The following is a 288,358-nucleotide window of genomic DNA, read 5'->3' on the forward strand; positions in this document are numbered from 1 at the left end:
ATTAGGATTAAAGTGCCCTTGTGGTTCACGTTAATCCACTTTGGGATGCAAACTGACAAAAGCATCTTTGTGGGGGATCCGTCCGTGTGGGGAGCCTGGTCGCTCCCCTGCCCTGCCAGGCCCGGAGCTCCCCCGTGGGAGCCTGATGGTTCTTCTGTTTACATCAACAGGCTTTAAGTTCCGCTGCTTTAAATATCAGGTTTAACTGGGGCTTGCCTGCATATCAAAGGCACTGTGGTAATTTTTACGAGGGAAAGTGTGGAGGGAAAGTGTTCTCCTGGTGCTGTGCAGGCTCCTCCCTGATCTCCGCGGTGCTGAGTCACTGCCCTTTCTCCCCCAGGAGCGCCCGCACTTTCCTGGTGCTGTGTTTGTGCAGGATGGGGTCAGCATGCCTAGGCTGGGGGAGCCCCTGCATAAACAAGAGCTAAAAATGAACAAAGAGTCTTCCTGGTTCGCTGGTATTTATTTACGCACTGCCGTGCGTGGCCAGCTCCATTCTGGCACCTGGATTGTGTGTGGACTGGGCTTGAGCTTTTCTGGAGCCAGCCATCCGCTTCCCGCTGGTGCCTCGCTGTGCCTTCAGCCTCGCTCCGAACTGCACAAGATTTATGGATGGATATTATATAGATTTAACACAATAGCATGGGTTTTATTATTTGCTGGAAAATGTTAATAAACCCCAAGTATTACAGATGCATTTTAATCCCTGAAGTGATTTTTGAGTAGAATGCATGAATTATTAATTGTTGTTATTGTTATTATTGCAGTGCATATGTACCTCACAGGGCATTGTGAGGATTAATTAATTCTTGTAAAGATGTAAAAGGCCGTATAGGTGTCAAGGGTTATGACTAAAGTGCTTTGAAAATGGAAACCACTCTGCAAGTGCCAAGTATTATTATTTATGGAGTCCAGGCAGTGTGCTTGGTGCTGTGCAAACACTGGGCCAGTTGTTGCAAATATTTGCTTATATGTGCTTGGTAGGCTGAGCACTCCCTGTTACAAGTCATTTCAACTATTTTAAGGATGCGTCTTAAAAGTATGGGTGTGAGAAGACTTTCCTGTCATTGGGATGACGGAGCCACTGGCCGTGAGCAGCTGTGTCACTGAAGAACTTCAGAAGAGTGCTTTTATTCAAACACGGGGATGAACCAAGACCTCAGATCTGCTCCAGTTATACATCTTAAAGTTAGGGTATTGTCCAATCTTTCTTACTACTTTGGGAAGGGAAATGTAACAAGAGTTATTGTTTAGAAGTGGTTCTCCCAGGAGGCAAAGCCAACTCCCTGAGCCCAGCTTGCTCACCAAACAATCTGCTATAAACCACAGCCTGCTCAACTGCCCCGCTTACCCAACATCCGTTCTTGGAAACCTCTGAAAGCGAGAACCTCCTTCCCATACGCTCTGGAAGTGTCCCCTGTAGCTCAGAGTCCAGCTGCACGTTTGGGCAAGAGAACTGCAAAGGCTAAAGTTCAGCACAGAGAGTGAGAGGCCTTTGTGCATTCCTGCAGGGTGTTCACCTTCATGAAAAAAGGGAAACCAGAATAAAACAGAGTGGGGACAACCATTAAAGCATAGATCTGCCAGAATGCACTTTGTATATCCTGCAGAGCAGAACTTCTCCTCGGGAAATAGCCCAGTTGAGCACGTCATCATGCTAAAAAAGAGAGCCTGGCACCCCAGAGCTGCGACTGAACATTTGGAGAACACCAGACCACGGAAACCTTCAGCCAGATGACTTCAGCTCCGCGCGTTGTCGCTGCTCAGCAGATGGATGGGAAGACAGTGTTTGTAGTTCCTGAGGGCCAAACAACGCACTCTTCAGGGATTCTCCCTCCCCCGTTTCTCACACAAGCTTTCTGAACGTCACACCTCTCACTCCCATTTCATGGACTTCTCACATATCCTTCTTTGGGCCCCTGCTGTCCCCCAGTCCCCCAGAAGAGTTCCCTTCCCTCTTGCCTTAGGCTATGTGCATATTCCCATTCCCCTGCCTCCACACACTGTTACTGCTTATCTTCTTTCACCTGGGAAATAAATCAAGAGTATCAAGAGGTCAAACTCCATTAGAAACATCTAAAGATCTAAGATTATAATGCGTGAATGTGGTAATGAGTGCCTTGCCACTTTTTCTTCCCGTCTTAAATATTTATCTTTACTTTCAGCAAATTTTGGAGCTGGACTGGATATAGTCTTCAAAATTATATATGCCTCTTTACGTTCTAAAGCAGACAGCCTACATACCATTTGTGAGAAGAGAGAGTTGTCCACTTGGGCCACCAAAATTATTACACAAATAAATGCTGGACACCAAGTGATTTGCAATTACAAATATGTTTCCTGGCTTTCTAGAGAGATTTAGGTTTCCTTATATAATTCTGGCCTCTTCAAGCAAATGGTCTGAAGGGATAGGGTTTTCTCAGAATTAAGTAATTTTGCAATGCAATGCAATAAAAAAAATTAAATCTGCTCTCTGCAAGTATTTCTTTCTATTCATAAAGGAAGGAAAAATGCATTTGTTTGACCCTGAAGAAAATGAGTACTATGAGGGGATCCTACCCCCAGAGAGCCACCCAAGGTTTTGTGGAGCTGACGGGCCCCATCTGCTTGTGCGATGATGCTCAGGTAGGTAAAATCTTCCTATGGTATATCCCAGGTGTTAGACTGAAGGTAAAATCCAGAACTGCTGCCTTAGGACTAACATAATTCTCTGGCAATGCCAAATTCTAGCCACAAAAAAAAAAAAAAAAAAAGAAAAAAATGCACTACATTCATGGACATCTCTTTATCCACTGCCAGCTGCAATGAAATCAAGTTCTGAAATTGAGTGTGGTGATGCAGACACCCTGCTCGAACAGCACCAGAGCTGGGCTGGGGTGCATGGAGAGCCTTGGAACGAGCTGGGATACCATCGGATGTTGCCATCGGATCCGCGCAGGGTTTGTGGTCATTGGGACTGCGCACGGGTGCCAATGTCCGGGCATGAGAGTGCTGGACCATCGCCCAAGAGTGTGAAATGCTGTTGCAAAACCATTTTAAGATGGAAAGGGCTGCCTGGTGACGAATGTGGTTTTAATTAACAAAGCTCGCTTTCAAAAACAAACAATGCGGCCATATAGATGACAGGCAGCATTTCAGATGTACAAATGAGCAGCACCCAGGTGGGACATTGCATTAGCACAGCTTAGGATTATTTTCATTAAATGAAAGGGCAGAGGCGGGAGCGGGGCGCCTGCACGGGGCTGGATCGCGGTGCCAGGTGCCATCGCCAACCGCGACAGGCCGCGAGGAGAGAGGCAAAACCACCATGTTACATCCTGCATTTACATAAGCTCTGTTGGCAGCGCAGTTTAATGTCTTTCCTAGAAAAGCTCCGCGGCCTGGGCCCTGCCGTGCCCGGGCGGCCTCCCCTTCCCTTCCCTCCCTTTCCCCGCGGCCGCCTCCCCTCCCGCACTGCCGGGCGCGGCGGGGAAGGGGTCAGGGAGCGGGTCCCCCTCCCCGACCCCCGCTCTGGGCTCGTGTGGCCGGGCCGGGCCGCTCCTCCTCGCCTGGCCTCGCCTCCCGGCACCGCTGCTTCCCTTCCTCCTTCCTTCCCTCCCTTCCTTCCCTTCCCTTCCCTCCGCCGGCGCCCATTTCGGCGCGGCCGGGCACCCGGAGTGTCTGCGGGCCGCCGGCTGCTCCGCGCCGCTTGGCTCCTTCCCCCAGTAACAGCTCCCACATTCCGCCCCGATCCCTCCTCAATCTCAATCACACACACACATATTACTTTTTTTTTTCCCCTCCTTCCTCGGGACTTAATCTCCAGTCTCCCCCCCCCCGCCCGCCCTCCCCACCCTCCCCTCCCCCGGCCCCTGGCTCGGATATAATTGAATATCACAGCGCTACGCGCTGGGTATTTTTTTTCCTTCCTCCTCCTGTGTGTGTGTGGTGGTTTTGTTGTTTTTTTTTTTTTTTCCCCCCCCCGGTGGTTTTTTTTTTTTTTCTCCTCCTCCTCTCGGTGTGGACATCTTAAAAATACATATATATATATATCTATTATCGATAACTCTACGCGTGTACACACACACACTCACACGGGCAGGGATGTGCGCGTATATACACGCGGCGGTATAAAACACACGGGAGGAGGAGAGACAATCCAGGGTGAATTCCTCGTGCCTCCATTCCCTGGGAAAGGGGGGAGCAGCCGCTCGCAAGGTAAGAACCGGGGGGCTCCGAGCCCCGGGGGCGGGCAGGGGCCGGGGATGGGGGTGGGGGGCGGCCGCCCTGTTTGTGTCGGTGGAGGCGGGAGGGGGATGGGACCAGAACGCTTCTGTCACCCCCCCTATTTTATTAATATGCCTATATATACGTATATGTATATAGAGACACACATATATATATACATATTTACCCCTTCCCCTCCCCCACCCCGCGCCGCTGGCTTCCCCTCCCCCACCCGCCTTCATTTTTTTAAAATTAAATTTTTAAAAAAAAAAAAAAAAAGGTTTAATGGAGCGGGGGATGGGGGGGACACCGGCCTCGGCAGCGAATGGCACACGGGAGCCATGGCGAGAGGCCTATTTTTAGCCCGATTTGTGTGGAAGAGCGGCTTCCCCTCCCCCCTTCCCGCATATTTACTTATGGGGGGGGAGGGGAAGGGGGGCAGGGCCGGGTCGGGATGGGGGGAGGGGAGGCCCTTCCCCTCCCCCACTCCCCGGAGTCCTCCCCCATCCCGAGCCGCCCGTTCCTGACATGGGGATACATCCCCAGCCCCGGGCCATTCCCCGTGTTTCTCCCCCCAGAGCCAAGTTATTGATCAGTTCTCCGGCTAAGTTCGGGCTGCAACATGCAATAACCCGCGGTGGCAGGGAGCGGGCCCCCTTCGGGGCATAAAATAAGCTTTTATTTTCCCATTTCACAGCGTCTCTCCGTCCCAGGGCTTATCCCTGTCCGAAACCCTGGTGTAAATTGTGTGTTGCATCAATTAGAGGGGCTCGCACGGTTGCTGCAATGTGTACTGTTTTCTTGGTGGAGGATTTAAGTCCTGAAATAGGTGGCTTGTTGTTGTTGTACCCTCGAAAGGGTTAAAATTTATCGTGTTGTTCCAGGTGAATTTAATCTTTCATCACCGAATTTCCTTTTAAGGCAGCTTGACAGAATAAAAGTCTCTTCCTCGCTTGTCTTTATCCCCAGAACAGCAAAACTTTGTGCTTTATGGCAGGGGCTGGTTGCTGCAGATGACACGTGAGTCTGGAGGAAAGTTTGGTTTGTAGGTCGCCGTGTGGGAAAGTGAAGTTTGCTGGTGAAGTTTTTACTACTCTCCAGTGTGCTCGACTTCCTCGTTTTCCTGTCTGTGTAAATCAAATTCCTAACTGATTTATGGGGGAGGGGATCACAAAACATATTCCTTCCTTATTGTTAAGGCATGGGAGGCATGATCAGGAGAGCCAGGTCTTTGTTGCATACAAAAAAAAGAGTGTTGTGGGCTGGTCTGACTCGCTTTGCTGTCCTTTCCTGCTGAAATAAATGTCCGAGCACGTTGTGCGCATTAACAAGGTTCTTTGCTGTTGGTGGTCTCTACCCCTTTGGGTGTTGTGACTTGTGCTCCTTTAGCAGCGAGGGCACGACATGCAAAATTGGTGTTTGGGGTTTGGTTGTACCTGGGCTTTGGGGCAGTTCAGTGCCCTTGCCTGGCTCTGACTGACCCAAAGGCTTGTCCGTGTGAGGCTCACGTGTGGTTTGGGGCCTTCCTTTGGACACGTGTGTTAACGGGCTTTTCGGGATACATTGCAGATGAGGACTGGACTGCAAGCTCCTGTCTGTGTCCTTAAATTTAAGTGAGTTGGTATGTGTTTATGGGTGAGCTGTGGAGGGTTTTTTGCCCTTGTTCATTGAAAAAAGGGACTGGTGATGGTGCTTAAGGCATAGGTGGTGTAATTGATCGAAACAAACTTTCTGTTGCTTTCGCTAGTGTGTTTTTTTCCTTTGCTTTTGTTTAAGGTCTAATGGAATGGTAACATTTTGTATTATTTACTAAGGCCACCTGAGCTGGTACACTGTCGCTGTCTTAAGTTTTCTTGGGGGAAGTTGGATTTTTCTCCATGAGAACTCTTTTTTCTGGTAGTATGTCTTGGGAGCGTGGTGGCCTGCCTCCCAAACTGTTACTGGGAACACCTGGAGAACACTTAGCTCTCATTCCTCGAGGAAAGGAGAAGGAAACGTAATTTAAATGTATGAAAGGGGTTGAGGTTTGGCTTTTGAGCTTTATAATTTATTTTTAAGACTGTGCAAGAATGTATAGTTTTTGTTTGTTTGAACGTGCACAGCCATAACGCGTGTGTAGCATAAAGAACACAATAATTACAGAAGATTCTGTTGCTTAAGCTTTTTTCCCCCCTTCAAACAGGTAGTTAAGATTTTTTTTCCTGTGAGTTTCTTTTTAATATGAATACTTCTTTCAGTTTTACTCTATATATGGTAATTATTGATGTTTGTGTAATGCTTTGAAGTTGTAAGGCAGGGTATAAGCGCTAAGTACCCAACAGCAATACTTCATAGTCATTTTCCCATCATGAAAGAGTTTGATGCTAAAAAGTGCTACAGCCCTAAGCATAAAGAGGCTCTGGATGGATTAGGGGAAATGGCCAAAATTGCTGATAATGTTGTTTTCAGATAATAGTTTTAAGTTAGGAAAAACAGATCTGAGTAATGTAAAACAAACTGAGTTATTTTACCTAACTTCATTTTGGTCTGGAATTTAATAGAATGTGGACTTCACATTTGAGTCAGAATGTGTTTGCTGTTACAAGTTTTGTAGTGGCAGTAAAGACCCACATCCTACAAGGATGTAATCGTGCAGAAGTCAGGAAGTCCTGTAAAACACATGGCTTTGTGAACATCAGCGGTCTCGTTCAGCTGAGTGAGCTCTGCAGCTGTCTGTGAAGCTGCTTCCAGAAGTTGGGAGTATTTTGCGTTAGCAGTGGGCAGTAGGATGTGAGTATTTCATTACCCTGATGCTGTTTCAGTACAACAGCGCTGTAAAGTGTTTTGGGAATGCTGAGGTAGTGGCAGGTGGGACACCTTTTCATCACTAATTCCTCTGCTCATTGGGAGTCCCAAGTGATAGTCACTCCTCCAGTTTTAGCTTGCTTTGCCTGTCTCCTGTCCCCCGGTCCCAGAGCCGCTGAGGATTGTGGTGCCCGTGTGAATTCTGACACCTTGCTGGTGAGGAAGCTAGACACCAACCTTCCGCCAGCTCCTCCCCTCCCAAGTGGGATAGCGTGGTAGTAAAGTGGTCTGGTCTGTGCTTTGGAGAGGGCAAGGACAGGGTGTGCTGCGGGTCGGTGTTGTGTCGGTACTGAAATATTGTGATAGTGACATGTATCATAGCCAGGTGTGATTCATTCATAGTCTAATTCACGTTGTTCATGTTGAGCGGTGTGATACTGGTCTGTGTTTTGACCATCCTCACTGCATGTGTGTTTGCACATGTGTGCACCCAGAGTGCAGGCTGTAATAATGACTGTATTTAATGCCCTAAACATCAGCTCATGCAAGTAGCTGCAGATTGGGAGAGAAGTGAAAGTGTGTGTGTGTGCACACTCTGTAATTATGCGTGTTTGGCTCCTGCAAAAAGTAACTGCTCTGAGAATATACTCATTGCATGTTCATTTTTAAATACAAATTTAAGTGTTTGTGTTAGGTGAAGAAGTGTCAGTAGCTTTCCATTAGAAACTATGATTGACAGCTCTTCTCTCTTTTTTGAGTTGCGTTGCTGCATTAATGTAGTAGCTTCAAATTAACAGGTGATAAAGAAACCATTTCAATATTCCTGCTTTTGATTTAGCTACCCCGTCCCACATGTGCTCAGTTTTTTAAGTGACAAAGTTAGATGGTCTTAATTTCTGTAGTCACTTAATGACGAGTGACTATTAGAAGGTTCAACCAATGATCCTGAGCAGAGTAGATGGAGACAGCTTTATTCATTTTGTAATTGGTTTCTTCCAAGATAAAGTGTGACAATGAAATGAGGAATAAGGAGTATCTTTTGATATGAAATTGTAGGGGAATATATTGACTTTCCTTTAATTTTGCAAAATTGAATTAGCTAACTGGAGGTAAGAATCAGTGAAAATGAGGCAGCATAGCTGTCACTTCGGGAGAGTTGATTGCTAGAGTGAAAAGGTTTGGAAGTCTGGTCTGGAAATTGCCAATTTGTATGAAAACTGACGAACTACTTAGGGTTCCGTCTTGTGGTATCTAATCCAAGATGAGAAGGCCCTTTCGTTCCTTCTCATAATGCAAACAAGGCTGAACTTGTTTAGACAAAATGCCCTAGAGAGTTAGCTGCCTTGTTTGAGCTCAGGTTAAGTGTTCCTTTGGTTCTGAAGGATCTGCAGAACTGTAACTCAGCTTACACTCTGAAACCTTTAATACCTTGCCACTTATCTTTCTGTGACATCCTTTTGACTTAACTTTTTATATTGATAAGGAACATTAAAAATAATTCTGCCTTGATAAGAAGTAAGTGGTCATTCCAAGCTGGAGGTTGTGTAAATGTAGGGGAAAATGCACACACTGGTTGGGTGTGTAGGATTTTGCTGGCTTGGCTAGTCAAGGAGTGAAATTATTGGTGTTGCAGCTCACCCCTGCTCGCTTGCTTCTCAGATGGGCTGATTGCAGGGAAAACTTTTGAGTGTATTTCCTTACCTGTAGAAATAGTCACCAGAAAGTCTGGTGAATTGGTGTAGCTTTCTGAAGAACTGACTGAAAGAAGCTCCAAAGCCGTGAGGGGGGAGCGTTACTGCATTGTCTTGGCCAATATATGCAACATCTTTCAAAGAGTCTCCTTTTACTTGGAATGAAATTGTGTGTGGCCAAACTCAGTGCTAAGTGGAGATGGTGAGGTCCTTTGGAATATGTTAGCTGGAATGCCAGGTACGCTATCAGCCTAACATGCCATTTTTTGAGGATGAATAATGCAGGCGGATTGGATGTCAACCTGGCTGTGTGGTTCAGTCCCTGCCCATGGCCCTTCCTGGTGTTCCATGTACCCTGCTTGTCTCCAGGAGCTGGAGGTGTGGTGGCAGTAGGGATCTGGTCCTCGAAGTTGTGCTGTAGTTGTGCTTGGTGCAAGCAGGACTCCTCTTAAGAAGAGTATAAGCTGGCATCTGCAAGTAGACATTAATAGTCTTATTTTCAAAGATGCTGAGTCCCTGCAGTTGAATGTGAAGTTGGCAGTCTCTGTGTATGCTTAGCATTTCTAAAAATCAACTCTTGTGTGTGATTTGCCGGCTTTTGCAAACTCCCGTGAGGGTGTAGTTTCTGTCCCTGGGAGCAGTATTAGTAAAAGGCTATGTTGTGTGCTCTGACTTGTGTTTATTGTTGTAATTCTGAAATCTCCGTGTTGCAGAGGAGCAATCTTGCTTACTAGTAATGTCTAGCGGTAAAAAATCAGAATCATCCAGAGAAAACAGTTTGTGGGTTTTTTTTGTTTTATGATCTGAGGCTCTGTTCAATCTCTGTTCAATGTCAGTGTGTTACAGAACACTCTCTACAGCCGTGTGCCATATGCAGACACGCTGGGTGTCATTTCGGTTCGCTGGAGGTGCGTTGCTGGAAGTTTTAGCTGGTTGGGGTGTGAGTAGCAGACCTTCCCTTCCCCTTCAGTGGGGCAATAGTTTTGGCAGCCTGGCAAGGCAGGCGAGTGGCTGTCCCTGCAGTAATGCTGGTGATCTTTTTAACCCATTGTGGGTTTGGGGAATGATTCAATCGCTTCTCTAGCTGCACGCAGAGCTCCCTCTCACGCGCTGACGTCAGGCCGATGGTAGATTTATGAATTGGGACTGTGGAAGTGGAAGCTTTGCTCTGTGCACAGCTATGTGCCTGTTGGTAGTGACCAGAGAGCTGCAGAAAAGATCTCTGTGTTACCTATTCCTGGAGCATATTTCCAAGGTTATGAGTTAAGGGTCAAATATTTACTGTTTGTGAAAATGAAATGCTAAATACTATGCCCAGTGCCAAAACCACAGAAATTGTCAAGGTCTAGAATCCTAAATAGAACCAGTCCTAAAAGTTGCATCCAGTTGACATTAGGAGTGTTAAAAGTTCAGGCTCTACACATGAGTGACCTATCACCAACAAACTGAGTGGGGAATTACAGATGGCGAGCACACATGAGGCGGCTTCCAGTCCCCTGATGGTTCCCTAAAAGTACCAGGCAAAGAGGAGACAGTTTGATTTCCTGGAATAGGTTGCCCAGGCTGGCTAAGGAGTGGAATAACAAGTTTCATAGCTCTTTAGTGGTTTTTGGACAGACTGATTCATGCTCAAGTGTCAGCATGACTTCTGAAAATACAAATTTGCTTTGTAAAAATAGTATTAAAAATACGTCGTTATTTTTCATTTATTGTTGATATTGGTCTAACTTACAGTCCTCTTGGACAAATGAGCATTTTTGCCATTAATTTCAGCAATTGAGAGAGGAGCTTAAAATACTGATTGATCTTAAGAGAGATGAGTCTGACCCTCCCCCCTGCTTCCTGGTCTCTCTAGCTCACAGTAAGCATGAGAACTTTTCCTCTTTTAGGTTATGTCTAAATTTGTGGGGAAAAAATAGTTTTGATATTGCATAGACCTATGGGGGAAATAACAAGAGATCTGGGTCAAAAAAGTAGGACGTGCAAGATTTAGAAGCTGTTGAAGTGTATTTATTTGTCCTATATTAGGTTAAAGGAAGTATTGGTGCTCTCAGTTTGGCAACGTGTCCTTCAGTGTGCAGTGTGCTGTAAAGGGAAGACAACTGTTAAACAATGAATCACCACTAATTTTTGTATGGATGTCCACATTCTTCTCTAGTGCAGAAATTCCTGCTTGTGTATCAACACAAACACACTTTCCTAAACACAGACTCTTGGAGATAAATTTTAATTGGGAAGTGCTTTGTAAAAATACAGACTTTTGCTATGATGATGTCTGTGATTCAGTAATGTGTTTACTTTGGGGTTGCATTTCTTCAGATTTTATACTTTTTAGTGTACTTATAAAGCAAAGTTAGCATGAATGTGTATGGAGGAAAATGAGGGATGGTGTTGTCAAACTATCTATTAATACTGACATCAAATAAATTGTGCTGGAAACATATTTTGTGTAGCAATGGATTAGCTGTTTCCCATTGCTAGTGCAACAAATCTGGGGTTTATAGAAGTGGAGTCTGTATTTTCTGAACAACATGAATGTTTTCCTGATGCCGACATGGTACCTGATTTTTCCACTTCATTTTGAATGCACAACTAAATTTCACAATCTGGTGTCTTGTTTAGACTGTAAGTATCTAGCATTGTGGGCATAAAAAAAGTCAGCAATATGAAACTTCAATATGTTGAGTTGTGACAAAACTTGAACACAAACACAATGAAACAACCTGCTAAGCAGTTTTGGTGAGCTTGGTCTGATAGCAGGAAAGGATATCTAAATGTAGCTGGTTAATAGAAACCGACTTATTTTTCTTGTTGTTTTTTTTTTTTTCCTAACAGCTTCTGGCTTTATAGTAAATATTTGTCACAGTTGTTTGAGTTGTAAGAAAAATGCTTTGTATTTCTGTGAATGTCTTCCAGGGCAGATTGTGAATGGCCTTTGATTACGCTAGAAATATCAATGTTATCTTGCTGTTGGCAAAATCCATGTTAGTTGGTTCTTGTGCTGTCTACACATGCAAGGTTATTTTGATATGGATTAGTTATTCCTAGTTCATCAAGGTCCTTTATAAGATTCTTTCTTACAGTACATAAAATAAAACTTAATTTTTAATGTATTTAGTGTGTAAGAGTCTCTTCTATTAAAATAAAACAAAAAGCCCCCTTGACCTCCTGTTGAGGGTCATCCTGTTGAGGTGCATGGGCACCACAGCCCTCCCCAGGTGTATTATTTTCTGGTAAGATGGGAATTGCTTTTGTCTTAAGAAATTAACCCTCTCCCTGTGTGGTTCTGTGGGCCGGTTGTGAAAGCACCAAATTCAGTTTTCCCATCAGTCTGCTGTTGTCCCAGTGCCTGGAAACAGCTGGGGTCCCATGTTAGAGAGGTACTCACTGCTTGCATGTACTGGGGACTTCTAGAGATCCTGTGTGTCGACAGAAATGGTGGGAAAAATTAAAAAAAAAAAATACACAAAAGATAAAGGGATGGAAACTTTCAGAGGTAGCCAGGGAAAACACTCTCAATGTGTTTTGACTTGCTCTTTGACGCTACGGGTGACTTCATACGCGAGGCTCGGAGGGTATGTGAAATGCAGTGTCAGACTCCGGCTAGGAGAGCGTCCCTTACGTAGGCTGAGATTTGTCTGTTGTGCCGGCAGCAAGGCTTGTGTATGTTGGACACTGCTGCAGAGCTCCAGAAAGCTCCACTGATGGTGTTAGAGTATGTGAAATTTCATTTGCGTGCTTAATGTGCCTCCCACTTTCCCAGCTGTGGCCTGTAACTACCTGCTTGCGGAACGGAGTTTTTCAAGGTGAAATGAAAGAAATGCACAGGTTTTAAAAACACATTCAGAGATCAGGTTAGTCAGATTTCATCTGTGTTAATGTTGCTGTAAATGGTGAAAGTTTGGAACTGCAATGTACTTCCGTGTGCCTGTTGCTGCCTACTTGTATTTGTTAATCTGGTGCTGCTGGACCTACTGCTGTTCTGTGTAATTAAAATAACCCCCCAAGCCTCCCCCTGTGTGATAAAAAGACAAGTGGTGCAAGATTATGCTGCTTTTTTCTTTCTGAATTAACCCCTTCCAAGTGTCAGGATGGCTCTGCATTCTCCTCTTGGCTCTGCTTCCTTGTCCGCGCCATAGAGGGAAAGTGGCAAATAAGTGTAGTGAACTGGAGTGTTTTGTGTCCACCCTGACAGTTCGCACCGTTTTATTCTTCCTGTGGCTTTATTTGATTTTTCTAATCATTCCCCACATATTTTTTTTTTCCTGGGCTTTCTCTCCTTTTTGTTATTTTGGACTTTTGCTTTCTTCCCGTCTGTTCTCTTGTCAGTCCTTTAAATCCAATTGATGCCTTTTTGTTTCTGTTCTCTGGATTTTCTCTGCTTTCTTCCTCTTTCTCAAAATGTTAGTTAAGTTGATGTGCAGGACTTGGTCCTAGGTAGCCCTCTTGGACTGGAGGGGTTGGATGGGTTTGGATGATGCAGCCTGAGTCAGTGGTGGACCAAAACCTGCTGGGCTGCTGGGGAAGTCTCAATTTCCTGTGCGTGGCCCTGGAAGCGAGCAGGAGGTGAGCGAGGGGCCTCCCTGCGGGCACAAGGGTGCTTGGGATGGGCACACAGGGCAGGAAATGCGGAGGACAAATTTTGGCAGTGCTTTTACACGATAAAAATAATCTTGGCTCTAGGCATATAGCATTGATCCAACTCTTGTTGAAGTCGGAGGCTTTGGAGGGAGTTGGTGTGAGCATTTAGTAAAGACACAAAAAGCTAAGGAGGTTGGAGTGAAAACCTCGGCGCAAGGTGGGGCTGGCTTTGGGCTTTTCAAAATAAGGGGTTTTATGCAAGAAGTTTTTACTGACAGTGTGACTTAAAATTAGTGAAAACAAAGTCAGTCATCGTGAAATCAGTGGCAGCCTTATCTTATTGTTTTTATTGTGGGTAGTGTTGACAAGTCACATGCCCCATTGTTCTGGGTGAACAAACAGGGCTTTGAGGCTGCAAGCTGGGACTTGCGCACAGGCGCCTTTGTCCTGTGTGGAACTGCGACTTCAGAGTTGAGATATTTGTCTTTAAAGAGTTCACATCCAGAAACTGCATGATAAAATACTCTCTTGCTTGATATCTAAGCACCGTTTTTGTTTCATGTCCTGTGGTCCAGGACCTGAGAAAACAAACACAGGTGACTTAATGGATCATAAACTCTCTCCTACCTCATTGCCCAGTGAAATCTATGGGTAGCAGGCTTGTGTTCAGGCTCCAAAGTGGATGTGCTTAGGACAGAGAGAATGCAGAATGTGCTTTTGAGAAAGTAAAAGATTTGTGCTTGAAAGTCTTCCAGGTGTAAGTGCTTTACCACAAAGCTGTTGACACTTGAGACAATAATAGTGAACCTTATCTCTACTGAAGTTATAGTTTTGTGGATCACCTCTAAATTACTCATGCAGTTTATAAATCCCTATAATCAGGGTGTGTGTAGTGTAACTAAGATGGATGCAGTAGAGACTGGCTGCAGGAGCAGACTTGGCACGTGTAGGCTGTGGATGTAGTCATCCAGCCGGATCTGGGGGAGAATTCCATTGAAATTGCTGTGAGTTTTGCTTAAGGAAGAGCAGAAAGATAAGTCTTCCCTGCCTACAGTGATTTTTATTATGTTGTTGTTTTTAGTACATTTAACAATGCCTGTGTAGCTCATTGTCTCGTCCAGTATTTTTGATTTGTAGAATAAATGTGGTTGTGGTTTGGTTGTTTTTTTGTTTCGTTTGTTCATTTTGTTGTCTTTATTTATTTATTTTTTTAATCAGCTTATAGTCTTGCTTTTTTTCCTTTGGAAACTGGTCCTAGCAGTGTGTTTTATACCTATTTTTACCTATACAGGACTATTCACCAAAATGATCTTGAATTGTCAGGGCTCCACAGTAGGTATTACCAAGTAACTTTCATATATAATGGCACGGAAGGTGGTAGAAACTTTCAAGCTGGTAGAAATTCTTGTAGCAATCTCGACTGCGTGTCGACAGTGTCAGCTGTGTGTCCATCTGCTCTCTGGTATTAGAAAACTTCCCCAGTTTGGGTGGCTTGCAGGCAGCCTGTAAAATACTGCTTTAATTTTCGTGCAGAATGAATGGCAAACTTTTGGCATCCTAATGTGGGTGTAATACAGCAGTGGAATATATTCTGTGGGTTACTGCTCAAGGTTTTCAGACTTTTTTTTGAGCATGACTGCAGTTTGTTTACACAGTCCCTTCATAGGAACTGCTTGATAGAGGGAATTATGGAATTACTTTCTGGTTATAAATTCTCTGAATACATTTCCACAGGCCTCTCTAGCTTTGTGGTGGATCCCCAGATTCCCCACACCCACAGTTTTGCTTTTCTGAGTTGACCTAATATACGAGTATGTAATAGATAAGTGTTTGCTTTATTTTTCGTTTACATCACTGAAGATTTTCTGTCCACATAATGATTGGGACAGAAAGCTGGTGTCAGGATTATCTGTTATTTCTGCCACCATGTGACCTTAGCAAATGGATTAACAAATTTGCCCATGCACCAGTGATTTAATACTTACCAGGAGCTTTTTCAGACTAGTTCAGTTCCCTGAGATCTTCTGATGAAAGGCCATGTAGCAGTGTAAAAGTGGCTTTTGTTTAATTTCCCAGTTTCTGGTTACTTGGAGTTTTCAGTTTAAGCAAGAGCTCCGTTTTTATTTATTACTTTTGTGTGTGTCTTTCAGTTTTCCATTGGACAGAATGTGGTCCTTCACATTGGAAATACTTTCTACTAGTGCCAGGACATGTTGGAATTAGGCTGCTTGGTTCATAAAGTTAGTCATGTTTGTGTCCTTAGTAATGTGGAAATGCAACCTTACATGAAGTTTGAGATACCTGCACTTTATCTGGACCTTGGCAGTGTTTTGGGAGTGAGGAAAGGCGGGACTTTCTTGGTGGAGCCACTTCAGGAATGGGTTTTGGAGAACAGCTACACAAGCAGCCCCTTGTCCCAGCACTGGGAGTGGGAAGGGGAGTGGTGGGACACTTGAGCTGTTCTTGATGGAGCACAGGCACAAAAATGTTTGTCCTCTAGTGTGGTATATTGAGTCATCTGCCATGCTGAGACAGATTTATGGGTCCTAAAAACATCATCTTTGGAAGGATGTGTTAGACCCAACAGCTGTTTTGGTGGGGGTAGGGGATTAAAGTCCAGGCAGTTCTGCTGCCTGGCTCCACAAACACCGGCACTGCTGCCATGAAGGCTGTGACTGACCCATTGGAGTGAGCCCAGGTTAGGTAAGGGTGGGCTGTGAACTTGTTATCTCAGCTCTGCTATCAGGCAGAAACTTCAGAGAGTGCAGTGGGCCAGCCGATAGCTCAGCCAGGCTGTACACACAGGCTTGTGCTGACTGCTTGGGTTCACCCATACATAAAATAGACATAAATCTTTCTCATGTGCGTATAATTTCATTTGGGTGAGTCTTCCTTTATAACTTCCTAAATGATTCTTGTTTATAAGTTTAACTATAAACTAATTTACAAGCTTTTGTGAAATCTTTTTTTTATGCCCTTTTCTGAGAGCCAGTGGGGTTTTCCTGGTCTGAGGACATTGATTTCTGGTGAATGTTTTCCTTGTTGGTATAGGTGTCTCCTAAAGCACATCTTGGTCCTGGCTGTCACAGCTGTGTTTGTGATGCTGATCAGCAGACATTTGCTGTTAAATTATCTTATTTTCATAGGTTGTTTGGACATTTTTCATCTGCTGAAAAAATGAAATTTTAGGCAGTGTTTTAATTCTGGGGTGTCTCTTCACTTTGGAGGTATTACTTAAAGTTGTATACATTTGGGTTTTGCTATTATAAATTGTCCTTCTGTATGGTGACTTTTCTTATTTCACCATACTCTGCCCTGAGAAGTATCTCTGGTTAATTTGAAAAGAAAGTCCTGCTAGTACTTTAATAAATACCTTAAACTTTGCAAAAATGTATTTACACATACTGGCAGTATGGGTTGAAGTTAAAAGTGGAATTTACAGTATGCTCACATTTTTTTTGGAATGACTCCAGGAAGAAAGTGTCTCATTCCTGTTTAGTGTAATATATATCTATATATCAGCTGATATAGCTGTTGGTGTAGTCAAGCCCTAATTGTTTAAAGAAATATCACTTAAGTGTGATTCTTTGGTATATTTAGAAGAGCTGAGTAAAGCCCTTTCTTGGTTGAACCATTTTCTTGTGATCTGAGGCAGTTTACATGTTCTTCCTAAGAAATACATTATCGCTCCACTGAAGTCAGTTCAGGTTCTCTGGAAGTAATCCAACCTTCAGGAAAGAAAAATATTAGTGTGCATGTTGAGGGAAAGGGTTTCCCTTTATTTCAGAATTTGCTTGTCATGTGTAGCAAATAAGCCATTTTCAGACGCATTAAGGCTCTGTGAAACTAATTTTCAGCGCTGACAGTTTTCTAGTCCTGGGTTAAGCAGAAAGATTTAAATTTAATGTTTCCAATTTTTTTGTTTGTTTGTTTTAAATAGGAAAGGACATGTATATTTACTCAGTTATAATTTGAGTGCCCTGCATGTTTCAGGATAATAGAAAAATGAAACATTTGAAATACTGAGGATGATGGTGATTTTTTAGCCAGTCATTTATTTCGGTGTCTGAAACATTTTGTAGCCAATTTAGATGTTGGAATTTATGGAAGTAACCTTTGCTTGGAAGCCTGAAATGTTTGCAATGTGTTATTTGGTTTATGAAGTTTTGTGCCATTTGAACGCTGGTTTTTGTTTTAGCAATGAGTTTTGGCAGAGCACATTCTAGCATATGTAGTCAGTCATAAACAAACTAGAGACCACTAATGCTTTTGTCCTGTGGCTGTATCAAAGCACGTGAGGTTAAATTAAAACTGTCTGACTTGGCTCCTTTGGGCCTGTGCTCCACTGAGACCTTCAGGATGCTCATGTTAAAATTCCGTGCCTTCTGTCATTAAAGCAGTCACTCTCTTTAAGTTTTTGCGACTTTGATCTTTGAGTCGAGGAGGGGTTTTCAGGTTTCCAGGCTTGGTTTGTGGCTGAAGACCAGCGCTGCGCACGCAGGCCTGCCTGGGTTGGGCGCCTGCTCTCCAAAGCGAGTGGCGCTCCAGTGATTTCTGCCGGATTTAATTCGCTTCCCGCGGGAGGGCAGGGATTTGGCAGAAGCCTGCCCTTCGGTAGCTCTGAGCTCTTGCAAGTTACGCAAGCCGGGCCATTTAAGCGGGCTGTGAAGCCTGCGGCCGGGCCGCACAAGGCGGGTGAGGTGCGGTGGAGAGGAGCCCCCAGAGCAAGGGTTGTGCTCTGGAGGCTGCCGAGGGGCAGGGGCGGCGTGCCCGGCTGAGGCTGGCACCCCACGGCAGGACGGTCGGGATGGCCTCTGGATGGGGTCAACAGGACAGGATGGAGCCTTCTCCTCATCACAGGGGTTAAATAGGGTTCCTTCTCCAGGAACCTGCCACCCGCCCTGTGACCTGCCCTTCATTCTGTCCGCAGATTTAGCCACCAAACCCATGGCATTCTTCCTACACCTGTGCAAAACACTTCTTTCGGTGTTGCTTCGGAACCAAATGCTGTCTTCACCTCCCTGTCATTGCAATCGTAGAGCTACAGTTTTGAAATAATATTTTTTTTTTAATATTTGCACATATTTCAGTCTATTTTCCTAAATAATTTATGTAGACTTTTAATACCTTAATGACTCAAAACCTCAGCTCGTTTTGTTTGGAGCTGTTTCTTCCTCAGGCAGAAGTCAGACCTGAAATGCTTTTTTTCTCAAGTTTGTGAAGAAAAAGCTCTCTGGTAGCATTTCTGAATTGTTGAGATTAGCTCTGAATTTCCAGATAATGTAATTTTCTTTCTTAAAAGAGGTCCCCTCCCCCCTCCCCGGCAAGCCCTAAAGTATTCTTTGTGTGAATGTACTATATGATCTCTAATTATATGATCACATACCATTCCACAAATAGTGCAATACAATAGCATAGAATTATTTCTAGGATCTGGTAGAGGTCTATTCACTAGACTACCTTAAACCCTGAGCCTGCAAGTTGTTTTGTGTAAATTGACTCCTTTGCCTCCCAGAAGCCCTGTTTACTGTAGCTCTGCCATAAGCCCAGGTTCAAAGCTTGTTATGGAATCAGGGTTTGGGATGTCAGCCTTGAAAGTTGCCATTTAACTGCTCTTATACAGCACATGCATGTTAAGTAGGATAGCAGAATAACAGTGAAGTTGCTCACCTAGGTCTGCAGATGAATTACCATAATTAACTGCTTCTTCCCATGAATTGCACCTAACAAGGGCTGTGCTGTTGGCTGAAAATAAATTGCATAATGCATTGCTGTTGACTAAATTATTTACGTACCTCAGAGAGGAGGTGGTATAAAAAGGCTGCAGAACGAGTGCTGGACCATTATGAAAAAGAAATGGGGGAAGGGAATCACAGCTAGAACGTGGTGTAGCCTTCTCCTGGGTCACCAAGGAGCTCTGTGTCCTGTTTGCAACACACTGTGTGCCTCCATGGTTACATATTTATCACATTGCATTGCATAATGTATGTGTGGAGAAAGCAGAGTTAGATCTGTGCACACAGCCTTGGGCCTGCTCTTAAAAAGAGTGTGGCTGTGTAGTTATAAATTGCTAAAAATGGCTTTTTTTTTTTTTTTTTTTCTCTACCCCTGTGTAACTGGTCCCAAAATATCTGAAGTCAAAAGCAGAATATGGCTTAAAAAAAATCAGTTATAAACCAAACTGGACAATTTTTGAAATGCTTACTGTTCCGTGTTTATCCATGAAGTGTCCTTTGTGTGTGCCTGTTGTGAGGTGCTGAGGATTAAGCTGTATCCATTATGTGTTTTTCTTAACTTCTTATTTAGCCAAGAACTGTTTTAAAAGAGCTATATTTGGATCTGCTATCCATTTGTTGTCTTGTAGAATGCTGTGCAGCCCTATTTATTGCAATTTACTAAAAAAGATGGCTCTACTACATAGAGATTACTTACACTAATTAACCAGAGGAGTCAGACAATAAATACACATGTGAGCTGCTCCATGAACACACAGTGGTAACACCAAAAAAAACTGCAACAACTGGACATGGGCTCTGTCAGAGATGGTGTTTTGTGTTAGAATTTTCCAAAATATGATTTGTCACAGCTTGTGTTTTCCATAGGTAAAAACCAATCTGGAACTGTAGCTCTCGATTCCTAATTTTCTGTAGGGTTTGCTTTGGTCTGGGACTTTGTTTTGGGCCTAATCTTGACAGAGTCCTTGGCAAAACTTGAAAATACTTTTTGTTCCCTGTGCACAAGGTTGCCCATCTGTCTGCCTCCATGACAGAGGTGGTGGCTCAGGATGGACAAAGGAAGCTGCAAGTGGGGTCATGGCCCTCACAGAAACTCAGTTGTTTATGTGATCACTTCTGGTTGTGATCCCAGTGGAAATGTGGTTGCAGTGGGGAAAAGCTTTGTAAAAACAGCCCTGCTTAGGAAATTGGATCACAAATAATTTTTTATAAGTAGGCCAAAACATTGCGTGATAAGGTTTGTATTGAGAAGGCTCCCTCTTCTTGCCAAGTTAGCTGGAATAGGTCAGTTTCTGCGATAACAGCAGCAAGGAAAACCAGTCAGTTGTTTTTAGGTTGGTTTTTTTTTTCTTTCTTTTACCTATTAATTTTTCTTGAAAAGCTTTATTTCCTGTTTGAGAACATGTGCTTTAAGTTGGGCAAAGAAGTGATCTTTGTGTCAGCAGGGGTTATTTTTGGTTTGGTTTTGTTTTGGGTTTGTTTTGTTGGTTTGGAGTTGTTTTAATGTTGGTAGGGCTATTCTGTAAAACATAAATCTGACGTAGGCAACCTTAGTTTTTGCATTTCTAATAGACTGTTCAGGCTGGTGAACCACTTACTGTGGAGAGGTTGTGTTGTATTAAAAAGCGATAAATGACAGGAACCCATTAATTGGTATTCAGGCAAAAGTGTAAAGATAGCAGAATAGGCTTGGAAATAAAATACATCAATGCTACCTAACATTTGTTAGGTACCTAACAAATTATGACACAGCATTTTTAACAAACACTTTTCTGCAAAATTTCAGAATGCTTTCAGACACTTCACATGTGGTTCCTGCACTGTACACTTCATAGTGATGAGTGATTAACACTGCTGCAAATACATCCTGTCCAAAAAAATGCCACAGAGGAAAACTTGTTTTGTCTGTGTAGGTTTGGGTTTTTTTTTTTATGTTGTGTTTCTTATTTATATTTTTAGAGAATGATCCAAATTTATTTCATGGAAACCAATGTGAGACTCCCCTAGGAAGGTTTTGAGATCTGCTGTGAACAGAAAGGGAATCTGCTCATGGTTATTAAAGTCCTTCAGACACATGGTGATTCTTGAAATCACTGCTGAAGGATGGAGCCTTTTCTGCTCTTCTTCTGTTGTTGTTTGTCACTGAACTGTCATTGTTGTTAAAGCTGTTATTTAGGAGGGAGGGATGATCAGAAAGGACAGCAAAGACCTTGGAAACACCCTGCCAGAATTTGAAATCTGAACTGGGGTGTTGTAAAGGCATATTTCCTTTTAGAGGACTGGAAGAGGAGACCAGGGCCATAAGAGTGTAGAGGAAGGGGAGACTAGCATTAATTCTGTTTCTTGCTCTTCCCTTTGGAGCACTGAATGCCTGAGTTCAGTGCCCTGCTCAGCAGCTTCCTTGTTCTGTCTGTTAACAATCAACTGATTTAGGGTCACAAGTGCGTTACAGGACAGGCCACCTGACGTGGCACTGCCTATTGCCTGTGGGACAGGGACCCATCACTGTTCTGGGGTTTAATTGTGCCTTACGGTGTGCAGGCAGAACTTCAGTGAGAAAATTGTGCAGTAGGGAAGGGATATAGAGAGAGGAAAGCGTGCATGGAGTTACTGATGCTACGTTGTCTGGGAGGAGAAATGGTAATTTCAGAATGTGGCATAACTGTCTTATCTGTTTGGTTTTTGGGTGTGTTGGATGAAGATTTTTGTGTGTTACGGAAAAATTTTAAGAGAAAGGTTACAGAGGGAATAAATGAACAAATGTTGTGCAAAGCCTTGGGGCAGTGAGAACCTGCTGTGAAGCACGACTAGGGGGGCAAGGCTTCACATTTAGTGTATAATTATAGGTATGGAACAATTGTAAATTTGCAGGTGAGAAAATACTGTACTTTGCATCAGGCTTTCCAAGTCCCAGTTGAGCACGGATAGTATTTGTCTTGGCTAACATCTGTTCCTTTCTGGAGTAAGTGGCTTTAAAGGAAGGCATGAAACTTTAATATGATTTCTGGTTAGCTCAATCTATCTCTTTCTTTGTATTTTCAAAACATGTTTTATTTTATTAAATTCAAGAATACAGGTTACCTGTACAAGCTGCTGGCTCCTTACATAAATAATCATATGATAAATGCAATTAGATTGAAGTTCAGCAATATTGAAATCACTTCCATAGGAAGCTGGCTGGATGCCCAGACAGCTGACGTCATCTAGGAACCACACTCTCTGTCTTGGACAAATGTCTTTGGCACAGCCCTGTGAAAGTCACTGTGGTTGGGATCTGGGTGGAAATAAGCTCAGAATGGATGAATGTTTATGCCTGATGCCTTCCCAGGCATCTCCCTCCCCTCAGACACCTTCCTGCACACCTCTGAGGATCCCTGCTCACAGCAGGCACAGGGAGGAGAATGCCAGTCCTTAACCATTAGGAATTCTTTCATGTATAGCAACAAGTTTCCACTCAGCCTTCCAAACCCTTGTTATGCTGTTATAATGTGGGAGAAGGACTTCATTGTGGCCAACGTAATTCTTGGTAAACAGAGACAAGGAATGATGTCTCATTAAAAAATGCAGTGTGGCAATAGGAAAATCATGTTTATTACCAGTTCTAGAGTTGTATAAATAGAGATGTGAGACATCTGCTGAGCATTGCTATAGTAAAAACACTGAAATCACTTTTTTTCAAGTTAATAAATCTCAGATTTAGGAAGGAGAGTAATGGAGTGAGGGCTAAGAGCAAAGCAAATGAAATGAGCATGGGTGGTGGAATGAAGGGAGACTTTTTCAAATGTATTTTCCCGAGGAGGTAGTTGTATATCAGTGTTCAATGTTTTAGGATTTGTATCTCCTTGTGCTTGTTGAAAAGCAGGACAGACTAGACATAACTAGGAAAAGCCTTGTATCAGGCCATTAATTACACTTTTATTTAGGTGATGAGTGTGTATTGGGCTGGTGGAAGTAAGAGCTGCATCTGCAGAGCAAGTGTCATCCCAATAGTGGGGAGCTCCCTGTCTCTTTGGGATTGTTGTAGGGGTATTCCCATATTTTGGAAGGTTTTTGTCTCCTCCTCACATACCTGCAGGATTTGGCCTTGAAAGATCACTAATGCTTATGATAAAGTGTGACTTGGCATTTTCTTGGATTTTTGTTTTTGTTTTTTTTTTGTTTGATAGGTTATTTATTTTAGAACAGTGAATGTTTTTAAATAATTTGTTTTGAAAAATAATTAAAAAAACCCACCCTCTTTTTGTTCAGTGTAGTTCTTAGCTGCTATGGAGCAGAATCATAGTTTAGATTTAAATCCAAAAGTAAATGAGTAATTTATTGCCTGTTAAACATGAGCAAATAAAATCCCAGTATATTAAAGAATGGTTTGAATCTATTTCCACGGGAAACGTAGACAAGAATCTCTCAAAAGTGGTCACTAGTGGCCTAAACGAGGTAATTGTGTTTGCTGTGTGACAAGTGTGTGTTCTTGCAGGATCACTGGTTTTACCTAGTGGAGCAAGAATAAATAACAGAAGGTGCAAGTGCCACAAAATGTAGTTCCAGAAATATACCCCAATATTTCTCTTCATTACAACAAAGTTGGTTGAAATAAGGAGAAACTTCAAAATTGCATCAGGTGTATTTCAGACTGGTTTAATAGAATTCTTATATTTCATTCTGTTGTTTGGCTTCGGGGTTTTTTAATACTCCAAGGTAGACTGCTGGATGTTTTCCTTCTGTATTTATGTACTGAAATTTGTGAGGTACTCAGCTGACCACCACCACCTCTCATCTCATGAATATGTATTCCGATTTTCTTGTGTTTAACAAACAAACCTGTAAAATAATGCTGTGCTGTTTTCCACTCAAACCCCTCCTTATTCCCTGGTTTTGATGGTAGTAATGTTACCTCAAGACCTGTCCCTTTCCAGTGTTGGCTTTCCTCAATAAAAACCCATTCTTCATCCATTCCCAGTTTAGCAGCCAGTTCCCCGAGCCCATTCAACTTTATCCAAGTCTGATGCCAAACTGAATTCTCTGTGGGGTGGAGCATCCACCAATTTCTATGTTCTGACCATAGTATTAGTATGAGGATTTTCTTTAAGGTTATTGTTAGAAATTTTATAACAAAAATCAACTGTGAACAGCTCAAGAAGAGCACGGCAAGACTTTTTTTTTTTAAACTCTAAATCATTCTAGCTTGAACTTTTTTTTTTTTTAAATAGATTTATACAGTGTGTGTTTTGAGATGGAAAAATGCTAAGATTCTGAATATTGTTCAAACAGACCTGAAAACTTGGTGTTTTTCTGACTGCAGGCTGTCTGCTCTCATGTTCTGTGGACATTTGTGTGTGTAAATGAAATGGTTGATTCTGTTTAATTTGAATGGTGGAAATTGCTCTAGTATTTAGTGAACCAATATGATTGCTGGATTGGGGTGGCATGGGAAGTTTGAGGGACTTCATTATTTATGGGGGAATTTTTATTTTGTGGTTCATTATATTGACTTGAAATTAATTCACTGTGAGGTTCCTGTAAAATTGCTTTGTGCGAAATAGTATTTATTTTACCTTTTAATAAAACACCCTGACTTCTATGAAAGCCATGAAAATAATTGAAATAAATTATATGCAAATAATTATTTAAATAGTGCAGAAATATAATGTGTGGTGCGATTAAAATTCCTGGACTCCCATCAGTCTTCCTAAGTGAAGTCCTCGTAATGGTGTTTTTCAGCTCAGTTTGTCCTGCTCTTGGGTTTTTCCACGTGAAGTTCAGCAGCAGCTTGGGTCAAGCAGAGCATCCCTTTGCATTAGAAACATGATGAGGATTATCTTTCTAGTGATGGCATGGTGAGGATTTTAGAACACCTGGAGAGAGCTGTTCTCATTGCTGCCTGGATTTCAGGCCCAGAGGGTTTGAATCTCTAACCCTGCTGGGGTCAGAAGCTGGTGGACTCCTCCTTGGTGCCAGGCAGGGCAGCAGCTCCAGTTGTGGTGTTCAGTGGGGAGGATGCCCAAATCAGGGTGTTGAGGTGGGTCTCAGCTACACAGCAAACTCTTACTGGGATTTTGATACACACAGGAGTAAGGAAAGCTCCTCAGGACCCTGGCTGTAGGCAAGAAATTAGGCTGTAACCAGATCTATCCCTTTCTTGGGTGTCTCCAGGTCTAGTTTCCTTACATTGCTGTGTTTTCTGAAGCTCAAAATAATGCCTTGCTCTCAACCGATACTAATCATCTTGCATGCACTGAAGTGTGGATCTGACTGTGACTCAGAACAATTTAAAATCAGGCTTCATGTCTTATGAAAATAAATGGCTCCCAGAGGAGAAAGGACTTCTGTTTTCATTTATTGCTCGTGATGGTGAGCTGTGTCTCAGTTTGAGACGTCCCATCTTGCGCTGACTTCCTCCGTGTCCCAGTTCATGCTGACAATGCCCATTGGCTTTGATCCCAGCCTTTACTGGGAGAAAATCTTGTCATGGTTTGGGTGGCTTGTGCACAGATCTGATAAGAGAGGGTTTCTGATGTTTCATCAGCAGGTCAGGCAGGGATTGACAGCAATATGACTGGCCTATGTTTTCAGCCTGGGGAGGGAAAGGTGTCACTGGAGGGAAAACAGCTCACGGGAAGAACTGAATTGGCTTTGGGAACAGCCCTGGAGCAAGGAACTACTGAAATAAAGGCTGTGAAGATTGATCTGTGGGGGTTATTGCTGGAGGGTATGTGAAACATTTTGCTATCATTAAAATAAATTGTATTTGAGTGTTTTCTAACTGGTACCTTATCTTTACCCCACAATTGACGGAAGTTACTTTTTGTCCTTTTGGATTGCACTGGGTGTGTCTGTTTCAGGGGTTTTTAGCCAGTTTCAGGGGGATTTTTTTTTTTTTTTTACTTGGATGAATGGTCTAGGTTGGTTACTTAAGTAACAGGTTTCAAATGGGAAGAGAAAAATTTTCAGCCCTGTGTTTGCCTGCAGTGAGCTCAGCTGAGAAGAACGTTTAATGGTTTCATTGAAAACTGTCGAGAGCTACGGGAATATTTGCCTAAATTAATTCACCACATTAATTTCTAGCTGACACTGGGTAGTGTGGGTAATACAGGATACACTGTAGTTCCACCTTTGGGCATGGGCTAGTGGATTTTTTTTAAAGCATGATCTTCCCCATCAGAGGCAGCGTGTAAGATTGGTTGCCTATTTGTCAGAATTTTAGATAATCTAAGACAGAGTTGCTTTTGTAGACAAGTCTATTTTTGGAATATCTTCTGGGAACAGTAAGTTGGGGTGGCAATTTTTATTTATGTTTTTGGATGCTCTCTCATTGTCCTCATCCTTGTCAAGCTGGACAAAATGGTTACATTTTAAGACAAAAAATGTAATCTGATTTGGGAGCTAATGCATTGCATTATTCAACAGCAGCCTCCACCCAGTTAAATGTAGTATTGGCAGTTGCAGTACCACGCTTCAACGTATTGAAGATTAAAATATGTGTATTTGTGGGAGAGCATTTCTGGTGCTTTTTATTTGATACATGTAATCATCATAGCCCATTTGTTGTTTATCTGTCTAGTTTCAGATGTATCACACCTGTGATCCTTCAGAGAACCTGTGATCAGTTATACCTTACTGCAAAGACAAGAGATTTTTGGTAGCCTTCTCTTAAAAAGTGGGAAACATGCATGGACATTGGTGCAGGTTTAGAGCCTGCAGTGTGATTTTGTGTTATCCTGTATAGCTGCTGTGGAAGTTTGGCCGCCTGTTCATTAGATTATTTTTTTATTTTATTATTTCACTTAGGAAACTTGTTTATTTTTTATAACACTAGTGAAAGCAGAAATCTCAGGAGGCTGTGCTGAATGGCTGCAGTTATTTGAGAAAAATTCAGAATGAAATTTACCTTCTTTTCTCAGCAAGCAAGAATGCAAGAATTAGTACTGATTAAGACCTCCTATATTATCATCTTGTTAATTATAATTTTCAATTATGGCTTAGGGGAAGGGGGTGTGTCACTTTACCCAATGAATTAAGGGAAGAGTAGCAGGTGGAGAGGCTGAATCTTTGAGCTGTTCAGTCCAGCAAACAAAGTCATGTGTTTGTGTGGAGGGGGCTGAGTTAGTTCTCCTTGCTTGTGACATCTGGTTCACCTCGTGCAGCAGCGTGTGGTTGGATTTGGGGCAGCTGTTGGATTTGTGGTTGGATGTGTTCTTGATCGGGGACGACTTTGTGTTGCATTACATTGGGCTGTGTGTTCCTGGAAATTATAAGCTCTGTGTGGCAGTGGGAGATTCCGGTAGTTTTTCATTGTTCTGAGCAACATCTGTAGTCAACTGTACAGTTTCAGAGGGCAGGTATCTGAGAACCCCAAATCTCTTTGTAAGCTGCCAAATGGAAAATGAGAATCCTATTTGCATTCTCGGTCCTGTTTTCAGTCTGATGGGGAGATTTAGATACTTAGTTACCTAAATGACATAAAAACCCAAGCAAGACTGGCCATAGGCCAGAGCTCCATCTTTGTGCTAATGGGTGAGTGTGCTTTTTGTAACTGTGCTTGCTACCAGGAAATCAGCAAGAGCAGGGCTGAAACCCTGCCTTTGGAGGAGCAGTAGTGTTTGATCAAGCTGGGTGTGTGCCGGATCACAGCTGCTACTTTAGGGCTTTTTTTGTGCAAATCCAATCTGGCAACATAATTTTGTACCAGCTCATCCTCTTGCCTTGCTTTGTGGTTTGATGTGGTATTTCATGTTCAGCCCTTGACCTGCTTTAGCCAAAGTCCTTGGTGTGGTTGCACAGAGAATGGTTAAAGGTTTGCATCTGTAAAAAAAAAATCCTAAACCCTTGCAGTACAAGCAACAGTATTTACCATTGTAAGAATTTCATATTACAGCAGTGCAGAGTGCGAGGGGAAATTGTCTCTGGAACAAGATGTATTTCCCCAGTATCCTTCTCTAGCTGTTCAGCATTCAGACACTTCAGGAAAAAGCATGTGGAAGTTTATCCTGGCAGTTCCTCTATGGTGGACCAATCTGCTGCTGTGGATTTGATGTGTTGTTCACAGGTGTGCTGGGGGAGGTGTGTTTTACAGTCACAACCACGAACCATGTGCACTGGGTACAGTTCCTTTGTGTTCTAAGCATGCTGGTAGTCCATGGTTCCAAGCTCCATGGATTTAAAGTAGATTTATCCGCTCTTCTCTAGAGCCACAACAGCTGAAACAACTTGCATTAAACTTGAGGATAAATATGAGGGCGTTTGCTTAGTAAAGAAAAAAACTCCACGATGATTTCTGGATGTGAACTTCTAACATAGGAGTGTGCAGTTAAGGTAGTTTTAAAGAAATGAAAGTTGTTTTATGTGAGTGGCAGACTCTCACATCTCCATACGATTTCCTTGTTGGTTCCCCTGTTGTCAATTCACAATCTGTCCTTCAGGCTTGCACTTAATGGGTGAGTGTTCCCTGCATTTCCTGCTCCTGACTACCACAGGCGATTACTTGCTCCTCTCTGGCCTGTGGCACTTACAGGTATGCCTCTGGAGTGAGGAAATGAGGAGTCATTAAACTAGAGGAAACTTGAAAATAGCTTGCTTCAGGCATCTTATTGCAAGGTTGTTTAGTGTTTATTTTTTTCTAAATAGCAGAACAAAGCCACAACAGTACAAACGTTTTAAAGGCCTTTTCCTCACTGCTGTGATTTGTTTGTTTCTTTTCTTCCTAATTCTTTTTTTTCCTCCCCCTCATGTCATATTACGAAATTTTTGGGCTGTTACCTTACCATAGCTACAGCTTTAGGGAAGATGAAAATAGTAACCTGAGTAATACCATATGCCAGGGATGGCAGCGACACTTTGGCTGGATCGGTGCATGAAGTCCTCGCTCTCGGGGTTAGCCGTGGCACAGGGGCTACGCTGACCTCTCCTCCACGTTTCGGCACTAAATCCAAGCTGGCCTTTCCCCCATGGCCAGCTCAGCTGCTCTCTGGTGGCATTATCCAGGCTGTGCTCGGTGGCCGATGGCACGGCTGGGAAGCAAACCGTGTCCAGGTAGAGAGCAGGCAGAGCCAGCCCCTGTGCTTGGTGAGCAGCTCTTGGTGGCATGGGAGCTGCATTCCCATGTGGAGGTGTTTGGGATGCTGGGGCTGAGGAGCAGTCGCTTGGAAGGGAGAACCCGACTGTTTGGGGCTGCCAGGGAGGAGGAGGTGTTGCCCCTCTGGATAAAAACCAGGGAGTTATCAGGCATTTGGGGTGGCAGGATTTGAGAACAAAGGAGGTGGCAGCAAAGGCCGGGGAGGAAAAATGGCTGGAAAGTGTCAAGGCAGTAGACAGAGGTGGCAGAGGGTGAGTAGCTGGCAGAGGAGAAGCTTCTTTCAAAATGACTGGGACCATTTGGTTTATGTTAACACATTCTACTTCACAGTTTGGGAGGAGTGCAAATAAACTAGGTCAGCTCATGCAAGCCTTGTTAAGAGAAACATGAAAAAATGGCTAAGTGTAGTGAGAGAAACTATGGGAAACGTCAAAGATAAAATTGTTGGAATGATTTTATAATTTTTAAAATTATTATTTTTATTGGATGTGCAGTGTTAACTTAGTGAGGCAGCATGGATTTTATTTTCCCTGCTGCTATAGTTAATGATTATCTTGCTTCTTTTGGAGAGTGAAAAATAACAGTGGTCTAGTGTGGCTGGGGCTCTGAAAATATCTGTGACTCAGGAGGCAGCAGTTCTGTAAACAGATGTGAGACATCTCAGAAAAGGACATAAAATTATTAAACCATAAAGGAGTGAAACCATAGAACCTTTCAGTGTGTTTACCAAAGTTCTTATAGGTTCATGCTCAAAGGAAATAAAACCACTGCTAGAGAGTCTCATTAATTTATGTCTCAGTCAGCTTCAAATCTGTACTAAAAATGTGTTTCCTGACTTAAAAAATATGAATTTATTAGGACACTACTGCTGTGCTGTGGGTATCATGGGGAAGTTGCTCATCTAGTAAATTAATGGAGGCATGTGTGTTGAACTTCCTTACACAGCCATTCCCTTCTGCTACCCAAAGCAGGAACTGATGAGTTTTTTTCCTGCTGTTGCAGAGTAAGGAATTGGACCAGAGGCACATTAGGCTCTAACAACAGTTGAGTTAGAGCTGCTACCAAATGCACAGGAACCAGGTCTGCGGCTTCCCTGCAGGTTTCTGGTTCGTCACAGCTGCCTCATCATCCTCAGTAAAGTTCAGCCCTTGAGAGAAAATCCAGTTCATTTTCCATGGTAGTGAAATGAGGTGTGGAGGTGGAATGACCGCAGCAGTGCGGGAGGATTTGACAGTCCTCAGTGTCCCTCACTGTCTTTCCCCTTCTGCTGCCATCATCTAGGTGACATGGAGCATCTCCTTTCCTGGCAGAAATTAGTAGTGCTGACACCTTTGTTTGTATACTGGCCTCAGCATCTAATGTCCTTGAGGCAGAGCAGTTCTGGAAGCCTGTCCTGCTAATGAGAAAAAAAACAAAGTGGTTCCTTTTAAAGTCCTTTCTAGAAACTTAGCGAAGTGTCTGCTTGGGTTTACAAGCTGGGTCATCCCCACAGTCAGAATCAGCAGTGGAAGAGTTTCATTAGGCAGTGGAGTCTAATCTCCAGTTTGAGTGGCAGGAACCCATTAACAGCTGAGGGAGGGGATGGGAGAGATTTGTAAATTGGGGAGCACTGTGGTGAAGGTAATTAGGGAGTGATTGCTGTTGCTCTAATGTAAAGACTAAACGCATCAAATGAAACTAAAAAGTGATACCCAAAATAAACACAGGTATTTTTTTCCTAGACTATTCCTGCAGATTTTTTTGCCTCAGGACGTGGTACTGCTAAAAGTTTATGTGCATTCAGAAAGCCATTATATATTCATGGAAGAAAAATTGACCTGGAGCCATTGAACATTCAGTTTTTGAGCTGACATGGAAAGGGAGACTTTTGAAAAGGGATTGAAAGGAGACTTGTGAATTTAGGAACAGCTCTCATAATGAGCACTGTGTGAGAAAGCATGCAGATGCTCCTCAGAAAATACATCAAGTGCATCATTAGCCATTTGGAGGGAGCTGGATTTGCTCTCTGGTACCAAATCAGTGATAAGCAAACTGCAAAGGCCCTTCTTGGCTAATATAAAAGAAGCCTGGTAAGTGTGTTTTGTTTGAAGCATTAGAAGGTGAAGCTGGTGCAGGACTACAAAGAGATGTGGCAAGACAAAAGCCAGTCACCTTTTCAGGAGGGTTTTAGGTGGGGAGAGACTGCCTTTGCCAGGAACAGAATAAGCTCAAGTGTAAGATAACAAAAAACTTCAGATGGATGGATAGAGTAGGCCATGTTTTACTGGTGCTAAGCAGAAATAATTGCAAAACTGAGATATAATCTAGTTAAATCTATAGTCTATATAAAGACAGAGGCATGTACACCAGTAAAAAAATGTCATTTTTAATGACTGGCATTATGCATCTTGTGTACGTACTTGAGCATTTTGAAGATGTAGAGTCACAGTCTCTGAGGCCTTGGAAATGTTTTCAAAATAAGAATACCTTTGGTTTTTATTGCCATTTGCTTAAAGTATGTATACTGAGGCTTCAAGAAGTAAAACAATCTTGCTTTTCTTTGTGGTTTATTTAAAGAGCAAATGCTCTGATTGTGCAGGCTTAGTAAAGAGGATTCTTTGAAAAGCAGTGGAAATGGAATGGTGGTATATATCAGCCTTTCAGCTAATATGCCAACTATATGCTTTAATTAATTTTTTTTTCTTCCAAAGTGATCATTACATGAGATTGTGGTTACTCTAATGCAAAGACTAAAGGCATCGCATGAAAATAGAAGGTGATGTCCAAAATAAACACAAGTATTTTTTTTCATAGAATATTCCTGGAATCTGCCAAGTATTGCTCAGATACATGTCATAAACACTTTCCTTTTTAACCTTAATTTGTGAATGTTTATGATATTTTTTCACATTTTTATGCTAGGAGTTTGAGTTTCATTTTAGGAAGAACTATATTAAGCAGATACTTAGCTAAAGGGAGGAATTTTGCAGGTATTTCAAAATTCTAAGAGCGCTATAAGCATCACCCTGCCAAATTAAATTTTAACCTCAGGATGTGGTTTAAACCTTAATTTTTAAGAGAACTCCTTTTAACAACTCTGATTTTTATCTACATAAAGGTTTGATTAGAAGCCTTATGCTCCCACAGTTAGAATATGTCCCATCTATGGTGAATGTTACATATTTGAATATTGGCAAGGTGAGATGGGATGAAGGTAGGGCTGCTGTTCAAGCATGGGAAGACAGTCATGCTGAAGTTTCTTGCCTCTTTTTTCCCCCCCCCGGATGTTAACAGTTTAATCTCCAACTTTCTCTCTGTGCAGCTGCTGTTCTTTTTCCTGGCAGAAGATAATTTGGGGGTAGCCTTGGTTATGGTGTGGGTGCATGTGTTTAGCTCCCCTGATACTTAGGGGAAATGAGGCTGGGCTCTTTATGTCCCCACCATGCTTTGCTTTTCATGTTTCAAAAATGTGCTTCTATATAAAATATTTAAGAGTGTTTGTGCCTATATACATATATATAAAATACAGTGATATACATATATATAAAATACAGTGTTTATATGAACATGCTTCTTGGATAGATTTGCCTTGGTTTAGGTTAGAAATAGCAATTATGTGCTAACAAATTGCCTATTACATATGCCCAGTATACAATTTTTCCAGTAAATTTGTAACAGTTTGCTCAGTTCCAAGCCTGTGTGAGTGTGCACTGCCTCTCCAACCCATTCTGGTTTCTGCATGCGGAAATAAATTAATTTGGTTTTGCATGTTAAGTACTGTATTAATGAAAACTCAAATAGTCCCATATATTTATGGGACTTTGCAATTGCTTGACTTTTAAGATGCTTGATAACGAATTAGAATTAAATACAAACTCAAGGAGCTCCTTTGGCAAATAAGCATAGATGCTCATTGCACTCATCATGTGGCAGTTTTTCATGCACACAGTATTTACTTTAGCAGCATGAACTGTAGAGTGTGCCCCTTAAAGTGCCAATTGTGGCTTAATTATAGACGCAGAAATCACAATTTTAAGTTGTTTTGCTGAAGGCTATGTGCTGGCATTCTCAGAAGACAGAGTGCACATTTTGGGAACAAAAAATCCACAACCAGCAGTACCTGTTGGAAATGGATGTGCTGGAATCGTGCTTTCTACCAGGGCTTATTTTATAAAAGAGCTGCTGAAACCATGTCATTAAGGTTTCAAAGTCAAATATCCCAATGGCAGTGAAAAGACAGAATAAGCCATTGTATGACCCAAGATGACCAAGCGGAGACACAACACCACTGGCTGGTGCTTGGCCAAGACCCACGGGTTCTTCTCAGCTGTGGGTGCCTGGATTGGTAGAAGGGCTCTTCCCTCCATGGATCAACACCCTGCATTTGTCTGTGCAGAATTCCCGTGGGTTCCTGGTCTCTCTGGATGCCAGCCCTGCTTTCAGGTGTATCTGCTTGTTACCCCCAGACTGGTGCTACCTACAGGCTTGATGAGAATGCATTCCTGGGCTTCCTCCAAATCACTGGTGGAGACATTGGATAGGTGAGTCCCAGGAGGGATGGCTGCAGTATCCCAGATGATACTGGCCTCCCGGTCACCAAAGAATGGTTTGTGTTGGAAGGGACATTTCAGACCATCTTGTTCTGACACCAGCTCGGCCTGAACAATTCCAGGGATGGAGCATCCATATCTGCTCTGGGAAACCTGTTCCAGTGTCCCCTCACAGTAAACAATTTCTTCCTCATATCCAATCTAAACCTGACCTCTGTCAGTTTAAAGCTGTTTCCCCTTTTCCTGTCACTATGTTTTTTTTTGTAGTTCCCCTTTAGGTACTGGAAGGTACTCTAAGGTCTCTCTGAAACTTTTTGTTCTCCAGCTTTTTCAACATGACTTCATAGCAGAGGTGCTCCAGTCTTCTGAACAACTTCGTGGCCTCCTCTCAGTTGGTGAAGGACCCATTAACTGCTGTGTTTGGAAGCCAGCTGTGTTTCCACACACTTGGTGGTCATTCATCCAGCTGGCCACATCCCGGACTGGACAGGTCCGTATTGTGGAGTATAAATTAGTTTATACCCTCTGCAGCTCTCCCTTGTTATTTGAGGGTGGCAGAAAAAATGCCTTTCTGCGGCCATGGGGGACCCCTCAGTCTCCACAAGCTTTCTGGCATGGCAGTGATGGCCTTGCTGTGACCTTGGTTCTCTGCACCCTTGGACCATCTGGTCCCATGGGTCAAGATTAAATCATCCCTCATATGAGCCTCGGACTTATATCCCATCTGCTGCCACTAAATCATTCACCTCCTTCTGCAGCAGGCCCACTTTTTCCCTGTTTAGCCTTTTACTATTATTTGCAGCATTAAATGTCAAATTATTTTCCAAGCATTTGCATGAAATGTTGATTTGAAAAGTTATGGTTTATCAGTGAAATGTAATGCAGTGTGCATTACACCCCAATTTGATGTGCATTAAGCGGTCCCATAAGAAGTCTAAACTGAATTTTGCAAATTTTTATTTAATTATAGACTTACATTTCAGGATGTATTAGGCCACCCACTAAGTGTGAGGGCGTTGTAGATTGCTCCCAAAGAGCTACCAGTTGCTTCGGGAGAACTTAGTTCTTGTCAACCTGATGAAGTTTACAGGAAATCTTCCTGCAAAAATGACAGCAGCTCTCCACTGACTTCTCTATTGTAACCAATAATTTAATTCTAAAAACATAAAATCTAGTATTTGAAATAGCTTCTTGTTAGTGACAAGTATAAATATTTTTCACTTTTTATTCAATATTTGAAACAAGTGCCGTGACTGTTTGTGTATGAATATGTGTATTTGTACACTGCATAGAAAAATACTTGGCACTTATGTGTGCTTCATTCATTTTACTGTTATGAAAAAACCTCTTGTATGTCTAGCCAGAACAGAATTTTACTGTAAACCTAATGCAGTGTGCTCATTTGTATGGGTTGCTGCAATTGGAATTTTTCAAATGCATAATGTGGTGGTCATGATAATGTGTTTACAGAGTGTAAAATTTGAGCTTGAATTATGATTACTAAAATAATTGATCATCAGCATTTGTGCTTTGCATAAGAAGAGTTCAGGAAAGCTGAATATTAAATAAACAGCATGTTGGATGAACAGCATTTCTCTTTCAACTCATCAAAGAAACAAAAACTTAAAGAAGAGCATGTATTCTTATTGCCAATTACTGTCCAAGGAGGATAATGATACAATCTTTATGACCTACTAGAAGTGTATTCTTAAAATAAATTTCCCATTACATTCCTCTCAGTGTTAAAATATAGTCTTTCTACCAGCAGAAAAGTTGTGCCAAAAATAAAACCAGAAAAGTCTCTCATACATAATTTCTGGTTATTAAATAATGTGCACTCTCCCTATCCCTTCCCAGCAGGATCTTCTGGTTTCTCCAAAGGCTTAAGGAACTCCTGCAGGAACTCAAGGAGCTGGTGGATTCAAGGGGTGAATGAACAAAATTAAATTTCTCTCCTTAGAACTTCTCACTTGTTTTGATCATCCTGTAAATGAGTAGAGATGTACAGAATTTCTGTTTGTCATAAAACAATATTTGCACTGTGTCTCTGATACCTGCAGAAGAGCGCTCAGACATCAGAGGGGATCTTCCTTTTGCGGGAATTTTAAGTTCTGTAAGAAAATTATTAGAGAAATCATTAGGACTTAGAGGCACATAATTAATATGTGGGAGTTAAATGCGTTGTGCATTCAGTGTGTTTGATCAGCCCAGATTCTGGGAGTGCAATCTCTTAGAGAGGCCCCGAAGTTCTCTATAGCGTGTGTGGGCCAGGGAAAAGGATGGAGCAGACATCTCTGATCAGAGCAGAAAAGCACAGTGAGCCTCCCGCTTTGTTTGGATGCGGAGCGTTTTCTGCTCTCAGGGAAGAAATAACAGGAATAACGCTGTGCTGGGGCCGAGGCCACGGCCAGAGCAAGCGAGGGAAATCTTTGAGGAGATGATGCTTTAGTCTCACCGAGATGTTTACTCTGCCGTGCTGTTGTTTTCCTGGAACTGTGTGGTCTGGCAGTGTGGGAGTGATGCAGCTGCTGCAGAGCCAACAGGTTGCAGGGGTTTGGATGCAGTGGAAAAAAGGGGAATGTGTCTGGCATGGCACAGGCAAGAGGAGTACAGGAATATACACCCTCTGCCTTTTTGGGTTTTGTTCCTTTTGGCAGTCTCTACCATCCCCAGTACATCTCTGTTTGTATGCTAAAATGATCAAATCAGTAATGATCACTTTCTTGGGGTTTTTATGCTTTTTTTCTTGTTTCTTTTCTGCGAGGAGTCCTTCAGGGCTTCTGAAGATCTCATTTTTATTCTTGTGGTAGCAGGTGCCTTTGATAATCTGTTTTTCTCCAGTCTTGATTATTCTTTTTCTGTGTTGTTTGTTTCTTCCTTTTGGCAATTACATCCTCAATTTTGGATTATTTTAGATTTCTATTGCTAAAATCAAAACATAGTCACTAACCGTCTTCCTGCATTTGCTGTTTTATTTTTTTGGGCAGCGAGGCCCCTGCTCCTTTGGCATCCTAGTTGTCTGCATATGGTAATTTATATTGTCTCTTAGCTGCAAGATATTTTTTGTTCAGCAAATTATTCATGTTTGTTTGCAGTTGATCATTTTTGTTTAAATAGCATTTTCTATTCCATGGCACAGCAGTATCCTGGGAGAAAAGGATTTTCTTCTGATGCTCTAATGAGTTATTTTCTTAGCTCTCCCAAATGGTGTCCCATTCTTAGGATGTCCAGCAAGTGTCCTTGTGGTGTGGACATGCAGAAGGGCTTGGTGGATTCATTCTGCCTTGTCTGGAAATTTCTCAGGCACTGGACTGAATCGAAGGGGATCCGGCAGGATGTTGGTGGGGCCATGTCTTGGTTTGAAAAGACAGGTGTTTGCTGAGGAAGGCAGAAACCTGCCTTGAAATAAATAAAAATGTAAACCACCCCATTACAGTCTTGAAATCAAGGTGCTCTCAGGCAAAGGTATGGGAATAGGAATAACAGTTCTTTACTAAGGAAATTAAAATGAAAATGCAGTAGTACAGAATAGAAAACAAAACAAAACAAACCAGCAAAATCCAACCCACTGACAGAGTCAGAATAAACCTAACACCCTGTTGGTCAGGGTGTTGGGTGTTGGTAGCAGTCCCATTAAATGGTGGCTGCAGTCCTCCTGGAGTGACAGATGTGGTTCTGTCGAAGCAGTGACCCTGTAGAAGGGTGTAGTTTTCCTCTGAAGGTGCAGTGGTGTAGATGGATCTGGTCTCTCCTCTGGGAATCCAGTGGAGAAAGGCTGCATGTGGTGTTCCGATTCTCAGATTATATCCAGGTAGGAATGCTTGGCTCCTCCTCCTGGGTGCAACATCCCACAACGGGATGATGAAATTTTATCAGTCATGCAATGAGATACAGTGGCCCATTAACAGAAAATATCCCCCTGGAGGGAGGATTGATCTGGAAGAGATAAAGAGCACTGCCCCACCTGGTTTTAACAGCTGGTAACAGAATACAGATGTTTGGTTACATCCTGCCCTGCAGCCCAAGGCAGGCCAGGGTGACAGTGGGATGCCAGGCTCCCGGATCCTCCTGTGCTCTGCTCAGCTGCTCCACGGGAGCAATGACTCAGCAGAGCATAACCCCCAATGTCTCCAAACCAGGAGTGATCTGAAATGAGAGTTTTGGTGCTATGATCAAAAGGATTTTTTTTTTTTTTTCTGTAAGTAAAATCCCTCCAAAACTAGCAAAAGGGTTGTATCTGCTGATCAAAGGGTCCTTTGGCATCCCCAGCCAGTGAGATTCAATGCAAAGGGAATTTTCAGAAAGTTCATTAAAAATTAACAATACTGGGGGGAAGAAAGCCCAGAGATAAATCCTTAGAGATCATGTTCCTTTAATAGAAGTTTTTACTTGAAAGGAGAAATACCTGAGTGCCCACTAGAAAACAAGTTCTGTAATAAATTCTTTGTACCATATTCTCTATTTGAGATCTAGGAAGTTTATAAATTCTGGATTTATAACCTGTTTTGTTTCTTGTATGGAGATCTTTGATTTATCTCAGTGTTTGCTACTGTACAATTTACCATATTAAAAAAAAAATCAAATTATGGATTTCTGCACCTTAGATTCTTATGGGTTGTATTGATCTTTCAGGGTCTTTCATGCCTTTGAAGTGTGTGAGACAGTGAAACCTAAATTCAGAAGGTGTTTCTGAGGTTTATTTTTTTATAATGTATGTGTTTTATATTATTGATTCCTTATTTCCTACTGTACAAATGGGAACAACTTTATTATTCTTCTGACATCACTTGTAGTTAAAATCAGCCCTCTTGGTCCAGTATTTGATTTCTTACTGATGTTCCAGAAGAGATACGGAGGAAGCACTGTGAAGAAACTTCTGGATGAGATGTACAAATTAATTAGCAATGAGCTGAGATTTTTTGATACCCACAGTGAACTTGTGGGGAATGCATCCCTGCAGAAGCAAGAGCATCTGTGGCACTGCTGGAGTGAATTACAGAAGTGAAGTGAAAAAAAAGCTTAGTTTTGAGTGCATACTGAATACAAAAATAATTGCAGGCACAATTAAGATAGGTGACTTCCTGTGGGAACTGCCCTCTTACTCTTTTTTTCTCAGTGTAGTTATCTGAAGCTTACTGTAGGTCTGGATGCCACTTTGTGGTTAATTTCAATATATTTGCTGGTTTTGAATTCAGTGGTAAAGCTAAGCTTAAAAAACAAACAAACAAAAAAACCCACCCAGGATTGAATGATTAAATTTTCTTTATTTATTTGTTTGGTGCTCATTGTTCTGTCTCCAAAGGAGCACAAAGCACCTCAGGATGTGGGCTATGCTCTGCTAGGGTTTTCCTTGGATCTGTTTCCACTGACTTTCATCCAGAGACAGAGGGACTACCTAGTGCTGCATGCTTCTGCTGCCCTATTTGAAATCCTTTTCTTTTGAAAGTAGTGAATATCAAGGCTGGTTGTAGATGTTGTTTTAAGGAGATCTTTCAGGCTTTAATTTACACATTTGACTGTTTAATGCCAGAAGAAATGTCTACTAGGCCTAGGGTGGATCGAAGGGAAAACAATTTAATCAACAGGTAGAAGCCCTTGTTTGAAGTAATTGATTGTAATTTTGCTTTGGATTTAGAGAAATCAAACTTTGTCGAGAAAATAGCTGTGCTGCGATCTATTAAAATGTTTGATTTGCTACTAAGATTGAATTGTTGTAGTAGAAGTGGTATTTATTTTGCTAATCAGGCTGATTTACTGCTTTGCTCTGCTTTTGTTAAAGCACATAACCTTTATTTATACAAATTATTTAAGTTTTTATGACTTTTTAGGAAGTTGCATGTTGATGAATAGCATGTTTCTAATTTATTGTGTCAAACTGCATTTAGAGGAAAGGCGTGTATCTAATGCACAAAATCTTCACTTGGCTTACTGTTGCAGTGTACTGGATAAAAGAGGGAAACTTCTGCATTTCAAACTAGGGAAAAGTGCTCTTTAGACAGTAGTGAAATGAACTGATTATCTTACTCAGTATTTCAGAATTAGTGGGGGTTTGTAGTCTCATAACTGGCGGATAAATTTCTTTTACTTGAGTATCTGGAGTACATACAAAGCACTGAAGCTACTTGAATGCAAAACAGTTGTGGTATTAAAAATAATTTCTATGCCACTGTAAAAACTGGCCACTTAACATTTTTATTTCGTGAACACTCTGCTTGTGATTTCTAACAGTTCCACTGATTGCTTAGTTTTCTTCAAACTGTAAAATATTGCTTGATTATTTCATTTATCTGACTTTTTTTTTTTTTTTCTCTAGTGGCTTCAATCAGATTGTGCTACAGGTTGCCAAAATTTGAAATTGAATTTGAAATTAAAATCTAGACTCAGTTTGGATGTGATATTTCTGTAGTATCTATAGCTGCAGTGGGTTCTGTTGTTTAAACACTGAAGAATTTCAGTTAAAGAATTGCAAAAGGATTTTTTACTGGCTTTTTTTTTTTTTAATAGAAATTCTTTACAAATATATATATTAAAAAAATCCCTGATTTTGAAAGAAATAACCAGAAATGCTTCTGTAGTATTTTCTTCTGTTTCCCTTATGCTGTGAGGCAGCAGCACTGGGCAGAAGACAGGCCCACTCTGGGGAGGCAGTGGGAGATATTGCCCTCCAGTTCTCTTTAGGCACCATTAGGTGTGTTTTGTTCTAGTTAGTTAAAATAGTAAGCAGCAGGGTTTAAAATTTACTGTCTGGTATCTGTAGGGGTTTGTATTTAAATCTTTCTTAATTTTAAGCATATTTAATAATAATGTCATGGAAGTGTCTTACCTTCTTTACCAGAATTTTTAAGTTCACATTACCTCTCCTCTGGCTTTTTGGGTCTCCCTGGCCATGAGTAACTCAGCTACTCATCTTGGGCAGTGCCCACAGTTTTTCTTTGCAGGAGATATGGTTTAAAAGGGAAAAGTAAAAGCCTCAGGAGGGTTTGGGTGGAGTGCCTGAGATACGACTGCTGAAATGACCTCACCAGGTCAAATCTGCTGCTGACTAAGGATGAGCAGGAGTATCTTTCTGGTTTGTTAATCAAAAGAAATGTAGATGTTGGCTTTAGTGCTCTTGCAAGTACACCTCTCTTCCGAAAATGTGTTGCATGAGAGACATGACACGTGTTTGTACACGGAGAGTTACACATGAAATGAGATTGCCCCCTCGGCAATTGTAAATGCTCCCAAAAACGAGAAGCTGCTGCAGTGTTCCATTGCACCACGTTGCTGGAATCCAGGCTTGTTTCCTTATCTTTCCTCTTTGTGGCTCTGCAGCTTGTGCTGGGACAGAGGAATGCCATGCAGCGATGGGAGGTTCTTAGATCACTCTCATACATGTGTTACTGACACTTTACACTCTTGTTGCTTCTCTGGCATGAATTATTTGCACTTCCCTGTGGCTGCCTCCCTTCATCCACACTCATCTTTGCCCTGATGGTCTCTGGCTGGTCCATGCAGCCGCTGTCTTCAAAGTTTGGTAAGAACGTTTGGAAAGTGTTGTTTTGAGGATTGGCAATTGTTCAAGTCAGTTAAGAATTTTCTAGTGATGTCGTTACACAATAAAGTTATAAAAATTAATTCTTCATATGCAGGTTAAAATAAATGAGTGTAGTTAGATTTTTACTGCTTTACTGGAAGGTACCAGGAACAAAAAGCTAAAACTAGCAAAGTTTTCTGAATCACTGAATTAACGGATTAGCTAAAAATGCTCCAAGGAAATTATCTTGACCAAAGAACAAACAGTGCTAATTGCTCTTAAACTGAGCTTGTTTAGTCTGCAGATGTTGCTAGCAAGACTGCATCCTTTTTTTTTCCTGTGGGAGAGGGAGTGTCAGTGTGTAGGTGGTGAGCACACCCAGCCTTCATGAGTCCAGGAGGGTAAACCAGACTTCTCTGAAAAGATGTCAAAACCAGTCCAGTAGTAGTATTCCTGGGAGAATATGGCAAGTGGATTTATTTCTGGGTGAAGCTGGTGTAAAAAAAGAAGGGGATATGTTAAATGGGTCAGAAGTGGTAGTGTTTGAGATGTTTTTATAATTCCAAGATTTTGCTTGTTCCTTAGGCAGTGATAAGAAAGATAAGACACAAGAAGAAGTCTGATAAATGATTGCAGCTGTACCGTGTCATACAACAAAGAAAATACATATATTGAAGCTTGTTTTTATCTGATCTGGTAAACAATCTCTTCTGAAGTGCAGTAGCTTGTAAAAACCCAGTAAACGTGGGTTTTTATTACTTGTTGGTGATGGAAGATGCATCGTTATTGAGCTACAAAGTCTTGTGCATTTATTACTCTGTGTATGGGGTTTGTGTATTTATTAGTGTTAAATACTCCCTATTGTTCCATTTCAGCATTATGCCACTGACTTGGAGAAAAGCATGGCATGAAAGTATTCTCCAAAAATCAGGGAAGAAAAGCCCTTGACTAGGCGGGACTGAAATAATATCTACAGTGTTCTGTTTGGAGATGAACCAGACCCCAATATTTGGTATTTGACACTGAGGGGAAATTCTTTTGCTAGGTGGAGTATTTTTGACAAGTGTGTTTGATACTCCTCCCCTGAGCGTTTGTCACTTGCTTCCTTGGTTAACCACTGCATGTTAGCGTGATCACAAAAGAAAACAGCAAAATTTACAGGCCTTCTGTTTGCTCTCCATCAATAAAAAGAACTAGATATCTGTAAGTTCCAATGGAAAACAGAGGTATAGGTGTGGGGTTTTTTGTTTATTTTGTTTTTGTTGGGCTTTTTTTTTAAAGTTCATAAACATTGATCACTTTTTTCCTATTACAAAGGAAAACTGAGCTGGATGCTTTAGTGAATCTGTATCAGAGCTGCAAAAACCACATCAGGAGCAAATCACTTCAGTGATGGTACCTACCTGGCAAATTTTAATATTAAGATGTGGGTAAATTTTCTATCTTCAACAAGTTAAAAGATTACGAAAGTTTTTCTTCCCAAAGACCAAGAACAGAGGTCTTGAGTTTGTTACGTTCTCTGACCAGTCTAATAGATCACATTGATTAATGTGAATTGACTTAAAAAATAGAAAAAATGTCCCAAACCCACCAGTTTCGTGAAGCCCTGACAGCAGTTAGAGATACTGAGAATTCTGTAGGTGGCTGCAGAGGCAGAATTCTGTAAATGAAATTCCCAAATGGTGAAATCCTATCCCCAGCCTATTCCAGTTTGAACTAGATTTGCAGGATGCACAGCTCAGCCAGTTTCAGATTCCTGGTGTGAAACAATCAAGATAAGAATCAAAAAGTAAAGAAAGTGAAAAGCCCTGTTAGATCAAACACTATACACTAATCTTTCTCCTTAGGCAGAATTATTCCTTCCAGAGTCCTTACTACTCTTGTTTAAAATAACAGAAGCCCCACAGCACCAGAGTTTCTCTTAACTTGTCTTCAGCCACATGACTTCGTTATGTGGAAGTTTTTCTTGGTTATTTAAAATGTATTTGCAGCTACCCAATCTTCACCAGACAAACCTAAGTCTTCTCTTGCCTTTGACATTTGCTCCTGTGAAATTTATGGTTTTTCTCCTGTCGGTGATGTTACATAGCTGTACTTGAGGCTGATCCCTTAACTAACATAAGCATTTTTTTTCTACTTTTTAAACTGTTTGTGAAGTGCTGTAATAAGTTATCTAATCCCACTTTAACTTGTTTGTAGGATAAACACCTGCTGTGTGTTGCTCTGTATGTGTAACACATAAGTTCAAAGGGATGTGAATTGAGCTGTACAGCTGCAATGACCATAGGAAATCCAACAGAAAATATTTCCAGTGAAACAAAAATATTGACTTCACTCATTTTGGCAAGCAATTAAGTTTGCTTTGGGGTTTTTTACAGTCATTTTCAATGGGGAAAAACCATTTTTCCTACAAGCAGGAAAACCAACATGACTGAAATGTTAATTAACATATCAAACAGTATTTTTAGGGGGAATTTTTTGTTTTTCTTTTTTAAATTTCAGGATATACCACCTAGATCTATCTTGGAGGTACATAGTTCAGTAGTTCAAGTGTATATTATACTATATAACTAAGCACTCCTTACTACTTAGGACAGGCTTGAATAAGGGCACTGTTAGGTTGTTACCAATTAATCACAGCCTAATTGATGATCTTTGTAAGACCTCTGTGCTGTGTTTTCATTTCCTGATGCTCATCAGTTCTTTTGAATATTTTGTCTTTGATGAATCAAATATGTGTCTTCCTTGGTCATGCTTAAGTCTTGTTGTTAAAAAAAAAAAAAAAAGCAAAGACAAGTGGCATGATTATATTATTTAATATAATGCTGTTGATTAATGACTTTAGCCCATTTATTTAATAGATGCTGTTCTCCTTGACCATAGAGCTAAAGTAAATATTTTGCTATGTTTCTCTGTACTGTAAGCTCCTAATTCTTTGGAACAGGTTTTGGTGTCTCTTACTCCATGTACAAGTCTAATATTGATGCAGCTATGTTGCTCTTCAGTCAGTGTGATAGACAAACAGCTCTGGTATCTGAATGGTTTGAAAGGACAACAGAATAACACATGTTACATGTTTTATACCGTTAGTCTGTGCTGTTTCTGGTACAGCTCATACCTAGTACATATTCCATGTTTGCTGAGAGCTTTTTGTGCTGGGCTCCCTTTCGCTGTCCAAGGCACCAGGCATCCTTTGGAAACATGTATTTTGATGATGGAGCTGTAGGGCAGTGCTGCTCCGGCGTCTCTTCCCTTTCAGGGAAGTGTTCCCTCTTCCTTTCTTGAGCTGCTTCTGTCCTGCTCTGACCCTGCAGTGGGATGCTTCAGGAGCTGAGTAGAAGAAAACTGTTAATTTTTTTTTTTTTTAGAGGAAAGGAAGTGTTGAGAACACCCAGCTGGGAGAGGGTAGATGAGGGTAGACTGAGGTCTCCCCACGCAATAGCAGTTAGGTCTTGGCTAGGAGGTGACTTGAGCATGAAACTCTGAACCAAAGCCTTCAGATCAGCCACACCTCTGAGCTCTTAGGGACGAGAGACAGCTGGCTTGGGAATGAGTGTGTCCCTCTGCCTTCTGTGATTTTAGCCCCTGCTGCAGGGCAGGCTTCCCTTCTCAGGAGGCAGGAAAGCTTGCCATGGTAATGAGGAGCACAGGCTTTTTTCCTATACCCTGCTCTGCAATTTGTCACAGCTCAGTAGCTGCTGTGTAAGAATAAGTTGTCCTTTTAGCAGGGATGGCTGGATAACCAGTGCATGAACAAGGGCAGCCCTCTCCAGGTAGGTTTTAACTCTTTGTGAATTAGAGACCTCATGTTAGAGAAATGATGGAGACATGGAAAGAGCAGAGGCCAAATGTTGTAGGAAAGACGGTATTGTCTGCTGGTGGCATGGTGTGAAGATTTGGAAAAAGGAAAAAAAAAAATCCTTGTGTTGCTTGGTCTCGGGCACTTGCCTGCTATTTAGTCACAGGGTTTGCCTGTACAGGAGGAACTTCATCTGTAGGTTATTTGTGTGAAAATGTGACCAAGATGCGGTAGTTGTTTGGAAAGCTGATACAACTGCCTGAGTACATTGTGCCTAATGTGACACTCAGTTTTGAAAGTTCCTGGGCAAACGAGAGGGGACTTCAAGCAGAAGTTCACCAGCTTTTGTTGACCAGTATTTTTTGGGGAGGAAAAAAAATATTCCTTGATGCATTTAATTGATGATTTCAGGGCATTCAATGTTACCTTTTTTTTGGCAGTGTGAGAGGCTTATGTTTTTCTCTGGCTTTGCACAAAATAATAATGGTAATAATAATTTTAGGAAGACTCTGGAACACTTTATAAACATCTTATTTTAGAGGAGCTGTAACCCTGGAACACCTGGAGTGTATGAGCCTAAGCTTCAATGCAAACTTTGCTTTTGGCCTCTGGTATGACTTAAAATGTTTTCACGAGAAATGATGAAAATGTTTCAATGAGAAAAAATGTTTTCATACCTGTGGATTTTTAAATGCTTTTGAGTTTTAAAAGTAACCCATAATTTTGAGGGACTGTTCTAAAGGCATTCTTGGATCCTATCTCTTCAGCCTTTATGCTACTACTATTACATACCCAGTATCACAAGCAAGGTAGATTTTAAAAAACATTTTGGAATACCTTTGTTTTTAAACCTGACCCTTTGCTGCAAGGGCAGGCATCCTGGGAATTATTCCTGCAGTGGGCAGACAGAAGGCAACCGGCTTTTCTTCTGTGTCCTCAGACAGGGAGAGCACCAGTGGGTGTACACAGCGTTCGGGGTCAGTGGCCACAGCAGGACAGCTTGAACCTGTTTGACGTCAAGCTGTCTGCAAACACCTCTTGCAGCAGCAACCAAGCTCCACTGCATTGGCTGAATGTCCTCAGCAGCTCCTTAGCTTGGCTTGGCAAAAATGTACATCTGAGCTGTTACTCTGAAAGAACGCCCTGTTTGACTTCTGGGTGCCCAAAGAACTAAAGGTGGTAGTGGTTCCAAAAGTGAGGGAAACCCAGCCAGGGCTCCCATGGTGGTTGCACTCATTGAGGTTGAAAATAACACAATGTTATCAAGTCCTTTTGTCATTTTGGGAGATTTCCTTATTTAAACATTTTGAGGCTAGTTCCAAATGTGATGTCTGTGTAAAACATGTGTCCCATCTCCCCGAATCATGGCAAATTTGAGACAGAATTTTAATTAATTCAATAAATTCAGCTTGCCATAATCTACATAAGCTGTTCTGCAAGGCTACCACGAATCCCAAAGCAGAAGAATATATTATTCTGAAAACACAGGATCTGTCTAAAAACACAGATGAGGCCCAGGCACTGTTAGCAGAAGAAGGTGATTTTCCCAGGAAAGTGGTTTGAGCTCTGTTCCATATCCCTGCATTGGAGACCAATTTACAAGTCCTTCTAACCTTACAACTATCAGTTCCCTGCAGACCCATTTCCATGTTGGCAAAAGCAGCTGCTGCCTTCCTTCAGCTGTGAAGGCTCATCTGAGTTAGCTGGGTCTGAGTGGAGAAGGGAAGGGTTCTCACCCACCAGTGCAGCTGAGTGGATTTAGTGAGCTGGAGAAGGCTGAATTAGTATCATGGGAAATATGTCTGTTCTTATTTTGAGGAAAGGGAACGGGGAAAAAATTTACTATTTTTTTTTTTGTGTGTGTGTGTTTTGGTTCAGATTTTTAGGTATATATTTGAAATCTGTAATAACAGAGTGACCCCTAAATGTTACACATCAGATAATTTTTTTTCTTTTTATTTTTTTTTTTCAGACCAGGAAATATCTTTTTCTCTTTCCTATTTGATGTGTCTGCTGAGAGCACCCAGTTTGACAAGCTGTTTTAGCTGATTAATATTACAGTGATGAATTTAAACTTAAAACTCAGTTCTAGACTAAAAACACAGAAAAATTACTTTTCGATGTGTTACTGATTTGATCAATATGTCAGTAGTCATCATGTCCACTGTTTTTGTTAGAAAAACTCCTCAAATTGGAAAATACCTTGAGTTTTCACAGGTGGGCCCCCATCCTGCAGGTAGCAGTCTGTGAAAGAGGGGCTTTGTGAGTGCTTTAAGGTCCTTTGGCATAAGAGTGCTTTGGATAATAACTCTTTATACTCCTTCCCAGTCTAGACTGGGTTTAACTTCATTCTCTAGGCCCTTCTAATTTCCAGTTTATGTGAATTGGATTACTTGCTAATGAATTTCATTTAAATGCCTTGCAAGTGAAATGGTGCTGCAGCGCTGCTCTCCCTCCTTCCCATTGGTGCCAGCTGATTGGTATTGACGAGATTACTGGGGTACATTATGGGTTTTTAATGGAGCTGCTTGACTTGGTTTCCTCTCCAGCAGTTCAGCTTCCTTCCCTTTCAGTGGGCTATGAGCTATTTTCTATGATTGCCTCCATTTTTTGACTTACAGAAATTGGTGTTTAAACTTCTGCAGTATTCTTTTGCTCTGCCTGGCTTGTCCTTTCCCATTGCACAGTGAATCATGTTTCTGTGGGTTTACAGTGAGTGGTTTCTGTATCTGGATGAACTTTTCTCCAGAATAGTGATGTCTGCTTGCCCAGTCCTTATTCTTTATCCCCTCAGATGCCCTTTGTTTTAGCAGTTGGTTCACATATGTCCATAGACATACAGGTGCTTCTTCTGTGTAAGAGTATTCCTGAAGTGTGGAAAGTAGTGCAGCTTTAATGTGATGTGAATGTACAAGTTAAGCATTTCATCTTTGCAACATCTGGAAAGTCAACTTACATCAGGTTTTTCTGTATTTCTGATGGAATAAAGATAAAAGAACAGAGATCAGGAAATAAAAATTTCTCAGTTGACAGAGAACTGTTTCAGGTAGAGTTTAGGAATTTGTGTGGCTTTGTCTCTGGGCAGGTCTTAGATACTTTCCGTGCTTCTGATGAGGCTTCTTGTAAAACATCCTCGCCCATGCCGTGCTCCCAGAGTGAAGTACTGGAGCAGTCTGTGCATGTTATTTTGTCACCAGGAGCTCTATTGCTACCTACCAGTTTCAAGTAATGACAGTTTTTAACGACGTCTTGTGTGTGGTGCTGATTTCCCCTACACACACTTGTACGTGTTTCTTTCTCCTGAATTTTCCGAGCTGGTATTTGTCTCAGTTTAGCTTCTCTGTCAGATCTGAAAAGCAGATGTTGTTGTAGACGTGCTGAATTGCGTAAAAAAAATTGCCATACATCACTGTGGAATTGTGATTAAAAGAAATAACTTTGGTTTTCTCTGTTTATGTTCCAGGCACAGCAGTGGTAGAATCACCATTAGCTTTGTATGTGCCTATTAACCAAATGAAAGGAAGGATTCAATGGAGTGATTAGTTTTCAATTTAGGCTTTTAAAATTATTGTCTCATGCTTTTTGCAGCCTAGTTACTGAGGGGAATATCCAGGATTTGGTTATTTTTAATTCTGTTTTGATTGGGACACTTTTTCCAGATACTGAATCGAGATAAAAGCAGGATACTCAAGGATAATTTAGAAGACAAGATACTGTGTCCCTAGAAGGCTTTTGTGATTCGGAAAGCACGACATCTAATGACTAAATTTATTTGTTAGAGCTCAAATAGCACCAAAATCTCAGAAAGTAGTATAAACAGTGTGATCCTAAGAGGATTAGAAAAAAAAGCACAAGTGCACAAGTTCACATGGGGAACAGGAGCAATTCAAAGCTCACACAAAAAACATTGGTTTAGCTGTAACACAAATGCAGTGTGATGTCTGGGAAGGAGAAAGCAGCACCAATAGCAGCATTTCTGGAAGGAAATGGTTAAACATTTCTGCAAGTAGCATTTAAGCTGTGCCAAGGAAAATACAGATTGGATATTAGGAAAAAGTTTTTTACAGAAAGGATGATAAAATGTTGGAATGGTTTTCCCAAGGAGGTGGTGGAGTCACCATCTCTGGATGTGTTTAAAAGAAGACTGGATGTGGCACTCGGTGCCATGGTCTAGTTGAGTTGTCAGGGCTGGGCTGGACTTAGTCTTGAAGGTCTCTTCCAACCTAGAGGTTCTGTGATTTAGAGAAATCCTTGCTTTGAACTGATCATGTTTGGAAACAGGTAAGGACTAACATCAGTGTACATGTGGTCTGTGTGTTTATAACCAGATCTGTCACTGGGTTGGTGCCAGTGTTGATTTTATCCTTTGTACCACACGATTATTGCTTGGTTGCTAGCAGCAGATCTGTGCAAGCAGCCTGGACAGGTATTTGCTGCTTTGGTGAAGGTGATTTGGTGTGTTAGTTTTGGCCCTGTGGGCGGGAGCTGCCTGGCTCATGCAAGCTGGGTTTAAGGCCTGGAGCGTGGCTGGTCTCTGTACCCCACAGCAGGATAGGATGCTCCTCACAGGGAGAGGATGCTGTACCGAGTGCTTGGCCCCAAACCTCAGAGGGACACGGGCATCAGGTGTGTCATTTTATGCAGAAAAAAGTGGTGTGGGCAGGGCTGGTAAGCACTGGCTCTGAGCACACGTGTGCCAGTGCACACATGGCAAAATCATCTTTCTTGTCAAGTTGAGGGGAGCAGTTTTCAGCTGATTTTGAGCACGTTAGTTATCCGGCAGTGGTGAGCCATTCCCAACCCCTCCAAGCTGAAGGATCCAAACTCACAAGCTGCTGTTGCATTCCCCAGGTGTGCCTTAGCAACTTAAAGGGCATCTGGTGGATTATTTTTAAGTGTCACGTAGTATAGCTGTTACTACATCTGGGCACCTGTTTAAATCACTGTAATGTGTTGGAATATAAAGGTGAGAGATAGTCTGAAATCAATAAAGTATAACTGTCACCTGCATTGTTTCAAGGTACATGCCAAAATCCAATAAGATAAATTTGGAAAGAAAAAAAGCTGCTGATGATGCATTTGTACTCAGCAATTGATTCTGAAGAAGGACATTGCCGTTTTCTTAATGTTTACACGTCTCTTCAAGCGCCCTTATTTAAAACTGGAGCCTACAACCAATTGAGTGAGGAATGAAGCAAAGTCAGTGAACCCTTTCTTTTCTCATTCTGTGCTCTCTTGAGTCTTTGCTTCCAGCTTCTTTCCGTGTCACTGCCCTGTTTAGATGTGAAGCAAAGGACAAGAAGCCTCTTCCACGGATCAGGCAGAAAGGTTTCCCTCTCTGGCTTCGATGATAAGTACTGCACTCGAGATTGCACAAGGGCAAAGAGGCGTTGGAAGGAGACAGTTTGGGCAGTGTGTACTGAAGAAAGCCTTTTTTTCTTGAAGAAAATGGTTTATGTTTCTGCAGTCATCCCTTTATTTATGTTTGCAGTGTTCCTTCCCAAATGGAATAACCCAAACCAAGCGTCGCACTCAGAACAGGGTAACAGGGCCATCCTCTGCCTTTCTCTGCACACAGCTTTTATCATGATTTAGACTGTTCTCAAAAGAATATTGGTCAGCTGTTGTTTTATTCTGTTTTTCAGGAAAACACTTGTTATAAGAAAATAATGTTTTATGGGGTCTGCAGATAGGGTGTTATGGCTTTCTGTTCTCACCTGGTCAGCAGCTCCAGCCCTGGAAAAAAACCTTTCTCAGTAGCATTGCATAGGATACTGTACCTCTCAAGGAGTGGAGTTTCACTCAGCCTATTTACATATTTTCTGCAGCACTGGTCCAACTAAGCAAAGAAATAAGAGCATGTTTGCAAATTCTTTCAATTCCCAGCATTCCTTCATTCCTCAGCATCCTCTGCAGTGCCTCTTGCTTGCACAGTGAAGGTGATGTTTCTGCCTGTCTTGTGGGATCTTCTAAGAATAAAAGAAGCCCAAATGCTGCAGCTTTTTTCTTTTTTTTTCTTTTTCTTTTTCTTTTTTTTTTTTTCTTGGGCTGGGTCCAAAAATGGGTCTGTAATGAATGTTCTTCCTGCTGGTTGAGCTTGAAAAATTGCACGTGAGAACCTTGTGTTGATCATGAGTCCCACAAACTATAGTTACTCTTTACTCATAGTAAAAGTTTATTGACCACAGGTTGCTTGGTAAAGAATTTAATCTAAAAATAGTCTGGTAATACTTCATTAGTCACCCATGTCCATCTGTCACCCTTCCTGCTCTTTGAGTGGGTGATTAGGTTATGTCCTAAAGAAAAGTTGTCTGGTAAGTATTTGTATGGAGGACAACCACTCAGGAATATTAGTGTGGATAAAAATCCTTTGTCACTGCTGAATAAAAATTAATGTTGCAGTGGATGGAGTTACCTCATATTTGGATGTCAAAAGCTGTGTGCTTATACTTGTAGTTATTTTATTGTTGGGTGCATAAAATTATTATATATAGTGTAAAGAAAATTACTAAAATGTAGGAGAGTGTGGATTTGTTTGGATTATGTTTTTGTTTGGGTTTTAAAGGTAGGCAAGATTTCTCTTGAATTTTGCACTAGGAAGATTTCTGTTGTTTACATGTTGTCAAGTGTTGCTAGCAATTACTGTGAACTTGGGGGTTTTTTAAAATTACTGAGGTCACTACTGGGAGTTGGTAACTCTTCAGGCTCGTGTATACACCTGTGTGTATAAATTGAGTTATTTAGTGCAAGATGTGTTAGGAAAACAGATTTATTTTTCTTCTGCTGCTTCACAGTGGATGTAACGATTTTGAAAGTCATACCACTGGAATGTTGAGTTTGTTTGGGGCTTTTCAGAGTGTTTAGATGTTGGTTGCTGTGGTTTATTTCCAGAAGAAACTTAGCATGGGCAGGTGATACTGTGAGTTGCCTAGTTGCCTTCCTGAAGCTTTTTGCAGAGAGCTGAAGCAAAATACAGACACCAGGATGTTTCCACCCACGTTGTTGTGCGTGTGTGCTCTTGCTGAGCGGGTCCAGGAGGTGCAAGTGTTCATCCAGCAGCAGGTTTTGTTCAGAGGTCTGTGTGCTCCCTTCAGAGCCAGCTCTGGGATGTGGGGATGACAGGATATGTGCAAAGCTCCAGCTCTGTGCTGTGCTCTCTGCTCTGGGCTCAGAGCAAAGGCAGTGGGAACGCTCAGCTCTGGGAACTGAGCAGGCTGGGAGAGCCAGGAAGGTTAAATGATAACATCTAACTGTGTGTTAACAACACTTCTCAAAATAATAAATACTAACATTTCCTATTTTGTCTCCTTATTTCCCTGTCAGCATCACCCTTCTGTGGCAAGAGGCACCCGAAAGGAAAACAAACTTCTGCATATCAATGCACTGCCAATGGTAAGTACCTTTTTAACTGACTAAAGGTGGTGTGGTTTCTCTCTGCACACATGCCATTAGCAGGCTTACACTGCAAATAGTACTTTTACAATAACTACTTTTTAGTATTTAAGTGGATTATTTTATTTTTTTAAGGAACATCTAGACCATTGTGCTGTTTGACAATATATTAGAATTGCACTTGCTTTTATCCTATGGAAAGCAGGCAGCATGTCAATTTTCATGTGAGAAGTGTGACTTGACAGTAACATAGCTCATCCTGTTGGTAACTGGTGTTGCTTCCTCTTTTGGCCAAGAGCCTGTTTGGGGTGAGCTGTAGCCAGGCCAGGTGTTCTGTTGCCCCCACTTGGGTGCTCTCTGCAGTTTGTTTCAACCAAAATCGGCTCTGCGTTGTCAGGTGTATTTTACTTAGCTCATTTGTCAGTGTAAGACCAGTGAAGTTAAAATCTTAGCTTCTGTAGAAAGGGACAATCTTCTTATTCCACCTCTGGAATGTTGCAAATTCATATTTTCAGGCTGTCCTTATGGGGTTTGCTGGTGCTTCCTGATCGCTGTGCAGATGGAAAGCAGAGCTGGGGCCTGAAGGGAAGGGCTGCAACTTACTGCTTCAGCTTTGATCAAACAACCTCTTTTTAGCAGTTTTGGTACCTTATGTTGTCACAGTTGATGTGTACCTATAGCATTAGCCTTGAGAATTAAATGCATAAAGTGAGTTCTGTATTTGAAGCATCTCCAGATCATTGTGCTCAGTACAGAAATTAAAGGGGTAATATTTTGAACCGCTTGCTTTGAAAACTCAGTTTTGGATCTGAGAGCTGAGCTGGTTTCCTTTGGCTTGCATGTGGAAATGGATCTAAAGAATATGTAAATCAATTACAGCCTTGCTTACACCTTTGCAACTCCACCATCTTTGCCCTGTGAGGAAAATGATGCTCAAAGAGAGGTTGCTTGGATGTAACTCCTTTACTTTGAGGTAGTAAGCAATTCTGTTAACTCCCAAAGACATCATGAATGGAAATGTAATATATCTGTCACAAAGTAAAGCAAATATACCTCTGAAATCAGAAGATCTGCACAAAGCATATATGTTGTTTAATAGTCTGGGTTTTTAGGTACAGAGTTGATATGAGTAGAGTTTTTATTAATTTGGGATGAACCTCAGCTGATGAATTTGTTGAGTGAGAAAGAATAGAGTTTACCTGGTCAGTCAGACTGGTATTTTAACTTATCATTCTTGAAATGACCAGTGCTCTCAGCCTTTTCTAGTATTAAACCTTCATTGTTGTTGTTGACCTTTTTCCAGCAAAAAGCTACTCTGTTTTCTTTTTATTTTGTAGTGGTTGAGTGTTATTTTAGTTATGATTTAAGATACTTATCTGCCTCTCTTAAAAACATGACTCATTTCATATTAACCTAGTCCTTATACTTCATAAAATTTTAAAATACTGTGAGACTGTACTTGAAATTTTACTGCATTTTGTCCTAATTTTCCCCCTACAAATTATATTAGAAATTCAGAATTGCACAGACTCAAGGGCATGTTAGTTGTTACAGTGATCATAAAACATACTCAGCTGTTACTTGTAGTGAAGTACTCCCCACTCTTTTCTTTGAGGGCTGTTCTTGTGCTGTAAGTTGTTATACTTTATTATTCAAGAGATTTCTAAACCATTACTCACCTCTGATTAACTTTGAAATGGTCTGAATGTAGATTTAAGAGACAAGCTAGACACATTTTTACCATCCCCAAAGTAATCGTAACTTAACCTGTACAGTAAAAAAAGACTTTTATAGGTTTTCATTATATTTTTCTCTTTGCTGTGTGTAAACAAATTGTAGGCCAGAGGGTGCTGAAGAAAGCAGGTTGTGTACATCTCCCAAACAGGACTTGCTTTAAACATGGTTGCCCATGTTCCCACATATATTTGAGTAAAAAATTAATTTCTGATTCCCTTGAGAAATGGTTGTAGCATTTTTGGTCATGTTTTAATCCTGATTGTCAGTTCCACTTCTTATTGGAAAAAAAAAAAAAAAAACCAAACAAAATAACAATTTACACATATTCCATCCTCTTCTATTGTTTTCTTAGATTTTCAATTTTCAAGGTAATAAGAAGCAGCTCATTTTTTGCAACATATTATGTTATGATATACATGCATATGTTATGTATATATGTTAACTGATTAACTAAATAGGGTAAAATACTAGGTTTCTCCTTGAAAATTATTGAAGTTGTTGGCAATTCTTTAGAAAATTAAATATTTATATTGTGATACAGCATGGGTGTATTCAGTGGTTGTGAGTTCTCCTTCCCATTCTTCCAGCCAAATTTCATGTTCCTCACAGTGACAAAAAAGATGCAAAGGCTTAATGAAAAAGGCCTGGTAATTGCAGGAAACTAAGTGTCTAATGCTACTTTTCTAGGATTTTGAAGGTTCATTTAGAGGCTGATATCTGGGTACTTAATCTGTGGTCACAAGAGTTAATGAATGTTTCGGAAATAAAAATTTAAAGTCTTGGATCTTTGGTCTAAGCAAAAGATGACATCAGGATTTCAACAAGGGCTTTAGCAAATAAGTTTTCTTTTATATGATGAAATAGGTAGTTTACCCAAGGGAGATTTTTCCATTGTATCTTGCAAGGCTTTTTTGTAAGTTTTGGAAGCAAACCAATTTGCCTTTCTGCCTTTGGAAGTCACTGAAGCAGGTTTATGTGTGCACGTAAATATGTGTGGGAATATAGGAGTGTATTATCTGTGCATGTATTAATACACACATAGAGTGGTATATCTAAATTTAGAAATGCAGAATGCACTGTGCAAAGCCCAGGAACTTACAGAAAGGTGGGAGCTACCAGTTTGTGACTGTGTATGGCAGCTTGCTGGGATGGGTTTGATTTTGCAGAGGTAACCAGAAGGGGCTGTGAAGGACTCATCTGGGCAGTGTGGTGACCTTCGTACAGGCATCCTGGAAAACACTGGTGTTGGGATTCTGAACCATTCCACAGGCAGTTTGACAAAGAGTGGCACCCTGATCAGTTAAAAAGGTCTCATGCAGAAGAGAATAGAGGATGTTATTGTTTATTACAAGCTGGCACAGGTGAAGTCTGAGGCTAGGCAGTGAACACCAAGCAAGCAGTGTCATCAACAGCTAAGGCATGTCCTCACAGTCTTGGGGAATACCAAGTAGGTGATTTAAATCCATTCTTTTCAGTGTTGTCTCCTTCTAGGTGAACACATTATACTGTGTTTCGAGGGTGTAACACACCTATTGTGTGTTATGTCAACTGTTCCTACACATCAGAGATGTTACAGAGCAGCTCTGCAGGCACTGAGTCTCTTGGGCCAGGAAATTCCATGGGTGCAACATTTCAGCGTAATTACCTATGCAGGGCATTTGGCTCAGATACAGTAGGAAGGCTTGGAGAACCTGGAGAGAATGAATAAGTCACTCCAAAGTGAAGGGACTGGAAGGTGTCTGCAAAAATTTCCCCAAGACTGCAGCAAATTGTTTTTAATTTGAATGCCTCTGTGGTACCTTCAGGTAATCCTGTGACCTTACCACTCCTTAGAAAACAGGTGAATGAATAAATGGATATAGCTATTAACCCATGCTTCCCCAGCAGCTAAACCCATCCAAACACTGATCTGCCAGGCTGTTATGTTAAAATGCTTCCATGCAAAGGAAGACAACCAAGGGAGGGGATATGAGCTGGAGTTTGGTGTGGAAGCCTTGTCTCTGCTGGCACCTGCCAAGAACAGCTGGAGGTCTGTGCAGCTAGCTCCAAGGTTTTTGCACTGGAATTGCAAAACTGGCTTTGTTTCAAGAGGAGCTGAATGGCATCTCTCAACTATAGATATATAAAATGGGTATCTGCAGATGAGCAGCTCTTCGTAAGGTGGTGGAGCTGAAGGTCGGTTGCCATTATACTGCAAACAGGCACCCCTGCTTTCCAGAGTTTATGAAATTTGACACTACTAAAGATGTTGCCCTCAAGAGCCTAGAATAATTGAGTCAAAATAAATAACTCTGCAAGACTAAGGCCCTCATTCTATGAAATACAAATGCATGTGCGCACATGTAACTTTTAGTGTAGGAGTAGTTCTTCTGAGATATAAATAAGGAGCACTTGCATGCATAAAGCTAACCAAGCTTGAAAGCACTTTGAACAGTAGGGCCTAAAAGTGCTCATGAAATTTATTGTTGAGGCTGTTGGTTGTTCAGTTTATGGAGTGCAGCCTTAAAAGGAAAAAAAAAATAAAAATATTTATTTCAAGCAAGTTCTGAAATTGTCTAAAATATCCAACAGCATGAAATTTTGGACTGTTTTGCTCCCTCTGAAATCAGTGAATGCTATTATCAATGAAGGAAGGTGAAGTGCAGTGTATTTTGTGATAATTTGTTGTGGCTAAACAATTACATTTCAAAATGTTCATACATCAGTTCTATTTACTGGATCAGCATGAATTAGCTAATGTAGTGGTTTATGTGTGGAAGAGGAAATACTACTAATAACATGATATAATAAAAAAAGTTGCTTTGTGTGGTAGGGTGCAAACTGTGATAAGCATTAAAAATTGTATGTACACTATTCTGAATAATTTTTTGAAGAGTTTTTGAATTTTCTGTTTCTTTACAGAGAGCAAGTTAAGCAAGATCCCTTTCTGACTGAGAGGAAAACACCCCTTTTCTCCTTTTTCTGCCATTAAAGTTCACCACTGAATGAATAAACTGAAACGGAAATGAGTGTCCTTTAAAAAAATTTAAGTGTTGGCTCTGTTTTGAAGTAGCATTTGTCAGGGAAATTTCTCTGCTGTTTCTCTAAGCATTTTACAGTTCAAAAATAAGCTTTGACTAAGAATTCTCGGCAAAATCATAAATATGTAATTATGTAAGCAGCCAGGATATTTAGCCCCTGGCAGGTGCCCAGTGCAGTGCAAGAGCAAAGGGAACTGGGCCAGTATCTCAAGCTACAAGAACATCTTCCAAAACAGGGTGAGGGCCATTGCTGTTCCTTATCTACTGCCATTCCTAGGTTTTAAATCTTGAATGTACCTGAAAAGAGGCTGTTTCTGCTGTAATGGGTTGTCTTCTCTTACAGCTGGTTTACTCTGATTTTTTTTTTTTTATTATTGTCTTCCTCTGCTTCACCTTCCCTGCCTTAAGTTTTTAAAGTCTTTCTTGCTTTATACTGGTGTTGGTTCAATAGATAATGATACTGCAGTTAGCATTAGATTCTATCTTACTTGATCAGCATGCCATCTGCTTTAGAGGAGAGGGAGATCGTGTTTCTGCTCTGGGTTCACTGCCATCTGCCCATGGTGAAGTTGTATAACCTGAAATGACCCTTTTCCTGCTCTGTTATATGAAAGAATGAGAAATACAGCATAAAGTCTTCTCAACATTGACAGAGTTTGTTGCGTAGTTAAAAAATGAAACTGGCTTTTGGGTGTACATGAAGTAGGATGTTGGACAGAAAACCCAAGGTCAGGCTCTTCTGTGTCCCAGCACGTGAGTGTTGGCATCTGCAGAAGAGCAAGGCTGGTTTCACAGGAGACTGTGTCAATGTGTCACTTGTGTCATCAGGCCTTCATCTTGGTTTCCTTCGTGTCGACAGAAAGTTGATGTTAGCTCAAGTTAACAAAAGTAAAAGCTGCCCTTGGTTTCAGCAGTGCAGGACAACAGGAAGTCTGTAGGCTGTGTGGAATGACACTGCTGGTTCTGACTTCTGTTTACCCAGGAGAAACAAAGACCTGCTGGCCTTCAAAAACCAGGACCCTGTGTGGCCATCAGCGTGGAGGGCATGGCTAGAAGCCTGTATCTGCTTTCCAAGTCTTCAGTTCACCCAGTGATTAGAAGCAAAAATTGGATTCAATGGGTTAATGTACCCATATTCGTAAATAAAGGTCATGTGTTGCATTCTTATTGTAATTTAGTGAACAAAGATAAGAAACTACTCAAGACAAGGGACTTGAATCCCATACTGAGCATATAAATGTAGGATTGGCATCCATGAATTTAATATTCATACAAATGGAGGGTATTGATGTCAAATGTGAGCCATAATTAGAATCTTTGACCTCATTAATGCTATTAATGATATCTTCCCCTTTCACTTAATTTCTCTGGGCTGTAGATGGATCATATTTTATTACAGTCTACATGTGTTTTAAAAATGTTTTATTGTGTGTTCAGGTGTTTAACAACTTTTTTTGAAACAAGCGAAGTCCGGTAGTGTAAGTTAAATTCAGGTCCAATGTGACAAGGGAAGGACTTGAATAAAGTAATAAACTGGGCACGTGGTGTGATTTGGGAACAGTTCTGTGCAGGGCAAGGAGTTGGACTCGATGACCCTTGTGGGTCTCTTCCAACTCAGCTGATTCTGTGATTCTGTGAAACTGGCAGATGAGGTTTATTCACTCTCTTATAACTTGTTTTCTCTTTTAGCTTAGCTGACACTTTTTATGAGAACAGCCATGCACTTCTGGTGAGGAGCATACAGTAAGCCAAATAAGATATACTATGAAGAAGTGGTTTTAAGTGTGTGCTTACTGATGAGAATCCAGAATAAAGTCACTGGTGGTTAAAATGAACAGAGGGCAGATCAACCATCAAAGCACAGTCTTTTTTCATGAATAAAAGAAACAAATTTAAAACTATCAGGTACATAACACACAAATTAAGGGGAAAATAGATGGTCAAAGGTTAAAGAGGGGATGAAAACACAAGTTTTATGGTCACAAGATCAAATGAGGCATTAGTTAATTTTCCTTTTTTTTGGTGCAGTTCAGCAGGAGTTCAAGTAATTCAACTGAGTGATTGAACTGGAACAGGAAAGAGTGCCAGAAAAACTGGTTGCTAATAACATAAACAGAAAAAATAATCAAATGAAGTTAAGACTTGATGTCAGCATTTCACATTAAAATGCATTTGAAAAGTCTGGAATTCTATCCTAGTTCATGGAACCTGATTTACATAAAAAACAAATTTGTAACAAATAGTATTTTAACAGCTGATACATTATTCTACTAATAAGCTGTCAGAATGGATTTAACCAAGAAGTGGCTGAGGCGCTCAGATGGTGTTTTCTGGAGACTGACCATCTGGGAAATTGGAAGTAACTTGAGTAGTAAGTAAGGATGTTTGAACTGTGAGGAGGTGACTTAGTTACATAAATAGCAAATGGGAACCACATTGGGGATGCTGGGGATTTGCTCTTAACAGAAGATAAAATACAACTTAATATTTCCTACCATTGATACCCTAAGTGATGTGCTGCTCTTCAGGCAAGATCATCTTCAAAACCAGAATTCCATACTTCTTATGATAAGCAAGTAACTGGTACGTGTTTGTGACTGTGAATGCAGCTTAGAATAGATTGTTGGCATACCTTTCCACTGGCCTAACTCCTGGCTTCTTTTATATTTAACTTTTTCTAAAAACAAAATCTTTTTTTGCTGAACCATCCAATTTTGGTTATTATTTAGATTTCTCCTATGCTGCTGCAGTTTATAGTTTCCTGTTTTAAAGTCCTCCACAGGTGATCTGAGAGCAGACTCTTGCATGTCCCAGTTCTTGACTCAGACTGGGAGCTGTGATCAATAGGCTGTTGTGGAGCAAAGTTGCTTCCACTGACCTGTCCAGTTTTGTTTTAACATCCTTTTTGCTGAAGCTGATAGGAATTTCTCAGCAGATTGGCCTCCTCATTGCCCACAGGATCAACTGTTGCCATTTTGTTTTGGTTTTTTGTTTGGTGGATTGTGGGGTTTTTTTATTCACACGTGTCTCCATGGTGGTCCATGTATTTCAGTTGAATTTCCTTTTCATCATAATGCAAATTAAATAAACTCCTGATTTTTTTTGTCTTTCAAAATGCCCATGTCAAGGCACTTGTGGGGATAACCCTGTTGAGGTTGACTTGCATTTGGACTGTCTCTGTTAAATTTTATCAGACTGCTTTTCAGTCTGTCCACTGTTGGATGTGGATTGTGGCATATTTGGCAGAGGAATGAGTGTTATATGTAATCCTCTGAAATATCTTAGACCTAATAATGTTCAAGTGTCTGGAGTTCATGGGAGTTGGGTCTAAGGGAACTGGGAATGTGGGGCAAAAACTGCAGCCTGGGAGAAAACAGTGCAATGACCAGGAACATTATTATAGTTCAGCAAATTCAGCAGCACATAAGCAAGTCCTGGACTCATTTTTTGTCTGATTTGGAAGACAATTTAATCCGTTATGTAAATCTTTAAATTTATGCTTTGAAAAAGGAGTGTTATGTGCGCAAATTCTAAATCATTCCGAAAAGAACTCGTGGCATCTATACATAGCAAACCTATGGGGAAAAAATAGTCATTTTTAGGGTTCCTGAGGTTCTGTTGTTACCCTAAGAGAGATGTGGGACGTTTTGCAAGTGCATGAGTGGAGAAACATCAGGGAAGGCAAGTCTTGAGCAGAGTGTTACTAGAAGTGCCAAGTTACAGCTGTGGTGGGTGACATCAACTTAAAAAGATGTTAACTATTCAGGACTCATAAGTTAGGAACCTCTGTGCTTGCTTTTGAAGAAAAAAGCATTGCAGCTTAAGTGAAGTCAATTGTTCCACATATTTTTGTGACTTGTAACTAATTTGGTGAAAATTCTGCAGTGGTTTGCAGGCACGCTGCTCTGAGTAGGGAAAGGAACTTGTGGATCCCAGGAGGAGGTCTGGGTCACAGAGTAACACTTCCTTCCTTATTCTCTTGCCCTGGCAGCATGGCATTTGTGTATTTGCAGCGTTACATCCACAGGAATCTTCCACTGGAAAATTAATTCATGGCAGAGAAATTATTTGTTTAAAATAAATTCAGCCTTGCCTCATGCATCTCTCTGGCTACACCCATTAAAATTGCTAAGAGGTCAACTGAAAAATTGCCTAGAGGTCAGCTGGAAGGGCTTGTTTGGGAAGTGGGTGAATTCATAGCCCTCCCTTGGATGGTTTATGGGAGCTGAGTAGCACTTAGGACAATTGGGAAGATGATGCTGTGGCTCGTTTCCACAAGCAGCTCACTGCACACTGTGTCAGGGTTGAGAAATGACAGAGCAGTCTTACCGTGTGTGGTTTTGGGGGGGTGAAGAGCAGTTTTGTGGCGACCTCCACTTTAAATTCAGTGTGGTACACAGCGCCTCTGCCAGCTTATGTTGAAATCCTGTAAGAGTGCTATAATTAGGAAGCTTAGTTGAAGAATTGGGTGAAGGAAACACTTGCATTCCTTAAGTATAGAGGATTTGTCAAAAAAGCAAAGTGTTCCCTAACTTGCTATGAATTCCTAGGAGGATTTCATGACAGACATCTTGGGTTAAATAAAAAGGATTATACTGGAAAGGGGGAGGGGGACAATTGTTTATGTTGTAATGTGTGAATGCCATAAAATCCTCCAAAATGCAGCAATTTGAAGTAGGGGTTTTGCTTCTTTTTCCTTCTCTCATTTTATCCTAGTACAGGAGGATTGTAGGATCTGTAAAGCATGGACTTCACTGTAGGAAATGCATCTATTTATCACTTCGAACCAAATCTCAGCGAGCTGTATGGATTGTTTCAGTAACACATAGGAAAAAAATAATTTGTTTTGGGAACCTTAAATCTACTAAATATTTGCTGAGTGAAGAAAGAATCATAGCCAGGCAGAAGTGCCTGTGTAACGTTTTGCCTCACACCAGGATAATGGCTGCAAATTTCTAGAGCTTCAGCTGTTTAATAAGGCATTCCCTAACTCAGCCCAGCAGCCAGAGCCAAGAACAGAAAGAAGTGCCTTTTCTGAGATGCTTTTACCTTCCCTCTCTCAGCCTGTTCCTGCAAAACACCTCCCTGCTTGCTCAGCTCTGCTGTAGCTCAGTGCCTGTGTTTCTGCTGGGCTCACTGGGGCTGAGCAAGGAGCTGCCTGTAGGAGGCTGGTTGCTATATGGTTAGAAAAGAATCCCATTCTCTCACTGCTGGCTCTATATTGTTTGGTTTTTTCCAGACACAATTAGACCTGTCACATAGCTCTTTATCTAGCGCTTTTTCTAAACTAAACCAAGGGCTAGCATTTAATCCTCATTGGGTACTACAAATATTTCATTCTACTGGCTAGAGAAGTTACTGAATTTAGATAAAGGTGACAACAGTCAACATTGTATTTATCTCAACTCATTAAAACTGGCACTTCCAGGAATTTCTAGAAAAGCTGTGTTACATCTCAGCACTTCCATTCTCATTGGAAACTTTTCAGTGTATTTTGTCTCCCACAGAAGAGGAATATTTTTTATTTTTTTTTAATGGGTGTGCTAGGAGGACAGACCGGGCAGCAGCAGTGACACTGACTCTCTGGAGGACCTTGGTCAGTAAGAGATAGTCTGAGGGAATACATGTGAAAACAAAACAACAAAAGCCCTGGACAAGACTTTGTTGTTGACCTTTGGTGGTGTTTATTGACCTTGTCTGGTGAGATTACGATCTCTTCAGCAAAGTCTGACGTGTTTATGCAACCTTAGCACAATGGGGGCCCCATCTTAAAAAGAGATCTTTTGGATGATGCAGTTATTCAGATGAATGATGGTAATAATAATGTTCATTAAGTCTGGTTTTAGTTGTTGTGAAGGTTCCTTGAGCAAAGAGGGACATGCCTGAAGTAGAACAGCAACATTTTAAGTGAAATTAGTAAAGTCCCCGAGATCCCTTGCATGTGTTGCTTTTTAATTGTCTGTGTGTTTTGTAGATGTTTGTGCCACTCCGTTTTATCCAAGTGTGTATAAAACTACATCAGAGATTTTGCAAGGGCTTTTATCAGTGCATTTTGTGATTTATACTCAGTAGTAAAGATGATGACTGCCAGAAGTTTTTTGGTTTTATATAATCCTGGATTTGCAGTCTTGTAATTTGCTTGCTGTCTGTTTTAGAGTGCAGAACAGTGATAAAAACCTGGCACATAGACTTGTTTGACTTTTCCTTCTCTACAAGTCATGGAATAACAGCTGAGGGGGTGACCACCCCTCCTCGGCACGGTACCTGCTTGTTTTCCTCCCAGGCACTGAATTCTGGTAGCCTTCTTTTGTTTTGTTTTGTTTTTTTTCTCAAATTTCAGAATTACAAATGGAATTGAGGGACAGGGTAAATAGAGATGAATTTGGTTACATATGGCTGTGCTGTGGAAAATGCAGGTCTTTTGTGTCCAGAAAATGGGTCAGGTTTTAATTGCATTGTCAAGGGTAGTTAATGCTTAAACAGTTTCCTTCTCAATATAAAAGGGAACAAAAATGGATCTGCTATTAACTTTTCAAAGCATTTCTAAAATTAGTTTGTATGTATAAACCTGAAGTACAACAGGCCTAAGAAGCCCTACAAACCTTTAACTGCCTGCAAGTGCTCTGTTTTCTTCATGACAAAATGAGCTATTTTTGTTTTTCAATGCTGTATCTTGTGGCATATCTAAAGTGAGCCACTTCTCATCCGAGTGTTGCTATGCTGAACAGACAGGCCAGTTCGCATGACCTGAGGCAGAAAATAACATTTTCTGTATATTTTGAGTAGCTTTTCTAGCAGATTAAGGAGCTGAAGTTCAAGTCCAAGATAGTTGACAGTGCTGCCTCATCCTTGTGCCTCTGACTGCCTTCCGTGCCCTGTACCCGTGTTTGCCCTCGGCGTTATCCAGAGGTTGTGTTCATGAATAACCCTGTCTGCTTTTCTTGTTGTGGCGCACAGGGTCATTGGATTTTGCTCTTTTCTCAGCTGCAGTTCAGGTGAAGAGCACGATGGCAAAGGATTTATTGTTCCTGTGGTTATATAACGGGATAGTCAGTGACAATAATTTCAATTAATTAGGTTAAATTCAGCGGAAAGGCAGCTTCTGGGGCATCTTGGAGGGAGACTCTCCTTACCAGGAGATCCACCTTAGGCTGACCGTGGAGTCTGTGCTTTGGTGGAAATTCATTCCCTCAGCAGTGTCACAGAACCCATGGGATATGTAATAGCAGTCAGAAAATACACTGTTTACAGAAGGATGTTCATCTGCCAGCAAAAGCTGGTAAAGTGTCCATTGTTTGCTTGATTATTTATTTTTTTTCCCCTGTTATTTGAAGAAACTTTTGGTGTGGATTTTTTGGGTGATCTGTATGAGGCAGAACTTACTAGAAAACCACTTGTCTTCATCTCCATGACATATCCAAACCTCTAAATTCTACCCCTATTTCTAGTAATGATTAAATGAAACCACAAAAAATAATGTTAAATGTCCTTCCCTCTGTAAAGCCAGTTTTGCCTAGGGTAAGTCTAACTAACAAAAAAACCCCAATAATTAAATAAATAAAATAATGTTTTCCTACTGCTGATAGTGTTTGCAAGTTTTAATATGGGAGTTGCAAGTAAAATGATTTGGAATAGGAGAAAAATCAGAAGATATGAACTAGGTCTTGACTTGGTGCTGATTTTATATAAAGCAGGTGGTGTGAGGGTGGTTGTGGTGTTACAGCTACAGAGGCCAAACTGCTTATTGATTGCTGGCTCCAGTTATGAATAAAAACTGTAAAGATACGTGAATTCCTACAGCTGTTGCTTGAGTGAAATTTCCTGATAATGGAGACTTTTACTTAGCTGGTCAAGCCCACTCTAACTCTAATCCTGAACATTTTAAAATGATCTCCTTAAGGTTTAAATATTTTTAGAATAAATAAAGAAAAAACCTGTCAGGGGAAACCACATTCATGTCTTCTTTCTTACCTTCTTTCTGAGTACCTTGCAGCTTTTTTGCTTACAAGTCTGGCAGTTATTAGAAAAAATAAAGTGTACAATGGATATAAAAATGGCCCACGTGATGAAAGTGGCTTTGGATCCCAGCTAACTTTCTATTTGTTTCTTGCAGATTTTGTTTCCTTTTGTTGATTGTTTTCTTCTAGTTTTTTAATAGTCAATTTAATAGTGTTAGAGTGAATTTTAGGATAAAAAGAAAATTTAGGAAATGGAAAACCATAGGCAATCCTGCTCCCAGACAGCAAATGATGATCTTAAAAACTCAGGATTCTCTTCACTCCCCTTGGATTTAAAGGTGAATTGGCAACGTGCAATATTAGTTACAGCTACAATTGATTTCTTTGTGCAAGTACTTTGGTATGCATAAATACATAAGAAATTAAACAGCTGGCACAGGCCTTCTGGTTTTGTGTAAATCTTAAGGCTAGGAGGATGAATTTTTTTATTTTTTTCAAGATTCAAAGAGCTAGCTGTAGAAGGAAGTTCTGTAAATGGCATTATTAGGAGTGTGCTCCTGCAAGCTGATGGGAAGTGATGTGATTTTATATGAGAAGAGCTGAGCAGCAATGATTTCTGTGTTTCTCTTCAAGTCTGTCTTTCCAACATTCCTGAGTATTGCAAATTATTCTGCTGTACAACTGTAGAAATGGATTATTATCCACTGAAACATGAATACAGGTCGCCTCTTGTTGATGGGATGGTGTTCCCTATTCTTACATTTGTTTCAAGAGCTGTTTCTATGTAATTCTGTCTCCATTTCTGTTTTCTCTCCATGGCAGACATATCTGAAACAATGAGTCCTGCTTTTCTCTCAGCAGAAGGCTTGAGGCAATTTAGTGTGTGTTGGCAGGGTTTCTCCTGCCAGCTTTCCCTCTTCACTGAGCATCCTCTGCAGGATGCTCTTTTTTCTGCTCTTCTGCAGATAGTGTCAGGCATCTGGAGAGATAAAGGGAGGAGAACTGTTTTCAGGGCAATTCTCAGTGAAATAGGTGATATTCTTTAAAAATGGAACTCTCCTCTTCCGAAGTCCCCAATGCAGTCAAATTTTGCTGGAGGAGTTTGGGATTTTTCCATTTTTTTTGGTTACTCTTCCATTTAAATCCAGACTAAAGATGGAGTAGTACCTTGTACTGCATCTCATGGTGCCCTGCTTGTGGTACCAGCAATCAAAGCTAGTCTTTCTCTGGAAAATCATAAAATCAGATCCAGGAATTTCTTATTACCATCTCCTGGACACTCACTCCTCCTAGCATCACTGTGTCCAGTTTCCCACCCAGCTTCATTCCAGGATATTATTTAACTCTACTTTTTTTTTTTTTATTTTCTTTTGCCAAGACTTCTAGATGGAAGAATGTTTGCCCCAGCTTATGTGATGTGATAAGGACTATTAAAATCCAACATGGCTTTTGTATGTGTAGTTGCCTGTAATGAAAGTCAGGTATTAATTTGGGAAGGCACACAATAGGAGTATTGTAATTGAGCAGTGGCTGACATGTCACTCAAAACTCAAAGTAGGTTGTACTATAAATATAGTCTCTTGTTTTGCAATTGACATTTTGCTAGTGGGTGGCTAATTTGAAAGGAAATAGACCAGTGATCTAATATTAATAACTAATTAATAGTTATGTGGCTATTTTAAGTCTATTTTTCTGCTTATTTATAGGCATATATTATTCATCTTTGCTGTGTATCCTTCTTTGCGTATGTGTTTAATTCTGAAACTTTTGCTTCAGTAACATTCAGGCTTTGCAATCAAAAGCTTGATAGCAAAGTTGGTATGTTCTTCAAAACCACTTTTTGAGGATAACAGTTTCAAAGTAATAGCACTTCAACCGAGGGAGTCTCCCTCTTGAAGCAAGGCCTAAGAGGAAAGCCAGTGATGAATTGTCTACATCTCACCTGCATTTGTGAGTCCTAAATCAGTATCACTCCTGTATGTTTTTCTCTGTTTAAAGTAAAATACACAGCAGTTTTTAGGCTTCCATTAAAAGTGTGTAGCTCACAGACAAAACTGCAGAGGAATAAAATAAGGAGCATCTCACAGGCAGCTTGGCCCTTTGGGATCAGAATAAAACATGCACTCAAGTGCTCATTGCTTCTCACAGCATGTGTGTTACTGTACCAAAGAGATGTGATGATTTTGTTTGCTCTGATGGGACAAACTTCAGCACAGGGTTTTGTCTCTTCTACCTATTCCCCATCTCCTGCCTTCTCTCTCACACTCATGTTCATCTGTAAATTAATAAGCAGGTGTGACACTTGTCCTTTTAATGAATTGTTAACTGAATTGATATTAAGGCAGGAAGACTATGTGAGAGATTCATTGTACTTCGTATATGCCTGATATTTTTAGATCTATTTTGTCAAATATCCAAACATTTTTAAATGTATTCCACCAAACTCCATAGAGGCAGTGCAGTGATATCTGGGCCCTGACTGTTAGCTGTGGAATTTGTGTGCATCATCTTTACATCTCATCTCTCCTGTGTGAATAACTTTGCTATGAGTGCTCAACTGACAGGGAACACAAATTGTTTCCCCGCTATCTCTAGAGTTTGCATTACTCATTTATCTACTGTCCTAGGAGGTTTACGTTGTGTCCTAGAAAGTGTTTCCTGTCACTGGATTAAAACCCTGCTGCAGTTACCTGTGGAACTCACCTGCTAGTGGAAGCATCCACACTCCCTTCAACCACACACTGCATCTTCTTCATTAAGGTACTTAAGGTCTTCTCAGCATTTGTTGCAGGTGTGAGGAAAAGCCCATACTAACAGCAAATGTATAACAACAAACAGATACAGTGCTCTGACTTTAAATACCCTGCCCTGCAGAGGGTGGGTAGGGGCTGCAGCTGTTTGCTTGTTGCAGGGCATGGCACTGATGATAGAGGAAACATTGTGTGGGGTTTTCAGCTTCCATGCCTTTCCAAAGGTGCTGAGCTCTTCTGTGTTTGGTCTCCCCAAAGCTGTGTCTCTGTGTTCCAGCATTGTTCGCAGCGTCATCACTGTGAAACAAACAGCTGTGCACAGACAGATCCCTTGGAGCAAGCTTCATCCTTCCATTTTCTTGCAGATATCCAGAGACTGCAATTTCAAAGTGCTTTAGTTTGTTTGTTTGGGTTTTTTTTTGGGGGGGTGGTATTGGTATTTCTTTTTCCTGGTACTTATGTACTTTGCTGTACAGAGGGCAGCTCTGGGCAGAGAAGCAGTCCCAGAAATCCTGAGTCATAGGTGTGGGGATCTTACCTGGGGAGACTGGTGTTTCAGGCATGGGTTGGGATCCAGGCCATTTCAGGAAGTGCTTGAGGTTGTCCATTGATGAAATGCAGCTGGCAGTGTTTGTGCAGCTCGAAGGACAGAGCTGACACCAGTAATGCACTGGTGTGCACTGGTGCTGAGGGTTGTGCTTGGGGGCGAATGAGGCACACGTTTAAATTCTGTGGGACACGTGAAGTTTGATTTCTCTGATTTCTCTAATTTCAGAGTCAGTTTGAGGCATGTTGGAAGTGAATGCCAGTGGGTTGTTTAGAAGATTTTTGTCCCTGTCTATTTTTCTGGCTCTTTCTGTATGACAGTGCATGTTTTTATTTTCAGTTGCCTGTGACTCAGGAAATTTGTCTCTATGTATATGCTTACTGCTGGCAGTATTTAATGTAATCCTGTTAATTCTAATGTAATCATGAGAACCCATCACAAGGTGCAGTCTTAGTTGGCCAAGATTTATAGACATTTCATTATTCTCTAGCAATTAAAAAAACTCTTAATACTTAAAAAAAAATTGAAAAAATTCTCTTGTATTTCAAGTGTTGACATGGTGTTAGGTTGTAGGTTGGACTTGAGGATTTCAGAGGTCTTTTTCAATATAAATGATTCTGTGGCAACTTTGGTGTTTTCTCCTCTGTAAAAAGCATATCTGCATGTGGGCAATCCTGCTTGTCCTTGTAATATTTACTTGCTAACCTTTTGTATTAAAAATTGTAAACCATGTTTGTCAAATAATACAGCAAGTCACAACACTTAAAAATGGCCTGTCGGTTCTGGTAGTGCACCAGAAGTGTCTGTCAGACACTGGGAATATGAAGTAATGGTTCCTGTGCAAAGTTCTTGTGTCTTGAGCTGCTTCTGATCTACCAATAAATTCAAGGAACTTCACATCTGCTCTGTGAAGGGCTGTGAGCAGGAGCAATAGGCAGTTCATGTGTTGGAAGTAAAGGTGATGAGTGATTCTCACACATACATGAGTTCTGAAGTATGGACTTTTTTAATGGCTGGAATACTGGTTTGGTTTGGATGTATAGACTTGGAATACAGTCTTCCATCTGAATGGATTTTGGACTGGTTTTGTTTTAGTTTGTCTTGTGTTCTGTAAGCATCTCGGTCATGCTGCTTTGGTGTTTATAGGTTTTGAGGTTGTGTTTTCCTACATGAGTACACAATTTTCTGAGTTCCACCACAAATAAATGTCCTTTTGCAAACTCCCTCCCCCCAACCCCCCCATATTATTAAAGGCCCATTGAGTCTGAAAATGAAGTAATGTAGCTTCCCACAAACATGCATATTTTTCAGCGTAATTGGAAGATGTTTTGGATTACTGTCTTTAGGCCTGTGGAGCCAAGAACCCAATTATAGGCATGGTTAGAACGCGATCGTGTGCGTTAGTCGGATTATAACAAGATTCCAATAATGTAAAATTGCTGCATGACAAATGAGTTTGTATAGTTTTGACAGTTGTTGCCTTTAATAAACTAAATTATTAAGCAATATACAGCTGCAGCACTTGCAAAATTGAAGAAAAATAGACTCTTCTTTCCCTGTCAAGATCTTCTCCACTGAGAGAACAGGACCGCGGGCATGTGTAGGTCTGGTTTGAGTTGTTCAGTTGACTTTGTGAATCCATCTGTCCCAAGATGATTTTCTCTGTGAGTAGATGAGAGACAGGTTACAAGAGCTACATTTGCCTTTGTCAGGCACCTTCTTTTTACTTTTAGTGCTGACAGACATGGTCACAATCTTTTGGGCTGATGCTTTTTAAGCTAAGATTTGGGGGGGTTAATTGTAATTTATGGAGAAATGGTGGCTAGATGAAGGCAGCCAGCTTATTTTCACTACAAACCTGAGCCAAGAATTTACCTCAAGTCTCCTGGCAGAGTGCAAGAGTCATGGATGTGGTAACTCCATGTACCAGTTGAACTGGATCTCTGAAATCCAAGAACCTGTTGTTCCCTGGAGTAAGGTGTTACTACAACACTGTAAAACAAAGCCAAATCTACTACATTCTAGCAATCAGGCTACTCAATCAGTAGCTTTTTTACACTTTTCTGTCCTGAGCTGTGTTCCAGCTACAGGTTTGAGAACCAATGTGGCTGCCAAGTGACATTTGTATCTATGCTGGCAAGTCTCTATTTTAGTGATAGGGACTTTAATTAGATATGATATAATTATGATACAACCTGCTTTTGGTCCTGTTCAGGACCAAGTCCCACTATTTTTACATGCATTTCCAAGCAAATTAAAGCCCAGTTTGAGACAGGTACTCCATCCAAGCTACCTGATATCTGTTCAAAAGGAGCTGGGACTCCAGCAGCACACGGTCACTGTCCTGCAGTTTGGAGCTTTCCTTTTCACAGTCCAAGAGCAGCAAGGGCAGACCTTATTTCTGAGTGTCCTTGGCTGCTGTCGCTTGTGGTGTTTCAGCTCTTGCACTTTTCTCCCGGGAGAACATGATGGCACTGACTTAATGGGGGTAAATGGAAAGATGAAGGCTGCTCGTTTTCTGTGCGTGGTGAGGGTGAATCTCTGGTCATGAATTCAGAGGCAGGCACGAAGTATGGATCAGCCTTCTGCTCTGAGTGCTGACAGTGATATGGGTTGATGGGGTAAAATAAAGCTGCTAGAGATTGTGTGGAGTGGCAAGGGAGAAAAGGAAAAAAAAAAAGGAAAAATATATTTATTTACCAAATGGTAAAATGGAGGATTTTCAGGAATGAGAATGATTACTGGCTTTATAGTGCTTTTGAGTGGCTTACATTCTGAAGGGTGTTTTTTTTTTTTTTTGAAGAGGAGCTGCAAGCTCCAGACATAATTTTTAATGAGTATGCAAAATAGTGGCTGTAGTATTTGCAACACCAGTCATGAAGCAGTACTATTGGAGGCAGTCTTTAGAAATTAAATACTTCTGCCTTCTGGTTTTGTAAAAATGATTACTGTGTTTGGTTTTTTCAATAAGCATATCCTTATAGAATGAAAATGCTTTAAACCAAGTTGTGTGCATTACAGTCAGGCCAAAGAATTGGAATATCTGTCAAATAGAAAAAAACTAGTATTTTTCAGCATCTTGTTTCCAAAACAGTTGTACATACTTCTTGCTTCCTTCACATGCCCTTGGCAGTCAGTCAGCTGTAAGACTTTTTGAGCACCATCAATGTGCTCTGAAAATATCCTCTGCACTTGGTAAATCGTTAAGAAGATGAATTATGGAAATGACAGTGGATAAGGAAGAGAAGCAAAGATGCACATTCACTTGGGACATTGCCTTGAGGCTGGTGTCATTTGTTGGTTGGATGGTCTTTGAAATAGAGGCATTAGAGGGAATAAGTTGTAGCGAACAGATCAAATATCTCATTTATAGTCATACTCGTCGCACAGAAAGAAAACAACATCAAATATTATTTACAGGTGGTCTAGTGGGAAGAAAGAAGTAAACAATACTTCCTAAAAGTTGATAATTCCTCTTTCCCTGATGGGTCACATTAAATTTATAAAATGCCTATCAGTATTTTTATGACCACATAATGTACTTTTTTGTCTTGTTTTCCCTAACTACATATGATTTAAAATCAAAACAAGGAAAAACCTAGTCAGTCATTAAAAAAAAAAAAAGGTACTTGTTTGTTGAAAAAATATTTTGATTAATTTTTACTTTTTTTTAATTTAAAAGTTGAGACTTAAGTCCCGATCTAACAGCAGTAAGGATTTCATTTAAAAGAAATGGAAGAGAAGAAAAATCAAAAAATGTTGTGGAAAAAAGCCCCACTAGTGGAATGGGTAAATGGACCCCGTGCTGATCAAGGAGCAGGATTTAGTGGCAGATTAATCCCACATGGCCTTCCTGGGTGCCCATCCTCCACCTTCTCTGATACTAATCAGCTTCTTCAAGAAAGTGACATTTTCACAGAATCTTTTTAAATTTACCATTTCTGTTGCTCTCCAGTGCCAAAACAAGTGCAATGTGTTTACATGTGGCATCATCACATGTGTTGGTGGTAGTGAGATGAAATTCCTGCTCTCTAATTAATTTTGCAGTGGGGAAGTATATGTCTATTTTTGCAGATGGTTTTTAAATGCATAGATATATTAAGCTGCAGAGGGAAAGATTTCATGCTCACGATGCACAAATTCTTATGGAGTGTGAGCATTTTAGTAACAGACACAGTTGTTAAGCTTGCCTGTTAGCATCACGTAAAATGTTGGGTTCTCAAAACCCTGCACATTTTTGCAGTGTTTTCTGTTCTAGTCTTCTCCCTAAGGCTGGAAAAATTCTTTACTCCTTCCTCTCTCGTTCAGCTTTTTTGTTCTGTAATGATGCTGTAGGTTTACTTTGATTCTCTTCAGATTTCTGAAATACACATAGATAAGCATCTTGTAAGAAAGAAAAATAAATTACTAAGTTAGTAACTATGAAACAATCCACAGTTGAAGAGTAGATATAGTAAGGGAAATTATGCCCTGTGATTAGAGGTGAGCACCTTGAGATATGCCTCATTTCATCATATCACTTGGTAGAAATAGAATTAAATGTGAAGTTTTTATCCTTTCACTGTATGTGAAGGTTTTTTTCCACAAATTCTATTCACATCACTAACATATATTTTAAAAACCACAAAAATACAGTCTTTAAGTAATGTATCTGCAGCACATGCAATGTTTTTTGTTCTTATTTATTAATTTGGAACAGGCTAAAAATATAATTTAGAGGATTCTCTCATGGTTGTGTTATGAGCTGCAAGTGCCTGCAGAAGTAGCTGACTATCAGGATCCCTGTGAAAAAATGACTTTTGTTGCTTAGTCATTCCTAAAAGCCCTGTTAAGTTAGGCCATGCATTTAATTCTTGCTGTTCCCTCTGCCCTCTCCAGCTGTGGTTGAGGGAACTGAACAGGTTTCTGCTGTTGTAGGGAGGTAAATGCAGTGGGGAATTTCTGATGTTCAGGGTGTTTTGTGTTATTCTGTGTGTGCTTTGAGGGGAACTGTGGAGAGGAAAGGAATTCCTCTTGCAGCAGCTTCTGTTGAGGGTGTGGTGGTACTCTACTCTCCCGTAGGGCCTCCAGCTTCTTTCTCTTGTTTGCCATCATTTTGGGGGTAATTTCAGTTATTTACTTGAGCAGAGTTTGTTTCAAATGAATGAAAAATCCTTCATGTAAACATAAAGTGTACAAGGTTCAAAGCATAAAATTGAAACTTACTGCTCTTGCTCTGTCTTGTTTGTTCAACCAGCAGGATCAACATCCCCTTTTAATGACCTTTTGCACTTGGAGTTAAAATTTTATAAGCTTTTTAAACTTTGCTTCTGATTATTTTTTCCAAATTAAATTTTAGCAATGCAGTTGGCATATACAGTTAGGTTTGTAGAAATGATCAAAGCAGTACATAATAGCCTAGGAGAGAATTAAAATTACATGAATGGAGGGTCAGAACCTTTTCACTTAGTTCTTGTGAACTACTGTCAGTGTTACAGGGAGGACCAGGACACTTTTCCAGTCCAGTGTGGTGGTATCTTGGTTTTGGAGATTAATTGTCCATTTGGCTGTTGGAGGTTTTTCAGGAGGAAAAGGGGAGAAGTTTACTTGATTCTCTTGGGAATTTAAACATGGAAAATTATTCCTGACCAAAATACCTTGTGGTTCCCCAATCAAAAGAGAAAAGAACATTTTCAAGTCTTACTGAGCTTAGCAACAGACTAAATAGCAGAGGGTTTCTTAGAGGTCAGTGGTTGCTTTTAAGACGATGGAAAATCTGAAATGCTAAGTCCTGTTTAAGGCATGTGTTGCCTTCCTCAGTTTTAATCCTAGTATTAAGGAGGTGCTTGGGAACTTTTAGTGTTGTTTGTAATGTATTTTTTGAGCCTTTGTAGCTGTAGTTTAGTACTTAAGAAACCTGTTTGTTTTTTTCCAGATCCTTTTCCAGGGCAGAGTTAGCTGTTTTACTATTGAGTGCATCCTGCTTCAAACAGCATTTATTTGACATGTGGATTCTTTTCTTATGGTGCCTAGACAGTGTTCCTGTGCTTCTGCCTTCAAATCTTCTCCTTAATCCCTTAGTTTACATAAGATCACTTTCTAATGATTTAATCTGTAATGAATATTGGTGGTAGGAATCACCATGTTACACAAATACAGGATCAGTAATTATTCTGATGGCAGGTGTGTAATGTGTTCCTAGGGATGGTTTAAATTTTAACAGTCACCTGTAGAAATTAACTTCTTGAGGGTATTTTAAGGATTGTTCATATAATTCACTCTTTGTAATTTGTTGGTGTGAAATTCAGCTCCTGAATGGTCACTTTTGAAAAACTCGATGGTTTGATCATGGCCTTGTGTTTCCTACTTTTTATCTTCCTATTGAATCATTTTAGTATGCATTGGTTAACACTGCAATATCTATTGCTTCAATACTTATCTCTTTGTAAACTTTTTCTGGAGTCTCATAAAGTTCCCCTTTGTCAATGTGGACAGAAAAAAAGAACAGAAATTACTTTGAAGCCAGTGAGCTTGTGGTGGGGATTTGTTTTCAACTGAAATAGTGAGAAGACGATAGAGTTGAAACTGGAACTGTAATTTGTTTTTAAAATAAATTCCATGTAAATAATCAAGGTCTCTAATTTTTGTTTGTTTAACTTCTTAACTAAGCATATATTGTTATCAGTAGGAAACTGAATGTTGTTTTAATTCTTTCAGTAAAAAGACTGGTAGAAAAATAGCTTTTATCCTTTTTTCATCCTTTAAAATAAATATTGATAGAAACTATCATAATATGGTTTGTGTTACAGGTGGTGTAATACCAAGGGCTGTACTGCTGCCACATCACAATTTTGTGGGGTTTCAGAGAGTAGTTCTGGTAAGGACACTCAATGATTTATCTATTTATTTGTCATAAAAGTGGACTGTAGTTTGGTACAATTTAGTATTACGTGCATTTACAGTATTTGTTAGGTATCAGTTTCTGCAGTTCACTGAATCCTTACATTAAGTGTTCTTTTATTCAATGGTCTTTAACAGCTCCTTTTGGAGCTGTTAGTGTCTCATGTGTAAATCAGTATTCATTTTGTTGATAGTTATGATATAACACATCAATTCACAGTATGGAAATATTAATAAATAGACCTTTTGTCAAAACAGATTGTAAAAACTGTATTGTCTCCTTGAAGTGTGGAGTCACAATTGCCTCAGTGCTTATCAGTTCTTTAAAAAGGGTTTAAAATTACAGTATTTTGATTATAGTATGTTTTTTTCAAGTACTAAAATCTTGTCTTCCTAAAGGAAAATACAAGTGTGTGGTTCAGAGGGCAAATATCCAGACTGTGTACTGTTATTAGTGTCTTCTTAAATGTGATGTACAGTCATGATTTTGCAGTTGTTTTCTTCAAATGTACGGAACTACAATCCCTGTATAGTTTCTTTTGATTTTGGAAACTTTCCTTAAATATCTTTTCTTATTTCTTCTCCATGGCTGGAGTTACAAGGGAGATGAGATTGCCTATTCTTTTTCTTAGAGAGGGAAAATTCACTGTGCACCAGGCTCCCGGCAGCCATGCTCAAGTATTGTGCAAGAACACAACTGAGCATTTGTTCTTTAAGCAGGAGATAAGTGAGACCACATTTGTATCTGTAGACTTTTTAATATATACCATAATTTAACAAATGTCTTGTGGGTGTAGCAGATGTCTTTTCTTTCCCCAGCACCTCCCTACTTTTTTCTGTTGTTGTTGTTTTTTTAATTCACAATTCCTTTACATTTTTGGCAGGCGCTCTTTGTGTGCTGTCTTAGGTCATTAAAGGGCACTCAAAGACAGGGGGAATTTGTTTTAACAAACCTTTCCTTGCGAGTAGACCCCCACAAGGTAGAGAAGGATACTGCTGGTGTTCTTTGTGGCCTTGCAGAGTAGTGTAGTACTGGCTGTGCTCCAACACATCGCTTAAGCAGTTGAAGGCAGTGGGGCTAGAATATGTTTAAATATTCTTCTGGATTGATCTGTATCCGTGTGTACTTTCTAAAAACAAGGTGGGATCCACAAGAACTTCTCAATGGGATTTTCTGGTCAAGCAAAGAAACAAATAAGGTCTTTATGTGTTGGAGATACTGAGTAGAGAGAGGGGTGTCCTTGCTTGAGAAGTCTCTGGACTGATAAATGAAGGAAGCAAAAGATGTTGGAAATTGTGAGTGATTAAAGACTGAAGCCATTTTCCCTTCTGCCATTGCATTAGGTTGGTTTATCTAAAATAATTGGGCATGGTACTACTCAGTGTGTGTGATTGCAGTCCTTTAAGTACATAAAGCCTCCAGCATGCACCACTCATGCATGTAGACTTACTTTAGAGTTTCTAAGTCTTGGAGTGGCAGAAAATGGGCTTTCAGATTTACAGGAGAGAAATAGCTTTGGGAAGCTTTGAGTAGCATCACTCAAGAATGTTAAATGGCAATTTTGTAAAGTAAAAACATCATAGCTTTATAAATATTGTAAGAAAAGAAAGATGATGGGAGCTCTTTGGAGTCTGAGAAATACTGAAAATTCTTCAAAATGTTTTGAGCAATTTGTGCAGTACTTATTAAAGTATAATGTAATCTGGAGAAGTCATGGACTTCTTCCTCTCTATCATCTCTTTATTTTCAAATAATGCTTCCATTACTGGAAATGGGTGAGCAGAATTTTATGTGCATAGAATCTGTTTGAGGCGAGATAAAGATAACTAAAGATGGTTTCTTTCTGTGAAAAGCCATCCTGTCTAATTTGTTTGACTCTGATCTAGCAGAAGTAGTTACTGTGGTTAATTCTGCAAAAAGCAGAGTAGAGGTCACTTGTGGGACAAGCTACAGACCATTCAGTGCAGCTGCCTGTGTAATAGTGGCCTGCAGTTACAAGACAGGGTGCATTTCCATCTCTGCTAATGTTTTTAGCTTGACTCAGCAAAACTGGTTTTTCTACACAAGGCTATGGTTGTGCTTCCAACTGCATCAGTGGAGGAGCATTTTAATTCAAAATAGCACCTTTCCAGGAGGGGGGTCCTTATCGGACAGATGAGGTACTGTCAGGTTTTGAATAGTTTGCTTCAAAGGGGATTAATTAAAAAATTAGTGAGAACAGATGTCTGATGTTGGCCTGAGCAGTCAGAAAGAAGAGGAAATGTCCTGGGTTTGAACTTGTTATCTTAATTGGATCCCTTGTGACTTTTAGCCTATTTGATAAGAGTTTCTTCAGTAGACTCCCCTGCTTCTACTGCACAAAGCCAACAGCTTTCAATTTTAAGGGTTTTATGTGTGGGTATAGGCACTTGGGCAAGTTTTTGCATACAGCTTGGGAGGATGATTCCTTCACAAAACAAAAACTTTGTATACCACAGGCTGCTTTAGTATAGCTTTTTTACATCCCATGTGCTATACAGAAAAGCAAAATAGTGTTCATTTAAACTACTTTAAAATGTATTTTTTCAGTGTCATTATCTATCTTCCTACAGGTGTGTTCAGTCTCCTTTTACCAGTTAGACCTTCTGTAGAGTGCCAAATTAGCAAGGGGAACATTTGGTATGCTGCTTTAATCTTCTAAGAACAACAATGCAATTACTTCTAGAGATGCAGGTGACTTTGCAATGTGTAGGAGCCGTCTGGGGCTGTGTTATGGCAGGCACAATCATCCAATCCCTGGGAATTTTTCCTTTACAGTAGTATAAATATGCCTTTAGACTTAAGCACTGCTGAAGTATCAGAACTTGGCATTTATTCAAAGTTGTCCTTAGTGTGGGATAATTTGAGTTAGGCAAAATATTCCAATTTCTACAGGCAAGGAAAGAGGCTTGTTTTTATTTTTCAGGGCTTTCTGTAAAAGAAAAATCTTCTCATGATGTTTCAGTTATTGGAACAGTTCCCAGTAAAAAAAAAAAAATAAAAAAATTCCAGGGTGTGGAAAATCTGGTCAAGGAGGCTGATGACACTGACAGTGTCGCGTGCCTTTTCCATGTATTATAGGAATATCTCCTCAGCATACATGCTATTCTTAATATTCTGTCAAAAGACCCTTGGTACAGCTTCATTTTGAGTATAAAAAAAAAGCAGATACTGAAGGCAGAAGGGGGATTAGCTTAATGTCTAGACAACTTTTGGAGACATGAGTGAGTTTTTCATCAAACATATATATGCTTGAAGGGAAAAATCAATACGACTTCTTATTGAACTTTGGGTACAGCTAATATAGATGGAGATGTCTCTGCCAAAATACACAGCACTAATACCTGGACAGTAGAGGTTTTGCTTATGAAAACGTCCACGGTCAGATTTGAGGTATGGTACAGAGTAGAACATAGAGACGCAGAGATGGAACGTCTGCATTGAGGGTGGTTCCTGTAGCAGAAACTGAAAATGGTATAAATTAAGGGAAGAGATACTTGCAGGTTTGGAAAAACAATCTGTCCCTCGTTGCAGAGTTCCTGGGGGTGAGGTGTTTTTGTCAGAGCTGCTGTGTGCCCACCAGGGTCTCTTGTTGTGCAGTCCAGTCTCACGGTGGGACTGGACCGAGGGTCACTGCGCCACCCCTCTCGTCCCTTGGTTGTCACCACGCTGCCCCAAGCCCTGTGCAGGAGGCAGTGACAGCCCTGAAGGGACCATGATGGCAGAATGGTGGCCCAGGAATGCTCAATCTTTCATTTTGTAAAAGTAAAGCAGCGCTCTGCCCTAATGACCGACCTCTACCCCACCTCTGGGCCACCTTTTCCAGAGCTGTCTCAGGAGCACACTCCTCCTTCCCGCCTGCCTTGGCAGCTCTGACATGCTGGGCTTGCTGTTGCTTTATTCCTCCATTACTTCGTGATAGATCACAGCAGTACTGCAGATTGGCATACAGAGCAATGAAAGAAGAAATGGGAATTTTTACATTGGTCTGACATTCCTGATATTTTCGGTTGCAAATGGAAAATAGGATGAGTACAGTGATGATGCTGTGTCACTGCCTAGGACAGTGAATCAGTGCTGTCTGCAGCTGCAGTCGCTCATGTTCCTGAGTGGCCGTGCCCAGTGTCTGGAGCAGGGCTGAGATCATGGCTATTAAACCCCTTCTGTAACATTCAGTTGAAGTTTGACAAAAAGAGCTTTGCCTCTTTGAATACCATAAATAATGTTTGTCAGACAGTGTTTGTTTCTCAGTTTCTTTCATGGCTTTTGATTGATGGGTCTTGGTAGGAAGTTGCCACAAAAGGCAAGAACTTCACATCCTGTTCTTCATTAGAAATAATTCTGGTATGGCATGTAAGTGATCTAGGTGCTTCTGGAAAATTTAGCTGCCTAACTTCAAAGTTCACCTGAAATCAAATCCTGAGGTGCCAAAATGAATACAGTTGGCTTCAGATCCACTTCATAGGCCCTTTTTCTGAAATAAATTTTAAGTGTTAAATTCATTTTAATTGGTACATCTTTTTTAAAATGAGGAATATCTGACTTCCCCCCCCCCCCCATTAATTAGTCTTTAATTATTAAAAACATAGGTGAAGATGGTTTTGTATTGCCCTTTTACACCTGATGTTGTTCACACTGGTAACTGATTTCTGTCACTTGTCCTCATACACTGCAGTTTGATTATTTCTGTACAAAAATGTGGTGTAGTTCCGAGATGGCTTCTTAAAGACTCATAGCTGTGGTTTTGCACTTTTTAATACTGGTGGTGCTTTTGGCTTTAATTAAGAATAAGATGATGTTGTAGGTGGCATTGGTGGAGTGGTATGAGGAAAGGCTTTTTTGGCAGATTAGCAACCAGTAGGGCAGGGATAGTGCAGGAGTGTGGGAGTACAGATAGCTCTTGGAGATTCACACGTATTCTGGTTTTGCATTCATGTGACCAGTTGCAGAAACACATTATCTATGACTTTTGGTTTTGCAAAAAGTGTTTGTGGTGGTGGAGGGTGTGTTTTGCTTTTTTAAAGATCCTGCATTCCTAATTGGTTATTTACCTGCAGATTCCCACAGGCTGGCTTCAGGCTGCTTTAGTGAACAGTGGTGGATGTGAAAATGCTTGGGCAGAGCAAAGAGCTGAGTTTTGAATCTGAGGGTAAACTTTGTTAAGCTTTCTTTAGAACTCCATTCATGCATAATGCTGCAGTCAGTTGTGAGTTACACGTCTTTAAATCTCTTGAGGTGAACACATTGGGGCTAGAAGAACTTGTCAGTTTACATTCAATTTATTCCAGGCTTTAGGATATGTTTCATGGCTGTGGAAAAGTTTGAATACTAAATATGATGAATGTTAGCCTATATTTTCAATACTAAATTTGCTGGCCAACTGCATTAGATTTTTAGCATGTTTAATATCTGGGTAAATAGAGAAAAGCTTGTTTAAAGTGCAATGTATTTCTGCTATTAATGTTCACAAGTGCCAGTTTACCTGTTTGCCATTAATCCACAAGTCATGAGTAATACTGGCCTTGTCCTAAGAAGTCAGAGATATTCAAGGCTTTTTTGTTAAATAATCCACAACAAACCCCTGCATTGCTAGTATGACTGACTAATTGTTTTCCCTGTGCAAACGGCACTCTCTTCTTCTTCTTCATCCCAAATTTAAAAATAGATAAGAAATCTTGCCTTCTCTTCAGTAAGTAGCAGGTTCCAATGTAGTGCTCTTGAGCCAGTTCTGTGATTAATGGCCACTAAAGCTGGAAATTAGCTTTCCTTGTTAACAGCTCATATTTTCTTGACTTGAAATTTCAATAAATTGTAACTAAATGATCTTCTCTATGTCCTGTGGGGCTGTTAGGTTGGATTTTTTTTTTTTCCTTTTTTCACCCCATTATGGTATTCCCTCACAGGGGTTTTATGTTTCATCCTTAATTTTTCGGAAACCTGGGACTCAGAGCTGCTACTGTTCAACAAGACATCTGCCTCAGGAAAAGAATTGGCAGCTTTTATGTGCTCACAAAGGAATTTCAGAAAAATTATTTGTTATTCCCAAACTAGATGCTGCCAGAGTACATAATTCCAAAACTTTTCTCATGGGAAAGGCTTAAAAGACTAGGCTTAACAATGGGGAAATAAGCTGGGTTTATTTTTGTTTAGAATGGATCAAAGCCTCTTCAAGACCTGTTGTGTGCACTGAGCACCTCATTACTGCCTCTCTCTTTTTCATATGTTTATATCCTCAACTCTGCTGAAGCTGTAATGTGCCTGATAATCCCTGATCTTTTCTAAAACAATGTAGGGGGTCAGGAAAGATGCTCACACACACACACACACACACACACACACACACACACACAGAGCATCCTTCTACCCCAGGAAATGATTCTCTTGCTCCATTTACGAGGTCAGTATTATTTATGGCGTACTTCTGTCAACTTCTTATGCTGAAAATAATGCCTGCACTTGAAAATAACTTTGTAGGTGCTTAAAAAGCTGAGGTGAGAGTGTTCAGGCTCAGACCTGAGGGGCAGGGTAAATGAGGGAATGGATCTTTGTTAGAAAAGGTCATGTTCATGGAGCTGTCTGTGCCCAGACTGATGCATGTTTGGTTTTTAGTTTTTAATTTGGTTGTTCACTAGGAAAGAGAAACCAGTCTCCAAAGACCTGCAGAAATTTAATGTAGTTACCCAAGTGATGATATCAACCTTAATAAAACCCCAAAATGCGGTGTTTTGCAAAGAAAGCCTATTCCAACACCATCAGGCAGGAGTGGCCACCAATGAGTGTTTCCCAGCTTGGACTCTAGCAGAATTCACTGCTCTTAGAACTGCCAGGCAAGGGCTGCTTGGATCCCTGCAGGCTCAGCCTTGCAGGTCCCCAGTCACACCACAGAGCACAATTTGGAGCCTTTTTATTTTGCTGTTGGTTGTGCAAAAATGCTAGATGTGCAGTATGAAATGGACTTGAGGAAGGAGGTGCCCAGCTGCCACGCTGTGCTGAGCTGTGGGCACCAGCCTGGGGCAGAGAAGAGCTGCTGGTTGGCTCTGGCAGACCTGCTCTGGTCCCAGTTTGTGCACCTGCTCAGGTGCTGAAACTCAGAGCAATGTTTGGCTTGGTTACTCTGAGCAGCTGTCACTCCAAATCACCTCAAATTCTTGTTGTTATGGCAACATTAAAAAAGCTTCCTTATCAAGAGTGAGGAAACCCATTCTGGTAAATACACTGAAGTGAGTCAGACAAAGGCCTTTCCCCTGCAGGCTGTTCAGGACATGACTCAGGGCACCAGGCTAAACAAACAAGGACAAATAAAATGAGCAGGGGTTTACATGGACTAGAAAACACTCTTGTTGATGATGAATTGATTTTTTTATTTTTTTTATCAACGAGCAGAATTTATTTGTGCAAAATGTTAGCAACTTGTGTTGTAATGGAAAAGTAATGAAAGAAGGACATAGAAAAAGCAGTGACAAGGAGGTACAGATGAATGCTCTGGAGAGCAGATGGAGAGATGGGCTTAGGAGTGCAGAGTATGTGTAGGCAGTGCTTGGTGAGGAGGTGAAAACCAGGCCAAATGTGTGACCACAGGCTTGAGATCGGATGTCAGATCAAGAGATGAAAGCTGGAAGATGAATCACCAGCTTGGGAAAGATAGCAAGAGCACTGGACAGAGGCTGCAAAAGGGTGACACTGCATGAAAAGGGAAGAGGAGCCCATACAGCCATATGAAAAAATCCCCAGTTAAGACAGGGCTGCTGTTGTAGGAGTGCAGAAATACCTCCCCACAGCTGCTTCTGGGAACTACATCTGCTGTTTTATTACTAGCAGGTAGCAATGTAAATATCTTAATCATAACAAATAGAATCCATGCCAGGCTATACAGTCACTAATCACCATTCCACAATAAGATTTACAGAACACACAAAACCCCCCCAAAAAAACCACAGACAGCTGAGAACTGACTAATTGCAAAAGTCTGCCCAAACTTCAGCGGTTTTCCATGGAGAAATAAGTAGCATTAGTTGGAGAATGACTATTGTTTTGTAAGCTATCAGCATCCAGCAGCAGCCTAGTGGAAAACTGTGTCACTGTTAGTGCACCAGTATCCATCAGCTCAAGCAATTGATGTAGATGTAATCACTGTCTCTAATAGAAATAAAGTCAGGGTAATGGAACATTGTCACAGGATCAATGTCTCCTGTTTTGAAAATAAACCCCCTCAGCTTTGCTTTTGCATTTATGTACCAGCAGGCGACCACATCATTCAATTCAATTGACACAGTCCCTTAGAGCCCTGAATGATCTATTGTGGGAACATCAGGAAGAACATATTGGAAAAAATGGAATGTTCCTGATCAGACTTACAGGCCACGTTATTTAGTGGGTTCTCTAGCAGTGAAAATGAGAATAAATCAAGTGAGAGCAGAAACTTGGCACGGTATGGAGATTTTTAACCCTGTTTAACTGTTAATTTCTACAGTTTCTTTACCAAAAAGATTTAACTGCAGGAGCTGTGTGTATTTTCAGTGGCGGTGTTTACAAATAAAAAAGCATTTTTGGACCTCACCCCTCCCTACCTTAGTCTCAGCAGAAACCCTTGATAGGCCTCATTTTGACTGACTCAAGGGCTCTTCTCAATCTGTTATTTTCTCAGAATTTTTTTCACAGTTTGATCCAAGCGAGGTTTAATGGGTGTGCTCCCACATTCATCCATAATTAATTTCTTGCAAAGGCTTTAATGCGGCACAGGAGATCAGCAGCCATATAGTTGCATACTTAAACCAGGTGCATGCCAAAAAGGCATATAGAGGATTTTGAACAATGTTGCAGAAAAGGCTTTTTCCAGTTTTCACCTTTCTTGGCCTTGATTCCAGCAGCTGTTCTGTGTCTAGATCCAGGCAGCATTAGCAGGAAGCTATTTTAGCACTTAGTAAAGCCATTGAACAATTTCACAAAGCCTTCTTGAGACAGGGTCTAAAAATTTGATTACAGAAGTCTTTATTTATTGGAATTAGGTATTCCTGAAGGACTGTAGCTCTGTCTGAAGGGACATCCTTCTGATGGCCTAAGAATGGAAGCTGCAGAGCTTGTTTGATGTTAGCACTTTTCCTGGGATGCCCCTCTAATAAGATGATTTTCCCTTTTGAGGGACAGATGGACAGATGTCTCTCCCTGGAGGAATGCCAAGTATTTGTCTGGTGCTTGCTTCTCCATTACAGAGATAGATTTAGCACCCAGAGCCTGGAATTTGGACCTTGCAGGTCATCTTGAAGTAATCCATACTGGCCAAACCTACACTAATGTTCCCTCAGGTGATTCTGCTAATTCTGGTCATCAGGACCAATCACTTCGTAATCAGTTTTGCAAATGCCACATTTCCAGTTTTGCTGCCATAATCATCTGTCCAGCTTGTGTGTGGGTAGGACAGTCTAACCCTGAAGGTCATCCCATCAAGCCACAGGTTCTTCCTTTCTGAAAATGCCTTTGGTCTGGGTTAGACGGTTGATCAAGGAGCATTTCATAATGTTTAGCTATATTTCCTGGTGTGTTCTGATAATTATTTAAGTATTGAAAGAGAGAGGCGGTTTAACCTTTGAACTGCTATGTCTGGACAGTTTTAGTTTAATCACAGTTTGTCTCCATCAGGGAGCCTGAGCTCTGTGATTAAAAACCCTTCACTACACAAGATGTTTGGGCTTGGGACCTTGTGGGGAGTCAGGGAGGGGTGGCTTTAATGAAGTAATCAAAAATGAGGCAGGACTTACTGCTGGAGGTTTTACTGCATGCTCTGAGCAGCTGAGTTAGGCTTTTAAGTTATAAAGGAACATATTTGCATCTGCAGAAGGATGTATCAGGACTAGCTGCATTTCAACAAGGTTGTAATTGTCATGCAGGAGAGTTGTGCCTTTAAAGAGATGTCACAGAATCACAGAATGATTGGCATTGGAAGGGACCTCTGGAGATCCTTTAGTCCATCTGTGTCTCTACTTTCATGCTTACTAAAAGAGCTGAAAAGTCTTTAAAATACTAATAACAATATGGCTTTACTACTCTGATACAGGAAATACGGAGAAAAATCTTCCCCAGACATAATTTCTTCTGGTGTTGCATTGTAATAATGAAAAAAAAAAAAGGTTTAAGAACCTAAAGTGTTGAATAAAGTGTCAATACCAGAAATATCCCTTTATCTTTGGTCAGCTTAGGGATTTACAATACGTGGCTGCCAAGAATCACTGCAAGATGTCCTTTAGCTGTCCGGGAAGATGCATTTTCAACTCTAGAAAGCACAGAAGTTTGCAGCTTTGTAGCCATGGCTGTGGAAATCCAATCCTGGGTATGCTGTCGCTTGTGTGTGTGCTGTAACATCCGGAATTCCTGCCTCCTGGGTCACACAGCATATGACTTTGGGGAGGAGAGTCGTAGTTCAGTAATTAAATACTACTTTGCTCTAGGCAAAATCAACAAATGGGCTTTATCTGCAGCATATTTTGTAACTGTACTCAAGACTGGGCTGCATTTTTCAGATACGTAGACAGACAGTAACTTACTTTTAGCCAAGGTTTTGGGTGGTTTTGTGTTTTGTTGTGGGTTTTGTTAGGTTTTTATTTTTTTTCCTTCTCTTCACTTTCAGGGTTGTAATTCTTTTTCTTCCAAAGATTTCAGACTGGCTTTGTCATGTTGTATTCTTCATACTCCCAGATTGGCATGGAGAGGCAGAGACTGTTGCCATAAATTAGGTCACTAAAGCTGAAGTACAGAATACAAATATTTATCGCCTGAGCTAAGGAAGGCAATTCACATGAGGAAAGGAGAAGTTATTTTTTTTTAGTGTTCAGAAATTAAGCTGTATTCCTGAGGTTAAAAGCAAAGCAATAGAGTTAAACAATGAACATGAGAAGCGTCTCTTGGTTTAAATTACTAGAAGGAAAACTAGCAAAGCCTGATGATATGAGAAATCAGTAAGAAGGTTCATAACATAGAATTACAGATAATTTTTATGCAAGTGCACATCTGACATATTACTAAATCTTAAACAAAAGGGCATTTATCTAATAGCAGTTTGGAGGCACAGGTAAAAATGCAGAAAATGAGAACACTTGGGCATTTATATTGAAAAAATATTTTTCTTTTAATTCAGAATGTTAGAATTGCTAACTGCAGATCATCAGATAGTAGGAAAGCTTTACTAAGGGTTCAATTGTACTGTGCCTAATAAAATACTGGCCCCCATCGCTCAAGTGAAGATGTGAAAGAGCAAGTAGGAGTGTTTAGAGCAAGTAGCCAGTACACTTGGAGGAAAGTAAATCTTTTTTTGTCTTTTTAGAGCGTGACAGAATGTTCATTTTGATTGAAATTGGTATTTAATATATTCTTACACAGAAGGATGTACAAAACAAGTCGTAGACTGCATGCTTGATATAAAGAAACCATTAATTAATTTTATGAGTTTTCCTTTATAAAGCATTTCTAAAGGTGTATGGAGAACTCTTCTTTGGATATAAACTTAGGAATTTCATCAGCCTTTGGGGATGGACCAACCATGTCTCATAGAAGAGCATTTGGAGAAAGCTTTAGTAGAACAGCAGCCACAAGGAATGATGTTTTGTGGTTTAAATCTCCAGTTCTGTAACCTATGGTGGCTTTGGTATCTGAACGAAATCCTGCCGAAACCTCACACATCCAGGAGTTTGCCAGGTCTGAGTGGCTGGATTGAAACAGCACCCTTTGCTCCTTTAATTATTGCGGCCTTAAGAGAAAGACTCTTAAGCAACAATTGATAAAATGTCTATGTGCACATATGATAGCAAAATATTTGTCTGGATTTCTTGCAAAAGAGGAAAAAATAAAAGCTCTAATGGCAATATTTTTGTTGTAGGGGATTTATTGTTTCTGTAGCCAGACTTCTGTTTTCCATGGATAAATGTAGCAGGCTGTTTATGTCTGAGCATTAAGCATTCTTCAGCGCTACCCAGAGCATTAGCTGCTCCTTTTAACATATCATATTTGGTATCACACTAATGATTGGTATGGTTTTGGGGAATTATTATTCACTGCAGCCTGTCAGGTTTTCCTGTTATCCTACCTATTGGGAATGTGTTAGAGCCTGCCTACAACTGCAGAAATATCACTTTCTTAAGCTGTTATTTGATGATACAATAACTCTAATTGTAGTGTAACTCCAGTATACATTATCAAATGATGATTGAGAGATACACAGTAATAATCTGATCTATAAACTTTCTCTGCCAGTTCAGGTTTGTCTAAAAAAACCCCCTAAACACCCAAAAAACCTATTAGGCCAGGAGCCATATCGGGTGGCATCTGTTCTCCAGCATTTGGCATGAAACTGGACAAGGAGTACAAAGCTAGCACAAACATGTGGAGTGGAATAATGATTTGTCAGAAACACAGTTGGGTTTGCACTGTTGGGCACTGATCAGCCTGCAGATCTGGTGTTCGTGAGAGTGGAATTCAATCTCCTTCTTAATGGATTTTAGTTGTAAATTTTACCCCAGGTATGAAGTGTGTGAATGGTCCTCAAGGGACAGAGGTGCTGGGGTGCGACCTGCTCTGTCTGCCTTGGGGCAGGCACAGAAACACACACTTCTGCCAGGCTGGAAGCAAAGCCACAGTTGGTGTTGTCTCTGAGGTAAGAAACCAGGTTTCCCTTGAAAAAGGTAGCTTCCAAATGAATTTTTGTGTGATTCCTGGCATGGAATGAGTGGGTCAGTCTGTCTAAAGCACAGGCATGTGTCTTCTCTGCTCCTGACCTGTTGGTGACTAAATCTCGAGGCCAGCATCTCTATGGATAGTTGACTTTTATGGCTGATGTGTGTTCTGTCTGATAAATTTTGGGACTTTAGGGACTTTCTGTAGCAGCATTAAAAATTACCTGGGATTACCTGGCTGTTGTGCTGATTGTAACCGAGCAGTGGTGTTACAAACCACAGGCCCATCCTCTGGGAAGGGAAATAAAACCTGGGAAGAGGCCTGCTGCAATGGACTTTCTTTTGAGCAGGGAATATTGATCCTGGTGTGGTCCCGTGAGCAATTTGGGCATCGTTCATAAGCTCTCATGCCCATCCTTTTTTTACCTGTCATGGGGTATTTTATTTATTTAATCCTCATTTTACCAATGAGGAGTTCCCTTCACATGCACTGTACCTGCTCCAGGGCGCAAAACAAAAGTAGAAGCAAATGGGAGAGATTTCCTTTAAAAGCATAATTGGATCTAAAACAGCAATGTGTATGCTTCATACTTTGCCAAGTAATTCCACAGAATGTTTTGAGGAAGACCTTTGAATGCTTCTAAGGGCAAGGAAAAAAAAGGGCCCTGAGAATCTCATCACATTTTTAGAATGTGTTTGGGACGTAAAGCTGCAAATATTTCAAGATATTTTTAATGGTCCCTATGTAAATTAGGCTACATATCTATGCCTAATTCTGCTAGGAATTGCATGTTAACTTCTACTTATCTTTGTCTCATTTTTATGTGTCTTTTTAGTGATTTAATTTCTGCATATAAAATGAAGAGCAATATTAATATCTATTAAGGTGCCCAAAATAAGTAGTTGATTGCTTGTGGAAACAGTGAATTTGGGTGGAATTAGCCAGCATTGATGAAGTAATTTTTTTAGGATGTGGGGTACATGTGTACATGCATGGGTCTGTTGTCACAAACACTTTGAGGGTTGGCAGCGTAAGCCTGGTGTTAATTCAGAGTGTGTCAAAAGGAAATAATTATTGTATCCTTTTCTACTGTCTTTTCTCTTTAACGTGACATTTTGCTTTGGATTGGAAGGAAGGTGGTTTGGTGTTGCTTGTTGTTCTCATATTTTTTGTGTCACTTGGCTGTGGGACACTTGTCCCCAGGCTCTGCCCGAGCCACAGGGCCCGGGATGGGGGAAACACAGAAAACACCTTCCAGAAAATGTAAATGAGCACTGAAAACATGCACAAAGCAGTATTTTGGTAAAATGCAGGAATCTTTTGCACCCTTTCCAGTTCCAAGCCCTTCATCAGGCAAACTGTGTGTTTCTGGAGCTGTTTCTGTGTTTTTCTGGTGGCCAGGGTGCCACAGCCAGTGCTGCAGTGCCACCTCCTGATAGCCGGGCAGGACCAAAGCCTCTTGCTCAAAACACTCAAACCTGCCTGGAAGAAATGAGGCTCCTTTGATTGGGCCAGGGTGAAGAACACTTTAGACAAGACAAGCAAAACATTAGGTTTTTTTAAATTTCCTTCAGCTACCCAGCTACATAACAGCTGAATTGATGTGGCATCTCCACGGTTCTGCTTTGAGGGGGGAGCCCTCTCTGTATAAATAATTCAGCACCTCTCTGTGTGACAAACAGCACTTTCATCAGATTTCTGTGGTTTGATCTATTGTTTTTGGTGATGCAGCAAGATTTTGAAAATCTGTGACATACCCATGAAACAAATACTGCCATTTGTGTGTGTGTGTATGTACGTAATGTTAAAAAAAACCCCTTCTTTATGAGTCTCTTTAAACTTAATTACCTTCTCCTCTGAAGGAAAATATTGTTCCTCTTCCTACAGCATTTTTCTGTAAAAACAGTCTTAAAGAAAGATAATTTGCTCCACGTATGGCAACAAAACCTAGCTGAATAAAATTTATGTTTGGTCCTGCACATGGTGGAATTGGTTGCTAATGCATGAAATGGCTAAAAATGCCATTCATTTTATATTCTGTTCAGTAGACAAGTCCTCAAAGTATGTGTTGGAGTTTGGCAGGGATGTCTTGTACCCCAGGTGTGGCTGGGGCTGTGGAGGTGTGGGGATAGGGTTGGTATCAATGTGCCTTCCTTTACCAGCCGTGTTGCACTTACTGGAAGTCATTGTCATGGGGCAGCTTTCTCTTTTAGAAATGAGAAGGGTTTAAGTAGAACTGCAATTTTATTTTTTTCCTTAAGAAACTAAAGCCACCTCCCCAACAGCATGGCTGTGAGTCGGGTGACCACATACCTGGGGCAGGTTTAGGGGTGTCCAGATGTGGTTTCAGGCAAATAAACTCTTCATACCCAAGTTCATCCTTTAGCCTCTCTTCTTGAGGGGTTTAATTGGATCATGTTAGTACAGCATGATGGGACTTGTGGGAAAGTCACATCCTGGAGGGCTTTTCCCACTGTCCAATTTAGCTGCAGTTGAATAGTAAAACTTGAAGTTAGGTTATCAGAAAAACAGTGTGGTTATTTTCTCCTGTTGCCTTGGGAATTCTTGCTAGGAAAAGATGCCCAGGGAGAATACACATGGCAGCTTTATAATGCCAATCATGACCTTGTAGTTGTTACTTTCGATTGTGTTCACCACTTTCCCACTTGGAGCAGCAGTGGCAAGTGGCCTCCCCATGCAGCCACATAGCAAGAACTTTTTATTTTGAACAGTGTAGGAAAACCCATTTTCTAGTACCTTTTTACATGAGAACCCAAGTCGATCTTTGTCAAATACCAGTAGGAAAGTCACTTGCTTTCTCAGACTCCAGTTCCATAGGAGAAACAATGGTGGTGGTCAGCTGGGTAAAAACCTGGGAAGGTTTGCTGATGAAAAGTGCTGGACAGATAATAGGAACAGAAGGTGGACATTATTTCATAACATGTTCTTGAAGCTGATGTTTTCACATGTTTACTTGGAAAGGTCAAAGTTTTCAAACATTCAGACAGCATGAGGATGTTCTCAAAAATGAGACTTAGAAAAAGTACTGTATTCTGTCTCTTCATGTTTTTAAGACTGTTGTTGCCTCATATTTTCCAAGTTTATATTCAAAAGCATATACAGTCTGATACATTATTTTTCTTGCTAAATATTTGCTTATTACTAAAATTACGGAAAAATTGTACATGTATAAATATATATATATATATCTCCCATCAATGTTTTCAAAGCACTGACTGAAAGCCTATAGAAATGTTACGAAAAATGGACTGTTTAAAGTTTGTTTCTAATGTGAAGAATTCCTTTTGAAAAGTCAAAAGATATGGCTGAGATGTTTTCTGGTCTTTAGTGGGATTAGCTGGGCTTGCATTGAACAGACACTATGTTCTGTATCTCATACTGTTCTGTACTTTTTCACTAGGGCAGGAGTACCTGAAAATTGGAGTAGATTAGAATGTAAAAGTGAGAACCTGCCTGGATGCCAATGTGAAACCAAGTTTTTGGTCTTTGTTAACCAGGCAGAAAGAAACCTATGTTATAAAAAATGTGTTCCATAGCAGTAATGTAGATTGGATGAAACTCACTTGATTATTTTTTAAAACCTGTGAAATAAGGCCTTCTTTAATACTGGTATTAAACAGCAGAGTTTCCCAGTCCATACCAACTTGCCTCATATGAGAATCCGGCCCTTTAATATTTAATTTACTGATCTTTATTTTGTGGTGAGACAAATGACTTTTTAATGATTCCAGAAGACTTATTTGCATTATAAAATAAAGCCATTGTCTATGCTTCCAGGGAACTACTTACTTTTTAAATATAACATTTGTTGGGAAATACCTATTAGCTATTAAAAATATTTAATTGACCTACTTTTTTTTTATTTGCAGGGTTGTGTCCTTTGTTGTGACCTCATGGTTTAACTGGGAATAAAGATGAGTATAAGCAGTGATGAGGTTAACTTCCTGGTATATAGATACTTGCAAGAGTCAGGTGAGTTTTTATAATTCTGGTTATTAAACAATGCATAATTTATTTGCTCTTCATCTGCAACTGGCTTTAGCAAACACAGGCTCATTTAATTATTTTGCCAGTAGGCATGTGCTTCTATCTGAACTGTTTCTTGGTGTTTCTTCTCAACAAGAGAATGAATTCCTGCCAAGTTACCTTCTGTAACTTAATCAGATTTAGTCATTTGGAGTCTTCAGATGGCAGTCAACCAGCCAAGGACTCACTCAATTGCTAAAATGCATTTTCCTGGAGATCGCTTCTCTGCAGGGTGATGATGGCACTTTGCACCATTTTCTTCAGGGCTGCTTGAAGAAGAAAATAGAATGATCAGCAAAATGCTGTTTTCTTCTGTTGTCTTGGAGTGATGGTGCTCCTGCCAGCCGGTCTTGTGCAGCCAAATTCCTTGCCTGAGCGTGACTGTGGGAGGGCAGATGTGGCTGTGTTTCAAAGGAAGATGTGACAACTGTGACTATGACTTGTATCACTTGATTCTAAATAGAGATGAACAGATTTTTTACAGGAATAACTCTTTGGGTTCTCAAAAGGGACCTTTTTTTGGAGGATCTTGTCCTTCTGCATAGCCAGAATATCCTGCTTCTTAGGACAAAGAGCAAAAGACACTTGAATATTGCCAGACTTGAAAAGAAACCTTTTTCCTGACATATCCCTCCACGCTGACTGTGTCTGCACAGCATAAGAATGCAGCAGTGCTCCCTTATTTTTAAAGCTTCCCCACCCCAGTCGGATCAGCAGTTTGTGTTGCATGTTTGGGTTTCTAGATGCAGCCATATGGCTGCAGGGAGTTTTGTGGTGGTGGTTATTCGTGAAGCTCTCTAAAAGACAACATCATCTTTTACTCACAACTGTGATATTGATTGCTTAACACAGCCTACATTTAGAATGGGAAGATTTCACTGGAAGTCAGGCCATGCCCCAGTAAATGAACAAGTGATGATTGTCAGCTGGCAGGAGGGAATATGATCTCAGCAATACATAAAAGAAGTCTGCATATTAAAGCAAAAATAAACTTCAGTCTTAAGACAACAGTGTAAGAGATCAGCTTTAATATATATATGTGTAGATATATAAGAAAATATACACATATATTTCATATTTTGCCTTGCTGTTTGAACGTTTATTGATTTGTAGTTTTTGTTTAGCAATTGCTGATGGGCGGCTTCAGGCTTACTGAAAATGCATTTGACTGGTGCAACATATGTCCACTGCTCATGGACTTCCCAAATTGAAGAACCATAGGCAATGGTGGATGGCAGACTGTTACAGTTTCTGCTTGTCAAAAGAAAAGCAAAACCTCATTTTTCTGCGTGAATTTACTGAAAACACCTACACGTTCTTATTCCAGTTGCAGATTGCTTTTGTCATAGAAGCCAAACTTTAAAAATTGCTTCATCTTCATTTTAAAGTTTGCAGGCAGCTTCTTGCTTACCTGACAGGGGAAAAGAAAAAAAAATAAATAGAGGTTTAAGAAAAAACGCTACGACAATAAAGTTAATTTCCTGAAACAACTATTTTTCTTTAGCTTAAATTCAATTTTTCAGGGTGATCAAATAAATAGCAAGCAGCTGCCATTGCTGCACCATAACATGTTTGCCACTTCTTAATCAGTGCACAGTGCTGATGTAGTTCTAAATGCCAGAGCATACAAAATTATGGCAGCACTGTTCCATGAGCTGAGTTCTGTTCACATACAGATCCATTTCACTTTCATGGGTATCAAATCAGGGAGTGAAAATAGCAGTCTTGTGTCTTGGATATATTTTTTTTAATTAAATGCTGCATAAGGTACAATATTTACATGTAGTTTGTGAAAATATAAACACATTTAAATGCTGTGGTGAATTATTTATTTTATATTGACTTGTGCACAAATGTTTTGCCATTGATGCTGTAATAATTGCTGTGTTTATATATGAATTTAGCTTTTCTCTTTTTGTACACTTAGACTATGAGGGAATTGAGGTGTTTTGACAAGTTTTTGGTAGTTCAGAAGCATGCTGTAGCATTACACTTTGTATAATTTCCTCAGGTTTTAAACAGAAGGTCCTACCGTGGTACAGCAAGTAGCGTTGTCTATCTGTAAATCAATTCTGATGTCTTTGCCTTGTCTTTAGGGTTTTCCCATTCAGCATTTACCTTTGGTATAGAGAGCCATATCAGCCAGTCTAATATAAATGGTGCTCTGGTGCCACCAGCTGCTTTGATTTCCATCATCCAGAAAGGTCTGCAGTATGTAGAGGCAGAAGTCAGTATTAATGAGGTAAGGAGGCTTTGCCTGCAGGAGCATTGTGTCCTTGCTTGCAGTAAGTTTGAATGTTAGTATTTTTCCTTAACTTTCTTGTATCCTATTTATTTACTTTTACTTCAGATTCCTTACTGCTGGTGTTCACCATGACTCCAGTGGTGGAACCAGAGTGGAGTGACATAACTGGGTGGGGGTTCTGCCCAGTGCAGCCACACAACACCAAGGCATGGTGTTCTGGCTCATTGCTTCAAGGTCCGTTATCTGTAGAGTTTTTACCCTACTCTAATGTTGTAGCGCATCCAGACAAGTGTGATAGGATAATAATTGAGACCAGTAATCTCTTCATTTTTTGTTTTTGTAGACTGGGACTAGGGAGATGGGAGAGCACTGTGCAGCTCTTGTTTGGGCTCTGGTGTCATGACAGTGAAATGATGTCAGCCCAAAGGCAAGGTTTCCAAGGAGAGAGAGGGTTTGAATTTGTGGCAGGAAGGCTGAAGGTATATGCCAGTTTGCCTTTTGCCTCTGCTGGCTAATTCATCTTGAGCAAGATCTGTTAAATTTGATGTTTAAATGGTTATTTCAGCAGTACAGAAAGCTATGTATCTTCCTGCCTGATGGTGCAGACACTCTCCCTCAATTTCCATTCTCATTTGTGCCTGGAAGGTGAGAAGCCGTTCTGTGTGTCAGTTAGATTACAGAAGGAAACTTTTTTTCCCATTAATTCTGCTCACTTTCCAGTCTCCCGTATGTCTGCTGTTTGTGTGGTTTTCACAGTCCTAGTGAAGCAAATCCTTTCCCTTAGGAAGCCTCAGAAAAATAAAGCAAATTATAGGAATAGAAGACCCTATATTTACTGCAAGGAATCCTTCTAGTCCCTAAAAATAGATCCTTACAAAGCCCTAGCATATGTATAAGGGTATTTTTAACTGGGTCTTGTCCATTTCAGGATAAAATTCTTCCTTCTTGTTTGAAAGCATGCCAGCACTGTTTGAAAAAAGGAAGAAAACTAGTCAACTCCCCAGATAATATGTTTATGGAAAGTATTAGTCTAATAAGACTATAACTTCACAAGTCAGTGACCCGAGCTGCAATGTTTGCAGCTCTCTCTTCAAACAAACCATTAGATTTTGCTGCAGCCACTCATGTTTGAAATCATATTCATAGATAGCTTACAGAATTTTTTGCTTTAGCAGACAATTCAGCAAACTCAAAACAAGTTGCTTTTGATTCCACAGGCTCTCCCAGAGGCCTGCAGTGGCTTTTTTTTGCATATTTATGGTGGCCACTTAACTTTAGACTAAAATTCTAACCACTAAAAGTCCTAACCACAACAATGATGAGAGAGATCACTTCCAGCACCATATGTAAACTGCTTTATTATATTAAATGAAAACATTTTCTTTAGTTTTGCTTGGAATCTTTGCCCATAATGTTAATTTGTACTTGGTGTTATCTTTTTTTTTTTTTCTTTTTTTTCCCTTTTCTCCCTGTGCTGTAATTTAGGATGGTACCTTGTTTGATGGTAGGCCGATAGAGTCTCTCTCACTGATAGATGCAGTGATGCCTGATGTGGTACAGACAAGACAACAGGCCTACAGAGACAAACTTGCACAACAGCAGGCAGCAGCTGCTGCAGCTGCAGCCGCCACCAACCAACAGGGATCAGCGAAAAATGGAGAAAATACTGCAAATGGAGAGGAGAATGGAGCACACACTATAGCAAGTAAGTCAAGATATAAATGGCTTTAAGCTGGGTTAGCAGTTTCTAGTTGTTTAACATAGGATGAGCTTGTAGACAATGAGGTAAAAATGTAGAGTTTGGAGTGACCCTTCAGCTTGCAGAGAATTCCTTCATCGTGGCTGATACTTGAACAGATCGTGAATCACCTTTGGCTGTCCCCAGTTTTCATATCTGGGTTTGCAGAAGTCAAAGTTGTGAATTCATTAATTCACAATATTTCCTTGAGTGGTCTCACTTCCATTAATTACTGCTTCTTTTCCACCACCTGAAGGTTTTTCACAGGGCCCTTGCATAAAAAGGAAAAAAAAATTGACACATTCCTGTACAAGGAATGAGGAGAGGAGTCTGTCTGCCAGTCCATGGCTGGTTAAAACTGATTACTGCTTGTGAAGCTCTGCAAACTCCTTCCAAAAGGTTCTGTAAATCCCACGGATCCAAGAGCTGTACCTGGCTCTTCTAGTGCTGTTGAGGTCAGGGTTACTGGGACAAGCTCTGTGTCTCTTGTCTCTTTTACCAGTATCAGTTTTCACTATTTGCTATTCAAATTTGCTCAATGCAACTGCTCTCAGGTTTCCTTTATTCATGAATTCCATTTTAGTTGTGATTGGTGAAATAAATGAGTTCTGTTTATCATCACTGGTCAAAGAAACATGCTGTACAATGAGGTTTAATATGGAAGAGTTTGGGTCAGGCATTAAACTGTGATTCTGAAAATACTCTTCTGGAAGTCTGAATTGCATGTTTAAGTGTGGGACTTACAGTTCTTCCTGTAAGAAATGACATTTTTAAGAGAATATTGAGCCATGTACAAGTTTTTCAGCCTGATTTCACTAGGTTTTTTGATTGGTATATGTGATAAAAAGCTAGAAATAAATTCTTTGGCTGAAAGAAATGATCTCTACTTTGATGCTTTCATTTGAAAATCTCAAAGGGGTATTTACTTGATAACTGTGAACTGGATAGAGGGAGGGTAGAGCTCGGATCTCAGCCCTGTTAAATGTGATCTACCAGCAACCCCTGCTGGCTGTACAGTGCTTCAGACTGGCATCGATCCTCTGAAGCAATGCTTTATATGGTGCTCCTTCTGAAAAAATACTCACGTTTTAATAGTCTTTTCTATTTTCTCACAAACAGTGACAGAAACCCTTGATGCTAAATTAAGCAATAGCTGTGAAATTATTTCTTTAACTGCAGTGAATAAATATGGAACAGGTGAACTGTGCAGCACTTCTTACATTCTGCATTTGCAGTCATTGTGAATTTATTTTTAATAATAGAAAATGGTTGATGGTAGATGCCAAGAAAACTGTTTTGTCACTTGAATTACCCCCAGACTGTTCTACAGAACAATATGGTTTCAACCTCACTTCCACGCAGAAAGTTACACTGACATAATTCCATGGTAATTGCTGATGAAGTTTGAGAAGCTTGGTTATGTTTGCTCTGTCACCAAATGTGATTATATTTATTAAAGTCATTTTGTAAATGGAGTGTTGGAGATGTAGGTTTAAAACCTGCTTGACTGCAGTTGGTGAAAAGAGGGATTTTTGAAAATGAATGTGTTATAAATGCATTCTTACAGCACAAGCTAGACTAGTAACATATTGTGCTATGCAGTGTTGGGCCTGAAAAACAGAGTACTTGTAACAGCATTTATTTTTTAGCATAGCAAAAAATTAACTTTTGGCCCTATTTCTGAAGCTCCTAAATTAAATCCATTTGGATGTGAAGGTTTACAGGGGCGAAGAGCTTTCTCACATTTTCGAAACTCCCCATCTGTTTATAGCTTCATTAATTGGAACTGAAAAAATAAGAGCGTGACAGCTCTATCAAATTTTTGAATCGCATAAATTGTGAATTCTTGCACTCATCACAGAAGAATCTGAACCATACAGGAGTCACAATGTCCCAAAATACTAATATCCACCTCTCTGTGCTGTTGTTTCCCGTAATACAGATAATCACACAGATATGATGGAAGTAGATGGAGATGTGGAAATCCCTCCCAACAAGGCAGTGGTGCTGCGTGGCCACGAATCCGAAGTGTTCATCTGTGCCTGGAATCCCGTTAGTGACCTTTTGGCCTCAGGGTACGTGCACTGCCCACGTGTGTGTGTGTGTGTGTGTGTGTGTGTGTCTGTGTGTGTGTGTGTGTCTGTGTGTGTGTGTGTGTGTGTCTGTGTGTGTGTGTGTGTCTGTGTGTGTGTGTGTGTCTGTGTGTGTGTGTGTGTCTGTGTGTGTGTGTGTGTCTGTGTGTGTGTCTGTGTCTGTGTGTGTCTGTGTGTCTGTGTGTCTGTGTGTCTGTGTCTGTGTGTGTGTGTGTGTGTGTGTGTGGAGTGTCTGTGCTGCTGCAGGGCAGGGCTGCAGGCTCAGGGAACACCTGCCCCAAACATCAAATGCCACAGTGCTGATTAGAAAATAGTGCCTTAAAATTAAATTTATTGTTATTATTATTATTATTATTATTATTGACATTATTTACATTAACATTATTATCATTATTATTAACATTATTATCAGCATTATTATTATTAAATCATTATTAACATTATTATTAACAATGTTATTAACATTATAAACATTATTATTATCAATATTATCATTATAATTATTATCAATATTATAATTATTAGCATTATTATTATCATCATCATAATAATTATCATTATTATTATACTATTATACTGTTATTAAATTAATTTAATATTTAAATAAAATTAATATTAATAAAATAATAAACATACAAATTATGTATAATTATTATATAATTATTAGATATATGATTAATCTATTATGATAAACATGTAATTACAGTATATAAGTATAAATTATGTATAATTATGATACAGAATCAATATTTTTTATCACATATATATTGTATAGTGCATATACATTGCTACATTATATAGTATATATTCTATATTACATGCTATGTATGTGATATATATAAAAACTATATTTCACATAACTATATATAATATATATTATCTATTATTTTACATACCATGTATTCTAATGGTGTATATTATTAGTATGTTGTATATTATCAGTATATGGTACATTGCACATTATATACTCTTACAGAGCAAAAACTGTATGTTTTACATAACTATATATATAATATATATTATATATTACTTTACATACCATATATTCTAATAGCGCATATTATTAATATATTGTATATTATCAGTATATGGTACGTTGCACATTATATACTCCTACAGAGCGCCATTCTAAGGATGTATGTTAATATATAGATGAAATAAATGGAGTTGCCCATGTGTAAACAGCAGCATTTCCATCCCCACGGGGTGTTTTGCAGCTCTGGCGATTCGACAGCGCGGATATGGAACCTCAGTGAGAACAGCACGAGCGGCTCCACGCAGCTGGTGCTCCGGCACTGCATCCGGGAAGGGGGGCAGGATGTGCCCAGCAACAAGGACGTGACATCGCTGGATTGGAACGTAAGTGCTCCAGATGCTCCCAGGAAAACCCTGCTCACAGCACCTCGTGCCGTCAGACTTTGTGACAGCAGCGGTGTCCTCCATGGCAGAGCTCAATATTTCTGTTTCGAGCAGTGTTGTAACTTCTGCTGTACTTTTGGAACTTCTTTCTAATGAGTTGCGATCAGTGAAACTGAATGTCGTAAATCCTGTGCCAATTCTACCTCAAATTTGCTTTGTGCTCTTTAGCTTTGAGTTAAGCAGTAAAAATGAATAAATAAATAACCTCTTTGCTGGCAGAGTGAAGGTACACTTCTAGCAACTGGGTCTTATGATGGCTTTGCAAGGATATGGACTAAAGATGGTAAGCAAAATACTTCTTAATTTATGATATATTTTCCTGTATTGTGGCTCACGGCATAGTTTTTTATTTTTTAATGTATTCATATCAATATAAATTTTCAGGTAATCTTGCCAGCACCTTAGGGCAACATAAAGGTCCTATATTTGCGTTAAAATGGAACAAGAAAGGAAACTTCATTTTAAGTGCAGGAGTGGACAAGGTGAGATAATCTTTGGTAAAATTAAAATTCTTTCCTTCACCGTTATAATCTAACTGTAAGCAAAATAGAAAAACTATGCAAAGTAAGTAAATGAAACCAAAGGCATGGGATGTAAATATGTGCTTACAAAGATCTTGTTATGCTTAGTTATGTTTCCTTGGGTTTTATAGTAGCAGTTTATTGAGACATTTTAATTTCCTAGATTTCAATGTCTGTGGATTTCTTCCCATTTAGGTTAGTCTGAGTTGGAAAATAAGTGTATTGAAACCAGAAACATGAAACCTTTGTAAAACCTAATCCTAATTCAGTGAACCACTACATGCAAAGCCTCAGGAAAAAAAGAATTGTACTAGAGGGATAGATTCAGGCTGAGTTGGATATCAGTCAAACCTAAGAATGATTATAAAGATTAGAGCTGGAACATAAGGAAAGTTGATATATGTGACTGGGGAGGTGCCAGTTGTGTAATGCCATGGAGCTCATTGTTTGACTGTGTTTTATTTCACCTCTCTAAACAAATTCAGGTTTACAAGGTCTTTCAGTTCAGAGCTGCTGTTTATGTGAGAGGTTTTATTTATGAATGATAGGAAGGGCACAGACTGATGGGAAATGTACTTAAAGTGAATTCAGAGAATCAAATAGACTATTGCAAGAGTAAGGAGAGTTGATTTTTTCCTCTGTAACTGATTCAAGGTGCAGAAGTCAGCACAGGTTTTCTCCTAGTGAGAGTGGCAAACTGCAACCTCAGTACAACCACTTAAAACTGGCAGTGTCACTGTAAAGTAGTAAATTTTCTCCTTTGTTTTTTTTTGGGTTTTTTTTTTCCCTGCATGCATTTACTTGGTATGCTTTATTAGCCAGCTTTATAAATGCTTGTGCTGGCACAAAGGAAGGAAAATTTAATCTATCAAAGCATGGAAAGGATGTGTTTACTCTTTTGGCATCTGTGATGGTTATGCCATTTTTTAAATATTTGTGGAGGCACAACTTTCGTTTGCAGGAAAATAATGAAGGAAGAAATAGAAACCTCATTTCAGTCAATAAAACTTCTTAAACAAACTGAGATTATGCTTTGGAAAATATTCTGCTTTAGCCGAGAGAATGACCCAACCTTAGGTCCCTTTTCCATAATTATTTTGTGTGATCAGTTCATGCTTCCATGGAGTTCGGTGTCAAAATTTTCACTGATCATTGAGGTAGGGCAGGGATGTTGGCATATAATACACTGATGATATGATACTAATTCTGTCACTTAAGATTTCTTTAACCTTTCAGAAGGTTATGAAAGTATTGGCAGAGAACAATATAGAATAAAATTACACCCTTAAATTTTTCAGCATGTGACTAATTGCTAATAACATCTCCTTAGGAACAAGTGAGTAGCTGATACTACAATTTGAATATGCAAGTATTTGAAATTAAAATAGGTGTGTGGAATGGATTACAAGAATATAAATAGGACTAAGAGGATAAAACTGTTTAAAAGCCCACAAATTCCTTCTTCCCTCTAGACCCCAAAATGTTGTGGCTAAACACCTTTCTAATGCAGTCTTAAATTATCTACTGTTTTCTGTACATCTGCTACTATTTCTTTTAGTACTGGATCAAACTCTAGAAATGTATAATCAAGAGCAGGTTTGGGTGGTGGTGAGCAGGGTAGGTATTCTTGTACTTGGGAGTGGTGGTAATTGTGGGGAAATAAGCAATTTGTACAAGTTTGTTTATTGTTTATTTATCTGTTTAACACAGACCACAATTATTTGGGATGCCCACACTGGCGAAGCCAAGCAGCAGTTTCCATTTCATTCTGGTAAGTCTTGATTTCATCATTCAGATTTGTCATCTGAAAAGACAAAAAGCTGTTATTTTCAAAAATAAATTTAAAAATCTGATGTTTATGGTGCTTATTATTTGCATAATTTTAAAATCTTACAGGTAGTCTTTGGTTACTGAGTCCCATACTGGAATTTTGAGAATGTCAACAAAGATGGATTTGTTCTGATTTTATAACTCAGTTTTATTGCGGTTCCATGAAAGTCATAAGAGATAAATAATCCAAGTATTTCTGACTTTCTGTAGTATGGTGGCAGACAAATCATGTGAGTGGGCCACAAGGGATTATTGTTTATCACCTAAGGACTGTGTTTGTCATCCTCCTGCTGCAGTGATCTCACCCCATATGCCATTGTTCCACTGTCTCCAGATTGGCCACAAACCAGCTGAAAGCTGTTCACTGGCCAGCTGGGGTGGGAGTGCAGGAGGTCAGACAAATTGCTTTGTGGGCTGCCTGCTGAGCAATCCTGTCAGAATCAGCTGGAAAACAGAATGGAGAGGATGACAGACGTGTCATTGAAGGGCCTTTAAGAAACGTGTCCTGGTCCATTCTTTATTCTGCTTGTGCCACATTTCCAGTGGCATGACAGCAGCCAAAAACATCAGCTCAGCATTTACTGCAAGCAGTTCATTCTGTGCCATCTGCCATAAATAAAAGAGCTGGCTTGAGCAAATGGAACATGTTGCCCATGATTAAGCTTCAAGTTACCACACCTTAAAATGCTGGAATTGAGAAAGGAAATAAATCCTTACCCTTCCCTGGCTGCCATCCCTGAGCACGAGCAGGAGATGTTGGTGGAGATGAGCTCATGCACGATGATGTGTGAAGTTGTGGGAACCTGTTCCTTGTGCTGCCTCCTGAGATTTGTTTATAGATGCCTTAACTACAACTTGATGTCCTGCTGCACTGTCTTCTCTATAACTTTGATTACAAATATGTTCCATATTATGATGTCTGATATTAAATTTGTTCCACTCTGTGTAAGACTTGTTTTAGCTGTGTTTCTTACTGTTCATAGTGTTTATCTTCAGAACTGCTCTAAAATGACAATTGCTCTTTGTTGGCTTTTGTTCCAAGGTGGTGCATGCTAAATTTGCACATCAAATTCCTGCAGAGTGCATACTATAGCTTTAAATATCTTTCTTTTCCTTTTAGCACCAGCATTAGATGTTGATTGGCAGAGTAACAACACATTTGCCTCTTGCAGTACAGACATGTGTATTCACGTTTGTAAACTAGGACAAGATAGGCCCATCAAAACCTTCCAGGGTCACACAGTAAGTACTGCAAAAAAGGGGGTTGCTCTGTGATATTTTTATTAGTGAGAGGTTAGGGGCCCAGTAAACTTAACCAGTACCCAGCACCTGTGTAATGGTCATTGGCTACAGGCAGTAGATGCACACAAAGGTAGTTGTGGTTATAGTCTTATGGTAATCACAATCCCTGTGATTATCACAACAGTTCTCACCCCCGTGTGCAGCTTGTTTTACCAGTGCCAGGATGCAAGAGTGAGCTCTAGAAGAAGAAGCAGCATGATAACTTCAAGATTTTACCACATGGTGTACAAGAATGCATGGGAAGTGTGATAAATGGATAGCAAAAAGCTGTTGTTATTGAAGGCAAAGCTATGAACAAAAATTAAGTGTTAAAAGCCTGACAGCTATGCAAATGCTCATAACTGCTGTCCAGCTTTATCTTTTGTAAGTTGTCATTTATGATGGAAGGAAAGACTCCAACTTACTCTCACTGTTAACTTTTAGAATGAAGTAAATGCAATCAAATGGGATCCAACTGGTAATCTGCTGGCATCCTGCTCTGATGACATGACTCTAAAGGTAATGGGAGCTCTGGGGCTGGCCCTTGACTTTGTAGGACTCTGGAATGCAGTCCATTAGCCTGGATATTCCAGCAGTATCGCTGTGCTTGCTGTGTTGACCAATATTTGTTCTTTTTTTAATATAAAAAGGTTAGGCAATCCTAGAAATCCTTGTTAATCAGGTCCAAGCTTTGGTCCAGAGAACTTGTTACAGGCTGCCAGCCTGAGACTGGGAGCATGATTTATTAGGTGCTTTTAGCTGTTTACAGAATCAGGTCATTAATCGTTAAGCTGTCATGCTTGATGGTTGCTTTTGTTTAAAAGAAAAAGTTGGAATGCATGTCAGGTAGCACATACAAGAATGGGTAACTTGCTCCTTTCCTGGTTTTCTTCTGCTTTCCCCTTCTTTCTAGTTAAAATCTTTGGCATGTTGTTTCTTCCTGTGCACTCCTGGATTTTTCCAGTTCATCAGGAGTCATTTTGCAGTTTTCAATCACACCTACACTTGTCCTCCAAATCACTCACAGCTACTTGCTTTCCTGTAGAACAGGATCAAACTTGTGAGTGCAGAGGACACTGCAACTTGCACACATGACCTCAGGGCACTCTAGAGATGCTTACAAACCAGCAGAAATGAGGCTGTTCATGCCTGGCAGGCCTGTGCTGCTTCCATGGTACAGATGCTTTCCATTACTCCTGTACTGCTTTACATTCACTGGGATCTTCAGCACTGTGCTTGGTAGAGTTTCAGGATACATTTTTTACATTGACAGCACTGTCCTGCTAGTAACCCTTGGGACAGTTAATTCCATCCAGCTTACTGTTGTTTAATCAGGGAATGGTTGAATGAGTGAGTAGCCACATATCTCTCCTGTTGGCACACGGTCAGGCTCTGGCAAGGGAAATCACCTTATCTAAATACCAACACTTAAGCATTAAGCTTTCAGTCTAAAGCTGGATGTCTAGACATCTCCAGTCAGCACTGTCTAGCACTGCTGAAGAGCAAGTTATCCTTTCCTAAGTTAAATGTCTTAAGTCAAGTGTCATCAAAAAGGAATCCCTCTCAGGATCTCAGGAAACCCCTGAGAGCATCAGTTGTTCTCCACTGGCAGTGGACAGAGTCAAAATAGCCAGCTTAAGCCAGGTATTTAATACTTAAACAGCTCCAGGGTGATGGATTCCAGGCTAGAGCTGGAACTGTTGCTGCTGCCTCTCTGTGAGTAGAGGTGACAGCTGGGAATGTGTCAGCATTTGTGGGATTCCAGCAATTAACTTCTTGGTGGCTGTTTCAAATGGAGCCCAGGCTGCAAAGAATGTTATTGTTTTGTTCAGTATTAGTTCAAATGTCAAGTGCTGGAGGATAAGTCTACACATCACTAATCACTTGTGGATCACTTACTTTTCAATGGCAGAAGGAATAAATACCAGGTTTGGAAGCGCGTGGAAGGTCCCTAGTGATTTATTTACTTAGTTAGTTTCTATCTACAACTTAATGTTCTCTAGGGCAGCTGATAGGGACTCTCATCTATGTTAGTTTTGGGAAGAGAAGTTAGATTTTGATTCCTTCAATTAAAGTGGAAATACAATTTCAATTCTGTCTGCACATTGAAAATCAATTTCCTCTTCAGCAAAGCAGCAGTTCTGAAAAGCACCATTTATTTACACATGCACCTCAATTGCATCTTAAATACAGTTGAGCTTAAATATGCTCCTGGTAGCTTTCTCTAAAAGAAAAAGTGAACTAAAAGCATTACTGAGACACATATTATTAAAAATAGCATTCAGGTGGTTATCTGCCTTATCAAATTTAACATGTAGGAAAAGGTATAAAAGCCTTTCCAAATCCCTTCTGTAGAAGCAATGTAAACTCTTAATAGAATAAAGGGGTTGGGTTTTTTTTGTTGAGCATGATCTTAGAAGAGTTGGAGTCCTCTAATGACCTCTGTGAAGTACTGAACACTGAAATCTGGCAATGCAAATGCTAATAAGTCAGGAAAATGCCATAGTGGTATTTGTGTCTCTGTATTTTTAGGAAAACAGAAAATTTCTCTACTGTCCCTTTATTTTACTCAGTCTGTGTAGCAAGAAGTTAATTTAAAAATAGGAACGTGATATTTTATCAACTCAGACATGAACATTTACATATTGCTCTTCTCATTTCAGCATCTGCTTTCATCCCTGCACTTTTCAAGGGGTTTGCAGTTCCCTCAGGCAGTTTGGTTTCTACAGGCAGCACCTTTATTACTCATTGACCTTATTGGGGGCTTAAAACACAAAGAATGAAAGGTCCTGAAATAAAATTTGGCATAACTACTCTAGATACCTAGCAATCATAGAAAATATTTTGACTGGCCTAAAATGTAACAGTCAGCCTGCAAACGATGAAGAAGAAACATGTAAAATGTATTTTAGTACAATATTGTGCTAAATTATTTGTGTATTCCTCTCTTTTTATCATAGATCTGGAGTATGAAACAAGACAGTTGTGTCCATGATTTACAAGCACACAACAAAGAAATTTATACTATCAAATGGAGTCCTACAGGACCAGGAACAAATAATCCAAATGCCAATCTTATGTTAGCAAGGTACTATTTAATCCTGATTTTAAATGCTTATTAAACATTATTTTTACCTCACTTTTCTATAAATGTAAGTTCACAGAATGTTTTGAAGCATTTAAGATACTTTATCATATTCTGTTTGTATTAGCAACAAAAATATGTTTACTTGAGGTGTAATTAATCTGTTTTTTTTCTTGACAGCGCATCCTTTGATTCTACTGTTAGGTTATGGGATGTAGACAGAGGAATTTGTATTCATACTCTGACAAAACATCAAGAACCTGTGTACAGTGTAGCTTTCAGTCCTGATGGCAGGTACCTGGCCAGTGGCTCCTTTGATAAATGTGTACACATCTGGAATACACAGGTATTGCTCTTCTCTGTGTTGAGAAGTTTGTGTTTTGGTCTTTTCCATCCTTTCAACCTTTGTTTATCCATCATACTTAAGCCACAATGAGATTTGTCATTCTTAACACACTGGTTTTCTCTTTGTTCTGAGATTATTTCTTTTAATGGTTGTACATTTAATTTCTCACTTTGAATGCTTGCCTGTGGTGAAGTAATACTTGTCTTTACATTGTCTTATCAAAAAAAACAACCCAAAAAGACAAAAACCAAACAAACCAAAAACTCACTGACAAAACTCCAAATTGAACAAAGTTCCTCCAAGAACATATTTCATCCAAAAATAGTCTCTGTTAACTCTGAACTTCAAATTCCTGCTAAAACAGGGGCTTTTGTGAAAAATGATGACTGGGTGTAGACATACTAATCTGATTGGCTGTTTCATTGAATTTCACTGACAAACAAGAGAATGCAAAGTGAGGGAAGATAATGATGAGAAAGTATTTCTGTGAAACTTTCTCATAAGGGACACTATTACTTGTTTTGTATTTCTGCCAAAAAATAAGAGATTGCTATGTTTGAAACTCTAAAGACCTTGTCAGGCATGATGCAATCTCTGGCTTCTGGGCATTGGCTATTAATTTCTGAAAGGCTCATTTCAGTAATTGGAAGTAGTTGTGACCATCCCAGCTTTGCCTGTCAAGCACAGGAGCTCAAGGTGAAATGGTTGTGCCACATTGTTTAACGAGATGCTGAGACTGTCCACAATCTCTTCTGGACCACTTTCCTCTGAGAATTTCAGCTTTTAAAAGCAGTGGGGAAGTTTTCAATGTACAAACTGTGCTTGTTCACTTTGATTTTGTTGTATTAATTACTTGCCTTGTCCCTTTTTTAGACAGGTGCCCTAGTTCACAGTTATCGGGGAACAGGAGGGATTTTTGAGGTTTGCTGGAATGCAGCAGGAGACAAAGTTGGAGCAAGTGCTTCAGATGGTTCAGTAAGTGTTGCTTGACTTGGTGGGTGTTCTAATAATAAACATCTTTTGGAAATCTTTTAACCAACAATGGAGACAAAATTTCCTTCTCTAGCTGAAGGTTGAATGCAACCAGCTCACCTGTATGTTTTCAACTGTGGTGAAGCTGCTGTGGTATTGTAAGAAGAATATTTTTATTCCAGTCCAAAAAGCTCAGAAGGTAGAGATATCTCCAATTAATATTTTCTGTTCCTTCTCAGGCCTACTGGGTCAGTGTGTTCAGTGTGGCTGGTTTGGAAACAAATTTGTTTTTCTTTCTATGCTCTTTTTGAGGGAAAATGCTCAGCGTAGGTGATATTATAATGCATGACAGGAGTGAAATACCTTCTGCATTGCATTCAACAGCCAAACAAAGTGCAGATTTCTAAATGCTTGTAATTAAAAAGTTCCTAAAAATGTCAGCAGCTATATATAAATATCAGTCTGCTTACTTTGCCTAGGAAGAGCAGGGAATAAAATCATGTTTAACTAATCATGAATGCTCCCACTGTCATTTCACTGCAGGGTGTTGGAGCATCACCTCCTGGCTGCTCTGACACTGTCCTGCAGAGCTGCAGTGGGATGGGAATGTGCAGGGTCATCATAAGGAGCACAGTCCTGGGGCTTTTGCTTGCCTCTGTCTCTCCACGGTTTGCAAAGAAAGCAGAGGAGAGCCTAAGGAAAAGCAAAATTAACATAAGGCTGATAAGGGAATTGTGTTTTGAAGTGCTGTAGCTTCCTTGAACAAACGTCAGCAAAAAGCAATCCTGGCAGCTCAGTAGTGCAGTCTCAGGTGGTATCTTAACACAGGTGCCAAAGCATTCCCTTCTGAGTGCTCCTTGCTGGTAAGTAAGAGTTAGAGGTGTTAGAGTTCAAATCACAAAATAGGAAGTTCTAGATTTGAAGAAGCCTAAATGCTAGAGAATTAATTTTGATTGGTCTTAATATAATTTTAGTCTTGTAAGTATAGGCAATATCATAAAAGGACAAAAGCTCAAGGCATATCCTGAATAGAAATTAATTATCACTCCCCCAGATGACCCTTTTTTATACATACTGTGTAACTTTTCCAGTCCTTCAATTAATTTGGCCCAAGAGGCTGATTGTACTTGGAATAGATTTGTTTTCATTTAGTTTCTGATATTTTAAAAAATGTTTGGCTTAATTTGTTCTCTATTGTTCTCTAGCAAAAGCCCTTCTCTTCCACTCTGTTTAAAATGTGCTTGCAGCTGGTATTGTCTTGTGTGTGGTTATATTTTACTAATAGATTTCTATATCTGACAGACCCAGAAGCACTACTTGGTGGAGATTTTGGGAAGAGTAAAACTGGAATTTGTACACCATTAACTGTTTTTTCTGATCTATTTAGTTATTGTCCATGTACTTTAATTTCATTTTATTTTTTTACAAACTAGAATAAGTTCTCAGCCTCACAGTATTAAATATGTAAGCAAACAGCTTACATAAGATGTTGCTGTTCTGATAATAATTCTGGAGGCAGCAGTGCCCTTAGCACTGGGGCTGGCTGGGGGTTCATAAAGGGCTCACCTGGTCATTTTGATATTATTTAATCATTGTTAATAGATATAAGGTTAAGCTTATACATAGGTTTTGCCCTGAAACTCCACACAGAATATAAAGGCCCTGGTGCTGTGCAGCTGCTGTATCTGTGTCTCTCTCTTTGCAGGTTTGTGTATTAGACCTCCGGAAATAGCGCTCTTAGTTGGAAGCCATGGACCGACTATGAATGTGTACATAGCCAAAATGACTGTCCCTGACCCATGTACTGCTATAGTCCCAATCGAACCATGGCCAGTCCACTACAGCCAAATGTAAAAGAAATATATACATATACTGTATATAAAAAAAGAAAAAAAGGAGAAAAGAAAAAAAAAAAAAAAAAAAAAAGAGGAGAAAAAAAAAATTTACACCCTGAAGAGGATGACAGAGTTTTGTCACAGCTTGTGAATCCTGTTCACCAAGTGCTGGAATCTGCTGTGCCCCAAAATAACATTTAAAGGTTTTGGATATGAAAAACAGAAGAGCACGAGAGAGAGAGAGAGAAATATACCATATACAAGAGCAGACCCATATACATACCAAAATCAGAAGATACTAATGGCAGCCTTCATTACCCCTTCCCCCATGAAATCCATTCTCACGTGGATTGTGGGGTATTTTTGTTTTCCTTCTCAGTAGTTGAACAGTTTGTGTGTACAGAGAAAATGGACTTAACAGAAATCTGCAGCAGTAGGTTTTTTTCTTTGCTTTTAAACATTGGGTTTTCTGTTTTGTTTTGGTTAAATTTACGGATGCATGAAGTAAGGGAGTGATTTAGTTTCTTGTTTATATTTTTTCACCTTGGGAAAAAAAAAAAAAAAAGTTTCTTTGAAACATGTTTCGATGAATTCTTTGAAGAGGTAGTTTGAACCTGATAATACTTGGTACATTTTGTGGCTCCCAGAGCACAATTTTGTGAACAGAGGGAGGGTGGAAAAGGGATTAGGGAGAGAGAAGAAAAAAAAAATCCTTCTTTGCAGCGTGATACTTCACATCCTCATCTACAAAGTAGGATGGAAATGGGTATTGTGCTATGTTTGACTTTTTGGTGACATGGCTGAAATGCAGTAATTTCTTATTTGGGACATAATTCTGCCAAACTTAAGAACAGAAGGGCACAAAAACACAGGAAAAAAAACCTAAAACAAACAGGGATGCAAAAAAAAAAAAAATAGAGGAAAAACGCATCTTCTGTTGCTTTAAGACCATAGCTAAAATATGGTTCAATTGTGCACTATTGTGAAAAGGAGCAAAGTATAGCTGGGGGATTTTGTTTAAGAGGTTAAGATCTTTCTGGACAAGGGTTCATGCCACAGCTTCGTTGAGAGTTGCCCATCATTATTTGTAGGAGCTTAGATGTATAATTGTAACCAAACTCCAGTATTAAAAGTATTTCATGTAATTTTTCTTTATTAAAATAAAATCTTTGGCATATATTTGATAACACTGCCATTAAGAGGCAAAATGTTTACTACCTTAGATTTAAAAAAAAAAATCTTAAACAGAGGACTTGCTTCAAGTTTATTTTAATAGCAGTGATTCAGCTTATTTAAAAGATGAATACTTGCACTAATTCCCCTGCTGCTCCGGTCCTGCAGTTTATTGTATCTTGTGACTACATTTTTCTCCAAATATAGGGTAGATGTAAGCTGCTATTTTTTTAATAATCACTACTATATAGTGTCTTTTACTCTGTTTACAATATCAAGTATTTTTCTTACAATGACAGATGTATATGGCAAACCTTTTTCTGCTCATGTGATTAAAAGTATACTAATAGTGATTTTATTTGTAAATGATAGCATGAGGTTGTGTTTATGCGTATGTGTAGTTGAAGAGGTTGCATCATGTCTTGCATAAGATTCCAAGAGTGTAAATTTATAAAAAGAGAGGTTGTCAAATTTATGTCACAGACATTTTACTTAAGGAATGGTTTATATTACAGAGCTTTGCAAAGTTATCGGTTTTATAACACTATTTCAATCACAATTAATTTTGTGGCTTATGATTGTTAGTCTCTAAACTATTTTTTTATTCGTTTGGGGTTTTTTTTCCCCCTCCAAGTGAAGTATGAATTCATTTAATTGAGATAATGCAGCTTTGACATTTTAACCGTTGTTCATTAGGCATTGATTTCTGCTATTTCCATGAAATAAACACGACTTGAAGCAAGTCTGAGTTTGGCTAAGGTAGGGTAGCAATTTGCCAGTGGTAAAGACAAGTCAACAATACATTGTTTATCTACCCCCCAGGATTATACTGCTATCACACACAGCGTTTAAAACCAACACCAAGTCATATCCATACAGACAGTTATCCGTGGTGGTTCTGTGCCAGCTATTTTTAGGGTTTTGGAACATATTGCAAATGTTTAGAGCAATTACGCTGTGAGTTACAATATGTAGGAAACCTAATATATTGAGTGTCTGGCACTTGAAATATTGCTTTTATTGCTGGAGGTCCATGACTGTGGCTGACCTCTGTCATTTAATGAAAAAAAAAAATAAAAATAAAAAAAAAATTCTGTGCAATAATTTTAAACTGTGCTCCCAGGAATAGACACAAATGTTTTGAGTATGTTTAAGCTGCATTTTTCGTTTAGCAATGCATTTGTCAATTGCACTGAATTTAAATCCTGAAAGTCAGAAGTGATTCTTGATAGTACTTTTGTATTTTAATATGGACAGTTTATTCATTTTCATAAAAGTTATTGGATTATTCTTTCAGCCAATCTAAACAATTGTGGTGGAATTCCATGACATAGCTGCAAAATCACACAGCCATGTTTTAGGGTATTGCCATTTTCCTCTTTCTCAATCATCAGCTGTTTTGGTTGTAATTCTAATTGCTTCAGCATAGCATCACACACACTCAGAAATAGAGAACAGCAGAGCTTCAGCACGTCCAGGCCGGGGCTGTCAGCTGTGGGTCCGGCAGGAACGCCGGCTCCCTTGGCTCGAGGGCTCCGGGCACGCGGGCAGAGCCCTGCCCCAGCGGGGGCCAGCGGTGCCCGCTGCCCTGGGGCCAGGCCACGTCCCCGAGCCGAGGTCTGGCCATAGCTGTCCAGCTGTCCTGCCCGCTGCCCTGGGGCCAGGCCACGTCCCCGAGCCAGCATCCCCGAGCTGAGGTCCGGCCGTAGCTGTCCAGCTGTCCTGCCTCGCATGCCACAGTGCTGCTCCTGCTCCCGCGCTCCGCACGCCCGGAGCCGCCGCGTGCCGGCCGCGCCGCGCGCTGCCAACCACAAACCGGACAAAACCACACAGAACCGTGATGTTCATTCCTGTCTTGCGTAGCACAGAGGCCTCGTGTTCCAGGCTGGGGTGCACTGTCCAAACTGCTCCTTTCAAAGGGGAAGCCAAAGGGCAGCAAGGCCCTGACTTTGTGTAGCGTGTACGTACATGCTCAGTCTTACAATTGGAGTCATTCCTATTTTTATCAGTTCAACGCGGTAACAGGCAAATATCCCAACAGAGGATAAAAGGAAGGGGAAAAGCTGGGCTCAGAATTAATGATGGGATAAGAAATGAACTGCTCTTGAGTTCGCTGTCTCTCTGTGCGTCCATCTCAGTATCCCGTTTCTCATTTTTGCATGACCGGATCCAGGTTTCTGTAGAGTTCGTCTTTTTCTATTTTTACTTTACCTTTTTCTGCATTTTTAAATTGATGTAAAGATTCCCAACCAGTGGACTTTTTAGTGTAGTTAAGAGAATATCTAGGTCTTCATAAAAGCTTTTTTAGACTCTTTGTAATGTTGGTAAACTGAGTTTATTCTGGGACTACCATTGTGCAGGGTTATTTAGCATGTCTACGAGATGATTGGAAATCTTATATGAAACACTAAAAGTGCCTCTTTTTCTGGGTTGGGTGGAGGGGAGGTAGTAGTTACCAGAGTCAGAACGACATGGCATTTCAAAGCATGTTTCTTGATTTCGTGACACTTTAATGCATCTTGAGAGAAAGGCCAAAGATTTCTACCGATTTTAATTGATTTTCATTTTAAAAAGCACTCCTTTTTCCTTACACTGCTTACCTCATGCTAGGGCGTCTGATGGGGCGTTGTACCTTGGGCATGTCCTTTGTGTTTAGGGAGAGCAGTGGGTGCCGCTTTGCCAGCAGAGCGAGCTCAGCAGCTGACGCGTTCAGTTCTGCTGCGGGAAGGAGCTTTGTTACCACTACAGACTGGGGGCTGCAGCCTGTCAATGCAAGGTTGTCTGGTTTTGTCTGTTTAGCGAAAGAGGGGAGCCCTGGGACCTGATTTTTCCAGTATTTACTTCACCAGAAATCCCACTGTCTGTCACTTCACGAGGAGCCCGTGCCGGGGCGAGCGCTGGAGGCGCCGGGGCTGTGCTGAACCCCGGTGTGGATAAAATGAGCCACATCCCCCTCGAGCCGAGGGTCCCCAGTGTCCCTGGGGTTTTGCCAGAGCAGGGCATGCCAGATTTAGCCCAGTTCCTTTTCATCTGAAGAGCAGGATAGCTCCTCCCTTCCCAAAGCCCTGTAGAGCCATTCCCCAGTGGGATCACTTCCACCCTCTCCAGACGCCTGAAGAAAGCAGAAGCAACATTGTGGCATGTTAGAAGCAAACACGGCTTCGGGAGACAGCAGTAAATCTCCATCAAGATCCCTGACATTTTCCGTAGGGAGAGAGACATGGAGCAGTCCTCACTTCTCCCTCTAGAGAAAGCTCTGAAATACCACGAGCTGTGAAAGTGTGACTGTCTTCACTGTCAGTCTGGTGGGAGGCAGACGAACCAGGAAAATCTGCCGTTTCGAGTGGATTGCAGATTTAGTGTTAATAGTGCTTCAGATCAGTAGTTTTGAGTACATAATTCGCTTTCTCTGCCCTTAAGTTTGAAGCTTGACAATAACCTGAGGCATGTTTTTGTTTTGTTTTGTTTTTTATTTTTAAATAATCATTCATTTTTACTTCATAATGTTTTTTGACATTTGTGGGTAAATACAAGAAAACAGTCTGCATGTTGTTGCTAGTCCAGTGTACTTTGCAATCTTGTCCTCAACAGACTGCAGTGTGCAGAACAGTAATTCTAGAATACAGAAGTAATTTTCTCTCTCTCCTGACATTGACATTGTAGTTGTAATGGTTTCATTTGGAGTTACAAATCCTTTGGGTCTAATTCTGTGAGCCTACCTATAGCACTGGATTAAAATGTCTGCATCATTTCTTCAGTTATCCAGTTAAACTACAACTGTTGTAAAAGTGTAAACCAGCCCATGACAGTTTTTTGTACTTGTTTAAAGGACTTTTATTGTTCAGTTTTCATGATTATTGTCTAAAGAAGACTGATATAGATGTTCTATACTGTCCTGGACCATGTTAATTACACTTTATGATGTATTTTGGTTCTACATCACAATGATTTGTCCCCAAGGCCCTTATATCCCTTCTAGGCACATTTTCTGTTGCAGTTTCCCTTTGCATTGTATTGCTTTGACAACTGTAATTTGAATCAGATCTGAAAGAGGTCCAGAATAAAATATATTTTGATATTACCTTGGCTGAATGTTTTATACCAATGATTTTAAACACTTGGGATGGAAGGTTTGCAGATCATTAAGCTGGGGAAGTGACAGACTGAAACACTATTTTTAATGTTTAGTTTGGCACATTTTCACGTAAGACAAGGTGCAAACAGCAGCAGGAGGTAAAGCAGTGTGTGGCTGCAGCATCTTTGGGCTCACATAGATCCTGTGATGGTGACACCGTCCCCTGTCACCATGTCCTGCTGTTCCATTCAGGGGAACTGATTTATTTTGTGTTTTACATGCTCCATCTTCCCCTCACCCCTGCACCTGTGGAACAGAAGAGTCCAGTGGTGCTTGCAGCTGCAGCCCAGAAGATTCTGGAGGCGTGGGAGCAGCTCCTTCCCGGTGATGGAATCTCATGTCAGGGAGATCTGGTGTTACAGAGCGACTCAGTTTGGCTGTGCAGAGCAACATTGTTTGTGTAACTTATTTCAGATGTGTGAAACCACTGAGATTCACGTGTGAAATACCATACATGCATCATGTGTATAATGATCTAATTCCTTTAGAATTGTGGGTCATGTCATAGTCCAAGTGAGGGAACCCAGACAGTTCCTTTTCAATGTGTCTAGAACTTCATGGTGAAATAGCTGCTTTCTCTTGTAGATTGCTGGTTTGTTCTATAGTAGCCTTCTGCTATCAAAATTGATTCCAATATTTTGAAACTTGCTGTTGAAAAGAGCCTGTAATGAATTGAAAACAGAGGAGGGACTGTTTTACAAGTGTAAAACCAGTCTTGCCTTCCCTTCACATGGAGTCTGAGTGCATTGCAGGATTTCTGCATCACCTGGATTTTGAGACAGCAGTGTTGGAGCAGTTTCATGGTTCTGAGACAGGCTGTGAGTTGATATTTCATTAGTTACAAGTGCAAGAACCACAGAGCAGTGTTGTGTTATGTACAAATTGCTTTCACATGGTAGTGATGGCCAGATCCATCCTGTGAAGAGGAGACAGCATTCCAGGTAGGTGCCTTATTCCACTGCTTCCCAAATCTTCCCTTTGGACTTCAGTTAGAGCCTGATTCTTATAACTCTGTAGGAGCTTGTGGTCTCAGGTATTTATAAAGTCTGTGTTCTCTACCTCCCAGGGAAATGATTTAATGGAAGTTGAAGCAATATCTCTGGTTTGCTGATGTCAGCACAGGGCAGCTGTAATGGAATAATAATTTGGGAGGAATTTATTGATGATTCTGTAGAGAATGATGATGCCCTGGTTAGTATTTTGTCCTTAAGGAAAGCTGACCCAGGAGTTCTGTAGTGCAGGGGCTTTTGTGGTTATCTGACTAACTGAAAATTTGTGCCATAAAGGCTTGGTTGAGGAATTAATAGGTTTTCTTAACAGATGCCATGTGAAAATGTTCTGCTTCCAGATTAATTCTTCAGTTACCAAGTCAAGATTTTGGACTCAAAAGAATGTCAAGACATCTCGGTAGAGGTTGAATACTTTCAGCAGACTATTACATTTTCCCCCACATTTTTCTGGCTTGTTCTAGATGCTGAGTGCCCTGATTTTAACCTTGAGAACGCTGTATTTTGAACTTTCTGAGTTACATGTTCTTGAGCATTTTCACTGGACTGGTGACAGCTCAGGCTGAGTGTTCTGCCTTCCCAATGAGAGAATCAAAGGGCCTAGCTCACAGTGATGCTGATGGGAAATTCCCAATTACCTTAGTGTAAGCAGACCTAGGGCAGCACTTCTGAAAAGAGGTGTTGGTGGATGAAGGATTTTTTTTATCCTGACATATCAAAAATCCATCCATTAAAGATCAGTGTGTCACTGTGCTGAAGTGCTCATACCACAAACCTTCTGCTCCTTGCATGTTGTCTCAGCCTTGGTGGAAACCATGAAATCTGCAGGCTCCATTTAGTTTAATTTGTACTTTTGTTCTTGCTTCAGATGTTTTCTGCTGACAAGAATATCTGAAGGTGTGTGGCCTGCCTTTAATAATGCCAGACAGAGGGGCACAGGTGGGGGTTAAGCCATGTGGACATGGCTGGGGGCTCTCCAAAGCCATGCTGGGTCTCCACAGCCTCTTTCTTGCTCGGGGAGATGTGCTGCTGCATCGTTTGCAGTTCCAGAAGCCACTTGGAGTACAGTGTCTGCTGGCTGTTACACTTTATAAATATGGAAAAGACCTTTTTTTTGACACAATAACCATGTATTCATATTACTTGGGAGCCACAGTAATTTTGACAGATATCTCTTAATTTCTCGTAAGTGATTAGTTTTTAAAGTAGCAACTTTAAAAACCCCGAATTCCCACTACAGGACAATAGTGAAGAATAGCACTTAGTTTACTTCTCAAATAGTTATTTGAAGGTCTTGCAGTTCTTTCGCTTTCTATTGCTACAGCCCATCTGTCTTCAGTTTGCTTAAACACTGCAGAGAAGTCAGGTGCTGATTAGGTGGATGGGAACAAACTGCTTTCTAGCAGTGAGTAATTTGAAGCCAGGAGCCAATTCCCAAGACACAGTTTGTGTATTTTGTTGCAATTGTGTTGTTTACCATCTCATGCTCAGATTGGTAAAACTTGCTGTGTGTGCTGAATTAAATATTCTATTATTTTATTCTATTTATTTATATCCAGTTCCTGCAGCTAATTCTATGGGAAAATCATTCAATAGAGTTTTCATAGGGAACAAATTATAACTTTACCTTTTGTGTTGTCCAAGCAGGGAATTCTCCAATAGCTCTTGGAAATGTCAGCTGTATAGAGGTGTAGTTTGGTGCTGTTGTCTGGACAATGAGTGATCTCCAGTTTTGGGTTTTAGGTATATAATTTATCTTGAGCATTCAAGAGTGAAATACTTGTTGACCCATTTATTTATTTTATCTCCTGGCTTATTACTGTTTGCTTGGCTGGGTGGATAAATCGACTCAGTGTTTCCACCAAATGCTCTTCTAGTTGCAGGTAAATTGTGCCTCTGAATTGGGCAATAAGAAACAATAAGGATGAGAAATCTGTGCCCATAGTGCTCTGTTAGTTTGAAATCAGCACATTGTGACTTCCTTTGCATTTGCAGCTGGATCACTTTTTGCATGGATATAAGAATTCCAAGAGTTCTGTGCAGCTCTTCAACCATTTTATTCCACTTTCTCTAGGAGGACTTGTAAATCAGCAGAATTAAGGGAATCCTTTTGCTTTTGGAGTTTCTGTTTGAAAATAATGTGTGTCACCAAGTGATGAGCAAGGTGAGGGGAAAGGTCTGAGGCTGTAGGTGTGGAAGGACCCTTGGCAGTCAGGGAGCTGCACATGGTCCTGCTCTCCAAGGCTTTCCTGTTGAAATGCTGCAATAGCCTTAATGGTAAAGCACTTTCCTCTCTAATCTGAATCTTCTGTGCAATTAAAAACATAGCATTTTGTCCACCCTGAATGTGAGGGGGGGAAAAAAGCTGTTTATTGTTCACAGCAGCCTTTTACATCTTTGAAATCTTTTGTGCCTTTTCTTCTTTAAGCTGAACCATCCTCAGAGTGCCTTAATCAATTCATCAACACCAGCTGCTCTCCTTGACAGACAATCTAATGAATACTGAAATAAGAATCTTGTTTATAAGAAATACAGTCTCAGAAACAATGCAGGGAGAAACTGAAAACAAAATAAGATTTCTGGTTTTGCAGTTCTGCAATAATAACTCTGAGAAGTAGCTCAGTAATTTATAGGTTTTTGCTTTGCTGATGTCCCAGCAAGGACCCTCCTGGTTTTGGGGTTTTTTTACAAAAACGCCCTTTTTCCCTTCTGCAGCCTTTGCATTATTCCCCATTCCTGGTTTCCAGTCAGTGACAGATTTTTGTCCAAGGCTGCCCAGCAAGTCTGTGGCAAAGCTAGGAATTAAACTCAAAATTTCCCCCAAAATAGGACAGAGGACCAGGCTGAGGGTTGTATCTGCCCATGGCTTCCACCTGGGACCCTGCTCCCAAACCAGCATTGTGACAGAAATGTTCCAGAAACAGGGAGAGTGGAGAGAGAAGAGCTCCTGGGAAGCAGGGCCTGCACTGAAACAAAACAGAAAAGTGAATTCAGGAAATGCTCCAGTGATACATTAAGACACTGGTAATAGTGACAAGGAAGAGAGAAAAAATGTTAACTGCTCTATATTAGACATGCTTTCAGGCAGTAAATGCTTTTTAATGTGATATAAAAGTATTTCAGACAAGGCTGCTTCTGTCTCATGCAGACCCACATATTTGGTTTCTGACCACTGTCTTATGAAGGACTTCTTTCAAATAGACCAAAGTCATGAGGATTCAACAATATCCAAATTTATTGTGAATAAAAAGCTTTAAACACATACCATGTTTTAGAACTGGAAAACCCCAAGCACCTGCAGACTAAGTAGGGGCCATTGCTCAAGTGAGACTGCTGCTGCCTTGGGGAGTAAGGAGAAAATGCATCTCCTTTTACAGCCCTGTTTGAGAGAGGAGTTTTGAGGATCCAGCAGTCCCAGGGGTGATAGAGAGGGTAGGTGTGTGCTGTATTTTCAGCTGCTTCCATATCCCCAAGGAGAAGTGGATTCCAGAAGAGGAGATTTTATTAGCATGGGACCATATATCATGGTACATGTTCATTAATATTAAGAAACTACCGCTGCTGCTGAGCTGGAAGGATGTGCTCTTTTTCCATTAGATTTCTGCATCTGCTCTCTTTTCCAAAACTTGCAATTCCTGCTGCGATGGCTGCAGCAGTGCTTGGTTCACAGTAAGCTGTGAGATTTCAGGATTTCCTTCTCGCAGTGTTAGGGTGGGAGCTGTGCTCTGTGCAGCTCTGTGGTGAGCAGGAGCATCCAGCAGAGCAGTGCAAGCTCAGCAGCTGCTGCTGTCCCAGCAGGACTCACCATGTGTTGAGGGCTGTTTCCAGAAACACAAAAACCAGCTTGATCTGGACTAATTGGGCTGGATTTTAAGTTTCTGGGTGTGGGTGAGTGAGTGACACGAAGTATCCTGGCAGCTCTTCTGACCTCGAGTGATGCTGCTGGTACTGAACTATCCTGTGTGGATACAGGATGAAAGGACAACGTGGTGCTGGAATTGCTCATGTCATCTGAACTGAGCTACAAACAGGTAACAGAAGAGTGTCTTGGAATGGGAGCAAGTATAGTCAGTCAGATTCAGAGCGTAAGTGGTGTTATTATTTCCCATTTCCTGCAAGCCAATTTACTGCACTTCCAGCCTGCCTTCCCCTCGATAGAAAGCAGCAGCCAGAGGAGTCATTAAAACAAAGCTCAGATCCCAAGATTGCCTGTAATTCAGATACTTCAGTGATAGAAAAATGTGTAGTTTCAAAAGAAAGCATGTGCGAGTACCAAACCTCCCCCAACTGCAGAGATGTGTGTCTGTTCAAACCAACCCCTCTGTGCTTTAGAGGAAACAATTTACTGCTTAAGTAAATAAACACAGCTGTTAAGAAGTTAAGATTAGACTGTCAGATTCATCGTCCGCTGAGTAAATGATGGTGTGCAGGCCTTCCCTGTCTGCAGAAGGGAAGATGGAGCGTGCCTCAAGGGTGGAAAAAAGGAGATTAAAAGGCAGATAAAAGAGCTGATGCATTGGGACCATGATCCTTCCAGCTGAAGGGTGGATGGAGTGCCCTTCCAAAGGGAATTATAGCAGGTGCAGGTCTGTGTGGGTGTATGGGGGATGCAGGGAAAGGTTAGGATTTCAGGAAGAGCACCAGGCTGTCAGCTTTGCAGAACAACAGGGCAACTTCCCCAGGCACAGTTGGATGTTAGAGCTGGCTGCTGTGCAATTCCAGACCTTCCTGTTGTTTCCTTGCATCAGTTTGTCCTGCAGGAGTGCTGGCTCTTCCCACTGTCCTGGCTCCCTGTGACACGTGTCATAGGCACTGGTGCAGGATCTGAGGTGAGATTGGTACCAGAGAATCTCCTAACCAGCAACAGGGAGGGGGATGTGAGCAATGCTATGTTTTGCCTTTCTCACCCATAAATGTCATACCCCAGGACGGTGGAAGGCTTTTTCCCTCTTGGAATTACAGATATTTCTAGGGTGGCTGGCTGAAATTCAGCAGCCAAATCTCTGGGAACTTCAATACAATTTTAGTACCAAAAAACCCAACCCAGTCTCTGTGACTTTGGCTTCAAACATATCAATACAGACATTCAGTGTAACCTCAGACAGTAGTTGCAGTTTTGTATGAAAATCCACTGCTTTTCTCTCATTTTTGGTGCTGTCCTGTTAAACTGTGCTACACCTTTTCCTAGTGCCAATGCCATGGCTGAAGTGCACGTTGTAGGTATTGTTTCATTTATTTTTCATCAACCCAAGAGACTTTGCAGGTTGCAGGAGCTGCTTGGGAGCCTGGTTTCCTCCTCTTTCCTTGCCTTCCCTTCCAGAGCCTGGCAAAATCTCTGTTGATTTTCCTGTTATCTGCCTGTGCCTGCACCTTTCAGCAGTACCATTCTTCCCTGGCCTGTTTCTATTCCTGCATCTTCTGCTGCTTTCAGTCAGCTGCTGAGTCAGTGATTCACCTTCCCAGCTGCCTTAGGAGGTGACATTTCAGTGCAGGTCATCAGTAACACCCACCCCACACACTTTGGCACCTGAGGGGCTCTGGTTTTGGAAGCAGCAGTGGTTCAGCCCAGCCAACAGGTCTTGCTTCACAATCATTCCTTGCCTTTTTCCCTTGAAGGAAGATGCAGTGTTGACGTTTTGGTGCTGTTAAATCATGCCTAATTGCTCATTTTTTAATACTATGTATCCATATAGAAGTGCACAGGATGAGCATCCATGGTTAACAGCAATTTAAAATCCACAGTCATCAGGTGATTTGTCTAAGTGATGCACATTGGATGTTTTTGAGATACAAGTTGACTGAGAAAATGAAGTTGTTCTGTTTCACTAGAAAATGCAGTAGTTACTTATTTGCCTTAATTATTCCATATGTTAATGTCTTGCTGCTCTTGCAGCTGCTGGCAGAGAGAAAGGCTCCTTTCAGGCAGTGCTGTGCATGCTAATGAACCCCAAGGTTTGTTTTCCTTGCTTTTACACTTGTGATACTGCTCCATCCAGCTGTGTATGGCCCTGGATAATAACTGCAGCAGAGAACCCTGTACTGAGTGGAAACAAAATCTATTGATGACAAACAACTTTCCTGTTATGATAAGGACTGATGTGAATTCAGTGTTGCTGGGCAGACAACCATGGGACTTGTTAGAGAAATCAGATGTGCCTTTGAAAAGCATGGGAGAAATGCTTAAGGGAGTTGATTTAATTTTTAAGTCATTGTCATTCAAAATGTCTTCAGGAGGTTCAGCTCTTTTTTTTCTTCTTCTACCCAGGAAGAAGCTCCAGGAGTCTTGGACATGGGTTATCCCTATAGGACACTGATGACTCCCCAGCTCTTTTAATCCATGTCTCTGTTACAGACACAAGCTTTGATGGCAACACACACAAAACTCAGTTCTGTTTCTGTTACATTTATAGCCCCATCCTTGTGCCTAGTGTCTGCTTAAAAGGCTATTTCTGCTTTATGTCCATTTGTGGTGTTATTTAAAGTGCAGCTGCCAGTGCTCCACTTCATTGCCCAGAATACCAGCAGAGTTTAACAGGTGTGGCTTTTCCAGCTGGTGCAGAATCCTTGGAATCTGGCTCAGCACATCCACCAGGAGCCTGGGGCTGTGTCTGTCCTGGCACACACACACACCAGCTCCTCTCTTCTGGCTGCACTGTTTGGGCCCCACTGCCTCATTTCGGGCTTGTTGGCCTTTAAAAGCAAAGTACAAAATAAATAAATTTGAAAAAAGGAAGGAGGGGGAGGGAACAGAGAGAGGAAACAAGCCAGGCTCTGCTCCTGCTTCTTCCCAAGCTGTATTCAGCCCTCTCAAATCCAGCACAGCTCTTCAGGGGTGTGTAATTATCTGGCAATGCCATGTACTTTGCTCTCCCTTCTCTGTGCTGAGAGAAAGCTGCTGAGCCCGTGTTCTTTTCAAAAATAACAGTAATAAAGGAGACTTTAAAGGAAAAGATGCTGTTCCCCTGCAGAGTGTGCTTGTTTGGGCAGTTCGATGTCCTATTTTTATTATAAATATAATTGAATTTCCAATAGTTACACACAAACAACCATCGTTTGGGAATAAAAAGAAGAGACGTATGCTAATCGAAAGCTCCCATAATTACACAATCTTCAAATTAATTAACGAGCCAAAGGCAGCCAAACATTAGCATTTAGAAAGCGCTTTGCTGCGTTAACCACTAATGAGTTCATTTAAATACATCATACAACCCATTTTGGAAAGCATGAGCCATATTTAATCATATTCAATCAGATTTAATAATGGAATTCCTAGCACGAGGCATTGTTGATTGTGAAATTACCACAGAATTTTATTTGTTAAATGCAGGTATTTATTGTTGGCTGAATTGTACCTTGAGAGAAATGTGAGGAAAAAATGATACACGTGTCCAGGTAAATATATTCTTAATGTAAGTGAAAAGTGGCACAGGAGTTTGGGTGGTTGGTTGTTTTGGGTTTGTTTGGTGGTTTGTTTGTGGTTTGTTTTGTTTTGTTTTTTTGGGGTTTTTTTTGGTGTTGAGTTTTTTGTTGTTGTTTTTGTTATTATTAAATGAAAAGAAATTATGTCACTTTTGAGAAATTAATCAGTAGTTTCCCAAATATATTTGGGAATTCCATGATAAAATATTTTTGCTTGAACTATTTGATGGTCTCAGCCTAGGCAATTAGCCTAGGCACAGCTCTGTTCCCTGTCCTGTTCCTTTAGAGCAGAAATAACACAAAAGGAGTCACAAGAGCTTCTCTGCATTTAAATCAGAGCAACTGAGGTGAAACCTCCATTCTTGCCTTTTCACAGACAGGCCAATTTCTGGTCCCATTGAAAGCACCAGGGCTTTGTCACTGTTTTAATAGAGCAGATAAATCACCATCAGCTCAGAGAGGAGACTTCTTCCACCAAAGTCAGGGCAGTTACAAAACTCAAGACACTCCTTTGAATAAAATATCTTTCTCTGTGAAGTCTTTTGTTGAACATTTCAGCCAGATAGAGCTGTTATGGGAAATTTCAACCCAACAGATCCTTGAACTCTAGGCTGTACTGGCACATGGAAAGGCCAAAGTTTGGGCTGCCCACCTGGCACGACAAGAGAGGACACCACTAGAGATCTGTCCTAGGATAGAGGCTGTCCTGGCATGAGATTCTTCTCTTTTTTCATGAGAGGCTTTGACAGGGCTCAGTTTTGTTCCCATATCTTGGATTTTCCCGAGTATTTGGTGTCCAGGGAAAGGGGAGACCCTGGAGATGAGCAGTGGTCCCCCTGTACTGGTCCAGCACTGTCCTGGAGTGGCACCACTGGTGATGAAGCTCTCACAAGGGAAATAAGCAAGGCCTATAATGCTAAAAGACAATGGGATTCCCCAGGGAATTGCTCATATCCTTGTCCTTGGGGATAGGTTTATCAGGAATAGAGGAAGAGCCAGAGGCTGAGATTAGAACAATCTCTGGCTGGAGTTATCTGCCTGGCTCTCTGAAGGTGTGGCAGAGGAACCTGGATGCTGCCTCTAGGCTTCCCTTGGGATCTCTGCAACACCTGGAGCCGTGTCCCTCTGCCACCTCTGCTGCCTGCTGTTCTCCAGGGGATCCCACTGCCTGTCTGCCCTGCCTGTTCATCACCGCTGGGAGTGAGGGATCTAGCAGCATGAAGGTCAGATGTTCTTTTTTATTGAACAAACAAATCTAAGATTGTATTAGAAATTGAGAAGTTTTCAGTCTTTGGGTCTTGGAACAGTAGTGGTTTCATTTTCTTTCTGAAAAGCTGGATAGTCCAGAAAAAAATAAATCCTCTCCCCAAATAAAAAGGACTTATTTGAAAACACCTTCAGTAACAACTCAATTTCTCTTTGATTTCCCCATAAACTTCTCTGTTTTACCTCTTATCCAGTGTTGTTGCTTCAAATTCAGCTTCTCAGCTTTGTGACCCAGGTCAGAGAGAAAGGGATTAACTCATTAACCACACATAAACAAACACCAATAAAACTGCTCTGAAGACCTCTAAGAACCTTGCAGCAGTAACATGCCCCGGAGTGAGAATGCAGGTGAAGGGATTAAATGCCAAAGAAAGTCACCCTTTTATCAAATATGTTCACAGTAATTCCTTAGAAATATTACTGTGCCTTCAGTGGAGAAAGGAATCAAAGTGACTCCCTTTGGGGACAGCACATTATGTCTGTCCCATAGCTCAGCAGAAACCCAGGAATTCCAGTTCCCAGTCTCTTGATGTAATTAAAAAACTTTCTTTAGCAAAATGTTAGTTGTAGGAGTCACTTCTTTGCATCCTAATGCATAAATATCCACCATTAATAGCAGCATAATGGAATAAATTTAACAGGTCTCATGAAAATACACTGACTGAAACATTTGATTAGGACAGGTTTAAGACTTCAGAAGATGTCTTCAGCTGCTTGTAAAGATAAAAGCAATCATAAAACTAAGTGACTCTCAGTTAGAAGCTGTATTTTTAAGCTTTTAAATGCACATTCCCTCTTATTACTAAGTACTTCTGAATGCAATGCACTTTACAAGTAACAGGACAAAGTTTCAGAACATTTGTGTTTTTGCAAGTTGAAAACCATTAACATTTTAGAACTTGGTAACAAAGGGAAAATTGCACTGGTAGAAGGAGTGATTTTCTGTGAGTGTACTCAAATTTGTGCCAGCCAATCCGTGGGTGTTCATTTTTCATTTAAGAACTGTTTATTTTCCCCTAAATCAATCAAAAATGCATTCAGGTTGAGCTAAATGCATTCTCTTGAACCCAAAGTGCCTGAATCCTGTGGCTGTTGTGCTGCCTTAACTTTAGGGTTTCTGGGACTGAGTCAAACCAGTTTGATGCAGCCAAATGCAGAAAAAGCCTTTCCCAAAAACACCACATTGCCTCTGTCTGCCCCAATATCAGTGCCTTTTTTGGCTGATCCTGTAACAGGTTGCTTGAAACATCCCTGACCAGAATTCCAAGGAATGCTCTCATGTTTTCAAGGAGGATTATTTAAGGGATGTGTGAGACAACCTCACAAGACGCTTTTATAGCAGGCATTGCGTGTCACACTGTGCTCAGGAAATATCCTCCTCACTTGAGTACAAAAACCAAATTAGGTAGGCCACTAAACACCCATTCCTTTTGCAAGCTTTCTCTCTCACATGTTCCTCTGAAGGGATAATGGAAAAATCCAAGGCCTGCTAAGTTGAAGCAGGAAGAGCTTAATTTCTAAATCAAGACACAGGAAATTTTCACTTCTTGATGAGGGATGAGCCCTCATCCATGTGAAATAGGGGAGCTGGAGCCTCTTGCTCTGAAGTGAAAACCTGTGTGCCTTAAAGGCCAGGATTTCAGAGGTGTTTGAAATCCAAAGCAGGAGTTTAGTAGCTTAAGCCCTGTCCCTAAATGACATAAGTGAGAGTGCCTATATTCTTTACTGGTGTTGGTGTCATAAATATCTCCACTAAGTAGCAATTAAACTGCTGGGATTTGGGCTGTATGCCATTATAAGAGGTAATTATAAAATAATTGGATTAATTGGTTCCTGAATTATTTATGTAGACATAAATTTTGCACATGAGGTCAGTGTTAAAGAGGATACTGGCATGAAGAGAAGAAATTATTGATGTATTGATTTATGCTATTTCTTTAGTTCTTCCTCCCAAAATTATTAGAAAGGTGGAGGTTTGTTAAAGACTATTCCCACATTAATGTGCATGCATCACCTTACCAGCTTTTACAGAAATACACTCCCCAGATAAAGCCATTCTGTGTGCTTTTGTAATCCCTCCAAGTCCCCACAAATAATAAGTGTTGAGAGTTCTCTCTTGTCAATACAATGAAGTCAATCTTCTGTCTGTTGAGGTATAATTTAGAGCTCAGGGAAATGACTGATTTCACAGATATTAACTTTATCAAATATACAAACAACAGATGTATTATAGGAGAAAGAAGGAATTCTGCGTGAGCAGCACAAAGAACTCCAGCAATCAGCAAATTCAATCTGCTTTTGACACTGCAGCATTCTCACAGTCTAACGGTGCTTGTCTGCTGTAAAAATAATCTAATACAAAGAGGTGGCAAAGTGAAAACAAGACAGGCTGTTTAGTATGCAAACAACCAAGAAACTTAGAGAGGATGCATTTATAAAAACAGAGATTAGCATTTGAATTAAAACTGTCATCTCTAAATTGATCTATTTTTGTGTTTCAGGGCGCTACTTGATGGGGTCAGGAAGAAATAGTCTGAAAATTAAAACACAGTGTTGAAGTTGGAAAAAGCAGAACTGGGGAAAATGTATCTGGACCTCTGTGGTCCCTCCTACAGCTGCCCTAGGGAGGTCAGACTGGCTGGTGGGAGGGCTTACCTGGCATAAACACATTAAGTGAATGTTTCATGGATCTCTCTTTTGCCATCCCTTTTGAAGACAGATGGAGAAACCATTTAATGCCCCAGCAGTGGGCTCAGACAGGGGAGGTGGTGCATGCAGTGGCTGCCACCCTGGGGAACCCACAGCCAGGGGAGATGGAAAACAAAATGTCAGAGAGAGGATCCTTGCCTTGTCAAAATGGTCTGCAGTGGCACTCATGTGATGTGTGCAGGGAGCCAGGCTGCCTGCAGACTGGTTTTGTGAAAATTAAATTTTTCTCTCAGTTCTTTGAGCCTGCATTGCGTTGTAGCTGGTTGGCCTTGCTGCCTGTGGGAGCTGTAACCAGTTTTTGAAGCTTTGTGCATTTCTTAAAAGCGGGGCACAAACTGGGGTAGATGGGGAGAGGATTTTTTGTATTCTCAGGAGGAAAAGACATAGGGGGAATATTTTGGGCCATGTCTTTGAAGCATCAAAAAACATAGTCTCAGCTCTTTCATAGGAGCTGAAATACCTGAAAATTACTTGTGAAAGAAAGGTGAGGTCTGGAATAGCACAGTCTGGAGTTTCTCAGGTAGCAGTAACCACAGAGAGAATGGAAATGATGACAGACTCTAACAGGACGAGTTTTTCAGCTTCATTTAAAAGAGATGCCAATACAAGAAATCACCCACTCCTAATTACAAATTAGCATAGACTGAGTGGTTTGGTACAGCTTCAGAAGTCGAGATTGAAGTGCCCAGTCTCAAGCTGTATGTGCTCTTGGTGATTACAGAGGTGTCAACAGTTCTTTTCCAGCTTTTTGCTTCTGATGGCCACAATTTTCCTTTGAGGTGTCACCTGGGTGCCATTTTGTTCAGTTTTACCTGCTCAGGCCCAGGTAAAGTTACAGAAAGTTGCAGAAAATAAAGCAAAGGCAGCCCTGAGGGTTTAGCATGGGTGTTGTACACATAACTGCACTCAGTTCTTTACCCCAGGCCCCCAGAAGAGTGGGAGGTGGGTCAGGCAACAACAAAACAAAACTGCTGGGGCTGAAGTCAGTCTGGCTGTTATGTGAAGAGCTGGTCTAAAACAGTCTGGAAGAATTACCTTGTATTGTTAGTGTTGAAACCTCAGGTTTCTGGTAATTTGACAATTTTTAAAGGAGGAAGTCAAAACAAACCATTTTGACTTGCTTGTGTAAATTAATTTCATTTTGCCTTATTGAAATGCTTAATCTGTTTACTATTTTGCATAAGACAGTATTTTAGGATGTTTTGACATTATCAAAATGAAATGGCTCAACATCATGGAAACAGAGAAGTTCTGTGACTTTGGCTTGGAAAAGCTTGTTTTTCTCCTAATAACATCTCCTAATTTTGAGATGTCAGTATTTTCCCTGAAATTTTGTAAATCCAGCTTTCTGGAAAGCTTTCAGTTTATATCACTCAGCTTTGGTGAGATTTAAACTTTTAAGTTGCCTCCCCTGTTGGAAAGCAGACAGAAAATAAACACAGGTTTAGGGCCTGGGAATTCCTGGGTGTGACTGCTGGTGAAGTTTGCTGATGGGACACGGGGAGTCCTTTTGTTGTCTTCTCACCCACCTATAAAAGGGAACATCAGTCGTTATTCAGTTCATCCTCAGGGGGCACTGAGACTGGGATAATGCTCCCCAAAAAGCAATTCTGAGGTAAGGCAAAGTTCAAGAGTACAACATGACCTAGTGATGAGCCCTGTTGTCTCTGCATCCCTGGTGATGCTGAATACCCCAGACCATCCTGCTTGGGATCCTCCTCGGGGCTGGGAGCTCAGAGCATTCATGGCACCTCACTGTGGGGTCTGGGATCGCCCTCTTCCCTCCCAGCTGGCTACAGCAGAAAAGCTTAAGCACACAGATAAAACCAAATGGTGTCTGCAGAGAAATGTAAATGTTTGTACAAGGCATCTGCAAAAGCAGGCTGATGGCTTCCCAACAGCTCCAGCTGGTGCCAATACAGGGAGCAGGCAGCCTCTGGGCATATCCTGTATCATCCCTCTGCTCTCCCAGGCTGGCAGCAGGGCACTGTGGTGATGTGCCTGTTCCCTCAGATGGGGGAGAAAGAGAAAGGTTTGTGGCCAGCTTAACTCACGTACCAGAGTTTCACACAAGTCACCTGTCATTCCACTGATGACTGGGAAACTGAACTACGGGTCCACTTATCCAGAATCACAAATACTCCACTGCTGTGGAACAACTGGTGTATGTCCAGGTTGTGGTGCTGGGGAGGGCCTCTCAGATCAGCCATGGGAGCCTTGGGAATGGCTGAGAATTATATATGAGCCTCCAGTTTGCATTTCAGCTCTTCTCACCTTGAGAGCCGACGATGCTGCATAGTCAAGTCCTTCAGTTGAGGATCTGACCTTTAGTCTGTGGAACTGGACAATTCCTGTTACTCACCATCCTTCCTGAGTAGCTTCAACCAGTATCTTTTACGCTATCTCTACTGAAGTGATTTAAGCACTGATGCAGCCAGGTGTGTCTCAGATGGTGTGTTGTGATTGTTCAAGCAATGTAAAATGGTTTGTTTTGCTTGGTTTTGGTCAGGTGTTTTTCAGTGGAAGAGTTGAGGGGATCGGGGGGCAGACAGCAGCAGTCAGCAGCTCCGATGGGAAAGTGATATTGGTAATTACTGGTTGCACATGTTTGCAGTGTTGAGGATATCACTGACTGTCTTTAATTGCTGGAAGAGCTAAGTTCCTGCAGAGCGGGAATTGAACACAAATGCCAGTAATGCTCATTTCTGCCAGCTTTTATTCTGCCACTCTGTGGGTGAGACAAAATCCATTGGGAATCAGGAATGGGCATCCCCAGCTCAGCTCCCTGTCGCCTCGGCTGGCAGCTGGTTCTCCAGGGGTTCTCACAGGGACTCTCCAGAGGAGACGCTGATGCCCAGCTCGGATTTCACCCCAAATGTGGCAGAGCCCAGGAGCCACAGGCTCACGGTGCGATGCTGGTCCCAGCCCAGCACTGCAGCTTGGATGCACAGCCCAGCATCAGCTGGCCTGCTCAGCCGCCGGCAGAAGTGTCTTATAAAGGCAGTGCAGGTGCTGTTGGCTCTCCCGGGTGTGCAGGTGTCCGTCTGAGGAGCCAATTCCCGCTGGCCGACGGTGACCACCCTTGTGTGTGACAGTGCTTTGGGTGCCGCCGGGGCGTCCCCAGCCTGCAGGGCTGCGAAAGGCAAGAAGGTGCATGGAAAGGTTTGGTAACTCAGCCTGTGGTACTGGAAATAATGCAATTACAGGGGGCGGTGAATGGGTGGCTGCTGGAAAGCTGCCAGCCGCAGGGCGGCCGTGTGGGTGGGCTGAGGCCATGCACACCACGACAGGCCTTCGGGCCTTCTTTGCCAGGCGAGGGAAAGCCCGGGCGTGTGCCGGCTCTTCCCGGAGCCGGGAATGCCGAAGGGCGGGAATGCCGAGGGCCGGGAAGGCCCCATGTTGGGAAGGCCCCATGTTGGGAATGCCGAGGGCCGGGAATGCCGAGGGCCGGGAATGCCGAGGGCCGGGAATGCCGAGGGCCGGGAATGCCCGCGCTGCAGCGCCCGCCCAGCGCCGCCAGGTGGAGCCCGCGCGCCGCTCCCGGCCCTGAGACCGCGCCGGGCGCGTCCCGGACGGACACGGACGGACGGATGGAAGGATGGATGGAAGGATGGACGGACGGGTGGAAGGATGGACGGACGGACGGATGGAGGGAGGGACGGATGGATTGATGCCCCTTGTCACCGCTGAGGCTGTCTGAAGGTGCAGGCTCACACTCGCTCCTCACTCGCGAGCCCCTCACCATTGCAGCCTCCGAGCCGGAGTGACTCCCTGTACCTGTGCTGGGAACAAGGAGCTGGGCTGGCCGTACATGTTTCGTCTTCAGGACTCACTTCACTCCTAGAGGAGCCAGCAGGGATGGTAATGGGCTGAGTAAAAACTCAGGAGGTGCTGGTGGCCAAAACCCAGCATTGCCTTAGTCAGCAAAGGTGACACGAATCTCCTGCTGCCCCTGGGGAATTACTCCTGGGAAGAAAGGGTGGAAAGGGGAAACCTTTTCCTTTAGGAGAAGGGATGGCTCTGCCAAGGTGTGGACAACTTTTTGTTTCTTTGCCCCAAATCCAGCACTTCCATGTGCCATCCATTCTGTGCAGATCATCTGCTGGGGGATCTCCAGGGGGCAGAGCCAGAACGAGGTATCACAGGCAGGAGCTGCGGTGGTGTCACCCCTGAAAGCCCTTCCCAGGGAAGAACCTCATCCAAACTACCCCAGAAAGGGGCCAAGGTGATGTCTCCCTGACAAGCCTGCGGTGCCAGGGATGTGTGGGGCACCTCGTGCTCCAGCTGCAGTTGGGCAGAGCCTGGACAGTCTGGATGTGCTGGCATCTCCAGCCCTGTGGCTGTCACTTGTCCAAGTGCAGCAGGGGCAAAGGAGAACAAAACCATATAACACACAACAGTGCAGTGCAAGAGCCAAGTGTAAATCAGGAGCTCAAACTCTCAGTCCCAGCCTGAGACTTTTAGGAAACCTTTCCAAGTGCTGCTTCACAATGAAAGACTCTTTCTTGCAGTATTTTTAGCTTGACTGGAAGAAGCAGATTTTACCCAGAAATCTTCTGGAAGAGGGGGGAAAAAAGATCCCTGGTCTGCCTGTGAGATATTTCTAAGGCCATCTCTAACACTCCACAGGAGGCAGGGTTAAACAGGGAAAATGGGACGTTCTGTATTAAAATTGCAGCTGAAATCTCCTATCAGTCATTGTAACCACAATTTTTTTTTTGTACTGTGATGAAGGACTAGGGAGAAAGTGCACAAAAAATTGTTGAACAGCCATCTAAACATTTAATAGTGCACCCATGGCAAAAATTAATTGTAAACCCCTACTCTCCCCTCTTTCTAGTGGCTGTGATTGATTACTGCCAGCACCTAACTCAGTGTCCCAGTGCCTGACCTGCCATCCAGCAGGAGCATGAGGCTGCATGCCCAGCCAGCAGTGTGCCTTCATTTCTATCTCAGCATGCTGCTCTGTGGAGAGGGCTTAGTACTCCAGAAAGGAAAAAAAAACAAACCAAAAAAATTGCTAGATCATGCAAAAGTGGAAACCCAACTCTGTTTTCCAAAGGACCTGGAGAAAAGGCATGCCTTGTTGCCTCTAAATTAGATCACAAATTTTCTGGCTCTTGGCAGCACCTCTGTGTTCACCCTGAAGGCAAAGATCTGAACAAATTACGTTTTGCTGTCGCAGGCCCCTGTACCTGTGCTGTGTTCCCACTGAAGCACGGGAAATGTGCCTTTGTGAGATGTGGGGGCTTTGGTAACCCACAGGAACTGCTGTTCTTGGGAAGGCACAGGGGCAAATGGTGAGGAAACCACTGCTCCCTGTGGGTGGTTGACAGCCTGTGGCACTTAACACTTGTCACCAGTTTGGTGAGATATAACACTGGGGAAAGAAGAGGCATGTCATGGGCTCTGTGTGCTGCAGACTGCAATCACTCAAGGAGTGTTTTGCCAGATCTTTTATTCAATGAAGTTCTTCATAAACACGGTGAGTGCTGATGTTGACATATGTGCTACATAACTACAGGTGTGCTCCTGCATCCCTTCCCGTGTCAAAAGCATTTCCAGTTGCCTGAGATGTGCTCTGGCAGTGTAGAGTGATTTTCCTCTCAGGGTCTCTCCTTGCCATGTTCTTGCAGCTCTTGCCAATGCTTTTGCACCGAAAGCAGGATCAGGCCCTCAGGAAGCACAAGGTGACACTGGTGACAAAAGAGAAACAAATGCTGATGCATTTGTGTCCTGGCTCTGAACTCTTCCTTTGTTCCTCTAATTGATTGTTTGCTGCCCATGTTTTCTGTAGCAAGGATGTTTCCTGAGCAGGAGGCAATGACGCTCGTGCCCTTGGCCAGTCTCAGCTCAATAAACTGCTTGAGTTCTGCAACAAGTGCCAGCGTGGGACCAGGATTCCCACAGACCCAGGTGGGGACATTGCCTCCAGCTCCCGATGCTGCTGACCTCTGTAGAATTCAGGTAGGTTTGATTTTATTGGTTTCTGATGCTTCTGGTAGAGAATGCTCAAAGTTAAGGAGTTGGATGACCCCAAACTGGGCAAAAATGCATTTGTTGTTCTGAATTGAAGCCCTCACTGGACAACAGCAAATGTAATTAAATGCATTACACTCTTGGAAAATTATTCCTCCCTGCTCCAACACCTCCACCTGCAAGGCAGAATCCTCAAAAGGCCTTTTCTGTGAGTTCTTCCCCAATCTGTTGCTTATCTCACATGGCACATGAAACCTTGTCCTTACCAGAGCAAACATGTTGGAGAGCTGATGTGAGAGGAGACCCTTGGGGAGGGATAAGGCAGTGCAGGGTTTTCAGGAGAACCTGTAGATAGCTGTAAAGCTCTGTTCCCTCTCAAACATGAGTTTGGCCACACAAATAGAATGAAAACCTCAGTCTAGAAAGGTTTTTGTTAGATTTTCATAGTAAAAAATGAGTAAATGCACTGGTGATTTTAGACAGTGCTAAAACCCACCACATAGACTTAAGCTCTTGCCTGTTTAGTTGATGTGATTAAATAGCAATTTTTGCCCTATTGAACACATACCCCAAAACTTCCTCTGCCTTTTTATCCCTCCCCTAGACAGCTATGAGAGGTCTGTGTCCCCACGGTTCTCACCAGACCCCCGGAGCAGCTCTGCTCTCACAGATCCCTGCAGGATCTTGCTTGTGCCTCCAAGTCCTGTCCTGGATCTGTTGGGAGCCGTCTCTGTTCCAGAGTGATTTCCAGATATAGGAAAATGGTTGTGGCTGTGACATTTGGTTGGTAGACAAATGGGCCAATGTTATCTTTAAAGTAGGGAGGGTGAGGAGTAACCTTGCCCCTCTGCCCTGCCCCTGGGCAGGTGTGTGCAGGGGAAGGGGATGCTTTGGTTTTTCAGAGGAAGAGGAATCATTTTTGCAGTGCTTTGAGAAAGGCAAAGATAATGCCTACTCAAACATCCCTGAGTAATCCCAAATAGTGCTGCTCTCTGAGTTTTTCCATTTGTTTTACATGGATGGGCTAGGGATTTTCACAACCAAACTTCAAAGGTTAAATGCAGTGAAGTCAGCAGGAAAATATGTGTATTTAACCTTTGGCTGTGGCTAGGTAAACCACTTAATTTCACAAAGTTTGCACTGGAAAAGCCTGTATTTTATGATTGTCAGAAGGACATAAATTGAGTGTGGGCAGGAAGAGGAAAACAGATCAGGAAAGTGCTCCTCAGAGTTTGCTTGTGAGTGCAAATATTTTCATGGCCATGATCATACAGATAACTTCAACTTCTGCAGGACTGTGCTGTGGGGCAGGATCCTCAAAAAGCTGGACAGAACATGGCCCTAACACTGAAATGCATTTTGCTGTGTGCCCATGGGACACAAACTCTCCCTGCACAGTGTGTGGGCACAACACAAGAGTGACCTGACTCCAGCCCTGGTAACTCTGGTCACCTCAGAGCAAGCAGGCAGTAACAGGGTTGGTTTTGGCTGTCCCACAACAATCATAAACTGGGCAGGTGGCATCCAAGTGGCTCTGCTGCAGTTGTGTCACCTGGTCTGCCAGCTAAAAATACCCCCATAATAAAAACTAGTCCGGTTGCTATAGTCACAATATTTTAGGCAAATCTCAGCTTTCATTAAAAAGGAAAGGGAAGGGAAGGAAAGGTTATGCTCTCACCTTCCTGAGCCAGAGAAAAGTTTAAAACATTAAACAAACATGACCCTGCATTTCAAAGATCAGGAGTTAGGTCCTACCCAGAAAAACACCTTTCATCTGCAAATTGTTATTAAATGCTGTCATTATTTATTGAGTGGGGTTTTTTCATTATTTTAAAGGCTGCACCATGATGGTGGGCAGCTGCTGCCAAGATTTTAATCATTGAAAATTGGCAGAGCTTTGTAAACTGTACACAATCAATGAAGGTGCTTCACAGCAGTTGGGAAGATCAAGATAGATATCGGATTAAACTTGCTAATTAGTGCTAAATACAAAATGCATGTGCACTGACCACCTTGCTAGGTTTCCATATCAGGATCAAGACAAATTGTACTGTTTTTCCTGCTTTTTTTCTTTTCTACTTGCTGCCTGTGTGCTACTGAGTTTTCCAAAATATCCACTGAGTTTGCATTGATTATGTAGTTTCCTGTGGTGTATATTTGTTACAAAATTTATTATATTTTCTTATGCTTGCTGACTGAACTCATGGGGAAAAAAAGGTCCTTTTGTTCCTCTACCAAGTTTAATTTTGGGAGAAGTCTCTTCCGGGGACATGAGCAAGAACGTGATGATGTTGTTATGTCTGGGACCATACTTAAGTGTCAGAATTTATAATGTTTAATGCCTACCTGGAGATTACTTATCATGTAACACATTTCATTCGATTTATTGAGCAGCAAAGGGGTGAAATGTGATGTGAGCCCTTGAGCTGCACAGTTTGCTGCCCCATGGTCGTGAGCAGGAGGGATAGACAAAGCATACTGCTCTTAGTAGTAAGTGGGATGTTTGGTGGGATGTTTCCTTGCAGGAGCAGAGACCTGGAGCAGGACCACACCTGGCTGCCATTCGTTCCTGGTGTGGCTACTTCACTGAGCTTGGGCTTGTTGGGATGTGACTGCATCTGGGGAAATGGGGGATGAAATTGTCATAAGCAGCAGAGGTAACTTCGGTTGGGAGTGTTGTGGTGCACAGAGGCATTTGGATTTCTACAAAGGAGAGTTGCTTCATCAAATAGCCACTATCTAATAGCCTAAATCAGGTGCTTGAGGCTAGGCAGGGCAGACCAGCACTGAAGTGTCAAAAATACCTTTGAAGTATTGTGCTGTTTTGTCTACAGCACAATTTCCCTGTGTTGTGCAGGAATGCAGATGTACCTGCCCAACTGGAGAGCAGGGATGCTAAACCCATTCATATTTAGGAGTCTCCTCACTGTACATTTGGGTACTTAATGTCTTTTTCAGCATCTCTGTGCCTGAATTCCCTCATCCATAATTCAGCCATGTTTTGGGTCTGAGGCGTTCTGTGATCCTGCACAACTTCTGCACATCAGCCAGGAAAGGGACTGCGAGCAGCGGTTGTTTCTTACAAAGTGCTCAGAAAAATGAACCTGCACCCCAACCATGAGGCAAATTGACTGGAACAGTAATTCTGCTGGTGTTAAAGACTGACTCAGCTGCTGACAGAGTTTTACACTGTTGTAACCAACAGCAAGGCTCGCTCTTTGCTCCTCTCTTGGCTGTGACCATTCCGCTCTGTTGCTGCAGGGAAGGGAAACTCTTCAGGAGGGCTGGCTCATCCAAGGACAATAATGATAGCCATAATATTTTCCATGTCTTTTGTTGGCAGGAGGGAAGGGGGAGGATGTGATTTTTTTAAGCAATACCTTCTTAAGTGGGGAAGTATGACTGAAAAAGTGAACTAAATTTACCATGAGCAAGCTGGAGTTTATTATTAATGTTGATTGGTTTTGTTCTTTCAGCATTTTGGAGCATGTGTCTCAGTGATAAGGAATGTGCAGAAATGCTTACTTGATTAGAACCAGCAACCAAGGCCAGAGGGTGGTTTCTTTTGCTTGGTTCTTTAATAACTGAGTAATTTCTTTGGTATCCTCTCACAGACAGCCAGTATTAGTTGCATCATTTAAGTCAGTCTTCTATCTCCTGGGGTTGTTTCCAATGATGTCATGATTTTTTCCTGGCTTGTTTACTCCTTTTGCTTCATGAAGAAGTGGATTCTTGCCCTCTGAACGAAAAGAAGGTCTGAAATATCTGGCTCTGGCTTTGCTGGGAGATCTGTAGTAATTAGAAAATGAGAAGTCCAGTTAGGTTATAGTATGTAAATGTTTAACTCTGATTTCTACTTGAAATGTATCAGATAGATTTGCAGGAGAATTGCTGAGTGACTAAAACTATTCTACTCCTGAGGTAATCTCAGTCTGTAAAAGCTGAATTTCTGGTTATGCAAAGACAGCTGACCCCCAAAAAGTGACTCTGAGGCAAAATCCTAAAAAGACCTCACTCATGTTCATTCTATGGAATATTACCATCATCTTCCAGTTTGTCTGTGAAAAAATAGTATCAGGACTGGATCAGGAGTGGCTGTGCAGGAGCTGAATGGTGCCTCAGGGAGGCTGAGGGCACTGAATATCTGCTGGGGGCAAATGCAAACCCCTCCAGGATGTCAGCAGAGATGAGATGAGATGTATTTGGTGTTGTTGAAGGAGTTGAGAGGGAGGTGTGACTCAGATGTGCCATTTTTTTTTTTTACGTGCCTGCATCTGGTGTCTGCAACAGTGCCCTGCCGGGCTGTGCTGGTTTGGAAGCTGATCCTGTCAGTGGGATGCCCCAGCCTTCTGCAGGCAAGTGAAGGTACATTGTGCATGAGATTCCTGCATGTGGTTGTTATTTAAAGGACAAATTTCCTCCATTTTTATGTGGGAGCAGCAGGAACCACAGAGATCTCTCCTGGACTTGAGCTAACCCCTCTGGACTAGCTGTAACACTTAGATAATTTAATGTACAAAGCTTCAGGTTGTTGTCATTATGTCCCTTCATGTAAAGTACTTTAGGAACAATTTGGCCAAGGCAGCAGGGATACTTCTGTGTAAATATGTCATGAGATCCAGCCTTTTAATGTTCATAAAAAGGCAGGGTGTCAATTTAAGCTCTCATCTATCCAATGCATCTGAGGTCTGCTGATTTATGGAGTACTGTAAATTGCAATCATATAAGCCTATAACACTCTGGCAGCTATTTAAATAGCAAAATTTTCTTCCAAAAACATGATATATGGAAGGTATAAAAGTTTTAAAGCAGGAGCCTGCCTTAATAGGGAAGGAGTATTAGCTTTCATTTACTGACAAGAAAGAGCTGATTTTCCTTACAAGAAATGCTCCTTCTATAGCCACCCCATGCTTCATATTAATCAAGTCATTGCTTTTCTGCTGCCAAGATCCTGGGCAAGATTTGCTTGTAGGGGAATTGGGAAAGGTTGATATTCTCTGAATACTTGGTGACAGAGCTGAGCAGTCAGGGCATAGATTGAATTCCTGGTCCCCAGTAAAATCAAAGGCCAAACACTCATTTGCTGGTGAAACCAAACGAGGTTTTGTGACCAGGAGGGAAATGGAAGAATGACAAAATAAATCAAGCTGAAGTGTCAGTCTGCAGCGGGAAGGTGCAAGGGCCAAATGTCACTCTCAGCACTCTGCCATTCACCACGGAGGTGCTCATGAATCCTGCCTTCCACCAGACATTTCCCGTGGCTCCCCTGGGAGGGGGATGCCAGCAGGCAGGAGTGCAAGTGCCTGCCAGTTTCAGGTGCATTGGATTGGCACTTCTGAGATGATAAAAGACACAGGAGCCTCATGAGAAGGGAATAGGGGATTTGAGCAGTCAGGCTAACTCGCTCGTGGTGGCGCAGAAACCTTTGTTTGTAATCTGAAGTCTTCAGCATTTAAAACAGCTCTTGCCTTGCAGGCCACAAGGAAGTGGCTGTTTATAGATAGCCATGCTCCTGGAGCAAGGAGAAATAGCAGAGCATGGTCAGGAAGAGGCACTGCTGTGATTTTACTGTCAGAAACTAGTCATATATCAGAATAAGAAAGATACTGACTTGCCATATAGCAAATATCATATATAATAAAAATATCCACACAGAGATGACTACAAGCTGCTTCTTGCTCTTTAACATGTCACAGTAATTGACCCTAATAAAGAGCCTGTTAGAAATAGGAATATTCTGTCAAGCTGGGATCTCTACTGGTTCTCTAGATCAGCTTATAATTTTGAGTACCTTAGGAAGACAAATATCCTGTATAAAAGGATATTAATCTTGTTATTTTTATTTTATCTTGGTATTTTCCTACGTGTGCTCTTCCTCACAAGTGACTGGCCCAAAACTGCACAGAATTCTGTGACAAGGAGAGAGTTGGAAACATGAAATAGAGAGGAGAATGTTCCTTTTGCACATATAAGACTAATGTTTCCTTTCCTTTAAGGCAAAGTACCTATTGCACGGCATTATCCACAAGTGTAACAGGATAACTGCTGTGCTGATATTAAGACTTGGAAAAGGCACTGAGAGGCCTCTGGGAATGGTGCAGTGGAGGAGAAGGAGGTGTCTAAAGCAGGAAGGATCCACACATATACAAGCTCAGCAATTTGCATAGAAGGGTGTCATTAAATTCATGCAGCCTCCCTTGTCCTGCTTTCTTGTGCTGCAGAAGGGGAGGGCTGTTCCAGCTGAGAAGTGTGCTTTATTTAGCTCTGGTTTAGTCTTTTTTTAATTGTAAGAAGCCAAATTGGAGCAAGACCTGTCTCTCTAATCATTCCTGGGGCCAATAAAGGTGCTTGTTTAACCTGCTGGCTCTTAGGTGTAGGTACTGCTGTCTGACATGCTCCACTTGTGCCTCCCTTAATTCTGATTTCAGTGCAGAGTTTAAGGTTCTGAAAAGGAGATTTAAAATTATTTGACTCAACATATGGTGCTCTCTTCAGAGGCTGGTCATATGCCCATCTCCAGGCCAGATTCTCAGAGAATATTAATTCCTATACCACACCTAAATTTAGGTGTGTATGAATTTGGCTCATATGCTTGAGTTTCTGTACCAAAGCAGGAATTTTGTGCTAGTACTAATAGTTTTATTGGATTGAAAGAGTTGAAGACTGAATTTTAAATGGATTTTCCCCACTGGGATGGTGCAGAGTCTAGCAAGCATTGCCATGGGAGGTGTAGCCAGTTTTTATCTCTGTCATGTCAGGGCAGGCTCTCTTCTATGCTTTGGAGGGGGTCTGGTCTCACACATCTCCTGTGTGAGCATCACTCTCAGGGCCAGATCTCACTAGTGGCCCAGATACAGCTGATGCTATGCCACTTCTCTTATCTTTAGCCCAGAGAAGATATTGGTGGGTTTATCTTTCTCCAAAATTCTGGTTTTGCCAACTTCTAAGGATCTGTGGGCTATTACAGGTGAGAAGCTGCCAAAAGCATGGAAGGCATTGTATTTGAAGCTTTTTTGTAACTTCCCTGACTTATTTTTTTTTTTTATTTCTTCTTGGCTGTGTTTTATTATATCCTGTTTGCACAGACATGAACCCTTCCAACACAATTGGGACAGTGGTATTAAAGCTGATAGTATCCCCTCTATGATAATGTCTGACCACATCTCTCAGAGACTGCTGAAGAAATATTTTCAGTGGCTATTTTCTTTCAGGTTTATATTGGAGTCTGCCCTTCATAACATCCTCTTGAATCCAGAGCATTACCATAGAGCCAGTCCTGAAGGACTAGATGGATCACTTTAATAAAATAATGACATTTCCCTTAAACCTGTTAGGAAGAAGGATATTGTTTTGGGGCAATGATTTTTTTTAAAGCTTTAGGACTACTTTCATTGTTGCTTACAATCCTGTGTTTCTTCCCATGGGATTTCTCTTTTGAACACTTTCAAATATATGTGAAGGCCTTCCCACAAATGTGAATAAGCTAAACGTGGATTCATTCCCAGTTCACCACCTTCTGAAATGTGGCATTTTCTGCCTTTTGAGCTGGTCTTCCAGTTGGCCACAGGAAGCATCACAATCGAGTATTAGCTTTATTGTCTTGAGAAATCATCTCTCTTTAACACTTCCAGTGTCCAGTATCTTAAAAGCTTTTTCTCACAGCTAGATTCCCAAGCTGGTGAATCAGATGGAAAAAAAAGAAAAAGAAAAAGAAATTTCTTCATTTGAAGCTACATGCAGTCATTGTTTTCAAATACCTTTTATTTTCTGATGTAGTGTTCATTTGCAAGAATGTATAGATTAGATCATAAAGGAAAATATGAATGCTTGTGCTTGGTTAGAATACACTGCTTTGCCTGGCAAATCATAAACATCCTGTTATCTTGCTGCAATTGGTCATTTTGTTTGCTCCCTGATGTCTGGAGTTTTGCTGTGGCAGCAGCTGAAGCTTTGTGCCTCATATCCTTGAGCTTCTGACAGTAAATCAAGAAGAACCTCTGAAGCAGCAATGGTTTGTGATGCACAGATGAGCCTGATGGCACAGTTTCACAGAGACAGGAATCTGAGAAAAATAAAGTCCTTCATGCCAGGCAGTGTCAAGCTAGGACATACACACAGAGCTGCTTCATTCAGCTAGATTGTTGTATATTACTGTCTCAATAGATATGCATTGAGGTTTTAAGTTTCCTGTGGCTGTGAGCAATAGGTGGGAATGGCAGCTTGGGGAAGTGGCCTCAGCTGGCAGAGCAGAACTCAAATGTGCTAGTGCTGGAGCACTCACTCACATGAAAACCGGGATTTGAGACAGATATGGTGGAACTGCAGCTATGAAAACGTGTTTAGATATTTTTCACTCCTTGCAAGAAACAGAAAAAAAGCTTTAACTGGGCCTTGGGTGTTGCAAGTTTGCACTCAAACTCCTGAAAGTCTCTGATCTTGGAAGGACTCAGCATCTCAGAATAATAGTTCGAATGCAAATTTTGGCTTCACAAAAAGCTGCTCTATTTTGTTCTGCTTCAGAGCTTAGGCTGGTTTGAACACATTCTAAAAATGCCTTTTTGAGGCACACCACAACCAGGATAGCGAGGCTGTGGCACTGCATGCAGAGAGCAAAGCCTAATACTCCAAAGAAAAAGACTAAAAATTTCCTTAGTGGAGAAAAGTGTATCATCACCTACTCAACATGAGGGAGCACATTCATAAGGAGAGGGAAGCTGGTGCCTCTATCAAAGCTGAGGCTGTAAGTGAGGCTTACCCCTTTTAGGTTAAGGTAGCATATACCCTATGAGAAATCTCTGCCATGGACTTTCCTTTCAGGAGTTCCCTGGTCATGTAAAAGGGAGGATTAGGACCCTGCTCTAGTACCTTAGTGATTTACACAAGACTTGGAATAAGATTTTGGGCAGTCCTCGGTTGCTTTCAACACCAGCCAGACTGGAATAATTCCTTTGCCCCACCCGTATCTCAAACCCCATGCAGAGTTTCTTTGTGTTTGTTTGTATATGCACTGCCAGTATTATCAAATTCTCTGAATTCTTGAAAGCTGCTGTTTTGCAATAATCCTTTGCTTGTTTTAGTTTTCAGCCAATGCCTTCATTTTCCATTAATCTGCAATAAACAGCAAGCACATCTCCCAGAAGAAAAAGTAGTCCTTGTCCTATAGCAGCTGCCTGAGAGGAGGCTGAAGGTCACTGCAAATGAGGGATTTGGGGACAGCAGCAAGATATGTGGAGGTGAAACTGGTACTTGAACAGAGTGAGAGAGAACAGTTTGATCCCAAATCAGTGCTGGCTTGATGGCCTAGTTATATTACAAAAAAATCCCTACAAAACAACAACCCAAAATTCAACCTCAAGGATTTGGTGTTTAGGACTTCTGCAGTCTTTTGGATAAGGCTAACACAAAGCAGGGGAAGGTGATGCTTGCAAACTCTCCTCCCATTGAACCCTCCCAACAGGCTACTATTGCACAGCCCACCTTCACCAGTAGTCCACTACCCTCAGACTCACTTAATTTTATTTGTTTAAAGGATTTCTGAATCTCAGCAGGTGATTATCCTAAGATAAGCAGCAATGTGTATGTCATGGCCAAACATCAGAGATATTTTTCTCTATTTTTTGAAAGCATTTTGAATTCTGGATGTGTCATTCATTCTGACCACAGTGCTTCCAGACATCCCCTCACCTGAAAATTTAATAGCATACTCCCCATTCCATCACCTTGATAATTAATGAAAATTTTGATAACACTCTGAGATTTGGGACAGGCCCTGCAGCATCCACAAGTAGATCCTTGTGCATTGTGATTGTTCCATGGGGGAACAGTCTTTGGATATAGCCACCCTGTCACCCTCTGCTTTACCTATCACAGAGAAAAAGTTTAGCAAGACATTTTCCCTGGTTTGTTCCTGAGACTGGTGAGTGAAACAGCATTGAAGGTCTTGCTTTGAGATTGATGATAGCTACTGTTTTTACCTCCAGAAGGTTTGTTAGGTGCTGTAGAAATAAAATACATTTCTTTGCCATGCTTTTCTCTTAACAAATCTACTGCTGGCTGCATCTCATCTCCTTGTTATCTTCCTGATTCTGACAAATGGTTTGATTTGTTTCTGCAGGAACTGGAGTTAATCCGATTGATTTATAAATCTCCCAGCTACTCCTTTTTTCTGTCTTTAAAGAACTGCACTATGCTGATCTTTTTTCAGTCTTTCAGTAGCTTATCCCTCCTCTGTAGGATCACAAAGATGAATGCTAATAGTTCTTTGATAGCTTCCACCAGCTCTTTTGGCAGCCTCGATAGTGTTTGTCAGGCTCTGTCTGTCTGAAAGTTTGCTCATTTCATTACCAACCATTTACTTGCAAAGTAATGTTTTAAATAAAGGTTGATTCAGAAAGGCCACTGAAATTGCAGGGCTCTCATCTGTAGATCATTTTCATGTGTTCACTGTTGACTTTTTCTTTGGATTTTCTTTTCTTCCTGATGTTACTTGAGTGATTCCTTATTCTTCACATCTTTTACAACTCTTTGCCCTGATCTCTCTGATTTTGTCCATACACTCTTTTTTAATGAATAAACTTATCTTTCTCACTCTTTATAAATTCTCTATAACATTAACTACTTAAATGATCTAAAGGAAAAAAGAAAGCACCCTCTCTCTATGCACTTCTCAAGCCTTTCTTGCACTTTCCTGGGTTGTCCTCATCCCACACCTATTTATGTGAAGCTGCTATTTTTTCTGCCACACCATAGATATTTTCTGATCATTATCCATGGTCTAGCTTCTCCATTCTTCTCCTTCCCTCCAGCCAAGAGTCAAGGGCAACTGCTTCCTGCTGGCTGCCAGACTGGGTGACTTTAGTGCCCAAAAAAATGACAAAACTTAGTGTTTGGCCTTCTCTAAAAATGTCTCCTTGCTCTCACTTTGGCAGAATCTGTTCCCTAAACTGAAATTGAATTTATGAGAATTTTGATGCTTCTAAAACCACACTCTCTAATGGTCTTACTGCTTTTTGAAAAAAATCCACCCAGATCTAATTGCATTATTGGAAATGATTGGAGCACTGTAATATATGGGGGAGAGTTTCTGTGGTCTCTGAGAAATCTTTTATTCAGAAACAGCCAAAAAGACATCTAATGCTTACAGGAAAGATACTTTGAAGAGATTTTTTTTTTAATTAAAGGGAGTGGGAAAGAGTCAGGAGAAGACTAACTCTGGGGTGCATTCAAGAGAGAGACTTGGGCTACGGGGATGGAAACTGCTTGTTGCAAGGCAAAAAAGTATATTTAAAGGTCAGGAAACAATTTGTAGTTCAAGAGCAAAAGCTTCTGAAAGCTCTTAATTCCTGATGTAATTACCCTCAGTGAAGCAGGGCATTAGCACTCCATGTTGCCCTAATTAGTTTACCAGACCACATATTCCAGGTAAATCGTGCTTGCAATTGGCCTGGTGCTTGTTTGTGATTAACAGGCATTCAGATGAAAAATTGAATGTCATATGAGCACTACTCCAAGCTCAGAAAATGTCAGGCAGTCGAGATAGTCAGAAAGCAGCAGCAGCAAAACACCAGGAAAAAAGCATAAGCTGTGCATAAGAGGAGCCTTCTAGAATTCCTGGCCTAAAATAAGAGGGTATGGAAGCAGAGACAGTCTAGTGAGGAGCTGTAACTTAAAATATTAATACTGACAAAGAACAGAAGAACAACTCCACTTACTTTATCTCAAGCCATTAGCTTTGATTTAGTGCAGCCAGGGAAGCCTTTCGGTACTTTCCGTGCTATCTTCACACTCCAGCTTAATAGCATTTGTTTAAATGAGGAGTGGTCCCTCAAGCAATATTTCTCTTTAAGAGGCAAGTCCCAGCACAGAGTAATAAGCAAACTGGGTACAATATATTTTAAAAGAAGAAATAGATTCTGCCAGCTCAATTTAAGGAAATATTTATTACACACAATTTCTCAACTGTTTTCTGAGTAAGCAATATAAAATGATCCTTATGAACAGCAAAATGGAAGGAAGAAAAGAGTGTGCATCATTATGGGGGGTTTAATCTTCTATGTGTCTGCCTGTTGTTCTGAATGAAGTCTTTACTTACATGAACTAATGGCACCTACTCTGGATGTCTCAGGAATTTTAGTCCCCAAATGACCTTGTTTTTAACACTGCCATGCACCTACATCCTCCCTTTCATGTTTTCCTTTCTAATAAATGACAACAAGCTCGGTGACTTTAAGGGAAGGAAAGGGGTGCTAGTCTTGTCTTGTCATGTCCATGGAAATGTTTTCCATCCCATTGAGCTGCAGGTGTGATGACACTTGGCAGAGTGGGAATGGAGCTGCTCTATTTTGTGCTGGAATGGCTGCTTTGGTCCCAAGTGAGAGTGTCTGTTTGCTGTAACTTATTAAAACCCACATCACCAGCTCCTTGCAGTTCATAGTTTCTTGTGAGTTTTCTGCTGTTTGCCTCCTCTGAGAAGCAAATAGGCCAAGTGTGAAACATGGGCTTAAAACATGTGCATCATGTAAAAGTAGCATAGTTCAACAGCCTCAGAATAACTGCTTTTTTTTTCCCTTCTTTATATAAACATATTAAATTGGTATTGAGTTTCCAGGGCATCTTTTTAGCTGTAGCTAAAAATACAATCAGTGCACATTTTGGCAGATTTAACTCAACAAAATTGTTTATATGAGAAATGTTTCCTGCTGAGTGTCACAAATAATAATTTAGTTTAGAATGGGCACCCCACAGATCCAAAAAGCACTGCTGTGGAAAGAAGATGTTGCTCCCTCCCCCCTTTCAAATGTTCTAGTATCTTGCTTTCCTGTCACTGCAAGCCTGGTAATCCTATTGCAGACTCTGACACAGATATTTTACAACTGCATTATTAAATTAGTTAAGTTAGTTATTTTACCTCCACAGAATTATGACAGAGTGCTCTACCTCTTGTTCCTTTTTGTATTACTTTTATTACTCACAGGAACATCCTTGAACTGATCGACGCAGTTTGTTAGAAATCTATGCAATTTTAAAAAATCCATTTACATATGGTTTAAATTCTACTCTTTTTGTTAATGTAATCAGACATCATGGTGATGACAGCAGCCCCGTGCTGCTTCATTGTCTTCTCTGTTTGTCAGAGAGGCTGGGATGAGGATATTAACTAACACTTGGTAAAGGAGTATGGAATCCTTCTGGAAAGGGGGTCTAAAGGTGGATTTCACCTTCCTTCTTTCTCTTACAGTAAGTGCTATTCCTAGGAAAAGCATCACTGAGCCTTTTAAATAAGGAAACAGGATGTTGTGCAAATAAGGGAGTATTCTTTTGGGAGTTATTTGAAGCATTTTATATGATGTATCTAGCAAGCATCAAACCAAAAACTAAAGGGAAAAACTCAAGAATGTTCACATGGATGCCCCTGGTGCTGCAGGGGAGCTGCAGTCATTGTGTTGGTCGTGCTACAAATACAAACCAGAAAACATACCTTGTGCCTAAAGACCCAATGATCCAAGACAAATGGGGATAAAGAGGGTAGCAGATGCACCGCTGCTGAGCCAGGGTGGTTTCCTGGCTGGTTGGAGGTTCAGGGTGTGTTGTAGCATGGGGATTTTAGGAAGGATTTGAAGGAAGGCAATGACTTGGGTTGGCAAATGCATGTGGGTGTGTATTTCTAATTAGTCCTTAGAAATCAAGAATTGCATTTTGGGCTCCTTAGCTCACAGCTGTTTCCCTCAATAATACTGAGCTTTCCCAGGTAAAATAGAGGCTGAATTTGATTGTAATGCTGTTGTACACAGCTCATCATTTCTCAGGTGATGCCATACCATGGTGGAGTTCAGTAAACGGAGAGACTGGGCAGCACTGGCAGTGCTTATGTGAGATGGGGGTTATCCTGTGTTTATCTTTTATCTTCCCAACAACTCATGTTGCAAAATTACTTCATATCCTCTACAGGGTTAGTGCTGGTTGGGACTTCATAATTGCCTGCTTTTCTTTTATTTTTATTTTATTATTTTTGGTCAAAATAATAAAAACTGAAATAAAAAATTTGGGACTGAATAGTGCTGTTTTCAGCCAAAAGCTCCTGGTCAGGATCTGAGAATTTTCAAGGGCCCTGGTGGTACATTTCAGTCTGAATCCCTGTAGATCAAGATTCATTTGTCTGTCTTTTCCTACTGAACAACCATGTGAGTTTACATCTGAGTGTCTGTGGCCATGGTGCAAGAAGGAAAATTAAAGCTAGCTCAGAGAAGGGGAGGTGGACACTGGAGGCTTATTTCTGTATCCAAACCGCTATGGCCCAAAAGCATTGCAACAAAAAATGATTGTCAGCTTTTTAATCGTGTTCCTTTTTATTGTGAAGGGAACACCCAGTTCCCATTTACAAAGTTTTCTGGGATAAAAGACATCATTTAAAAAGTCAGACTTAATTAATTATGAGGACTCCAGGCTGCATCAGAAATTGATATACCTTGCAAATGAGAATGAGTTAATGGGAGTACAATTATTGCAGGAAGGCCCTTGGTATTAGACACTGTTTGGATGTCACCCCATCTTGTTTAGAAGAATGTATTCCAAAGGCATTTTGGCAATGGAAAGGAGTGCAGTTCAGTGAAAAAGTGAGACAGATGAGAAAGGAAGAGGTTTCTGAGTAGAGTGGATTTAAATAGTGTACCATAATGTGCCAGTAGCACTCAGATTTTAACACTGAATATAATAGCAATATGGCTCTGCTGTGTCAGAGCCATTTTTATATTAAGAGCTTTCAGCTTTTTTGAGAGGTACAAATCACAATTAAAGTGTTCAATTCCCATTTGAGTTCCCTTGTGCTTTGTTTCTCATCACACACAATACTGGGAATGAATTAGATGTCATCCCTCTTTGTGCCCGTGTGGGCCCACAGAGCTTTGTGGAAAAAGCTGCTTAAATTTGTTTGCTGCTGCTGTCCCATGGAACATGATAATTGAAATGTGGGTATGGGAGGTGTGACAAAAAACTGATACTGTCATGGCAAGGCTCCTCTTAAAATACTTGTCAGAGCAGGGGATGGAAGGGACATTGAGCTGAAGTAAAATGCTGCAGATCACTTTGTGTGCTTTCTGGAGAAGGAGAAATAGGACTTGGTATTTACAGGCCAACTACCTTGACCAGGCTCTCCATACTTTGATCAGTTTCCAGTCTTGCACTTTTTCAAATTCCTGGTGCAAATTATTCCGTGACATAAAGAAAATAATCCTTCAAAATGAGGAGGATTTTTTTTCCAGATGAAATAAAATCCCAACACTTTGGAACTTTGACCAAAGCTTAGCACAAATTTTAGAGCAACAAAATGTTAACTAGAAAAAAAACTAGTTGATAGAATCAGTAACTTAGGAACAAGACACAGTTTTGAACCAGAATGTAATGGGATCAGAGGGGAGAAATTAATGTCTTGTGGTTTGAACATCAGGCATTCTTGATCATTGGAAGAATGAATGGATGAAGTGGATGGTATCCTAAAATCTATTTCATGAGAGGTTTCTGGGAGCATCTTTGCCCTGCCTCAATAATGGAGAAAAATGGATTCTTGGACCCCAGGATAGGGACAGGAATTGATTTGGAAGAAAGGACAACAGACAAACACACACAGACCTGCTGTGTTGTCTTTGCCAAAGAGATTTGATCAATAGAATGACGGTCAATAGCTTTCTGCAGTTCTTGGTTAGGCAGCTTGACTGCTCAGCAGAAGTGGAATTGGAAGACCCAGCAGAATCTGTGCTTCACTGGAGAAAGTAGTCAGAAGACAGAACCAAGCACCTTAAGACACAGGACTGCTCATGTGTTTATTCCTGAAAGAGAGAATGTATCCTAAAAACCATCTAAATAGAGAGCTTTGAAGAATAGTTCATGTGTATCTGTGCTAATCTACTTCACTGAGGAAAAAAAAAATGTTTAAATGAGAGCTCTGGCAGAAGGATCTGTTTAGAAACGCTTCTGTGAGAGTGTAAGAGAGCTGCCCTGCACAATGTGGATGTAGGAACTATCCTGCTTCTCGCCCTGGACAGGGGGAGGCTTGGGGTGGCCTGCATGCTGCAGTCTGTGGTGGTGGGAGAGCAAGGGAGAAGTTTGGTTTAACCTTTAGCTGTGCCCAGTGGTTCCTGCCTTTTGCATGGGCCAAAATGATTAATTCATTGGTAGGAAGGAAATCTCCTGTGCCCAGTCAGGAGGAGTGTCAGTCAAATGTCTGGCTGGAACACAAGGCAGAGATGTTAAGTCAGTGCATCTCCTGAAATAATTAAGTCCCACTGCTGTCATCCCTGCTCAGATATTACATAATGGTCCCATGTGCTGAGAAAACACTCGCTGGAATTAACAATGCTGAACATTATTTAAAGTGATGAGTGTGGCAGGCAAAAGCTACTCCTCCAAAATAATAAATCATATGATATTTAGCTACCTTTTTCTAGGCAAGGTAAGTTCATCAAGTTTCAGCCCTTCTTGCTGTGTGAGTTGCTTTTGAAGTGCTTTGGTGTTAGGAAGAGTAGGCCTACAAATGAGGTGCAATGCATTTCTGTGTTTAGTGTATCTTGTGATAGGGAGATTAAATGTGTCTAGGCTGTAAAGCAACTGATCTTGGGGTTTTTCTGTACCTCATCTATGGTTTTTGCTTTCTTCAGACCCACTTTTGTCTTCCATTTTTTATCCTCACTGCCCTTGCAACTCCATTTCTGAAGGACAGGAGAAGATTTTGATCTACTGGGACATGGTAAGGGAATGCTTTTTCCCACATGGTGCTCGGCATGCAGTGGCACACTTGTGTTCTGCTTGGGCTCCATTCACTTCAGAGAGACACAGATATGAAGTGAAAAAAGTCCAGCCATTGCTGGGACAGGGCAACACCACCCTGGCACAGTAGAAATGCAGCCATATTCCTGCTGTATTTTGTGTTTGGTTCAATATCAGGTGTGTGATGGGGTTTCTCATTCTTTTCCAGATGGTCTTACTAAAAGAAAAGGCAATATCTGATGCATCAACAGCATTAGATGTGAGATCAGGAGAGACCTCCCTAAGATATTTATAAATATTTGGGTGTTACAAATATGCTGGAGCACACCTGCAGTAAATTTTTTGCTGGGAGAAATGAAATGTTAAAAGCATACAAGCAGGAAGAGCACCAAGTACTGCTTTAGGGTATGTGCTTGCCATAGGTATGGCTGAATTACTGCTGTAATTGTTATTCAGCACAGAAATTGAAAATGTTCTTGGGCTGCAAGTAGTCTGACCTGCAGAGGAAACCATATCTCACTGTGATGTGCTGAGAGTTCACTTGGGTGAAAGGCAGGAAGGAGTGGGGCACATCCAGTATTTCACTGTCACTGTCACCTCCCTGGCCTGCTAATGTAACCAAGAATCAGCTGCAGAGTTCCATTAATTCTCAGTTAAAGAATCACTGACATTGGTCTAAAAACTTTTCTGACCAAACGTCATAGGCTGAACTGTTGACATCAAAGTTTAAAACTCCTGTGTGCTGCTGGAAGTGCCTCCAGCTGGCTACTGATGGATTTGGTCCTCTGTTTGTTGTTTCTAATGACACAAGCATTTTTTCCCCTGATGGACAGACCTCAATTACAGACACACCATCTCCAGGGTAATTAGTTATAAATCATCTTCACTGCATTTCCCTGACACACATAATGTTGTATTTTTACTCTCAATTTGTTGTGTTTTGGTCAGTTTGACTGAAGCAGCCTTTTAGTACTAGAAACAGAAACCCCCTCCCAAACATTTGAAAGAATATTTTATGAAAAGTCCAACAGCCAGATGAGAAAGCCCAGCATTAAGGATGTACGTGAACCTTCAGGTCAACTTCTTGCTTCAGCTCTCTTTGGTCACTGATAAATTATGACTTCCTGCCTTCTTCACTTGCCCTCATATCATCCTAGGGAGATCTTCACACTATTTTTTCCACTCCTCACATAGTGTGTGTGGCCTTGAAAACTGCCTTGTAATAACTATCCAAGTGCTGCTTCATTTACTCATTGCATTTCTCTAGGGCTGTCAAAATGTTTTCCAAGGCTCTTATGGATATGGATGAACTCACCTTCCCATAGCAATTTCCAGAGTAGCAGGTGACATTCCTGCTTTACACCAGGGAAACAGGAGCCCAGAAAGGTCAAGCCAAAAATTCTCATATTGTAGGAAATGTCACCCAGTCTGGGGTTTCTACACCAAAACATAGAGGGTTTTTTCTTCTTCTTTTTCTTCTTTCTTTAAAAAGACATCTTAGCATTTAAAGCACAGCTATAATTGATCTCAGCTGCAGCTGATGACATTCAGCAAGTCCTGCCAATCCAACTGTGAGTGCTCAAGCCCAGGCAGAAGGAAACCAGGAGTGTTCCCCTGTGAGAGGAGTACTTGCCAAATATTGTAAGTTCTGGGTCAGAGGAGGAGCAGATTTTCATTCTCAGGGGGTGGCACTTTAGAGCTGAGCTCTGAGACAGTAATTTTTCCTGCTGATGTTCTCCTTCTCAATTGTGTCCAGCAGTTAGACACAATGCAGGTTTTCCATGTGGGCAAAAAGTTATGTAGCATTTGCTTAAACTTTGAAATTATTAATCTGGGGGTTGTTTTTAAAGAAGTATGGGTTTTACCTTTATTGATCTTCAAATGCTTTGGGATTTGAATTCATGGGATTTGTAAATGTAGGTACAAAACATTTCTGAATTTCTGTCTTCATGGCATGAAAGACATAATATTTGTTCATTGTATTACATGCTGGAGTAAAATCATCTTTAGCAGTATCAGTCTATTAATTTTCTTCATAAAATTAATCGATGTAAGTTGTTTCAGATAGGCCTATTTCTCAGTTTCCCCAGAGAGTTCCTGTTCTTTCGTCTGTGCTGTCTGTCACAGGTCACATTAAAAATCAAAAGCAGACCCCAAAGCCACAGGGAGGCACAAGCCACGGAGTTGCAGCAATAATTAAACTTCATTTCAAACGAGGAAGGAGACAAACACAGCAATGCAAAAACCCACCCCTTTCTACACAATAGAAAAATTATTTAGGGAAAATCTTTAGGTTGTGTTTCTCAAAGATTGTTTTAAAAGATCCATTAGTTTTGAATTTGCAAAATCCTGGACATGACTTAGCCATGTCCCATAATTTAAATGATAATAGATGTTCTGGGCAAGTCTAGTAAAACACGTTTGCATTGGGCTGTGCACACGCATGGAGGTGGTACATGTGCACATATATTTGCCATTATTGATTTTCTTATTGATTTTTTTTCTCTGATGATTTAGCAATATCTAAACGCAGCAAAAATGTGGATAAAATAATTATTGCAAGAAGTCACTTGTGCTGGAATTTTCAAATCTTTATTAGCAGACAAAATCCCAGAGCATCGTTCTTCCAGATGGGAACGGAAAGGCACAAGGGGTAATTAATCACTGAGGGGCAAAACTGTATTCAGTACTTGCTTGTGCTTGTTCCTGATGAGCCAGCTCAGCATGTGGCATCTTTGCCACATGTTTTGTTTTGGAATAAAGGAGCACAGGATTTGTTAGATTTTAACACTCAATGATTTTCTTTTTTTAATTAGCAGTAAAGCACTAAGGCACTTAAGATGCAAACTTTAACAATAAACAGGGCTTGCTCTGTATTTATGGCTAGTGAATAAAGATTGTACAAAGGTGGTAACTTTTAATTTTGCATTAACCCAGCTTGGCTGTGCAGTAGGTGCTGAGTAGTGTGATGAGAAATGAATCAGTTGCTGTCTGTGCCTTGCAGTGGCTGTCCCGGGTGAAATAATCTAAACCTGTCAGATGGTGACAGCTTGTTCTACCTTCACAAATAACCCCATTTTTGAGAAATCAAGGACTGCTGATATTGCTGTAATAGATTAAAAGTGCATACTGATGTGATCTGCCCCTTCTGCAAGATGGAATTTGAAACCTCTAATACGCAAAATATTTCTGCTGCTTCAGCTTCTCATCTCAGAAATGTGGATCGGATCTTTGCAGGAGTTCAACACTGAACAAATCTCCATCTTGTCTAGTTCTGATACGTGGATCATAATACATAAAAAGCTGATTAAAAAAAAAAAAGTCTCCCATACCATAAAAGCTACAAGCTGTAGAAACTGCCTGGAGAACATGCCCTGAGTATCCCAAATATGTGGCACTGAAATGTGGCGTCCATCAATTCTATTACAGCTGTACAAACAAAAACAAAGGTACCGGAGCACTTCTCATCTCCCAGAGCTCTAAAGAGGTTTCCAGAGCAGTCAGCCATAATCCTTTGTGTTTGAATAGAGCTTGGCAAATGTGAGGTGTTTTCAGTGTTTTGGCCAAAATGTAAACTGAAGGGGGAAATCCTGAATTGCAACCCAAGCAAGATGGCTATTACTGATGGTTTTCAGTTTTGCAATGGATGGAGAGGTAGTTATTGGATTTGGAAAACTTTATTTTGGTTAACCAGAAACCAGTTCGATGCAAATTGAAGTACTTCAGTTTCATGGGAATTGGTTTGGCTTTATCTGAACATAGGCAAAAAAAAAGACATTGAAAAAATAAAATGCCAGCTAAAAATAAAAAGCTGAAAAATCTGATTTTGAAGAATTCTGAAGAAAATCCACTCTTTTCTTACTGATTTTTTTTTTTCATTTTGAATCAATTTTGTAATTATTTTTAGCTGGCAGTATTGAATAACCATTTGGGGATGAATCCATTTTTTATCAGGATATTGTCTGCCCACCTTCACCTTGAAGAGATCATGCAGAGCCAGTGGGAGAAGGACAAGGGCTGCTGTTACTGTGCTGTTAAAAGAAGGATCACAGAGCCTTTAATGTCTCGTGGCTTTTGAGATTTTAATCAAAAACAAGTGAATGAGCTTCGAGCTTCATTTCCAGCCACAACAAAATAAGCATTGGTCAGCTTTAAGAGAGCATCGCTGTCAAAATGAGACTTAAAGATTTGTGAAAATTCTGTCCTAAATTGTTCATTCATATTATTTATTCCTTGCTTGTGTGTGACTTGAGCACAGCTTCAAATCTTAGTAAACAGCATCTAGCTGTGTGTGGCCCTCCTCTAAATATAGTGAAATGGAAAAAAGAAGTTTAATTTCTCCATAAGATCTCTTGAGGCTCAATGTATTTTTGACACACCATGGGCTGTCCTGACACTGTGACAGCAGCCAGTTGTTTTAAAAGAGATTTGCTTGCTGGAAATGGTGCAGTTGACCTTGGTGCTGTTGTACTTTCAGTAGGAAAAGGTGGTCAGAGGCTAAAGCGATGGCTGACAAAGGGAGTTCATTAGGCTAAAATTTCAGCTTTTCTGATAAATAAAGTAGTGCTGAAATGAGTGATCTGCAAAGAGCAGGTAAAGGGTGAGCACAATGAGGCTGTAAAGGAGCACCCACCTGATCATTGCACTTTACATTTCTTGCCTTAGCACAGCATCAAGAGGCTCAGCAAGGCTGCACAATCCACACTGCCCATGGCACGTGGGGCAGGATGAGAGGCTTTCTCCTGGAGAATTTTCCATCTCCAGTGATTGGCTGACAGGTGGGCTGGTGCAGTATTTGTCTTTGCATTTGATGAGGAGCTCTACCATGAAGGCAGATTCTACCACAAAACAACCTGCCCAGAGTTGGAAAGTGACCAGATTTGTTGAGATTCAGTTCATTGCTTTTTTTTGCCATAAGGTAATTCATCTTCCACCTCGACTTCTGCTGTGCATTTAATCAGGTGCTGAGTGAATATCTTACTTTGGAAATCCAAACTAATAATGGACATAGAAATCGTGGTAAATGATAAGATACAATAAGACAAGTCATATCTTCCCTAATGACACCATAATGAACTGAATTTAAAATGAAATCCTATCATGAACAGTCACAGCCCATTAGGCAATGAAATTTCTTGTTAAAGTGACTTTTTAAAAGTACTTTGCAAAAAGTGAAAAAGAAACAAAATTGCACAATATTGTCAGAAGTCACTTGCATCCAGATCCTGGTAATATTTTGAGGTAAACCCCCATAAGCTTCAGTATTTTGCTCATTCAAGAACATAAACTCTAAAAGCAATGACTGGATTACATGCCACAGAAATAATTTCAGCAATATTTAACAGCTAATATCACTAATTTATGGTCTAAAATAGTGTACCCATTGAGAACAGATGGAAAAAGAAGTGAAAAAGAGGGGGGTTAATTTCTTTGCTTTTGGTGATTACTGCTGTACGTGGATCATGCAGAACAGGGGCAAAACACCAAGTCCCTTGATTTTTAAGCACCACATGCTTTGAAGAAAACATTTGAGGAACAGCAAGTGGGAACATTTCCCAGAAACAACCAAAAGTTGGTGCAGGGAATGGAAATGACTGTGGAGGTGCTTGTTTTTGTTGGTAAATGTTCCAGAATAACCTTTTCATAGATGCAAGTACTATTGTCATTGTCATCTCCAAAGCAAATTAAACAAAGATTTCTCATCAGCAATGATTATTGTGAACTGGAGTTGGCATGAAAATTCAAATTGTAAAAAAAAACCAAACAGTAAAGGTCCAACTGTCATGGAAAAACAGCAGGATGTAGGTTCTTGTTGCTCATCAGGCCCATTGGCATCCTCCAGCTGAAGGTATATTGAAAATTGGGCCATAAAATCCTAAATAAAATCCTTTAAGAATTTTACACTTCATATTTTCTTTATTTACAATCTGGATATTCCACAGTATTTTGATCTCTTTTGTACTAGGTATTAACCATGAAAGAAATAGATTTCTGTACCCCTTTAAGAAGGTTGTTTTTTTTTGTTTTTTAAGTGAAAGGATCATTGCAAGTGCAGATTTATTATTCTAGCAGTATTAACAAAAATATCAGATTTACAAAGAAAGTGTATTATATTATTGTAGGAATGAGGAGGTTTGGTTTGGTTTTGTTTTGTTTTGTTTTTTTGTTTTGTTTTTTTCTTTTTATGAGCATCTGTTCTGTAGTAATTGCCATGCTTGGGTAATTCATCTAATGATTACAGGGCTGTTGGTAGAGGAAGCTGTAAAGCAGCAAGTAAACACAGGCTTCTGTAGCTTTAAAGAAGGCAAAAGAAGAAAATATACTATTCTGAATGATTCACAATTCTGGATACCATCAGGCTGCGCTTCTGAAAGGGCTGCAGGCTTAGCTGCTGTCATTGTTCCCAGCTGGAGCTCTCATACCAACTTCTTTTGAAATCTGACCATTAGAGCTTGTTTTCATACATCCTTGAGTGCAAACATAAAAGCTGAAGTAAACTGTTTCATCAATACTGGTTTATAATTTTAGTCCAAAGCTGTCTAGGGTGCTTGCATGCAGGGAGTAACTCTGAATAGAAGGAAATTGTGTCTCTTATTCAATGTATCTACCTGGCAACGCTGTTTAGAATTGATATTTGGGGAAGGAAAAGAGAAATGGAGAGGATGCTGTCTAGAAGACTGAGTTGCTTTTAAAAAAATTGGTTAAATTTTAACTCTGTTCATTTGGACTGAGATAAAATGGGGCAGATAGGTTTATTCTCATTTTACTGTGATGAAAATGGATCTTTATTCATGTGTCACTTTCCATGCTAATCTACTGCTTTTACTTTTGTTGTCTTTGGTTTACAGCAAAGAGAATTGGGCTTTAGTGTTTGTATCAACTGCTAATGTGGGCATGTAGCCAAAAAATCTCTTTGCTGGTCCACTAAACCATTTGTCAATAAATTTGTCAAATGCACAGTTGTTTTGAACCAGAATCCAGTTATTCACCTGCTGTAGGAAGTGTTATGGAACAGTGAAATAGCAAATTGTTCTTTCATTTTGCTACCCTAAATGGTTAAGCAAAAGAAAAACCCAAACTCTATTGAGCAGATCATAGGAAATAATAAAGCTCCCCAGTAGGGCAAAGGATACAGCACCAACGTGATAATAAAAATACGCTAAGCATACTAAACAAAAGCAAGCTCTGCTTTGGCAGGAGGCCTAAGAGTGAACTAAGTTAGATCAGAGTTGGCTAAAAGACCAAATTGAGTCAGCAATATTTAACACAAATAAAACTCCAGCCTTGGAGCTTTTAAATCTTTGCCTGTCCTTTGAGCATCTTTCTGCTCACAGGTTGAATTTCATCAAGAAACACTGAGCTTTTTCAACAAAGAACAAAAAGGCAAATAAAGCCCAATGCATTAAAAGCATTTTAAACTGGTGAAATTTTAGTTGCAATGTTGTGAGTTAAGTGGAGGGAAATGAAGGAGGGAACCACACCAGCATTCTCAAATGGCAGTGTTGTACATGAAAGGAAAATAAGTCAAAATTAAGAGGCAATCTCCATTCTATTTCTACAAGTAGTCCCTTGTATAACATTAAGCATAAGAGGCTGAAGCTCAGACTGGCATCCTCAGAACAAGTAATTTGGACAGGCTGAGTCCCAGTGCACTTCAGCCACGCTTCATTCATTAAACATAACCCAGAGGTAGCAGCACAGCTCCGTGTGCATGCTTTGCACTAATGCCTTAATGACTGCAGACTTCTGCTGGAGGCAGCAGGCAGGAGAAATGTGCCTCAATAACAGACCAGCTGACACACCAGGTAACACAGCACAACCACGTCAGGGCAGCTCCTTGGGATTTTCCATCCCTCGTACAGAGCCGTTGGGGATGTATAAGGAGATGTTCATGGATGATGTTCATGATTGTGTTCTCTAACAGTTGTGCCCCTGGCTGAGGGTGCAGAGGAAAGGATTGCAGGTGGGAAGGGAGGAGTTTTCCTCAGGGCTGTGAGAATCAGTCACCTAGGCTGGCAGGGTGTGGAGGGGGGCACTGCACACCTCTCACTGGAGTTGGAAATATGCTGAATTGAGTAGAAACTGGATTGAGGAGGAATAACTGTTGCGTTTGTGAGAGGGCATTTTGGAAGGAATGGGTTTTGTGTGTGGAGTGAAATTACTGGTAATATTTTGTATCTGAAAGCATGTAGAGTTGGCTTTTGAAAACAGAAGAAATGTCAATGAAGTCTAAGCTACTATTTGGGCTGCAGTAGCTGCAGGGGTGAGATGGGCTCCTATAAATGGGATAAATGAAGAAGTTAGCAGGCCAGACAGAAATTATTTGGGCTCTTGTCTCATCCCCTACTCTGCAGTAAGTAACACAGGGACTATTGCTTCCCTTATTTCCAACTGCAGAAAACCCAATAGGCAGCAAAATTTCAGTGAAGAAGTGATGACAGCTCAGGAAACAGAGTTCATAATGGAAACAACAAAGCAACCTTAGCTTCAGCACATATTTTTGCTCCCATAATAGATATCTGCTATTTTATTTTAGCTACATTAGTGAAAAATTGTGTCTCAAATTTATTTTTCATCTACTTTCTGAAAGAAACAATAGATATGTGATTGTTGGGTCCTTTTTCTCTCCAGTTACCAGCTGGGAACTTTTGAAATAGAAAGTAAATTATGTTCCCGCTATCTTATCTTTGCAAAAAGATTGTGATCAGATTGAGAAGGAGAGACCCAGATTAGCCCCCAGGGAAAAGGCAGGCTGAATTCCAGCAATGCACACTTGTCCTGTGGGAGCTGTTTGCTGGGAAATGTGTTTGCCTTCAGCCTGGCTTCTGCAGAGATTGCAGCTCACCTGCAGAGCTCAGCCCTGGGGTAAAGGGGGAGTGAGGGGAATGAGAGGGAGACTATCAATGGTGCTGCTGACAAGGGAGTGTGGAGTCAGAGGAGAAAAGACCCTAATCTATAAAGAAACAGGCTGATGGGTTCTGCTGCTTGAGGAACATCTTGGTTACCTGAGGAATAACAGACCAGAGTAAGCCTGTGTCTGTCTGTTTCTCCTATGGAGTGGGTGAAAGCAGTGCAGTGTCCTTTAGATCTCACCAGAGCCCAGCACAGTGTTACAGATCCAGCTCTGCATGTGCACCAAGGTTTTTCAGGTTAGTACACCATAACCAGAAAGATCAAAGCTGATGGTCTTGACTTATCTTCAATTTAAACCTGAACTCCTATTCTGGCACATAATGAACTCACTTTTTATGGCAGGTGAATATCTAAATTCATAGAGTCATAGAACCATAGAATGGCTTGTGCTAGAGGGACCTTAAAGACCAACCCCCTGCCATGGACAGGGACACCTCCCACCAGACCAGACTGCTCCAAGCCCTGTCCAACCTGGCCTTGGACACTTCCAGAGATGGGGGAGCCACAGCTTCTCTGGGTAACCTGTTCCAGGCCCTCACCAAGTACTAATTCCCCACAAGTCAGTGGAGATGATCAGCATGATTGAGAGATGGATCCTCTTTGGATTGAAACACAGATCTGATCGGCGGGTGTGGTGACAGTGGCACTTAAAATATGTCCTGTGTGCCCTTCTCAGGCCTCACACTGGTATTTCTCATTTCCTGTAGCTGTGCCCTGCCACAGCACTGCACAGGATGGACACTGGCTCCCCTTTTAGCTTTTGCTCCACAACTGAACCTGCAGAACTTTGGGATGGTGATCACAGAGCTCCTTTTGCCCTTTGCGCTGAGGTGTTTGCTGGGTGCTGCTGAAAACCCCAGACCTGCCTTTTGTGTTGGCAGGAGAATTTGGAATTCTGTGGGGTCAGGCAGCAGGGTCCAGCATGGATCTGGCTCCCAGCTGAGCTCCTGCCTCTGTCACCAGCCTTTGATGTACCAGGGCAGAGCTGCAGCCTCGTGCTGAGTCCTTGTCAGCGTGAGCAGAGGTGAGGCAGGAGGGAGCAGCTGGGTATGAACATGAGGAAACCAACAGGAAAACAGCACATCACAGGTAGGGGTTTTGGTATATTCCCCACTTGTACTGTTTTCTCAACTTTTGTGCTTGCCTTAAGGCTTTTAGAAAATGCAGAATTGTTAAAAGCGTGCCTGGCAAGTTTTTAATCAAATCCTGGCTAACCTGTCCTTTTGGTCTAGTCTGACATGATTTTCTCTAATATTTGTCTTCCTGCTATAAATTGAATTTCATGTAGTTTCTTCATGAGGTTATTTTACAATCCAATATCTAAAGCAGAAACCCTCCCCTCTTTTCCACCTCTTTATCTAAATTGTCCAAATATATTTCTGTTTCCCCTGTAGCTTGGTGTTCATATTAAGTAATGTATTTGTTTAATTCCTCCCATGAAAAGCTTTATTTTTACTTTCTCTTAATGATTCTTTATACATGTACTTAATTTCCATGAAAATGCATACAACTTTTACCAAAAAGGGTTATGTCATTTCTTATTGATAGAACTAATGGAAGAAGGTATCTCACATCAGTCCTTTCCTGGTAACTCTGGATTTTTAACATCAGGATGGAATCCTAATAAAGAAACCTCCCTCCATCCTTAGCCTGTAAATGACTAGGAACAAAAAATGTTTACATGCCTGCTATTGTCATCATTCATGCAATCTAATTCTACAGTTCTGGGACCACCACTCTATAAATTTCAATTATGCCATTAGCAATAACTCTTCACTGCAGTAATTGGTACACTCACTTTATCTAATGGAGTATTTTCCCTCTAATTGACTTCAAATTTATCATATAAATGTCAAAGCCGAATTTTCCTATAATAACCTATTATCTCTGCTGTTCTAGCTCACTACACTCACAAGAAACAGAGCAATAATAATCTTTTGGGATAATGAAGGACAGAAGTAATTCACAAAGTGTTGAAAAGAATGACAGCTATCTCCTACCTGTCAAAACCAGAAACTTTTAATAAATTCATTTAATTAGACTCCTAGTGCCCTTCATATAATATTTTTTGTCTCACTATAGGAATGAATCCAGATTTTGCTGGAAAATGAGAATATCTAGTTTTTAGATGGTAGACTTCCTATCAACGTGTTTTTAGACAAGAATTCCCATTTCAAGCTTCTGTCCTCACTCTGTAAGTGTAATCAATTGCAGCACAAGAAACAGGCTATTACACCATGACACAGAAAAGGCAAAGACACAAAGACCTTTTTAATGTGTAAATTAATTTTTGAGAATAAATAGGAGCAGAGGGTGGGAATGATGCAAGTATATTCAATAATCCCATAGATTTTACATAGGATCAGCTAAAACTGAATTACCATATCAAGTTCCAGAATAGAAATTTATAGTTAATTAATTCTGAAAGTCTAGGCTGCTGTATAGAGAGCCATAAGAGTGAACATGAGATGAGTAATAGAACAGTAAACTTTGACTTCTGTATTTTTAATTTCTTTCTTGAAGACTTTTCAGGACATTTTCTGTAAGATGTGTGGGTTTGCTGCTGGTTTTTGTTCCATCCTGAGGCAGAAGGATGGGGCTTCTGTCCATCAGTGACCTTTTTAAAAAAACTGCTCTAAAAAGAAACACTTTGCATAAAAACACATCCGAGAGTAGATCAAACCAGCAAAGTCCTCCTGACACAGGCAGAACATAACCTGCTCTACCTTATCCTTCCAACTGTGGATAAAACAAGGCCCATTTGTTTAATTGCAGCTTGGCTGCTCCTTGTGTCTGCACGAGCAGCAGGGATGGTGCTGCCTCACTGACAGCCCACCAGCAGCCTGGAGCAGGGTCACAACCTTCCAGTCACCTTCCTGAGAATGCAGGGCCAAGCACAAGGTCCATGCAGGATAATTGCTCAGCCAGTGAATGCTGTCTAGAGGTTGAACTCAGAGTTGAAGGTATTTCCATGATCTCTGGCATTTTACCCTTTAAATTTTGCTATAGCAATTAATTTAGTGACTTGTATCTTTCAATGTGCATGCATGCTAGAAGGGTTTTTTTCCTTTTTTTAGTGGGAGGGGTTAGCTGTATATAACAACTGTCCCCAAGCTTTTTTCTCAGCTGAAAATCTCAAGAAGTTGCAGGGGTACCATAGCTCTGCTGAAGACTTTGATGGGAATGACAGGCCACCGGATAGTTTTCACACTCCTTTGGCATGTGGGTGTCTGAAAATGAATCTCCAGTGTTTCTAACACCCCAACAGAATTTATATCCTTACCCATGGGGCTGCCCTGAAATTTAACTACTGAGGAACATTAGGTATCACTTGGTCTGTTGAGATCTTTATGCATTGATTAATTTGGGCTACCTTGGACCAATAGCTTGTGACCTTTGTAGAGTCTGCATTTATTTTAATCCCACAAAGCCATTGTATTGACTGGAACGAAAAGAACAAAAACAGTCTGAATTTCTGTTCATTTGAAAATGTGTTGACAAGGGACTATTCTATCTCACAAAGTATTTTCTCAGTCAAAACTGATGAGAAGCAGATGACAGTGTCTTTATTGAACAGATTGCACTATATAACGTATATCTTAAATGATCTGGGGAATGTCTTTAATGTCTTTTAATTCCAAAAGTGAATATTTATATCCTAAGGAGACACAATTAATCCTTAATATTAATTCTTTTTGAAAGGAACTCCCAAAATATTGGCCCAAATGTCTTAGGTAATTACTCACAGAAATAAAGGTAATCTGAACCTCAAGAAATCTATGTGGTATTGAGTCAGCTTTGAACATTTTTAGGAGTTAGATTTTCCTATATCCCCATTATTTTATTGGATAATGCAAGTATTGTCACTCCAATGATGGGTGGTTATAATATATCTGCAGACTCTTGGCAGAAGAAACAATTTTAGGGGAAATGCTCATCAACCCAATTTTTTAATGTTATAAAAACCAAAGTGAAGGGAACATTCATTTTCAAAATGGTAAATGTGGCTTATATTTTTTCCTAAAAATATAGAAAGAACACCTTCAGTGCACTCAGTGCATAAGTGGATAAAAGTTCAGAAGTTTTATTCAGTTTGGGCTTGTCCAGATATATTAGATTGTGAATGGAAAGTTTGTATAGGCTTTGGAGGTCTCCTTCTTTCCTTGCCCTTTTCAAAGTCTTTGCTCTCTTGAAATTTCATTGTTTCTTTTTCTTTGTACAACCAAAAAAGGTGGGGGTGGTAGCTGCCCTAGAAATATTCTCTACCAATATAAATGATAAGTGGAATTACTAGGAAGCTGTTGGTCAGGAGAAGAGCTTTAGACATGAGAAATTTAAAAAAAAAAAAAATCACAAAAGGAGAGCATAGGTGTAGTAGTTTAATTTTGAACTCCAACCAAAATATGATGATAGTTTAACTGCACATGAAGTACAGAAATACATTTCCCTTCCAAGGAACAGAAATATTGTTGTTTAATAGTAGCCTTGCATTTCTCGAGGTCCAAACATGTGACATAGCCCCAGAATAATTTAACACCATGCAGGTAGCAAGATATTTACAGCAGAATGAACCAGGGTTTGCTTGATCTTACAAATTCTTACAAATGAATGTTTCAGTACAAGGTGTGCTCATAGCTAAGCATGTGCTGTGCTGCAATTTGCTGCAGGTTTTTACCTATTCACTTCTGCAGCTTCAGGTACATCAAGAGCAAAATGGAAGTTGTATGTTCAAATCCTGCATGCAGCTTTGGAATTATCAGTTGTCTCCTAATCTGAGTTTGCCAGAGGGCCAAGAGACTTTCATCAGCAAAAAAATGACTGTTCCTCAATTGGTGTGGATTGAAAGGACAAACTGAATTGCCATTTATTTTCTTTTAAAGCTTCAGCTGTGTGAAATGTCCCTTTATGGGTAAAATCCAGTCTTCAACAAGACAGAAATGGGAACCCCAATTTTGCCCATTAAAAAAAATCAAACAAAAAACACCAAAGAAAATAAACCCAACCAACCTGCAAAAAAAAATCAAGCCTCCAGATAATAAATTAGAATGATTGCAGCTGTGCCATTATGGTTTTAGATAACCTTGTTAATGTCATAGTAGGGGCATCACTGCTCATAAGTATAAAACAAAAGCAGCTTTTTCAGCTGGCTCAGATGACTTCAGCCTGTTATTGTTGAGTAACTGCCTGAGCAAGTTTTGCAATGCATATCTAATATGCGATCTCCAAATATTATAGATCTATCTTTTTGTGTCAGTGAGTTTCTGTGGATTGAAGAGACCATCTTATACTTCACTAAGCTGCATACCCAAACAGGAGAGAATGAAAAATTCTCTATTTCTGTGCACTGAAGAGGTTGAATTAAGCCTGGGCTGTGGAAAAAAGAAATCCATTAACATATTTCCTGTAATTCTGGTTCTGTATGGGTTATTAAATGGAAAATACAGTTTTAGAAAGGATGGCTTACAGGTATCTCTTTATTGCAGACCTTTATGAAGAGTGAAATAGGGAAACATTTCTCTGGGAAGCAGTGCCAGAGAGGTGTTTAAGGTGGTTTCTTTTTATAGTACTGAAATGAAGGAAGATCAGTGAAGAAATTAGTTTCCTATGAAAAAATAGGAAATATACTTGATCAGATGTCCAAAGAGTAGCCATTACACACCTGAAATACTATCTCATCTGTGAAAATGTGCATGAGCTGAGCTTTCTGAAGACTTTCTAATGCTGTGTATTATTTAAAAAATTTTACCAAATCTTGGGACAGAGGTGAAACTGAGAGTGACACGTGAATGAGGTACATCCTGCAAACTTATGACAGCAAGGGGCATTTACTCCTGCCTGTTCCCTTCCATCTTCATGCCCAGATGTTTAAACAGCCTGGTTTGCTGTCAGCAGTGCTCAGGCACATTCCTGGGTTCACTGGACCTTTGGCAGTGCTAGGCTGACATCCCCACTCCTGCTACAGAGCATTCCTGAATGGCTTGGGCTCCAGCTGCTGCCAGTTTGACCAGCTTAGATCCTGTCTGTGTTTTGGCAAGAGATTCAATCCACAATGAAGCCCCTGGGGTGCACTGGAAAGGCTTTCTCCTCCTTCTCCTCCATTCTCCTTCTCTTGGGTCCTGTACTCTGCAATCTTGTGCCTATGAATACATTTATATATATAAGTATTTTTCTTTAGCAGTGTGAAGAAAATATACTCTTGTGTAAGTATTTGCCAGATTGGTTCTTAAATCTGCAGTGTAGTGTTTCCCTGTGCTGTTGAATATTTATCATGCTTTACCCCAGAGATGGTTGTATTTCAGGGAAGAGCTGAGTTGATATATCAAGGCTATGAGTCTTGCCAGCACTTCACTGCATGTGTAGTACTGCTGAATAAAACCAGGCACCAGTGCAGCTGAACTTCCCACTGGTGTAAGTATTGACAGGATCACCCCCTGCTCCTTCAAATATTCAAGGAAGGAAAGAGAAATATTGATTTGTATAAAGAGCTGCTGAATGAAAAAACTCCATGAAGTGTATTAGAATAGTTAGAAAAATTACCTTCTGTCTGAATGCTACAGCAGTGTCTGAGAACTTTTTGCAACTGAAATAGTGTTTACTACCAAACATGTTGCTCAGGAAATGTGCCAGCACCACAAAAATAACATTGACACTGGGCCATCTCTTCATCTGTGATATTTATTATGGAGCAATAGTCAGGATCTTGTCTGTGAGTTCATGCTGTGGAATACAATGAATGCAGTATCGAGGAAACAGCAGAGCAGACATAGTTGGGTTCTATAATCCAGTGCAGCATCCATCACAGTGTGAAAAGGAGAGCTGCTGATCTTGAGAGGCAACAATATATGGAGCAGAAATATTCCAGGGTTTTTTTTGCTGGATTGAAAAGAAATTGATAATTTCACAATGAGGGAAAAATCATGATGAAGTAGATTATACTTTTATTTATCCTTAACAGACACAAGAATCTGTTGCCATATGCTATAAAACCTGTCCTATGTCTTTTGAGATGTCTAATCCTACTGCAGTCATTTCTTACTGACAAATGATATGAGGTGGTATGAAAGGCTGACAAAAGAAATATTTTATTAAAAAAATTACTTTTATATTTCATAATTTGAAGAGAAAAAACAAACATGAGTGTCTTTTACAAGGGTAAACCATAAACCCATTCTTCATGTTATTGTAGTGATTAAATGAGGGTTTTCAACAATTTAAATTGGTGTAAATAATATTCAGATTTTAAACAAAGAAAATTTTGAGAAAAATTAAATAAAATATTATGAGAGGTGTAGGTCAGTGCTTTTCTTCAGTAAATATGTTATGTTGTACTCATGTTGCTTACCCCAAGAAATACGAATAGATGTTGTAAAGAAACAGAACTATATCACCTCTTTATACTTAGCTTTATATATAACTCTGTATGTCCCAAAGTTTCCTGTGCAGATGAGTGATAATATATGTTCACAGTCAGTAATGCATTCAAGATGCAAATGTGTGAAAAAGCTCTTATTTTAAAATAAATATCATGTGATTGTGCAGGAAAGTTATCAGTTCCATGTGTGTAGATATATAAATGAACTATGACCTCTGGCTCAAGTAAGAATTTGACATGCAATTTTTGCAGTTCAGTCTGTTTTGGGTTTTAGTTCAGCCTTTTGAAGGCAAATAGATATGGGAGAGATCCATAAAACTATTTGTATCTATAGAATATAGTTTCCTCAGGGTGGGGGAAAACTGAGCCCTTAGGTCTCAAGATGGGAAGAGGAGCTTTGCATGAAGGGGAAGGTTTAAGGCAGTCTCTTTGCAGTGTAATTTTGCATTCTGTTAATAGAATTAGCATACAATGAATCAGGCTGCCTTTTCCCAGGGTGAGCAGATGGAATGGTGCACTGCACCTACCTGGTTCCCCAAGCACCTGCTGCAAGCTGCTCTCAGACATGAGGGGAGAACAGGAGCCTTCGCTTTTGTTCTCCACTTGAAACCCCCTGCTGCTTCTTGCTTTGAGTGTGACCAAACAGCAACACAGTGAGGGGATTTTCTCCTCAGTGGTTCCCACCTCCCTGCTGAAAACACTTGGAGGAGGGAGCTCTTGAACTCTTTAGAAATCAGGGACAATCTCCCTGTGATTGTAACTGGTGTCAGATCAAGTCTCACGTGGACATGGTGGTGGTATCACATGCAGGAGCAGACTTTACTGTGCCACCTTTCTGGCTGCCCACAGGATGAAAGTGCTCATTATTCTCTTCTCCCATTGATTCCCCAAGTTCTTTATGGGCAATTCCAGATAATGGAAAACAGGATACAGATATATATATATATATATATATTTGAAATGTGCATGTTAGTGAGTATTTATTTAAAGTTTTATAGTGATTGCATAAAATCCAGGGAAGAGTCTCCAGATGTTGAATACACTGCACAAATTCAGTGAAGTACTGATATATATTAGCATCATTGTCGATTGTTATGAGCACTAACCAATTCAATCTTTCATTGCCCATTGTGCTCGAGTACTTTGACTTAATGATCCCCATCCTGGAGAGAACTCTATTAACATTTGCAGATGTCTCTATAAATGTAGGGGTGAGAAAAGCTTTAGGATGTGAAATAATCAGGCTATATACTGCTAGTCTCTTGCTGTTAGTGGAGTATTTGAAATCCTCAAATTGGTTTCTTTTGAATGAATACTGAATTTTAAACTCCTGCTCGCAATTCTTTGTCACTCAGTTAATTGAGCATGCTTGAGGGTGGCTAAATTTCATCTCAGGAAATTCACATATTTTAGAGATTCCAATTTACATCCCATAATTAGAGCATCATGAAAGCTCTGAAAGGTTGCTAAACCTGTTACAATGCTTGATCAATAATGTATTGCATCTTAACTGTTGTGTAGAAAAGGATGCCCTTTGCTAGTCCAGGTGTTTTATGAACAGATGCTTCCTTTTAGGATCTATGCAAGTCTCTATTCTTTTTGTCTTTCCTATTTGAATACAAAAATCTGTTATACATTTTCACTGACCTCTTAAGTATCTATCAGTTCCACGGAATGGGCTCTATTAATGCAACTCTAATGTTCAAGGTCAAACTGCTGTAAATAGTAATTCAGCACTGTGCAGAGTCCCAGATGATGTCTGTGTGTAATAAGGCACAAGAAAGCTCCAACGATGACATTTTTCCCAAACAATCTGCTCAATTCTGTTGCTGTATCAGGGACTTTTGGTGTCTCTTCAATGTCATTTAAAGTTTCCCACTGCTTTAAAACAATTTCCATTGTTTTAGAGGCTTTTTTTTTTTTTCTTCTTTTTTTGTGCATTTCAATTATGGTTTTTACTCAGCATTATCATTTAATTTCTGGAAGTTACCTCAGTTTGACAGTCTCTGATTTAGCTGTTATCTATTTCATAGCAATGTCAAGAGCAGCATGATAAAGTGGGCAACTTTGATTGAATATAAACAGGATCTGGACAGTTCAATAAAAGTTCCTTGCATGTTTAATTCCTACTTGTCAGTGTATCACCAAAAGCACATAAGAAGATTTATGATGATCTTGGTTCACTTCCTTTAACTCACCTAAATGCAGTCCATTAATGGGTTTATGTTTTATGCATATTAATTGTGCTGAATGCTATTTTTGTGTGGCAAGGCAAATTAGAATTGGATTAAAAATATTTTTAGCCACATTCGTGCGTTATAAGAAAATATCCCCTGCATTAAGGGCCCAGCTGAGCTCTGCATGTAACTGAAATGTTAACTGAACTTCTCAAAACCATGTCAGTTTGTTCAGGTCCTCATTATATCAATTGTTTCATGTATGAATAGGATATAAAATTAACCAGGTCTATTTTTATACCACCTATTTAAATCCATGGCCTTGTTGTGGAGAACCTGGTGAGTCTAAAATTCACATTTCCCTTTATTTGATTGGAATACTGACTTGATATTCTTTTTATTTACATTAGTGAAAAGAAAATTTCAAACTGTTACTCACTGATGGATGTTTTTTTCAAGTTGATGTATACAAAATATGCAAAATGGGTACTTTAAACATCTCCCTTTGAGAGTCCGGCTGTAGAGTTTCTTTGAAGACACAACCTGTGTCTTCACTGTGTTTTGTTTTGAAGATTATTTGAAACTGGCTTTGTGTTACTTCTAAACAATGGCTGAGATCTTCTAGATCTTTGCAGGGCTTTATCCTTGGTGGGAGCTGGACTTGTTCTTGTTAAAATTCTCTGTTTTTTTAACAGTACGGAATTCTGGGATCAGTCAGCAAATTCACAGCCTCTCAAGTAGCAGGGACACTGCAGTGACTCAAAACTCAGCCTGTTTGAGGCTGCTGCTTAATGAGAGGTTACAGCTGCATGGGAAGGGTCGAGTTAAGTGACGATGTTATTATTTTCATGTCCCCATGAATGCACAGACCATGCCCTGTGTTTTAGTTGTTATCTAGACAGCGTGGAATGATATGGACACAAATACTGGTCCAGTGGACAGCAGTTAGTGAAACACTGGCAGGTAGTATTAGAACACAGCTGGACCCACAAATGAGAGCAAAAAACACCTGTGCACTGTTACCTTCTATTTGTTGCACATCTGTCTCTCTGAGCTGTTTCTCTAAGAGGAAAATATGATATCACCAAAGAGAAATGTCCAAGGTACAGTCTTATTTCTGTATCCTATTCTCATTTGATTTCTCCTTCATTAACAGTACAAGCAGAGCACTCGCAAATCCAGCTCTGTGTTTGTAGACTTGGATTTTTCTGATAGGTTGACTCTTTCTAAATGCTACACCATCAAGGCTTAATTATAAAATAATTGCAGTGGGTGCATTTTGCATCTGCCATGAGTACCATTTTCATTGTTTTATGTCCTTCTGAGAGTCTAAGTACTTAAGTCTGATGAAAATGAATAAAAGCAATAAGACTTGAAATACATTTCTATTTTTCTTTTAAATTAGCTTTTTATTTTTTTTCTTAAATACAACAAAGTTCCTGGCTGATTAGAAGCAAGTTTGAAGTCAGTTTAAAGATAAATGGCCTTTTCTTCTTACCTTTAATTTTGCCTGAAACTAGCACATGAGCTAGATGGAAAAACACTGATTTTTTTTTTTTTAATTTTTTAATCTTTTTTTGTAACTGCCTATGAACTTGCCCAATCCATTTGTTACCCTGCTGTTACTTTCTGCTTTGATAAGCTTGTGTCAACAAATTACAGCCATGTGAAAAAGGACCTACTTTTATCTGAGTATCTCATTCCAGTGTGTTTCTCATTCTGCTGATGGGATCTTGGTAAGTAAAGATTCTCCACATTGTCAAATGGTGTCCATCACTTTGTACACTTCAATCAAGCTCTTCCCCAGTGCAGTGTGGAGAACATTTTATTTATTTAATTGGTGTTACAGGCTGTGATATCACAGTTCACTAGATGATAGGTGTTGTGCTTTTCAGCAGCTCTTACTTTAATGCACTATTTGGAAGTGAGAATCTGGCAGAGCTGGGCAGCAGGATCAAAAGCTTAAAACTGGTTTAGCTAAAAGATTTCTTGGTTACCAAAGTGTTCCTTAAGGAAGAGCCTCAGCAGGGAAAATTCAGCCTGGGCAGGGAAAACTGGCAGCTGAATGGCTCATGAAAATAATTTCAAATTTATATTGTAAAATTTGGTGAGTTGGTGTCTGATTAAGCTGTTAAAGATTTGCTCCTTCGTTTATTCCTGAAAGGAGGTTGTTGCCAGATGGGTGTCAGCCACTTCTCTCCCAGGACACCAGTGCATAACCTACAGCTCCAGGGAAGATTCAGGTTGGTCACCAGCAGGAATTTCTGCACTGAAAGGGTGGTCCAGCGCTCCAACGAGCTGCCTGGGGAAGTGGTGGAGTCACCATCCCTGGAGATGTTCAAGAAATGATGGAACAGTGCAATGGTTTAATTGACAAGGTGGGATCAGTCAAAGGTTGGACTTGATGATCTTGGAGTTCTTTTCCAGACTTAAAGATTCTGTGATTCTATACCCTTTCCCTTCCCTTTCAGCTCAGTCCTTGGCACACCACACATTTCTCTCTGCAGAAGCCCCTTTGGGGAACTGTTTTCTGTGCAATTGCCAGCCAGGACCAATTTTCTCTGCAACAGCACAAAGGAGAATTGGAAATATGGAAATTAATGAAATAAATACTTTGGTAGCAGTCAGAATAGTGTTGCAAAATAAGAGAGCTTCTTATTCTTTAAAAGCTTTCTTTAAGCTGAACACAATTTGCAGTGCTCAGAAAGGCAGAAGGGAAGAGAACCAATAGTAATGAAAGGACAAATAAGGATGGATCAGTTTTATTTTTTTTTTTTTTTTCCACAGAAGTTCTCCATCTGCAGCTCACAAACCACCTGTGAAATGTAGGAGGCTTCTGCTGGGTTGCAGCCAGAAGCTGTTGTGTGCTTATGATGTACAATACGCCTACTCCTAAAATTGTCTCAAAATCAGTGTCACAAAAAATTCAAGGGAAATGGAAAAGCAATGAAACCTCCTGGGTCGCATTTATCCAGGGACAAAATGCCATCCAAATGGGATTCCTCTCCCTGCATCCCACAGAACAGGCAGCAGGAGAAGGAGTCATGACACTGAATTGAAAGGGATGGGGCCTGCCATTGAGAGCAGAGGAGGGGAGACCAGGGAGCTCTGAGAAGGAGCAGGTACAAGGTGACCTGATGCCAGAGTGAAGTGAAAGGGAGAAGTGAGAAACCAAATCTTCCAAATCTGGGATCCCAAATCCCAAACTGGGATCAGATGGGAGATTAAGAGGGGAAAGAGAGACAAGGGGGGGTGCAAAAATAGGACAGGTATGGATCTGGTAAAGGTTTGGGTACAGGAAAGGGAACCTGGAAGAGGCTGAGCCAAAGATTAAAACAAGGTATGAGGGGTAAATGGGCCCCGAGTAACATCCAGGGATGGGGGTTGGGATGTGAAGACAGAGCAGAGGAATAGATCTAAATACTGTGTGAGTTTGGGAATTAATGTTATTTGATAATGGTATTTGAAATAGGGTATAAAATCCTAAAGAGAAGAACTGAGGACCAGGAAGAGGCAGAGACATGAAAAGTGAGGCACAAAAGGGTCCTTTCACAGCTTTGAGGGAGCTCAAGGGAACCAGGTTCATAGTTTCTTTTTTTTTCTGTAAGTATCTGTGAAATCTAATAGCAAATTTTGTCTCTTATCCCCTTCTGAGAGTTACTTCCAAAGAATTAAAAATAGATAAATAATCCTAGTAAACAGTGATAGATGATCATTGAAGTTGCAGATGTTGTAGAATGCCAAATTAATGTCCATCCTCTTATGGATATTATGATATTATTATGACCAAAATTATTATTCTATTATTTACCTTTGTAAGTTTTTTTTCCTTCTTCTAGCACTCTGTAAAATATCAGGTGACAGGCAATATTTTATCTAAGGTCTCATCCCTTAAAACTTGACTTCAATTGAAACAAAGTAGAAGATGGTCAATTCGTTGCTCTGTCACACATTGAAATGTCTCCTTAGGTGTGGATGGAGCTGAGAGGAGAGCACATCCCATCTGCTGGAGCTCCTACAACTGGATCTGCAGTAGGAAATGATCTTTCACTGGGATTTAACAAACACAGGTACTGAAGAGAACATCTTGGTTTTATTTATGTCTTATGCATGTGTCATGCCTGCTCTAATAAGCACAGGTCTTTCTTGTGCTGCCAGCCCCTACTTATGTGCATTTATAAAGTCAAATGACCTCCCAATCAACCTGCTCCCTGCAGAAATAAAAGGGTGTGTTTCCTTATGCAAAAAAATTAGGTGGAGAAACATAGAAAGTAACAAGTAACTGAAACTATAGAGTCATTTCAAATATATGTCATTTGGTGTGGGGTGGGGTTTTACAGCCTTTAGATACTTGTAGGTTTTGTGAACTAATGAGGTGTTTGTGGCAGGAGAAGGGATGTCACAAGGAAGCAGTCCTTGGGAATCAGCCTGGGTGATTGATCCCTCTATTTTCCCCTCTAAGAGCATCACACACACACTAATGAGGGAAAATGTGCACCAAACTCTGCATTTTCTGCTGGACTTCGGAAGCAAAATGGAGGTAGGTGGAGAGAGGGAAAATATCAAGGGTGTTCAGTCATTTTATATGACATATGATTTTATATTTTTATTAGCTGTATTAAGCCTCTTTTTTTTTTATTTTTAATAAATTCTTCTTCTGAGGGTTTCATAGTTTAACTCTGTGTGAAATCTGGAAGGAACCTCCCCCTTTCCATGATAAAATTTTAAAGTGGAATGTTTTCAGAAACCATTGGGAGCAGTGATGGGTGGAAGTGAAATGAAAATTCTTTTGACAAGAAGATGACAAGAGATGAGACTGGAGAGATTTATGCATACTTTGGGATTAAAAACCTAAACTGATACATCTCATAGCTGTCTTGGGATGAGGCATTCACTCTCTATTTGCAGTGAAAAGTTACTTTAATGATTTTAACATTTACCCACTAAATTTTTCTCCTTGATGTATAATTCAAAATGCTATATCAACTCCTTGAAGGTTAGACACACTTTCATTTTCCTGTAGAAGTGGATCACCAGGTTGTTGCATCACTGTGCTCATCTCAGGGCTGGGTGGAAGGTTTTAGTCAGGACCAACCTTCTGCGGCAAAAAGATTCATGCCAAGTCAGTTCTGGTGGAAGATATTTAAAATAATGATTTCTGATGCTGAGTCACAGTGCTGTCACAGCACTGTTAATAATAAACTGGGAGAACATTTGTCTTGCCATATGGGATGGAAGGGGTCCAATGTCTGCCTCTGGTATTGGATGGCATTATATAATGTTGCAGCATGAGGCATATACATTTTCTCTTCTCTCCTATCCCTCCTTAAATGCACAAGACAGATTTCAACTATCTGAAGGAATGAAGTGTTGTTAGAGAGAGTTGTCTTGATTTCTTTTGGGAGCTGTGGTAATTGTCAAGGATTCCTTCCCTGCCTCAGTCACTCAAAAGGAGATTTAGTCAAACTGTGTTAAATTCGGTGCCCACGTTCATAGACAGAAATAAAATGTCCTCAATTTAATTTGATTTAACTTAAATTACCTAGAACGGTAAAGAAAATTTAATCAAGGCATTTTCAACTCTTAATACAAATATCTAATGCAATTTAGCTAAACCACTTCACAAATTCATTCAAATTAACCCCTTTGCTCCCATGCTGACAGACTTAGTATGCCATGGACAATTTTTAATATGGCTTAATAACAGGCCATGAAGAATTTTCTAATCATGAATTCAGAACAGGTATTCAGGTGAAATTTTCTCTCCATACCTCTGTGTTAAGATTTCAAGCCGTACAAGACCTTGCCTGGTAGGCCAGGGAAGAGCATGAATCTGAGCTCCTAGGATGGGCTTTATGAAGAACCTGCATAAAAACACAAGTTTTGCTGTGCCCCACAAACCCAGTCTAAGTCACCCCAGCAGACCACTGCCTCTCACTGTAGAACATATCTTACTGGCCTTCCTTCAGGTTTCAGTTCCCCCCAAAAGCTCAGATTGGCCATTTAAGGTGTCTTTCCTGATTAATGCCCCTGAGCCCACTGTGGCCAGCAACACCTTTTAATAGGAGAAAACAGAGTTCCTGTGTTGCTTTATATCTTCAGATGTGTCATCCTTTTCCTCCAACAGATGTGATCACCTTCCCTCTCACCTCCTTCCATGCCTCCATCCTTTGTGTCATCTTTCTTCCATATGTCACATTTTCCTGGAGGAAAAGTCTTTCTCTTTTCTCCTCAAATTTCTAACGTTCTTCTTCTCAGTAATAAATTGGTGCTAAATACATTTCATAGTATTCCCATCCCAAGTTATTTGGCAGCTATTTTAAAAATGAGATTGTACAAGGATTAGCAAAGTCAACCATCTGTAAATATTGAAGATGACTTAACTAATGGGGAAGATGTAAGGCAACAGAGTGAGTAAAGCAAATATTTAAAATTGAAAAGCAGTGGAATAAAGTTGCTTTCTGTCTCAATCAAATAAAATTCTTAAACAACTATCCTGGTAAAATAAAAAAAAAATAAAATCAGTTTATTCTTATGGGGAGATAAGATGTGGGAGATGGATTTTAAGCTGAAGCATTTGCTATCATGCTTTAAACTATTGCCCTCTCCTTTTTGTTAATATTGTAGATATCTTTGCACAGCATAGTTCAGACACTGCCTGTTTAGGGGAGGACTATAGCACCATGTTATTTCCAGACATTGATAAATCTAGCTTCCATGTCTGCTTAAGAACTGTACTGGGAAAGCCATTAAAATAAGGAAAAGTGAATTAGGATTTTATGATGTTTGGGAAAGCTGCAAACCTGAGATAAAGAATTCACTTTTTTTTTTTTTTTTTTTTTTTTTCCAATAGGCACAACATGCATCTCAGGATAAACCTGTGCTTGCTTCTCTGAAATGTGGTTCTAAATGAATCTGGATGGGAAATGGAAAACATCTCCATTTCTAATCATGCTGCTGTCTCATTAAGGATAGACAGTATCCTGATTCTAACCAAGAAATTATTCTTTTTCTGTTGCAGGAACCTCAGGCTGGCTGAGTGAAATGTTCCTTACAACAGTACTTCTGTGTTAATGACAATAATAAGGAAACCAGCAATTCAGTGCTGGAAGATGCTGCTGAGGAAACATTGACATGAGGGCAGGTAATTAGTGCTGCTGCTTCTAATAAAATTAGGGGGAGGAAAAAAATCAAAATGGAGTGAGTGGAGCAAAGGGGTTATTAAATTGAAAAAAAGAATCTTATTTACACTCTGAATCCAGCTGAACTAAATAAACTAATCAATATGATGGGCAAATTCTATTAACAGTAGGAAAAAAGCTGAATTAATAATTAGAGTATAACAAAGTAGAGTAAATATTTGGAGGACGGGGGTAAACCTGACAGAGCCTGGGCTGGTCAGTGTGGTGGAGTAATTGCTTTCCAGTTTTTCTCCAGCTCTCTAATCAAAGACATAATTCTGTATATTATCCCTTTCAGTGGTTTCACTCTTTCCAGAATGAGATGGGACATATATGTGGGGAGGAAGAAGAGAAAAATGCATCTGTTTGAACACCAAGTAGAAATTGACTCAACCAAAATTGGAAGAAAGCTTCATGTCAGGCTTTTGCAGATCTTTGATTAATATGTGTAATAGAAAATGAACCTCTGTGGCCTGGGTTTCTTTTTAATATAGCATCAATGACACTCAGCAACTTAGAGCAATTATGAGTTTGGCACAGACTCTTCAGTGAATACATATGGAAGCAGCCAACTGGTAATTCCTTTTCTAAATCCCAAGCATGCTGTCCAGCCACGGAATGGTGTTGCATTTTTTTCCTAGCTTCACAAGCAATACAATTTTTTCTTCCAACTTTGAGTGATGCTATTTGATTTAATGGAAAATTTGGAACCTCTTGCAAGTCAGGGCTGGGCTGTTTCTCTTTTTATATAGTTCCTAGAATAATGACTTCTCGATCTTGATTGGAGCCTTTCAGGGCTTCAAATAAATTGAGACATTTTTCTTGCTTATGCTTTTGTCCTTGTGTCTGGAGGTTTGGGAGAGGGATTTGGACTGGTTTGGGTGTAGTGACCTGCATGCTGGGCAAAAGAAGAATGAATGAGGTTACAGGTTTGGTAAAAAGCAGAGACTTTCCTACAGAATTATCTGTTGAAGAAAAAAAAAAATCTATTTTGTTCTATCTGCCTTTTTTTTTTCTTTTCCTTGCTGCAGTCAGATAAAATGCAGGGTTTAGTTTTGTGTCAATATGAAAATTAATTAGCATAAATTGTAAACCCGCTGTCTTTCTGAGAGTGCTGTTTCCTTGTTATTTCCTTTTAAATGGAATCCTAAAGGGGGAAAAATCAGATACTGTGTTATAAATATTGCATTATATTTAACTGATTTATATTTATAAAGCTAATTCCGCTTCTTAAAGCAATTCAAACAGGGAAAATGCTTCTCTGTTAAGGCTGGTTTACAAGTTGGATCAAGCATGTTGATGCAGTCAAAATGAACTGGGGGCTCTGGCCTGATTGTCCCATTTTTTACATGGCCTCTTCCCATTTTCTCATGTTATTTTCCTCGGTTTGGTAATATACTCAAGTGAATATCTTTTCTAAGAAAATAACTTTGTGCAAAATACACATTTGAGGTGACAGCAGCTTCTGACCTTCATGCTTTTTATATTGTAGTGCTGGTCAGCTCAGAGCTATGGCTCAGTGGAAATTTAGTCCTTGGCATTGTCCCTGTGTGGGGATCAGGACATGTGGAAATTGGAGGGCTTTTCACAGGGTGACAGAATGGTCTGCCAGGATGCTGATCCTGCAGAGGTGCTGGGTAATGCCACAGCAGGTCAGATGTATTCCTGGTGTTATGTGAAGTGCATCAAGTCACAGCAGGGATTAATGAGCCCAGTTTTTAGTGTCTCTTTTATTCAAAAGAGGAGCTGGTTGTTAGGTTCCGGAGATTAAAATATGAGACTCTTTAATTGAGGTCTCTGGTGTGCCCAGCTCTTGCTGAGTATGAGTTGCCAGTAACAGTATTAAGAGGTTTTGTGAGCCAGAGGTTTGAAGCTCTCCCCAGGCAGGACTGAGGTAGCTGGTTGGACTAACTTCATCTTAACTGCCTCAGAGGCAGGACAGAAAATTGTAAATATGAAATATGAACTCAGAATAATCTGTAATTGATTGCAATTTGTAGCGGAGCAAGGGAATACAGGTGAGGTCTGATACCTGGCATAGGACCTGTGACTCTGGGCCATTTTTTCCACAGGATGAGTTCAAATTGCAGTTCCAGGTACCCAGACAAGTCACTCAGATAGTTAGTTCTGTAAATGTAGATTTTTCTGTGTGGTGAAGGAGATGGATTAGAGAGAGAACCCTGGAAATTTTCCTTACAAGACCAGCCTAAGGCTGAACATTGCTCTTCTTGTCTGGCACAGAGAAAGAATGGGTCTTTTTTGTCTCTGGAATCACACTTCCTACACTTAAAATTGTGAAATCACCCACCTTGAAGGCTGCTGAGGGGACTAACATTTCTAGAGAACTGACATTGATTAGACAGAAAACTGCACAGTTGTGCAATGCATTCCTATCAAAGGAAAATGAATAAACCTAAATCTTCCAAAACAAAGACAGAGCAATCTTTTAAACTGCAGTACCTGGGGTCTTGCTGGAGCCTCATCCTTCCACCCATAGCTGTACAACTAAAAGAGGACAGGGTTAGATTGGATATTAGGAAGAAATTCTTGCTGTGAGGGTGGTCAGGTGCTGGCACAGGGTGCTGGTGGAGCTGTGGCTGCCCCCGGATCCCTGGAAGTGTCCAGGACCAGGTTGGACAGGGCTTAGAGCACCCTGGGCTAGTGGGAGGTGTCCCTGCTCAGGGCAGGGGGTGGAATGAGATGAGTTTCTTTCCTTCCAACCCAAACCATTCTGTGATTCTGTGACACTACTCTGCCCCATCTGCTGCTGCTTTAGTTTGTGACAGAACTTCATCTTGTTCATCCCTGATAAAGCAGGACCATGTAGAAGCTGTGAATATGCAAGAAGCCTGCATGAGAATTAGTTGCCATTACTTTTGTCAAATTGTAATGTCTCTGAATGGGTGAAAAATCAAATGTTTTCACCATGCCAGGACAGGCTCTTGTGTGCTGGCTGCAGAAGTGTACCTGGATGTCTGTGGATGAACCTTATTCTGAGGAAGCTGTTTATGTGTGGTGGTGCTGGAGTTCTCAGGCAGAGAATAAAGGAAAGTTGAGCACAAGAGTGCCTTAGATTAGTGCTGCTAAAGGTGTCGGAGGGCAGGCAGGGACCATCTGTTACAGAGCAGGTTCTGCTCCCCACAGGCACTAAAATAAAGTTTTCCTTTGGCTCACTGATTTTAGGCTCCCTAGGGTTTCTGTTTAGGACTGCCCTTTTGCTCATCAGCTAAGGATGTCTTTGATCCTAGTAAGAGCAATCAAGTTTAAAAAATCTGTTGTTCCCACCCTTTAATTAGCTCCTCTATTTTCAAAAATACAGTTGGATACCATATAATTTTCCTAGATCAGTTTTTTTGTGCCACTTACTTTATTTAATAATTCTGTGATATGGCCTATACAACATCTCATGTTGGAAAATTTATTTCCTCTCTGGCATAGAAAGCCATTAGCCTTAACTATTTATTCAGTAACATTTTTGTTCTATTTAATGGTGTCCAATTCATCTCTGGGATTAGCAGTGTGAATGCCAACCAAGCTCCTGCAAGTTTTTCCCACAGGTCCAGTAGAAGTTCATATTTTATGTAAAATATAAATTGTAAAATATAAAATATTTTACAATTCTAATGCAGAGTTATTCATCGCCTATTCAAGAACAGGCATTTATCACAGCCCTGACTACAGTAATTTCCCCATATCCCAGCCTAACTGCCCAAGGTTACAGTACTCACAAAACCATTATTCTGCTTCCCTGTTGTGACTTACAAGCAGTTGGATTGGGATCAGGGCAGAGGCAGCAACAGATTGGCAAGGACATCTCACTGCCTCTAACTCACCAGAACTGTGTGAGCTCCGTGGACTTTACCAGATCCACTCTACACTAAATCCTAGCAGTCAGTCTCTGCTGGCCATGATTTGGGTAAAAATTTGCACCCTTTTCCATGTGGGGTTGAACTGGTGTTGGGTGCAGGACCAGCTTCATTTCTCCCACTCAGAGGGTGCTGACCTTACCTCCTTGCAAGTCATTAAAATCCATACAGCAGATGTGTGCCTCTGAAAGCTCTGAAATGTTTCATCTTCCCCTCGTGTCCTCCTGCCAGAAACCCCTCCCTGAGCTCACAGACCTGCCACATCCCAGGGGGACCCCTCACCACTCCAGTGCCACTGCCAGTGGCCTCTGGCTGCTTCCTTAGGGAACTGAAGGTGTAAATATCTTTGTTGCCCCTTTTTTTTTTTTTTTTTATAGCTTTAATTTTCCTCCCCTCCCTTCTGTATTACAATCTCTGATTTTATAACTGCCATCATTTCTGTGAAGCATTTTGGTTTCTTGAGTGTGTGGATGTGCAATCTTTCAACAGAATTACTTTAAAAATTGAAAAAAATTACAAAGACCATAAATTATTTTCTTCTGCAGATAATTTCAGAATTCTGAGATATATCGGGTATAATAAATGTACTCTGACATGGAAGTTCATGTACAAATAATTTTTAGGCAACTGGTGAGTCTTAAGAAGCACGTAAATTGCAAATATTTTAATCAAAATAAACCTGAAATGAAATTTTGTGTTCTATCAACATTTCTAGTAGTAAGAGATTGATATGTTATGCAGGACAATAAAATGGTCCTGAAAATACTGAAAGAGCATTCTCAAGACACTGAGTTATTGTTATTTTAATTAATTTTCAATTTAGGAAGAGCAGAGCCTCACCAAGGGAGAAGAACACTGTCACAACCACACTCTCCAGATATGGGTGACTGCTGTGGTTGTGAGTTGTGTCTAGAGAGTTACTGGCTCCTTTTTGTTCAGCACTCAGGTGGGTACTGGCACTATCTTGCTTACAGCAGCTGCAGTGACAAATCTCATCCTGTAGCTCTCAAATCCCCACTGTAGCTCCACACTCTGGGGATGCTCTGCAAACCTCTGTCAATTCCTGGCCATGGCAGAGATAAAGAGTTTCCTCTGCCTCTTTCCCTGAAACCTGTAGTGTTGTATCAGCTGCTTGCAGCAATAGAGAGTCAGCTGGAGTAAGATAAGTGACAGGTTAACATTTAAATCTGTGTCCTCAACAGCACTGGTAGAGAGGCTGTCTGCTCACTGCTCCACTGCTGGCTTCAAGTGTTAACCAACTTCCATCAACTCCCTCAATGATCTTAATATCCTACTGCTGACACTCCCCTGATAACAGCCTTAGAACCATCCTTAACTATGGGAGACTGACAGTTTTGAAATAACAATAAATCATCTTTTTCTGTCATCTATCTCAACTAGGCCAGTGTGAAGTCACCAGAAGAGAAATCTGAAACCAGATTGTGACTCTGCATGTAGCAAAATTACCCCTTTTTCCCTGTTCTGCTCCAGAAATGTGTCTCCTGGATTATCAGTGTCAAGATAGGGTTGTGAATGGCTAGTGAATTGAGAAATGAAAAAGTGTTCAGCTTGGGTCAGTGTGATTTGTTTGTTTAAGTTTTCTTTTTTTCTCCAACCAGCTGTCAGTTTTTCTTCCTAGGTAAATTAAGGAATTAATTTAGTGGTTTCCAAGTAGAAAGGCACCCCAGTGCACTAATGTACAAGTCTTTGACTCATCTGCATACATAGAAAGTCTCCATCTCAAATTTGAGATCCTGTCTGTTTTATTGCTGTTGGTTCTTTTCGCCTCTGATTAACTTCCTTCGATTCTCAAAAATGAAAATGTCTTGCAGCATTCTGTCTTCCTTGAATTAAAGTCAATAACCACTTTTTCTGACATCAAAGATCACACTTTCAATCAGATTATTTTATTCAGGTTGTCTCCTATGACCTCCCCAGCTTTTCTGCACTACATATTGATCACTTCTTAATTCTGGTTTTCTTCCCTGTCTCACTAAGAGATTTCAGTGTGTCAGCCCTAATTCACCCTGCTTGTGGTGTTTCTTGGGGTGACTGGTCAGCTGACACAGAATTTCAGTCCTGAACACATTTTCTTTCATTACAAGGATGCTAATAGTTGTGAATCTGTCTTTAGAGTTTGCTCTAGAAGACTGATAGCTCTAAATGAATCACTACCATATGGAAAGTCACAAATATTCTGTCTTTAAGACAGTGATCAAAATTAAACAGTCTAAAATAAGATCTTGCATATGTACCTTTTTGGTTCTCTGGGCAGTATATCTAGTACTTGTGAAGGGATATCCAGTGCCTAGCACAGTTTGAAAAATTGTATGTGTTGCATTAATCCTTTTACAAAGCTGAGAAGAAAAACAGATGCTGAGAAAGACTTCTCTGAATCATCTGTAGAACAGAAAATTATAGAATTTTTGTATGGCAGTATGAGAACCTTACATATCAACTAATGATGAGTAACTAAATCAGAAGCCTCTTGTCCTTCGTGTTTCTTTTTGTCCTAATGTATTATTCAACTAGATAATGCCAGTCCCTCATCTTAATGACTTGCCAGACCATAGGTTAATATACTGCTTTTGTTGGTGAGCCATACTATTACTGGCTAATTTTTAAAATAGCAGTTTCTCAGGCTGATCAAAAAGGGCTAATTTTGGACACTTATATTTTCACCTTCAGTGGTTCCTATTCCCTGACTGTAATGTTAGTCTCCAAGTAAGGGAGAGCTTCCTGTAGATGGCAATGTTACACTGGGATAAAAACGAGTGGAAATCCTACATCTCAATAGCTTCACTCTATTAATCAGTGAAGAAAGGCATTAATGGCAATTCGAGATACAGCTGCTGGAACTGCTGCAGAGGTAAATATCTATAAACACATCATTAGCAGTAAAAGGATTGGATCACTGTTGTTTGCTCTTAGAGGGACTTATTGCAGAATTGTACTTGCTAGGGGATTTTTACACCAATATTATATCTGGTTCAACAACGGCTAATTTGCCCAAATTCTTACCTGGTTTAAACAGATGACATCCATTTGATGGCCTCATCATCATCTTCTAGAAGAGCTGCTATTGTTCTAGTTAAAAGTCTGGCAATCTTGGACCAGCTCTGAATCTCTCTTGACAACAACAATAAAATCTATGCCAGCTTTTGCCTGCTTTGTGGGTACCTTTTTAATCAATTTATTTTTATTTTTCTAAATGTTTTCTTGAGTCTTATTTTGCTTAGCATATATTTCCATCAATCCCTTAGTATACAGGCTTCATTCCCATCAAATGTTTACTATCAGAAATATCAGAATTTTCATAGCTTCAGGTAGACTATTCAAAAACTGCAAGTTGCACGTATCTTTAAGAAGTTTTGTTTTAAACCAAACACTTTCCCCTCACATGTTTTGGGAAAGTGTTTATTTGACATGAAAAAACAGTGAGCTGGGAATCCAGCCCATGTGCTATGTGTGTTAAAAATCCAGTCACAGAGCCTGCATAGCAAGTATTCAAAGCACTATCCAGGACAGAGTGTTTATGAGCAATCATTATGCAGAAATATATGTGAACAAACCATCTGTTCTGCAACTTCAAATAATGAACAAAGTGGCCGAAGAAGTCAGCACAAAGAAATTCTGTAAACTAGGGATGGCCCTAAATTAATCAAGTAAATTATTCACTGTGAAATGCTCATCCAGCTCAACAAGCATAGAACTGAAAATAGATTTCTTGAGGCCAGGTCTTAGGAAGCTTCATATCACAGACCACTACATTTCTGTATCACCACACTGTAAATTTATTTGCCATCATCAGTAAAACAGCTATGGAACTGAGTGTTTTATTTGGAGGCCTATCTGCCTGCAAGTCATGTAGCTGGATGTGATTGTTTAATTTGCTGGGTGTCAAATGACTGTTCATTTACAGATGGTTGTGCATAGAAAATTGTAATCCATACATTTTGACTCTGAATTGAAGGTTTTCTCTCAAAAGTTAGCTCACAGAAGATATGCACTGTGGTGAAACCTGTACTTCAGCTGGGAATCCGTTTTGTCTTAAGTGACCTTTTGCAAGGATCCCATGGGTCTTCACTGCAATTTTGTTTGACCTTTTGTTAAAAACCAAGCTCCTCTACAACTGATATTTGGCAGAGTGATTACTTGAGCAGAGGTTCATTTGAAAAGACTTCCAAAAGCATCAACAGGAACAGGACAGTGGATAACCAGCAGCAGGACACAAAGCTGCTCTACAATGTGACTCTACACATGTGCTGTATATTAATTAGGTTTCTCCTTAACATACCAAAATAAGATAGGTTAATGGTCAGGAATGTGGATGGGTTAGACTTAAAAAGTCTGCATGAAACTGGGGCACACCATGTATGTCATGTATGTGAAACAGCTCAGGTCTGGTAAGGCTTCTTTTGGATACTCATATTGTATATATATATTTTTTTTTTCTTTTTTTAACCCTTCTAATGGTAGCAACACAAATGCCTCTAAGACATCATCTGGCCAAACTTGTGCTTTTGTGACTACAAATCACATACCTGACACAAACTGGTCACAATTTGGCACTGTGCATTTATTACAACATGGACCAAACATTCAGGGTTTTCTTCCATTTACCAGGTTCCAAACCAATTCTCCTACAATGGTCTCAAGTTTTAATTTTTTTGTCTCCAGCATATCAATGAATTTGCATGAACAGCAACATGAAGAGAATCAGCTTCATCCTTTTTTTTTGTCTGAATGCTTTCTTGTGTTCATGGAAATGTGCTGGAGTATCTCTGGAAATGTAGGATAACTATAAAGTGATATTTCTGCTCAGCATAGTTGAAGTTTCTTGTTCTTGACTGTATTCTGTGGTTTCCTTGCCTGCAGTGGACTGGCTGGTTAAGATATGAAGCCCCCTACAAACCCCATTTTTTTCTAAAACTGTTTCCCAGCTATGATCTTGCTGGAGGCAGAACCCACCCCATTATGTGTGGAAGTTGAACACAACTAGTTGGAACAGGAGGTGTTTTCTGGAAAAAGGGCTGGCTTGTTTTGATTTCAAGCTGAAGTAATCTTGAGGTTGTAGTTGGCTACATTCTGATAAAACAGTAAAAAATAGAGCTTTTTGCAAAATTGTTATTCCATTTTGTCTGTGTACTTAAACCATGACATTTTTGATGGATATCATAGCACTAATGAGTAATTAAATTCATTTTTAGCCTAATCAGCGAATGTGTGTCCTCCCTTCAGCATTAGGGGCTGGGTTAGAATTGAGCCCCCAAGACAAGCAATGGTCTCCAGAGCTGCCTCACTTCACCAAGTACTTTTTTGGACCACTCTAATACCCTTAGTGCCAGTGATGCACAAAGATATGAGGGAAATTAGAAGCTAACAGGTCATAAGATTAGATATTATGTGTTTATAATATGTCTCAAGACTTATTTAAATAAGAGAGAGGATTTCTTTTGTCATCAGGGAGTTTTAACTTGGGAAATTACTATGAAACCAGGTAAAGATGAGAAATTCATAACAGCCCCTTGATCCTTTGTCTAAAATTTGAAATCAGTCTCCTTATTTCTTTCTAGAATAATGTGATTAATTTATCTCTTGGAGCTGAGCCACTAATTCAGGGAACAAGCAATGAATTTAGCTTTCTGTTTATGGATGGTCCTTTGAGATGAGATAATGCTTTCACACAGTTTATCACTTGGGTTTTTTTGAGTGTTGTTTTATTTTTTTCCCCATTTAAGCCTCTCTTTTCCCAGTGAATGGCTTGTTTTGATTATTTGGTAGTCAATATTTAACATGCAAGTCTTGTGGGTTCATTGTGATAAGTCACACAATGCTGCAACTGTCTTTGTGTTGAATAAACATAGCACAGGAGAAGAGTCTGAGGCTGTCCCCGGGACTGTGAAAGTCTCAAGGAGAAACAGCAGCTTAGAAAAGAGAAAGGGACAGATAGAAAATGTTAAAACTATTGTCTTGGCTTCTCCAGACAGGCCTTGCCTAAAGCATAATTCCTTGAAGACTTCCTACTCTAAGGTTCATTGGGAGGGTGCAGAGCTCATCTCTCATATTCACTGACATATTCCGTGAAGGAATTGCTTTGGGAGCGAGATCCTCGTGGGTGTACAACAGTCAGGTTGATACCTGGATCATTTCTGGCGTGAGCTTTTAGGAGCAGTGTGCCCAGAACCCTTTTCTGAAGCTGCATGTGCACGAGTTTGGTGTGTCCAACCACCCCTGAAGAAAAAGGGAAGGATGCTGTGTTGTGGTGGTCTCAGCTGTGTGATCTTATCCATATAACCCTTAGGAGTGAGAGAGGAATCCATTTCGATTTTTATGAAGACAGCTTTGACACTTAACTCAGTTGATAGAAGTCACATTCCTAAATGATTCTGGGAAATCATCCCTTTCCCCTGTGCATGAATACTGTTACAATGGGCATTGTGCCAAACGGCAGCTGTTGGACTATTTTATGCTTTGTGAAGGCAGGATGGCTTGAATGTTGTTATCATCTTTTCAATGAGAACAATACTGAGCCATAAAAATTAAACACAATATTGCTCCTGATTTGCTAGAAATTATTGAAGAATCCCTGTTCTGAAAGCATAAGTGTCCATTCTCATCTTCCCAAGAAATTAAGAAATTACTCTGAATCACTGGAAGTATTTTCAACAATTGGCCAATTTGTAGATGTTGTATTTGTAAAAACTCACTGCCAAACCACAGAAACAATTTCAAAACACAGGGTGGCTTAAAAGTAGCAAACTGACATGATAAAATTAAAAAATACTCAGTTTTATTGTGTGTCCTTTGTGACTAGTTGAAAAATACCAAATCCCTGCTTCTAATCACAGTCAGTATACAAGAGTATTTTAAAAGGATCTTGGCATCCAGTTTTAATTGCAGCTTTATTTAAGGAAAACCTCTATCCTAATTTCAGTGTCAATGATACATTGTGGGAAGAGTTCCACTGTAGTAGAACAGGTACATCCGTGAAATCCGAGATTTTTTTTCTCCCCACTTCAGGAGTGTTAAGTGTGTAATACAGGGAAAATAGGTGAGGAAATATCTTCAGTGAATCATCTACTCATTTCCAATCTTCCTGAATTACCATTTCTACTCAAACACAGCAGCACCCTACAGGGACGGACTTCTTTACACGAATACTAAATAGAACTAAGAAAAAAGAAGTAATATTTTAAGAGACACTGCCAGGCTACCCACAATGTTATGTGATTTTTGGCACTGTAATAGAGGAAATATAATGATGAAAATTTTTAATTTGGTCAATTAACAATAATCTTAGTAAACACTATTTTTTTTTTAATGGGACAAAAATGAGATTTTTCTAAGCCAGCTCTCTGGGTTTACAGAGTATGTAAATTACAGTGACAAAGGTGATAATAATAATAATAATATAGAAAACTCCACTTTTATTGTGTGATACAATTGACTGAATACTCATTATATCAAATACATCCATCTGGCCTGGTGTTAAGTGTTAGCATTGTGTGAGAAAAATATTATTTTTCTTAAAAGAAAACATGAGTTTTCTTGTACTACCATAAAAACCCCTGTTCTATAAACTTTTAAATGCTAGTGATCTTTGTATGTCTCACTGCTCTGTGGTTTGGATGCATCCTCTTCCCTTTGTCTATTCAGATTATAATGTCTCTAAGGGCTTATTTTTGTCTTCTGTGTGTAAACAAAACCCAAACATTCCCCTCCTCCACTTATCAAAGTACAGAAATATAAATAATAATGGTGCTCTTCTTTAGAAGATACCTCAGATAAACAACTGCATGCCAGAATTTCTTATTTGGTCTCATAGGTCTAGGACACAAAGGCTGCCCTTTTGCAAATCTGAGCCTTGGTCTAAGACACGAGGGCATAGGTAGCTCTATGTTAGAATGTGCATGAATGTATCTACAAATGTATATTTATAGATATGTATATAAATATGTATAATAATAGAAATGACAATGGAACAACAACATCAGGAATGTCACCTCAACAGTGCATGGGATTAACACTTCCTGGGTGGCCTTGGCTTAATTCATGTTTTGTCTTTTTAATGCCTAATTTCACAGCTTTGACTGACTTTCTCTGTCCCAAACTTAGCTGCCTGTTTATTAAAGAACATGCCTTTTTTCATTTTTAGATTTAGGTTTTTGTCATTCCAAAGGGATGGGGGTAGAGAATTCAAAGGCAGTTAACATTGATGAAGGTCTCTAAAGGACATGCATGTATGTGTCAGATTAATTTTAGCAAATTTTGTTAAATCATATATTTTAGGGCTGAATCTCATCTCTCAGCTTTCTTCCTATGCTTTTGAACACACTGAGTTTCTTTTGAACATTTGACTTTTGATCAAGTTTTTAGTTCTGTGTAAGTTCTTAATTTTACCTAAACCTTTCAAAAGCAATTTCTGTCCAAATCCACACTTTCATTGACAACTAATTGAATTTTCAGGATAAGATTACAGTCATTTGAGATCTACAGATCTGAAGGGCCACAGATGGTTCTATTTCTCTATGTGTGGTAGGCTTGATGTGAAACATTTGATGTTTTTTCTGCTTCTCTGATCTGCATTTCTGCCTGCTAGTATACCACTAGTTCTTTTCAGTTAAAAAATGCTAATTTATTGCTTGTATGGACATGTGAATTTCAGTTATACTCCTGGATTTGTTTTACTAACTACAGTACAGACAAGAGAACTTGAAGAGCACCAACCCATTCAGTCACTTGGGCATATGTGCAAGGAGATTTGGGCAACTCTGAAACAGTTTTTGTGGCTCTGAGCCTTCATAGACAAAAGCAGTGTATGTTTTAAGAAGTATTTTCAAGTAATTAGATTAGCCTCTATATTAAAGGTGAGTTTTGTCTCAAATAATCAGACAAAAGTGTTTAATATTCCCCCAGTAATCCAGAAGTTGTGATTGCAGGCAGAGCCCACTTTGTGTGAGGCTGCTGAAGATTCAGAATCACTTCTCACATGCTCCAACCTTTTTCATTCTGAACAAGTTGTGTGAATATTTAATCTGCTGTAGACTCGAGGTCATAAATGGTTTGCAACAAATTATTCATGCCAGAAATTCGGACTCTTCTGCTTCCTGAATCTCTGTGAAGGGTTGGCCATTTACTCATGTAGAAATCCACTGAATCTTTACACATTTTTTTTGCTTGTTGTTAATATTGGTGGCACAGTGTATCTCACAGGGCAAGGTGAGCCAATTACCATTCTGTTGCTAAAACTTCCTATATTTTCTTACTGAATTTGACACAGTGACAGTATCATTAGCAGCAGTCAACTTGATTTCAGCAGTTTACTGAAAGCAGTTTTTGTGGTTTGCCTGTCATGTGTGGCATTTGATTAAGAATCACTTGGCATTCTTAATAATAATATTGCAATACATTTTTGTAATGGGTGTTGCTAAAATATGTGCATTGGCAACTCTCACTGGTACCTACTCTATTCTCATCTCCCTGAAATAAAGTGTTTTATTTATTTGCAACACCTGGAGAGCTGTGAGAAGGATATTGTAAAAGTCCATCTGGACAAGCGAGCCCTGGTAACATAAATTATAGTGCTCAAAGGCCATATGCACAAAGTAAAAGTGGAGGAGCTTTTGGGTATCTGACCATATATTTTCTAAAGTTGCCTGCCTTGAAACAATAATGTTGCCAGGTTGGTTATAAATGATATGTGGTTCAGAAATGTAGTTCTGGAAATCTTTCTTTTGTTGTTTCACTCAAACTTTTTTTTTTTTTTCCCTACAGATGCTTTGAGTCTGCTGTTAACAAAAGATAAGCACTGACTCTTGAATTTTTGTTGATGACTTTAGGTGGGTGGAAATTTACCTACACCATAAACATTCAGATAACACCTTGTTGGCCTCTTGATCCTTATGTTGGAAGGTCAGATCCATGCTGGTGTGCTGAATGGCAGCTGCCTTCCACAGGTTTTGGTGCTGGAAGTGTATTCCTCTGCCTCTGTTCCTTTGCTTCTCATTCCTCAAGGTCTTCTCATTTCCTGCTTATCTGTCAGCAGAAACAACTGTGGTGTTTGCTCCTCAACTCAATGATAACGCTTTTTTCCCTGAGACTTCTGGTTTGAATTCAAATTAACTAGTTGGGTTTTATCCCCTAAGTTCACATGGTTCCATCAAATCACTTTTTTATTACATTTTTGCCTGGATTTTAGGATTTTTGCTGGGATTTGAGGGTGCTCTCTGGGTAATACTGGCAAACCTTTCTTATAAAGTGTTTTTTTTTCAATCCATTTCTGCTCCTGTCTTTTCCTGTTTTCCAGCTGGCAAACTTTCTAAATCCTGGGTGAATACTGAAGGCAGGCAGGATGATTGTGTTTACGTGATTTTTCAAACATGGAACAATCTCAGAAATTACATTGTCAAGCTCCCCGCTCCTGTGTAGGAAGTTGCACTTCCATAAAGGTCTGTGAGGAGAAATCAGTAAAAGAAATAGAGGGTACTTCAAAACAGTCAAAGCTTTATCAATATTTAAGTCCAAATAGCAACAGCAGTAATTATCCATGTACCCAGCACAGCAGTTGAAAGCATGGTAACCTCGGGAATTATAAACTCTAGAAGAATGAAATTGGCAAGGAAACCTACTGTCAGAAGGAAAGAAGACTCTTTGAATGCCAAAAAAAAAAATAAAATTTCCTATATGAACCCTGAGATATTCTTAAATTTCTGCTTTTAACTACAGCTGTATCTTCCTGCTACACAGAAGAGAGGATATTTTCTTTTTCCTCTGGAAGAAAAAAATACTTCAAAAACATCTCCCACATGAGCTTTTTAATTTTATAATCTGCCTAAGAATATCTTGCTTCCTGCTGTAATTTTTCAGCTGATTAGAATCTAAACCATGTGTTCTTACCAGCATCCAGGATTTGTATTAATGGAAATAGCAGCAGATCCTTCTTGTAAGGAAGGAACACAGAGGTGCAGAAATATTTTTGGGATCATTTAACTGCTTTAAGAGTCAGGTAGATAAAACAGGCAGCCAAGGCCAACCACCGCAAAAGTACCACAGCCCAAAAAATGTCACATCAACATACATAACATCCCAAATTTCTGCACCAGAAGTAACATTGTCTTCATGTTTCTGTCCCCCAGACGATTTCATCTCCAGTTCTCCATTCTTGTCACTGCTCAACAGGATGTTGGGTGTAGATCTGCTGCTCTGGGTATGTTTAAATAAGAATGTGCCTACACTTCGCTTTGAGAATATTTCAGACTTCCTGAAGAAACTGTAAGTTCATTTTTCCTTTGTGTGCTTTTCTCTTGCACTGTTCATTTTGCAGTTGCCCATTCTTTGGTGTACGTTGTGTCAAGGTTGTTGTGTTTCCTTCACTTCCTTCAGCACCTACATCTTAAATAATGGTGTTAGGAATCTGGAGCAGCTTGGTTTCTTACACTCCTTGTTTCAGAGGTCTTTTAAGCCAAATGTCTGCTGAAAGCTGAGTAGTGTTTTTAGGAGCTGTATTCATGAGTCACTGTCCTAAACTAAAGACATTGTACATTACCTGGACAGTAATTCCTCCTTTTGTTCTACTTTGTGTATCACCCAGGGCCCCATCTGTGTGTCTTTTACTCAACAGCACACTCAGAATCTTGGGTCATTGTTGAACATTCAAATAGATCATCACTAAAAAAAGCAGATAAATGATTTGTGAAATGTGTCACTTGCAAGAACTTACTTTAAGGTTTGCTGAATTTAACAAAAGATTTAGATGGTAATTCTGGTTAGTTAGCCTTTTTCCTTTCACATCACCAACTGCTTGGTTAGATTTCTAAGGGCTTTAACAGAAAATAGAAGTACTGTTTTACTACCACAACATTTGATGCCGTTAAAGGGGTAAGGTTCTATGGTTCCCATGCTATGCTGACTGCATAGATTTTCACTCAGCAAATTGGCACAGATTTCTTTACATTTTTACTTCCTCTCTCCCTGTCCCAGTTGAGTGAGCTCTGCAGTCACTGCATTTGCAGGTGTATCCAGTCCAATAGAATGTGAATACTGTATTGCTGAGGGCATTCAGTGTGTAATCACATTGCCTTGGCTTGGCACTCTCAGCCATGGCAATGCTGATTTCAGTGCCAGCCAGCAACCTAAATATTTGTTCTGCTTTTCTGAACGGTTCTGCAGTCCAGACTGAGCTTGTTTTTTTTTTCCCTGCAGCTATACTGCTCTGAGCTACTCAGCTGAAGGCTGAGGCAGGTGAACCTAGCCAGGCTTTGGTCTCAGCAGAGATTGCAGTTGAAGCAAGACAGAGCTTCAACTTACAAAACTATGTTTGTGAATCTGCAGTTGTGTCACTTCACCACTATCAGGATGAAATCCAAATCCAGTTCCTTCCTTAGTTCACTGTAGTCCAACTGCAGCAATCTCTAAACACTCACATTACTTAGAAAATGTTGTCAAAAAATTCTCATTGTCCTTTGGGAGCCTTTTCCACTCATTTTCTAATACTGCTTTTGAAAGTTCTTTTTGGTGGTCCTAGGACAATGGTAATAAGCAAGATGACATTTATCATCAGCCTCAGAGCACAGCACAGAACACAAGGTGTTTGCCATCAGCAAAGCAGGAAAAGAGCAGAGATGGTCACATTTGTGAACACTTTGCCAAAAAGAGAAGGAAGAGAGGAGATGTTGAAAAAAATACAAATCTTCAGTCTTTTTGTTAGCTTCTGGGTATGTCTGAAGTAATCAGAAGGAAATGAAATTTCAAGTTGGCAGTTTTCCCTTTAAAATGCTCTGTGCATTAGTGCTGAATGTGAATAGCATTATCTTTTTTCTATTCTTTATTTTTTTCTTTTAAAAGAGAAATATCTATTAATAGATCTCTGTAACAACAATTGCTTACTGGTTTATGCTTATGGCTTATCACAAAACTATTCAGGAGGACTTGTGGTAAAAACTGTGAAGTTTATATAATTGCAACCAAAGGCAAAGCTTTGCTTCAGGGTCTGCTACACTATCAAACTCTGCAAGAGCTGAAAATAATGATGTAATTCCAATGACTGCTTCTAAGGGGCTGTGTGAGCTTATTTGACCCAACAAGACACTCTCTTTGGCAAGCAGAATACCTTTGATTCAGAGCTCCTTCTGATTAAAACAGAGCTCTCAGTGGTCTGTATTGTAATTATCTTTTGATCTTAGTCATGTATTTTCAGTGGGATATGATAATTACATTAAAATTAAATATTTTACCTCCTTTTTTTTTTGTGTGAGTGTTATCTGCAGTTATATTTGTGCAAGTGTTTCAGTGTAATATCATGGAAAATTACCACAGTGACAGAACTGCAAACATCCCATATTATTACCTCATGCCATGGGATTTCAAGTAAACTAGAACTCTTTACAGTCTAGGAGAACTGCCAGTCCCCCTGAAATTACCATTTTAATTGAATTGATCATAAATACTTTGCTCTGGCTGTAATACTAGACTGAGCAGATTAAATCTATTTAGCCATAGTTTGGGGAAAGGGTGACTTTTCAGCCAGTTTTTTTATAATTGAAAGGTTACTAATTTTTATGACTGGAACTTGATGCAAGGAAATATGATGTCATATTGTAATATTAGAAATACTATTTTTGTTCAAATATGTAGAGGCAGTCAGTAAATATATATTTATCTGTTTTTCTCACTTTTATAATTGTTATCTTATTCTGAAATTATTATGTTATTTTAAATCTACCAATTTGGAATTTTTATTAGTAATATTGAGGAAGATACAAATGGCTGATGCACCCACACACAAACTTATTTTTAAAGGAATATGCCATGCCTTAAAATAGCAAGTGTCTTCTGGCCTCAAAAAAATTTCCAGAGCCAATTCTTTTTTTTTTTTTTCTCTGTATTCTTTTGTCTTAAAATTGCCAGCAGCCTAAACATTATGTTAGACCTTTCTGTCCTGCTGGCAAGCCCCTCTCCTTTCACTGTGCTCTTTTCTGCCTATAGTCTCTGTCAGCTCCAGCACACTGGAGAGCCCAGGCTGCTCCCTTCAATCCAATTAACCCCACACCATTACAGCCATGTTTGGTGTCACACTTGCAACTTTTTATTCTTTCGTTATTTAAATGAGCAACTTGATTCCAGCATCTCCCTCATATTGGTTGTCTCAGATAATTGTAATTAGAACAACCTGCTTTCAAATCTTTTCCCTTTTGAGGCTGACCTATTGCAGAAAGGTAAAGAATTTCTGTACTTTTTACCTGCCATTTTAATAAATTTAATCTAATAGTCTTTTGCCTGGCTGGAAAGACAGCCAAAACTGAATTGCAGAATATGATTCTAATATCTCTTTTCAGCATCCTTCTAGGTACAAACCTACTAGAAGCTTAAGCAGTTGTAAATAGGGACAAAATAATGCTTTGCTACCTCAACAGCTTTCTTAGGCAGGTTGATTTTGCAGGTATGCCTGCAAACAGAAGATGCAGTGATTTGAGCTAGTTCCAGACTAGTTTTGTCATTGCTCCTTTAAATGGCAAACTTGTACTATGTGCCTTTTCTTTCAGGTGAAAAGAGTTGTGATGGAAAATACAGCTCTTCAAAGATTTCTAGTATTGACAGAGGTGTTTGAGAGGAATAAAGCATGCACGAATTATCTGGGTTCTTCAAATTCTAGTACTTTGCTCCCCTTTCTAAATTTCCTTTCTCCCTTTTGAAATACGATGCTAGTCAACAATACTTCACTGGCATTGAAGCTCAGACCATAACTTGGACTGTGGGCATCATAATTGTGATTGATCTTGTGCTGCAGCCAGCTCTCTAGTCAGACTGGAATTCAGACACACAAAGAGTAAATACAACCCTCTTTACTCAACAAAAGCTAGTGCAGAGATCTGGGAAGGAGAGGAGAGTATCAGAAATGCCGATCCCAGTGCCCCTCAGACATTTCTTCTGCTCTTCTGTATTACCAGCAAGAGGTTTCAGGACTGTGTGGTGGCATGGATGCACGTGAAGGAAATTCTCCTTCTGGGAAACAATCCTTCTGGGTGCACAGCTGTCAAAATAGATTGCCATCAAGGCTTCAAGAAGTAATTAAATATCATGTCTGAAATGAGCAGATTGGATCAGAGAGGGTTAAGTGTATCTTTCAAAAAGTTATGCAGTATCTGGAAAAAAAAAAATATTGGGTGAGTTCCCTCTGATTGCTAATTGCATACTGTATTAAGACATCATTTTCTTTCCTTTCTCATTTGTTCTATGCCTCAAGGTAAAAGATGGAGCACGGGATTATGACAAATTCTCCTCTGGGATCTATGTAGTGGGGTTTATCTTTGATCTTTCTTTTCTCCTGCCCTTGGAGACCAAATGCATTTTTGCACATGGCAAATGCACAGAACTGTGGGGCTCAGAACTACTGCGCTGATCAGAGAGAATTTCTCTGAAAGGTCTGTGCTCTGCATTATTGAAACATTAAAAAGTGTAGTGCAAGCTGTTTGGGGCTTGAATTGGATGTGGCTTTGTGTCCTGCCCTGGAAGCTGTGGTGTGGCATGGGATGAAGGCTCAGATGGCCCTGAGTTCGGATGTGACTTGTGCTGAGTCATGAGACTCTTAGATTTTTTTTTCCCTGTTTATTTTGTATTTGCTGCCATGAACTGATGGTTAATATGGGAGTTCCCTGTAATTTTTGTGAGCTGTGCTCTCCTGATAACAGTTACAATGTATGCTAAGGGATTAAGGCTATAGTGGGCATATATTTCAGATAGATTTATATTAGAGAAGCCAATCCTGTCAATCAAGTAGCTGATAGCTAAAACTGGATGTTGAGGACCTCAGCTTACAGATCTGGGGTCTCCCTAAAGCTAAGTCTGTATCAGGCTGTGCTGGGTCAACAGCACAAAAAAAGCAGCACTGAGCTGTGTGCAGTGGAGATAAAATGGAAATAGGGCTTTTCTGCAGTGCCATTAATTTACTGCCACTGCTGTGTGCTGGGTGTCTTGGAGCTGCTAAATTTAGCATGTTCTGTGCAAGGTGTGTCAGCACCCTTAGAGAGCTCTGCCATGGTGGAAGAGCTTGGCAGGATGGTGCTGAGAGAAATACAGAAATAGGAGTGGGAAATGTGGGAGGTAACTGGAGATGGACGTCGTCCATGGGTGGTCATCAACAACACAGGGCTTGTTCCACCACAAAACGACCTGAACTTGTACTCATTGTTTGTCTTAAAGGCTTCTTGCACAATTGGTTGAGTAAGGGTGTATGTGGGAAAGACAGAACTTCACTTTCAGTTGAAAACTTGTTCTGTGGGATTTTCCTCATTTCTCTGAGCCAATGTAATTATTTTATTTTTTTTTTTGCCTAGAGTAAAGGAAGGAAAAGATGACCTGAGGTTTTTAATGGATTTTCATTAAATGTATTACAGCTAAGCAATGAGATCTTGTATTCGCTGAAACTTGTGGTTGCTATCATGATGGAAATAAGCCCTATAGCATCATTTGTAATAGCCAGCAAATAGATGGTATTTTAAGTTTTTTCAGTTTGCTTCTGCAGAAGGTTCAGTATTGAACAGGCTTTGTTGTAGAGAAAGCAACTACTGATGCCTCTTCTGGTCGATTTCTTTTCCATTTTTCATCTTTTTCTCTCCAAAACTTACTTATTTTTTGCCCTTCTGTTGCCTTCATTTGGAGGCTTGGAGTGGTAGTGTGTTTTTCCAAGAGGAATGGCTCTTACAGTCATGAATATCACCTCTCAATACAGTTCAGATAGGCCCTCAAATGCAAACATTTTTTCTTACAGGAGAGTGGAAAAAGCAAGTTGTTTAAAATAGCCTGTATTTTGTCTAAAAAAAAGAACCTGAACACATGAGCTATTCTGCCTTTCCTCCCAAATCCCCAAAATCATATATTAAAAAAACTTCTTAGGCCAAACAGGTTCATAGGGATACATTTGCTTTCCAAAGCACGTCACTCCCTGATCCAATTATTACTACATTTTTCAGAGGAAAAATTAATTAGCAGTTTGTCACTGTCCTTCTGACTCCTGGAGTTCCAGTAATGACTTCATTTTTATAGAACTGAGCTTATTACATGCAATAGACAAGTCTGGACAAAACAACTTAACTTGGTGCAGCTTCTAAAATCTTACTGCTGTTATCAGCATCCTCACTGTGACTGCGGGGCTGACAGATTTTAGGACTTAGAACAGGATGCATAATATGCCTTATTATTTGGAAAAAGGTCTTACGTTTTTCACCCACCTCCAGCAATTATCATACTACCAAAAAACATGATGGGCATATTTCTGGTTAAGGAGAAATTAACAATGAGAAGTCCACACGTGAAGGACACGTAGTATTAAAATTTAATTTTCAAATCTGACAGCTTAGTTCTGCAGAGCGTTCAGCTCTTCATATATTAAGAGAAGTACCACAAGATTTTTTTTCTTTCCTCTGTGGTTACACAATAACATCATGTATGGGTTTAGCAGTGCTTTCTCTAGCTAAATAATTGAGATTTTTCTTCTTTTCAAGTATGTATCAATATCTGATATTTTAAAAAAATAGGTCAAAAAACATACTATTTGCCCAGTACTTTTATTTTCCAGTCCTTTTCTTTCCTCTGCAGCACAGCTAAAAGTTCCACATCTGCAGACTTCTGCCCTCATCCAACCCTCTTCACCTTTGAAGAGGTTCACACCTCTTCAAAATATTATGTTTCTCAGGACATGAGGACTTTTGGGAGGCCCAGGACATGTGAGCCATCAGTAGCTGCTTGTCTTACCCTGCATATTGCAGCAGTGTGGACACAGTGCAGACAGATTTCATCTGAGCTGCAGCATGAGCAAACCTCTGAGCAGGACAAATTAAGAGCAGAAGACCAACAAATCTTGAGCAATAATCAAATGTTCTTCTCCAGCCTCCCATCACTAGTAGTTCCCTGTTCAAATTCCTCCCACCACAGCTTTCTAATATCCTCAAACCCCTTTGGGAATTGAATGGCTTTGATGTTCAGATGGGAATGGAATCCTTTGTAGAAACGATACACAGAGAATAATTTATACAAGACGTTTTATTTCCTGGTTTTGTGACTTTGACATTGTTTTTCTGGGTATTCAGTCATAGTTAAGAGTTTTCTCTTTCCAGACTGTCAATGGTTATTTGCAAAGTGTTGAAGTTTGGTAAATTGTGTGTAAATATTTACAAAAGGAAAGACAAAAGTGTGACAGCATGAGAAAGATTTTGCCACAAAGGTAATAACTGTTTCTCACACATCTGTTTGCAACTTTGAGTAGAAAGTATCACTTGAAAATCAAGGAATTCCTCAGAAAACCTTGGGGGAAATTACTCTGATTAGTCATCTTAATATCAGATATAGACTGCTTTGGTCATTTTATACCAGAGATGCAGGTCCCATTGTACTGCCTATTAAAAATCCACATTTGCCAAGGTTTCTAATTCAACTTCTGAATGGGTGTTGTGCTTAAAAAGGCCTTTTTCCAAAGAATATTCACTTAGACTTCTCTGAGGAGTCTGTGTTCTGCTTTTGGCCATGCTGAGCCCTGACACTGATCCACTGTCCAGGAACTGGACATTTACTTTAAAGAATTCTCTTTAGTCTTTGGTAGCATAAGTTATGTGCTGCATAAAACCATTGCAAAATGTTTGTAGCCCCACAAAACATCTAGACATATTCAGTGCATGCAAATAAATGTAAAACTGAGCAAGAAAATAAAAATAATAACCACTTTAACTTTGGTTAAATGTTTAGGGTCTAGATACAGTATTTTGTTAAGTGCTTATATGAAATAGTATTTTTATTGCTCCATGCAATAATCCAGGACAGCAATCTGTAAGTTTTGTCAGTTGCTGAGTGACAAATAGAAATTCACCATAGAAGAATGATCCTTCTTTCATTTTATTAATTGCATTCATCAACATAACTTACCTGCCTGATGTATTATCTTGCCTGATGCAATTAGCAGCATGAATTTAGAATAGTAAATAGATCTGTGGGTTACAAATTGATTCAATATGGGTATATCTAAGAAAACCCACATTGTTATGCCTCATTTAATGCAATATGTTTTGTACTTTCTGTTCAACATGAATGCAGAGCTCGCTTACCTGGCACACAGCATTTCATTTTCACGTCACTTTGGCAGAACATGGATGTGTTTCAACTAAAGCAGGACAACAGATGGTTGTGGAGGTGTGGGATTGCAATTTTCTCCATGGTAATACTTTGAACTTCTACTGCCCTTGTACTTTCTCAGTGCTAAATATAGTGGCACCCACATGTGATTTAGTCACTTAAAGGTAATCGTGCGCCTTTTGTTCCTGTGCTCACAGGATCTGTATCTCCCAGGATCTGCTGCTGCTGATCCAGAAGGGCAGAGGTCTGCCTGCAGACATCACTGCTGGCTGTGTGCAGGGGTCTCAGGTGCTCCACACCTCCGAAAATCACCCTGGACCCTACCTTCAGACAATTGAGATTCTGTCCTGGAAGCGCGCACACACACAGACACACAGACACACACGTGAGGATCTTGCTCTCACACCCTGGAGGTTGAGTCCACACAGTTAATCTTGGAAAGTGCAGATACAAATATGTACTGATGTACTCATGTCTGGAATTTATTAAGTATTTTTATTAGAATTATTAATTGTTAGAAATCACCTTTTTTGCATAAAATATTATCATTGGTTTCTAGTTTCTTGACATCATCGTGCTGCTCTTGTGCATGAGAGCTTTGCACACAACAGTTCCTGGGGAAGGATAAAGGAAACCTTAAAATCTCTTTTTGCTGTTACTTTAACAAGCTTGTCAGAAACTCCTTGCACCATAAAATCTATTTGTCCATGTCCTGACACCTTCTAGGGATTCTTTTTTCAGCATCTTGTCCTGAAACTAGCTTTCCAGCTCAACTACTTTAAGCTAAATTATTTTGGAGATGCTGATAAAATATAGAGAAGGGACATCCTCAAACTCACAGTTAGGAATTAGTATCTTTCATGTTTTGTTTCTGTGACACTGTTACAATTCTCTAAGATTCTTTGGGCCGTGACCTGTCAGAGTATTGCTGCTTTAGTAGGTGGCTTGAACTCAAAGCCTTTCCACCACCCAAGCTTAGTGGGGAAAACATTACTTTTAGTATTTACAGTAGTAACCAGTTTTCAATTTTCACATCCTCCTGTGACATTTTTCACTCATTTTCTCACTGGACTTTTTACTCCAGTGGTGGCAATATTCCTAATAATTACAATTTAAACAAAATATAGATAGTTTACTACTTTTCTTCGTGCTTTGACTTCTAATTCTTGCAAAATAATTTCTGTTTTCTGGCTTTGTTTTCTACTGAGGAATGCAGAGCTGGATTATCAGCTCTGTGAGAATGTGCTCTGATGTGCTGCCATATATATATATATATAACATTGTGTAACGTGCTTTGGACAGAAGTCTTTGCAAATTCATTCTTTAATCTTAAAGCAGGTTTTAATGTGTATTTTGTGTGTCTCTAAGGCAAACTTAGAGACACCTTGGAAGTGCCAAATTTGCAGTAGGAAAGGACTCTTGTGCTGTCTCTCTTGTAGAGACAGGGACTGATACAAATATCACCTCCCACCGATGACACTTCCACATCTCCAGTGTAATCCTTAGTGTTTGCTTTTCCATACCTCATACTTTTACTTGTCTTTTATGCTTGATAAGAATTTACATTAGCTATACTTTCACTCCTCGTTTATTCTTATCTTTTACAGGGATGTTTGGGTTTGGGGTTTTTGTCAGGAAGAACTTGGCTAACTGAACTTTTTGGTTTTGAAATAAGAAATAGCTCACTAGGATGATCACATGTATGTAATATAAAACTTTTCTGAAAAAACTGGGAAGGCTGACATGAAAAAAGTAAACTTTCTCGATGATAACTTAGGTAGTGGCTACCTAATCATTTTTTGGAGTGGTGTTAGAGTCAAAGCAAATTATCATAACTGTGGAGGACAGATAGCAGTAACAGTGACTCTTGTTTACATGTTGGAATCTGGCATTCCACACGTCGAGTTATATCTAACCCCCTTCAGCACCTGTCAAAAGTAATATTCATCACTCTTCCATAAAGGCCTAAAGTGACTTAATCAGCTGAAGTTTCTCTCCATTTTAGCTGCCTGCTCCTATTTGAGGCAAGGAGAGCCTGTCTGGCTGCACAGAGGCATTGTATGTCTTCGTTAAATAGATACACAACCTTTCTGTTCACTGCCTCTCCTTTTACACCCCATCCTCTTCCTGCTCCCTCCTGACTCTCGATAAATAAAGCAAGCTCAGACCAGACAAAGCTGATAAGCTACAGCCAGGCAGAGTGGGATGGAAGCTGTCTTTGGAGTCATGAACTGGGTTTCCACTGATGTGACAGCACTGAAGGCAGTCAGACAGAGGAAGAGATCAAATACAGAGCTTTTGAGTCCTCTTGCTTCCCAAATGCACCAGACAAAAATGCTGCTATGTTACCTGGACTAAAAGACAAGTCAACAATGAAGTAATAAGGAGAGGAGGGACTGATGGACATTGCAGTAGCTCACCTTACATGTATATTTAATGCTGGTGGAAAGTGTGGATGGGAACTAATGAATTGCAGGCATCTGTGTGTGTGTGTGTGTGGTGTGCCCAGTAAAAGGAACTGCTTAAATTATGCAGGACGTGTCACCCCGTTGCCAAATATTTAACACCATTCCTACACAAAAGAGACAGCTCAGGGGATCCTTATTTAAACATTGGTAATCAAATCCTTCTCTTATCATGGCAAACTCTTTTGCATAATTTGTGCCTGCCACATCTAGAACTCACACACAAACTGATTCACAAAGAGGTGGCCCGGTGTTGGTTGACAAAACTCAGTGCTTCAGTGACAATTTGTGCTGTTCCATAACTGTGTGAGTTAAATTAAGCCTGTCTGGATCCCCATTTGCTGATTGTAATTGTTGTCTGTGTCTGTATATTTTACAGTGACTTATGATCATTTGCTGTCCTGGGATTGAAAAAGAATGTCTTTACCTCAAAAAATTGTCCATTCTAATTCAAAATGAAATATGTTGGAAATGCAAATATTTTCCACAAATTGAAAGTCACCCTGAGCTCTCCATATCTCTTCTGAAAGTAATGCTTTCAGCAGAAGCTGGCTGATCTGCCTAATGGGTACAAATTGTTCCTGCTTGAAATGAATTTTATTCAAAATTCAGTATCTTTCAAAATTTATGGTTACCAGTCTGTGGGGGTTTCTTTGCTTCTGAAAAATGCACAAAGAGAACCAGTGCAATGTGTCCTCATAAGAGTTACTACATTATCTTATCATGGATTCATGGAATAGTTTGGGTTGAAAGGGACCTTGAAGATCATATAATTCCAACACCCTGCCATGGGCAGGGATAACTTCCTCTATCCCAGCTTGCTCCAAGCTCAGTCCAACCTGGCCTTGAACACTTCCAGAGATGGGGTAGTCACAGCTTCTCTGGGCATCACACAGTGAAACATTTCTTCCTCATATCCCATCTAGCCCTGCCCTCTGGCAGTTTAAAGCTATTCCCCTTGTCCCATCTCTCCAGACCCTTGCCCAAAGTCCCTCTCCAGCTCTCCTGGAGCTCCTTTAGGTACTGGAAGGTGATACAAGCTCTCCCCAGAGCCTTCTCCTCTCCAGGCTGAACAGCCCCAACTCTCCCAACCTGTCTCCATGGCAGAGGTGCTCCAGCCCTCTGAACATCTCTGTGGTCTCCTCTGGACTCTCTCTGATGGGTCCATATCCTTCTTATGTTGGGGATCCCAGAACTGGATTCCCAGTGGGGCCTCTCAAGAGCAAAATAGAGGGAGAATCACTTTCCTCAGCCTGCTGGTGGCATTTCTTATGGTGCATCCCAGGACAGGCTTGGCTTTCTGGGCTGTGAACACACCTTGCTGGTCATGTTGAGTTTCTTGTCAATCAACACCCCCAAATTCTCCTTGGGGCTGCTCTCTGTCATTCTTCACCCAGCTTGTACTTATGTTTGTTAGTTCTTAGTTCTCCCTTATCTTGGTTCCATTTTGATTTCCTAAGAGGTTGTACTGTGCTGACCCCTCTCTGTTTCTCCCAACTGAGTGCATTTGGGTGCTGATAACTTAATGAGCATGGGAAAAGAAAAAAAAAAAAAGGGAAGAACAGCAGCGAAAACCTTAGGCAGCTAGTAGCTTTGATAGTAGCAGATGAAGTTTCAGTGGGAATTACAAATGAGGAGATAGAGCAGAATTTGTCATAAAGAAGCATGATGCCATGCAAGTAACTGAAATTCCACCTACACATTTCAAACTTATTTCCTCAGTGCTTAAAATTCCTAAATGTTAATGCTGACCTTTAGTATTCAGGAACATTAGGAAAAGGAAGATGTGCCTTGCTATATTGTTAAAACACGAAATTTAAAAAAGAGTTTGAGAGTATGATTAGGAACTAATTAGTATCCCCCATAAAGTCTACTGTTGTTTGATATATGAGTTATAAGATTGGATTCCAAATTTAAACCATTACAAAACTTTAATGTGCTGTTATACCATTTTGTTAAAACCTGGAATAGAAATAACTGAGACTACAATGTGAATTTATAGGTAAAGAGTCTTGGAGTAGTTTCATGTGTCTCAAAGATTTTTAAACTTATAAGGTCTAGAGAGGAAATATGTAGCAGAGACAAAAAAAGCAACCCGAAGTCCAAAAACATTACTGGAGGCAAATCTGCCTCTGAAGTAGTAAAATCCAAATTCTCACATCTGACTGTTTTAGTAGAGAGTTTCTAGTTACTGTAAAAGGTCTCAGTGCACTTCATGTTGGTTGGGGATACAGAGCAGTATAGAGAGCACATTGCTGTGTATCTTACTGAGCATTACTGTGTTTATAAAATATATGCTATTAAGATAAATACACCTCGTTCTTCATAGCTGTCTTTCCTTGTTCTCATATTTTTCCAGTCTTTGCTTGGTCTTCTATTTTCTTCATTTTCATTCTGTTCATTTTGACACCTGTACTCTTGCTTTACCATAATTCTGCACTTAGTTCATTTCATGTTTGATAAAGAAAAAATCAAGCTTGTTAAGTCTCTTTTGCCTCTAATTTGCTTCAGAAGCAGTGACTGCTGCTGTTTCCTCCAGAACTTTCCTCTTTTATCCATCTCCTTTGCCATCCTTCCAGCCCTGCATGTTAAGGCTGGTGCTTGCACAAAAGCCCAGTGAACAAGGTGGATGTTTGGCACCTTGGCACCTTGACTCTTGGGGCCTTGGTGATGAAGCATCAAATAATCAATTTACTGAACTGCCAGCTGTGTAAAGATCTGAAAAACTGTTCTTTGAGGAGTAGCCTTTCCTGCCATTACACATTTGAGTTTAACTTGATATTTATCCAAATTCCAGCTGTAAGGCACCATCTATGGCAAAGCTCCATGGAAAGCAAGCCAGGTAAATGAGAGAAGTTGTCTGAGATTCAGCAGAAGGGCTTTGAAACCAAGAAATATGCTTTTCCAAGGACTTTTTCTTGTCCTGCATTCAGTTAAAATTTTGATCCAGTCAAACAGGACTAATTTGGATCTTCAGCTTGCAATGACAATACAGCACCAGTGCCTGTCCTCCAGTAGCAAAAACAGAGATAAATCTCCCAGTGATTTGCACATTATTCCTTAATCTACCCTGAAGTACAACCAATGATCTCTGGAATACTTTATCATTCTTTCTTCAGGGACAGAAAGTATTACAGGATGAAGCCTGAGCTCCAACTGTGCAATAAAATAGCTTTGACTTACTGGTAATGAAAGCAAAATTAAGTCTATTCTATCTAGTGGGTGTGAAATTAAGTCATTTGGTGTGACTCTATTGCATTTTCTAGACAGCATAACAACAGACCCTGTTGAGAGGGACTATGAAGATAGAAATGATCAATAGATGGTTTCTTGAAGCCAAATAAACTAGATTTCTATGTGAACAATGAGAAGCACATCACAATACCAACTTAAGTATAGCTTTTATTGGTCCTTGGCTTGAAATTAAACTGTTAATTAATATAATGTGGTGTTGATAGAGGCTTGAAGAGTAGAGGTGAATAGTGTTCTCACTTTAATCACCACACATTTTCCTTCTGCTCTTACCTTTAACAGTGAACCTTAAATACTTCCTAGCACCTGTCCTTTCACTTTTTTTTTGTTTAAATATTTGTATGTGTAATTAGATAAAATAATTTCGGCAGCTCGAGGTTGGCTACTTAATTTATGTTGCAAATGAATCAGGGTGAGATTGAACTCACCTGAAACTATCAAAAAAGCCAGATTGGAACAAATCTCTTGATTTAGATAGAGATTAAGCCATACTTAGATATGAATATAAGGATGTTTCAAGTCTATTTTCCTCCTAAAATTTTTCTATATCTATACCCTGCTTCAGTAGCAAATGACATATTAAGAACAAGCAGCATATTGTCTTCATACCAGTTTTTCTTGTAAACTCAGGAAAAAGCAATGTGAAATAGGAGAAAAATCTTTGAGAGAGCCTTGACCAGGGTGTAAATTAACCCATATATAAATAAAAATCTCTGGGAATGAGCTGCTGGGTTGCCTACCTACAAGCTGATATTTCTATCAGAAGGGGAGCTGATAAAGTATTTATATTTGCAGAACTCTTGCATGGCCAAACAGGGCTTTGCTCAAATGGTATGTGAACTTCTTCCTCTCTGTTATCAGCTCTCCCTATGATAAAATGATGTAGCTGGCTTTCAGAATCATTATGTGTGTGTTAAAATCTGTCTTATGTTCCTTTATCTCCTGAATTCCTTCTGAGTTCTGAATTTTTAAGTTACAGTGAGGTAATTTTCAAGCTTTCCCTCTCCTTTGCAGAATGTAGAAATACTTTTTCTTGAATGGAAGTTGAGATTCTCTACTGTGAATCTACTCAATAGATAAACCCTTAAAGGAAATAATAGTATTAGTGAGCTGGTGATGAAGATTTCAGCTCTTTGCAGCTTTTCTTACCCCACAAAATCAACTCTTTTTTAGATTCAGTTGAGGATCAGTTTGCATGTGGATTTACACACAAGGTAAATTTAGGATTTTCTCATTACATATCCTTGGAGGAATGAAGTACTTGTGGGGAAAAAAACCCAAAGCAAATATATGAAGCTAGAAAGACTTATTTCCTGTGTTCTCTTCCTTCTGCCATCAGACACTGCTATAACCAATTATGAGAAATAACAATAGCCTCAGGACTGAAGTGCATTGCTAATTTAAAGGGGAGATTTGTGAGTGGTACTCCTTCTGTCCTTACCTGGTGTCTCTGGTGAGGCAGACATGCACTCTGGATCTTCACCTGTCTGTGCTTTCAGTGCTGAGGGCTGTAGGTTTACCCATAGATGTTCATCTGCAACAGACCATCAACAGCTCCCCTGAAAATGTAATGCAACCCAAAGGATTTATAGGAGGGAACAGGAAAATCCCTCATTTTTCTCAAAATTACATATTTCTTCATGTCTGACAAATGCTCTGCTGTCCTCCCAAATGCTGTAGTATTCTCAAACAAGATATTGGTACTTGCTTTAATAGAGCAGTCTTCTGTGTAAGTGCAGGGAAATTATCTGCACTTGAAGAGAAGCTGTAAGCCATTAGAGCAAGGAAGACTGGTCATCACTGTGCCCCAACAACCCTGTTTGAAGAAAAAGTGCATATGGATTGGTATCCAAGGGATATTTTTGGAGTGTTCTGACAGTCAGGCATGACTCAAATTATTTTCTGCACAGGTATTTCTACCATTTGGACCAATAAGCATCTGTTCCTCAACCTGTCATATTTAGTTTTGATATTATATATTATTGCTGACATGCCTGGGAGTATGAGCAGCAGAAGTATTACATTCTATTTAATTATGTGCATACATACATATTGCACATTTCACCCCAAACCTGGGCATGTATCAGCCATCAGGAAAGGCAAGAATATCTGTTTATCAAAGACAGTGCTGAGGCAAAAGTGCCTGTTAAGCTCAATGAATCACTGACTTTAAAGAGTGCTGTGGCTGTGCTTTTCTTTAAACTTGGGTGTTTTTTAATCATGGATGTATTACTGCATTATACAGGCAGTCTGAATTACTTTGACTTTCTGAAAAGTGCTTAATGCAGAGAGATTTTTGGGACCTGTGACCATAACTTGCAATCACTTTTTTGCCAGAAAGATGACAGAAATCTGAAATATTGTGCTGAATTTCTTTTGAGCACGTAATGCTCATTTAGCTAATAAACCAATTATTTTGTATTTAGGAATCAACCCCAAAACCTCCAACTCCTATGGTGCTGCTGCATGGAAGGGACAGGGATGTTTGATGGCCTCTGTATTTCCATGTTACCAGGATGCTCTACCAGGGACACGGAGTGAAGGACTCCTGGATGTTTTGGGGCACGTTGCTAAGGAAACCTGTATATCTGATGAAATGTGCTGGAAACACAGCTTTAAAGAGTTTGTCTCTCCACTGTCAGCACTGCCAAAAGGGGAGCAGAAGCCCTAAATATCTGTTTTAGAATCTTTACATATGTGTGTGTCTGGTGCCCTCACCCTTGTGAGGGTTTGTGCTCTTTTGTTGGCCAAGCCCACAGCTCACATCCTCACTGGACTTGTGCAAAATCTGTTCTGAGCTTACAAAGAGTAAAAAGACACATTGAATTTTGAGCTTAAAATGTTTGTAGGGTTTATTTTGACCTTCCACTTAACTCCAGATTAAATAGTGGCAGAATGACAGAATGATCTGGATTGAAAGAGAACCTAAAGATCATTTCATTCCGACCCCCTTAGTGTGGACAGGGATGTCTTCCACTAGACCACACTTCCAGGGATGAAGCATCCACAACTTCTCTGGGCAACCAGTTCCAGTGCCTCACCACCCTCAATGTTTGCCTCAGACTCGAGTATTTGCCTCAGACTTAATTTGTTGAGAATATTTCCCTCTGCTCTTGTTTTCTCATATTGAGAGTGTTGTTCACAGTGTGTGTGTGTGTAACGTGAAGAACACTGTTGAAGCTCAATGAATTCCAGCACAGTTTTCTATGTGAGGATTAGAAGTTTAAAGAATCTACTAAAAGTTCTGTAAGGTCTCCAAATATCATGAATGCATGTGAAAAATGGATGTTCTAAGGCAAAATGCCTTCAATCACGCTTATCATAGCGCTTATCTTCATATTATGGCTGAAGTCTTGGGGTTGAAATTCTTCCTCCAGAGTTACAAGGCACAGAAATAAGTCATGGCTAAGGTGTATGTGTGTAGCAGTAGAATTCTTTCTCTAAAGCAAAAACTGTTTTTTTGAGGCAGCATAACTTCAAATCACAGCAAAGACATTTTATTGTAGTACATCTGTGAACAGGACGTTAAATGTTTGACATGTTTATTAAAAAACCCAAACACGGCACATTATCCATCTGCTGTGATTACTGTACAGGTAGGCAGCTGGGACTGTGAATGTAAAAATCTATGGGCTTCTGTGCAGCCCATCATTGCTGCTGCCAAAAGCCCTCAATAATATATCTTCATGGTGAGGCTTCTACTGTACTTCAAGGTGTTGTTAGCATTTCCCTCCTTTCTAATTAAAAGGAACCATTTGACATCTTGGCTGAACCCGTTTGGTGAAGTTACTTGTGTCTATCAAATTTGGTGTGTGTTTTGGAATATAAATTATTGTGAAGATTCATAGCTTGGGAGCTTATTTGTGCAGGGAAGCTGTACCCGACTTTCAGGAGTGGAATTTAGCTGAATGGTTCAACCAAGTATTTTTCTTTGGTGGGCTTCAAGATTGAGTTCTCCTAATTTCTAGAAATATTAAATTTCAGAATAAAAGTGCTCACTAGAAGTATTGGTAGCCTTGGCCTGCCCAGTGTTGATTCCAAAAAATGTGGATAAGAGCTGAATTCCAGCATTCACCCTGCCCTGTTTCCTGCTTTATTCTGTCATGCCAGATGTTTTTGGTTGGTTCACTGACTTCAGAATTTTTAGTAAAGCTCAACCCAGATCTGGAATTGTTCCATCTCAAAGGTTCTTTCTATAGTTTAGGTTTTGTTTCCATTAAGTACTGTGTTGGTATCCTCTTACTGTGCACTAAAGCTGTTTGTTGAAGTAGCAGACTAACATTGCACAGACCCTTTGCAATTGTCTTAACACCATTGCATCCAAATGGTGTTATTCAATATCAAAAATTCAAGGAAAAAACATCCAAAAATTCTCAGGTTTTATGTAGCTACAGCTACAGAAGTAAAAGGTAAAAGCTGTAAGAAGATTAATGAGATTACTGAGTAGTCCAGAATGCAAAAAGTATTCCTCAGACTATCATCCATCATTTCTGTTGCCTCAGGCAAAGAGGATGCTTAAAGCTTACTTCTAATTTTACTGAGTATATTCAGTTTCCTGTGTAGCTTAAGATCATTACTTGTTTCATTAATTCAAAATGACTAAATGTGACTAAAAAGGAAAAAATCAGAAAAAATTAAAACTTTGTTTTCAGCTATGGGATTGCATCTCATAGCAGTTGAACTGTCACTCAATTTTTCTGGGCTTTTTTTGGTCTTGTTCATATGCAGCAATGAAAAAAGTTGATATTTTCTTCCAATTTGTATCTGCAACTTTTTTTATTACCTTCAAATATTATTACTTTTCCTTTGATCTTTCCTAGACAAAAATGTTCTCCTATGATTTTTTTAATCAATATTTATCTTCATTCTTTCTTTTTCCTGTAATTACATTCTGTAAAAAGTGAGGGTGTTGAAATCAAAGTTAGGCTAAATCATAGTGGTGGTCCACAGGAATCTCAGCTTCATATTTCTATTGGTTGCACAGTAGTAAATAAGATAGATGCTCTTTGTCACACCCAGTTTTGCAGGTGAGATCCCAAGACAGTCATGGCATCAAGAGAAAAGACACTGTGAGAGTCAAGAGGGGAGCAGGGTATGAATCACATGAGTTTTCCATCCCAGGTCAGCCCTGTTACAGCAGAGAATAGAACCAAAGACTGAAATGTTTGCTCTGTCTTGTTTTTATTTGTTGTCATTGGGTTTTTTCACTCTCACACAAAAGTTCTGCATGCCAATAGAGTCATGCCTTAATGGTTTTTTTCCCTTAGCTGCCACAGTACTAGTCTTTATTAAAATACTACATCAAACTCTACAGTTTAAAGCAGAACCTTCATTTTTCAAAGATCCTTATAAAGTTTTCTGTCTTCCCTCTAAAAATATCAAATTAAGTTCATGACATTGCTCTAATCTAATAACAGTTATCATGTACTCAAATTGAAAAAAAAAAGTGTTTTTACAACTAACATAAAGCATTTGTAGATTCTGCAAGTCAATTTGAACTGAAAATTATATTGGAAAGGACTCATGTTAGGAAATATGAAGGAATGAAAATACAGCCCTATCCACTGAGCTGCCTAAATATTTACTCACTGTACTTCAAAGAAATTTTTTGTTAGAAATTACGATGAAATACTTTTCACTGCAATCTCCCAAGGGTCTTAACATTAAAAGTTGAGCCCTTCATCTCTTTGATGAATTGCAGAAAGTGGTCCATTTTATCTGTGGAGTTCTAATGCCTCTTTCTGTAAAAGTGGATGAAAATAGGGATCTGATGAAAATCAGCTGGATGACATTATTAAAGAGGGAAAAGCTGAGTTGGGAAGCTTCATTTTAGATATTCAACCAGACCATATTTCATTTGTTGGTTCTAACATGGTTGTTCACAATTTATTTCTCTCTGCATAAAGTTTCAGAATTTTAAGAATGCTTCTGCTAACAATAGTAATACAATGAATTCCTAGGAAAATTAAAAGATCAGTTTGATAGATACTTATCTTCCTACAAGCCCTCCTTTCTGCTCCTTCAGCATGTGGAATGAAACATTTAATACTATTTAATATCAGAGGCTCCAAAGCGAGGACTTAGACTATATTTAAAATTCATTCACACCTCATATATTTAACAAGCTGCCTAGAATAATTAGGAAAGTGCTTCTGTGGCATGTATGAAATGATTTAGTGGATTAGCATGTCACAAAAGAGTCTGGCTTAAGGAGGCACCCACTGTTATGGTGCATACACAAATAATTTACATCTCTTGAACTTATACTTGGGAAATTCTCATGTTATGGTGTATAAATTAGTGTATGTGTTTATATAGGCTTATACAAAAAGAAAGACTTGCATTTTTAAAGGCTGTTGCAGTTTGTGATTTATCCTCTCACTATATTTTGGGGACATTCTGTAGAATTGGTAGACTCTTTCAAAATGGCCCCTCTTTCAAAATTTCAAAATTAAATGTATTTAATTCTACACAACAATATAATTTACTATGTTGTCTCTCCTCATATCTGAGTCTCTTTAAATGTTTTGAAAATGAGGTCTCATATTTTGGACAGTGCAGGTACTGTGCAGGTGTGGTGAGAGATCACAGAATGGGTGGGTGACACACAGGGCTGGCATCTGTCATGCTCATGCTACACTTTGTGTTCATCCATTAGATGTAATCTTCTCAAAAATCCACCATGCCCACAGGAAAGAAATAGTGTTATATCACAAAAAGTTAATGCCTTAGGTGGAGGAGGATGCTTTTATAACTAAAATAACATAGACACTGAATATGTGATATGTTATTAATAGTCTTAGGTGCAATTTAACTTCTCCTTTAGCAATGACAATCTTCTTCAGCTTTTCACTAGTTCTGTATAACCATAATTCTGAGGCTATAACATGCAACTGAGCTTATTTAAAATGATATATCAAGGTGAGAGTCTGACCTTAACTGATATTACAGTCTATTTTCACACTGCTCTAGATGATCTTGTCTGGTTCTGATATTCTCTTCAGGAGTATCATTGTCATAGAATCACAGAATCATAGAAAGGCTTGAATTGGAAGGGTCCTTATAGATAATCTCATTCCAGTGTCCCTACTCAACCAGTCCTTGAACACCAGGGGTTATCTGTTGTATTTATTATTCCTTACAACTTCAGTGTTGCAACTTTAACCTTTCTTTTTTCTTTTATTTTCAAAGCTGATGGATAGGCAACTAGTGATTAATGAGAATAGTTTAAACCAGCCTTCAACTATTTCTCATAAGCATCTCTCCTTTTCTGTTTAGATGAATGCTGAATAAAAACCCGTGTACAGGGAGCATTAAAGTGGGCTTCCTATATCACATTTACCAAATATGTGAGAAAAGCATATGAAAAAGCTTTCAAGTGTTGCTGTGCAGACAGCTGCTTGTGGGGGAGGTCAGAGCCTTTCAGCGAGCTGCCACTCTCCAGTGACTGTTCAAAGTACTGCCAAGGCTGCCCGGTGAACATCCATTTAGCAGGAAGTGTTTGTCCTCCCCTTGCTCCATAGAACTCAGCAAAAAAACCATCCTTTAATGGAATAGGAGCAGGCTGTGACCTCAATACCCAAATCAAAAATTGATCTTTTGGTGCACTTTTTTGCAGCCTGTTGCTTTAGATTATATCTCTCTCTCTCTCTCCCTCTCTCTCTCTCCCTCTCTCTCTCTATATATATATACACCTTAATAAAATCTCTATCGTAGTGTATGATTCAGACCTGACTGAAGAGCTGAATAAGAATTGGAACTCGGTATACTTTAAGATTCTGGTGGTTTGGAATACTTGTTACTCATCTGTGCAGGCTTCCACAGCGTGTTTCTGTGAGAAAATCGGAGTGCATTATTCCTTTTATATACCTGACCCTGTGCTCTGAGTTGTGTCATGCAGTGAGGAGAGGGTGACACAGCCCGTGCAGTGTAGAAACATCAAGCAATCTCATTCTGCAATTCAGGCCAAGAAGTCCTGTGGTATTTATAGCAGATGTTAACCCCCTGACCTGCTGGCCTCTCTCTGCATGAAATGGGTTGTGCTCTCTGGAGCTCTTCACGCCAGCTGAGGGAGCTGACTCCTCACACAAAGGGATGGCACAAAAGGAGCACTATTCAGGCAGGCTGTGCTCTGGGTACTGCCGATCCTCACTAGCTATGGCACTCAGTTAAATTTCCTCACTACATTCACATGTGGAAAGGCATAAAGTGATACCAGGCATCTGAGCAAGAGCAATACAAAGGATTAGCCATCAGAAACCTTTTGGGGTTGTTTTTGACTCCTTCATCCTGGCTTTTGTGATTTGGCTTTTAAATCTAAATTGTGCAGGGGTGATAAGTGCAGACAAGTCTAGGTGATAATCATAGTTTTAAAAAGCCCGCTCTGACATAGCTTGCATGACAGCCTAATCCAAAATACAGCAGTAGCTCTCTGTAATCTTAATGGTAAATGTTGACTTTATCCAAGCTTACAATTACAAATCCTCATTTAGACTTAACAGAAGATTACTACAAAGGAAAAGCTAGTGACCTTAAACTTTTGTACTCTGAGCATGTATGAATGGCTCCCTCTATTCCAGCATGATTCCTGTATATGAAAAAAAGCAACACCCAATGTTTTTTTTGTTGCATTTAATAAATGATGACTGATAGCTCTTACATCCATTGTACGGCATTTCTCAGTATTGTTACATAAATTACCTCACTTTTTTTTTGTGCTATTGTTGATTTCTGACTGCTTTCTTGTTAAGCACTGCTGAGGACACTCTATCAGGGGCTTCCATGATAGTGATGGGACTTCACAAGGGTGAGCTGACATAATTATTTTAAAATTCCACCAGCTAAATATCTGTTTAGTCATTTTTAGTGCAGCAAGATCATTTCAGAGAACCATTTTTCAGCTGAGTGCAGAATTTCAACTATTTAAGGAGGACTAAACTCAAAGTGCAATCAAATTCAGTAATTACCTGTTCTTTGCACTATTGCTTGCCTGTCTTTAAGTCTCCCCTAGAGAAGGGTAAAATGGAGCTATTTGGGTTCTGGAGAGTGAGGGCAGTTAGCATTCAGAGTTTTGAAAGACTCCACATAGAGAATAAAGTGGCCTTTAATTCAATTAGAATGTGGATATTCTGACCTAAATTTAAGGACCATTTTTGGTTAAAAGAAAAAAACCTAACTTTTGTGCAGTTGAGCCTAAAGTCCTGGTCCATAAAGTTTTGGAAGGTGTTCCATGGAATTGTAGTCAGTTTTATGCTGTCCTGTTACCTCTGAGCACATGCACATCACATTCATGTGTTTTGTTCTCTTCTTACAGAGCCTGGCCTTTTTGGACGACTGTGAAATATAACTTGGAATTTTGCTGGTTTCACTGCAGAGCACATTGAAAGATTTCAACTTTAGAAACAGAAATCCTTCCAATGTAGGAGTTGCTGACATCTTGAAATTAGATTTCCTTGAACACAAAAGAAAAGTTTTTAAATATTAAAAAGACAGGAAAAAATTGTTGGCAATATCAGAACAAAATTTCAGTGGGAACTAACCTGCTATTTAAAGCTAGTGTGTCTACTCTGAATTTTCATTTTGAAACAATGGCTTTCATTGCAAATGTTCTTACTGAAAAAAATTAACCTCATTTACACTATTCCTCACAGATATTTTATGTGCAGAAGATTTTCAAACAAAGCATTTGAAGTTGCTGTGCTGGAGACTGAAGAGTAACAGGACATGAGCCCTGGTTCCACTTAAGCCTGGAGCCTAAAGTGTCTGAATATTACAATTGTAAGCATATAAATGGATAAGTGCAGGTAGGTACTTCATCACCCTTCCTTCATCTCTAAGTGTGAGGGATATATGGCTTTGGAATCTTATTCCACAAATATGCATTCACTTAAAAGAAACTCATTTGAGCCGTTTCCCTTAGATTAAATTCTAATGAGCAGGGCTGAGGCAGAAGAGATTTGTGTTTCCCACACTGAAGCCAGGCTGAACCTAAGAAAAGGAATCATTAAAAGAGTTTATTATAGTAAGTTAATATCTTAATCTGTTAACAGATTGTTTTATAAAGGGAAGAACGTGACATTTCATATTTTTCTGTCAATTTATATCTGTAGCAAAGAGTTTAATGAAGACAGACATTGACACAAATGTACCATATTCTTATAACAGTATTTATATTGGGGTTATATTTTTTCCTTGTCTTCTAACCCAAACAGTTTCTGCTTTATTCCAATGTGTTTTTATGAGAATTATCTTTTGTGAGAAAAGTACAAGAGAACCTATAGCTCATTGATTTTATTTCAAAATCTTTAACAGCCTTCTAGTTCAGTGCTTTAATTTTGGACAATGTAAAAAAAATAAATTCAAATATTATCTGTGTTTCATTTTTTTGTAACTGAAGGAAAGCAGGCAACAAATTCCCATTTAAGAGTGGTTATGACAAATAGAGAAGCAGTAATTATTTTTCATGACTTCTTGACCTATTTAATCAAGTCTCTACTGATGGAAAAACTATCTCATTTTTGACTTTCACTTTATTTATCTCTTATATATTTATCAGGTGATTAATGTTAAATATGTAGCTTATTCCTCCTTAGAGAAAAGCAATATTGATTTTATTCACAGGATAATTTAATTTCCATCAGTATTTTAACTTCAATAAGTTCAGAACTTTTCCTGAGGAATAGAAAGAAATGCTACTTAAAGTAAATGAAATTTTGCTATTGATGAATCAGGAAGTACCACACATTAATTCATGGCAAAATTAACTGAAGTATCATAATGGCTATGCATCAGACTTTAAATTCATGCCAGAATTTATAAGCAGCTATGGTAATTAATATATTAAAACAAAAATATCTTTTAAAAATGGTATTTTTTTGTAGCTGAGTGGGAAAATGCCTCAGCTAATCTTAAAATGTAAGAAATATGTTGTAGAGAAATAACGTGCTAAGCTCCAATTCGTCATAAAGAAATTTTTAAATTTCTTACCTTTTACAGTAATTATTTCATCTAGAAGATGATTTTTTGCATGGATTCTTGTAGGTACTAAATTCATGGTCTGTTACAGGGACAGGAGAGCACACCAGAGATGGGGTAATGGGCAATGTTAAATGTTGGCCTTGATGCAGCTTTCCTCTCACATGAGATATTGCACAATGGTCAGTGCAGCCTAACACATTTTGACCATCTGGTGGCATCAGAGATGGACTTCCCTGCCAAAGAAGAGGAGGCACATGGTGGGAGAGACTTCATTTGCCTGACCACAGCTCTGGAATTAAAATTCTTCCTAAGTCATTTTTACAGGTGAAGTCCACATAATTTTGTTGGGTTTTTTTCCCCCTTCCCTTTTGCAGCACAAAAGGGATTTCTTCGACCCCAACAGTCTTATCCTGGGAGGAATATTCCCTACTGATCCCATCTTTCTGCATTTTAAATTCCTGGGTTGGAATTTCTATATATTTTTTGGTAAGAACCATAGAATCTGCATAGAAAATTGTAAACAATACTAAAAAAACTGGAGTCATGCTGCCAGGTAACTCAGCATGCTGTCTCAGTCTGTGGAGCTGCAAAGTTTTGAAAGAGGTAAAATTCAGGGGAAATCTGACTTGGAAAAGTTACGTAATTTTGAAAAAAGGAAAAAACCTATAGTATTTTTTTTAAAAGAAAAACAAACTTCTCAAAATCTGATTTTTATTTTTATACCCCAAGTTTCCTGTGCCTGTAGATTAAAATGTGCTTTCTTTATATGTCATTTTCCAGGAAGTTTGACAGACATGCCCAGACTCACGTCTCCTTATGTCTTACTGCATGAGCACTTACCAGCAATTGCTCTCAGTAAAATATATTAGGTATGCCTTTTAATACTCTGACAGGTAATAAATTCTCAGTTGATTCTGGGACTAGAAGTGTTTGTTCATGTTTGAAGATTAATAATTGAGGTTAAAATCTGTCATTTAAAGAAAAAAACTCCTCCCCACTTTATTCCAGCCCCTAAACATAATTCACTCCTTGGTGTGTGATAGTTTTCAGGTTTTACTTGAAAGCAAAATTACAAAGAGTGTTTAGACTAGTGACTCTGGGCTTTGGAAAGTGCTGCAAAGGTTTAATGACTGAAACAATTGAACGCAAATTTAGCAACTGGTTGTGATTCAGATCATAGCTGACAGAGTTTGGAGAGGCAACGTGGCCCTGAACACCCCTGAGAGTGGCCCAAAGCTTGAATTATCTGAATATCTTGAATTATCTTGAATTAAACACTGAGAGATTATCTCTGCAACAGCCTTGCTGCTGAAAACCTGCAGCCACTTGAGCAGGGCTGCAGGGACATGTTGAAACTGCTTGGTCCAGGAAGGGTTTTGTGGCAGCCCCAGGCCAGGCCATGAGCAGGGTGGAGGCAGCTGTTGGCTGCACGTGCTGTCCTGTGTCCCTCATTAATTGTGGGCAACACGGGCACTGCTCCATCCTGAAATGGTGTGTGATTCCTGAAAGGCTGTGTGAGCACATTCCTGCGTCCCTTGTTGAGATCTGAGATGTTTTAATTCATTGTTGATTGTTAAAGGAGACTCATGATCTGTCAGAGTCAATATTAAAGGCTACTTGTGGAATTAGGTACTGTCTTGAGGAAGAGGGGTTTGCCTCTATTCAAGAGCTGTTATATGAGGAAAAGCCATTGCTAGGCTTTTGTTTATCTCTTGCCAAAAATCCCCAGGATTTATGAACTCAGTGTGTTTTTACCAAAAGTTATGAGGAGAGCTGGGGAAGAGTGACCTTCCAAAGCAGAGACTTTCTAACCTGTTAGCAGGAATCCAGAGGTTTAGGTCTTCCTTATTCTCACAGTGGTTTGTACCGAACACTTTCCATCACCCCATTGGTGTCAGGGGATATCAGTACACAGCTTTCAAAAATTTAACCTGCCTATTTATGTATTTAATTCATCTTTCAGCTTCACTCTGCAAAAATACAGATAAATAGAAAAGAAATAACAGCTTGACCCAACACCTGTGCCCACAACCTCCTTGCCACATCAGCCCTGCCTGAAATAATGTGGAGGTACTCCTCCCTGTTCAGTGGTGGCTTCACACTCTACATTCCACAGGTTTCCAGAATTACACTGAACCTGCTGGGTGAAAATTTGTCATTCCAACAAAAGTAGCATGAAAGAGAGGATCTGAGAGAAGCCAGATTTGAAACTGTAATTTGTGGTCTTTCCTCTCTGTAAATGTGGTGCCCTTTCTCTTATATACCTCTAGGGGAATAAAATATGTGTCTGCTTGTCTCCAATATTATCTCAGTTTAATTGTTATGTCATTTATTGTACATGACAAAGCTTACAGGAATTAAAATGACCACAAGTAAACTTTCAAATAGATTGGGTTCTCCAGGTGAGCTGCAGTCCTGAATGAATTATAGTGGGTGTTTTTAATAGCTATGGAACTTAAACTGTGGGAGAAAAAGGAAATGAGTAAGGCTCCTAATTTGAGCAGTAGTACAGGAGATAGCAGTGGCCTTTTGTGACTCATAATAAAAAGAGTTATGACTTCAGGAATCAACAGAAAGCTGTGGCTCAGTCCCAGAAGGTTAAGTTTTCCCACTGCTGCATATTCTTATGCCAAGGAATCTTTAAACTTTTGGTATAACTGACAAAAGAGTAAACTGTGCAATTCTGTTGTTTCAGGATGAAATGTGCTTAATGATACCTTGACCTATGATCTCTGGGATGAAAGAAAATTAGGTTAATTATTAATTTATGTGAGGTTTTTTTCCTTGAGAAGTGACAAAAAAACCCCTCTTTAAGTTGTTTGAATTATTTCCTTTTTTTATACAATCAGTGTTAAGTGAAAGAAATAATTTGACCAACTGGTTTTCAATTTCTCTTTGAAAGTAAATGTAAGTGTGGATTGATTCTGACTTAAACAAGGAAAGAGCAGCATTCAAATTTTTACTTGGCTTTTTTGATTTATTTTCTTTTTTCATGCAGGACTGAATAAATATTAAAATGTACTTTTATACTAAACATAGAATTTTACATATAACTTCTTTATTCTCAACTTTACAACTATATTTTGTAGCTTTGTTTTTCTATTCACAATCCGAAAGAGAATCAGACAAAATATAGTTTTCATCATATATATATAGTTTTTGGCAAAGCAGGCCTACCTACAGCTTTTCAATGAGAAATTATAAAAGTCTATCAAAGTATAAACTCTGCATCCTTTTAAAAAGCTTTTAAAAGCTACCTACAGCTTTTCAATGAGAAATTATAAAAGTCTATCAAAGTATAAACTCTGCATCCTTTTAACTCCCTTCCTGTAAGCAAAATATGCAAAATAAAATAAAATGTTCATCAAAATGAAATGTTTGTTAATGAGTCATAACCGTCAAACAAGCAGTTCTTTCCTTTTGATGACTGAACTAATGGACTTTGCTGAAATGAACATTCAGACATAAGTGGTGGTTGCTACAGGATGTTCATTTCAATTACATCCCTAAAGCAGGACACCAAGAGATAAAGTAACCTGGGTTTAATAGGTTTTCATCCCTCCCTCTGCTCATCATAAGCACAGGATGTCAAAGAACTGGGGAACTATCTAATATATGGTTTTTTTAAATTTAAAGTTTGTGTTTGGAAATTTCGAGCAGCTCCCTTCTTCAAGGCCACAGCTCCAACCAGTTTAGTGAGCTCAGACCAAGACTGAAACTTGTGCCAATACTTGCTGCAGATCTATGTAATATGTGACTTTCATAGGACTTGGTTCCTTTCTCAGAGCCAGGTTTCACCTGTGATGATGCTGTTCTCCTATTTATAGCAGTCATTTTCTGAGGCCATCACTTTGCCCAGTGGACAGGCAGATATCCTCCAGAGTTGAGGGCTGTTTGTGTTGGGTTCTTGGCAGAATTATCTGAGTTGAGCAGATCAAAGGGTAGAAACTGAGCAAGGAGGTTCTGCTCCTGGGCCACTGATGGATGGCTTTGTTCACCTATATAAAAAAGCAGCCCTTTGGAGAGCAGGGCAGGAAAATCATCCAGGGCAGTGTGAAAATCCGATAGCCTTGGGGGATGAATGGCCCTTTTACAGCCGGGGGAGCTAAAATAAAACCTGCAGCTGTGCAGCCAGGAACTCCACCATACAGCAGCAAGGAACACAGGACAGCCCAGGTCACTGTTCCACAGCAGCCTCAGTCCCCAATGACTGGGGCTCTCACATGTAGACCTCCCCTCTAAATAAATTACTTTCCCTTTGGATCAGTGAGTCATATTCCAGGAACAGAGGGAATGACTAAATCTAATATGAGGAAAGGGTAAGGAAGACGTCAGTGGAGTTAAGAGGGGAAAGGAGACAGAATTAAACCATCACTTTTGGCAGCAATGCACGGTTTGATGAAATTAGGCACAACGTGAAACTGTGCCTCCAGAGAGCTCGGGTGAATTGCAGATCTTTTAGGAAAAAAAAATAATATGAAGCCTCTTGCTGTGAGGAGTAAGTAGTTGTACAGTGTAGTTTTGAGGCATTTCTACTAAAGGGAGAAAAATAATAAAATATTTTTAGTGAACAATTACATCTATGGAAAAAAAAAAAAGGAATTTACCTGTATTAGGCTAGAAATTTTATTTTTCTAGTGGGATTTTTACCAACACCTGACCCGTTCAAGCAATTTAGCCCTCATTTCCTATTCCTATTAAGGCTGAAATACATCTGCAACATCTGTTTCTGAATTTTATCAAACTGATTTTAGTATGAATGTTAACTCGTTGTGGTTATAAGTAGGCTGAAGCACCAGCTCTTACAATATTTGATGTCCTGTTTGCACTTCTTCTCTTCATCTTCCCTACTCGTTGCATTTTGCTGCAATTCTTGCTCTCTGAAAGACCTGCATTGTTTAGCTCTTGTGCTGTTTTATCTTTTTGTTCATGGCACTGGAGGGTAGCAAGGTTTTTTATAACTCAGACCTTTTTCCTGCAGAGGGACAGCTCGATCCATCCGAGGCTCCCATCCATCTGGTGAGGCACAGACAGCAGCTGACATTGGGGCAGGTTTGTAAGTAGAGCACTGAGAGCAATTAGCATTTGAATTAAAGCTACCTGTGGATAACAACAGGTGATTACCCTATTTAACAGCTGTTAAGTGGTGTTATTTGCCAGCTATAGACCACAGACTGAGTGAATTGTGTGCATACAAATGGGAGTCACTGTGAATACAAACGAAGGACGTTAATTAAATAATATTTTTTATATTGCAATTGTGAAACATAGAGGCCGACTCAAAACAGATAAACGGTGGCAAAAGAAAAGGGTTTGGAAGTGTTTTAGAATGCAAGACAGGAACTTCATAAATGCTAAACTCCTATGTTTTGGCCATCAGCGTTTTGTTCTAGAAACAGAAAAGCAAATCTTGCTATTTCACTGATTCAGCTTCTGGCAAAAAGAGAAAATAGTAAGAAATTAAAGCACATAGGATTATTTTCTCCGTCTGTTGTATCCCTGTGTTCCCAAGAAGGCTTAATCAACCTGAGTGTTCTTTGGAAAGTGCAGCACTGTTCCCTCCGTTCGTGCCCACTTGCCTCGGTGCATATGTGGGAGAAGCTGCTCCACCACCGCTCCCTTCTGTGCTGGGGGCGGATGAACGCCTTTTCTGAACATTTCAGCAGCATATGGCTGTGCAGCATCCTCTTAAATCCATGTGGGGTCTGTACCATGGTTCTGCTTCGTGTATCGCTGCACAGGATCTCACTGGCTCTGGCTGCACATTTGCTGTAGACGTTCTCCTTTGCTCAAAAGTTTCCTGTGAACCCCTTCTCCAAGGGCATGGATTTTCCATGACTTTGTTTTAAGACCTTCCAAGGCATGTGAAGGGAATGCTTCGACCAAGAAAGGCTGATTAGATTTCTGCTTTGAGTATTTGCTTGCACTCTACAAGCAGAATTCTTTTATCAAATATGATTGGTCTCATCGCTACTCCAGAGCTGCCAGAGTTTTGTGTAAGTGCAATTGTCACAAATTACAAGATGAACTTCTTTCCTGTGGCACAATTATCCATTCAGTTAAAAAGCTCTCATGCCTAGTGTGTGCATATTTTCATTGCATTAGTATGAATAGAGGAATTCAATTAATACACATAGAGATGTAGGCATTCAGTGCTTCCAGGGTACAGGAATGCAGGATAAATACTATAGCTTAGAAGGAATCACTGTTTTTTATTAATGAGAGCTGCCTGATTAAAACATTTGCTGTTTTAGGTATTTAGACTGAAACTAAATGCCTGTTAACTGATTCTGGCCAACTGCATGCTACATCCAAGCTAGAAAATGATTATACTGACAACCTTATTTAACTGGAATTTGATGTGTTTCAGAATGGAATCCATCTGCTATTAAGAGGCTCATAATGACTTACAGAATTTTAAGTTAAAGCACCATAACCTCTCAGTCATAGCTGTAGTGCAGAAGGTTTGGACAGTTTACAAATAAGCCCCATGCCATCAAAGCAATTATTTGAATAATGTTTAGTAAGGGCTGGTTATATAAACACCTCCAAGTATGTCCTTTTTGTAGGGCTGCTCAGGGATCATAATCTCAGTAATGGTGATGCTCAGCCATTCTTCCTCTGACTTTAGGCCAGAGAGAAGCTCCATATTTGAGGGCAGACTCTCTTTATACAGAAAATATACATTGCTCATCTTTTCTTTATTCTTTCCATATCAGGCAGGAAATGACATCTTTTTTGCAGATAGCTTCCTCAACACAAGAATATTGAAAAGTTGCAGAAATTTGTTGCCAACCAACCAGTTCTTTCTAAGGCCACCAGTCCTAAAGTACTGTCAAATTCTGCATTAGTACCAGCACTTTGCACCATGTACTGAGCTCTTGTGCTGGCCAGGTTATTTAACTTGCTTTATTTCACAGCTGCAGGACACTTAGCCACTGTGTGCAGCATCCTCTCTGTCACACGTGGGCATCTTGACTTGTTTTGAGATTAGCGTGATAAACACCATTTATTTCTCTTTTTTCCCTTTTGCCTGCTATGTTGGGTGATGGGAGGTGGCTGAACAGGAGCTCTCCTGCCACAGGAAGAGCAGCAACACAAGGAAAAGAGGTGGGTGTTCAGCAGAGTGAGGGGCAGTACAGGACATGCAGGTCCCATAGCTGGGAAAGGAAAGCTCTGCTAAAGGCCCAGGAAAGCACTGCAAAACCCCCAGGAAAGCACTGCAAAACCCCCAGGAAAGCACTGCAAAACCCCCAGGAAAGCACTGCAAAACCCCCAGGAAATCACTGCAAAACCCCCAGGAAAGCACTGCTAAAGCAGCTCTCCATGGGGAGCACAGGGCTCTTGGCAGTGCCTCCCCAGGCACAGTGGGATCGATTGAATCCATCCTGCCTCTCTGATGCCTCCTTCCTGCTAATCTGTATCTGACAGGATTATTTCACACAATACAAACCCAAATCTGTCTATTTGGAGATAACCAGATAAAGTAAAAATATATCTAGAGACAGCTTGAGGATTCTTTTTTTTTTTTTAATTAAAAAGGAATTGTTTAAAGTGCAGAGAGAATAACAGTGTGTTCTTGATCAGGGACAGGCTTTAGCTTCAGTATCTGATGAATCAGTGTGTGAAGTGAGAATTTAGTTGTTTGATATAGACTTAAATCTGTTTCCTACCCAGGACTAAAAGTCATTTTTCTCTAAAAAGTCATGAGACAAAGGAACCCTCAAAATAACCTTGTTGCACTGCAAAAATATGTGAAAGTTTTTTTGGGGGAGTACAGTATTTCAACACTGTGACTGATAAAGCTCCTTAAAAGATTGTCATTTCTGTCAGCCACACATCCACATGACTTGCAAATGTGCAAAGCTGATTCATAAACTTAGTTGTTTCTTAATTATGACATTAGGCTGCAAAGGAAATTATAGTATGTTGTAAATATTTTGATTTGCTCTCTGTTGTTATGTTTGGCACATCTATCATAAGCAAAATATAGAAAATGCAGGTTCATATTAACTAACAAATTACTAATATATGAAAGAAATATGGCAATGGTGGTACTTTATTAGAGCTGCAAATCTTTTTTTATTATTATTTTGGCTCAAAAACCTAATAAATAAAGGATGAAAGAAACATCACCTAATTAAGGTCCTACACTGTGATGCTAGAACTACTGATCAAATAGCTGTTTAACAAGATTGTAATGAATGTTCAATTGTCACAGCTTTGGAAGTTGTTACACAGTGGTTTAATATATTACTTCTTTTATTCATAATTTCTTTAAACAATGCTTAATATCAGTCATATTTGTGTTCAGTTGTTTCCAATATTTTACAGGAAAAAGGAGGGCTCCAACATAGGTTTCCATAATTTAAAATTTAACATCCCAATGAGTTTGAAAAGTGAGAAAACTAAACCTTATTAAGCTACTGCCTTTTTTTTTTTTCCACAATGCTTATAATAAATAATTCAAGCAATAAATAAACTAAACTTTATTAGTAAATAATACAGGGAATGCATCAGGCTGAGGAGGATTAAGTGTTCCTTTCAGAATAGAGACATATTCTTCAATGTTCAGATGCCCAGGGGTAATGTTTAATTAACCCACTCAGTTATAAATTCGTGCAGACAATTCTTCATCATTAAAAAACCTATAGTAGAAAATGCTTCAGAAATTATCCTCTCTCAGACACCAGCTAATATTAACTTTCCAGTTGTTTCATCAGAAAACCATTGCAAATAAGGATGGTTAAGGGCTCAGGAGGTCCTTGGAATATTTTTACTTTCTTTTGCTGCTGGTCTGTGTTATCAGAGACTTGTCAAGCAAGTCATCATCTTGTCCAGAATCACAGATTGGTTCTAGAGAGTCTTTTCTCCCCTTCTTTGCTCATGCTGCAAATGTCCTGCCCTTGCTGTGCCTATGTCCCCAGCAGGGAGGTATTTGCTATTGCTACTCACACCAGACATGGCCAACAGGGCAGAGCTGTGCCACAAGAGCACAAACTGGGGACATAAACCAGCTCTAAACCAGACATGTCTTGGCCATTCCACTGATTTCTGATATGCACAACTGCACCAAAGTTGTGGCTGTAATTTATAATTACCCTTTGGAGAGTGTGAACTGGTCATGTTCACATGATATCTCGCTGTTGGCTCTTATTAAAGCAGGTTTGATATGGGAAGGAGATTGACAGAAAGAGAAGAGCTCTCTTGTGTCCTCTTATTGCTTTCCTGAACTACACAGAGCCCAACTGTTTAAATAAAATCTAATCCAAACTGGGCAAAGTGCATTTGGTGTTCCCTGGTGAAACCTTCCAGAATCCTTAAACCATCAGCTCTTGTGGTTCACTGAATACCTGAATGAATTATTTTCAACTGATTTGGCACCTCTTCAAAGGAACAGATGGTTCCATCTTTACTGCAAAAACAATAACTGCAGCAACAACAAAATAATCTGTGATTCTGCCTGGAACCTATTTAAAGATAAGGGACAGCTCTTTGACCATCTTACATTCCTGTCAATTACTTCAAGGAAGAAATCTATTTCCCAAGAAAATCACATTATAATTTTCTAAGCAAAGTATCACACCTATGGAGCAATTGTCTGAGACTGAGACTGAACTGTTATGGATGGGTTTCTAAAAGTGCCTCCCCAGCCATACAGCAGCTGCAAGGAGATTGTGAAAACATGGTCTTGAGGGACTTTACCAAAGCTAAAAATAAACTAATATATGTTACAAAGGAAATGGTAGAAGAAGAAAATGGGGAGTAAGCTCACAGAAGCACAAATGACGTGATTAGGAATATGCAGCAAAAGCAGAACGGGTTTCAAATAGCCAAAAACCACCTACCACCTACTTTCTTTTACAGACTGTTTTAACTGGCCATGGTCTTGAAGTGCTTGTTATAAACCAGTGTGCAGTCTATCTTTGGAATAGTATTCTCTTGAATTTGCCTTTTAGTCTATAATATTTCAGCATAGGAAAAGCAATATAATTGACAAAGTAATTTTCTGTTATTGTTGGAAAAGAAATAGATAGACAAGGTTAACATTAGGAATAAAGCAATAAATAGTGTTCATTGTATTTAATGCATACTGTTTTGCAAGTTTAGGGGAATATATATATATAAAAGTGGCATTCACTAAAAAGAAAACATGTCCCTGTACAGACTAGGTGTCAAACATTAACATGAAATCTCTCTTTTTTTTTCTATAAAATTCTATTTTTAAATCACAAGGAAATTTTGCAGAATACTAGTGTATATTACAGAAGAGACAATCTTGTGCATACAACACCTGTGCCAGTGTCCGCTTTCTGGCTTTTCTGGGCAACTCTAATTATTGTGAGTGTGCTAGAAGAAGAAATATTTGGAGAGCTACTTTAGCTGAGGCAGTACTTAAACATTTAGTTGCTTGGCTTTTCAGCTGCTTTCAGCCTGTGCTGTCCCTTCTGTTCAGATGGTGAACAGTGTGGGGAGAGGATCCTGCTAAATTCAGCATGCTGAGGATTTGTCTTCTGGTGGTTTTTCAGCTAGATTTGATTCCTGATCGAATCCATTGAATGGACCCGATGATGAGAGGGCTGCATGTGGGGATGAGTAACTCCTAATGAGCACAGAGCCTGTAATTTAGCTCTGCTTGAGAGTAAATGCATGTCAGGCTATGGCTGGCATGGATAAATGTGTTTCTCTGCTCCTGAGTCAGGGAGAGCCAGGGTCCATGGAGGAATCTCTGCTGGAGACCAATGGATGTGCATTTGCACTGATGGGAAGGCTTTGGGGAAGTGGTCTGGGTGTCGAGGTGGTTCTCTGAGGCAGATTGCTCCAACAAGCAGGCTGACAGGGCAGGCAATTCCTGCAGCCTGCAATAAATGCTGTCTGCTCCCTGACTAAGGTACAGCTGCTGTTTAACTGAGGGGTTCCAGAGCCCTGAACATCTGCCAGCAAGGGAAACAGGTGGAACCCAGCTGTGGCCCCAGTTGCTCTTACAATTCTTGGATTGTATTAAAACCTATGAGATGCTCCTTAGATTCCCTGTGGAAAGCACATTCCTGGTAAGTTAACACATTGCCCTCAGACTGTAGCCCAGTCCCTGCTCAGGGAGGGTTTCATTTGTTGTTTACACAATAGAAGCAATAGCAAGGAGACATGGAAGCACCCCTAGGTTCTACATAATTATATTTGTTAAGTGTACACAAGAAGCTTGACTGCACTCTCAGCACTGATCTGGCTGATTTCTGGCAGCTGCTTTACCCTGATGCATTGAGATCACCCTTACAGTGTTCACAGCATACTTACAGGGGGATTTTTTACTATGTGATGAAAATGATGACAACAACTAGCAATCAGCAAACAGCCAGTGGCATGATTACAGACAAAGGTAGTTTTTTGAAATATTTTGTGTGTTGAACAGAGCAATTTTATTTTGCTTAAGTGCTACTTAAATATTCCTTACATTCAAACATTCTTGGGGGCAAAGAGGCATTATATAAGAAAAAGGTTCAGGCTGTTCTTAGTGAGATCAATACAGCTCATCTGTTTACATGATTCTAAGGAGGATATGTTGGGTAAAATACTCTGGGGAAAAGTTCTCTCAGTGAATATCAAATGATAGAACTTCTATTTCATAATTAGTCCTATTTAATTGCTATGAGACCTACATTTAAGTTTACTTTAAGAATCTGTTTTTCTACGGATTACTGAAGAAAGACCAAAGATGTTTAACACACATGACTTGAAAAAAAGGTTTTTCCAGGACATAGAAAAGGTGATGCAAAATAAAATGTCGTTTTTGTCCTCCTTATATATTCAGTGGTTGACAGTTCTTAGGTTTTTTTTATTTGATACCTTCTATTTTTCATCATTTTTCTCATGTTTCTAAATTAGTTGTAACTTTCAACCATTTGTTGTCCATCAAAATCAGAAAACAAAGAAATCTTACCAAGTGAAAACTTTTGTTTTTCAGTGCTGCCTGTTCTGTCATTCTTCGTTCAGCCTCAAATTTAGGATCTCTCAGTGGGAGAAGATGGATCTTTGGTGAAGACTGACTTTATCACAGCTTGACAGCACTTTATTATCTGTCTTAGTTTCAGTGTCTTTCATGTTTTGTGTTTATTTAGCTGAAAACTGAAAATAAGTGGAAAATACAAACCAAGTTGCAATCAGAGCTGTAGGACAGCTTTGTTGTAGAGTGCTGCACATGTTAAACCCTTTTTGCTACATTAATTTCTTTTTTTAAAAAGCACAAACCAACTAAACTTTCAACATTTGACCTTGCTGCGAATGATGATGATGGACTTGAGGCTCAAAGTGCTTTTCTGAGAACACTGGAAAATGCACATGGACAGCCAAATTGAAGGGGAAAATAGCTCTGAAGTCAATCTGTCTGTAGGACTACCAAAGCTGCTGGGAATCAGCTGTGTAGGCACAAGAGTTTTCCATATTCATAGAACCATGGAATGGGTTGGGTTAGAAGGAACCTTAAGGATCATTCCATTCCAACCCATGGACAGGGACACCTTCCTCTATCCCAGGGTGCTCCAAGTCCCATCCAACCTGATCTTGGACACTTCCAGGGATCCAGGGGCAGACACAGCTTTGTAAATAATCAAGTCTCCCTAAAAACCTGCTGAGGTGAGAAGTACAATTCATAGCAAAAGAGTATTGGAGGAATGATTTGTAATTAAAAAACCTTTACATCAGTGCTGGTTTATTTCCTGGGGTCAGGAAGGCTCATCTGCACAGGTGTGAGAGGTCCTGTTGTGTCTTTGGGTGATGTTGATACACACGGGTTTTGGCAGAGCTCCTCACTCACCCTCAGTCCAGAAGGTTCCCAAAGCTTGGGTGAAACTGCATTTTCAGGCCACTATAGCCAGTGTCTGTGGGGTTGTTTGAATAGAAATGAGCATCAGTCCCTTACTGAGGGTGAAGCAATCAATCAGAGAAAGGTTCAAAAAGAGAAACAGACATGCAGAGCTCTGAAATGATATAAAAGTATTTTTTTTTCAAGCAATCTTAAGAAGTATTCTTCTCTCTGCTAGATAGTAACAAGAACTTGCTCTTGTTTTGATCTGAGATATCTCAGCTTTAAAAGAAAAGTCTAACAATTTTCTTCCCCTTTCTCTTACCTATTCCACAGCTTATGTTGTACAGGCTTTTCAAGGTCAAGTGTGCTTTCATGCCTTCAGCATGTTTCTGTTAGAGTGCTGTGATGTAGAATTGTGTTTAGCTGATACTCTTGGACAACTCAATTTGGTTTTTTGGTATTTTACAGAGATATAAAATGGGACAATGACATGGCGGATACATGGCAGGTGTGTTCTGAAGATTTGTCGCTAATTATCTGCAGGAAACTCTGGGAAAATCATAAGAAGTTTATGTTTAACTTTTAACGTGTTGCAGATTGTTGAAGGAAATAAAGGGGATGAGACAGAAGGGCAAGGAGGTGGGAATTTCTGTGATGGGTACTACAGCTTTCACTTGACTCTGCCTGCTTTGTGTCTTGCCTAATTAGCTTGTATTTAATCTCTTGGAGCAGAGTTCTCAACTCCATGTTTGTCCATGACAATCACAGTGAGATCCTGCTAGAGGATCCATGCTGTTCCAGCAGTGATAACTGTTTTCAGTGTCACATGTCTTTTTCTTTTTTTTTTCCTAGTGAAAATGAGCAAATTAAAGACCGTAACTGGGATGTTTACAGCAGCAACATGGTGAACAAACAGATAAGGTAATTTTACCCCTTCTGTTAGTTACCAAAGCAACACTATAAAGATCCTTTTAATTTAGTTTAGTGCTGTGAAGATTAAAGCTTAATTAAAATGGTGATATTAAAAAAAAAATAAATTAAAACCTGAAGCAGCATAGGAAAAATAGAAAGATGTAATTACGGTCCAGTGAATGCTTATCACTCGTTACAAAGTTTTAGAGAAGAAGCATTTTTTTCTCTCTATTGAGAGTAATTTTATTCTGATCATAAATTTGAATGACCAGAACAGCCTAGGATCATAGCTGTTTAGAAATTAATAAGGACAGTTGGAAGGAATGCGTTATTCTACTCATAAAATAGGAGATAGTTTTCCTTTGCTGGCCCATTTCCTAAAAAAATTCTCTTTCATACCCATGAGGTATGAAAGACTCTATGAAGACAAAAAAAAAATTTCCTGTATTCCAGCATTTCACATGGCTTGCATAGAAATTCAGCTATTTAGTATTAAAAGATCTCTTACTTTCAAATTATTTAATAGACATACTCTATTGTGAATTTGAAATGTTAGATTTTCATTCTAACTGGCACCATTTCCTTTTATCAACAGAGCTACACTAATTTGTACTGGGTGAAAAGTATGTGAAGGACTCGGAGTGATATAATTATAAGAAAATCCTGCAGGAATATGACTTTTGTTGGCTAGTCAAACATTTGTTGCTTTGCCAGATTCCTCCTAATGAGTTTAAAGTCATTGTGGGGAAGCCATATGTTTGCCCAGTAGAAGGCAAACCAGGACACGACACAATATTCTTTCACTGCAAAATTCCATGTAGGAATCTCTGCCCATGACGAAACAGGAGCACTGGAGAAAGAGCAGTTCCAGCTTGTCAGTTTTGTTGAGAGGTATCTTTCCCAATTCTTCCAGAAGTGAGCTGGTGAGATGCCATAGCTGGTACCCTGGAGAAGTAGCTCCAAATACCACAGGACTAAAAATGCCCTTTTACTAACTCCCTCTGTTCATCTTGCTCAAGCATTTTAAAACTATCTTTAACCGTATATCGCACATTACTTCTGGGCACAGAATCATTAGCAAAATTAGACATTTAGCCTTGCATCAAAGCATCATTATATTTATAAAGTACAGTGATGACTGCTGATGTACAACTCAGCCTGGTAGCTTAACTCTGATTTTTTGCCCCAGGATGCTGTGGAAAGCAAAAGGTCACTGGACTTGAAGGACAAACTCATGGAAGATGAATCCACTGAGTCTGCTGAAACTGTGCCTGGCCCTGGATGTCCATGAACTGCGAAGGACTGGAGGAGCAGGGAGCACACAGGTGATGTATTTCATCCTCTCCTGTTCTTGGAATCTCTCCTGATTGCAAGTTTCACCCAGGCTGGAGGAAAGATATTATGTTTTGGTCAGGTTCTCTACAGCAGTATTGCTACCAAACAATTCTGGCAAACAAAAATTTTAGTTTTAAATATGTTGCCTTTCTTTTCCTAAAAAAGGTGTAAATGAATTTCCTGGCTTCCAGGCTGGCATATTTATATTTTTATTTATTTATATATATTTATATATACATATATATATATATATATAAGTTCTCCACAGGTCTGCAACTCAATTAGTTCCTCTAGGATACATTTTTGATTTCTCTGGCAAATGTAAATCTCTCTGATGGTGTGATATAAATCTCTCTGGTGGTGCTCCTGCAAAACTTAAAACCCTTTTAACCAGGCAGCCCTCCGTGAAACTATCCCGCATCCACCACCTTGGACCACTGTCTTTGAGGAACCATAGATAATGGGCACATGAAGGGTTATAGAATTTAGTATCATCCTGGAGCACTTACAGTTAAAAATTATAATCAAATATAATTGCAGTCTTAAGAAAAGTGAAGTATTTTTCTTCACGAAGAATTATTAGTCTCTAATATATACTTTCAGAAAAAAATAAAAAAGCCATGTAAATTTATTCTAGACTGCCATTGTACAATTTACCCTGCCAGGGGCTCAGGCTATTTATGTTTTTGACTGCACTGTCTTCACGAAACTTAAAAAAAAAAATAAATTACCATGGTAACCACTGCATCACACAACAAAGACTTGTATACACCACTTAGATCTTTAAAGAGGCAGAGTCTGAAATGAAATTATAGTCTGCATTTTTTAACAATAATATTTTTCTTAGTAAATGTCTGTTTTGTTGTTTTATCAATAAATTCTAATTTTGCATTTAAAAGCAGCATATAAAATAGAGCATCTAAAATAATTCTGTTTCAAGAATGTTAACTTTATGAGAGCTGTTCATGCAGCTGAGATCACTGGGCTGTAAGGGATGATAGGGTATAGGTGTGAGATGCTGATACTCTTTAGTTCTGTCTTTCTGTTAACTTTCCTAAACATTATTTTTCCATTTTTTCAATTTTCATTGCAGTACAGAGTGAATGTCACAGGAAGGTCGCACTGGTCACATATATATTTATATATGCTTGCCATATATATAAGGCTACATTTTCTAACTGATTTTTACAGGTATCATCCTGTGAGGGTGGGGGGAAAAAAAAAAAGTGGAGGCCATTCCATCTGTCTCCAACATTCCAATAATGCTTGATACTTCCATATGAGAGCACTCAGCCCTTTGATAACGCTGCTCATTTCTCACCTCTCGCTTCACATGGAACACCCACATCCCAGAGCTGCTCTGGGTGCAGGTAGGAAGTGTCACAGGGAGCTGGCACAGGAAAGCTTGGAGGCAGAGCTCTGCTGGTTTTCCTGGCTGCAGCTTTGGGCAGTTAAAGAGCATTCCAGAGTTAAAGAGAATTCCAGAGCTGAATATTCCTGTCTGCATCAAGCAACTCGGGGTCTATTCCAGGTAGCACCAGTGAGTTATACAATTATTTTTGTGCTTCAGAATAGATCTGAGGCAGAGAGCAAGGGTCCTGTCTGACATCTGGGGAGAAGTCTGGCATTTTGAATTAGTCCCATGGTTCCCACTGAAGTGCCATGCACTATGCCTGTGGCTTTAGAGTGTGGCCACAGCCTTCTGCTGTATTATACAAAGTTTCTGCAAAATCTCCGTGTTGGTATAGCCCTGCTCATGCTGGAATCACTTTCCCACTGGAATAAGCAGAATCTGAGACTCCCTCTCTCCCCCTGCACTCTGGAAATGCTTCATTTTTTTTGTAAGCAGAGATGCTTGCTAATATTTAGCTCTCAGCAATTTTTTTAATGACTGAATTATAAAACCAGGAAATATGGGTTTATAATGAAAATGACAGCACCACATTAAAAATAGCAGGAGCAGTGGAAACTGTAACATTGTCCTTGCTTTGGTTTTAAGCCCTTCTCCAAACCATTCTGCTCCCTGTGGCACTGGAGGTAGAGTCTGAGCACCTGATGCTCTGACAGTGCCACACGTGGGTGTATGCCTGCTCCCCAGTGTGCTGTCTCTGCACACAGCTGAATTTTGAGCTATGCTGCACCACTCCAAGTGGGAGAGGAGAGGCAAGAAACAAAGGGATGGGATGTAGTTATCACGGGATTGAATGCTTCCTTTATTAAATTAGTTATATAATCAGGAAATTCCAATAATTTGACTTCTCATTTACACATATATTACCAACTAAGTAAGGAAAGACCAGACTCCTGTTTTTTTGGAAAAAGGAAAGATCTTTCCCTTTGCTCCTGGTGCCTGCAGCCCTTGGATTATTCCACATTTTTCTGTAGGGCTGTTTGGCTTTTTTGGGTAATCTGAGTATGTCTCAGCTTCCATCTATTGAATAATCATCTCAGACCTAGTGGACATGGAATAATCTCCCACAATTTGAAATACTTCTGACTAGCTAAAATTTTTGGGGCTGCAATAGTGATGTCTGGGTGAAGTTTAACTGCCTGGGACAGTGTGGAGGGCAGAGCAGCCAGCAGCAATTGTGCATGTGAGGGAGGGTGCTTTAGAAGTTGTGAAAGGTTCACTCTACACTTCATTTTGCTTTTACAGTCCCCATTTCCCTCATCCTTTCATCTGCATGTGCCTACCTTCAATCAGGAGCTTATCTGACTGAGTGCTGGAGTGGAAGATTAGGAAATTAGTAAATTAATGTTATTTAACTATCTGTTAGAGTGTCACATATCTAAACACAGGGTTGGGATTTCATTGCACCAAGCACTGATTCTGGGTGTGCAGGGGTTTGCTGTGTCCAGTTGTGTCCTTTACAATTAGTTATTCCTGACTGAAAGCTATTGTTATGAGAGCTGCTAATGAATTACTTTTTGAAAGTCATTCTGATGTCAGGGGGCTGTGAAAGTAAAGGCAAAGTTTACCTCATGAAACTGAAGGGGAATAGTGGAGTCAAGGGAGTAAAATATTCATTGCTTAAGCTGGAGGACAAGAGTTAGTGAAAGTAAAATGGAGGAAGACTAAAAAGTGAAAGGAGTGCAGAAAAGTTGAGACATAAACAGAGATAAGCTGTTTCCTGAAGAAAAAGAGGTTGGTTACATTTCTCCAGCAAAATTCCTAAAAATTTCAAAGGGCAGTAAGAAAGGAAGGACCTCTTTGAACAATATACTGCTGCTTAGAGCTTTGGCTGTACAATTTATCCCAGCATTAGAAATATTTTGAGTATATTTAAGTATTTTAAATAACAGTTTACATTACTATGGCAACCATGTAAACTGGCCATTTTCTTTCTCTGCTCCAAAACAAAAGGACATAAATTCCCCAAACATTTTTCTGCATCTCGCATAGCCCTGTGAATTAGTTCATGGTTACAATTAAGAGTTTGGTTCATTGGCCCTTGCCACTTGTCTATTCTACTTTTGTTTCTTCTCACCTGCAGCATCTCTCTCAGAGGCAGGATCTCATTAATCACTGTCTTTCCCAGCAGTACAACTCGACTGATTTTCAGAAAGTACCTGTAACATGTAAGCAACACACTGACAAATGAGCCCTTGAAATTCCATGTTTAATCTCTGTGGTAAAATGCCATTTCTGTTAATATTGCAGTTTCTTCACTTTAGATAATTGCACCTTTCTTGATTGTCAGATACTCAGTGAAATAAATGGGGGGAGAAGAATGACTGTAACTGAACCATTTGTGAAATGACAGCCCCTTTCTTTTCCTCCTCCCCAATTACACCATCTCTATGACACAACATGGAGAAAAGGATGTTTTCCTATCCTAGAGAGAGGAATAAGTTGGTTGACATCAGGTTGACATTCAGAGCCCTGGTATCTGAATGCTGACCACACCAGCCAGAAGTCTCAGTCCTGACACAGGATGGTTTTTCAAGTATTTTGAAAATAAATAACAAAATATTGAATGAATCCTTTAAATGCCACTGATTGCATTAACAACAGCTGTTTTGGATCCATCCTCTTTTCTTTAGCTCAGGACAATGTTTCCTCTGCCCAGTCCATGCCCACAGCAGTGAGTGCTGAAGCTGAAACCATCTTTTTGTTGTTGATATTATAATTTCAGAACACTGTTACATCTCCATATTTCTAAAGGACGGTCCACTTTCTAAAAATGATGTATTTACACAGCTGCTGAATCTTTTATATGCAATGTCTGTGAATACAATGTCTCCCTGACTGCTTGCCTGTCAGCTCCTATTGTGAGCAATTAGAAAAGGGCAGTGCAAGCAAGTAAAAGTGCTCTGGGTTCTTGAGATCTAATCTTTGTAAGAAAAGTACTTTGAGCTGGGAGCAGTAATGCATTGTGGTACAGCAGTGCACAAGAACTACTTTATTTTTCCTTGTCCTGATTAATTGGTTCAGTGTTAAGTGAGGTAACAGTTTAAAGAACTAACTCATTATGTGAAATTACTCTGTCTGCTGTGATGTTTAAAGTCATCTTGCGACACTCTGGAGCTCAATGCATAAAATATTACATTGGTAAGTAACTCTCCCTCTGGATAGAGCCTTTTCTTTCAGAAGTTAACCTATGGATATGAGAAATCCATCCTTGCACATAGTGTCTGATCCAGTGCCAGTGCCTAAGGATGTTCTTGGAAGGATTCCCATCTTCAAGCACCGGATTGGGGTCTGTGGTGCAGTAGCTAAAGTGCTGAGGGTTATACTTGCAGCAATAAAATATGGCATTGCTGTTAATGTAGGAAAAAGGCTACAGGAACATAGGTTGACAGTGAAATACTGACAAGAAAAAGCAAGAGCTGTGTGAAGGCAGAAAAGGGAACTTTATAGAAGAAAAACTTGGAAATCATGAAGATTAAAATAATAGGTGTTTTTGCCAGCTTGTTCTCATCTGTTGCAACATACATGCAAGGGAAGAACTAAGTGTTTTTCTCCACTCAGACAGGTAAATATGATACTGGTTCCAAAGGTGGGAAGGCTAGGACACAGACATCACACAGTGAAGTTGAGGGTTATTATTATGGAATAGCCAAGGTACAAACGTTGAGATGCCCTGCACTTGCTCCCCAGGCTGGCATAATTAGATGGCTGCAAGATTAGATATTTCTGCCCAGAATTACAGAATATGGTGGGAACTGGCAGAACAGCACACACTCTCGAAAGTACACTCAGCAGGGAAGGAGGAAATTCCTGCAGGGAGTTGTAGTAGGTTTTCTAAGGTTTGTGTCCTCATATTTACCAGCCTGAAGACAACAAACTCATCTCTAACTTACACCAGGAGTGCAGTAAACAAAACATGGTGCAGAAGCTTAAATGATAAGCTCAAGATCATGTATATTATTTTCGTAATCTATTAGGAAAGAAGGCTTTTTGCTCACATATTTGCACATTTTGTGCCATGAGCTTTCAATCCATGTATCCTTGTCTCTCTGTAGTTGCAACTGTGTGTTAATAAAGCTAACATCAGAATTTATAAGTTCCTGTGCCCAGTCATGCTCTTTGAAAAATAAAGCATGCATAAGCAAATTAACCAAACCAGTAACCTCTCTGGACATGCAAGAATTGTGGTATTTTGCATTGTAGCAAAGCTAGAAGCAAACAAAGTGACTGGTTTCTCTCCCAGAGCTACAGTGAATTTGATGGCATTGCACAGACTTGGACATATATTAAACAGAGCCATGTTTACTTGTGCTGCATAGGAATCACAGGGGGAAGCAAAATCAATGTTTTCCAAATGGAATAGAAAGGAGCCATGAGGAAAAGAAATGGTATTTTCAAGCTTCTTTGAAAGGTAACACAAACAATGCACAGAGTAAAAAAAATCTTTGAAGAAAAAAACACTTGCCAATGTCTTCTTCATTCTGTGTTTAACTTGTTTTGGAGGATTAAGGGATGGTAGATCCTTAGATTTATTTTAAAAGGTGGGGAGTGTCTGTGTGTGAATAAGACTTCGAAATTGATGTTTTGAATTGGAAGCTGCACAATGCATCTGTACATCTTGACAGCAACAGAAGACAGTCAGATTTTGGAGGAGCCCTGAGATGACACTGAGAGTGCATGATGCAGTGCTGTAATGAAAGAGAGATCAATGCTAAAATGAATGTAACACCACTGAGGAGTACACACAGATCAATACTCTTGTAAGCCATGGAGTATAATCCTGCTATATAGGTCCTGTTAGATAGTGCACTCAATTCTAGGAAGACACATTTTTCTGCATTTCTCAAATGTACCTCTGACTTATCTATCCTGAGGATAGTTCTTCTTTTGGAACGTAAAAGCTTGACTCTTTGTCTTCCCACCCATGCATGCTAAGGAAAAGATGCAATGCTATTTGTAAACTCCCAGTCCTCAAAAATGTGGCATATGAAGATCAGATGGACAGTCAGAAATGAGCCGTGTTTCATCAAGTCTTTGAAATATCTTTTTGTTCCTGTCCCCTCTTACTGTCCCCTCTTTGTCTTTAAGGAAAATATTTTAAGCACAATTACTGAAAATGCAGAGTTTCATCTTTGGATCCTTCAGGGTCATGGGAGGTATCAGAAGCACAGCCTGCCATGTGTCTTGTGGAAACCTGGTACCTGACATGGAGAGAGCAATGGGAATGGCATTCCTTTCTCATTTTTGTTCTATCTTGTTTTAATGACAGATTTCCTTGAATAGACAAAAGCTCTTAGAATGATCAGGTCCTTGATTTAATTTCAGCTGCAGACCTGACTGCCACTCTCTGTAGAAAGGGAAATGTATCTCAGCTTCTAATTTCCATCTGTCTTCTACTTTTCCCTCATGCAGGTGGGTTATTGTTTTGTTTTTTTTTTTTTCTCATAAACTGCAAAGAAAGAATTCTTGAGTTCTGCTCCTCTGTTTTTAGAGTTCAGGTGTTTTTACCCATTTCTCCAATGAGATGACTTTGTTTTGAATTTCTTTGCAAAGGAAAGTCTGCATATTTCTGATGAGTGGAGAAGCTAAAGCAAATAAAGATAAATTAATAAATACATAATTACAGTGTTGCTTCAGGGGAAAGTTTCTAGGCATAATCTAATAACAATGACTGGAGATACTATTAGTATTGTATGTTGATTCTGGATCCCTTGGGATAGTCAAATAATTAAGCCTGTGTTTTCCAGTCCCTTTTGGCTTTAATAGCTATTATGATCATTAAGTGTAACCTGCCATAGACTCTAGTTTCTAAATGCCTTTGTGAGTCCAAGACCAGCTCTGTGTCCCCTCATGAGGGAACTGGTTTGATGAGAAATAAAGGTCCCTCAAGACACTGTCCTCACTTTTGTTCCAAAGCTCTTTTCCTCACAAGTATCCACAGCCAGCAACTTTTCACAGCTCTTGCTGAGCTGCAATTAATCTTTACTCCTCCTGACACTATGGCAGCTCTAAAATGCCACTGCACTTGCCTGCATTTATCCTCCCTTTTCCCAGTGTTTGTGCCTGACCCCATCCACTGCTGTCCTGGCTGTCTGGGAGCTGAGCTGGAAGATTCAAACTGAATTGTCACCACTGCAAATTGGCACCACTGCTGCTCTTAAGTAGATGCTCTTCATGATGCAGCTCTGGCTTCAGAAAGTGTAATCAGAAAGCCTTCAGCCCCAGTTTCTTCCAGAGTATTGCAAACATTTCTTTTGCTTGCATGGCAAAAAGCAAACACTTGTTGCAGGGGTTGTTCCCTGTCACATTAATTGGCAATGTTGGCAGCCAGCACAGCTCCAAGTGAGGGAATTCACTTTCCCTGATGCAGAAAGAGGCATTGCAAAAGCAATACACAAACAGAGCTAGGCACAGCCTTTTGACTGATCCGTCACTCCTTGCTGAACTTGCCTGAAATTTATTGCCAGTTAGACAGCATTTCCCTCTGTTTACTGATTTGATTGAAAGGATGATTTATCAAGGCTCAGCATCACACTGAGTGTTGCTCTCTGCTCCGAAGGGTAATGAGTTGTAGACACATCTCATTCTCCTTCCCCACGTGGCTGCCAGGGTGCTGGGGAAGGTGAGAGCCTGCTGGCTCTGGTGTGACATGCCAGCTCTGCTGGGACAGGCTGCTCCTGCTTGCTCCAGGACCAGCCTGCTCCCTCTCCTTCCCACAGGACGGGATGTGCTGTTTGTCAGGAGCTTCCAGGGACCTGCACAAAGACAGAGAAAGAGAAGCTGTGGCAGAGAGGGAGTGGAATGGGAAATGACAGCGGGAAGGACAAGGATAGTGGTAAGAAAATAAAAGGATTAGAAATACCAGAAAGTGAAATGACAGCGTGCTGGTGTCACTGCTGTTGTCCCCACTGTCTCTGGGTGCCATGGCTCGGTGCTGTTGAATATTGCTTTGGTTAGCTGCTGTGGCACAGACCCATCACAGCACACTGGCAACCAACACCTTCTCTCTGAGTGGATATTTGTTTCGGTTATGGGGAGTTTTCCTTAAGCAGCTCTGCTATTTGTTTCAATCACAGCAAAACCCATTGTCTCACCTTAATTTACAGAGCCATAACTAGCAGTATTTCTTTTCAGCATAAAGAGTGCATTGGAACAAATACTGCTGTTTATCAACTGTAATGCAGTTCTTTATAAAGGTCTTATGTGAGCAAAGAATAAAAATGCAATGATAGTCTCACAATAAATACCCTAAATCCTTTATTGCCTATTTATGGTGTAATCTCTCTACAGTTGTACAATATATGACTGTTTAGAAAAAGATCTAGAATACAGTTATATGGTTTATTTACCAGGAGATGGCAATGGTGATCTACTGCAGTATTAACTTGTATACAAGGCCCACATAAGTCTTCCACAACATCACAAACTTCAGTATGAATGAAGCCAAAGTATTCCAATACTGCTTTTGCCTTCCTTATTTCTAACTTATTTCAGTTGCTGTTATTCATTGTATTTTTTTCCTCTCATTTTTTGATTGAAATTGCTGTCACTACATTTTTTATAGATGTCTAAATACAATCCTCCTGGTATTCTAGAAAACAGAATATTATTTAAAAACAGAGCAGCCAATACCATTGAATAAGATATGCCACGTGTCAGAAAAAAAATCAAATGATTGATGAAAGTAAAAGCTTAAAAAAATGCATTTAGCTTTACAGTATCAAAATTGAACTTGAGCAGTTAATGAAAAATAAATTATAGGTTATGCTACTAAAAAGCAGGCTATAATTTTCTATTAAGCTGCTTGAAGTATGGTTTTAAAGTATGCAGATGCCAACATTTTTATATAATTTGAAATTAACTGAGGTCTGCAATGTTGTCTGAGCTGTCACATTACTTAACCTGTAGTAAGGCACTCATCATGCTTGTGAATTAGTGCAGCACTGATCTTCACGTGAAGATCACTGCCATAAACTCTGAAAGTAAAAGTTTGGGATTGCTTTATGTTTGTTTATATCCTTCTCCACATGATTTCTGCTCTTCTTCACAAAACTTGCACAAGCTGAACACCAGGTTTTTGCATGTTCATTAGGAATTTGGCAGATTTCAAACCGAAATGATGGCAGGTGAGTCTCACTGCTCTCCTCAGCTATATCCCTGTCTGTTTGGAGTGATCCAGGGATGCTGCTGGATATTTAAGCCTGCTCTGAAGCAGATCTGGACCAATGATAGCAGTGATGATATTTCACTAGAGAACTACTCCTGTGGCTGGCTTTTCCTCTGGTATTCTGAAAAAAAACAGGCCTTGTCTTAAACAATCTCTATGGGGCTCTCAATTGGGAGGGTTATCCATCCTCAGGTTAAATAAATGCTGTAACTGAATTTACTGTTTGCAAATTATTGCCTTTCCATTGCTCCTATTTTAGTGTTACTAAAAAGCCAGCCAGGACCTTAGATGTGTGAGGCTGTGAGACGAGCATGGAGTAGGTAAGGAGTACTTATCTATAACGATAGATGATAAGAGGGAAAAAACCCATTGTTTTATGTATGTGAAAGTCTTGATTTTCTACTGTTTTTACTGTTTCAATTGCACTTAATTTTCTAAAGTTCTTCTTCACCACAGTGTCTACCTTTCCACAATATCTTTCCTTCTTCTCCATTAAGTGGTGCTCAATCAAACCTTATCTCTACAAGGGAGAAAAAGCACATTTAGAGGATACAGAAAGTATTTCACTTAAGTCTACCCTCTCCACACCTTCATATCAGGTAACTTTTGTGTTGGGATCTGCCTGCACAGAGCTCCTGATACAGGGGAAGGGCTGGCTCCCCCAGTCAGTAACAGGAGACCCCTATGTCCACAAAAGCAATCACACATTTCAGATCTGCAATACCTTTCCACTCCACAGACCCCGTGGAGTACAACAGGAAGACAGAGGTAAGAAAGACCTTTGTCGGTCTTTTTTCCAATAAGGAAGTCAATCCATGGAGCAAAATGAGTGGAAGCAGCAGAAGAAACAGGGAGTAGGGTTTAGAGTCTGTTGGCTGCTGGTGCCTTGCTGTATCAACCAATTTTCTGTTTCCCTCTCACATTTTTGTACGTCTTTACATTCCTCTACACACCAGCACAAAGCCAATCAGTATCAGTGCTGGATTCCTCCCTGTGCACCTGGGCAGACACAGGATTCTCCTTGTGGAGAGGTTCTCCAGCAGCTCTGATCTAACAGGGCTGGGAATCACCCTGGTGGTGTTCATGCCTCTTCAAAGGACAAATTTTGGGAAAGGGCAAAACGATGTTCAAACTGACAGCTTCTCACACAAAATCCCTTGTCTCCTGTGCTGGGTCTCTTGCTGGGAATATCCACATTCATGTCAGCTGTGTGCAGGGAGGAATTATGAGTTTCCCTTTTGCTATCACTTATTTATCTCCCTTGTCTTACCAACTTAGATCGTGCTTACGTTCTCGTACAGACTAGAGATACAAATGTCAGCTTGAAAGGAATTAGCTCAGCCATCTCCTAACTTTGCTAAAATCTGTCCTGTAAACATGCCAAACTGCAGGCTCTTGAGAGTGGGACTGTTTACAGCCTTGTTTTTACACTGTTTAGTAAAACAGGGCCAAAGAAGAGAGGCTTTGGGTGACCCTGGAGCTCCAATAATTTTCACAGCGACCCAGAGGGAGAAGGGCCAGACTCTGGGGTGAGTGGTTCATAATGGGTCAAGAGAAGTTTAAATTTCTGAATTATAAAGTTGTAAAAAAGATTCAAAGGGAAGTAAGGGCATACTCAGCCCACTCTTTGATAGTACAATACATAAAAACCAGATTTTGTAGGAGTATAATAAAAGATTGTATAGGAGTATAATAAAACCCAGACACAAGTCTGAAAAATTCATTAGTTTCTGCCATGACTAAAATAAGCACTGTCTAGGAAAACTACTTTGCAATGGTAATGAAAAGCAAGTGGAAAAGCAAGTGTTAGCACCAGTGCTGCAATGTGAAATAATTTCTGTATACTCAGATCTGTCATTGTGAACAATGTTGTTGATTATAAACCATATCAAATTCCCAGTCCCCCTAGACATGTGTTTTATTTTGCAGTTTTTTAGTAATTATGAAATCAACAGAATACTATCAAGTTTTACCACAATTAAGCAAAATATATACTTAAATGATATAACATAGTTGGTAATTGCAATATCTCTCTGACTTCCTTCCAAGGAACAGTCAGCATCGTTTCTGGAGCATTTTCAGGGGTGGTTGCTAATGATGACTCTGAGTTCTCTCATCATTTTATACTTTCAGAGGTACTTGAATCCAATTTAGAATGAAGATTTGACCTGCAGATCTTCAGTTCTTGTGAGCTGATAAGTCTCCTAGACTGAATGGATTTTATGGCCTCCTCAGTGTGTGGGGGTGTGATGGCAGAGGGGTGACACAGATTTACGGCGCTCTGAGCAGTTCACTGAGAGCAGGTCTGGATCCAGTCCCTTGTGAGATAGTGCCCACCTGTAAAGCCATCTCCAGGCCATCGTGCTGAAGACCTTTGGGCTTCAGGAAATAAAATGCTTGTCCTAGGTCCTCAGTGAGGGAACAGCTGTGTTCCACAGAACTTTGAGCAATTGCTGCTTGCCCAGGGTCTGGCCAGGTGTGTTGGTGATGGGCCTGGGAGGCAGGAGGTTTGTCCTGGTACTTTTCTCAAAGGTTGTCAGATGCATTAATAGCTCAGGAGACTGCTCAGTATTCTCCACCAAACTGGGACTCGCTACTTTGGGAGTTTTGTCTTCCCGTAGCTGATCACTTCTGGCCACCAGAACTGAGTGCATGCTCCAAATTTATATTTACAGATACTGGAATCCACTTCATAAGAAAAGACAAGGCAAGTTTTTTTTGTACTTCTACCATTGACTTAGCATTTATATATTTATTCAGAAAGATAAGAACTCAATGAACTTGATCTTGGGGGTCTTTTCTGACCTTATTGATTCTAAAATTATTCTTATTATCTAGTTTCAAATATCCTGTCTCCATCTAAACTTGCTTACTATGCATGATACCATTTGTCTGAGAAGTTTTCTGTCTGAATACTACCTTTTTAATAATTTGGTTTAATAATTGACATTTTTTCCAGGTCACTGAAAGGCAAAGGTCAGACAAAGCAAAGACAGATCACATCTACTTCAAATGCTGTTTGCACAACTATAAGTAGAAATTGTGATTGCTATGGCATAAAGAAACTATTATGACCACATATTAAATGGTATTTCTTTACTGAATTAGATCAGACAAGTAAATGAGTTTATATAAAAGAATGCAGAGTTTTTAAAGTTTCTTGGTTTACGAGTGTAATGAGACAGATTTTATTTACTGTTAAGTAATATGCAACTTGATATATTTTGGAGCATGTGATAACATGTTCAGATTCCTTCTAGAATGTGAAATTGTCACCAAGATTTTAAAAGCAGCTCTCATGGGTCCAAAACCACTGGGAAAAAAACTTGGTAAAAGCGCACTAAAAGAAAATGAAGTGCTTCCTCTACATCTTTTAAACAACGGTAAAGAAAAGCAAAAACATTTAATCTTTTCCCCATTTTTAATGCCTTCTGAAAGCACAGCATCCTTCTATCTATTTCCCAGTTTGTGGATATAGAGAGTATATTTGTCTTTTGTTTTTTCCTGCTAAAATCAGACAGTGCAGTTAGGTTGTGGGTGTAATCACCTGGGGATTTAGTATAGTGAATATAGCACTTAGAAGCCTTTTGTTTTCTCCTTTCTTTACAAAACAGGGAGATCTCTGTTCTTAAGGTTGTATCCATGAAACTGTCCACTGGATGACTGTGTTAAAGAAACGAAGAATGAACAGGGAGACAAGGTAATTACAAGGACAAGTGAATTTCTAGCCATATGCAGAACTACATCTATCCTGTGGATGTGTCTTTTTCATTACCTACATGAGTGAAAGATTTCCCAGCTCAGCTGCATGAAAGAGATTGTTTTATGTCTGTTGAAAGATATTTATTTCTATTGGACTTTCTGATTAGCCTGTTATGTTCCCTGGGTGATTAGTTCCCAACACTTTTCCATATTGAGAGCTCATCATTCACACACTGTGCGTGTCCCAGAACCTCTCCCTTGATCGGGGTAGGCAGCTCATTTTTTGCCAATTACTGGCATGCACAGTCCAAGCTGAAGCTCAGAGTTTTTGTGTCTCAACCACTACAAAACTTCAGGGCAAACATAGCCTAGTTTTTAAACCATTTCAAGCAACACTGAGTTCAGCAGAGGTTAACCTCCTTGTTTTTTCAGTTTTCTGAATGAATTTTGCAGCTTGAACTGTGTGCTCTGTGCTTCTGAAGACAGAGTGCTGCCCTTGCCAGTGTGACTGCTTTACATAAAGTTTGGCCACAGCCCTGTTGCACTGTAGGGAGTACAAATACACATCCCTGTGATTATGAAGACTTAATCATCAATTTTGGTGGCTGCCTTACTTGGACCTAAAACTATTTTTGTGCTATACTTCCAAAATCCTCCACCCAGGTCCAGATCTTTTTTCTCTCTGCTTATCTCACTTTCCATTGTCATGAAATGAGAGCAGAAGCCCAGGCACTATTTCACACAATTTAATAGACTTGACAGATAACATTGTTAAAGAAAAATCTTAACGTGTTGCATCTGTAGTAGAAATGATTCAGGTAGTCAGAGACTAGGACTTTGAAATCTTTCTTTGTTGAACATAATTATATATTAATTAATTCTGCTAGTGCAAGAAAATATGTATAGGCTGCTACAAGCCCTCATTTCTTTGCCGTAAGACTGTGCTTTGCTTTGTGTGGAGAACCCAACCAGAGTGAGCTGTGACTGCTTGAGGCAAACTAACCAAGTTTATGCTGTGCTGTCCCTCATGGGAGTGTTTCTCTCATGAACCAAACTGTCTTTACTCTTCTATCCAGTTATTTTACAATAGAGATTACTCTGACTAAGTAGCAAGTAAACGAAGTGAACTTCTTTCACTAACCTGCACAATAAATAGATTCCAATATATTTGCAAAGTTAAATGATATCATCAGGGTAAACAGAGCACAGAGACAAACAGCTGACCATTTCTGGTGAATTTATTTTCAACTTCCTTGGGAAGATTAAGCTAGCTGGAGAGTCTTCAGAAACATTGAGCCACTCACTCAGAGGGGTTTTCTGCCTGTTATCTTCTGTTTTAAGATATTGGCTTGGGCTTCAAGAGCCTCCACAGCATTTTCTGCTCTACCTTCCTCAGAGCAACAGCTTTCAATCCAGAGACACATTTAGTCAGAGCATGGGCTTGTCATAGCCAAAACAAGGGTCTTGATTGCTCCACATGTGTAGTTCCCATCTTCTTCCCGAGAGGTTTTTTTAGAAATAGCAAAATAAAAAAACATTGAAGAAAGAGAATCTCAGTGGGAACAGTCCAGCTACTTCAGTTTTCTGGCACTTAACCAAGTGTGGCTGTCAGTGTGTGGGGTAAGTCAGTAAAAGGCCACCCTGCGTGCTCTTAGTCAGCTGGGAGGAGCCAGGTGTAGCTTTTGAAAAACAAGAAGGACCAAATGGGTTCAATACATTTGCATTTAGCATGACCACACAACTGTAAAATAAAAGGAATTTCAAGAGGAAACCTTTTTTGTCACACAAACACTGAGCCATTGCGAACAAATCTGGCAAGGCTGAGGGTCTGGCTCCCCGGGCTGAACATCACGACACCGTGGGTAATGTCAAGAGGCAGCAATGGGGCTGTCAGATACTGCTACTGTCAGATACTGTTGCTGAAAATATCCGTGAATTTCACTAGTTTACAGAAACTATCAATGAATATCTTAATCCATAAGCACGGGAAGCACAACTGTTTTACCATACAATTGTGAAAGCTAATCCCTGGCAAGGTCATTACTTTCACCACTTCCCTTGTAATCCCCCTCATACACATGCAGAATAAGGCTCTGAAGCCTAATCTTTCCAGTGCTGAAAATGAGACTTTTATGCAAACTGATAAAAGTTCTTTGTTTGATTTATCTGTAAACCAAAATAGTCTGGTAGTTTGCCTTGAAGTTAAAAGAAAAAACATACTCTGTCAAATCCTGTGTATTCCTTTTCATATATTTTGTCATTTCCCCTCTATTAATTCTGTCCTAAGGTTGAAAAGCAGAGTGCATTCCAGCTTCCATTTACATACTGTACTTTAGCTTTGATTTTTTTTCGCAACCTGTTAAATTTATTGACTATAAGCCCCTTGAGCTATTGAAGAGTGTGCTGCTTACATTAGATATCTTTTGAAAGATGCTACTGGTAGCCTGTTTTAATGTGTTTGCTCTCTCCAGATACAATTTGTCTTACATATTCATTGGTTTTTAGTGCCAAGACCAGTTTCTTCATTGTAGCTCTTGTTTGGAAGTCTCACACAGATATTAAGGTTTAGTAATTTTTCAGTGCTGCTCAAGGGATCTGAGTGTCAAATGAAATAATGAGTGGGAATTTGGGCATTGAAAACCCCTAAGCAGCTGGCTTTGGAGATCTCAATATAAAAATAAAAAAAAAGAGAAATAATTCAAGATGGCATGAAAGACACTTTGGGACATCTTGGATGTTTTATATGTACAAATAGAGCTGGCCAAAAAGTAGTACTTTCCATTCACTGACAATTATATTTCATTTTAATTACAAGATTTCATGTAACCTAAAAGTCAGAGAAAATTTCATTTGCAAAATGCTAGCACATGGAGCTGGGAAAACAGAATATGTTCCCCTGCATACTGCAGCTGCTTTTTCTAGTGATGGAGCTGACTAGAATACTGATTTCATTAAGCAGGAGCTCTGGGTGGGAAGGGTCTCTTTTCAGATTAGTCAGGGCTTTCAGGTGCTCAGTTTCACAGGAGAGAGTCCAGAATCCTTGAGAGAGACTCTCAAGGCACCCAGATCTCTCCTGTGAGCCTGCTCTAGAGTGTGGGAATGTGATGCTGTGTATTCTGGGGTTCTGGCTGTCACTGACAGGAGCCCCATTCCTTCTCCATGCCCTGATGCAGACGTGTGTCTGGAATATCATTTGTTCCGCAGGCTGTTTGCTCCTTGGCTGCTCACTCTGGAATCTGACCAGGCAGGACACCCACAGCAGCATGGATTTCACAGTACAAAGTAGAGACAGCTGCATTAGGGTTTTCAGATTTATGCTGCCATAATTATCCTGCTTAGTCAGCTTAAACATTAGCTGTAACCTCCCTAAATTGGTAGCCAGCACCCCAAAATCTGTTGTGTCTCTGGGACAGAACTTGGACTTCCCTTCAGATCGTCTGCATCCTGCTCCGTGTGCAATCGCTTGTGTTGGATCCTGAGACAGATCTCTGCTGGGGTGTATTTTTATTTCTAGAAAATCCATACCAAAAATCAAACTCCAGGCTGTGGCCTGTGCCTCCAGCGAGGTGCAGGTGAGGTCTCTGTGCACCACAGCCCACGTTCCATGCTCTTACCAGCTCTTGCTAAGCTTCCAGTTTTTCCATCCAGATGTTCATACCTTCCAAACCTATTTTTCTGAGGAACATCTATGGCCCCAACAATACAGAAAAAGAAAGGTAATTCAGTGAATGTTTCACATGGAAAACACTAATTGTATTTTGGCTTTCAGTGAAAAGAGGTGGGAAGGTCATGGTGTCCCCATCCCCACTTGTTGGTTTAGACCCTCTGAGGCCACATCATTCTGGGGGTGACCTCTCCCTACAGAGAAACCAGGAGAGCCTAAAATATTTCCATGACATTGTTTCATAGCACCTAAAAGCTTTCACAGGCACAGATGTTGCAGCTGTTAATGAAATAAATGCAGTTTAAGTTTCATTTACTCTATAGTGGGAGTAGGTGTTGTGGAAAAGGGATATATTTTGGCTTATAGTATATATGTCAAGTAAGTTCAATTGTCTATTTCTGAAGCTTTATAGTCCCCATCATCATAATTAACTTAAGTGAAACTGTATTTAGCTTGCATATGACTTCAATTTGCTGCAAAGCAAATCACCAAATAAATCAATAATTTACAACCTAACAAACAGTGCAGAGTTTTCCAAAAGAAAAACAAACAAACAAACAAACAAACATGCCATTATGCCTGGGCTTTTCTGAATGCAGCACTGCTCCTTGCCTTTCTTCTCTGAGAGAAATGTGACAATTTCCAACACCAGACATTTTCACTCAAGCAAGCAGGAATCATGTAAAACCAAACAAATAATGACACAAACCAAAACTTTGATTAGCAGCCTGTGAATAATGATCCTTTTCACATATTCAGTGTCTAGGATGTTTAAAATATTTTACATTTAGAATATATCAACCAAGTTCCCCTGACTGGAATCTGGTATCAAGAGAACACATTTTATTAGACAGGGAGCGTGTCAGGGCTTGGTGCCAATCAGCTGCAACGAGTTATGTTACAAACACATCCAACACCCACATTTGGAGAAGTGCAAGAGTGAACATGTTTCTTATGCTCCTCTTTCTTGCTCTGTTTTCCTACAAAATCATAAGAGGCAAGTGGAAGTTATCTCTTGGTTCCTACACAGAAAAAAAAAAATGGTGAAAGAAATTTTCCATGGCATAAAGAAATCACAGGTTTACATTGTTGAAAATTGCTGTTGGACTTGGATGCTTTTGTACGAGTCATTGCTATGGAGACTGTATTAATTGGCTGCATTTCTCATGTGGGGGTAGGTAATACCCAGTGAACTCAAAAGGTAGAGAAAAATAATTTTGATATGTGTTAAATTAGTTGGTGTTTTGTGTTTCCAGGAATGTAGCAGGGACCAAAAGCATCACAAAAGTCTGAAAGTTGGGGATACTTAGAATAAAGAGGACATCCATGGGTGAATTCTTTAAAATTAGTTTGGGACCAGGGGCTGTTAATCCCAATTTCAGAAAGCAATAGAACTCCCCCATGTTTCTTTTCACAGCATGGTCCACATATTTTCCTGATGAATATTGGAAATGTATTTTAACTGTACCCATCTAATTGCACATTTTTCATGGAGATTTGGAACCTTTCTCTAGAAGTTCTAGTTTTGGCCAGCAATGGAGAATAGTTACTGGAAGAGAAGAGCCACTACCCTCCTGGTGTGTCCTTTCCTTGGAGGAAGGATTTTATACAGCTTCTATATGTATAAGGTTATTCCCTTTGTGTAATTTTCAACATATTTGCTGCAAAAACCTACTTATTCTATATCTGTGGTACTATTATATTCATCTTGAGGTCACATGTGGTATTACAGTAATCATTGTACCTTTAAGATATAAATGTTTTACAGAGGATCAATGCAAAATTATATTGATTGTATGTGTCTGTAAGCAATGAAAAGATATCCTTTAGAATGTGACACATTTTATTGTTTTCTGCACTATATGTTAACATGAAGAAAAATTGTACTGCATGCGACCCCCTGAAGTCAGAAGTAGTAATATAATTATGTATCAGAAGCAGAAAATTTTAAAGGTTAAAATTACATTGTATTTCCATAGATAGAGATGTTTGTATTTCATTAACGAAAATTATTTTCTTGTCTCTCAACACTTCAGGAAAGAAATTATTTTTGCATTTGTTTTGGGATGAATGAATATAATCCCAAAGCTTTTATTTGCATCAGTGTGCAGTGTGCCATTTTCTCAGATGAGGGCTGGGTGTATTTGCAGAGCAGACACAGAAGTGTGTCTGATTACCTCACCATTTCTTTGTACCCAGCCTAGATGGAGGTGAATTAGAACTCATCAGCAGGAGGGGGTTTTGTTTTCTTCCCAACCAAAGCATCGAAGAATCCCAGAGCCCAATTTAAGCTATTCAGACTGAAAATAGACTGAACTTTTTCCTCCTGATTCCAGTAAATACTTGTGTATTACTTACAGTGAGATTTTTTCAGGAGAGGTGCTGGGAGCTGTAAACACCCATGTTGAAGATAATGCTCAGTAACCAGTCTCAGGTCTTTAATGCTGCTGAAAGATTTGCTGAGCAGGGCTGTGAGAAAATAGCAGTGTTTGCAAAAGCCCAGGTATGGATAGAGGTATACAGGCAAAAGAGTTTATTTGCCAATACATCTTCTTTCTGTTTGGAGACCTACCCAGTGTGTGCCAGCACAGCTCCACCTGCAGACAAAACACTGCAAATACGATCAAGGTGAATTGTGGCTAATTAATTAGGCTGTACATCTCAGAGCATTAAAGTTTGGTGTTCCTTATCCCTCCCGGGGTGCAGGTTACTTCTACTGAGAGATTTAGTTCCTGACTCTGCAATTTTAATTCCTGTTGTGTACATGATGCTAAGCCATGTCCTTGATTGCCCAGAGCAAAGAGAGTTTGAAGAAAGTCAAAGGAAACAGCTGGAGCACCTCAGTGCTGGCAGCAGGCAGAGTGCTCTGAATGCTCCTTAAAATGAGGTTTGGGTGCATTTGGTGCTCTGCTAGCATGTACCAGCCCCTCAGTAACCAGGACCTGGGCAGGAGACACAGCAGAAAGCTGTGCCTGGTTTCTGCTGATGGTTATGATCACCTAGGTATTTTCAGCATTTTATGTCAGAAGTCTGCTCCCTGGAGAAAATGTGGGTATGTCTAATTAGAAAGTGATCTCAACACTTTCCAAGACCTTGTTTTCTATTGCAGAGGTATTGCCCATGATAATAGTTGCTATTATCTGTCACAGTTCACTGAAATCCTCATTTCCAGTGGAAAGACTCTGGTCCAGACAGCATTTTGACAGAAAGCATTCCATCCCTTTGGCATGTGGTGTAAGGGGAGAGAGAAACAGGGATGGGAGAAATGGGACCTTGGTGGCTAAGGTTGCTCTTCTAGAAAGCCAAGATGTGGGTCACATCTTTGGTGTGGCCTGAACAGAGCAGGGATCATTGAATCAGAGAATTGTAGAATCATAGAAAGGTTTGGGGTGAAAGGGACCTTCGAAGGTCATCAAGTTCAGCACCTTCCCCTACATCAGGCTGCTCTGAGCCCCGTCCAAGCTGCTTCGCATGTTTCCAGGGATGGGGCACCCACAGCCTCTCTGGGAAACCTGTGCCACTGTTTCACCACCCTTGTTTTGAGGTGAGGGTGTGAGACTCTGGCTCCTGCCTTCTGGTCATCTTCCCTCCCAGTAGAACTTGGCCATGTTAGGGTTGATAGTATGGCATGTTCTGTTTTTTGGTTGGTTGGCTGATTTTTGGGTTAGATTTTTTTTTTTTCTCTAGCTGTTATTAGCTTCCAGATACAGATGAGGAGTATTTTGTATTTTTAATTGCAAGCAGGAAATTCTGCTGCCTCACCACGGCAACCTCTCTAACCAGAAATCTGCCTATCCTCTGTGTCATTTCTGTAGTGTAATGGGTGTTTCTGTGTGACACATACAACATTTGTTGCTACTTTCTTGCAGCTGTGCGAAGCTCCCGTTTGACATATGTTCCCATGGAATTAGCTAAATTGTGCAGTGAACAGATTCTCTGTTTCTGCTCAGTGTAGCAGGGAAGGTAAAGGTTATCCCCACCACAGGACACGGGGAGGAGTGGTCACTCCTCCGAGCTGCTTCTGGAGCTGCCCTGATGGTGTTTGGTGAAGCAAATCTGCTGCAAATTACAGCGTGTGGTTATAGATCAATTTATGCTCCTGCCTGCTGCCAACAATGTGCTGTGCACGAATGGAGCTAACTCGGTAAACAGGCACTCTAGTCACTGAAAATAACCAAGGGTTGTTGAAAGGAATAATTAATTAATGTTTGTAAAGCACTTAGAAACTGAAAAGCACCTTATTAGTGCTAAGTGTTCAGGGGCCCGGCTTTCTCATCAGAAGGTAAAGTTAGGTCTTAGTCTTTAACTGAACAAAACATTAGGGGTATAAAGCCTTTGTGTCTAATGTCCTCAGTCAGGTGTTTTTGTGCCTGGCAGTCATTAGGATGCAGTAAGTAAACAAGAAGAAACTATAAAATGGCCTGAATCAGCTCATTTCCACTGATGCCAGCAGAATCAAGTTGATTTACATTAGCTGAAGATCAGCAGCGAAGAATCCAAAGCACAGCTCCACTTGTTGATGTTGGGCTCAGCCAGAGCCAGTCCCTGGTTTATTCTCTGCAGCTCCTGCCTTTGTGAGCCCAGCTGCCAGGAATGAACACAAAACAATATGAGGGCACAGGGTTCCCTGTGCACTGAGGTGGACAAACTGGATGGCTCAGATTTGCTCCCTGGGGCAGGCAGCACATCAGCGAGGTGGAGAGAAAGAATCCTGTTTATCAGCTGTGCCATGCAGGGCTGAAAGGGGACACCTATGGCTGACCCTGTTCCAGAGCTCAGGGACATGGGGAATAAGAATCTCTGCCTTTACTTCAAAAGTGCCAGAGAGATATGATCCACCCAGAAGGGAACCATGTGGGGAGATGTCCCTGGGAGTGTGGCACAGTCCCCAGCAGCCCTCAGCTCCTGCCACACGCTGTGTGTGGAATCACCTTCTCTGCAGCCCTCCTAGGGCTGCTCTGCTCCTCCAGGAACGTGCGGCCCACAGTCAATATTCCTGTCTGCCTAAGAGGGTTCTCATCTGTACTTCACTCTCTGGAAATAGTACCCAGATCAGAAACTCTGGGAGCAGGAAAAGGGGAAGGAGAGGGGAAAAAAATCTTACGGAACACGGGGAGCTGCAGGGAAGGGTTTATGACTAATTGGTCAGAGAGCACAGGGAAAATCACTGGCCTGCCCATCACAGCACACGCTTCTAAGATTTTTGTATCCCTTTACCACACAAGTTTCTTTTCTTGAACCAGAATTTTTCAGGCTAAATTTGATTATATTGGTCATCTGTTCCATATTTATGAATATGCAGGACCTCCATCACTCCTACTGAACTTCCAGATGAATGAAAAACCCGATAATGTGCCCGTTTATGGTGCATGAGCAGTATGTCCACATATGCATCACACACACAGTCACTGGCAGGAGTGCTGGGAGAGGGAATCCAGCCTTTGATCACTTGGGTGTTTCTTCTCACAGGAAATCAGTAGCCCTTTTTTATTCTTCTGGATTAATTGGCAGCGTAAGAAAGGTTACCTGCCAAGAAAATCCAATTATTCAGCCCTTGCTGGTCTTGAATAAAGGTCCATGGCTGATAAAGGGTTGCAGTTAGACAGAATCAAAATAAGCCACCAGGACACCAGATACTCTGTTTTTTCAATCTCTGCACCAGCCTAGGGCAGAGTATGTTTGGCTCACTTCAGTTGCAGAGCTGGAACACAGCGTGCCAGAATACCCCTCCATGATGTTTTTGGAAGAGCTAAGCATTCCTAGGATTGGTTAATAGTTATCTTTGTGATTAGCCATCTGTTAGAGATCCATTTATTGAATCTGAGAGGGGACAGAACCCTTGCATATCCTGCTTGTTCCTCACTGTCTGAGCTCACCATAGGGATCTTTGTGCAAAACCCATAAAGAACCAAATAAAAAATAAAATGCTTCTTTTAAAGAGAAAAAATTGTGGTGGCCCTATGAATAGTAAAAATCATAATAATTTGTCTTCATCAAGAACACAGACTTAGGAGAACTGGACAATTTTTTTCAGGAGGTTGGAATAAGAAATTGAGAGGTCTCTCAGAGGTCCAAGCAAGATTCTGGAGCTTGGTCCCAGTAACCCCCTGCCCCACATAAACCATAGCTATGGAAAGGAAAATTTGGTGTCAAATCCTCACAAACTCTGTGAGCCAAAGTATCCAAGTTAAGAAATTTAAGAGAGCCAAAGGCTTTGCTTCTGTAGATTTGTGAATCCAGAGGCCAGAGATGAAGTGATTTGTGTGAAACACCCAGAGTCCAGCACAGGTAAATGACCCAATAGAAAGTTCCACAGATGTTAAGGCAGAAGGTGAATATGTGATAATCAGTTCTTTCTCCTGAATTATGTGCTGCTAATTGACTTGGCAGCAGCACCATCACTGTGATTCATTGGTTCATGGGTTTTAGGCCAGAAGCAGCAACAGTGATGGTCTGGTCCTACTGTCTGCAAAGCAAAGCCCACAGAGCCTCACCCAGGACTCCACCAGCCCCCTCAACTCTGCTTAAATGAACATTTGTATTTGTATTTCGTTTGTATTTCAATTTGTATTGAAAACCAATGCTTATTTAAAGTCTATTCAAGAGGAAATGCATCGGGTGCCTGGGTAAGTAGATCTAAAGGTAATTGTTTTTCAAAGTTTGCAGCTTAATTTTGGCATCATATTTACACTGATATTTCCATATGATTCTATTTCTTTTTTTTCTGTCTAAATGAACCCCAGGAAAATTAGGAAAACAGACAAAAAGTTTTGTTCTTGTTTTTTTTCTGGAATAAAAGTTATATGTAGAATTTATGATAATCTTTCTACTGTATTAGTGTTTTTAATGGATCAATGAAAATTTTACTTCCTTCTATACATTCTCTCAGTTTTCACTCTTTTCATTACCCACCAAAACCCCACGAAAACCAAACCAAAACTAAATAGGACAGAAAATAAAAAAGAAAAATGAAAGAAGTGGCAGACAAAATCCGTAATTCAACAGAGGAATTTAAAAATATGCAGGATGTTTCTGGACACTTTTAATGAGAGGAAAATACTGGCATTCCTTCAGTCCTGGAAAAATATATGGGGTTTATTTTTGTTTATGATCCCAACTGTTCCCTCCACTACATCTCTCTCCTCTTCTCGCTCCCTAATATTCCCCCTGAGTCCGATTTCTCTGATTTGTAGGGCATGTGGGGATTGTTTAGGTAGCTCACATCAGTGACAACCCAGTGACACAGACTAGACAGGGCTTAACTCTGCTTTCTTGCAAGAGCTGAATTTTCTGCCTTTTCCAGACAAACATCAGTAAGTCAGCAGTGCTACAGGATCTGTGCCCTCTCCCACACCGAGTATTCCGAGACAAACATTTGCCATTCTCCGCTCCTCTGGGTATCCTTTTATCCCACAAAATAATTTCATTGATTTAAACAGGAACTGAAGTACCCAAAAATGAGACAAAATCTGGCACACCTTTTGTCACTGAGCAAATCTTTATCCGGTGAAGGAGAAAGTGTCAAAATATCCATTGTCTGTACCTGAATAAACCTCTTGCTGAAATAAGTGATGCTTTCTATGGAATAGCTGTGAGGTACTTGTGCTATATTTATGGAACTTACAAGAAAAGTTCCTCAAAACATGAGAATTTTTAAATTAATCAGAGGTATTCTCAGTGGATGAAATGGAACAGTTTAGCTCTCAAGTAGTTATGATACAGGTATCCAGGTGAGGCAGTAGTCACAAAGATGTTATTTCCTTGTAATCTCGTGATCATATCAAGTATCTGTCTCCTCTGTAAATAGAATATTAACCACCATGCACTTTCAGAAGCTGGGAGAAAACATGGTGAGCTCCCAAAGGTGCAAGTGGACTTGTTTGTGTTTATAAATAAGCCACCAAGCTGATGTGATTAAACAGTTACTCCATCAGTGTCTTGGCCCTTCTTTTCTCCATCTGGTAGGTAGGCAGGCAGATTAAATATATGCCATGTGTTTGTTTTTCCTCTACAAAATGAGCTGCCTTAGTATTTCTTGTCATTATGATGTGGCACCAACCATACCAAATATATTGATTTATGTTAAAAAATGAGGGGTTACCAGGAACACAATGACGTGCTACCCAAAGCATAGTATTTTATTAAAGATGGCAGTAAACTATAATTTTTATTTTAAAAAAAAGCTCAGTTATGGACTTCAGAGAAAATTAAATTAATTTTTGAGCCTCGGTGTTTTGAAGCTACCAGTTGATTCCTGGAAGAGACTTTGAAATGAGTTTTGGGAAATCATTTTAGTATTGACTTGGGCCATAATGGTTGGCTGTTGCTTTTTTGTGTAAGATTGATTAAATTACCCTGAACAAGCTCCAAGTCCGTGTCCTTCTCTGAGGCCAATTGTGAATATGACCATAATACACTCTCTAAAACATATTTCAGAAAGTAAATACTCTCTAAACCTAGAAGAACATCAATGCACTCTTTTAAGAATAAGCAAAAGAACTTGGTTCCTTGTCTCAACATACATCACTTCTTATTTTTACACCTCCTGCTCCCTCTGGTTTAAAAAAACTGGGGTTATTTGCTAGATTTCCTCTCCACACTACAATAGGAGGTAATTTTTGACTAGGTCTTTAAGAAAGAACTAGCTAAGAAATAAGTGTATAATATGAAATTCAATTTTATTATTGTGTAATAAGAGCTGCCAGTTGTTCTACTGATTTTAGCCTTTCTCTCCCCTCTGAAATGTAGTTATTCCTTCATACATCAGTAACCTCAAGTGCAATCAGGGCCATGCTATACCAGGTTCTATACACATGGGAATGAATGATCTTAATCTAAAAAAGGTTTGAAAATTAATGCCAAATATGCAAAGACATGTCTTATTCACAGCTGCTGTGTGCTTGGTGTGGAGACAGGAGAGGAATCCGGGTCTTTGAAGACCACAGAGCCAGGAACAAGAGAGACAGCAAGTAACAGCAAAAGAATAGGAGCAAGAGGAAGGAAACAGTGAAAGTTTTGGGGAGAATTTAACGTGATCAGCTGCACAGAAAGATTCTTGAACAGTGACATGGGATTTGCAGGCGAGATTCAAAATTCAAGAAAAACAACGGTTTGTGGGATTCCAAAGAACACCCTGCTGCACTTCCCAAATGTTCTGAGTGCCCATCTGAGATGGAGCATGCTATTTGGGGAACAAAGCTCTTCTAAGGAGATCTGGTTCAATGAGGGTAAAGATTTCTAGGGAGCACAGCCCTAGGGTACTGCTAGGAAGGATTTCTGTTTGCCTGGCATTAGTTTCCATGCCAGGAGTGCTGCACTGGGGCTTTAGGCCATAAGGTCTGGGTAAGTCTGGGTTGAGAGACAGATGAGGTTGGCTTGCAAAGGTTGAGATTTTCTGTTCTTCCTGTTCTTAAGTGTCTTTAACTCCTGCTGACAAGAGTAATCCGAGTCCTCAGAGGTCTTGAGTAAACAGGAAACCTACGGGGAACGGGTTAAGCTGGTGCTGGAGGAGCGAGTAGCTGCAACATTCTGTAATTACTTCCACAAACTCTCTCTTTCCAGTACTCTCTCTTGTCAAGGCAAAAATATTTGGGTACAACTCATGGGGGGAATTGTCAAACGTCTTGGACATTCCTTACTCTGCAGGCAATTGTCTTTAGGTCTTTAGGTTAGAAAGAAAACTGGTTTTCTCCTTAAAGTCACAAGGGATGATTTAATTCGGCTATTCAGTTGATGGGGAAAGAAGTGACAGCCTGTGTCAGATTTTCTTGTTGATGTTTACTTCTTTATTTATTTGAATTTCTGTCTTGGGTAGAGAGAAAAATCTTGTCATTTGCTGCCTTGAATTTGAGCTGTAATAGAGTTTTTTTCCGTAATTTTTTTTTTCCCCTTAGCTTCTGGTTTCTTTGAGCTTCAGAAAAGACAAATTTTCCTCTGCTAAATGTACTGGCCCATTTTATATTAATTTGAATACCTTACTGATAAATTGAATTTACTGCTGCCCCATAAACAAAGTAGATATGAATGATACTTCTTGCATTTGCTTTCTTAATGAAATGTTAAATGTAACTTGCTATAAATGGAATCTCAGTTAAAGCAATAATTAGTATTTCAGTCTGTTTAAAATAACATTTTAATTATTTTCACTAATTCTAAGGATTGTAGAATATCCCTTCAGGCATCACAGTGTTATGTAGATGCTCTGTTTAAGTACCTAAATTCACATTATTTGCTAATATTTCCTCTTCAGCATGGTGACATTCAAGCCCTGAGTGATATTTAAAAACTTTTTAAACCACAAAAATGGAGAAGATACAAAATAAAGGAAATAGAAGCAGTCAATTGAACTCTCAATTTATCCACCACTATCTCACTTCACATCATCTGAATGGTCCTACAGTAAGGCAGACCTAAAAAAGGAGAGCACTTTCTCTGAAAAGCCAGTGTCCCAAGTGTTTGGGGTAGAAGAGGTGAACACATGGGGAGAATCCTGGACAGAGGATGCTGAAGCTGCAGTTGGCCAAGGGGAAGAAAATGAACACCATGAAAGCATTGGGCCAAATAGCACCAGAACATAGGTGTAGATGAAGCCCACACGTGGTGCTGGACAGAGCTGAGAACAGAATTTGCTGTAGTCACTATGGTTTTTTTCCCATCTTTTCACAGGACAGGAGTGGGAATGACAAGCAGGATGAGCCAGGGTCAAGAGGGTGACTTGAGAAACAATTCAAAATGAGTGAATACAGATTACAGCAAAAGCTCTTTTTGCTTCAGGTGAGGCATGGGCAGCCTCAGTGCCAGTGGTGAGGGGGATTTTGTTCCTGAAAGAGCCTTGTCTGCTTTGCTGTGTCTCGTGAGAGGCTGTCACTGAACATCCCCTGCGGGCGTGTGGCTGGGCAGGGCTGGTAACTGTGAGCACCTCTGGCAGCCCAATTTTGCTTTATCTAATTCAACAGCAGATCTCTGTTTCAGTACCTGGTGTGAAAGGAATTGTTTACCATTCTTCCTGGCCTCACTTTCTTTCTTGCTGAATTAGACACTTTAACAAGAACAAGGGATGTGTTTTCTATAGGGAAAGCTTTGAAATGAAGCAAGATTGTTGTACCTTGTTCAAAGCCTCTTTTCAGGAGAAACTTGACTAACACAGGGAGGCTTCCAAGAAGTTTGTTCCCCAAACTGTTTTTGTGGGAGAAGAGTTTATTGTTTCTTTGGCTGTTTTTTTTAATATTTCTTGTGGTTTTTATTTAAAAATACCTGCTTTTCCTTTTAATATATGCTTTGCCCACAGATATTTCTATGAAGAAACCCAGCATGATGGTCAGGTCTACTCTAAAGTGATCCAGGGATGAAAGCCAGATGCTTCAATGACATTCTTTAGCTGTATTTTTTTGGTTACTAGGAGTCATTTCAATTGAGACACTGCAATATTCAGCGTGCTTTGCTCAGAGCCTGTGCCTGCCATGGGAGATCATCCAGCTCTGTGACTGTGAGAGACAACAGGAAAGCAAAAGGAATAGAAATAAGAGAAGGAAAGAGGATAAATGTAGGCAAGGAAAGCTCAGAAGAGGCATTTCTAGTTCTTTAAGGGATTTTTACTTCTTTAAGGGATTTCCAGTGCTCTATCTGTAGAAATATTCATCCACATCCAAAGTGGGCAGATTTGCACTCCTGCACTCCTCACAGGCACCTCAGCTCTGTTCTTCTCTTGTGACACTGAACAGGACATTGCCACTTGCCCAATGTCATCTCATTGAATCTTGACCATCTTTCCAATTTATCAAGATCATTTTGAATCTTAATTCTGGCTTTAAGAATGTTGTTACCCTTGATGGCTTAATGTACACTGTAAATTTTACATGAGCACAGTCTTCCATCATTTAAGTTAATGGAAACACTGACAGGCCTCTGTCTGAAATACCTGCCTACCTTTAGATAAAGTATTAAATCTTCTAGGAAAGTGCATTTTCAGACACTTTGGTAGTATTTTGAATTAGTGCTAATGGGTATTTTTTTCACCTTGATTTTATGTATGCTGGATAGCTTTCTCAGGGTAAATAGAGATGCTCCCTTCTGCATTTATCCTCTAAACAGTTATTTGGTCAAACAACATGTTGAGTCTTTTGTGGATTTTATTTTATTCCTGAGCATCTGAAGTAAAAAAAAAAAAAAAAAAGTTTTAATGAAATCTCTGAGTATTTTTGTTCCAAAGTCTCCTGTCTAATTTCTGTGCCATGGTTGCAGCAAATAAGATGGAGGGCTTGAGGGTTTTACTGTTGTGCTGCTGTAGGTGATTGAAGATATGAACAAAAAAATTTCAAAGTGCCTGTATAACCACCCACAGAATAGGCTTAATGCATTCATTCAGGCAGTTTCTGAGAATTAATTTACATTTCATATATTTGAAAATCTCACATGGAAAGATACTTTCATGATGATTTTTAATACAGTAATTTGATGAGATCATAAGGATTTACTTTGGAAGGATTTATAATTAATTTCTGCATATAAAGAAGGTATTCCAAAAGTGTGATATTTATATTTATTTGTTCCCTATAATGTTTCATGAAGGAGACAGAAGAAAAGGTGCAATTAAAGAGCCATAGGATCTTCTGCTCTCTTCTCTCCTTTGTTTTGTGAGTGCTAATAAAAAAAATTCAGTGGAAAATCTGTGAAGAAGGAGAAAGAGTCCATTATTCTTTAAGGAGAAAGAATTTAATTATAAAAAAATCCTGGATTCCATACACTGTGTTAAACTTCCTCTTGTCCTTTCCATGTTAATTTATATTCTACCCAGTCCTAGATAAAAGATCTTTTCCCCAAACTGCCTTCAATAATACAGAACATTGTTCGAGGGAAGATTTTGCTTCTTTCTTTCTGTTGAATGTGTGATGAAAAAGTTGAATAGCCCTCAAGCAAATGCATTTTAAGGAAAATCTTGTGAGGGTCAGAGGAACAAGCACTGAAACAACTGCTGAGTCACTTCCTCCTGCCGTGTCAGGTGTCCTCAGGAACCCAGAAAGTCTTGTTCAAGGCAAAACCTGCTCCATTGGTGTACCACTTCTGTCTGGGGCATCATCAGAAGAATTTCTGATGAATCTTTGGGTGGAAAGACACGATAATTAAGGATCTGACTTTGGGATGCGAGCTGTTAACTTGTGCACTGAGCTCAGTGGAGCAGGAGACTTGTAAATGCCACCATCAAACCAGATATTTATAAGTTGGAGCTGACAGACTCCAACTTCCCAGTAAGCGGTGAGAAAATATTCCCTATCACTTGAGACTTTTAAAACTGCAGCAGATTGAACATGGCCTGAAAAAAAAAATGTTCTCTTGAGCTGAGTGCTCTTATAGCAGGGGGGAGTGATGAGATGAGCAGCTTTGGTCTTTCCATCCTGATTCTGCCCTACCTTCCTGTCACCACCTCCAAGAGGCTGTTGGTTGTTTCTACAATCAATGTTGTTTCCAAGGTGCTATAGAGTAAGTGGGAAACTTGACTTACACAGTAATGAATACTGGGCAGAGAGCAAAATAATGGGAACACTTTAAAAAAAATAATATTGACTTTTTTCCCCTCCTTGCTTACCAGCTGCAGACTGTACCATGAGAGAAACCAATCACAGACTCATTCCCAAACTGTCCAGATGAAAAAGACCTGGAGGCTACTTTGCTTATTGCCATAACTCTCCGGAATTGCTTCCTGCCATATATCTGAGTACTATATTCAGGCTAATTTGCCATAACTTTCCACTAGAAACCTATTCCATGCCCTGATAAATCTCATCTCTGGCTCTTCCCGCAACTCCCATCCTGAAGAACTCAGTTCATGTTTTCATTTGTCCATTTTCATTCTGAATCAGAGATGCTGCCTGAAATATTTAAAGGCTAAGGACCTCAGCAGGCACTGGAGAATGCTGTGATGCTTTCCCTGTCATTTTCTTTGCTCTGTGGAGGATCTAGCATTGTAATAAAAATTCCAGACAGGCAAGAAAAATGATCCATATTACTGGACAATATGCTACCCTTATCTCCTGCAGATCAAGACCTTTTTACCTATAGCTTGGAAAAGTATTATTTAAAAAGTGTGACAGGTGATGTACCTTATTACATACATAGTTAGTTCTACCATGCTGAATTAAAGAAATACCTTTATAGAATATAGAGGACAAATTGAATTTTAAAATAACCTTTCAGATATGTAGATATTCTCCTGAGCCAAGAGGATGTTGAAAAGGTTCAGGCTTCATTCTGCAGTGCAGAACCCAGCACAAACTCAGGCACCCCACTTTCTGTGGTGTCATTTTATCACTGTCTTGCTGTAGTTTGGGCTGGTGTAGCTGTGTTTATGCAATTATGACCTCGGAGGAGACAGTCCCAGCTGGAAGGTAAGGCACATCCTCATGAAAATCATTCTCCAGGTGCTCAGCATTCCCATTGGGTACTATATATTACCATATCATCCCTTTGTGACTCAGGAATGCTCATATCTGATTCTGTAAATGCTCATTTATCTGTTTCACCTTGTCCATGACACCTCACTTAGCCCACACTGAAACTAATGGAAAGTTTTTCTGTCCTTTAGAGGGGAATTGAATCAGACTTAGCTAAAAGATAAGATGAAGTTCAGATTCAAAGATATTGAGGATAGGAGCATAAAAGTCCTTGGTTAGAGGATTAAAATTTCTTCCATTGCAGCATTAATTTTGTGTTGAAATAAAAATATTTGTCCATTCTCATCCAGATCTTTGAGCTCTTCATCAGCTTTATTTTCAAATTCTGTAGCTTTAACACAGGTACTGAATCCTGCTTTTACATCTTTTAGCAGGGATCCTTTTAAGTGCCACTAAGATAGAAAGAAAGCACTATTTCTCTGAGCTAGTGGTGATGAAGGTGTGCTGTTTTGGAAAAAATAGCACTTTTTTGTGTGTGTATTATCACTTTTGAGCCCAGTCTTGGTTATCTGTCTTTGTTTCACACAAGGATGCTATTAGTAGCCTGGAGCAATCTCTGTGTGCCCTTTCAATCAGAAACACTTCTTGATTTGTATACTTATATAGCACAGGCCACGCTGAAGTGAGAATTTATTTCCTGAAGAAAACAGATTTAATGTGAAAGGTGATCCTCAAAAGTTTCACAGCTCCAGTTGCCTTGGATAAGCACCAAGAGAAGCAGCTGCTGCTCAGAGCGAGTCTCCCACGTGTGAGAGCTGCAGACCAGGGGTGAGCTGGGGGATGTTCTGTACAAGGCACCTCTCTTCAAGGACAATGCATGTACCAGAAGGACTAAAGGAGGATTAATAAGAAAAACATTAAACCCAGGCTTTCATTTCCTCATTCTGCATTGAACTGTGGCTCAGAAATCTGCCCAGCAGAGCCTTCAGCTCCTGCCCCTCACTAATTATATTCTCCTTTTACCCACCTTTGACTTTGCAGTCCTGACCCTCATAAACCCTGACCTTTCTAAACTTCATTGTGTTTGCAGAAAAAAAAACCAAAAAAAAAAAAACAAAAACAAAAAAAAAGCCAAAAAAAGAAATAAAGGAACAACGTTAGCAAAACATTCACTGTTTTTAGATCACTAAAAGAAATATGGCAATAAGAATGTTTATTGGAAATTTAAGTCTGTTTATACATTTGCTCTTAAATAAATGACTGCAAAAACAGAGGGAGGACAGAGTGAGTAAGTAGTTTATTGTTAAGAGTGAGGAGAGCTGCCTAGAAGGATATTGTAATGAGAATACTCTCCAACATGAACAGGAGACCCACAGGCAAACAGCTATTATCTCAAGTAATCTTCAGCAAAGAGGACATGTCTATGAAATAACTTTTGGAGACCTTGGGTAATTTGATACCTCAACCTCTGCTCACCAAGCTACTAGATCAGAAGAGAAATATTCATAAACCCTTTTGAAGAGCACTAAAACATATGGAATATGGTGAATGAAGGATGGGTTTTTGTGTCTAATGATGAGATGAACAAAAGTGGGGAAAAACATTGCACCACCTTTTTGTAAATTCCATTTATCCATGAAATAAAAATTCCATTCATATTTGCATTTCCCTTGCACAGAATTGCTATCTTCTGACTTACCAGCACAATGGTATTGTTTTATTTATTTAAACTGGATGGTTTGCTTTCCACAGTATGACCAGTTGGGAGAAAAATAGGATTCAATAATGGGAACATTTCACAGTAAATAAATTGCATTAATACAACAATATAAAAGCTGTGCTCAGCAGTTTCTCCAGGACAAGGTCTGTTCTGGAACTATGCATCCAGCTTTCTAAACACTTGGAGAACTGTTTAGGTTACATCTTGTTGTGTGAATACAAAAATATATAGAATTTCTCCTTAGGGTTCTGCTAACTCACATCTCCCCATTTAAAAAGTTACATGTTTAATTGCCTGCTTTCAAGCAGAATATTTCTGCATTTTTATTTCTTGCTGATATTCACTATTGCAGGCTTCTCTGTAAAATCTTGCAGCGACTCATTCTTGAAAGAAAGAAAACAGTGAGGTCATGTTTCAGTTTGAAGGGTAGCAAAATCAAAATGAAAATGAAAACACTTGCCTGCTTTTAATGATCCTAGTCATCCTTTTTCTCCTTGACTACTTTGTAACAACTGCAATCTTTCTATTTCTGATCCAGTGTGAAGGAAAAAGAAAAGCCTCTTGAAAATGTAGTGCTTAAAAATGGATAAGCACATATTTTCCTCAGAATTTACTTAACTATTTATATGTTCATAAAAGCACCTCAAACACTTAAGTTAAAATAGAAAACCAAAACCAAAACCATTGTGTTTGCAACTCTTTGTGCTATCATTGCAATGGGGTAATTTAGGATGGTGAAATCAAACATTTAAACTCATTTTGAACCTATGTACATAAAATGTTACTTACAGTGATATATAGGTATAGCAGTGTTTTGTTATGAAGCATTTGTGCTATTTTTTATAGATAATACTTACAATGATTGAAATGGTAAAATAATTAATATTTGAGTGAAGCCACTTCTGACATTTTTGGAGGATCTATTTCTGCACACCTCCATAAGCATCTGGAGCATGGAGCCATAACCGAAATCTGTGGCAGAAAGGGGTGGCAATCACTCTTATATTTTGTCTCTCAATAAAAATAAAAAGCACTCATACATTCTACACCTCTCATTTCTACAGTGCACACACACTGAAATACTTTCTTTATCTTTCTTTAGAGATGCATTTTACATGGTGTATACACCCAGGGTGAAATAAATTAATAAATTGAATGGAAAATACTGTAGCTATAGTTGTATTTATCTTTAGCAAGACAACTACATCCTGCATTTTCTGCTGATGACAATTAGTATGAAAGAGTAGAAATTATAGCAAACAAAAAACTTCTTGCACATTATGCATGAGCATCGAGCTGATTTTATTCTAATGTTCCCCGACATCCTCACAGCAGTCAGAAAGCTTGAAATGATTAAGCATAACAAAGATCTAAATACTATTTTTTTCTTTTCGTGCCACTGGTAAATTATAACCTTAAAAACATTGGGATTTCATAGGTGCCACTATTTGATGTTCATAAAAAAAAAAAAACCAAACTAAGGAATTTACATCTCCAGTTTTAATTATATATGATCTTTAATTTTATTTTCATGCATAAAAATAGAAGCTTTGCATCACCTCTTCTGCAAGGGTGAAATGCAGAGTTTCCTCATGTTACTGTTTTTAAACACCACTTAATTCAAAGAGCAATGAGCCTCCAGCTGGGTAAGGGATGGCTCTGCTTCCATTAACACTCCTGCAGTTGTGACAGGTGTCCTCAGCTGTGGGTCTGGCCTCCAGTTTTATGGGGATTTTTTGCAAGAAGTAACTACATCACACCTTATTTTGTAAAGCATTCACTTTGAAAATCTGAGACTTTCTGCAACAAACACTTTTTTTTTCCCCTGTTGCAGTATTGTCCTGCTGACAGTAAACTAAATATTGAACAACCCTTCAAGGGATTTGGCTCTTTGCTTCTGAGCTTTTCAAAGAAACTGATAAAATGTCTAATTATCTGAATAATCAAGGCAATGAATATTTGATCACCAACATCAAAGATAAAGCCATAATTCAAGAGCTGAGGTATGTACTTAATATTGCATTACTCATACCACAATGAAAGATATAATTTCCTTGAAAAAGTGTTCGTTAAAGGTCTTTTGGAACAGCAAAATAGAGAAATATTGGGTAATATTTATATATATAATATAATATAATATAATATAATATAATATAATATAATATAATATAATATAATATAATATAATATAATATAATATAATATAATATAATATAATATAATATAATATAATATAATATAATATAACATTTATCTTAATAAATAATAATATAATATATATGTATAATACTATAATATATATAAATAATTTATTTAATTATCCAAAACTTGCCACTGTGTTTTTTGCCAAGCTGTTGGATGAAAGAAATCATGGTCAATTAAGGACAATAACCTCAAAGTTGGACACACTTCACAATGCCAATAATGGTCTGAAGTCCAGCCAGACATTGTGATTAATATTCATTTTTACACATATATATTCGTATTATTACATTTCTTACTACTATTGGTAATAATAATCCAGGGATGGAGGCTGGATTATCTATTTAGTATCAATGAAGTAATTTTGTTTCTGTTTCTGATGGAGATACACTGAAAAGTGACTATGGGACATTATCATTGCCATTCCCTGGTAGTTCCTGCTTGCCTTTCTCTTCCCAGCACCCCGAAGAGAAGCCAGCTTAGTCCTAATCTCCCTTTTCCAACATCATCCCTCAAGGTTCAGCACCACAGCTAGCACTGATCATTAAAAATACACTTTGATGTGACCTAATGCTCAAGCTGGAGCTGGCCAGGAAACCAAGCAGACATTTCTATTTTAATATTTCAAACACACCTTAAGCAGTTTGGAGATTTTCCTTCAAGAGCAGTTTCTGCCTAGAGAGCCACTGTCAACTTTATGAAGCCCTGTGCATTTACCTGCCTTGACAAGTTGTTCCTATCAAGATGCCTATCAGATTTAATTATCTGGTTGCAGGTAATTAAAACTATTAACTACTGTCTGTCAAGATATAAGGAACTGCAAATGCAGAAAGGCCACTTAATTGAACCTGGGCTGATTGAGGAATGTGGGTTTTGGGCCCTTTCCTCCCTTCTGCAGTCCCTGGAACAAATCCCAATTACAGAAGACCAAACTGGCTCACTCAGGCATGACCAGGCACAGGGTTTCAAGCCTGGGTTTGCCACCCACCCCCCTTTACTGAGGCAGAGCAGTGAGTGCAACACTGCACAGAGAGAGCCCAGCAACACGCTGAGAGCTCAAAATCCACTTCCCAATCCCTCTTTTTGCAAATTTCATCAGCCCCTCGTTCATTTTGCTGTGTGTGTTTCCACTGATTAAATCACAAGTCATGCATCTCCCACTCACATTTAATCTTCTTTGTTAGTTAGATCATGAGTACACCGAGCATGAAACTCTGAGCTTCATTTGTTCACAGAAATGTTATGTATTTGCAGCAATATATTTGAACGTTTTCTGCTGTGAGTGTCCCTGTGCAGTGCTCAGGTGTCTGAGTGATTGCCAGTGCTCTTTAGTGGACTGCAGACATTCCTCTTATTAATCTGAGTAACTGCTCACCACTCATATTCTCAAGAACCCCATCACTTCTGCTGCACAGCAACAATATTTGGGCTTTTGACTTTCTGGAATGCACATAGCAATATTTCACACCACGTAATAACCCAGATTCTCAGGCAGAAAACACATCTAGTCAGCTGCAGTTATGCAGTTAAAAAAAAAACAAAAACAAAAGTTTTGTATTTGAGTGACTTGTGTTCATTTTGTTTGGATAAATTTTAATGGAAATTAAAATTTATAGCCCTTCTGAGAAGATAAATCTTCCCAAACCTTTAAAAAATTTCCAGCTGGACAAAGAAAGCGAGGTCATTGCCTCGTTGCCCTTAGGGACATTATGGCAGTGGGCTGTGGCAGTGTCATTTGGCCACCACACCTGTCCCAAAATGAATGAGAAAGAAGGAAAAAGGCCAGCTTTGTTATGTTGACCACATTGTCAGTTAAAAGATCAAAATATTGTATGGGTTTCATCCCAATTATTAGACCTATAGTGAATAAATGATCCAAGTGAAAGGCTCAGGAGATTAAAGGAGGTTTATTTACCCAAAGAGCTCTCCAATTCTTTGGTAGTAGAATTCTTCATTGTAAAAAACCCACACCTTCATCTGAGGAACAATAGCACAAATTGCAGATATTCACTAGCAGAGACAAAACTTACTTTAAAAAAAGGCAACACAACTACTATTATAATTTGTGCTGTTAAGAAATAATTTCAAATTGTACTTGTGCCCAAACCTCCACTTGGAGATCAAAGACCAACTTTAAAAAGAAATTATCTCTTATTTAAAAAAGGCCCCTTCTAAGGAATGCCTAAAATAAAAATGGGCATCCAGATAAAATATGTGGACAGTCAACTATCCTAGGGGAGCAAGAGCAACCCTGGAGCTTCTCAGAGAGCTGCTGCTACTCTCTTTTATCTTACCATACCTTAAAAGCAGCTTTTCTTCCTGTCTGTGCCAGCTCTTCCACAGCAGGAGCTCAGCAGGAATCCTCTCGGTGTGATCCAGCAGCTGCCCTTGGACATCTCAGTGCCAGAAGTCCACTGCTGATGGGAGAGAGGGCACTGCTGGGGAGAGGAGTGGCAAAGCACAGCATTAACACACCCCACAAAAAAACATAACCAAAGAATTGGAAGCATTCACATGAGATAAAAAAAGAAATTGAAGGTAGTTTAGATATAGCTTGGCTAAAACACAAGGCGGGGAAAGCAGCCAGCAGATATTTTAAGGCCATGTTTGCATAGGAAATACTTAGAATGGGAATACAAAGAACCGTGAAACATTACGTAAATAGGAGAGATCAAATCAAGGGAAAATTAAAAATTGTATTTGACAGCAAGGTTGTGTGGCTGCTTCACAATGATTTTGTGAGGGAGACACTCCAACCTGTTTCACTGGATGCAGTAAAACACAAAACGAGCTGGGCAAAAGCAGAAGAAAATGTACTCAGAGAAAGTGCAGCAGTCAGAGGTGGAGCATGAGAGCATTTCCATCCCTTAAATATCTATTTCCTGGCTGCTGTTTCACTGTGATTCTCTTTTTCCCCCCCTGGAACTCCCACCACAAAGTGATCCCAAGCCATGGGGCAAACATCCCAAGGCCTGCTTGGGACACTGATGCCACTGAGATTTACCTGTCTGTGCCATTTGTGTGCAAAGTCCTGCCTCTGGAAGGAGCCAGCAGCTGGGGTTAGATCCTGCAAGAAATAGCCAGAAATTAACTGCTCTATGATCAGACATAAAAATGTAACCCAATCCTGATAATAAGTGATAATTTTCCTAGTCTATTTTCATAACTACATGGAAAGTATTCCTGAACATTTTGCATAGATTATTAGAGAACACATAATTTATGCTGCTAAGTGCTGCCTCAAAATACCTTTACCAGTCTTCAAAATGACAAACACCTGTCTTATCATTAACACCAAAAATAGGTTTCCACCAGACCATGATAACAAAATGATAATTTGTGAGGTTCTGAAAGAAGATGGGAGTAGTAAAAATCATCACAGAATTAATTTTTAATATCCCAATATCACTGTCACTTAGTAAGATGGATGTTTTGAGAATGAAATTAAAGCAGAAATCCCTAGTCTTGACTAATGAGGTGTGACAGGCCTGTTTCTGCTTCGTTCTTATGAGGTCTCTTAACACTGGTGATTATTTTTATTTTTAGACGTTAACATAAAGAAAAAAAAATCAAGCTTCTACTTAAAAAAAGTAAAAATAAATTGCATAGCTGAAAGCAAACGGTCAGTTGTGTAGAAACATTTCTGATGGAGAGTCAGAAGTGTGGGTACCATGGCATGGAAAGAGATGCAGCCACTGTGGCTCAAGACTAGCAAGAGAGAGCTCCTGCAGCATCACCAGTTTGTGCTTCACAGCAAAACCCAGGCAGGAGACACACACAGCTGTTTGATGCCTCATTGCAGTGCTCAGCCTGGCCTGCCAGACTCATTCAGAGGAACCTGGGTGTTACTGGCGGGTCCAGAGGTGCAAATTGCAGCAAAAAGCTGCTCAGTTTGTCGAGGTGAAAAGCTATTTCTACCCCAAATCTCTCTTCCCGTGGTGGGCCATGAACACCTGCTCAGCAAGTGAACTCCTGCAGAGTTCATTGATGTCTCCAGGCTTTGGATCACATTTGTGCAGTTGATAAGCAGAAATTTGATCTCTAGGCACACCTCGGTTCAAACTACACAGATCCTGCAAGGTGAGATGCCTTAGTTTCAATTACTTTTCTTCAACTGGGTGTGTGTAAGAGAAAGAGCAAATAAAATAGAGAAAACTGCTGTTATTCAGAAGACACCCCGAGAAACAGGGAGACAGGGAAAGATTAAATGTGACAGCGGCTCCCTGGAGGGCTTTGTGAGAGTTAGGGAGGACTTTTTTTAACCCTGGCACATCTGAAACTGAGAATCTGAGGCAACAAAGAAATAACAGGGGTTCAATAGAAGATAACTTAATTCTTAATTCATCTTAGAAATGGTCTGGAGAGCTATTTAAAGCACAGTGGAACATTATACAAATAATACTTCCTTGGACAACAAAAGGAAAAGTAAGGCATGCCTAATGTGTGAGAGGAAATTGCTGGAGAAGCTCTGATAATGCTGTAGCCTTTTGTTGATTTTTCTTAATAATGACTACAATTGTAGAATGTGTCTATGTGTTATGAATAGATGCTGTGAATAAAATTCAGGTACCCTGCTAGTCAATTTTTCTTACCAATAAATACACACTCTGTATGTGTACGTTCACCTGTGTGGCGCACAGTATTTAATCCATGTACTTTGCACAGCTGATGGAATTTCAGTGAGGATTCATTAGAAGCTCCCTTGAATGTGTGTTTGGCATTGCTGACTGTCCTTGGGCAGCCAGCAGCCCAGCTGTGGGTCAGGCAGGGGAAGGATGAAGCCAGAGCCCAGCTGGGAGCCAGGTGTGCTGGAACAGAGGGATCAGGAGTCTGTGATCAGAATTCACCCGTGCCACGGAGTTCCCTCTCAGCTTGGGAAAGTGAATGTGGAGCAAAATCTCACAGGTTTTGGTTTCTCCAAATGGAAAGGGGAAGCAGATCCTGTTTAACATGAGAAACAATATTTAGTGGCTCTCAGTGACATATTGAATATGTATTAATACCACATAAAACTGACTTCAGATGGCACAGCCACATTTGTCTGATAGTCTAAGGAATGCTTCTGCTTAGTTGTAATTTTGTTTGAAGCCTGTCATTCTTCCCAAAAATAGCTGAGTACTTGGGTGCTGTACGGTCCCAAATGGAAAGGGAAAAACACACTGATCTTTCTTAACGTGACTTGACTGTGAATTTATTTAATTGGTTGGATTCAACTATTTTCATGTCCCCTCTGGATGAGTTACTGCTTAATCTGAGCTGAAATCAAATCTAAGATGAAATCTAGGAAACCAGAAGTGTGAGATGAGGCTAAAAAACATTTTTGAGGAATCTGACTGAAAATAACACCCTGCCTTGGTTTAGCAAAGTCACATCTAGAAAACTGTCCTTATCTAAGCTTTGCCAGGAGGTGAGATGGAGCAGCTGCTGAATGATGCTTTTTGGGAAACCACACCATTATTTCAAACAGAATTTCTAATAGTTGGTGTCTTAAGGTAACAAAAATACTTTGGAATAACTTTTCTTAAAACTTTTCTATTTATATTCTTGTTTTCCTAAGGTCCTTCCTTTTTTCTGGTAGTCACAAATATATAGAGGCTCTCAGAATAAATCTGCATGGGTCACCTGACTTGAGTGGGTTCCTGACAATTGGAATTAATTAAATTTCCAGCCTTGTGATTTAGAGCATGAGAAGATCCATGTCAGGTCTGGTTTGGGGCCATTAGCCACTCTCCAGCAGTGCATACCTAGAGAAAAATTACAAGGATAAGACTTTGAAACTGAGGCAGAAATTACATCTACTAAGTCCTCAATGGAGATTTTTCCTTCCATTAATGCTGCTGGAGTTTTAACCTCAAATATATTTCTGGCTAATAGCCATGAATTTGAATAGTTGTTTAACTAACTAAACTAAACTGACCACTTAATTGGATGTTAGAAAATGACCTTGTGATTGTTTGGAGCCTGTAACCCAAACTGCCCATTTTCTGTCCTTTTGTTCTTCTATTTTGAGAAACAGTGAGCAATCCCTTTCTCTTAATTTCTTTATTTATAAATGCACAGACCTGTGCCATATCACCCCTAGTCATTTGTTTTCCAGCCCTAGGCTTGCTTGGCTGTTTTCTTTGAGAAAGGAGCTATTCAATGTGTTTGCTCATCCTTCTCCCTGACTGGAGTTCTTTTATTTTCTCTTTCCAGATGAGAAAAGATCTAAATAAATACTACCCAGAGACCTCTTACTTTCTTTGAAGACTGCAGTGATCTTTTTAACAGTGCTGTATAAAAATGACATATGAGAAATACAATGAAATTTGTTGAGACTTCCAACACTGAAGATTAAGTAAATATGATTTTACTCTCTGTACTAAATCTGCTGATGAAGAAGCTAAATTCTGATCAGCAGCAGTTACAGTAACTAGAGTGCCTGCTTTTCTCATGCTGGGGGTAGTTCTGCCTTGGAGATGTCATTGGTTGATATCTTTCTGCCATGACACATGTTTAAGCTGATACTTCCTCAGATGACAAGACTGAAAATAGACTTAACATCACTTGATGGAAACCCCCCAAGCATCAATAGAACCAGCACAGACCTCGAGCCCTTTATCTTGCCTCTCAGACAGTACTTTGGCAGCCCTATATATGATAATGTAAGAATAATTGCTTATTACATCTCTGCTGTAGCATACAAGCATTGTGTAATTCAGCATTAATGTCTGACAACCCAGCTGTCATCTTTCCAAAAATACTTGCTCTCTAACTACTGTAGCTGCTGCTGCTTCTAATTCAAACCAAGGGAAGAGAATTTGCTCTGGGGCATTTTGACAGGGTGTTATCCTTTGAAAAGACAGATGTTTGTGCTGCAACTGTCTGGTGGTTTTAGGGCTCATGCACATGTTTCAATAAATAAGTGTTAAATTACTTGCCAGGTTCTGAGTTAAAATGGACTTCTAGAGAAATATGTAGGCAAAACCCAAAAGTAAGATGAGCATGCTCACAAAAAAAGAGTTTCAAATCACCTTTGAAACAACGTGAAAAGCCAAGAATCTCTGGCTTAAAGGCTTATCAATATGAAAAGACACTTGGAATTTATAAACTGGATGGTGGCGTCATTTTCTGCCCTTCTCTGTTTCATTTCCCAAGAGAAATATTTCAAAGGGAGGGAAAATAATTCCTCCCCTTATAAGAGATTTTATTATTTGAAGTAGTATGTAGGTCCTTATTGACCCAACTTTGATTTGTAAGCTGATGATGAAATTAATTTGGCTTTTGGTGTAACCACAATTAACTTCTCCAGAAGGGAGGTGATTCCATGTCTTGCAGTAAAAAGTCTCTTTGGAAGGAGCAACCTGGAGGCTTTTTGTTGTTTGAGGCTTCAATAGACTGATGCCAGCTGAAGTGGTCTCAGGCTGGTCCTCTGCCCTGGGTGGAATTTCACCTTGGCAGATAAATTATGGAAGTTCTCTCACATCAGAATGACTGATTATTATCTGATATGGGAGTTTAATTCCTCATTCAGATTCCTCATAATGGACCAAACAAAGACCTGGAGAATGACACTGATTGAACAGAATTTAATATTCTTTAGATAGCCTGGTTAACCTGTCACGGTAAATGAATATGTGTTGTGTCTCTGTGTACTTTAAACTCTGTCTTGTATTAATAAATGGAAGTAGAATAAACTGCTTGAGCTTTAAAACAGTTTACAAGGAAATACATGAAACAATCCCCTGGTAGTCTGCAATTGCCCTGTGGTAATCTGCAATTCTTACTGAATGAAGGGTGGGGAGGAAGAAGGATAAAAGAAAAAAAATGATCCCATTTTTTTAAGTATTCTGAAACTGTCTTCTGCTATTAACTTACCAGAATGCCAGTCTGAGGATTCTGATTCTGGGAAATTTGCTCAGTAGGATCACTTCAAGTCATTCTGGAATCACAGAAAAACAAACATAGGACAAATAATTCAGAAAATTCATATGAGACGAGGGGAGCCAGTTAAATGTACAGTACAACGCAAAAAAGTACAATGAAAGTACAATGCCTTTTATATAAATAAATCAATATAGATGCATGTATATTTATGTATGCACATACATACAAAAACCTTATGAAACCTCAAATTTGCAAGCTGTTCTGTAAAAAGATTTATCATACATAAACTAGCTCCTGGGACAAGGAAAAAAGCCCACTTTGCAAGTTAGAACCTAACAGTATTTCTCCTTATGCCAGCTTGCCCACCCTGTTCAGCTAACCACATGCTTCATTTTATTTTGGACACTATGAAAATAGAATTAATGAAAAAAACTTAGTTGTCTGATGCTATAACTCTGATCTTCTCTGATATTTTCTGCCCTGCCCTGTTAGGAGCTGGAGAGGGTCATAGGTGCTCACTTATTCCAGAGGCTGGAAGAAAATTTTGTTGGAACAATTTTGGTTTTCTATGCCAAAATAAGACTTTTCCATATGAAGATTATATTTCTTCTCCCCTCTGTCTTCCTTGGATCACACTCCTCCCACTGCACCCCATACCCCAGCTGGAAAACCTGAAGCCAAGGAGACTCTCCTCTCCCGCCTTGGAGACTCCAGCAAACACCACCTCCTGTGAATGTGCCACACTCTTCCTACATTCTGCTTTAGTTTTTTGTAATTTTTGTGGCACATCTTTGTGAGCAAGCAAGGCCAGAGCAGCAGGTTCTTAGCAGGGCAGCAGAGTAGCCATCAGTAGATCAAATTTTTACTTCTTTTCCCTTCTCCAGCTGTTCAAAGCAGTATGAAAAGCTGCCAGTATTCCCTGGGGAGAAAAGAAAAAGAAAATTTTAAAAAATGAAAGAAGAAAAAATGAAAACATTTCAACATTAAAACACTCTGATTGCTTTTTTGTTAAAAAATAATAATTTAATAATGCCTTGTATATTTATTTCAGTGCTCATACAGGTTTAAAGTATATGAAAGAAAAGAGGAGCCAAGTCCCTCCTGTGCTGTCCCAGGGGTTACCTGGAGCACTTGTGGAGGTGTTCTACAGACACAGACATTGCAGGGCTGCTTGTCTCTGAAATTCCAGCTGCAGCACTTGGAAAGGACGGCTGTGGAATTTCTTTAGGGCAGCAAAGTAGCTGTGTGTTCAAGGATTTCCTAACAGCTGGAGAGGTTTGAACATGCACCCTCTTGTCTGCAAAACCCTGGCCTGCAGCCCCTGCAGGGTTGCAGAGATTTGAGATGATCTTCCAGGAGATGTGTGCTTGCTTTGCCCATATGTTCTGCTTTCAGAATAGGCCGCAGCAGGTGATGTGCTCCCCTCCTCCCCTTTTCCCCGAGGATTTGGCTTCCTTAGTGTCTGTCTGATGGTGCACTGAGGGATGTGTGGCCAGAAATGACAAGCACCAGGTGACTTGTGGAGATAATGCATGTGCAGGGGGGCTGTAAAATGACCAGCTTGGAGGAGTATCAAGGCCAGGTTGGGTGGGGCTCTGAACAATCTGACTTAGTGTTTGAGACCCCTGCCCATGGCAGGGACTTGGAACGAGGTGATCTTTAAGGTCCCCCCAGCCCAAACCCGTCTGTGCTCTGTGAAGAATGGAGCACACACAACTCAGACTCCTTCACATCCCCTCCACTGCAGTGCAGAGGGGACTTCTGCTGCTGAGAGGGAATTTCAGCTGCTCCAGGGGCTCCCAGAGGCAGCTCCATCACTCGTCCTCAGGGGTTTGCTGTGCCAGCTGTGCATCTGCACTGCTTTCCATCCCTTCTCCATCCCTTCTCCATCCCTCTCCATCCCTCTCCATCCCTTCTCCATCCCTTCTCCATCCCTCTCCATCCCTTCTCCATCCCTCTCCATCCCTTCTCCATCCCTTCTCCATCCCTTCTCCATCCCTTCTCCATCCCTTCCCCATCCCTTCTCCATCCCTTCTCCATCCCTCTCCATCCCTTCTCCATCCCTCTCCATCCCTCTCCATCCCTCTCCATCCCTCTCCATCCCTTCTCCATCCCTCTCCATCCCTTCTCCATCCCTCTCCATCCCTCTCCATCCCTTCTCCATCCCTTCTCCATCCCACTCCATCCCTTCTCCATCCCACTCCATCCCTTCTCCATCCCTTCTCCATCCCTTCTCCATCCCTTCTCCATCCCTTCTCCATCCCTTCTCCATCCCTTCTCCATCCCTTCCCCATCCCTTCTCCATCCCTCTCCCTCCCTCTCCATCCCTCTCCATCCCTCTCCATCCCTCTCCATCCCTTCTCCATCCCTCTCCATCCCTTCTCCATCCCTCTCCATCCCTTCTCCATCCCTCTCCATCCCTTCTCCATCCCTTCTCCATCCCTCTCCATCCCTCTCCATCCCTCTCCATCCCTTCTCCATCCCTCTCCATCCCTTCTCCATCCCTTCTCCATCCCTCTCCATCCCTTCTCCATCCCTCTCCATCCCTCTCCATCCCTTCTCCATCCCTTCTCCATCCCTCTCCATCCCTTCTCCATCCCTCTCCATCCCTCTCCATCCCTTCTCCATCCCTCTCCATCCCTTCTCCAGGGGCTCCCACAGCTCCTTCAGGGAGGAAGACTGACAGTGCCCCAACTGCAATTCTTACTTCTTTTCCTTCTCTCTGACAATTAATAACTAATAAGCCCTACATAATCAAATGGGATTTCAGGCCCATGGTTTTAAGCTTAATTTACTGTACTTTCATAACTGTCATATTTTTTTCTTTTCCTCCCCTGAAGGCACCCTCTTCGTTGAATTCTGGGAGGTGAAGATTAAGCTGACAGATGGTATCAGCAGAAGAATGATTATGAGTTTTAAAAACCTTGATATTTTGGCTTAGTACACCATTTTTCATGCAAATACTGACATAGATATTAGCATCCAATTAAGAAAACATAAAACTATGCCATTCTGTTACAGTTTACATTACAATCATTTAATGTTTCATTAAAAATACTAAGAAGGGCTGCTCTGAAAGGGATAAAAATCAATGATCTATATATCACTTCTGCTGCTTTGCTCTTCTGGCACAACGTGGCAGTGAAAATGGGCTATAAACGTCTTCAAATTATTCTGTTAATCTGAGTTGCTTTCTCCATTTTTTGTGTTCTGTCTTTATCAAAAGATTGATTCATATCAAGACACACTCCCTGGTGTTAAGGGAGTGCTAGTAAAGAGCCAGCTCTTCTGTGTGTCTTTATAGAGTATTTCCAATTTATTTCAATAGGTTAAGTTATGTCTAAACATTCACCATTTGTTATTTGCACAAGGACTGCAATTTAAACACCAAAACCAGCTGATTGTCCACAGAAAAATGTTATTGAATGTCCTGTTTAGTTTTGGTTTTTTGTGAGAAAACCTATTTTCTTGGCACTTCTGCTGAATAATAACACGCTCTGTTATTAGAAGTAATTCTCTGACTTCTTTAACATCACCACATTCACATCACATTTAAAAATAAGGAATAAATGGAAGGAAATTTCCCAGTCTCACACTGCTGTGAGGTAATATATGAAATAACCTACCTTTATTATTAAAACCTCAAAATAATTAATTTCATATGAATACTTTTCTCTGCAAACACCAGCTAGCTTAAAATTTATATAAAATTTGGAAAGTCTTAAAAAAGTGCTCTAATGAAATGCTGTGAAAATTCTGAAGCATGCTCCAAAGTGGCATTGGGTCAAGAAAATTCAATATCCAGTGCTTATTTTCATAAATGTCAGGGATTTAGAATGCTAGATTTTATTAATTTAACCAAGAAAATGTAATTCAAAAGGTTTTATCCAAGTATACATACATTAGTTTACCTCTTTCTCACAGACAGTGAAAGGTATAAATCTCCTCCCTATCATCTTATCTTTCATTAGCAAAAAAATATGACAACAAAAACTATTTAAACCCCATATTACTCTGATTTTGTGAGAAACTTTAAAAACTTTGGGCATGCAGCCACAATTTTTAGCTAGTTAGTTAAGTTTTACATCATGAGTAAACCAGGGGCAAAGTTGTACGTGCTGTAATCAGAGACAATTAAATAACACAGGTGAACCCTCTCATCACAGCCTGACCCTGGCTTGGGGACAATCACCTGGACAGGTTCATTTACCCAAATATCTTGATCAGTTTAAAAAGCATTTGAGACTAAGAAATCTCTGACAATCCTCCTCCCTGCTTTGGGTTTTTTTTAACTTTTTATTAAAAGTGAACATCCAACCCAATTTTATGTCTCCTGCAGCTTCTGACTTCTGCAAAGCAGCTGCTGGCTCCAGGAAGGATGACAAACCTGGGTGGCTCAGGCTGTAAAAAAGGTGCTGGAGGTTCTGAGTGCTGAAAATCAACAGCTCTGCCAGCCAAACAGACTTGCACCATAAATAGCAACAGCTGGTTGCAAGTATTGCTTGCAGATTGTCTCCTTTATTAGGAGATATCAAAACCTCCAGTGACAATTCATCACTTTCCTAATCCTATTAGCACTAATGGAAAAATGCCAAGTTATTTCCCACAAATCTCCCTCAGCTCTCTTTACATTCTTAAAGCACCCAAGATGGGAGAACAACCTGAGTCAAAGAACATTGACTGGCTCTTAGCTGGCTGAAAAAACCAAACCCTGTGCTAGACAGGCTTTGCCAAATTGTTTTAAAGGACAACAGAACCCCAGAGTTGAGTTTTTTAATTGGAGACACTGAGGCTTATTTGTTTTCTTTCTTTTGCACATTGGTTGGTAACAAGAATAATGCCCATTTTTATAGTTGGTATAAAGGGTAGAATATAGTTTAACTTCATGCAATGGCTAGAAGCAAATGCTAACAAATTAAATTCCAAGGAGCATATCACAGATAGGTAGCCAGCAGGAGAGTTTACCTAGGGAAGCAGTGGATACTTGCACATATAAAATCCCTATTATTCATTTCATTCAGAGAACAAATATTTTAGACCTTTTCTTCCAAAAAGTGAAAATAAAATCATCTGTAAAAGCATGAAGAATCACAACATTTTTTTCTTAAATGAAATATTTTGCTATCTTTTCACAGCATTATTCCAGGTGTTTTACCAGATCCCACAATGTATCTTTGGAACATTCCAAGAGCCATGTGGGAGCAGAGCGTGGACAAGGCAAAAAAACCCCAGCTGTCTACTCTGTAAGAAATAAAGAACTTGGGGATTTATGCTACAACATTTAGAACCTCCTGTGGTTTTTATTCTTCAAACACAGGCAGCACTTTTACAATATCACTTAATACATAAGTGACTTGTTTTTTTGCTGGGATTCAGCCATACAGGACACAGGCAGGGCTGTTCCTCAGCTTGGAGATAAGGAAATAATGAATACTCTGTGGATCAGCCCGAGAGAGACAGGTGAGCAATGAGTGAAAACTTCCAGTGTCTATTCACTGATGTGTTTGCCATTTATCTCACACTCTGTTCTGGCAAACAAAATACAAGGGAGAGGATATTAGAGACTAAGCAGACTAATGATCTGCAGAGATGCTTGTATTAATGTTATCTCTTTATACTGAAAGTATGCTTTCAGCTAAATGCCTTTGCACTTCCCTTCCTGGGCACCTAAATGAATAAAAGGGTGATAATGGCACTTTCATTATTTTAGGGGCATATTTACACCTTAACAAAAGAGCTCTTGGGGAGGGCACGAAAGACAGAGATCTAAGAGCTTAAACTAATAGGAAAATGTTCTGTGGATCGTTTTTGAAATGAAAATATAAACTGCTATCATCATCTTAAAGAAAAAAAACCCAAAAATGATAATGAGATTTATAAAGCAGCAGTCAAACTTCATCCCCTCATTGTATCAAAAAGTCTGTTTCTGGAAGAAACCTGCAGGAAAGTTTCTTGGACAATCAGGAACTGAGGAATTTGTTGTCGTACATGAAATTATGGTTTACTTTTGTGACAAATATCATCTCTTAAAACAAAACTTCAAATACATAAAGACACCAGCAACCTAGAGCCACCAGTTTATTTAAAAATTTGGGGCTCTCTGATCTTAGCAATTTAAAAGGCATGCATTTTTTAAGGAAGATTTAAATAAAGTTTGTCCTTTTGTAATAAATTAAATTTACTTATGAATTATGGAGTGGTTGTGTTCTGGTCTCATATTCTTCTGGACTGTTTTCAGTACAGTGTCCAGCAAGATGCAACTTCTCAAGGCTAACAGAGGACTACAGGAAAATTTATCCCTTCAGATGGTCCTTCTTAATTTAGCATTTGGTGATTGGAACAAAAAAAAACCCTTACAAAATAAAGAAAATGATGAAATTTGAAGTCAAAATTTAAAGCAATGCAAAACACTGAAATATGCCAGCATTTGATCTAAGGATCCTAAAAAATTAGCATAGTGAGCATATGTTCATGTTCAAAGATAACAGACATTTCTGATAACCCTCCCTAAACTTAGCTCATCTATGATTTACATATTTAAATGTTCCTTTTTTTTTCATTTTTTTTTGAATTAACTAAATCAGGGTCACCTTCATCATTTGTACAGAAATGTACACACAGCTCTTCATTTATATAAATGTTTAACTACAAATATTGCACCTCAATTTTTAAACAGTAAATCTGTATCAAATTGCTCATTTTCTTATCCAGCAATTTTTGAAATTTAAAATTATATTTTCTTTCTCTGCATATGTGCCAAAACTGTCTGCAGAAATGATACTTGAATCTCATTCCTCCACATCTGAGTTGATTATTTGTTGTATCTGTTTTTTCTCTTCTCAATAATCTTCCCTTATAATCTCCTCAGTAAACTCCTCCTGGACAGCAGCAATTTAGCTGCTCAAAAATTTTTATCAGAACTTCTATACTTCCAGAAAAAAAATTGGGAAATCATAATTCTAGCACAAGCCATTTCTAATAAACATTTCTGACTAACTTAGTACTAGCCATGATAAAGATTGTTTGATGTGGGCAAAGAGGATGATCTAACAGCATAAATCTCATAATACCACTAAAAGCATAGGTAAATACCTAAACCACTCCAATCACAAAATTATCTCAAAACATTGTGAAAGCATCTTAAAAATGCAGATATTTTCCTTTTTTTTTTTTTTTCCTTTCTATACATGGTACTTGCAGGAATCATGGCACTCATGGAAATGACATGGGAACATTCATAATTTTACCTGAAATAAAATAGATTTTAAGTCATGCCTTCCTAAGCAGCTGTGTGGTTTGCTCTGAGCAGTTACCAGGGCCTGATGTAACATTTCAGCTGTGACCATTTCTGTCTGATTTTTGGCTGAAACACAAAGCTGTATTTCCAAGCTGGCCTTTGCTGTAGACACATTTCCATCCAGAACAAGCTGATCCTTCTGGTTTACTCACCTCCAACAGCAGTCTGGAATTGGGCCCTGGCTGTGGCTGTGTATGGATCTAAAGTCTTCTTGGAAGGAGTTTTTTTCCTTTTTTTCTTATTTTTTTCTTTTCAAGTGAGCTCTGGTTAGGTTACAAAGTTAAAATTCTCCATCAAGATACAACAAATACTCTTATTAGCATGAATAGATCTCACAGCATTTGTATGAGAAAAAGCTGGACATATAACGAGGTCAATTTTGGAGCTGTGTTTGTGTTCCACATGTAATTACCCTCCAGAGGCCAGGGAAGCTTGCCAAGGGCACTGCTGTAGCTTTTTACAGCAGGTTATGTACTTACATTTTATATATGAATATCTAAAGATACTTCAGGGCACTAGTGGAGAAGCAAACCGCATTAGGTGCTGTGCCAGTGGATATGCAGCTTCCACGGCTTCAAACAATGTTTTCTCTTTATTGGGAAGTTTTAAAAGCCCTGCATCCATTTTTACACTTTGGCTACACCACTAAAACCCCCCAAACACAGCACAGAGTGTTGGAGAGGTACATTAGCTCTGCTATCATTCATGCTCTTGGTTAAGGAAATCCCCCAGGCCATGTGTCAGTGTTATGAAGCTCCCACAGCGAGTGCAGCCAGCCACAGCATCCAATGTGCTGAGTGCTGGGTGTACCTGCCTTCCCAGAAAGGCTTGGGGCAGTGGATGAGCTCATTACAGGGTTAGATAAGCATTTTAAGGCTTTTTGCTGTTTTTCCATCCTCAGTCCCTTGCACTGGCTGCTGGCACTTCCCAACTGCCAGCACCGAACGCGGATTAGTTTGATTCTTTCCCACTGTGAATATTAGAGAACATTCCAAAGCACATCCAAGTGCTGTGGCACTAACTGCTTCTTCTCTACGTGCAATACCTTTCAGAATAAAAGAACCCCTCCCTGCTTTTCTCTCCAGCTCCTGGCCCCCCCACCAGCAGAGCTCTTACCATTGCAGTTCTTCACCTCAGCTCTCACCTGCCTCTAATGCCACCCTGGTACCTCCCTGGTTCCCCCAAAACGTGGCACTCACAGGGGTGGCTGCCCTTGCTCTGAGGGGGAACAGAGGGGTCCAGAGGGCAGCAGCACTGGGGACCACGTTCTCCTGGACAGTTCACCCTGGGAGAGCCACTTTAGCGGGCAGGACAGGGAGGGGTAGAGACACAGGCACACAAGGGCTGGAAAAACACAAATTGTGCATTCAGTGTCCCGGGAAGGGGCATGTTCCAGTTCCAAATAGGAATTACTGAATCATTAAGCTTGGAAATGACCTCTAAGACCATCAAGTCCAGTTACCAACCTTACAGGACCGGGTCCACCACTAAACCATTTGCCTAATCTCCTCATCTGTGCGTTTTTTTTAACACTTATTATGTGGCACAGCTGCCAGAGAGGGAAATATTTCACATCAGGGTGTGCTGAACAGTGTTTGATATTCAGCACTGTACAGTCCATGGTTTAAGAAGACAACATCATTAAAACCAGAGGTTTAGACTCAAATGAATGCTATACATTATAGGAGTGTCCCCAGTGAGACAGGCCCAAAGGACTGCACTGAGAATGGGTTAAAATTTAGCCTGGATAATGACTTTCTGCTGCTATTTATCTAGTATATGGTGCAGGAATACAGATTTTTCTTTTCTATAATCACAAAAGCCATAAAATGAGATATTCCCAAGCTTCCTATGTTCATATAAATGAAAAACAAAATTTAAAAAACTAAGACCTATATTTGAGTTCCAATTTTTTTCAGGCAGGCTTCAAATCTTAGAAGTGTATAATAACAAAAAAATTATCTCCTGACAACCTTTCATTTTCCCCCTTTTCACTTAGGGCCAAAAGCCTGCTGATGTTTCATTCATCTGCATCAAATTAAGTTTGGGTGGGAGGCTGGGTTTATTTGCTTTCTTTTCTCCTAGGAAAGCTGACCTGGTTATTGAACATATCTCTGTTGTAAAAAACTGAAATATAACTTCCTTGGTGCTGCTATTCTCCCACAAATTGCAAAGTTCTGCATTCCCAGGCTATCAAAATCTGCTTATATAGAAACCTAAAGTAGGAATGTAAAACTAAAGAAAAACCTTTGTCTCATTTCCCTGTTATGAAGACTAATTATTGTTTAATCTGATAAATAAGCAAATATTAATTGCATATCTAGTCATTAAATTACCAAATAATTATGTATTTGGCTCAACTAATTTAGTTGCCTTCAATCTACTGGTCTTCATTTCTCTGCAAAAGTATATCACAGTCTTCTTTTGTCTACTAAATATTAGACATTCTGATGTTTGCCTGGTGCCACCTTATGTTCAGTGCAGAGTTTTATTACAGAAGGATAAAATGGGGCTTACAAATATAAAATCTCCCAGGTTGCCCTCGGGTAAGTATAATACTTAAATGCAAGAGTTATTATAATGCATCTGATAATTGTACTGTACACAAAAGGCAAGGTGGAGGATGCTGCAGGAGTGCACTGCACCAGAGCTGCATTTTAGCTGCAAGGGGAGCGAGAGGTTAACTCTTGAATTCAAAGGCAGGTTTGCCACAGCGAGCTGATGAGCAGGCAGCTTCTCTCCTCTATAAACACCAACAGTTGGACTAACTTCAAAGTTGGCTCTTTTAAGCCTTAAATATATGTTTATGCAGGCAGCCACCATTTCCTGCTCTAGGTGGGAAATGCTGCAAATGTTAGTTGAAAAAATAGCAAAAGCTCTTGCAGTTGCGCCAGCAACAGACACTTTTCAGCAGGCGTTTGATGGAGCTTTCAAGTCTCATTGGTGCTGTATTTCCATGTTTTGAGGTTCCAGAAAAGTGATCAAAATATGTATATTACCTTACTTAAAAACAAAACAAAACAAAGAAAAAAAATTAAGGAGAAAAGACTAAATACATTGAATAGTTTGCATTCGCAGCAAATTACGATTCATGATATTCCTCCCTTCGTTTTGTTCATTTTCTGGCTTCTGAAAAGTAGGCATGCTGCTGCCTCAGTAATATTTACAGCACATGGTAAAACTGATTTCTCTGTGATCAAAATCCCTCATTTTTTACTTCCCTGCTTATTCTTAAACACAATATTGCTCTCAGGCTGCATAATAAAAGCATGTCTAATAACAGCGACTTCTTGTTTGTGTTCCTCACATCACTGACATTTAGAGAATTATTTTACAATGGCATAATGGGGTTCACAGAACATTTTCAATAACAGTAGATGGCCACAATTTCACTCCTACCTAGTATTTCTACTGCATTATACATTAATTATACCTTAATTAGAAAATTATATCAACTGGAGCAACAGACTGTGTACTGCTTTTGCCTGGGATAGAGCTAATTTTCCTCATGGAGCTGCCATGGGGCCGAGCTTTGGGCTCGTGCTGGAAAGTGTTGATAGCACAGGGATGTTTTAGCTATGGCTGAGCAGCACTTGCACTGTCAGGGCCTTTTCTGCTCCTCCTCCCCTCCAGCAGCGAGGGGGCTGGGGGGAACAAGGATTTGGGAGAGGACACAGCTGACCCCAGGTGACCTAAGGGTGTCCTGTACCCGAGGGTGTCGTGCTCAGCTGGGGCAGAAGCACAAGGGGCACATCCAGAGTGATGCTTTGTCTCCCCAAGCCACCCTCAGGGGCGATGGAGCTTCCCTGGGGGTGGCTGAACACCTGAGGGAATGTGGGAAATGGGGAATGAATGCCATGTTTTTGCTTTGCACTGTGTGCTGTTATTTTCCCTACTAAACTCTCTTTATCTCAACCCACATGTTTCCTCCCCATTACTTTTCTGATTCCCTCAGTCCTGCTGGGGAGCAGTGAGCAGCACATCTGTAAAACTGAGCTGCTGGCTGGGTTTGAACCATGACACCATGAAGAAGTGATCCTTTCTTGAAACACAGCATGAGTATTTTGGTCTGTAAAAGGAGCAAGATCAATATTTAATTACCTCATGAGGAGCCGGGAGAGCTGCCTAAGAACGCCGTGCAGAGGGCCGCTGACCAGGTAAAGAGAGAGCACGCTCTGCTCTTAAATAAGATGTGTCAGCGCCTCAGTATGAAGGTGTGACTTGTGCAGCCAAGCCTGTGAGACACCTCCTGGAGCAATGGGAGCAGAGTTTGAGCAGTGACACTTGGGTATGGCCTCGCACAGCTTGAGGAGGGGTGTGAACATGAGGCACAGGCGTGCTGTTAAACCACACTCCTCCTGCACTGCAGCATCGCTGCTGGGAGAGGTGCCACGAGTTACCCAAGGCTTCTGCTGTAACTTCATTCTGCTGGCAGGACCTACCTTAAAATGAATTTCTGGAATAATTCCAGATATGTCACAGAGTAATGCACATAAGAATTGGAAACAAAGCATTTATTGAGTTACATGGTTTATACACTGCTTTGTGTCCATAAACTTAAGTGAATTATTTCTTACGTGCTAAAAATGTTCAGTGTGTCTTAGATGTCATACACACAACAGAGCAAGACATTATTTGAAACAAAATAAAAAATATTTATACGTATCACGTTGATATACATCTTGAATTTCTTCTCTTCCTTCTTTGAAATGTTGTTTTATAGTTTCAGTTGAAACATTATGCTAAATTCTCCTTGGCACACAAACTCATATCCTTTTACAAGTCAGTTGGCTGCCTTATAGTGCATCACTGTATTGGAAAATCACAGCTGGTGAGAACTGGCACATCATGGAAAAATACAGAGCATTTTACAGATATTTTAAATTCTGAAGTGGGCAGTTGGGGAAAGACAGTGGAGAACCCTTGTCAAACAAAAACTGCATATGCAGATGCTCCTCTGTGCCAAGAAACTCTGGATAACTCAAGAACTGCCTGCAGACAGTGTGCTTTAAACCCCCACTGATAAATCAGTGTGAAATCCAGCCAGACCTGAAGGGAGGCCTCACCTTGGCATGCAGTGCTCATCCTCCTGCCCCATATTCATACACTGTGGGAACTCCAAGGCACTTCCATGGGTGGCACACTTGGGGCACACTCCAGGAGCACCGGTGGGCTCTGACTTCTTGTCTCTGTGCCTCTCATAACAGATGGAATTTGCTGCATTTGCATTCTAACAGGAGATACGGTGGAGTTGCCTGAGCATGAAAAACCTGAAATGAGTGACAAAACAAAATATCAGCCAAAATCTGGTCAGAGGCATTAAAACTGAAACAAAGAAGGAAAGTATTTGGTCTGCATTGTAAGAAACCAATATTGTCTCGAGCTATTTCTTAGTGACAATTAGCAGTTGAGTTATGCTCGGAAGAGAGGTCAGAAAATCAAAAGCCTGGGAGGAAGAGGGAGCAGTGCTGACTGTCAATACTTCTAGTCCTGTCCTTCCTACAGCCAGAAGTAATCCCACCAACACCAGAAGGTGAAAGTCTCGACTCTGGCAATGCAGTCTAGAAAGACTGGGCTGGTTGCATCTATATAAAAAGTATTAAAAGGCCAAAGGCTCAATAAATGGATCATTTCTGGAGAAGACATTTCATTCCCACAACACCTGATGGTCACTCTGCAGATCCACTCAAGGACACGTTGTCATTGTAGCACCTGGAATTCAACCTCCTTCCCCAGAAAAATTAAGCTTTGAAACCACCAATATTTATGGCGATGCCTCAATGAATTTTTGGCAGAGTTTATTTTAAAAAGAGGTCCCTGACATCACTAAGCAGTAAAGCAGAGCTTCATTACTGTCAAAGGTAAACTGCCGTGTGCCCAGGGGGCCAAGAAGGCCAAGAACATCCTAGGTTATAAGTCCTTACTGGTCCTTTGGGACAAGTGATGACCTCCAAAAAATCATTAACAGCCTCTGACAGAACTCATAGCAGCCTTTCACAGTCACCAGGATCAGGACACTGGCTGAGTCTGTTTAGGTACAGTCATGTTCTGGCCTGTTGGACAGAGCATTTTAATGTGGAAAGCCTTTCCTTCAATGGAAAAGGCCCTGAAAATAGAAACATACGTGTGGACCATTCATTTTTAGAACAGTTAATCATAATTGATCCTTACACAATGAATAGTAAATAAGAGTTATTATTAATAATGAATAATAAGACTGAATTATAATGGTGTGTTTATTAGGCTATCAATAATTAACAGGTATTTGCCATTTATTGTAAATACTGTTGCTCTTTCTGTTGCAGCTTTGGATGGCACAATTTATATGGTAATTTTATATGAAACAGCACCAATTACAGCATGGCTATTACAACAGAGTAGAAATAAATGATGACTTTATCAGTTTTGTTAACTTTTTCATTTTATTCACTTTCAGCACAGCCTGCAATGTAAATATGATGTAGAGAAGGGAATAAAGAAGTTTTGTGCAAGTGTAATAACTATGGTTGGTAATTTAACTTCCCCCAGGCAATCACATGGCAAAAATAAATACAATGGGACACAAATGAAGGCAGGCATGGGGTAGAAAAAAGGGTATCAGGGTTTGTTAGATAAAAATGACACTAGTCAAAATAAAAGTTTGTATTTTTAATTATTATATTACTTGAAGAGAATTGCCACCAAGCCGTCTGCAGCATTTAACAGAGTCTTGAAAATGTCCGGAAACACAGCCCATCTTTAAAAATATTTAAAAACAATTCTACAATCCTGTCAGAATCTGCAGCTTTGATATTAATAATCAGAGTTTTCAGAACAGCCTTAGATGAACCTGGGTGGCACACAGATGGCAAGTCATTTACATGATAAAAAGGAGAACTGGCCCATCTCTGGATCCCTAAGGGGTGCCGTGACCCATTAGCAGAGGAAAGACGACCTTTACTGAATAATAATTGAGAACTATTACTAAGATAATTACAAAACCAATTGACTGCCAGAAGGCCTAGACCTTGGCTCTCCAATTTATATAGCAACTGCTGGTTATCTGTACAGAAAAAAAAAGACAGGCTTAGGGTTCACAAACACCATAACCTCAACATCTGCCTACCATCTAAAGATAATGATCTGGTATTAATTAATTTGAACAGTGCAGTCATTGCAGAGGTAAACTGCATCACAAATCAGACAGTTAACATAACCTGAAGTTATCATGTTTCCATCCAGCCTGTATTGACAGGAAGAATGCTCTCAGGTAAATTAAACCGTTGCAGGTCACAACATGGAAATGAATTGAGTAAATTCTCTTTAACAGGGAACATGATTGCGGATGCTGTTCCACTTAACATGATAAAAGTGCTTTGCAAAATGCTCCTATTGTATCATTTCCTAGTGCACACACCTGCTGCAACTGCTTTCTCAGTTTCCCTCCTCTACAGGAAGGAGGAGACTGAAGCTATTGGCCTTTGATAGTTTTCTAAAGAGGCATTTCAGGGAACAAAACTATCAAAGGTTGTCTGTGGTGAGATGCCACCAATTCTCTGTGGGGGAAATCCTGGGCAGCACTAAAAATCCATGTAAGATTCTCCTGGGCTTCTCCCATGTTTTCTTCAGGCATATGAGATATAAAAAATACAGTCAGCACACCATATGTATTGCTGATTGGATTTCCAAAATTATCCTTCCTTACATGTGAAGGATATTTTGAAGCACCTCGCAAAAGTAGAGGGATTTAACAACTTAGTGCCAAGTTTCAGACCTGGGAACTGATACTTAGGAATGCAGAACATCAGAAATACCTGGGACTCTGAAAAATCATAGCTAGCCTTCCTCCTTACGATGGA

General features: G+C 40.1%; 1 protein-coding gene across 7 annotated transcripts; it reads left to right on the plus strand.

The window, feature by feature from the left end:
* The first annotated feature begins 3,866 nt into the window (after positions 1 to 3,866).
* Positions 3,867 to 114,538, plus strand: TBL1XR1 (TBL1X/Y related 1). Of its 7 annotated transcripts, none has more exons than XM_014254413.2 (17): positions 3,867 to 4,197; positions 52,234 to 52,302; positions 75,103 to 75,170; positions 91,763 to 91,865; positions 94,016 to 94,161; positions 95,650 to 95,869; positions 97,845 to 97,977; positions 99,213 to 99,354; positions 99,634 to 99,697; positions 99,799 to 99,896; positions 101,646 to 101,706; positions 102,886 to 103,007; positions 103,491 to 103,565; positions 106,007 to 106,134; positions 106,312 to 106,477; positions 107,351 to 107,452; positions 109,155 to 114,538. In XM_014254413.2, the coding sequence occupies exons 4-17, from the start codon at positions 91,808 to 91,810 to the stop codon at positions 109,179 to 109,181; spliced, it is 1,542 nt and encodes a 513-aa protein (XP_014109888.1). In that variant the 5' UTR covers positions 3,867 to 4,197; positions 52,234 to 52,302; positions 75,103 to 75,170; positions 91,763 to 91,807; the 3' UTR covers positions 109,182 to 114,538. The 7 variants fall into 7 exon arrangements, with proteins under 7 accessions (XP_014109888.1, XP_005525135.1, XP_087917098.1 ...); XM_088060972.1 differs by lacking the exon at positions 3,867 to 4,197 and adding an exon at positions 5,076 to 5,090; XM_088060969.1 differs by lacking the exon at positions 3,867 to 4,197 and adding an exon at positions 5,171 to 5,226.
* The last annotated feature ends 173,820 nt before the right edge of the window (positions 114,539 to 288,358 follow it).

The sequence above is a fragment of the Pseudopodoces humilis genome, chromosome 11 (genome assembly GCF_049639895.1).
Source record: "Pseudopodoces humilis isolate 2021_Gansu_Grassland_sample_001 chromosome 11, ASM4963989v1, whole genome shotgun sequence".
In the NCBI taxonomy this organism is placed as follows: Eukaryota; Metazoa; Chordata; class Aves; order Passeriformes; family Paridae; genus Pseudopodoces; species Pseudopodoces humilis.

Excerpts from the sequence above, each read along its gene's own strand:
- TBL1XR1 (XM_014254413.2), top strand. The coding sequence starts at position 91,808 with ATGAGTATAAGCAGTGATGAGGTTAACTTCCTGGTATATAGATACTTG. Across the intron at positions 94,162-95,649 it reads CAGAAGTCAGTATTAATGAG|GATGGTACCTTGTTTGATGG; the intron begins GTAAGGAGGCTT and ends GCTGTAATTTAG. Across the intron at positions 99,355-99,633 it reads TGACATCGCTGGATTGGAAC|AGTGAAGGTACACTTCTAGC; the intron begins GTAAGTGCTCCA and ends CTTTGCTGGCAG.